General features: G+C 36.9%; 4 protein-coding genes across 4 annotated transcripts; 1 reads left to right on the top strand and 3 right to left on the bottom strand.

Moving 5' to 3' along the window:
* Positions 1 to 72345: 72345 nt before the first annotated feature.
* LOC145685775 (uncharacterized) lies at positions 72346 to 78331 on the bottom strand. Its single transcript, XM_081758298.1, has one exon. The coding sequence runs from the start codon at positions 77782 to 77784 to the stop codon at positions 72520 to 72522; it is 5265 nt and encodes a 1754-aa protein (XP_081614424.1). The 5' UTR covers positions 77785 to 78331; the 3' UTR covers positions 72346 to 72519.
* Positions 78332 to 110902: 32571 nt separating this feature from the next.
* LOC145685774 (proteasome subunit alpha type-6-like) lies at positions 110903 to 155555 on the bottom strand. Its single transcript, XM_081758297.1, has 7 exons — positions 155368 to 155555; positions 141818 to 141912; positions 141349 to 141430; positions 134918 to 135073; positions 131551 to 131729; positions 120966 to 121060; positions 110903 to 111220 (listed from the first exon to the last, which is right to left on the bottom strand). Exons 1-7 carry the CDS (start codon positions 155441 to 155443, stop codon positions 111163 to 111165), a joined length of 741 nt encoding a protein of 246 aa, XP_081614423.1. The 5' UTR covers positions 155444 to 155555; the 3' UTR covers positions 110903 to 111162.
* Positions 155556 to 168329: 12774 nt separating this feature from the next.
* GCC88 (GRIP and coiled-coil domain containing 88 kDa) lies at positions 168330 to 236994 on the bottom strand. Its single transcript, XM_081758295.1, has 12 exons — positions 236855 to 236994; positions 232788 to 232935; positions 230971 to 231236; positions 224430 to 224603; positions 220946 to 221091; positions 216230 to 216506; positions 211989 to 212153; positions 207914 to 208145; positions 205883 to 206015; positions 192808 to 192943; positions 179993 to 180462; positions 168330 to 168735 (listed from the first exon to the last, which is right to left on the bottom strand). Exons 2-12 carry the CDS (start codon positions 232870 to 232872, stop codon positions 168528 to 168530), a joined length of 2292 nt encoding a protein of 763 aa, XP_081614421.1. The 5' UTR covers positions 232873 to 232935; positions 236855 to 236994; the 3' UTR covers positions 168330 to 168527.
* A 46-nt stretch (positions 236995 to 237040) lies between these two features.
* On the top strand, positions 237041 to 268666 carry mRpS10 (mitochondrial ribosomal protein S10). The gene is made up of 5 exons (XM_081758296.1): positions 237041 to 237328; positions 241848 to 241994; positions 245401 to 245528; positions 258636 to 258837; positions 268430 to 268666. The coding sequence occupies exons 1-5, from the start codon at positions 237308 to 237310 to the stop codon at positions 268535 to 268537; spliced, it is 606 nt and encodes a 201-aa protein (XP_081614422.1). The 5' UTR covers positions 237041 to 237307; the 3' UTR covers positions 268538 to 268666.
* The last annotated feature ends 19692 nt before the right edge of the window (positions 268667 to 288358 follow it).

Genomic DNA, 288358 nt, shown 5'->3' with positions numbered 1-288358 from the left:
TATCAAATTATTATAGTTGCAGAGGCACCTTTATTTAGAAACGCTTTGTCCATGTACTTTTGCATTGTTATCTCAAGACACTTCATTACTGTTCCGACCCCTGCAAAGAAAAAACCTTTCCGGTTACAGCTGAACGTACGTTACTGCAAATCTCAATACTCGTCTTTTTCTAGTTTGCATGTGTTAAAGATGAATGTTGAAATAAATCAATTCCAAAATTTCCTTCAGGTTCCCACAATACAGAAGGTAAGGTTTTACCATTGTAGCAATATTACCAAGTACAGCATGTTTTGATAAGCTATTCGCTTTACTTACAAACATTTAGTTTATTTAGGTAGAAAAAAACCGTAGTCTAAAGAAAAATAAGAGATTATACATATTTAAAAAAGTCTTGAAAAAATTAAAATTTACTTTTATTCTGCATTAATTTAAGAATCTGTGGGGAAAGGTTTTAAACCTCCCATTCCCCTTGGTACGGCCTCGCAAGCTGTAATTTTGTTTCTTCCATTAGTGTATTTTCATTACGAGAAATTGAGATAAAAAGAAAAGTAGATAACCGATTGAAAGAATAAGGTATATAGTACTACTATATTCTTCTATATATTTTAAGTTGCAGTTCATTGTTTGATTCTGTTGAAAGCGCCACGTTACTGGAAATTAGTCAACATCAGCTGTCAAAGCAGAAGTTCATTCTTTGATTCTATAGTGCGGTCCGTAAGTGCAATAATTTGTATGGATCGTGCATTTCCGGTTACCAGCACGAAATTTGGTCAGAGTGTTAACGCGACATGTAAATGAGAAAAAAGCCGGGAGACAGCTTCTCAACACGTTTCGTGTGACTCTGGGCGCCATCTTGAAAAATGGCCTACTTTTCACAAGTTCCCCAATTTTTTTCAATTTACACCGTCTTTGGGCTCAAATTCACAGGCAAAACGACTATAGAAGACGGTGAACTGCTAGACAATAACGGCAATAGTTTTAATTTCTTGAGGGGGGCTACTGAAAGGGCACAGGTATTCTGGGGGGCAGTTATTTTGTGAACACCAAAAATAAGACTATTGTATTACTTGACCTATATATCAAGTCAACATCTCTGGGAAGGGGGCTCACGACAGGCCCGTATCCACGGGGTCATGGGGGCCACCCCCTAAATTTCTACTGCCCCCTAAAGTTTTCACGGTAGGCTTGCAAGAGCAGATATTACAGTTAATATGGTTGGATCGGGCCTCCTAACTTCTACCGCCCCCTCCCTACATTTTTGCGATGGCTACGAGCCTGGCTCACGATGCCACCAGAGGGCACTTGCCCCCTTCTTCCCATCTGATGTCATCCTCATGTATTTAAGGAATTCTCTAAGGGACATTTCACCAGTAGGACATCTTACCGACACTTTTCACGTATGTCAGACGACCAGCATCACGAACAGAACAACAAACTGATAGAAGAAAGTGATTCTCTATAAGGAGCTTCCGATAACCCATTTACTCTTTTGAAGAAAATACTCACTTGTCCCGAAATCGCTCGTTTGCTGGCTGAGTATAAACACAGCTACTCTGCTGAGTTGCACGTATCGAGATCACACCACTAGGACACAGATGTATTCCAAAGCATGTACAGGACACATGTGAAGAACCTAATTGCGTGATACTGGTAATCCTTTTGAAGAAGAGCATCTGTCTACAGTTGGGTTCTCCAGACATATAGCACCAGAAGATTCGTGCCAGTCTGTCCGCATCGCAGCTACCACAGGAACCAAAATGTATGAGGACTTCGTTTATAACCGTCTAATGACATGCAAGCAGTCCATACACGATGTTATAAAGAAAGTTAATATGCAGCTTTTCAACTGTAGCTCGTTGAAAGTTCGTTGCAAAGATAAGATGAAACTTGCTAGTGCACACAAAGATTCTAGCCTGTTCTGCAAGATGTTCATAGCATGTCAGGAAAGAGAGGGTGATATCAGAGAATTCTTTTCTCATGAGAACACAACTTATCCTTCATCAATATCTGAATTTGGAGATCTCAGACTTCCTACCTCTAAATCAGATATTTTGAAATGTTTTGAAAAATTTGATGGGTGTACAAGTATTACCATCCCCCATTCCTCTTGTCTTGTCGTCGATGGAGCGATGCTGGTACACCAACTGCAACCAGGAGCAGCGAAAACATTTGCAGAATATGCCACAGTTGTGAATAACTGGGTTTCTTTCACACTTCGAGACACTAAACGATTATATTAGACGTAGTCTTTGACCGCTACATTGAAAATTGCTTGAAAACATAGATGTGTCAGAAGCGTGGGCAGGGCGGCCGCTTTGTTGTCAAGCCAATGGGACCGCTTCCAAAAAATTTCCAGAAGTTCCTTGCAAACGATGACAACAAGGAAAGGCTATTTCATTACCTCGTCGTAACAATAACTGCAGCTGATATTTCAGAAAGAGAAATATTCTGCACAAGAGGAAATCAAGTCTTATCCTCTTCCTCAGACTTAGATATTACTGGTATTTCTCCCTCATCCCACATAGAAGCTAATGGAAGAATTCTTCTGCACGTCCGTCATGCCGCCGAGAAGGGACACAAAAATATTACAGTTCGTACAGTTGTCTCCGATGTTGTTATCGCTCTCTTCGCGTTTCTGTATCTATCACCCACTCTGAAGAAACTCTGGGTTGATTTTGGCTCTGCAAAAATGCGATGTTTCATTCCTATATACACCATGTGCACGAACTTACATTCTGGAACGATAGATTTGATGCCGTTTTTTCACAGTTTTACAGACTGTGACATAGTGTCAGCCTTCCTTGGCGTTGGCAAAACAAGTGCATGGAATACGTGGATGGCGTTTAGAGAAGTGGATACAGCTTTCCGGGAACTATAAGTCGTTTATTCTCACGATGTTGTAAGCTACATTTCGCATGCTAATCCAGCGATTTGTGATACTCATGTACGACAGATCAAGCACTTGCGAGGAAGTCAACGAAACCAGACGTATTCTATTCAGCAAGAAAAATCGCACAGTAGACAGATTACCTCCAACCGAAGACGCATTGAATCTCCATACAAGAAGAGCAACTCTTCAGTGAAAGATCTAGCGACAGTGCCTCGAAAAGAATGTGCATGACGTTGAACCCCTGAACTGGAGTTGGAAGGAAACAGATGACGAACTCGTTCTTAACCCGTGTGGACTACGTTGAGGAGTATGTCTGATAACAGTATACAACTAGTGACATGCCTTTGCAAACTGCACTGTACTGGGAAATGTACTTGTAGTAAGAACGGCCTCGTCTGTACGTTGCTTTGCGAATGTGAAGGACAATGCTCACAGTGATATCACTTATGAACACAGCAGCTGAATTTTTTTTTTTTTAAATGTGAAAGCGTATATGAGTTATGTAGATATGTAACATTGTAGCAAAAGCATTAAAGTTGTAGAATGATAAACTGTATTAGTTTGTTCTTGATATGCAACACCTTTACAATAAAAACTCACAGTGAGGTCGGGTGACCGGGGAGGCCATTCATGCAGTTAACCCTTATGGGACCTTGCCTTTTTACGTAAATTTTAGAGTTTCAGTCAAGCAGCTATTGCAACGAGACTATTTAGCGTAGGATCATGGTTCATACCTCGTTTTTTTGTAATAAAGCTGCGTTTCCAACTATACAAGTCAAATTTCCTTATGTTGTACTTAAGGCGGGAAATTCCCGCCCAAAGTGGGAAAAACGGAAATTACAAAAAAAAAATGGCACCAATATCTCCCCTCGAACATGCAAGTGGTACATGACACGAACGTGCAAGTGGTACCAAAAAAACCTTTGCTTTATTGTAAATAGAATGAGGTATGAAGAATGGTCCCTCAAAATTTAGTGTAGATGCTCTAGCCGATTTACCAATTTCCCCCAATAATACATTGAGAGTCAATTGTATTTCAATGAGGTTCAGCATAAAGACTATTCTTCGTAGGAACATGAATCGTATCTTGTTGTCTTTGGAATGAATCAACCTTTCGAGTGGTACCACTCGCATGTGGGTACCATATGCCTATGGAGGGAAAATTACCTCCAAAGGGAAATTTTGTCAGAAAAAAATCACTCATTTTCAAGTTTGGGTCCCTCTCCCCCTTGTGTTAACGCTTGGATCTTAAAATCGCCTAAAACATACTACATAGTTCATGTAATATCTATGGAAAATATAAATCTCATATCTTGAAAACTAAGGACGTAAAGAGAATTCCCCCACGTGAAAAGCATAACCCGTACTACTTTAAGGTACTACTTTAAGGGAAAATCAAAAATATCCCTGACACGTCCCTATTTATCCGAGAAACAATTCGCAAACGATTTCGTGTCAAATTAGGGTAGCTTTCAAATGGTACCACTCACATGTCCCTATCGTGTCCTTGAGCAGGGGAAATCCCGAAAAAAAAGGAAATTTTTCGAGAAAACATATCCTTTTTTTCAATTTGGATGCGATTTTCTCGCTTCTGATACACAATAGAAAAATTGTAATAGTACAGTTGGAAACAATGCTTCATTGCAAACACAACGAGGTACAAACCATGATTCTAGAATAAATAGGAACGTGTCAAAAAATTCCCAAAATAGCTCTAAAATTTACCCAATTTTTCTTCTTCAATTTTCGTGACGTTACACCCATAGGCATCGCACGTGTGACTGGAAATGCCCATGAAACACGTTCTCTGATGCTTCCACGCTCGAAGAAATGCAAAAAACCCGGTGTGAAAAGCTTAACTAGAAATTTATAAGGCAAATCCCAAAGGTCGAGGCTATGGCACAGATCTGTTCCATCGGTCCCCAAAGGGTTAAATGACTAAAATCGGAAAAGTTTTGCTATTAACTGTTTCTTATTCTGTTTGGCAGCAGACCGGAGAAGAAGAAAAGTGTTTTCTAAAGCTTACATGTAAATATTTAGATTAAGTTGCTAGAAGTTAGCCATTTTCCAATATGGCGTCCAGTGTCGACCATAATGATCCTACAAACTGTCTCCCGGTAATTTTCCAACCTTGATTGGACATGTAACAAAATGGTGAACTTTCATGCTGGTAACCAGAAATAATGCAGGATACTTACGCTAACATACCACACTACTAGTGCAGTCGCTTGGCACAAAAATACTTTCATATTCTTTAATTCTGGATACCAGTATGAAACTTAGCACATTTATTAATTATAACATGTTGAATGAAAATCCTCCGGGACACAAAACCGATAATCACCCCGTCGGACAGAACTCAAGATGGCGTCCAAAATGGCGGCACAAACTGAAAATACTCCAATTTTGCCGTTCTTCGGGCCCGTTTATATGTTCATTGGCATGCTAAATTCAAATAACGCGCTTTTACAAATATTAAGGTAATAGATTTACAAATATAAAGAATTATGGCATATTTACATCCATTTTAATGCAAAATTAAACATGCTATTTACTGTAATAACAACGAAAAAATCGTTTTTAAAATTCTGAATGACGTGTTCAGACCTTATAAGTAAATCCAAAGGTATTATTGTAGTTCAGTGTTAACTAAGTGTTTTTAAGTAATCTCAAGTTGTAGAACACTTACGTATATTATACGTAATTAATATTTGATAGTTTGATATTTTCCCAATGGTTTGCTATTTATATTGCTTGTTAGCAATTTCTTCTTATTATTATTTTGTTCTTGCAGGTTGAACTGAAATACCAAGATGTCTAAAAAGAGAAAACTGGAATTAATTGAGTTTGATTCAGCAGTTCCGCCCAATCCGGAGGTTAAATGGGAACAATGTATAATCTGTCAGGAAGAAAATGAATCCCCTCTCGTAAATGCAACTGAAAGTGGACTGAAATCACTTGATGAAGACTTAATAAAATTCTCTACCCTTGGAGCTTTGCCGAAATCTGTTCCAATGGTTGAATTACGAGATAGTGGTGGTATTGTTCAAAATCTAGTGTCAAATTCAGCAAAATTTCATAAGTCATGTATAAAATTTGACAAACAGAAACTTGAGCATCTGAGAAAAAGAGGCAGCAAACAATAGTTGAGTTACCTCCTGGACATCTCAGGAAGTTAAAACAAGATCAAGTACACCAACCGTGGACATTAAAAATACGTGTTTATTTTGTGATGGAGCGAAAGAAGAAGACAAGTTAGTATCTTCGCAAACACTAGAAATTGGTTCAACAATCATGTTTTTAGCAAAGGAGGTTCAAGATGACGAAATACTAATGAAATTATCTTCAACTGATTTAGTGGCACAGGAAGCAAAATACCATAAGCTGTGTTACGTGCGATTTAGGAACAAAGTTAAAAGTGAACTACGAAAAAAGGGACCCAAAAGTGAAAGTGATATTAACAGCTTTGTTTATGGTTCTGAGTTAGCTCAGATGGTAGAATATATTGAAGACATTTATTTGCTCAGTGATACTTCACCTGTATTTAAGTTAGCAACACTTACGAGTCAGATGGAATGGAAAATGCGCAATCTAGGAATTCCAAATGCACAAGTGAATCGGTCAAAACTAAAAGAGCAGCTAATATCTTTAATTCCAGGCTTGACTGCCACTTAGTCTGGTAGAGAAGTACTGTTGTACTTTGAGGATGTAACTGGAGAGGCTATACGTGATGCCATTGCATATAATGCCATGAGTGATGGAATGTGTTTAGCGCATGCTGCTCAAATAGTTCATAGAGATTTATTCAATGAATATTCAAAATTTGAGGGTTCGTTTGCAGAAGATTTTACTGCCAAAGAGTCAGTGAATAAAACTCTATTATTGTTGTTACAAATGATCCTAGAAGGACCTGCACAAGATAAACAAGGAGAAACTATTAGAAAACCCCTCCTATCTATTGCACAGTTAATACGTTTTAATGCTACCAAATCGAAACGAAGGCACGAAACTTGTAATACTAAACATCTTATAGAACGAAAAATACCACTACCACTCTATATTGGTCTCAAATTGTATTCAAGTATAAGGACCAGAAATCTTATTGATCAACTCCATGCTCTTGGCTTATGTGTTTCTTATGACAGAGTTCAAACAGTTTTGTCAACAACAACAAATGCTACATGTGAAAAGTATAACAATTTAGGAGGAGTAATTCCTGAATGCTTACATGAAAAAAATTTACAAGAGCAGTAATTGATAATATTGATCATAATCCTTCTTCTGTGACAGTTAGGGACTCATTTCATGGCACAAGCATTACCTTGATACAACATCCAGATAGCACGTTAGCACAGAAAAGATATTTGCATATTGCAACTTCACAATGGACCAGCGAGGTAAAGAATGCGTTACCTTCTTCCTACACAACTGTATCCCCAATATGTTTTAACACAAAGTATTGTGAAATGCCCCTCTCAACTGTTATTGCACCACAAGAAATAGAAGGTTCTAATTCCACAGATATAACAACTTGGTTAGAATCAGTCAAACGAAGCATCGAGAGCAATTTTACTTGTGACAATGAGTCTTCAGATGTACGTATTTCTTGGTCAGCGTTTGTATCAGAACATAGACAATCACCTACACTTCCAAAATCTAATAATATTTTACTTCCATTGTTAAGCGAAAAGGTGGAATGCCCAGCTGTGGTAGCACACTGTATGGAAGTACTTTTCAATATTTTTTTATAAACTCTGTTTGAATGATGGAGTTCCGATCCTCACTGGAAACCAACCAATATATGCCCTGGCAAAACAGATTCAATGGAAATATCCTAGTAAATACGGTGAAGACAAATTTGTAGTAATGATGGGAGGTTTGCACATTGAAATGGCTGTAATGAATATGATAGGAAGTTGGCTTACAGGATCTGGGTGGACTGATATATTAGTTGATGCTAGGGTAACATCAACTGGACGAGCTGAATCGCTTCTATCGTGCTCTCACGTCAAGCGCGCTCTCTATGCTCACCAAGTAACAGTGGCTGCACTATATATTTTGAAAACAGAAGCATACGAAGCATATAAATATATCAATGTCTCTGAAGGAATGTCATATTTAGATTTTAACGAATGGTGTAATTTACGCAATGAAGAATCTTCGCAATTTATTTTGTGGTCAATAACTATGGAACTACAGATTATATTGCTCTCTTTCTTACAAAGTGTGCGTGAAGGAAATTTTGTACAATTCAAAACTATGTCCCTGGATGTTTGTTTTAGATCACACAAACTATGCCCGCTGGTTGCCAGTTTTCATCAAAACACTGAAAGAACTGAAGATGCGCAATCCGTTTATATATAAAGAATTCATGAAAGGCAAATTCGTAAGTCAGAAAAACAATCGACCATTTTCAGCAATGGCGGATGACCATTTTCATGAGCAAAATAAACAAGTTAAAGAATTGGTGGAGCAATAGGACTTTTTGACAAATTTTGAAATGGATGGTTGCAGGTCCAGATGTAAAAATGATATCTGACTTTGAAGAACAGTTTTCAGTTGTCGATGTTGAAGAAGATTCAGGTGATGAAAATGACGTAAAGCATAAGGAAAGCAGCAAAGCTTTTGAAAAGAGATATAAGGAACTCGTTTTAGATGTTGTAGCTTCCTTTAGAAACTATGGTAACCCATTTGAAGAAGATATATTAACAACAACAGTTAGCAAAATATGTGCAACAAAAGATGCAGAGAAGTCGGTCAGAGAGGCTAGGAATCTTGGAAGATGTCTATATGAAAATTTTGTACAAGAGAAGTTGATTTAAGGGAAAACATCAATTCATTCAGTAATTAAAAGGTGTAATTTAGTGTTATTTAACAACAGAATGACAAAGGGGAAATCTAAACTTCAAATGCAAACAACAGCCCTTAGAAAGAACGCAAATATATTATGCAAATTGTATGTGGCGAGTCAGATTAGGCAACCTGACGTTACAACATTTTTTCTCATGAAACTCACTCATATCCTCCCTCCATTAGCGAGTTAGGCAAACTTCGCAAACCATCAAGAAAGTCTGACATTATTACCTGTTTATCTTCAATGTTTGTGAGAATCATGACAGTGACTGTAGCATTTCATTTTGCTCGGCTATTGTTAGAGATGGTGCTGCCCTTGTACCTTCTCTTACTCCAGGTTCATCTAAAACATTTGGAGAATTTGCAACCAAAATATTTCGACCTGCCGTAGAATCTCACCTGCAGAAATTTGATAGAGTTGATGTAGTATATGACAGATAATCGGCAAGAAGTCGTAAGGCTTACACTCGTTTGAAACGAGATTCTGGAGAAAAAATGTTAATCAAAAGAACAACACCATTCCCAAGGGTATTTAGGAAATTTTTGCAAGTTGATGAAAATAAAAACAAGTTTTCCACTTACTTGCTTCTGAAATTGAATCACTGGAAGTTGGTTGTAAGGTTGTTATTTGCACTGATGAAGACCTCATAATTTGCGTAGGATCCTACCATAACAACAACCAACTGTCTCCTTGTTCACATGAAGAAGCAGATACAACAATTCTTCTACATGTGAAAGATGCAGTTTTATGTGGCCACAAAAATGTTGTAATTTCAACAGTAGATTCAGATGTAATAATAATTGCTGCGGCGGCTCTGAAGGAGTTGCAGGCTCTCGATTTGCAGAACTTGTACTTTATTTACGGTGTTGGGAAAAACAGAAAACAGTTTTCATTCTGTGAAATGTTACAAAATTTATGTCCTGAAACTTGTGAAGCATTGCCGTTTTTTCATGCTTACACGGGTTGTGACACAGTATCTTCTTTTCATGAGGTTAGTAAAACTAAAGCTTGGAATGTGTGGAAGACACTGCCAGAACTAACGGACGTCTTTATTCGATTGTTTACCTCACTCATTTTATCTGATGATGATTTTGATATGATACAGTATTTTACAGTGCTTCTGTATGACACAACCAGCGCAACAGAAACAGTCAATGAATGCAGAAGGATATTTTTCACACAGAAGAATTGACCTCTTGAAAATACAGTGAGTGAGTTATTGATAGATGAGTCTTAGACAAGCATTCCATTTCTAGTACAGAACGATTAAAATATAGTACTCTTTAAAATTGTTCGCAATTTCTTTTAAAAAAAGAAAGGAAGGAATATTCATTAAGGTTACGTTTTTATTTTAGCAATTTTCGAAATAAAAAAGAATAGATTTGAAACAAACTTTTGTACATATAATTTTATTTTTAATATTCTACTTGATGATGATGATGATGATGATGATGGGTGTTCTGTCCGAGGGCAGGTAGTTGGCCCGATGGTCCCTGGGCAAGGTGAACCCATGGTGATCTTGCCATTCCCTTTCCATGGGATGATGATGACGTTCTAAGGACGGCTCCTACAGTTTAACGAAGGATCCAAACCACTTGTGTCCCCAGCGGGAGTCGCACTCGAAACCCCTTGATTGCAAGGCGACGAGTGGAGCCACTCATCCACCAGGGACACTATATTCTATCTTAACACGCAATAATTCAACGCAATAATTTAGTAAATGCTCCCATATTATTTAATTTTACTCCCTTTACTTTCTATTTATCATCCTACTGCCAAAGTACTTAATTGTGATATGATATTCCTCCTTTTATAGAAGTTCATATGACTTGTGTCCCGGTGTTTTTTATTTTTTATTGTGTATTACCATCTAAATAACTATGCCAAATTTTATTCTGGTATCCAGAAAATAAATATTCTTATTGAAATTTGTACCAAGTGACTGCACTATTCTGTTGAAAGCGCCACATTACTGGAAATAAGTCAACAACAGTGCTGTCAACGGTACTCGTGCAAATCTTGATTTGAACGTCAGGAGACCTCAGTTCCTCCCCTCAGCTGCCCGCGTTTCCATTCTCTACTACACACAGAGCAGCCTATCACGCTTGCTGCTCTATTGTGAACGTGGTGGATGCATACACTCAAGGGGCAAAGCAAGCGGAGAATAGAGACGAAACGACAATATAATCATATTCTAAATATTATTAAATATCTTAAGGAGCAACAAAAGTGCACGATATTTGGTGGTTCACGTGCTCTTGCGAACTGCACAAGGCGACGCCACTAATATTTTGTAAGAGATGTTTGAGAAAGTGGTTGTTGAGTTGAGTTGTTTGAGTTTAACGTTCCTTTCCACCAGCGAGGCTATATGAGACGTGGACCTACTGATTAACGTGGAGTCCGAACCACATGAGCTCCCGCCGGGAATGAACCCGGGAGAAAGTGGTTGTGTTTAAATGATAAGTGTCCATTATGTAGAAGAGGTCTTAAAATTTATAACGAAATAATATATATATATATATATATATATATATATATATATATATATATATATATATATATATATATATATATATATATATATATATATATATATATAGTTTCTGATGATGTAGATTTTTATGATACATTTAGAACTTTTTAACAAAGTATAAAATAGAAATGGATGGTGAAGGCGAGACTACAAGTAAAAACGAAACTGAATCAGTAGAAATTAGATACGAAATTCAAAATACAAACAGACGAAGAGGAAGAAGACATAGACAAAGAGCAAGAAGAATGTGAGAAAATGAAATTTTAAATAATTAATTATATAATAAACAAAAGTACCAATTAAAAACATGTCGACCTATTATTTAACTATTAAATCTAAATACAAAGAACTTCGACCTGTTAAACTTGCAGATCTGAATAAGTCTGAACGATATGAAATTACTGTTCGGAATCCTATTAAAACGAGAAATGGTCTAAAGGTATTAGTACATTTAAATGATAAACTGAAAACTATATTACAAGATAGATATAATGAAGACACTGAACAAGTAAATAATTACTTGAAAAGAATGAGAATATTTGCGATATGAAGGTCTAGGAAAGTTTAATAACGGATATAGAAAACATATACTTCTTTTTGAATCAGAACCTAGAAACTTGATTAAATATATAACTTTATTACGCTGTAAAACACCTTTATCGGGTAATAGCCATAAAAATGAAATTGTAAAAATAGTTTATTCTGATAAATAAGAAGAATTATAATAATAGTAATACAAATAAGATGAATTATAATAAACAAACTGTTAATCAGCTAAAACAGCTCTGCAAGGAAAGAAGTATTAAATTTTCCCGGCTGAGAAAAGTAAAACTTATTTACTAGAAAAAGATGATTTTAAAACATTTAAAGAAGGCCAAAAAAATACAGAACATATTCCCGTTTAAAGAACAGAGGTTTGAAAAACCAAAACCTGAAAGAGTAAACATAAGCGTCGAACAAAGAGAAACATCATTTAAGTATAGATAGTTCACTTTTAGAATAACGAACACTGGTGTACACAGGTTGTTCAGTCTACATTTGGCCAATTTCGACTTACCTAAAAATTTAGAAGAATCCATGGCACTAGATCCGTAAGTTCTCGATGTGTTTTCCATGGTTCCTAACAATAGCCCGACAGTGTAATTTCCACTGTAATAGGCTTCTCTGAAGAACGGAAGGGAATCTTGTCCAATTCCCTTTGCACAACTTTCCAAAGTCCTTCCACAGTTGTCACACGCCGTTTTCCCAAAGCCTGCTTCAGGAATCCAAATCCACAATAGTCCATAGGACTTGCATCTGGAGATTTAACAGGTACCTCATTGAAAGGTATCACCTGTACACCACTTGCCTCCTCCATCTCCCTATAGAATGCGAGCGACAATCGTGAGGTATGTGATAAGGCCTTGTCCATGTGAATGCGCACCAGATTGACGTCATTTCCGTACATTGTTTGAATCTCATGCTCGTAGATCGGCCGCATGATCTGCTCCTGAAGATACTGCGATTTTTTTTTTTTTTCAGTTCTTCGCCACCCTACGAATCTTCAGTTTACCTCGGTAACAGTAGCCAGTAACGACCATGAACCCTTTTGGGAAGGATTCTTTACAGACCTTCTGAAGTTCTTGGCGCCTTTCTCTCGGTACATGATGGCTCTCCGTTTGCCGCAGTCGGAAAGGTAAATCCATGCTTCATCGAGCGTTACGACGTACATCCACCTTTGTTTTGCCAGATGCCGTTCGTACAGCTTCCTGGTATTACACTTTCGTTTCTTTTGGTGAGCATCCGTGAGAAGATGGCCGCGAGCTTTCATGACTTTCTCCAGCTTGAGTTGATGGTGTAACGTCCGGCTCACAGTCCCCAAAGACACGTCAAGACGATTAGCCATACACCTTTGTGTTGGCGGATTTTCTTGCATTGCCATTTTGCGAAATTTCCTCTGCATGGTGGAGGTGGCCTTGGCGCATTCCCGCTTCCTAGGCAACTTCGTTGGTGATCCGGTGGAGCTTCATTGCACTTGTACTTTTTAATAACATTTTTTATTGCACTTCAACTGATGTTGCAACCATTCTTCTTGCACTGTTTCCTAATGACAGAAACACTAAAGTGAGCGTCATAAAGAGCCGCAACATAGCCTTCCCGAAACCGGCTTAGTTTGGGCGGTATTTTGGTCACAGAGCGGAAACCCACACACTTGGAAACAAATTTAACACAACACTCAAAACAATGGTCCTATTTTGTGCGTTATTTTCGTCCGCGCGGAAAAACAACTCCGTTCCCAGGAAGCCACTGCACAACACTGCAGGACGCCACGAGACAGGTCGGGTGAGTCCATTCTGCCCGGGAGGGGGAAGGAACGAAATCGGCCAAACATAGACTGAACAACGTCTGTATATAAAGATCCAATGAAATTTTTAAATGCAATAGGTAAAGTTGTTAAAAATATGATTAAAAACGGATTTAAACATTTTAGTACGATTATCCATTTATAAATATTAATTTATATCCATGAATTCAAGTGTAATTCCGTTTGATGTTTTAAAGTTGAGTTCACAGATATGAATGAATATTATAAAAATACAACTAGCAAACTTAGAAATGGAAGAATTTGAAATAAAAAGGTTCAGGTTAGACTTTACACTCTATTGAATCTTTGGATATGAGAATTAATAAAAATATACCAATGAATGGATCATCATATATAGAACTTCCAGAAACAATTAAGAGAAGAAAAGCGTGTATCAATATTGAAAACAAAGATCAAAAATGCTTTTTATGGAATACTCTAAGAGCGTTACATCCTACTAATTCACATTCATACACAGTTCCTAGATAATTTGAGCATGAATTAGATAAATTCTTTAAGACTTTCCCTTTTCAGTGCGAATTACTGTCTTAGCAAACTCTGAAGCTAGAGCTAATATATCTATTAGTGTCTTTGCAATTGATGAGAACAAAAAATCTTTCCACTTAGAATACCTAAAGAAAGAAAAGGATAACAAATTCGACTTTTATTTTTAAAGCGTAGAAATAAAACACGCTATTGTCTAATTAAAGATTTATGGAAGTCAGTAGAAAGTCAAATTACAAAAGATGGACATAAAAGATTTTTATGTGAAGGGTGTCTGACTAAGCATTTTAAATCAGAAAAGTTATTTAAAGAACATGAAGAATACTGCAACACATTTTGCTGCTAAAATCATCCTACCTAGAAATTGGAATAAGATATTAGAATTTGTAAATGATAAATGTTCTTTAAGAATACCATGCACAATAATCACAGACTTAAAATCAATACTAAAATAGACACATATTAACTGATCTAGAAAGATCTTATTCAAACGCTTATCAATTACACGAACCAATTAGCTTTACTTACTAAAAAGCATTTTAGATTCTTGTAAAACCGAAATAGTAGACTATATAGGAGACAATGTAGCAGAATAATTTATGAAAAGGTTAAAAAAAGAAGCAATCAAAAAAGCAAAATTATATGATAAATATATTCCTATGAACTCATTTTTTAAAAAAAAGAAATATAAATATTCAAATCAGCTAGAATATGTTATATTTGTGAAGGAAATCTTAAAGATCTACCACGTTTATTAGTAAAAAAAAAAATGATAGATAGCTTAAAGATTAAAATTGAATGCTTAAATAAAAAGTTAGAAGAAGGAGCTAAGAACTTAGAGGAAGAACTGCACTTTGAAATAAAAGATGAAGATGATGGAGATGCAGTAACAGATAAAAGAGCAAATAAAAGATACAAAAGAACTTACGAAAGATTGTAGGAAAGAGTGTAAAAACCTTAAAGTAGCGGAGAAGCATGTAAAAGAAAAGTAACTGATCATAATCACTTAACTGGTAAATTTAGAGGTGCTGCTCATTCTTATTGTAATATAAGGTATACAAATCCTAGATTTATTCCTATATATATTTACAATCTCTCTAGATATAATACACATTTATTTATAAGAAGCTTAGGAAGTGGAGAAGAAAAAGGAAAAATAGATGTAATAGCTAACACTGAAGAAAATTATATTGCATTTTCGAAGACAGCTCAATATAAACCTGCAGGTGGAAAAGATAAATCTATCAAGTTATGATTAATCTATTAAGTTAGGATTGTTACGAAGTTACGATTTTTATCAAAGAGTTTAGCAGTACTAGCAAAGAACTTGAGAGCAGAACAATTTAAATTAACATTAAAGTTCTTTCCAAACGAATTAATAGAGTTAGTAAAAAGCACTGGCGCAAATCCCGGGGAATGAGGGGACACGCTTCCTCCAATCTTGGAACTGAAGGGACTGTCCCCTCCAATAATCCGATTTGAAATATGGTTTTTGGGGAGAAATGTGATTTGTGTCCGATTGCTACAAAGGAAGGTGGGATTAAATTGACGTCGCCCCAGTATAAGCCTCAAATCTGCCCGCCTCCCAAAGTTGAAGACAACTCTGCTTTCCTGACCCTCCACAGCGTTGGGAACCGTCTTACCTGTCCCCCAATGTTGAAGACAGGTTTGCGCCGCTGGTAAAAAGGAAAAGTATATAACCATATTACTATGTTGATTCTAAAGAAAAGCTAGAAGAACCAAACCATTATCTAGAAAAAAATTAAAAATATTAACAGAAGAGATAAATTATAATCATATATTAATCTGTAAGCTATTCAACTTATAAACTAAGAGAATATACTCAATTTTATAACAAAACAGATGTTCTTCAACTAGCTGACATAGTAGAAAATTTTAGAAATACAACACTTATATGAATAACGAACATTAATTATAGCCTATATTGAAATTGCAGCTAACCTCCGCACAGTAAGTCGTGTTTGCAATTATCAGGTCGTGAACCATGTTAATGTTTTCTGGTGTGCACACTGTTACGGACGCTCCTACATCTGATATGTTCACAATTCTTCTTACCGTACCGGAAGTCACGTGACCAGTTCTTGATTTGGTATGTAGAAGCACCATCACCTAATATATTCATGTCTTCAACAATCATTATAGGCAGTATGCAAAGACCCTAGGAGATTCATGAAGAGATGGTGAATATGGTGATGGAGGTTGGCTGCGATTCCATTTCCTTTACGGAAGAAAATTGGCAGTATTATGAAGATCGATTTAGGTCAATATACCAAAACGCATGAAACAGTTTTTCTGCAACCACATCGCGTATTCTTTTTTCTCTGTTGTCTTAGGATTTGAGGAAAGCAAAAATTATGCAGCATTGATTAGAAGGCTTTGTACCGAAGGTGTTATTCTTGAGAATGTAAGTTATTACAATTTGAGGAAAGAAGGGCTAAATCATGTTCCTTTGAATAAATACTATTGTTGTTATAATCAGGATATTGTTATATTGCCAACAGACATTACAACAATATTCTCTTCTTACAACAATAGAATACATTGCTAAGCAATATGATTTAGGTTGAATTTCTAATAACTCGTATTGTTAGGAATAACACGCTTGAAATCGTCGTGCATTACCGACAGGAGAATAAGAATTAACTAAGGTGTAACCTGATTAGATCACTTTCAAATATCTGTTTAGATGTCTCATGCGTTTTGTATATTCCCCTAAAGCAATCCTAACTTCATAATACCTCCAATCTTCTTCCTGCGAACGGAATATACTTGCAGCTAACCTCTGCACAGTAAGTTGTGTCAGGCATTATCAGATCCTGAACTATGTAAATGTTTTCTGGTACGCACACTCTTACGGGCGCTCCTGCGCTGATGCATGTTAGCTCTTCCTGCTATACTGGAAGTCACTTGACCAGTTGATTTGGTATGTAGGGGCGCCATCACCTAATATATTCACGATGTATTCATGAATCTTAAAGGATATTTACATATTACCTATGATGATTGATGAAGACATGCAGATTGTTGGACATGTTCAGCCATTACCAGGTCACGAACCATGTTAATGTTTTCGATGTCTTCAACAATCATCATAGGCAGTATAAAAAGATCCTAGAAGATTCATGAATACATCGTGAATATATTAGGTGATGGCGCCCCTACATACCAAATCAACTGGTCACGTGACTTCCGGTACGGCAGGAAGAGCTGTAAACATGCATCAGCGCAGGAGTGCACGTAACAGTGTGCACATCAGAAAAAACATTAACATGGTTTAGGACCTGATAATGCCTGACACACGACTTTGTGAGGAGGTTAGCTGAAATGTCATTATTGCAACTAACGCCCGCACAATAAGTCGTGTGTCAGGCATTATCAGGTCCTGAATCATGTCAATGTTTTCTGGTGTGCACACTCTTACGGGTGCTCCTGTGCTGATGCGTGTTAGCTCTTCCTGCTATACCGAAAGTCACATAACTAGCTGATTTCGTATGTAGGGGCGCCGGGCGCCATCACCTACTATATTCACCATGTCTTCATGAATATTCTAGGATCTTTACATACAGCCTATGATGATTGTTGAAGACATGCAGATTGTTGGACATGTTCAACCATTATCAGGTCGTGAACCATGTTAATGTTTTCTGCATATCTTCAACAGTCCTTATAGGCAGTATGTAAAGCTCCTGAACACATCGTGAATATATTAGGTGATGGCGCCCCTACATACCAAATCAACTGGTCACGTGACTTCCGGTACGGCAGGAAGATCTGTAAACATGCATCAGCGCAGGAGTGCACGTAACAGTGTGCAAATCAGAAAAAAACATTAACATGGTTTATGACCTGATAATGCCTGAAGCACGGCTTTGTGAGGAGGTTAGCTGCAATAATGACATACCAAATGTAATTAAAGTATATTGTTGTCACTAGACGTGAGGAAATGGATTGTTGAAAGCAGTGTGAAAAAATAACTAGCTTTAACTTCTATCTTCGCTTGCTCTCGAGGTGAACAAGTAAATAGTTCAGAGATTATTTTTGTACTATCTCTTTGTTCACCTTAAGAGCAAGGCGAAGATAGTAGTTAAAGCTAGTTATTTTTTCACACTGCTTTCAACAATCCATTTCCTCACGTCTAGTGACAATAATATAATATTATATTTGATTTAAGTACGTTGTTTGAGAAATTTATTTTTTTAGCTCGAAAATTTTAATTTCAAATTTTTACTTGAACTTTTCACTTGATCTTTCGTAATAACTGAAAAGTTTTAACGACTCACAGTTTGTGGTTAAAAACCGTTTCTTAATCGAATATGTAAACTGGATAAAGCTTGACGGTTATTCGTGAAACTTTTCTCTTTTCTAATTTCAATGTATTTGTATTCACTAAAAATGTATGCACTTACTGACGTAAACACATTATCAAAGAGATAACGAAAAAATACAAAATTTAATTTTTTACACACAAAAAGGAAAGAGAATCAATGTAAATCTTAAGAGGGTAGCATCAATGTGCCTATGTCCTGGGCCCTATATACACTCATATAACCATATAAGGTAATAAAGTGCTCATCAAAAAACATCCAATTTTTATGCCTATAAAAAAGAACCAGAAAATTTAAGAACATTGGAGAAGATCCGATAATTAAGATACCAAATCTCTCATACTGCTCATACGTTGTTACCCCACTTCCAAAAATATCTATGGCGTCCCCCACTTCCTAAAAAATTACAGTAAATAAACATAGGCAAGCAGAGAGGACGGCCTACAGTCTATCATGCGTCACCCTACTATTTCAGAACCACTTTTACCCCTGGTTGGAAGAGTAGCTTAGATCACTTCTCCACGATTGTCAGCTCTTATTTTGAAGTAATTAAAATTCAAATTTATGTTTTGTATGTATTATTTTGAAATTAAAGTAATAATGAATTCTGGACCTGTTGTTTTGACCGCTGTCCCCTTAATAATGGCAATTTTTTGGTCCCCCTGGATTTGCATTCAAATACCGCCACTTTATGTGTCTACTGCTTTCTCCTGTTTTTTATGTTCGAATCTTCTGCTTTTCCAAATGATTGGTCTGGCAACACTGTTTGTATGAACAGTCATCTCGTTTTATTTATGCTGTATATCCCAAATCCCCCATTCTTCCTCCAGCATCATTTTTTGCTTCTTCCTTTCTAAGGGTGTCATACATTCGATATCCACGTTGAATTTCAAAGTAATCCCACCAATCCGTTCCAAAATGTAGTTGAAACAATCGTCTGATATCATCTGCTCTAACCCGGATCTGCTCCTGTAACAGACCCCTTAATCATTAACGAGGTCTGTGATTCTTCATCACAGAATTAGATCATACATACAGTAAACTGGATGTAATTTTAATCTCACCAACCACTTTAAAAGAACCCAAAAAGCGCTGGAAGGCATAGCGCGGAACAAGACCCAACCTCCTGTTTGGGTTGATGTGACAATGAAACTGATCGTTGAAAATGTTTTATTTAGATGCTAAGAAGAATATAAGGGTTACCAACATTACGAATCCAATGGTGTCCATATTTCAAAATCGAATTTTCTTGAACAAGGTGCCTTTTGGAAATGGACGATTCATTGTTGTATTTTATGTTAGACACTAGCGTTTGATAATTGGGTCTTTGAGCGTTTCATGTGGATGTTTAAATGTTCGAATGTTGATCTTTTTTTAAAAAATGGAAATTACCATAAAAATTTAAAAGGTATGTTGAGTGTTTGAATCTTTAACTTGGGTCGCTTTCATAATGTTAAATGTTTATAAAGTTCTTAATGTTGTTTCTATACGTTCTTTTGTTCATTTTCCTGGTTATTTCAATTGCTATAAAACCATATTCATCGTCCTAGGAAGGAAAATTGTCTTTTAATTTTTCATAAGACATTCCCTCCCTACAAACGCATTATAAACATGCTTAAGATTTGTATCATATTGACCAAATATATACTGTATATAAGAAATTAACGCCATATCTTACTAATTGTTTTGGCACTTTTGAATATGTTCGTGCAACTTAAAAACAATGTTACTGTCATCCTCTTGTATATACATCTTCATTTCGATTCTCCGAGCGCATTCACTTTCCAGTTTGCAATCGACACTTGTTGTCATTGTGAGACATTTGCACGTATTCACTGTGACTGGTGCAAGATTTTTTAAAAATCATTTATAATTGATAATCCAGACAACGATCATAAGTACCACTATTGTATACACAACTCCAAAAGTGCATTACCACCTGCAATTCTCCTTTTCCTGCAATAGCAGGCAACCCAAAAAGCTCGGCGCTTCGGTTGGTTGCGAAATCGAAAGGCGTTGAACCAAATCTCAATTTTGTAACAAATATATCAGTGTGGCAAACTGCAAATAAGAGAATAAAACAAATTGTTAAGAATGACAACTTTATTATTGTGACGGAGTTGGATGACATCAAAAGTTAGAAAATGATCTTACTTAAGCAGTTCAAACAAGATGAATGGCAAGAAACAGGTATCAGAGAAAATCATTTCTCTCTTTCCATCCGGAAGAAGAATTTCATAAAGAAAAAACACATAATGTAAAGGTTTAATATAAAAGACAATCCCAAAATTTTCAAAGCTGACATCCGAAAGGCAAGAACAACTGAAACGAACTGAGTGAAATTGTGCACAGATATTGCAGACGTAAAATGAAGGAATACGGCTCTCGTATTTTAATGAAAAAACGGTTGGGTGGGGCATGGGCCCCTCCAAACATTTGATCACGAAACATCAAAAGTACTGGTAACAGGATGTCAGATGTGTGTAAAGAACATAAAGAATTGCAGCGAAACTTTACGTATGGACAATACGAAAAAACAAACGAATACGTTTTTTATTTCCACAGAATAACGGTTTTAGGGGGCAAAAGCCCCAACCCAAATCTGGAAAGTTGACTCCCAAAAGGCAAAAAGTAGTGAACTGAAGTAAACGATATTGTGGACAGAAATTGTAGACGTAAAATGACAAAAAAAAAAAGGGTTTTGAATTTTCCTTGAAAAAAACGGTTGGGTAAAGCACGAATCCCTCCATACTTTGATCACAAAATATCAAAAGTGCTAGTAACAGTATATCATATGTTTGTAAAGAATATGGAGAATTGCAACATAATTTTGTGTGTGGACAATACGCAAAAATAAACGAACACGGGTTTTTTATGTTCTGCGGAAAAAACAGTTTAGGGGGCAAGATCGCCAGCACAAAATTTTGAAAGATGACACCCAAAAAGCAAAAACAAGTTAACCAAAGTGAATTAAATTGTGCACAGATATTGTACAAGTAAAATGACAAAAAACGGCTTTCGTATACTCCTGCAAAAAAGGTTGGGTGGGGCAAAGACCCCTCCAAACCTTTGATCACGAAATATCGAAAGTGCTAGTAACAGTATGTCAGATTTGTGTAAAGCACATGAAGACTTGCAACGAAACTTTGTGTATGGACAATACGCAGAAAATAAACATATACTGTTTTCTATTTTCTAAAAAAAACGGTTTACGGGGGCAAAAGCCCCTACCTAAAATTTTTAGTGTTGACGCCCGAAAGGCAGAAAGAAACGAACCAAAGTGAATGAAGTTGTTCACAGATATTGTAGACATAAGATGAGGGAATACGGGTTTAGTATATTCGTGGAAAAAAGGGTTGTTTGCGGCACGACCCGTCCAAACCTCTGATCACGAAATATCGAAAGTACTAGTAACAGCATGTCAGATGTGTGTGTAAAGGACATGAAGAATTGCAACATAGCTTTGTGTATGGACAATACGCAAAAAATAAACATATACTGTTTTTTATTTTCTGCGGAAAATTTGTTTTAGCGGCAAAATCCCCCACCAAAAATTTTGAAAGTTGACACCCGAAAGGCAGAAAGAATGAACCAAAGTGAATGAAGTTGTGCAGAGAGTTTGTAGAAGTAAATGAGGGAATACGGGTTAAGTATATTCGTGGGAAAAAGAGTTGTTTGGGGCACCGACCTCTCCAAACCTTTCATCACGAAATATCGAAAGTGCTAGTAACAGTATGTCAGATGTGTGTAAAGGACATGAAGAATTGCAAGATAACTTTGTGTATGGACAATACGCCAAAAATAAACGAATCTGTTGCTTTTATTTTCTGCAGAAAAACGGTTTTAGGGGGCTAAAGAGCCCACCCCAAAATTTTTAAATTTAACTCCCGAAAGGTAAAAAGCAGTGAACCAAAGTGAATGAAATTTTGCAGATATTGCAGATATAAATTGAGGGAATACGAGTTTCTTATTTTCCTGTAAGAAACGGTTAGGTGGGGCATGGACCCCTTCAAACCTTTGATCATGAAATATCAAAAGTGCTAGTAACAGTATGACAGATGTAAAGGACATGAAGGATTTGAACGAAAGATTTTGTATGAACAATACGCAAAAAATTAACGAATACGCATTTTCTTATTTTCTATGGATAAATGGTTTTAGGGGGCAAAAGCTCCCACTCAAAGATTTGAAAGTTGACGCAAGTAAAACAAGAAGAAATGGACCGAAATGAATAAAATGTGCACAAGTATTTGTAGAGGTAAGATGAGGGAATATGTGTTTCGTTTTCTTCCTGAAAGAAAAAAAAACTGTTGAGTGGACCGAGGCTTTGAGGGGCGAGAGGTGTGGACCAAAGCGAATGAAATTGTATGTAGATATTGGATGTGTAAACTATGGCCCTTCGTGTTTCACATGTGTCGTGTCTTCATCCGATTGCTTTAAATTTTTCAGATTAACTACAAGCCCAAACAGTATAGCGTTTTTTATAAAATTTCAGGAGGCACTTTTAACCCTTATAATGTTTTTCGCATAAACAAAAATACGTGTCGATTTATTTCAACTTTGCTCTTGATCTGCCAAATTTGAAGCAAAACGGATAGGGAAACTTGAGAAACACTAAAGGGCTTATTCCACATAGGGTGTATATAACATCTACACACAATTTTATTTGTTTCGCTCCACTCTTTCCTGCGCTATTACTGAAATATCTACTTTTTTCAGATGGGGCCTAGGCCCCAACAGTGTTTTTCCACTGAAGATGAAACACGTTTTATTTATTGTTTTGGAATATACGAAGTTTCGTTGCAATTCGAAATATTCTTTAGGAATGTCTGACATATGCTTATTTGTAATTTTGATATTTAGTAATCAACGGTTTAGAAGGTCCGTGCCTCACTCAACCGCTTTTTTCCGGGATAATACGAAACCCAATTATCTCATCTTACGTCTACAATATCTATGCACAATGTAATTCAATTCGGTGCAGTTTTTCTTGCCTTTTGTGCCTCAAATTTAAAAATTTTGGGTGTGGCTTTTGCCTCTTAAAACGGTTTTTCCGCAGAATAAGAAACCATATTCGCTTCTTTTGCGTATTGTCCCTACACAATGTGTTGTTCCAATTCATCATGTTTTTCAAGTACTTGTGACATACTGTTATTAGCACTTTCGATATTTTACGATCAAAGTTTTGGAGGGGTTTGTGTATAATCTAAACTGTTTTTTTTTTCAGGACAATAAGAAACCTGTATTCCCTAATTTTATGTCTATAGTATCAATGAACAATTTTATTCACTTCAGTTCACTTCCTCTGGCCATTCGGTCTCAATTTTCAAAATTTTGAGTGGGATCTTTTTCCACTAAAACCTTTTTTCCGCAGAAAATAGAAAACCCGTATTCGTATATTTTTTCCATACTGTCCCTACACAATGTGTTGTTTCAATTTTTCATGTCCTTCAAGCAGTTCTCACATACTGTTATTAGCACTTTTGATATTTCACGATCAAAGTTTTGGAGGGGTTTGTGTCCTACCTAAACGGTTTTCTTTTTTTCAAGAAAATCAAGAACCCGTATTCCCTCATTTTATGTCTACAATATCTGAGCACAATTTCATTGACTTCGATTAACTTCCTCTGACCTTTCGGGCCTTAATTTGAAAAAGAATTTGGGTGGGGGCTTTTACCCCTAAAACCGTTTTTCCGCAGAATATAAAAACCCTGTATTCCTTTATTTTTTGCGTACTGTTATTTCACAAAGTTTCGTTGCAATTCTTCATGTCCTTTTACACATCTGACATACTGTTACTAGCATTTTCAATATTTCGTGATGAAAGTTTTGGAGGGTTCCGTGCCCCACGTAACCTTTTTTTTTTTTTTTTAGGAAAATACGAAACACGCATTCCCCAATTTTGTCTGCAATATGTGTGTAAAATTTCGTTTACTTCTGTCCAATTTCTTTGCCTTTCGGGCGTCAACTTTCAAAATTTTGCGTGGGGGCTTTTGCCCCTTAAAACTGTTTTTCCGCAGAAAATAGGAGGCACGTATTCGTTTATTTCATGTGTAATATCTACTTGCCAAATTTTATCAAAATCGAAGTGTTACACATCGGAAGTGTTACTTGTTAGTAACTAATATTTCTTTAACATTTTGGAGGCGCGGTGGGTCAGTGGTAGAGCGTTCAACTCCGGGGCTTGGGGTTCCATGTTCAATCCCAGCTCGCGCCGTGTTGAATTTGTGGCGGACAAACACTGTGTTCGTGTGTTTTGTCGAGGTTCTCCCGTTTCCTCCCACATTTTTCATTCCACCATTTCACTCATCTCTCATCAACACCGTCTCCTTTAGCCTAACCGGCATAAACATGGGATGTAAAACTTAAAGATTTCATTTGATTTTTTTCTTTAAAATTTTATGAACAAATAGTGGGAATTAAAGATTATACAAGCGAAAAATTGAGATCTATTGCAAGTTTCAGCTTCTTTCAACATCGAAGGAAATGACGGCACGGGTATTTGGAATCAAGGTAGACATGAAATTTGAAACTGAGATTTCACTATATTTCTGCATCATTTTAATCCACACTGTAAAGTTCTTAAATTCTAATTAAGTAAGGATTTTGTATCCAAATTAAGATGCAACATAATAATTGTTAGAAAACCCGAATTGGCAATGCAAATTTAAGATTAGTCGATGCTTTAGATAGCATGGGGAAAAGGTGAAGAGTGTAACCTAAGTGTGTGGCCAAGTAGGTTGCGAGGCGATGTAATAAATTGCATGTCTTCTACTCGCCAGAGTCCAACTCAACCGTTTCATTTTGTTTTAAAACAAAACACTTTTATCATGAGTTACATTAGCATACAGTAAATGAGTGACAATTTATATTATGACAGAATATACTATGAGTTTTAATAGAAAAAGTGCAGACACTCGATAATTATTACGTAGTAAAATTTCAATAGATTCAGTGCTTGATCGTGCCGTGTGTGGAGTTATGAAATAATTATCGCCTTTCCCTTGACCCTCTGGTATACACGGGATAAAGTGGGTTTCGATCCTACTTTATTTACATTGGATAATGTTGGAAACTATGCTTTAGTCCCTACCTTGATCATATGCTGGTTCGGAGGGTAGGTTTCCGAGACGAGACGAGACGTCTCTTGAAATGCCCCGTCTCGCCTCATGTCACAAAAATGCAAACACAGTTTTTGAAATTGTTTAAAATTTTATTAACTCGGAATAAATTATTGCCTTCGAAAGTATACCAGCGTTTATTATTTCAAATGAGACAGTTTATTATTTCAAATCCGTTCTGTATCTTTCTAAAGTAATAAATACTGGAATTGGTTTCAAGGCTGTTTCTGAGTGAATACTTTCTTCAAAATAATATTAAAAATTATAGAAAGATTTTCGAGACATTCGAGTCGAGTCGAGGTTTTTACGAACAGTCTCGACTCGACTCGGAAATTAGAGTCGAGAAATACGTTTGTCTCGACACGTCTCGAATTTTACAAAGTGTGTCTTGACTCGAATTGCAGTCGAGATTCGACACATGTCGACTCGTGCGCATCCCTAAATATTCATATTTTAAATGTGCAATACTACCTCGCGAAGAATGACACCGAAGTTAATTTACCAAAGTCTACTATCTTCTTGTTAGATTAGTGATCGTTTTTTAGGATAGATTATGCAAAGTCAGATATGGTTATGTATGTTTACACTTTCGTTTCTTTCTTTCAAGAGGGCGCGGTGGCTCAGTGATAGAGCGTTTACCTCCGGTGCTTGGTGTCCCTGGTTCGAACCCAGCTCTCGCCGTGTGGACTTCGTGGTGGACAAACACCATGCTCGTGGGTTTTCTCGGGGCTCTCCCGTATCCTCCCACTTTCTTCATTCCACAATTTCATTCATTTTTCATAATCACCGTCTCCTTTAGCCTAACCGGCATAATCGTGGGACGTAAAACTCAAAGATTTCATTTTTTCTTTCATTCAAAATTTATTCCTATATATTCCCATTTATTATTAATAATTTATTTCTTGCATTTATTAGTAACTATCTGAAAAACCCATTATTCGCATGGTGGTATTTGGAAATCAACGCCTGTAGTAGTATCACCGTTGACTTCAGCGAGTGCGAAAACTATGGATTTGACATTAATATCGGTCATTTTGGATTATTTTTACATGTTAGGGTATACCTCCGGTACCCCGACCCGCAACCAAATGGGGTGAATTTGGAAGTTAATGCAATCGGAGTTTCACCATTGATCTCAGAGACGCCAAAAGTATGAATTCGACACTAATATCGGTCACTTTCTATTATTTTTACATGTCCCTATAAACGTCTTCTGAAACCTTCTGGTTCGATTAAAAAAAAAAAAGAACGCTTCATCTTGATCTGGGACCTGGACCAAGGTACCCGAGATCAAAATTTGGTAACTCTCAGTCCTCTCGCCTGGTCTCCAACCAGCACACAGATACATATAGGGATGCGCATGAGACGAGTCGAGACAGGATTTTCCTGACAAAATTCGAGTCGAGACACGGCTCTTCCAATAGTGAAATATACATTTTTCGAGTCGAGACATCACTTTTACAGCACATTTTCGAGACCAGACAGCCACAAATCTTGTCTCGTGCGCATCCCTAGATACATACATACAGACAGACACATAAACACACTTTTTATTTTATTTAAATTAGAAAAAATGAAATCTTTGAGTTTACGTCCCATGATTATGCCGGTTAGGCTAAAGGAGACGGTGATGATGAGTAATGAATGAAATTGGTGGAGTGGAGAAAGTGTGCGGAAACGGGAAGACCCCGAGAAAACCCACGCACACGGTGTTTGTCCATCACAAAGTTCACTTGGCGGGAGCTGGGATCGAACCCGGGACCCCAAGTACCAGAGGTGAACGCTCTACCACTGAGCCACCGCGACCCCTTATTTATATTAGAATAATATTAGCAGTGTCCCCCGGAATACGAAATGTGCCCCCGGGGAACATAGTTCTGAAAGACACACTGATTTTAATCAGAACAGAAAGGTTGGGGCTGTCCTAGCTCAGTCGGTAACACGGCTGACTTAAACGTAAAGAAACAGGTTTAAACCCGTGTTCAAGTTTAATTACTGTAATGCATATTCCCAGTATATACAATCGTGATATTTAGTGTATATTTTCAACAACTTACATGATACACAATGAGTGCAAGAAGCAGTGATATTATCAACACGTTACTAAAAGAATATACTACATTCATACAAATTAAAACAAAAAAGTCATCATAAAAGGAAATAATTTTAATGTTATTGCAGAAAGAACTTGCAAGGAGTTTGTGGTGGACATAAAATATTGTGACTAACAGAGCCCTGCACGGGCCGGCCCGACCCGTTTCAAGTAATATCAAACTGGACCGGGCCCTAACCGGGCCGGGCACATTTCGGGCCGAATCGGGCTGAGCCGGGCCGGGCACATATCGGGCCGAACCGGGCCGAGCCGAGCCGGCCCGGCTCAGCCCGGATACTCTGAAAAACGGTTCGGAAATTAATGTTGTCAGCCTATTTGTTTTTTTAATGTCCTCCACTACTTCTATTTTTGCCGTGTTTGTATGGTCTTACTGTCAGCCTATGTTAATCGTAATGTGTTTGGGAAACTGACTCTTTATTCAAGACTGCGATATACTGGTAATACTATTACTATTACTACTTCTACTACTACTATTACTACTTCTACTTATTACTACTACGACCACTGCTAATACTACTACAAGTGCTACGACTTCGCGTCAGAGTTGACATATCTGGTGGTACCGAATTTACCTTCTAAGTACAGAATAAAATGGAGAAATGCTCGTTATTATGGCCTGTCTGCGTAGAATGTGAACCGATGCTTGATCTACGAGGGAGAACAGTGGCTCAGTAGAAAAAGCACTCACATCTGGTGCTAGACGTCGTCGGATCAATCTCTACTCATGCTATGTGAGCTTTGTTGTGGAGAAACATCGTGTGCGTGGGAGTTTCTGGGGTGGTCCCGCTTCCTCCCACTGTTTTCTATCCACCAATTCATCCCATCATCATCCATAAGCCTGAGCCGTAGTTACCTAAAGAACGTATGATAAAGTCAAGTACTTGACCTAGTAAGTAGAATTTGGTACGCTACCATTGGACCACGGAGGGCAAAACCATGAACAAGCGTGCTCATAAGATCAGTGCAATTTGTAGTAACGTTCAATTAGCAGGGCAAATATCGAATGGTGTTACATGTTCATGTATTGTTTATAGTATGATGCTACAAATATAACAAAATATAATGATCAAATAAATCACAAAATCGTCAGGGTCGATTAGGTGTTCCTGGAACGGTGGCTCAGTGGTTGAGCGTTCACCTCTGGTGTATGGGGTCCCTGGTTTGATCCGAGCTCTCGCCAAGTGAACTTTGTGGTGGACAAACACCGTGGGGGGTTCGCGGCGTTCTCCTGTTTCCTTCCACTTTATTTATTCCACTATTTCATTTATTTCTCATCACCATCGTCTCCTTTAGGCTAGTTAGCATAACTTGGAACCACCTACCAAGAAGAATAAACTAATGGATTGGGAAGATAGACATTCAGTCTCTGGTGAATTTGATGATGAAGTAGACATCTACCTCAACATGTCATCATGTGTAAGAGAACTAGATATACTGCAGTGGTGGAAGCAACAAGAACAAACATTACCAAAATTGTGTAAATTAGCGCGTCAGTATCTCGTCATCCCTGCTTCTAGTGCGTCTACTGAAAGAGCTTTTAGTACTCAGGAACGGAAAAATGCTCTAAAGCCTGAAACTGTTGACTCTGTTTCCGTGCTATTCGATGCGTACAAGGACATACAGTAAAGTGATGTTCATTTTGCACTATTGTTTTTTTAGGAAACCTTATATTTTCATTTTCTTAATATCAAGTATCCCTTCTATTATATGTGATGTTAAGAGGCATTTTTGATAGCTGAAATCTATACATTTTTCATTCAGGGGACTTTTGAGGTATTTTTCGTTCAACAATGATATGTGTGGATTTTGTTTTGATTTACTGCCTCGCATTTCGTCATATATCTCTGTTATTTACTTGTTACGAACCGTTCCAGGAACACTACATCGATCCTGGGGTCTGGGTGATTTATTTCATCATTGCTTTTTGTTATTATTATTGTAGCATCGAATTATAAAGAATACAGGAACATGTAATATGATTTGGAATCTGCCGTGCTAATTGAACATTACTACAAATTGCGCTAATCTTATGAACACGCCAGTTCATGGTTTCGGCCTCCGTGGTCTAATGGTAGCGGAACAAATTCTAATTAGTAGGTCAAGGACTTGACTTTCTCATATGTTCTTTAGGCAATTACGGCTCAAAACGTATGGATGATGATGGATGAATTGGTGGAATGAAGACAGTGGACGAAAACGGGCTAATCCAAAAACTCCCACGCTCACGATGTTTCTCCACCACAAAGCTCACATAACAAGAGGAGGGATCGATCCGACGACCTCTAGCACCAGATGTGAGTGCTTTACCTACTGAGCCACCATTGCCCCTCGTCAAGCATCTGTTCTACGCAGACTGGCCATAATAACTAGTATTTCTTCGATTTTTTCTGTACTTAGATTGTAAAGTATGTACCACCAGACATGTCAACTCTGACGCGAAGTCGTAGCAGTTGTAGTAGTAGAAGTAATAATAATAATAATAATAATAATAATAATAATAATAATAATAATAATAATAATAGCAGTAGCAGTAGTAGTAATAATAAGAGTAGTAGAAGTACAGTACTTTACAGTCTTGAATAAAGAGTTAATTTCCCAAACACATTACGATTAACACAGGCTGCCAACATTAGTTTCTGATCCGTCTTTTACAGTGTTCGGGCCGGAATGTGCCCGACCCGGTTAGAGCCCGGCTCGAGATTCGGGCCGGGCCGGGTCTAGCCGGGCACAGAATTCAGATCCATTCGGGTCGGGCCGGGCCGTCTTCGGGCCTGGGTTTGCAGGGCTCTGGTGACTAACTTAGTGTGTTCCTTGGTTGCTTTTGCACAAACAAACTTGAAACGAACAATTATGCTTTAGAGGTTAGAAATTTTCACTTCCATCTCGATGTTTTAATTGTTTATTTTCTGATAGTGGCAAGTGAGAAATATTTATTTCATTATGTTTCTATGAACCTAAAAATCTTGCCTGCAGCGCCCTGACAAGATTATTTGTGTAAGCGGTGGAGCCAGGGAGCACCCACGTAGTCGGCGCGCATGGACAAAACAACCTCTAGCATGACGTAGAACGTTGCTACTATGCTAGCGAGTTCCAGCTAGTTAAGCCTTTTATTAACAGCCGGAGGCAGCATTCTGTTATATCGTTGTAGTGAGTCGCGTGTTAAAATACTCCTAGTACCAGCGTTTTCATTCTTCTATTGACCTTGAAGAACAAAACAAATGCCTTTCGAGAAATACAAGTTCCCTTTAATTCATGAAGTTGATATAGAAATGACCTTCCAACCTATGCTGTGCATAAATGTCTTTCGAGAAAATTACCTTTGATTCGTCTCGAAACTCGACTTGAATCCGAGTCGAGTTTTAGCTCGACTCGTGCCCATCCCAAGACATTAGAAAAAATGGCAGCTTATTATTCTGCTAAACTAATTATATAATAATAACAATGTTGTTATGTAAAATTAAAAATACAGAATATAGAGAAGCGTAGGATATGCAAACTGATCTGAAAGAACTCCAATATTACATACCATCAACAAACTGTTTTCTAGTAGTACAGTAGGCCTGCTCATCAGAACACCGTTTATTCATATTAACCCCTTACTGTATATCGTTAATTATGGTACCCTTGTTTTCAGGGTGCGAATTACCGGGGGAATGAGGGGGATTTCCCCCTGAATCACATTTTGTTCTAATGTAATTCTAATTTCCCCACTATTTTCACCGTTGCTTAGTTAACTATAATATTATGACTACAGTTGTTACTTGCAAAGGTATCCTCATACCCTTAAGTTTGTCGTCGTTCGTGAATATTGACTGTACTAATCATAGGTGTCCAAACTCGCGATCCCGACGCTCGTGAGCTCGGCACTCACGCTCAACCGGGCTCGGGCTCAATAATTGAGAGCGAGCCCGAGTGAGCCCGAGCTCCAATGAAATAAGGAAGCGCGAGTCCGAGTGAGCGCGAGCCCACTTGAGATTAGTGAGCGCGAGCCCCATTGAGCGCGAAGCCAATCGAGAGAAGTGAGTGCGAGCCCGAATGAGCGCGAAGCCAATTCAGAGAAGTGATCGCGAGCCCAGTTGGGAGAAGCGATCGCGAGCTCAAGTGAGCGCGAGTTAAATTGAGTGCGAGCCCGCGCTCACTTCACACTCACGTGGACTCATTTGCTTTAGAGTCAAAAAAATAGGAAACTTATTCCATGTGCAGAATTGTAAAGAAAGAATGAAACAACTTTTCAAAAAGAAAAAACACATTCTTGAGGTCTGAGCTGTCATTTTGTTGTCCAGAGGACTTCAAACACCTTTCCATAGAGAACCGACTTTTTCATGGTTTTTATGAGAGGATGGTATTTGTTTGAGGCAGGTATTCGTTTTTGTTGTTTTAGTAACAACTTCTATGACCCTTTTTTTCTTTTTGTGAGATCATAGAGTAAGGAAACTACCTGACCTTGAGAAGTAGGAAATTTATTTACTAGCAACTAATGAAGCTGTGCGTTCATAGAAAAGTCGAGCGAAATAATTATGTATTATTTAATTGTAGCTTCTTTAAATCCCAATAAACAAGAGTAGCTCTTAAGAATGTGGATAACTTGCACCATAATGGTTATTCAGCCCATTCATTTATATGAGGAAACATTGTTTTAATTTTTTGAAATAAAAGAGTTTTAGCCTGCTAATTTTACTGACTACTTCTTCTTGAGATCTTTAAATGTATTCTATGCGAAATTTAACTACGGTATTATGCAATTTTAATATATACCGGTATAAATAAAAACTAAAACAACATTACATTGAATATTTTTAAAGCAAGGAACTCTTAAATATGACAGAAGAAGAAATTAGTAAAATTGAATGATTAATATCTCGTCTATTTAAAAGAAAAATACTTCCTCATATAAGTCAATGGGCTATTAAAAAAGAAAGATAGCAATTTAACATCCAAAAAATAAGACATACACACACACACACACACACACACACACACACACCTCCTTTCATTAAAGTCTTTTTTCGAAAGCTACCCTGAGACGATGGCGTGTCGTTTGTTACAACCAGAGTTAAAAGTGAAGGAAAACACGGGGGACATCATCCCCCGCTTCCAAAAATATCTATGGCTACCCTCCACTTCCTAAAAAATATAGTGAGCAAAGATAGGCACAAGGGACGGCATGACGTCATGCGTTCCCCAACCTTTTCAGATCCATTTTTACCCCTGGTTATAACTCCATTTTGATGTTGTTTGACACAATATTTTCATTGCGGATTTATCAAATCTTATTACCGTGAAGATTAGCACATACCTGACGAAAGAGCTAAGGGTTGCCAGCAGCACATATGCTGCTAAGATGGCACTGGATAGTAGATTACACTCTAGCGCGGGACCCGACTGGGAGCAATCGGTCCAATCCGCTGAAGTTCGGCCCTGATTGTTGTATACGACAATTAATATAGTAGGAAAGTTTTCTTCTTTTAGTTTGAAGCAACATAAAGTTTTTAAAATTTTTATCCGTGTTACTTCTCTTACAAGCCCCCTCCGATTAAAAGTACATTTTAAAAATTAGAAAATATTTTTTCTACATTTCCTTCTCTCTACATATAAAAGTTATTGCTTTGGAGGTATACACTACCAAAACTTCTCAAAAATCGCTAATTTTTAATGTTTTTATTAGCACGTCCCTGTAGGATAGGCCGGAACTCCTGCAAGTATTACTGGAGCCTATTAGACCATTTACATTGCAATACCCTCTGAAGTACTATTATTTTGTTGTGTTACATTCAAACCGATATAAAGGGGTCAGAGAAAGCTCTCTTTTCCTTTTGGTTTGCTTTTAGCTTCCACAGAGGTAGCTGTTTTATTATAAAATGGTTTTAACCAACACTTATAGTCACTTATATCAGATCCTGTTACTTCCTTTAACAAACGTTTAGCAGACCTTCGGGAAACGTTTAGCTCTTGTTATTATAAGTTCTGGAATTTCACGAATGTTGAATACCTGTAATGTCTCCTTAAATTTCTACTTCTAATTTTACTTCTAAAGCTGTCTTCTCACAAAAATATAAATAAATAAAAATCAAAATCTAAGAATCTGTGTATTAGTTAAAAACAAGAGATATCTATGCGTAATGTGGGTGTCGGACATAAGCTCACGACAGTCTTATATTATAGGGACGGACAAAAGCTCACCGATAGCAAACATAAGCTCCCTTAAGAGACTTATAATAAAATTCACCGAATATTGAAATTCAGGTGTTAGTTACTTCCTAAGCAGAAAATGGAGCTACTATCTTATATGACTTATCTATCAGGTATAAAAAAATAATAAAGACGTTGCGGAGTTGCGTTGCATTAAACTTGGGCAGACCTTGAGGAACTTGTAATAAAATGCCCTGGGTATTAAAATCTAGCTTTTGACTACAATTACAAATAGACCAAATAACTCGGTAGAAAGCAGAGCTACTAATGTCGTATAGCAGTTATCAGATATCAGAATAAAATAGGGATGTTGCAAGTTTAATGTGTGAAGCATAGGCGACAGTAAGTCTAATTTTGGCCCTGGAAATTTTCGAACCAAATTTTTCTTATAAGCCTGACAGTTCATCAACTGCATTAAAATAATTTCATGATTCGACATGAATACTTACATAATAGAATTTACTTGCTAACAGGACTGTTTTTTAAAACGAAATCATCATACTCAGATATATTTAGGCCTTGCTTCTTAGTGCTGCAATTGTGCTTGCAGACGAACACTCAAACAAATCTTTTTCTTATTTACTAACACTAAGCTTTTTTTTTCTTTTGTTTCATAAGTTGTTTTGATCTTAGTAAATAAGAAAGAGATTCATTTGATGAGCATTGGTCTGCAAGTGTGATGACAGTCTTAAAACTTGAACTCTGCAACACACTTAATATTTTATTCTGATGTCTGATAACTCCTATATGACGTTAGTCATATAGCCTTTGTTCTATTGAGGAACTAGGCCTACTAGTAGTCAAAGCCCAGATTTATATATCAGGAGCATTTTATTTCAAGTTCCTTAAAGTCCGCCCACGTTTAATACATTAAACCCTGCAACATCCTTATTATTTTATTTTTGTATCTGACAACTCATATATAGCATTAATAGCTCTATTTTCTACTGAATTAGGCCTACTGCTAGTCAAAGTCTAGATTTTAATACCTCTTTAATACCTATCGTACGTTTTTCTAAAGCAAAATGAAATATATCTCAGATACTTTCAGCCATAGCGAAAAAAAAAGGAGATACCCTTTCCCCAAAATTGTTTTCCGATTTTTCTGTGCTGCAAAATTTCTTGAAGCAGCTGTTTTAACGAAGTTTAGTATTAACGTGTCAAGTATTTCTATGAGATAAGAAAAAAAACTTATTTTGTAACTAAATGATAGCTCTATCCACGTAGATTCTGCAAACAGAAAAAATGATTAATCGATATAAAAGTGACTCACATTATTTTAACAAAAATCGATTTAGATAATAGTTTGGGCTGCCGCAAAAAATAGGAAAAGTAAAAAACTCCGATTAATTGTAACAACTCCATCAGGGGTTGAAATTGGAGGGGGCATACACCATTAATCAGCCCATTAAGGTGTACAAGCTCGCGAGCATTGCTCTTGCGCTCAACTGGGCACGGGCTCAATAATTGAGTTCGAGCCTCAATGAAACAAATCAGTGTGAGCCCGACTCAGAGAAGTGAGCTCGAGCCCCAATGAAATACGTGAGCGCGAACCCAATTGAGGGAACTGAGCCCGAGCCCGAATGAGCGCGAGCCCAATTGAGAGAAATGAGCCAAGGCGCGAGCGCAGTCGAGACAAGAGAGCGTGAGCCCAAGTAAGCGAGAGCCCAGTTGAGACAAGTGAGCGTGAGTCCGAGTGTGTGCGAGCTCAGTTGAGAGAACTAAGCGCGAGCGCGAGTGAGCGCAAACCCGGGTGAGTGCAAGCCTAGTGGAGAGAAGTGAGAGCGAGCGCGAGTGAGCGCGAGCCCAGTTGGGAGAAGTGATCGCGAGCGCTAGTGATCGCGAGTCTAGTTGAAACAAGTGAGCGCGAGCCCGGGTGAGTGCATGCCCAGTCCAGAGAGATGAGCGCGAGCCCGGGTGAGTGCGAGCCCAGATAAGATTAGTGAGTGCGAGCGCGAGGGATCACGAGCCCAGTTGGGAGAAGTGATCGTGAGCGCTAGTGATCGCAAGTCCAGTTGCGACTAGCGAGCGCGAGCTCGAGTGAGAGCGAGCTCAGTTGAGAGAAGTGAGCGCGAGCGCGAGTAATCGCGAGCCCAGTTGGGAGAAGTGATCGCGAGCGCTAGTGATCGCGAGTCCAGTTGAGACTAGCGAGCGCGAGCCCAGTTGAGACAGGTGAGAGCGAGCCCAGTGGAAAATGGCCGCCTCTGGTACTAATTGCGCATAACAAAGTAGAATATGGATTTATAAATGCTCTTAGTGGTTGGCAAAGAAGTAAACAAATAGCTTCTTCCATCATACTCGGGCATGTCATATCCATCCTCTACATTTGTATCGATTACCCTCTTGTTTTAATTTTTGTTATATTTCATTTTAGTTTGCAAGTTTGCATAATATTTGTAATATCTAATAAATAGAACAAGTGGATTTAACAGAACATAAGTGGACTACTATTGCGGAACATAAGTGGACTACAGTTTATGGAAATGAACCTTTGACACTGTACTCAAAATCTGAGTTCGGCCTATATATTCTCTCGTGGCCATATGTTAATGTATATGCTTACGATGCGTCCGTAGTGGGCAGATACGTGAGTGAATGTGAGTAAGAGCATAAGATTTGTTTTAGCATTTGCTAATACGACATTCTCCGTGTCATTCATTGTCTGTTCCCCTCATAACCCCGGTAATTCGCACCTGAAAACAAGGGTACCATAATTAACGATATACAGTAAGGGGTTAATATAAATAAACGGTGTTCTGATGAGCAGGTCTACTGTACTACTAGAAAATAGTTTGTTGATGGCATGTAATATTGGAGTTCTTTCAGATCAGTTTGCATATCTTACGCTTCTCTATATTCTGTATTTTTAATTTTACATAACAACATTGTTATTATTATATAATTAGTTTAGCAAAATAATAATAAGTTGCCACTTTTTCTAATGCCTTGGGGTGGGCACGAGTCGAGCTAAAACTCGACTCGAATTCAAGTCGAGTTTCAAGTCGAATCAAAGGTAATTTTCTCGAATCGAGCTCCAAGACGAGTCACTGTTTCTGACGTCGAATTTCGAGTCGAGCCGTTTGATAAATGTTCCTCGCTCGTTCCGCTCGTTTTAGAAAGACTTCCAACATTTATGCACAGCATAGGTTGGAAGGTCATTTCTATATCAACTTCATGAATTAAAGGGAACTTGTATTTCTCGAAAGGCATTTGTTTTGTTCTTCAAGGTCAATAGAAGAATGAAAACGCTGGTACTAGGAGTATTTTAACACGCGACTCACTACAACGATATAACAAAATGCTGCCTCCGGCTGTGGAACTCGCTAGCATAGTAGCAACGTTCTACGCCAAACAACCATGTGCTGTGTAAGAAATTCTAGGGGTTGTTTTGTCCATGCGGGCCGACTACGTGGATGCTCCCTGGCTCCACCACTTACACAAATAATCTTGTCAGGGCGCTGCAGGCAAGATTTTTAGGTTCATAGAAACATAATGAAATAAATATTTCTCACTTGCCACTATCAAAAAATAAACAATTAAAACATCGAGATGGAAGTGAAAATTTCTAACCTCTAAAGCATAATTGTTCGTTTCAAGTTTCTTTGTGCAAAAGCAACCAAGGAACACACTAAGTTAGTCACTATACTTTATGTCCACAACAAAATCCTTGCAAGTTCTTTCTGCAGTAACATTAAAATTATTTTCTTTTATGATGATTTTTTTATTTTAATTTGTATGAATGTAGTATTTTCTTTTAGTAACGTGTTGATAATATCACTGCTTCTTGCACTCATTGTGTATCATGTAAGTTGTTGAAAATATACACTAAATATCACGATTGTATATATTGGGAATATGCATTACAGTAATTAAACTTGAACACGGGTTTAAACCTGTTTCTTTACGTTTAAGTCAGCCGTGTTACCAACTGACCTAAAACAGCCCCAACTTATCCTTATATTACCGGTATATTTTACTTTATCACAGCACAGCCCTTTATGGCAGTGTTCATAAAAGATTTTAACTGAAAGGAAATCAATAATAAAAAAACAATATCGAGACTCCCATGAAAACTTATAACACGCCCCGCCATTGATATGCACCCACATACATTTTGGACAGTCGGCGCCACTGGTTCTATCTGTTGTGTTTAAAATTAGTTTTTCTTCCAGAAACTATGTTCCCGGGGGGCACATTTCGTATTCCGGGGGACACTGTTGATATTATTCTATTTATATTATATTATACACGTATTATTTTGGTCTCTTCCGGGGGTACTCTCAGAGTTCCGGGCGGGCAATGCCCCCTAAAAACATTTCTGAAAAAAAAAACAGTTTGAAATACACCTAATCTAATATAAATAAAAGGTCGCAGTGGCTCAGTGGTAGAGCGTTCACCTCTGGTACTTGGGGTCCCGGGTTCGATCCCAGCCCCCGCCAAGTGAACTTTGTGGTGGACAAACACCGTGTGCGTGGGCTTTCTCGGGGTCCTCCCGTTTCCTCACACTTTCTCCATTCCACCAATTTCATTCATTACTCATCATCACCGTCTCCTTTAGCCTAACCGGCATAATCATGAGACGTAAAACTCAAAGAATTCATTTTTTCTAATTTAAATAAAATAAAAAGCGTGTTTATGTATCTGTCTGTCTATGTATCTAGGGATGCTCAAAAGACAAGATTTGTGGCTGTCTGGTCTCGAAAATGTGCTGAAACAGTGATATCCCGACTCGAAAAATGTATATTTCACTATTGGAAGAGCCGTGTCTCGACTCGAATTTTGTCAGGAAAATCCTGTCTCGACTTGTCTCGTGCGCATCCATATATGTATCTGTGTACTGCCTGGAGACCAAGCGAGAGGACTGAGAGTTACCAAATTTTGATCTCGGGTACCTTGGTCCAGGTCCCAGATCAAGATGAAGCGTTCTTTTTTTTTTTTAAATCGAACCAGAGGGTTTCAGGAGACGTTTACAGGGACAGGTAAAAGTAATAGAAAGTGACCGATATTAGTGTCGAATTCATACTTTTGGCGTCTCTGAGATCAATGGTGAAACTCCGATTGCATTAACTTCCAAATTCACCCCATTTGGTTGCGGGTCGGGGTACCGGAGGTATACCCTAACATGAAAAAATAATCCAAAATGACCGATATTAATGTCAAATCCATAGTTTTCGCACTCGCTAAAGTCAACGGTGATACTACTACAGGCGAAATACAGCCACCATGCGAATAATGGGTTTTTCAGATAGTCACTAATAAATGCAAGAAATAAATTATTAATAATAAATGGGAATATATAGGAATAAATTTTGAATGAAAGAAAAAATGAAATCTTTGAGTTTTACGTCTCACGGTTATGCCGGTTAGGCTAAAGGAGACGGTGATTATGAAAAATGAATGAAATTGTGGAATGAAGAAAGTGGGAGGATACGGGAGAGCCCCGAGAAAACCCACGAGCATGGTGTTTGCCCACCACAAAGTCCACACGGCGAGAGCTGGGTTCGAACCAGGGACACCAAGCACCGGAGGTAAACGCTCTATCACTGAGCCACCGCGCCCTCTTGAAAGAAAGAAACGAAAGTGTAAACATACATAACCATATCTGACTTTGCATAATCTATCCTAAAAAACGATCACTAATCTAACAAGAAGATAGTAGACTTTGGTAAATTAACTTCGGTGTCATTCTTCGCGAGGTAGTATTGCACATTTAAAATATGAATATTTAGGGATGCGCACGAGTCGACATGTGTCGAATCTCGACTGCAATTCGAGTCAAGACACACTTTGTAAAATTCGAGACGTGTCGAGACAAACGTATTTCTCGACTCTAATTTCCGAGTCGAGTCGAGACTGTTCGTAAAAACCTCGACTCGACTCGAATGTCTCGAAAATCTTTCTATAATTTTTAATATTATTTTGAAGAAAGTATTCACTCAGAAACAGCCTTGAAACCAATTCCAGTATTTATTACTTTAGAAAGATACAGAACGGATTTGAAATAATAAACTGTCTCATTTGAAATAATAAACGCTGGTATACTTTCGAAGGCAATAATTTATTCCGAGTTAATAAAATTTTAAACAATTTCAAAAACTGTGTTTGCATTTTTGAGACATGAGGCGAGACGGGGCATTTCAAGAGACGTCTCGTCTCGTCTCGGAAACCTACCCTCCGAACCAGAATATGTTCAAGGTAGGGACTAAAGCATAGTTTCCAACTTTATCCAATGTAAATAAAGTAGGATCGAAACCCATTTTATCCCGTGTATACCAGAGGGTCAAGGGAAAGGCGATAATTATTTCATAACTTCACACACGGCACGATCAAGCACTGAATCTATTGAAATCTTACTACGTAATAATTATCGAGTGTCTGCACTTTTTCTATTAAAACTCATAGTATATTCTATCATAATATAAATTGTCACTCATGTACTGTATGGCAAGCTGGGATTGAACATGGAACCCCAAGCACCGGAGGTGAACGCTCTACCACTGACCCACCGCGCCTCCAAAATTTTAAAGAAATATTAGTTACTAACAAGTAACACTTCCGATGTGTAACACTTCGATTTTGATAAAATTTGGCAAGTAGATATTACACATGAAATAAAGGAACACGTGTCTCCTATTTTCTGCGGAAAAACAGTTTTAAGGGGCAAAAGCCCCCACGCAAAATTTTGAAAGTTGACGCCCGATAGGCAAAGAAATTGAACAGAAGTAAACGAAATTTTACACACATATTGCAGACAAAATTGGGGAATGCGTGCTTCGTATTTTCCTTAAAAAACAAAAAAAAAAAAAAAAAAAACGGTTACGTGGGGCACGGAACCCTCCAAAACTTTCATCACGAAATATTGAAAATGCTAGTACCAATATGTCAGATGTGTATAAAGGTCATAAAGAATTGCAACGAAACTTTGTGTAAGAACAGTACGCAAAAAATAAAGGAAAACGAGTTTTTATATTCTGCGGAAAAACGGTTTTAGGGGGCAAAAGCCCCCACCTAAATTTTTTTCAAATTAAGGTCCCAAAGGTCAGAGGAAGTTAACCGAAGTCAATGAAATTGTGCTCAGATATTGTAGACATAAAATGAGGGAATACGGGTTCTTGATTTTTTTGAAAAAAAGAAAACCGTTTAGGTGGGACACAGACTCTTCCAAAACTTTTATCGTGAAATATCGAAAGTGCTAATAACAGTATGTGAGAAGTGCTTGAAGGACATAAAACATTGAAACAACACATTGTGTAGGGACAGTATGAAAAAATTTACGAATACGGGTTTTCTATTTTCTGCGGAAAAAAGGTTTTAGTGGAAAAAGATCCCACTCAAAATTTTGAAAATTGAGACCGAATGGCCAGAGGAAGTGAACTGAAGTGAATAAAATTGTTCATTGATACTGTAGACATAAAATTAGGGAATACAGGTTTCTTATTGTCCTGAAAAAAAAAAAGAAACCAGTTTAGATTATACACAAACCCCTCCAAAACTTTGATCGTAAAATATCAAAAGTGCTAATAGCAGTATGTCACAAGTACTTGAAAAACATGAAGAATTGTAACAAAACATTGTGTAGGGACAATACGCAAAAGAAGCGAATATGGTTTCTTATTCTGCGGAAAAACCGTTTTAAGAGGCAAAAGCCACACCCAAAATTTTTAAATTTGAGGCCCAAAAGGAAAGAAAAACTGCACCGAATTGAATTACATTGCGCACAGATATTGTAGACGTAAGATGAGATAATTGGGTTTCGTATTATCCCGGAAAAAAGCGGTTGAGTGAGGCACGGACCTTCTAAACCGTTGATTACTAAATATCAAAATTGGAAATAACCATATGTCAGACGTTCCTAAAGAATATTTTGAATTGCAATGAAACTTCGCTTAATCCAAAACAATAAGTGAAACGTGTTTCATCTTCAGTGGAAAAACACTGTTGGGGCCTAGGCCACATCTGAAAAAAGTAGATATTTCAGTAATAACGCAGGAAGGAGTGGAGCGAAGCAAATGAAATTGTGTCTAGATATTATATGCACTCTATGTGAAATAAGCCCTTTAGTTTTTCTCAAGTTTCCCTATCCGTTTTGCTACAAATTTGGCAGATCAAGAGCAAAGTTGAAATAAATCGACACGTATTTTTGTTTATGCGAAAAACATTATAAGGGTTAAAAGTGCCTCCTGAAATTTTATAAAAAAACGCTATACTGTTTGGGCTTGTAGTTGATCTGAAAAATTTAAAGCAATCGGATGAAGACACGACACATGTGAAACACGAAGGGCCATAGTTTACACACCCAATATCTACATACAATTTCATTCGCTTTGGTCCACACAGGCACGTAGCCAAGGGGGGGTCCGGGGGGTCCGGAACCCTTCCCCCCTTCGAGACCAGAAATTAAGAAAGGATAAAACGAAATGAAATGAAAAAAGAAGAATCGGCGTTAAAAATTTAAAAAAAAAACTACAGAAAGCTTTTGGTTACTCTTTCTTATGAAGAAATTAATATTACTTGCAATACATGGTGGCGAGGTGAGTGGGATATCCTGGAAGAGTCATGGAATCTGAAATTTCCGGAAGTTACGCAATTCTTAGAATTTCTGCTACTAGTCTGGGAGATTTCAAGCTTCTGAAAGCATAATGCCGGTTGTGTAACAGCGTGGACATTTTTGATAATAATTTTTCGTCATCGCATCCTTGCAGTATCAAACATGTTATTTCAAAAACATTTTGTACTACTCCTTTAACCTGTCATTTGGAACAGGCAATAGTTGAAGGAATAATAAAATCAAAAAATTATGTAAAAAGAAAGTTCTGTTAACATTTGATTCAACAGAGAAAGGAACGCAGATATTGTAAAATATTTTACAAGACATTATTGAGTTTGTACACTCATGTCCAAAATTATTGTCGCAAGTCTATAAATATGTTGTTGTAGAAGTATAATTTGATAACGAATTCGCCCTGTATTTCTTACAATGTTAGTATGTGTATAATCGGCAAAGACATGTAAATGCAAATTTTGTCAAAAGATCAGTAAATAAGAACAACAAAAAAAAAATAATAAAACTTTCTTGTTTATTTAGCAACATTTCATTTTACTCACTCTAATTTTCGTATTTATAATTCTTTTTCTATGAAATTTACCACAAATAGGGTCTATACATTTCCCGATTATACACATGGTATCAATAATTAAAGTACCCTGCAAAATCATTATCAAATTATATTCTTACAAGAAGACAGTCATAGATATGCGACAATCATTTTGGACATGAGTGTACTTTTTATAATACTGAATATGTACTTTTTATAATAGTTGAGATCGTAATGAAAGGAAAATTGTTATATTTGAATGTTCAGAGCAAGAACGTAAATATTGTAAAATCATTTTCAATACATTTTTTTATTATTTTACTCGAGATTTCTTCGTAGTTTGTTATTAAAATACTTAGTAACATATCCTCATTTTATTGTCCTAACAAAGCAATATATGTTGATTGTAAAGTAGTTTAGATTGATCGGGCCTTCAGTGTTTCATGTCACGTCTCCCCCCCCCCCCGTTACGAAATCCTGGCTAAACGAACCAGTATATGTTCCAGTAAAATAGTTTAGAATGATCGAGCCCCTGGTGTGACCACAGTATTTCATGTCACGGACCCCCCCTTCACCAAATCCTGGCTACGTGCCTGGTCCACACCTCTCGCCCCTCAAAGCTTCGGTCCAGTCAAGAGTTTTTTTCTTTCAGGAAGGATGCGAAAAACATATTCCCTCATCTTACCAATACAATACTTGTGCACATTTCATTCATTTCGGTCCATTTCTTCTTGTTTTTCTTGCGTCAACTTTCAAATTTTTGAGTGGGAGCTTTTGCCCCCTAAAACCATTTATCCATAGAAAATAAGAAGACGTGTATTCGTTTATTTTTTGCGTAATGTTCATACAAAATCGTTCAAATTATTCATGTCCTTTACATCTGACATACTGTTACTAGCACTTTTGATATTTCATGATCAAAGGTTTGAAGGGGTCCGTGCCCCACCTAACCGTTTCTTACAGGAAAATAAGAAACTCGTATTCCCTCAGTTTACATCTGCAATATCTGTGCAAAATTTCATTCATTTTGGTTCACTTCTTCTTACCTTTCGGGAATCAAATTTAAAAATTTTGGGGTGGGCTCTTTAGCCCCTTAAAACCGTTTTTCCGCAAAAAATAAAAGCAACAGATTCGTTTATTTTTGGCGTATTGTCCATACACAAAGTTATTTTGCAATTCTTCATGTTCTTTACACACATCTGTCATACTGTTACTAGCACTTTCGATATTTCGTGATGAAAGGTTTGGAGAGGTCGGTGCCCCAAAAAACCCTTTTTCCCACGAATATACTTAACCCGTATTCCCTCATTTTATGCCTACAAAATCTGTGCACAACTTCATTCACTTTGGTTCATTCTTTTTGTCTTTCGGGTGTCAACTTTCAAAATTTTTGGTGGGAGATTTTGCCGCTAAAACAAATTTCCCGCAGAAAATAAAAAACAGTATATGTTTATTTTTTGCGTATTGTCCATATGTACACAATGTTGAAATTCTTCATGTCCTTAACACACATCTGAAAAACTTTTACTAGCACTTTTGATTTTTTATGATCAAAGGTTTGGATGGTTCGGTGCCCCACCCAATCGTTTTCTGAAGGAAAATACGAAACCCATATAATCATTTCACGTCTACAATGTCTGTGCAAAATTACATACACTTTGGTTCACTTCCTCTTAGCATTCAGCAACACATTTCAAAATTTTGGGGTGTGTTTTTTTGCAACCTAAAAACCGTTTCTCCGCAGAAAATAAAAAAACTGTATGCGTTTATATTTGGCGTCTTGTCGATACACAATGTTATGTTGGAATTCTTCATGTCCTTTACACACACATCTGACGTTTTGTTACTAGTACTTTCAATATTTCGTGATCAAAGGTTTGGAGGGGCCGATGCCGCAAACAAGCCCTTTTTTTTCCACGAGTATACTAAACCCGTATTCCCTCGTTTTATGTCTACAATATCTGTGCACAACTACATTCACTTTAGTTCGTTTCTTTCTGCCTTTCGGACGTCAACACTCAAAATTTTAGGTAGGGGCTTTTGCCCCCGTAAACCGTTTTTTTTTTTTTTTTTTTTTTTTAGAAAATAGAAAACAGTATGTGTTTATATTTGGCGTCTTGTCCGTACACAAAGTTTCGTTGCAAGTCTTCATGTACTTTACACAAATCTGACATACTGTTACTAGCACTTTCGATATTTCGTGATCAAAGGTTTGGAGGGGTCTTTGCCCCACCCAACCTTTTTTTGCAGGAGTATACGAAAGTCGTTTTTTGTCATTTTACTTCTACAATATCTGTGCACAATTTAATTCACTTTGGTTAACTTGTTTTTGCCTTTCGTGTGTAATCTTTCAAAATTTTGTTTTATGGATCTTGTCCCCTAAAATGTTTTTAGGTAATTTTAGAGAGTCGAGACTCGTTCCGTACTCTTTCATTTCTCAACAGCTTTCCAAAGATATGCTTCTTGACCCCCCCTACGTTTTGCAATTTTTGATTGATTTGATTTGATTTTGAGTTTAACGTCCCTTTCAGCAACGAGGCTATATGAAATGTGGACCTATTGATTAACGTGGAATCCAAACCACATGAAATCCCGCTGGGAATCGAACCCGGGTCTCCCACGTCAAAGATGCGTACGCTAACCGCTTAGCCACGAAGAAGCTCTCTGCAATTTTTGAGTTGGACCCCGCCTGGGACCCTACGGGTGATCCTCGGACATTTTTCGCTTTGATACATTTTACTTTTAAAATAATCAAACACGTGTTTCCCTGTTTTGGCATCTGTCTCATCGTTTGCGACTTTTAGGGGTGGAAACGGATTTTCTGGGCACCCTGTATATTCATATAACTCGCACAGTATACGCATTGGGAAAATTTTTATTACAGTTTCGTAATAGGCGTCATTAGTGCTTTCGATTGGTATGTAAACCATCTTCCACTTCTATATACAATCTCAATCTCTTCCTTTGTAAGAGGATCAATAGTCCAGGAACTTTAGTCAAAAAGTAGGTGTTTCTTCGGAAAAATTAGAAGCCAAGGTTTTTCTTCACAAAAACGCTCATTATGTCATTCTAAATAACATATCAAAAGTCCCCAACTTTCTGTTGTACGCTTCCCCTTTTTTCGGGGAGTGGAAGTGGGGGAGGAAAACGCAATTTAAAATACAATCAAATTCAGCTTATTTGCATGTTAACCTAAATATTCCGAATTAAAAAACAAAATTTACCGAAAACGCTTAGCACATTTGCTCGTAAATGTTTCACAAGAAGTCCCAAAGAATATCGGGTCGGGTTTCGGAAATATGACGTCATCAAAATGGCCGACACCAGAATTTGTAGTGTTTTGTGGGAATGGTTGTAACTTCCCGCAGAATCAGGGACGGCGCCAGAAACGTTTAATGGGGTGGGCGGATAAAGGCGGACCTAGTTGCTGGGTGGGCGGGCAATGAAAATAAGAACTGGGCAATGTAAACATTTTTTTTTGGGAATAATTAAGTTTCAATCTTTAAACTCTTTAGCTAGCTAAGGCTCAGACCGAAATAGGGGAGGGACAAGGATGTGGAAAACAACTGTCTTGGCCTTATAGAAGATACAATTCTGGCATTCGCCTGGTGGGACTGAAGAAATGCAGAATTTAGGATGGGCTGCGGGAGTTCGTGCTCGACCTACCGAATTCCGCGTAGCAGACACACTACCTCTACTTGCAGTTTTTTAAAACAATAATAACGGTGTGTTCTGTGTAGTCGAAGAAGTTCAAGACAGCTTTACCTTCTCTCCCTCCAAGAATGCACATGAATGCATAGAAATAAAAGAAGGTTCAAACAAAACAGACCAACAAATAATATTCTACCATTCGTTAATATCATAAAATACACAATAAGTAAGTAAAGTAAAACAAGAATAAAATAGGCTATTGCAAACATTTTTTATCTTTGAAACATTTATTACAAAAAAGCAAGAGACAAAAAATATAAATCATTTATATTTTCTCTCGTATATCCTTAATTTGTGCACATTAGATTTTTTGACGTGATCTCTATATGCAACAGCAAAGATTTATGTTACTAAAAGAATAAGGAAATTCGACAGCATAATTGTTTGATCATACCTTACACAGAAATCTTTGAAATTGAAACTCATGTTAAAAAAAAATTAAACAATTATAAATTGGATAAAGAAGTAAATAGCAATTAACAAAACTTCATCATGATCCACAGAAACAAAATGTATTTTAAACTATGAAGGGCCAGGCCTGTATCCAGGAGGGTCGAGGGAGGCCGCCCCCCTAAATTTTTACTGGCCTCCTCTAAAATTTTCACAGGCTTGCAAATGAACTATAATGTGGTGATGTACTATAATATTTTTGGATCGGGCCCCCCTAACTTTCACCGGGCTGGCTACGGGCCTGTGAAGGGCTGATTACATGGTACGAACAAGCTTACAATAAACTTTTAATGGAATACATTGCGTTGATTGTTATGTCCAACATCGAATGATTTTACCACATTCTCTACAGCAATATTCATTACAAGTTTTCTTTCTACTGAAAGGAAACAATGATCGCTTAGGTGACAGTTTGCCATACGATTTCTTACAGTCTGTAAAGACACTTGCTCGGATATGGTTTCACAAAATACAATAACCAAACTATTTTTTAGATGAATTCCTGATGACATTACAATGCATATTCTCAATAAGCAGTTCATCCTTAATACTTGCGCCAGAGATTTGGGTTATTGAGGGGGGATTTAGATTTCTGGGCTTTCGGATCTAAGGCCATTTAGCCCGTCACGTTTGAGGGATGATGTCCCTCGGGGATCACACTATCCGGGGAGAGGGAAGGAAGAAAGGATTAGGAAAGGAAGGAAGCGACCTGGGACTTATAAGTTAGGTACCATCCCGGCATTTGCGAGGAGGAAAACCCAGGAAAACCTCATTCAGGGTGGCTGGTCTGAAAAAGCGTTTTTTTCAATTTTTCGACCGAGTGCTCCCACCGGAAATCGAACCCGGGACCACTCGCACCTAAGACGAGAGCGATAGCGACTACGCTACGCGGGGCCACTATTTAGGTTATTGAGATTAATATAATTAATTTATATGCATGTGTAAGTAGCTATGTGTATTTTGTACCAGATCTTTTGTAGAAAGAGTTACACATAAAAATAAGAAAGGTCAACAAGAGCAGAAAACAAAAAAATATATTAACCCCTTCAGTGCGTAATTTTCAGATGCGAACCGCTGTAAAAAGTAAGTTTTTTGTCATTATCACTAAAAGCGCCATCATCACTTTCCTCCGCCCTCAAACCTGTTGACTCTAAATCTGTTTAAAATCTCTTACATCAGAATCACTAATTAATAACTCTTTCTCGATGCCAGCATCGTTGAAATATCGTTTTGACGCCATTACTGTGCTGCCTGCTCTCAAACAAAACATAGAATGAAAACTGTATTTGACGAAGCTCAAACTCTATTTTAATTTATTTCTTTTTCCTCTTCTTTTTATTAAGCAACAATTGAAACCAGCTGAGCGCAAACTCGCTAAATATTGTCGAGATAACAGTACTCATACTATGGGCAAGTATATTCGCCATACGCAATACAAAATAGCCAAAGCAAAATGAAAGCGTATATATACGCCATCCGCACAGCAGGTGCGTTTTGAAGACACGAGTTAACTCGCCACCCACACTGAAGGGGTTAAGGGTAAGATATATTTTGTACAAACATCAGGAAGTACAATTCAGCAAACTAGTGTTTTGTACGTCCAACAGGGATTTCTGCAGTGTAGCGAATCATCCAGATATGTTGGTAACAAGGTTATTGCAAAATCCAGCGTCGATTTCGTGGAATCACGCCCGGAATACCTGTTCCGTGATTTCCATTCTACTCGAGATAATTGTCTATTCAATCTTCTGCTCATATTGACTCACACATTTTCGATTGGATTCATGTCAAGTGAGTTTGGAGGCCACATGAGTCTCCGAATACTCATATTGTTGAACCACGTATTAACGATTTTCGCTCGGTAACATGAAGCATTATCGTCCTGGAAAACGAAATAGTCCATATTTGCTTCACAAAAGCAATCTTTAACTGTTGTAAAAACTTTACGTATCAAAATTTGAAGATATTTTCGTACATCAATTGACCCTTCACATATATCAATCGTTTTGACACCTTTAGCGGTGAAGTAAAGCCACACCATCACTCAGTGAGTGAATATTTGCAACTCTTAAATGCAATCCTTGTCAAGTTCCACGCTTGTGCGTATCCACAACTTCACACTATAATCGTTTGCCACAATTCTAAACTTCTTTTTGGTGGAGAAATCGACGTGGTTTCAGTTACCTTAAGTCCAAGTTGCATATCGGCTCCCACACCTACGTGTTGATGCTCTCTGTGGTTTTGTCAGTTTCAGGTTCTTACGAAGTTTCTTCTTCATAATATCCTCTTCATACAGTAAAGACAATACAGCTGTACAGCTGTACAGCGGCATAAAATTTGTTACAAAAATTCTAAGTCCAAATGAATAACAAACTCTTGCCCAGTTTTCTTATGCATTCCCGCAATACATGTATCAATCGATTAGTTGCTTCTAGTATACATTCCAACTCCTCCCCGTCCTCCACCTCTCCTTGTCTAAAGCAGTGTGTGTGACGTAGTACACTCTTTCCATTCAGCTGAAAAAGAAACAGGAGTCAAGTTTACAACGTTATAGCTTTAAAACAGTCTTTTCCATTCGTTTGTTCTGAAATATTTTTAAGAGCCTAAATTAAAGGAAAGTCACACAATCTTCCCAGAGCTTCATAAATATCTTTAGTTTCATTCTTTTCTTTCTTTAAAGAGTGCAAGCTAGTAAGATGCTCCCTAAGAAATCTATGGAAATTGCCAAGAGCTCTAAAATATCTACGGACAGAAACGAGTTTTATTCAATGATTCATTGAATTTCTTTTCAGTAAGTGCAAGCAAATGTTTCAGGGGCGTCATTTGGGCAGGACAGGAGGGTGTAATTCCCCCTCTCTTGAGCTTCATAAATACGTATTTTTTGATCAAATGTATAGTAATACACTAATAAAAAGTGAAAATCTTATGTCGTCGGAGAATCTCTTCCTCCCCCCCCCCCCCGAATAAAGTCTAAAAGACACTGGTTTTAACAACAAACCTATAAAGTTACGATAGCACATTGCTAAAGAGCTTACATTTGGTTTCAAGAGTCGAAGGTTTGATCTCAACCCATATGACTTCCTGGGTGACATTGAGAGAGAGAGAGAGAGAGAGAGAGAGAGAGATTCAAGTATGGAGACAGAGAGGGATGATTTGTATACACAGATTTAGAATTGGGGAAAAATGATCGGAGAGCATTCGTATTATAACGAAAATTCTGATTTTGTGAAAGATAAGAAGGGAAGTTTTCGAACTGCGAGGATCATATTAGGCAGTTGTCGAATTAATGTGGAGAACTCTTTTTAGAGCAGGGGGGCACGGTGGCTCAGTGGTAGAGCGTTCACCTCTGGTGCTTGGGGTCCCGGGTTCGATCCCAGCCCCCGCCAAGTGAACTTTGTGGTGGACAAACACCGTGCTCGTGGGTTTTCTCGGGGTACTCCCGTTTCCTCCCACTTTCTTCATTCCACCATTTCACTCATCTCTCATTATCACCGTCTCCTTTAGCCTAACCGGCATAACCGTGGGACGTAAAACTCAACGATTTCATTTCATTTTTCTTTTTAGAGCATCAGATGATTACGAAAGGAGAGAAAGATCTTCAGAACCGAGGAATTAAGATTTTAAAAAATCTGATTTCGGCGACGGGTTTCGAACCACGAACCTTGTGGTCATCGAACCATGACTTTATCCATTCTGCTACGGAGGATTCTATTACTCATTCACATACGTTTCCCTTAGTTGCGTTGAAAGCTACCTTAAGGGGATATTCCAAAAGTTGACTCGGTAGATGCGCCGTTCAGTTAGGACGTAAACCTCTTCTAACTTAGTTACAATGTGCAAAATGAACTTCCTCTTCTTCAGGACACTTTTTAAAGCTTTAAAATTTGTTACTACTGTTTTAATTAAGTGACATTTGATAGAACCATCTGATAAAGTAGTGCCAAGCCCTGTGCGTCATTGTCTGTTAGGTGAATGGTTAATGTAAGTTACTTTTACGTGGATGGTCCGAGCTTCCAATCAAGACCATTCTTATTGATTATTTTATTTGAGCTACGCTCATACTGTATATTCCACAAGTTCAAGTTTGAAGTAATGTAGTCACAGCTAGTTTAATTCGAAATAATTTTCCAATATTATATTTGTTACTAAATTTACATGGCACTCCTCACTTGTTTGTAGCCGTGCATAAATGCAAAATTGTTTTAAAAGTATATTTTACTTTCAAGTATTATTGATTTTTTTTAAAATTGTCCTTCAAATTCATTTTATGATTATTTTCTATTTCTTAATTATAACATATTTTCTATTTATATTGTATTCTATGTTACACGTTTATTCTTTACATTTTATGTCTTACCTTTGAAGAGGAGCTTTTGACAATTCAGAGCAGCAGGGACATACACAGGATGCAGGCCTTTGCAATCAAGAGCTTTTGCCCAAACGAAATCACTACTTTTTTTTGTAAATTATATCTAATTTTAGAGATGATGATAGCAGGGGTGGATCCAGGGGAGTGTGTTTTGGGTGATCGCATCCCCCAGAATAGGGAACTTTTTATATTTTTTATTTTAAAAATAAAACACATCCTAAGTATTTTTCATCTTTGTATTATAAACGTAAATTAAAACCTAAAGTAGATAGGCCTTACTTTCTTAAGAAAGTTAATTCTACAGAAGAGCTCTTTCTCATTTTCTATTTTTTTCTTTTCTTTTCTTTCTTTCTTTCTTTTTTCTTTTCTTTTTTTGCAATCCGCTCTTACCTTGATTTGACTTCGAACGACCGCCCCTCCCAAACAATCATCCTGGATCCGCCCCTGGATGATAGACATTTTAGTAAAATATGTTCTCAATCGCTGAAATAAATTCCTGTCAAGCTTTCGATCGCTGAAATAAATTTCTGTCTACGGCCCTGCAAAACAGCAGTAGCGTAGCGTGGTATTCCGAAATGGGGATGCCAAAGTTAGTCACTTGTGCGATACAATACTGCTGGAATCAGCAATACGAGGGGAAATATATGATACCGAGGAAATATGGGATTATAAAAAAATTACGGGGCCAGGCCACCCTAATTGGTGGCCTAGTGGGGCATACAGAAGCAAATGCGTGGATTACGTTAGAAGCTAACAAGCAATTGTCTCAGCTCCTTCTTGCCACTACCGTTGTGACGAGAAAACTTGCCCCATTGTTGAATGAACATTGTTTTCAGTATAATTAGTTCCCTTCATTTCTTTTTCGTGGGAAGCTTCTTTCTCTTTCTTCACATACCATCCCTCAATCTCGTTATATATATATATATATATATATATATATATATATATATATATATATATATAAAATGTCGCCCCTAGAAATTTGTCATCTTGGGTCCGGAACTCAGTGTATACGTATATCATTTAAGATGTAGAAAGCACTTAAAACAATTCAGGGGGTCTGTTTCTGTGTGTCTATTTTGCTGTCAGATATCCAGACTCAAAGGGTCCAAGCAATCTTTGCGAGGAGCGGGGAGTGCTGGCTCTCTTGGCCTACCAGATCGGTGACCGTGATTCTACATAATGCTTTATATCTATGCTTGTGTGTGAGCTCCCTCAGAGTGTCTGGCTACGCCTCTGGGCATAATATGTATTTGTGATGAAGATTAAAAGTTTGCGTTTAATTACGATTACAATTACGATGCATTTAATTAGGGCTAAAGCATAACTCTTTTTATACTATTATTTACATAACCGACGTGTTTCAAAAAGGCATTGAACTAGCCATTTCTGTTTTGTTCTATTTCCTTGCACTTCGCACTCTCGTATGTTCTGTATAGCTTAGTTCAAAATAGATAGAGTTGGAAATACTTGAGAATATGCCAGCTTATATCTAAAGCAAAATGTAGAGTTGCGAGGGGTGAAGAGGAGTGAGAAAGTAAGTAGTTGAGCATGCGCATTCGACAGAAAGCAGACAAAAACCCCGATGCTTGTAGTACGCCTGGATGCCCAAGGAACATAGCATACAAGAGGAAAGAATGAATGTGAATTTGAGTGACGCGCATGCGTAGGTTCCGCTTGTCAAAGTAAAGCGAGAGAGCGCATTCAGAAGATTGCAGTGGAAATATTTGTGATAATTACAAGCAAACAATTTATATATAATGAAATACGTACTTTTTTAACAGGGAATGCCGGGCGTACTGGCGTTCCCTTACGCTACGCCGCTGCAAAACAGTGACGATTTTAGGGAGTGATCACTTAGTAATGCCTCCCTGGAGCAACAACACTTCACCAGAAGTCATATCTCCGATAATTCAGAATGTGATTTGTGCATTATCACTTTTCACTCTCAGTGTCTTGAAACGCACCAAAAAGGAACTGTTCTGAAGTATTTACTGGTTCTCCCTATGACCCCATTTCAATATGGCCAACCTTGGACATATACACATCCAAAATATCACCTTTTATGTCAGTGATCCCGAAAACTATCCATTCGACACAAATATAGAATATTTTCGATTCTTTATTCCTGTCACCCTCCCATTGTCAACTCGAAGCCAACCAAGGCTTATTTTGGACTTACGCAGCATCCACAGTGTCACTTTTCATCTTTGCATATGAATTCGACACTAATTTCGTTCGTATTTGACTACTTTTACATGTCACATTCACCTCTTGGTAGGGATTTTTTCAGTATCTCGCCCCCACAACTATGGAGAAATTTCAACCAACTAAGTATAATTATAAATTATCATCTGAAACACAACAGTACGGGTGATCTTTTTCGCAGAGGAATTCGTTAACTTCTGTTTCAATATCAATGTATTGGCTTTTTTTTGCTGTCCATGCTGGAGATTGCCAAAGAGCTAAACTTCATCTGCACTATTGTGCAATGAATATAGGTTTTAGTGGTTTAATTTACTGAATACTCGCTTAGAAGTTGCTCTCGTCACAGAAAAAGTGATATACAGTTATAAAAGAAAAATGAAATGAAATATGTAATTTTTACGTCCCACGTTAATGCCGATTATACTAATGGAGAGAGTAATGGTGAGAAATAAATGAAATTGTTTAATGAAAAAAAGTGGGAGGAAACGGGAGAAACCCGAGGACACTCATGCACACGGTGTTTGTCCATAATAAAGTTCATTCGGTGTGAGCTGGGATCGAACCAAAGACCCCATGCACCATAGGTAAAGTTATAAAAGAATTTCATTAGGAACATGGAAAGGAAGGTAGACAACATCAACAGCGAGGAAGAGGGAAAGAAAAAAGATTTGGAAAAATTCTACAAACAATTGAACAATAATGGATATAGGATAGAGCAATTTAGCAGAAAGAGAACAGAAGATAATATGGATAGGAAAGAAGAGGAAAACAAGAAGTGGTATGGAATTCAGAGCATAGGCGAAAAGACCGAAGTGCTGAAGCAGTTATTAAGAAAAGGTGGTGTGAAGACTTATAGAAAAGGAGGAGAAACTTTGCTGAAGTGCATAAGGAAGAAAATGAAAAGGAAGGAACATCATATAGAGGAGCAGGAAGAAGGAGTAATATATGAAGTGAAGTGTAGTGAGTGTGACATGAAATACATAGGGGAGACGGGGAAAAGGCTTATGGACAGATTAAAACAACATAAGGATGATGTTAGACTGAAAAGAGATAATAACGCTATATACAAACATGTAAAGGAAACGGGACATAAAATAGACTGGGAGGGGGCTAGGGGTTTAGAGAGAGAGAACAGAAAGATTATTAGAAAGTGGAAAGACGCTAGAAGAATAAAAAGAGAACAAGAGGAGAACTTAATGAATTGGACAAGCGGTATGAATATACACGAGCAATGGGAGAAATTGTTGGATGTGATAGAAAAGCAGCAAGAAAAGTGCATATAGGCTATTAATATTATTTATTTATTTAAAAACATTTTATACATATATATATATATATAGTTATTTATTTTTCTTATTTAATTTTTCTATTTGAAATTTACTTTTCTTTGTATGTCATCTGTTTAAAGAAGTGTTAGGAAAAGTGAAAGGGCTCATTATATTTTTCTGTTGGCGCGGAATTGCCTTTATCCTCATTGGTTCCCTCCGACCAATGAGAGAGAAGAAAGGGCGTGGCCTTTCACTTTCTCGTGTATATAAGATCTGCTGTCACCTGTCTTTTCTCAGTGTTTGTGTCTGATGAAGAGGACGTTAGGTCCTTGAAACTGTAACACATTGTAAGTATAGTTTTTAATATATTTCATTTTGCTCTGGTCAGAACTGTGTTTTATTTGTTAAGGATTTTGAACCTATAGCCTTCCACGTACACGGCATTTGTCCACAACAAAGATCACTTGGCGGAAACAGAATTTTGAACCTGGGACCCCCATGCACCATAGGTGAACGCTTTACCACTGAGCCAGCAAGGACCCCTGACGGAAAGGTATCAAAATTTGGAGTGATAGTTTTCGTAATCATTCAGACATCATATCATGTTAAGAGAGAGAGAGAGAGAAATATTTCAGTTTAACGTCCCACAAATATGCTCCTTATGTTGTAAAACGGACGATATTAGTGTCAAATACATATTTTTTGTGGTCGCTGAAACTCTGAAAGAATAAGTATAAAATTCACGTACAGAACGTTTATACATTAGACAACACACTTGAAGCAAACTGTGAACATACATTTGTTTCACTCCCAGGGAATAAGAAAAAAGTTACAGTTCATTTTAACTACTTAAAAGGTATGCTATTTTTGTCCCTTGAAATTTCTGCTTTTTCCGTATAATGAATTGAAATCTATGTGTATATATACTGTTTATATTTATTTGGAATATGGTTATAAGTAACCAGATACATTTCTTTTTTATTTTAGGTGAATACAAATAAAGATACGTGTATCAGACTTTCCTTATCCTTACCGATATTATTATTATTCCATTGTTAATTACTTATATATAGCCCTTTTTTATTTATTTATATATTCTTTTAAAGCGCTTTTATTTATATTCTATTTGAAATATCGCCTGTCATTTATGTTAACCCGCCGAGTGACACGGTCATGCGGGTTGCATATAAATACGTTTATTTTTATACCTATGATGAACTAACAAAGGATTTGTACGTTATGGACACTTGAATGGTCAATTATCTCAAGACACTGGTAATTAAAAATTAAAGTGATATGATAAAAACCATCTAGGGTCCAAATCCTAATAACCCCCCAAAAATGAAAGAAATTGGTTCAGCCGTATTAGCGTGATGAGCTAACAAAGGATTTGTGCGTTCTCTTTTATATAATAGATAATACTTTTATATCCACTATTTACAGATACATATTAGAAAGTTTTTTGCATTACCTATATACATCTGGGGAGTAAAAATGGAAAACAAGTGTACATAAGAGTTATTAAAAGAGTTACTGCATTTATTAATGACATAGAAGAAGAAGAAGAAGAAGAGGAGATCGAAGTAAATTTAGAGACGCAAATTCTTCTAAAAGAAATAGATGCCGTAATCGGAATAGAAGAAGATCATCATGAAAGGAAGGAAGAAGATGATGAAATGAAGAAAGGTACACAAAAGGAGGAAGAACTCATAGAAGAAGAAGAAGAAAAAGAAGAAGAGATGATCATCAATACCGAAGAAGAAGAAAGAGATGCAGGTAGTGAAATTCAAATTGCAGAAGAAAAAGAAGAATATGAAGAAGAAGAAGAACTATTAGATATATTGGAAAGTGCAGATAATAGAATGATAACAGAAGAAGGAGAGGAAGCATCCGACCGTATTGTCCAAATTAAAAAAATGGTTACAAGAAGGAGCAAAAGAAGAAGAAGAAGACATCGAAGAAAGGACAAAAGAAGAAGAATTGCTAAATCTAACGTTCTCCCAAATAATAGGAGAGACTTACAATGATGAAGAGAAGATGACAGAAGAAGATGAGTTCTACGAAACTGAGCTAGAAAAATGGATTACCAATTTATTTCCTAATCCTGAAAAAGAAGAAGAACAACAAGAAGTAATATATCCATCAAGTATGGAAATATTAGCAGAGGCTAATACAGAACATACAGAAATAGAAATCGATTTAGAGGAAATAGAAAAAAGAATGGACGAGTTGCTATACGTATTTGAAGCAGAACGAAACTCAAATGTGCAAGTAGGATTTGGAAATAACAGACCTAATGATGGAAACAATAGATTTCATATAATAGAAGAACATAGAAGACAATACAGAAGATACAATATGGAGGGTACAATGTTAAGATTCCGCCTAGTCCCCGTGCGTGCAGGTGAAAATCCTTTTACTCCAATTGAAACAAGTCTACGGGCTTTAATAGATTATTTGCTACGTAATGTGAACCAGCATGATTACGTAGGACTAACAATCACAAATGAGAGAGAAGGACATCGCCCATTTTGGTTATCGTTCAGAGAAGCAAGAAATCTCTCAGCAGAAGTTCTATGGACAAGTTATGAAAAAGTACTGCAAAGTAATGCGGCTTTTCTTATAAATGAAGATTGCATCGTGAATTTTCATCATGTACGTATGCCGAAAGGACAAGGTCGTTTGAAACAACATATGAATACCGAGGAATACGTAAAGGCAAAACGTGTTATTATCACAGTTAAGAATACAGGTACAAAATGTTTAGCACATGCAATCGTCGTTGCCATAGGACTGAAAAAATACAAGGGAAGAAATCAAACTCAATATAATAGATATGTTAAACATCAAAATAAATATTTAATTCAGCAAGAAGCAGAAGATCTGTGTGTAGCTGCCGGTGTAGATCTCAGTCATGGTGGTGGAATTCCTGAAATTCGTAAATTTCAGGAATATTTAAAGGATTATAAAATTACAGTGTATAAGGGATTTTCAGGAAATGATGTTATGTTTGAAGCACCACGAAGTGATAATGAAAGAACACCTTTAAATTTACTTTACATAGATAACCATTACAACGTCATAGAAAGCTTGACAGCATGTTTTAGCTGTGGATATTATTGCGAAAGCTGTCATAAGAAATATACAACAAAACATGAACATTTGAAACATTGTACAGCTGTATGTTATCGTTGTCATCAGAAGCCACCATGTGACTTTAAAGAAACCCATATTACTTGCAATGATTGTAATCGAGAATTTTATGGCCAGTCATGCTATGACTATCACAAGTCAGCGCCGTATCAAAATGGAAAGCCTTTATGTTCCATTGTGAAATGCTGTGTCCAGTGTTTGAAAATTTATGTAGTAAAAGAAAAAGGTTCTCACGTATGTGGAAAAACTTATTGCAACATTTGTTATGCTATAGTACCACCTAATCATGATTGTTACATGAAAGTGAATGAAAGAAGAAAATAAAAAAAGCCAATGAAAAAATTATCATGGAGAAGAAAGCTATGATTGTGTTTTATGATATTGAATGTACACAAGACACGAAAATAGAAGATGAGGACGCAAACATATATGAGCATATACCTAATGTCTTGGTTAGTCAGCATACATGTTACAGATGTTATGAAGACAACGACATCAAAAATAATTGTATCGTTTGTGGAAAACGAGAAAATATATTTGACGGAGAAAATGTAATAGAAGACTTTCTAAAACATCTTCAACAACGTCGTCCAAACATTAAATCAGTAACATGTGTGGCCCATAATTCTAAGGGCTATGATGACATTTGATCATTAAGACCATGGTTGAGAAGATGAATTGGACTCCAGAAGTAATCATGAATGGAGCGAAAATTCTATCTCTTAAAATAGGGAACGTAACATTCATTGATTCACTAAACTTTCTTCCTATGCCCTTAAGTAAATTAAGCGGTGCATTTGGTCTTCAATCGTGCAAAGGATATTTCCCACACTTTTTCAATCGACGTGAGAACCAAACATATGAAGGTACACTTCCAGACATTAGATATTATGGAGCAGATACCATGAAAGTAGACGAAGGACGCAAGTTTCTCCAATAGTATACTGAACATCGAAACGATACCTTTAATATGAAAGAACTCATCAAATATTGTGTACAGGATGTTGAAGTATTACGTCAAGCATGTATTTCCTTTATGAATACATTTGAATCTGAAACAAATGTAAATCCATTACTTGAATGCATTACAATCGCCAGTGCATGTAATTTGGTGTATCGAAGAAATTTCTTAAAGGAAAATACGATTGGTATCGTACCAAAGAACGGGTATCGATGGAGAGATGTCCAATCAGTTGAAGCAGTACAATGGATAGCTTGGGAAGAAAAAACAAGAAACATACAAATTACCAATGCTGCTCGTAGTAAGGAAAAACGAATTGCATCAATGAAAGTAGATGGTGTATGGACAGATCCCAACACAGGAAGAATACACGTGTGGGAATATGAAGGCGATTGGGTTCATGGATGTATCTACTGTTACCCTAACGACAGAGATAAACCCATCTATAACAATACTACAGATACCATGGAATTTCGATATGAAGCAACAAAGAAGAAAATTCAAAGATTTTGGCTGTGAAGTGCATGAAATATGGGGCTGTGAATTTAAAAAACAATTGGCAGGAAATGAAGAGATGAAGAAGTATGTTAGTAATCATCCGTATACAAAGAAAACACCATTAAATCCTCGTGATGCTTTTTATGGAGGACGTGTGAATGCCATACGTTTGTATCATAAAGCACAAGAATCTGAAGGAGAAACAATTCAATACAAAGATGTTACATCACTTTATCCGTATATCTCTAAGACTAAGAAGTTTCCAATTCTTCATCCTACTATATATCTGCCTGGAGATTCAAATATTCCCACCATTGAAGAAGTAGAAGGATTAGTTAAAGTATTCTACCTCCAAAAAATCTCTTACACGCAGTACTTCCTTACAAGTCAAATGATAGATTGATGTTTCCACTTTGTCGTGCATGTTGTGATGAATTAAACCAGTCATCTTGTAATCACAGCGATGGAGACCGAGTTCTACATGGTACATGGGTAGCAGATGAAGTAAGAAAAGCATTAGAAAAAGGATACAAAATAATAGATATTCATGAAATTTGGGCATATGATGTTGTTCAATATGATGAAGAAACAAAAAGTGGCGGCTTATTTGCAGAGTACATAAACACCTTCCTGAAAGCAAAAACGGAAGCTAGTGGACGGCCATCATGGTGTGAAACAGATGAGCTAAAGCAGAAGTACATTCAGCAATTTTATGAAAAGGAAGGAATGTGTCTTGATGAAAATAAAATTCAACATAATCCAGCACTTAGGAGTTTAGCTAAATTAATGTTAAATTCATTTTGGGGAAATCTGGACAACGTGAGAACATGAGTCATGTAAGCATTATTAATGATCCAAAGGAATTATATGAGAAATTAACATCTCATGATATAGACGTTCACCAAATATTTCCAGTAAATGATATGATATATGTATATTGGCAATACACAGATGAAGTTCCTGTTTCACTACCAACAGTAAACGTCGTCATAGCCGCGTACACAACAGCACAAGCAAGATTAGAATTGTACAAGTATTTAGAACAACTGCAAGAAAGAGTATTGTATTTTGATACAGATTCAGTCATTTATACCAAAAACCTGATGAAACTACAATCCCAACTGGTGACTTTTTAGGTGATTTAACAAATGAAGTACTCGAGTATGGTAAAGAGGCCTATATTTCAGAATACGTCTCGGCTGGACCCAAGAACTATGGGTTACGTATTTTTGATCCCAGTACGAAGAAGGAGTTTCAAGCATGCAAGATACGGGGCTTTTCATTAAACTATGAATTTTCGAAACACCTAAATTTTGATGTAATGAAGAAAATGATAGTAGATAGTGAAGAGGAGGCCAGAGAAGAAGAAGAATCTAGTCCCACGGAAGTCAAAATTACCAATGAGAAAAAAATTTGCCGCAGGAAAGACCATACTATTGTCAGCATGCCCGAAACAAAAATTTATAAGATAAATTATATTAAACGACGTAGAATACCAAATTCATATGATACTCTTCCATATGGCTACACTACTTCCAACAAAAGAAGAGAAATGTAATAAGGCTCTTTATAAATATACGTATGAAGAAAGAATGATCATACTCTTTAACATGGACACGACGTGGAAACATCCCTTTTCATGTATTTTTGCCGGACCAAGTGGATATGGAAAAACTTCCTTTGTAATACGATTCCTGTCCAATTTATCACGCATGGTTAATACAACATTTCGTCATATTTATTGGTACTATGCAGAATGGCAAAATGCATACAGAGAAATTTCGACAAAAGTACAATTTATTGAAGGGTTACCTCGAACAAAAGACTTTTTACCTGAAAGTGGACCACATCTTATTATTATTGATGATCAAATGTGTGAAGTGAACCGCAATGTAGTTGATTTCTTTACAAAGGGTTGTCATCATAGAAATCTTAGTGTACTATTTATTACACAAAACATATTTCATCAGGAAAAAGAAAGCAGAAATATGAGCTTGAATTGTTCTTATCTCGTATTATTTAAAAATCCTAGAGATAAATCATAAAAAAATAAACATTTGATTTATCAACTAACTCCTGAGAATCCAAAATTTCTTCAAGAAAGTTTCAACGACGCAACAAAGTTACCATATGGATATTTGTTTATTGATTTAAAACAGGATACGCCAGATGAACTTCGTTTTCAAACAAATATCTTTCCTGATGATATTTATCATTACGTTTATGTTCCAACAAAATAGAAGAAGAAGATGTGTTTATAATGTTAGTTTTAAACTGTGTTTCTTCATTCTGACAATATGTCTCCCAGAGTAAAACACGGAGATCTTCTTCGTACGCTGAGCAAAGCAAATCCTAAATTACGTAAAGCTATACTGGCCAATGCAGACTCTTCAGTGATTCGAAGTATTTGCGAATGTTGTTATAATGTATTAAAAGGGAATGTACCTCTTACAAAGACACAGAAAGCAAGATTAAAGCGATACAAGAGGACGCTTCGATATCTTGTGAAGAAAGGAAACTCCATCCAAAAGAAGAAGAAGAAGCATTTATTAGTGCAGCAGCAGGGTGGATTCCTACCGGCATTATTAGCTCCTATTTTAACTGGTGCATTATCAAGTTTACTATTCCGTTAGTGCAATGGAACACGCAAAGAAGATGATTTTAGTTCCACCTAAAGTTCTTAATCGTATACAAACACCATCATCATCATCATCAACCCTGGAGAAACGTGAATCTAATTTGGATCAAGAAATGCAAGAGATTTTACAATTATCATCGCTTAGTGATGAAGAAAAGTGGAATCAATATAATAATATTCTTCAAAAATATTTACATTTAATACGAAAACAAGAAGAACCTGTGACACTTTCAATTACGTCAACTAAACCAGAGAAGCCTGAAGTAGAAGAAGAAATATTATTTTCTATACCCAAAATGTTTCGTAAAAGAGCTGAATTACTACTATATAGAATGAAACATGATGATAATATCACGTGGGATAATAAAGGAACTGTTTACATCAGATGTGATAAACTAGAAGGATCTCACATTGTAGATTTAATTTCTGATGTGTCGCGACCCCGGAAACACACAAATCCACCGGGATGGGAAAAATTTTGTAATTATTTATCTTCTAATAACACACCTCAAGAACTTATTGGAAATCCAAAATGGTTGTCATATATTTTACGTCGAACGAAAGCATCACCAACAGCATCATCGTCAAGGGAAAAAATACTTCTGAAATCGTTTCCAGAAGACGACGAAGAAGAAGCAGAAGAAGAAGAAGAAAAGGAAAAAGTAATATTCCTATAAGGAGAAGGAAACGTGCCTGTAAACGTCCAGTATGGTCAAGATGGAAACCATAAGCAAACAGTTAAGCAAGATTTACTACAACCCTTCACATCCTGCCTCGTTTTCAACTGTTAAAAAATTGTGGATAGCTACAAAGAAGAAAATTCCTATACATTGTATAAGAAAATGGTTACTGCAACAAACAACATATACGTTACACAAACATGTACGTCGTCGTTTTAAAAGAGATTTCTATGTAGTGAATAACATTGATGATGAGTGGGAAAGTGATATTAATGATCTTCAATCTCTTCATAAATTTAACGATGGATATCGTTATATTCTTACAGTGATAGATGTATTCAGTCGATATGCCTGGGCTGTACCATTAAAATTTAAAAGTACAAATGATGTCTTAAAAGCATTGAAAATGTGTTCAAAGACAGAAAACCAATTACATTCCGAACAGATAAAGGAAGTGAGTTTACTAATAAAACAATACAGAAGTACTTAGAGGGCAACAAAAAAACATATTACAACTAAAAATCCTTATATAAAAGCTAGTATTGTAGAACGTTTTAACAGAACTCTAAAAGAAAAAAATGTGGAAGTATTTTACAAAGTATCAAACGTATAATTATTTAAATGTATTACCTCTTCTGGTGAAATCATACAATGAAGGTTATCATTCAAGCATAAAGATGTCACCTGCAAATGTTTCTCAAAATAACCTATTACAAGTATGGCATAATCAGTATGATAATAAAGAAGAAGAAGGAGAATCCAAATTTCTCAAAATATCTTAAGATTGGTGATACAGTACGAATTAGTAAAACTAAACGTACATTTGATAAAGGATATATACAAAATTGGACTTGGGAAATATTTGGAGTGAAGAAGATAATACCAAGAGATCCACCTGTTTATGAAATTGAAGATTTAAACAAGGAACCACTGGATGGATTATTTTACAAAGAGGAATTACAACCTATGACGTTATCAAAGACGTTTTACATAGATAAAATCACACGTACAAGAAGAAAAGGCAGCAGAAAAGAATATCTTGTTCATTGGAAAGGATATCCTTTTTCTTTCGATTCCTGGATACCTGCAACATCCGTAAAGAAGATCGAGAAGTACAATGGAATCTGATGGAAATTTTTACGTTACACTTCCCAGTAATAGTTCTATGGAATATTTTCCTGACAACACCTTAACATCATACACTACGAAACTTCATCAAAGAATGGAATTCCGTGAAAAGTGGGAAGTGGCTATTGTTGAAATTCATTATCCTCATTCAATATTAAATATTAATGAAGAAAATAATAAAATTTTTTACAAACCTGCAAAAAGTGATGAATGGAAATTTATAACTATTCCTGTACGTTATTACACTGACATATCAGAATTGATAAAGATAATTAATACGTACAACAGATTCACAAATTTACATATGTCCTATACTCGTGAGAGTAATACCTGTTTTATACGACGTCTTCATAAAGACATAGATATAGACGTTGCATTATCACCAAGTGTTAGTGCGATGTTGGGATTTGATCCAAACATTGATTTAAAGGATATGCAACAAGGCCAAAGCATTCCAAATTTACGTTTAGGACTTCCATCTACAATGTATGTGTATTGTGATATAATTCAATCTGTATTTGTTGGAGATACAGTAGCACCATTATTACGTATCATAAATATGAATCCTGTGAATCATACATTTAGAAGTAGTGTTATACAAATGTTTAATCCTCCACACTATGTGCCTATAGAGAAGATGCATTTTGAACACATCAAAATAGATATAAGAGATAGTACAGGCTCTCCACTGGCATTCACTTTCGGAACTGTATGCGTTAAACTACATTTTCGACCAGTGCGTCAACATCAACAAATATGAATAATCCATATTTACAATATTATCAAAACCGAGCTCTTTCTGGAACTGGAAACGTTTATGTTGGATCCCCTTATCAAGTTGGACATGGAATTGGAAGTTTTCTTGGAGGATTATTTCGTTCTGTCATGCCATTAGTAAAACAAGGAGCTAAAACTGTAGGAAAGGAATTATTAAAATCTGGAGCAAACGTTATTACTGATGTCATCGTCGATAAACAACCTATTAACGAATCCTTCCATCAACGAATGGGTGAAGCGAGATCCGTCTTGCAAAACAAAGCAAAAAATAAACTGAAATCTATGCTAGGATCTGGATATCAACGAAGGAAAAGAAGAATTACACATCATTCCATCTTTAACCCTTCATCATTACACATCATCAAGCGCAAGAAGGGCAAGAGGAAACTTACACAGAAAACAAAGAAAAATCAGTCTTATAAGAAGAGGAAGTTATCACACGATATCTTTGATTAAATCATCACCATCATGGCTTTCTTACATCATCAATCCTGCGAGTGTGTAAAAAGTGAACTAGATATTTTTTCTACAAAACCAACGCAAACCAGTATATTGGATAATCATGTTGTTACATACAAACCAATCAGTTCACTAGCTGATAATGCTCCTATAGAATTTGTCATCCCAGGAACAAGTGATGAATATATAGATCTACCACATACTCCTCTTTACATCGAAGCTCAAATCGTTAAGCCTGATGGATCAGCATTTGTTGAAAGTGATAAAGCTGTGGCTCCTATTAATGACTTTTAAATTCTATGTTTAGTGAAGTGGAAGTGTACTTAAGTAACAAACTGATTTCATTTCCATCTCATAATCATCCATATCGATCATACATTGAAAAACTGTTAAATTATAATGATTCTGCTAAAAATACTCATCTTCAATGTGCATTCTGGTTTCAAGATACTGCTGGACATATGGATGCAACATCTAGTGGTAATAGAGGATTTCAACCACGTTATGAATTAACAAAAAAGTGCAAAATTCGACATGCTTGGACATCTTCATTGTGATATTTTTAATCAAGATAAATTTTTAATCCAAGGAGTAGAATTACGTCTCAAGTTAATTCCTGCAAAGCCAAACTTTTGTCTCATGGCTAGTGATTCGTCTGTTGAGGCTAAAGTGAATATTTTAGACGCTGCTTTACATATTAAAAAGATTAATAATTAGTCCTACAATAAAATTAGCACATAACAAGCTTCTACAATCAACAACAGCCAAATATCCTCTCACAAGAGTGCAAATGAAGTCATTCGTCATTCCAAAGGATCTTCAATCAAAAACAATTGATAATTTATTTATGGGAGTATTACCAACTCGAGTGATTGTGGCGTTTACACAAAATGATGCCTATACAGGAACAGTAACTTCAAATCCATTTCATTTCAAACATTTTGACATCAATTTCTTCTCTCTATACATTGATGGAAAACCTGTACCTTCAAAACCATTACTACCAAATTTCGAAAACAACCTCTATGTTTCCTCATATCAGACCTTATTCTGTGGATCAGGTATTCACTTTTCCAATCATGGCAACAATATTCCTCGCCTTGCCTTTCCTCAAGGATACACTATCTTTGTTTTCGACATTACTCAAGATGGAGAAGCCAGCGCTGTGCAGCATTGGAACCTTATACGTCACGGCTGTGTTCGTCTGGAAGTTCATTTTATGAAGCCTCTACCAGCACCTATCTCATGCATTACGTATGGAGAATTCCAATCTCTCTTAGAAGTGGATCATCAGAGGAACATCATCATGGATTTTTAAAGGTACGTTATTTAAATATCATACCATATATGTACATCTCTGCATTTTTATACATAATGTCCTCTACACTAGATTTATTGAATGCTTTGCAAACAAATTCTTTATTTCACAATCATTTCATTGGCGTATATGCAGCCAATCAATTACCAACACATGTTCCACTACCTGCAGCTATCATAAATACAGATCCCTCGAACAAACTTGGAACACACTGGATTTCCGTATATATTCATACTGATGGACTGCCCACTACTTCGATACATTTGGATTTCCTCCATATGTAATGCAACATATTCAATTTCTACGTAGAAATTCCACTTCTTATACATTTAATAATAAACAAATTCAAAGTGTGAAATCGTCCCTATGTGGGCATTATTCATATCTTTTCCTATGTTTCAAAGCTAAATTAAAGTCCTTAAATGAATTTCATTACACTTTCTCATCAACTCCAGAAAAAATGATCGTCGCTTGCTATATTTACTTTTACAGGTAATCATTTCTCCTGTATACACATCATCATGTCTTCATTCTTCTTCTTCGTTTGTTTTGATTACTTTTTTCATTATAGATAAAATTCTAGCTATTATTATTATTGCAGGTAGTCATTTCTTCTTCTTCTTCTTTATTATAATGTGTTGTTTTATTTGTTCATGATTATAGATAAAATAAATTTTAAGTTATGTTTTTCAATTTTTTTCATTTCAGAGAGTAAAAGATCGTCATCGTGTGTATGGACACCATCATTGTACAGTATGACTTCTATCTACGTTTCATCACCATCATTAACAGCAGTAGTATCATCTGTGAAGTTATCATCAATTGAACTGTGTAAAAAAGACAACACAACTACGTACATGTGTATAGACAGCATCAGTGAACAGTATATGGCAGCTGTGAAGTTATCATCACCTGAACAATGAAAAAAATCTAAAGTTCTTTTAAAAATGTACTATACTTACCGTCGTTTTAATTGTGTAAATAGTTTCATCAGCAATAAATACTTTGTATTCTTTTTTCTCTTTGAAAACAAATGTTTTATTTCTTATTTTCTCCGTTTCCTAATAAATAAATATGTTTTATGATCAATTATGTAATTAAATACACATATCATAAAACATATTTTAAGTCATTGAATTAAAGAATTTCATAGTGTTTTTTTAAAATTCTAAAACTGATTTTTTAATTCAATGATGTAATCACATAATTACATAATAATACTACTAATAATAATGAATTCAAATACTTAATCAGTTATTCTTTCGTAAATTAAATCAAGTATGTGAATTCAATATTATTATGATAGGACTTTTGTTTTTAAAATTTTAATATTAATTATTTTAGTTCCTTTTTTTAAAAAAATAAAAAAAGTCCTATCATACTTAAGACAAAGTTGTATAATAATAATAATAATAATTTCAAATACTAATTTTTATTTTAACATTCATTTCAAGAATTTGAATTCATTATAATTATAATAATAATAATAATAATAATAATAATTATTATTATTATTATTATTATTATTATTATTATTATTATTATTATACAAATCACTTATAGTATACGAGGAAAAAATATGTTAGGATTTTTTTCTTATCATAAAAAATTAAAAATCCTATCATATTGAGGTGTATGAAACGAACACAAAACACACACACAAATAAAACATTTCACTTTCACTATATATATTTTTATTACATTTGATATTACGTTGTTTAGTATACATGAAAAAACAAATCAATGTTCTTGTTCTTTATGAAGAGACGTTCACTTCATTGATACCCTCCGAAGGTTGAGTATCGGTTTCCCCCACCATGGCTGTCTCGGTACACTATCAAATAAATCAGCCATAATTGAATCTATGAGTTTTTGTTTGCAAAATACTTTCATTTCCAATTTTAATCGTTCACCATCAATGTTCACATCACTGTTCTTATCAAGAGAGAGACTTGGAAAACTGATGTTCATACCATTAATAATACTCTGTTCATCTACACAGGTATGGATTCCGGCAAGTCCTCTGCATGTAAGACACTGCAATTGTACATGATTACGAATAGTATCTGTACACAAGTCAAAATATTCACGTAGCACAACACTGCAAACTTTACTGTTTTTCACAGCATGTTTAATACACAGTAATATTTCCAAGAAATAAAGCCAATCACTTGAAGTTAAGTACACAGTGTTTCGAGGAGCATGAAGTGTTCCTTTCTTCTCTAACATCACTAATTTTTCACCCATTAGTTTTCGCACCACCAGTTCGTTTTTTCGACCAAGAGATTTTATAAATGTAATTTCCACTTGAGAATTTAAATAGTCCGTAACAAATGGGGTCAAATGTACAAGTTTCTCCCACTCTGCCAAATTTAACTCCACTCCAAACACAAGTCCTTTGCCAACACAAATCACTGGCTCAAATGTATCACTATCCAGTCCAATACAAATTAATTTCGTTTTCATTGAATTAGGTCCATATTCAACATTTAACAAGTACTCTTTCATGGTATCCATAGTTGATGCACAAGCACTCAAAGACATGTTACTCCAGTCGCTGGCCAACACAGAATAACGACACTATGCATGCAGATGACTGCGCATGCATGAAGAAGAAGGGGGACGAAGAGGAAAACTCATGTTTCATTTTGTTTGTACATGTCACCATACACTTACGATGAGTATACCAGTTCAATAAATTCAAGATCGTGCATGTTATGCCCAGATACATTAATCTTCATTCCTTTATATATTAAACAGACATTCCCACTTTGTAAATACGTTAATAATGCACCATTATCTGCTTCCAATTTTTCAGTACAACGTCCTGGTAAAATCACTTTTTCACCTCCTTCAAATGTCACACATGCCTTCCTACCATATACCGTTGTAATTATCTCACAGTTTACAATACGAAATGGTACTCCAATCTCCAAATCTCGCATTTTTGTAAAGGGTACCATTGATGGCTTATTAAGGTTATCTAATAAACTCATTGACGATGACATCTTTAAATTTTGACGTTTCTTCCTTTGCAACAGCTGCTAACAGAATGATCTACACAAGCACATACGTTCCGCTTACGCTCTTCGCAGGAGGGATGGGGGTTTGGGGATTCAAATTATTAGCCAATACACGACAAGAACACGAAAAAGGCATGTTTCATCTCGTTTCTACATCTGGTAGGTGTCCAAGAGTATACTTCCTTATACTAGCATAGCAACAGCGTCCAGGGAACGTTCCCATGGGAAAATTTTGAAAATTTTCCCACGCCCGACCCAAGTACATTCTTCCTACTCGTAGATAAAATTGTAATTGATTTGCAGGGACGGCGTTAAGGGTGGGCGAGGGTGGGCGACCGCCCACCCGATGGATGGTCTCGCCCACCCATCCGCCCACCCCAACAGAAGTACAATAATGAAGGTGACCAGTGCCGGATTTAGGTTTGATGGGGCCCTAAGCTATTGAAGATAATGGGGCTCTTTGTATTTCTAGCTTTCTTTTTCAGCGACAAAATTTCGCCTTTTTTATTTGAATATATGCTATATGGTAATTTATGGACCTAATACATATCTAAGTACGTTTTCGCATATATTTCGTTATCTTAACTTACTGTTTTGAATACATTACAGAAAAACTGTAAAATTTATAAAATTAGCGGTATTTTAATTTGGTCCCAATAAAGCCCCTTGCCGATCTTCTCTGTTTTCTTTTTGCACCAACTATGATCAACGCTCCACGCCATGCTTCTACAATATGTGGAGGCCGCATCATTTCTCATTTCAAGTTGTTTCTAGTCAGTTGGGTAAAGTTTGAAACGTTTCCAGGGATCCGATGTAAGTAAATACAATCTGAATATCATCCAGGGTTGGTAATTACTGCCTGAAGCTCAACTAATCGTGTAAGCTTTTTCCAGGCCAGGTTACTAGAGTAACTCAAAATGGAATGCAACTCTTGAAGATTACACAAGGTGTAATACGACACAAATTCGCTGGAAGCAGAGGCGAATCTAGAAGGTTACAACTGGAGGAGGGGCAACTAAAACCCAGATTATGATAGATATATTGTGAGTTTACTATAAACTTTCAAAAGTGTGTAAGTAATGGCTTCAATAATTTCTGTCACTCAAAAAACTGGCGGCTTAGACCTCTCCGGCCCCTGGTTAGATACGTCTCTGGCTGAAAAACCTGTTGCAATACAATTATTACAAGTCCTATAAATGTAGGTAGCATCTTTTTACTGCGACGTGAAAAGATGTTGGTACCTTACCTTGCTATGTAGTAACTAGTGCCGATAACCTAATGCATTCAGTCTGCTGCATACTAACTTACACAACGTAAATTCGGGCAGTTCTGAACGTAACAATACATAAAATACTGTTAATATATACAAACGAACGACTCATATGCCTATAACGAATGGATGAAATCACTATGATTCGTGCTCCTATCCTTTCCTTTAGTCAGGGGCGGATCCGTTCTGAATGTTTGGGGAGGCAGTCGCTCGAAGTCAATAGGTTTTATTTTACGTTTATAATACAAAGGTGAAAATTCTTAGGATTGGTTTTATTTTTAAAATAAAAATATTCAATTCTGGGGGCGATCGCCCCCTGGATCCGCCCCTGCCTTTAGTGATCCATTATTGCACTCTATAGATCACTATATGAGCTCCTCCGTGGCTAAGCGGTTAGCGTACGCACCTTTGGAGTGGGAGACCCGGGTTCGATTCCCGGAGAGAGCTCATGTGGTTCGGATTCCACGTTAATCAGTAGGTTCCGTCTCATATAGCCTCGCTGCTGAAAGGGACATTAAATTCAAAATCAACTCAACTCTATAGATCACTTTGAAAATCAGTGCCAAGTTCTGAAAGTTATGAAAATACTTCTGCACACTACTTTTCATACTTACGTACAGCGAAATATCTATAATTTCGCGATATAAAGATTATTGCCGCTTAGGGCTGTAATTCCAATATATTTTACTATTATTTCGCCAGCTTGTCGTTTCATGTCTTCTTCTTATGCATCCACAGTTACCAGACTCAATTTCTTGTCGAATTCCAAACAGTACGTGAAAGGGTAGTACTAGAGTTCTATCCGCATACAAGATACTGTATCACTTATGCTGTGAAGTCTTATTAAAATAGTTAAGTGTAATGGCTGTAAAACAGGGTCCCGATTACAAATGGGGCTCTGAAACAAGATCCCCATTACAAGCGGAGTTGGGAAACGAGGGCTCCATTATAAGCGGGGCTGGGCAACAGAGATCCCATTGCAGGCGGTTTGGAAAACAGGGCCCTATTACTTGCTTCATGAGAGCTTAATACATAATAGTACAGAACACCGTTGTTGTATGTGCGTTTTATCTTGCTTGCTTTTTCATATTATTTGGAAATGACTACAGCCATTTTTCTTTAAATTTTTTTGGGGCCCCCAAGCTTATACGTAAATCTGGCACTGAAGCTGACATCCTATACTTCAAAAGCAATAGGTATTACTTTCGATTGAAATGTAATAGGTTCTAGGACTCTGTTTAACTCTGCAATAAATAATGATTTTAAGACAGATACTTATACTAATATAATGATGACAAAAGTCGTGATAATTGAATTAAAGTTTAACACACACATTCACAATCGTGCTATTGAAACGCCAGTGTTTGTATGTGCTGCACTGAAAAACAAAAGTATATGTTACAATAAAACGTTAATATTATATTATAGAAGGCAAAAAGTACTATTTTTATTCTAACATTACAACTTGCACTACAGCTGATACAAAACGAGCGAGCGAAGAACAAAAGAAAAACAAAAGAAGAACAAAACTCGGCACAAATGTTGCCATAACAAATCCAACATCCTCCCACCTTGAGTTACGTTGAGGGAACTAGTAACTCAACCACAACAAACATTATTTATTTTTTAAGTATACACAAAAGATCTAATCTGGTAGGAGGTTTCACTTTTCTACCAGTTCGAGTTGTAACAGTTTGAAGTTTTGTTTCACATTCAGTCTCTGTGTTTTTATCACTCACTCCGTCCATTTGTTCATCACTACGATACACTGCTGGTTCTTTCAACACCTGTGGTATCTCATTTGAATGAACTTCCAGGGGAAAAACTCGTTGCACTGGTCTCATCATCAATCCGGTACGTGTCTTCAACCGCACAAGTCGTACTTCACCGTCACGTCCAGGTAATATTTCAACAACTCTTGCTAAAGGCCATTCTAAACGTTTCAAGTTCTCGTTTTCTACAAGTACAACATCCCCTATTTTGATTTCACTATGGTCTCTTCTAGATTTCCAATGCTGCACCAACTGTCCCAAATATTCACTGCGAAATCTACTGCGTAACTGTTCCCTGAGTTTATGACAATATCTCAACCGTTTTTGTAGGTTAACGGATTCCAAGTTGTCGAGATCCGGTACTCCTACTTCTCTAACTTGCTGCAGAAACATAGCTGGAGTTAAAGCTAATAAATCCGAACTATCATCAGAAACATAAGTTAACGGCCGACCATTCATGACAGCTTCACAGTCACACAACACTGTAATGAATTCTTCATAATTTAGAGAAGCCTTCCCAAGTATTCTCCTTAACAGTCCTTTCATTAATCGAATTAAACGCTCCCACCATCCACCCCACCAAGCAGCACTGGGTGGATTGAATTTCCACTTGATGCGTTTCACACCTGCAAAAGACGTTATACATTCCCAATCCAGTCTGCTCAATAAATTTTCTGTGCCAACAAAATTCGTGCCATTGTCACTGTAAATGACCGAAGGACGGCCTCGACGCGCTATAAATCTTCTAAGGGCTTGAAGAAAGTCACTCGTTGATAATCCGGAAACAAGCTCCAAATGCACTGCTCTATATACTGCACAGGTAAATATACAAATCCAAGCTTTTCCTCCATCTCGTAGTCTAACTGGTCCGGTAAAGTCCACTCCCGTTACTTCAAACACTGCTGCATCTCTGATTCTATCTTCGGGTAGGGCTGCAGGGATTGGTTCCAACTTCTTGGCAGTATATCGTTTACATATGACACATTGCTTTATTATAGATCGAATAGTTTTTCTTCCTTTGAGTATCCAAAACTGGTCCCTAAGAAGACTCAACAAACCTTGAACACCAACGTGACAAGCTTCCACGTGTTTATCGTACACTAACATTTTTACTACTGGATGTGTGCTTGGCAACACAACTGGATAACGGAAGGTTTCAACATCTGAAAGTTCTGTAATTTTGGTTTTTATTCTGATGAGTTTGTCATTGTCTTCGAACGGACACAAAGATTTCAAATTCTTGTCGCCAACACCCTCAAAGGAATCTGTTTGAACAAGTCTAATAACTGTCTTCTCTGCTGACAACAATTCTTCAACAGACAACTCGTTGCTTCTTCTTTGCTTAGAACGACAATTATGAATAAATCTTTTCATCCAACCTATTATGCGAACTAATTTTTCGTATTTGGAAGGATACCGATAATACCAGTCACTGTCCTCCTTTCCAACATTAAGCATAACTGATGAAACCGTCTTTTTCTTTTCCTGCGTAATGATTTCTTCTTTGTACTCATACTTCTGTTCTGGCCATTCCTCCTTGGGTCGTCGCAGCCACGAAGGACCTTCCCACCATTTTGACTCAAGCAGTTGTTCTGAAGTACATCCTCTCGATGGTAAATCCGCCGGATTCATGGTTCCTGGTACGTAATGCCAAGTTTCCTTTTCACTTAATTTTCGGATTTCTTGCACTCGATTCCAAACAAAAGTATTCCATTGCTCATCTCGTTTAATCCATGCAAGAACTGTTGTAGAATCTGTCCAATAATAAATCTGTATACCTTCAAGATTCAAGGCCTCAATCACAGAAGTAGCTAGTCTCCCACCAATAGTAGCTGCCAATAATTCTAATCTTGCTATGGTTGATTTCTTTATAGGAGCAACTCTTGTCTTGGCTTGTACTAACTGCACATTAATGTTTTCTCTTGTAACAGTTCTAAGAAAAACTGCCGTAGCATAGGCTCTTTCACTTGCATCACAGAACACATGTAGACTACAATTTTCTGAATCTCCTTGGATACATCTAGGAAATGAAAGTTCTTTCAACAAAGGCAATTCACCTACCCACTGTAAAAATTTCTTCCTTACTGCCCCTGGTACTTCTTCGTCCCAACTTAATTCCAATCGCCAAATTTCTTGCAAAAGGATCTTTGGATACAACGTCACTGGAGAAGTAATCCCTATGGGGTCAAATATCCTATTTGCAAACGACAAAATAACCCTCTTAGTAAGAACTTCTGGCATCAACCCGTCGCAGCATTCTGGTCTTATTGCCAAAGTGTCAGATTTCGTTTCCCACTGTAGACCTAAGACTGGTACTCCGTTGTCTTGCTCCATCTCTCCAAAAGAAGTGTGCTCCCACCCTCTCAGCTCAAATCCAGCTTTCGCCATTACTTGGGTACTTTCATTAATGAAGTGATGAAGCTCCTCTTCATTCCTTACGCTGGTAACGCAATTGTCCACATAAAAGCACTTCGAAAGCTGAGCGATGACTTCTCTGGAATATTGGCTTTTTCCTTCTCTTTGTTTTTCCATTTCTAACTTAAGATGATGTTCTATCACTGCACACAGCAAAAATGGACTACAGTTCACCCCAAAAACTACACGCTTGTGACGAAATATCTTTTCGTTTCCCTCCTGGTCAACCCACAAAAATCTCAAAAAGTCACGGTCTCTTTTACAAACACTAATTTGTAAAAATGCTCTCTTGATATCGGATACAACTCCGATTCTATTTAACCTAAACTTTATCAAAATTGAGGGTATCATTTCGATCAAATTAATACCCTTCTCTAAACACTGATTCAATGAAGGATAATTTTTCTCCCTGGCTGATGCATCGAAGACGGGACGTATTTTCGTCGTACTGCTTTCCTTGACTACATGGCGATGAGGTAAATAATGCCCTTCTCTATCCTTTTCTTCTGGTGGAACTTCTTCTATTACGCCATCATATATCCACTCATTCAACACTTGTTGATAGTCTTCGTAACGGTTTTCCTTCTTCAACTTAGCAATAAGTGTATTCAATCTTCTTTTGCACATCTCAATATTACTAGGAAGTGTAGGATGTCCTTCTATCCAAGGTAACATTACTTCGTACCTCTTCTCCTCATTAATAGCTACGGTCTTATTAAAGTAATCCATTACTGCTTGCTGAGCTTCCAATTTTGTCTTCTTTTCCGCAGGATCTGTGATACCAAGAACATCTAACCGCCATAAATCCGCTATAGATGCTTCTTTACAAAACATGGACATCGTTGCCATAGACGAGAATTTAACATCACCACGTACTTTAACTTTGCCCATTAAAACCCAACCAAGCAATGTTTCCATAGCTACCAATCCGGACTTCAACACAATTCTTTTCCCAGTAAAAAGTTTTCCTGCAATGTCAGAACCAATTAAAATTTCTATCGCGCCAGGGTTCCTGTCGTAAATTTCTACACCAAAATTTTTTAACTCCTGTATCCAAGGACCTTCAACTACTGACGTCACATTGCTACATATTGTATCTTGGTTCAGCGCTTCAAAATTGCATGCATAATCTCCCTTTAGACTATACAATCTAACTTGATAACAACTATGTTCATAAGGTGCAGAACAAATACCTCCAAAGAGTGCATGCGTAACACTTTCTTTTTTAACACTTTCGTATCCCATTTCGAATGCGGTAGCTGTTCGAATGTACGATCGTTGGGAACCTGTATCTATAATTGCTCTTACCTCCTTTTCTGTCTCTTGACCCCTTACTTTTACAACTAATGTTTGCAAAAACGTTTCGGCATACACGTTATTAGTTAATGTATTTTCAATAACCGGTTTCGTTACACTTTGTTTCACTGTACCGTCATTTCCCTTGTTACCTTTTGGTCCCTTGCACATAATGTATGAATGTTGTCCCTTGCACTTGGCGCATTTTAATTTTACTCTACATCTACTGCTAACGTGCCCCGGTTTTAGACATTTGAAACAACAACCTTTTGCTTTTAACACCTTTGTTTTTTCCTCGAAAGACCAGTTACGTGCCTTCGAACACTCTTCGCTAACATGAAAATCACTACAAAAAATACATTTCTCTGGGTCACTTTTACAATTAACTAACTCTGCCGCTGTTGGAACAGTTTCTGTGGGACTACTTCGATCCTTCCTTTTCTTTATCGCACTGAAAGTATCTTTCAAATCAAAGCCCGCAACTGCAAGTGCTATTCGCTCTTCACTTTCAACTTCTTTTCTCACAAACAACATTAAATTTTCCAGTCTATTTTCCACTGTAGATTCTCCATAGTTCGTAGTTCCTCTTTGCCATGCTCGCAAAAGTTCCTCAGGTAAACACGATTCCACTAGTGGGTACAGCATTGCTGCGCATTTGTCTGTCGTCACTCCTAATGTACTTAATGCTCGTAATTGTGACTCAATTTTGTCGTACAAGGCACTGAGTTCTAATTGCTTATTACTGTTCAAATTGCTTAACACCAGTTTTAAAAGTTCCCTCACATACACTTCTACCAATGTATCTTCACGACCGAAACGTGACTTCAAACCTTCAATCACTTTCGGATAGTTTTCTTCACATAACGGGAAACTTTCAACAAATTGGCGTGCTCTTGAACCGGGTAGAGTAGCCTGAACTAAATATTGAAATTTGTCACTGTTTGCGATATTCGTGTCCGCATCGATTCGATTGAACTGACTCCAAAACGGTAACCAATTCTTTAAGTCACCATCAAACTTCTTCAATTCAATTACCGGTAACTTAATACCCCGTTTCTTACCTTCTGTCGAAACACTGTCTGTATCACGAGTTGAATTTGATGCATGCTTATCGATCAACTCTTGAACTTTCGTACGAAGACTATAAAATGTCAGAACATACTTATCTTGTGCTTCTGTTTCCTGAATCAAATCATCTTCTTGGAATTCTTCTTTTAATAACAGTTCAATGTATTCATTGTGTGCTTCATCAACTACCCTGTATTTATCCTCCAATAATTCGAAGTTCACTTTAAGTTCGTCAATGTTCACATTCGCGGCATTACAACACTGCTCCACATTTTTTGCGATTTTTGTAAATACAGCTCTCGCCACTGTTCTCACTCTTTTTGCCTTCTCCATTATTTAAGTTGTTTTTCAGTCGTGTCACGGTCGCCAGATGTTACAATAAAACGTTAATATTATATTATAGAAGGCAAAAAGTACTATTTTTATTCTAACATTACAACTTGCACTACAGCTGATACAAAACGAGCGAGCGAAGAACAAAAGAAAAACAAAAGAAGAACAAAACTCGGCACAAATGTTGCCATAACAAATCCAACAGTATATTTTAAAAAGCCGACTAAATAATGGACAGGTGGCCAGTATTGTCTATTGTCTCATTTCAGAAAGAGAGGGAGGGGAATAGTGCTTTGTGTCGGCGCGATAGCTTCTTATAAAAGGGTTGCAACTTGCAATTGTTTACAACAATGTACCAATTACCACATGTCTTATCCGTGTGGCATTAAACAGATTTGAAAAAAACCCTTATTACAGCATTGTTGAGTTGATCTCTATTGCGTTCAGAAGTCTCGGTGGTCGGTGCTTGTTCAGCTAATATGTCGAAAAAACTTATCAGCGATCTCTTCTCAGGCTCAGTGTCTTCCTTGTGTTCAAAGAAACGCGATTTTCAATCCGTTGACGTTAGTGATAATCCTTCTTCAATAGAGAAAAAGACAAAAATACAAATACATGTGACAACCAGGATTCTCAATTTGAAGTGTTCGATTACGAAGAAAGTGAAAATGAACTAGATGCTGGAGAGAGCAAAGATGACAGTATTGCTTCTGAACATACTGATTTATACTTTTTGTCTCTTGCTTTCTTGTAATAAATCCCTCAAAGATAAAAATGTTTGCAGTAGCCTATTTTATCCTTGGTTTACTTTACCTACTTGTTGTGTATTTTATGTTATTAACGAAAAGTAGAGTATTATCTGTTAGTCTGTGTTGTTGGAACCGTCTTTCATTTCTATGCATTCATGTACATTCTTGGAGGGAGAGGAGTTAAAACTATCTTGAACTTCATCGACTACACAGTACACACCGTTATTATTGCTTAAAAAAAAAAAAAAAAAAAAACTTGAAGTAGAGGTAGTGTGTCTACCACGCGGAATTCTGTAGGTCGAGCCTATAGCCCATCCTAAGTCCTGCATTTCTCTAGTCCCACCAGGCGAATTCCGGAATTGTACCTTCTGTAAGGCCAAGACAGCTGTTTTCCACATTCTTGTTTCTCCCCAATTTCGGTCTGAGCCTTAGCTAACTAAAGACTATAAAAATTGAAACTTAATTATTGTGAAAAAATGTTTACCTTGCCCAGTTCTCATTTTCATTGTCCGCCCACCCAGGAACTAGGTCCGCCTCTTTCCGCCCACCCCATCAAGCGTTCCTGGCGCCGTCCCTGCAGCGCTCACAGAAAAAAAAGGTAAGCTCGAAAATAAAAATTATTCAATAAAAATGGCCTATGTTTAGCAGAAGGGGTCCAGCTCTTTTCTCTAAAAAATGTTACAATTTTGGCAATTTTTGTTTACATTCGGTTAGTGTAGGGTAGGGTTGGTTAGTTTAAGTTAGGTTAGGCTAGTTTAGGTTAGTTTAGTTTATGTTATATTAGTATAGGAGTTCCGCATAATTTTCCAAAAAATGATAGAATTTCGCTTATTTCTACTAATATTATGTTAGTTTAGTTTAGTTCAGGTTAGCTTACGTTAGTTTATGTTAGATTTGGTTACGTTATGTTACGTCTAAGTACTTGCATCACTCATTTCTCCTGTAATTTTTGTGTTTTTTACGTGCTGCTGGACCCCTTGTACTAAACATACCCCATAAAAATATTGATTTTGAAGCCAAAAGTTGTCTAACATGAAGAAGATTCCACAAACTGTTTATCCAAGCACGGTTTCATTCTCATACAACGCAAATATGAGGTTTGTTTACATTCTAAATAACCCTTGTACTAGCTTCCGCTTCCTAACGAAATATATTAACACCAGCAAACCTCTACCTAGCAATACGAATACAGTTCTGCTTGTGAAATGAAAAGTTTTCTTCCACTGAATTATTTACCATAAAGGGTATAGTATACGTAAAGCCGCGTCAGTTCCCGAAGGAGCTGGACGCTCATACTTTTAGGGATTATTCATTGAGTATCTACGAACTTACCAAGGGGGTAACAAAGCGACTTTGATTTACTTATCGACTGATACGAAAATAAAAAAGAACGTACCTGTACTTTATATCTGCATGTGTAGTGCCCTTGTACTTTATCTATGACTATGTGTGTGTGTGGGGGGGGGGAATTTAACGCATATCGCATGTCTTGTGCACATGGATACTTCCTACTATTGCACTACGTAGAAAATTTATGGTATTTCATGTAGAAGTGGTAATAGAACACAGAAGAAACGCAGATCACGGCGTTCTCATGTATACTATTACCACTATAAACTCCAAATAATAATAATATATACAGTAAAGTTACATAATATGTACAGATGATCTGTACAAAAAACTTGAGGAAATGGATCAAAAAATCGGTAGTATTTTCAAAACGACTAGTGACCTAAGTTTGGAACTTGAAGTGGTAATGACAGAATTAAGTGCAGTAAAAAAGGAAAACGAGAAACTGAAATCACAATTGGCTTTTAATTGTGAACTTTTGGACAAACTTGAGAACCAATCGCGCCGAAACAATCTTATATTTCGGAATATTGGTACATGTAACCGAACTGAGTCGTGGGAAGAATCAGAAGAACGTGTAAAGGAATTTGTGACCAAACAATTAAAAGTTGATTTGGATAGCTTAGCAGTGGAAAGGGCTCATCGTCTTGGACGTGGACCCAACAGTCCTATCATTGTGAAATTCTCGTCGTACAAGAAAAAAAGTGAGGTGCTTAAAAATGCCTATTGAGCAAAAGGAACTCCTGTAATTATTACAGAAGATTTCTCAGCATCGGTCAGGCAAACGAGAAGACATCTCCTACGTTATTTGAAGGATGCTCGCTCGCAAGGGGACCGTGCAAGACTTCAGTTCAATAAACTGTGTATAAATGGGAAATCATACACACTAGAAGAGCTTCAAACACGCAGTGATGAAATAACAGAACATGAGTTGAACCAAAATGCGACAAGAGAGGTTACAACATTGAGTGTGGACAATCAAAGTGCTTCCCCCAAAGGCTTGTCTATGTGGAAGGAACCGCCACCTGCTGAGAAGAGACAACAGAAGAAACCAACCCGCACGACCTTTAGCCAACCAGCCAGATATAGGGATTGACAGAGGAAGGAAAGTGAAGAAAATGAATTGGCTGTGGGTAAGTCTTCTTTCTCTCAAAAAGGTGAAGTGTACAATCAAGTGGTATGTGAAAACAGTGGTGATACTAGAACAAGGACTGCTTTACGAGTCTATTATCAAAATGCAAATAGTTTGCGTGGTAAAGCCAACATTTTTTTCTGCAATGTTCTGTCGCATGATTATAACATTATTACAATAACAGAGACATGGATAAATGAAAAGCATTATGATGCGGAACTATTTGATAATAGATATACTGTGGCGCGTCAGGATCGCAATGTTGATAAACTAGGCAAATCTAGGGGGGGTGGAGTTCTTGTGGCAGCTTTGCAGAAATACAATCTCAGTATAATAGACAGCTATGATGATGAATTTGATTGTGTTATTGTCAAAATCACGACTGGGGGTAAAACAATTTTTATATGTGTAGTTTATTTTCAACCAAATTCAAGTATAGATGTGTATAATATTTTTTTTGAACGTATTGAAAGTAAGTGTCCCCAAGGCTGTTCTGTTCTCCTGGTTGGTGATTTTAACATAAGAGAAATAGAAAACAATGAATTTAATCTGGAAAATAGTACCGTAAAATGTCAAAATTTACATAATTTCATGGTTTTTTATGATATGAAATCTTTTAACCACATACAAAACAATAATAATCGAACTCTAGATCTAGTTTTGTCTACACTAGAATCTGTTGAAATTATCAGGGAATTTCTCCCATTAGTGCCAGAAGATCAACATCATCCCGCATCATGAAAGTCGTTCAAAAGTAGGTCATAATTCTAACATTTTTGGCTACAATTTTAGAAAAGCGAATTTTATGAAATTGTATACTAGTTTAATGTGTGTCGATTGGGAATGCCTAAGGGAATACAATAATGTTAATGATCTAGTGAGTAGGCTATATGATATTATCTATGAAATATTCGATACTTGCGCCCCTCGCAGGAAAAACTCTGCCTCGAAATTTCCGTGCTGGTTCACTAAAGACATAATTAATAAATTGAAGGCTAAGGCAAGTTATCGTAGGAAATTTCAACTAAAAACTAGCAATAGTACCTCCTATTACATGGAATTTGCTCGTTTGAGAAAAGAAGTTAAAAATGACATCAAATTAGCCTATGAAACATTCTTACATAATACTGAAAATATTATTACTAAGAATTCAAGTGAATTGTGGAATTTTATTAAAAATAGGAAAAGACATCTACCGTCCAAATCATTAAAGTTTCAGGGCCATAATCTGTGTAGTAACGAGGAAATAGCCAGTACTTTTGCGAAGTATTTTAGATCAGTCTATGTTTCCTCTTCAGAAACGATAATTGATCCCAACATAGATCTGGGAGATAACATATATGGTAGCATAGGAGCACTAAATATTTGCCAGATAGATTTGAATGAAATAGAAATGGCTATTAAGAACCTTAAGTCCAAAACGGCAGTTGGTTCTGACGGACTTCCCTCCTACATTGTAAAGGGTTGCGCTGATATATTTAAATATCCCCTATTAATTGCATTCAATTTATCACTAAGAACAAGCACTTTTCCAGACAAATGGAAAAGAGCTTTAATTTGTCCAATTCCGAAGTCCAACAATAGTCAAGATATTACCAACTTTCGACCCATAGCAATATTACCTGCTTTTGCCAAAGTATTTGAGCATATCTTGTATCGACGAATCCTTAATCACGTCAAACCAGTTATCTCAATTAAACAACATGGCTTTATTTCACAAAGATCCACAATAACAAATCTTGCAATTATTACAGATTTTATAGCGAATTCATTAGATGTAGGCAGCCAAGTAGATGTGATTTATATTGACTTTGAAAAAGTTTTTGATAAAGTTAATCATAACATATTACTAGAAAAATTAAAGCTTTTCCACTTTTCTCCGTCCCTGATTAAATTCTTCTCATCATACCTATCTAATCGTAAACAATCCGTTCTTTTTAATGCATACAAATCTAAAGAATATATTGCATCCTCAGGGGTCCCTCAGGGTTCAAATTTAGGACCATTATTATTTCTCTTGTTTATTAATGATTTACCTGACTGTATTCCTGACCATGAAAAATTACTATATGCCGATGATCTAAAAATATATGCTAAAATCAATTCTGCGGACGACAACATAAAGCTGCAGCAAGGTCTAGATCATATTGGTAACTGGTGCTCTTCGAATCAACTTGGGGTCAATGAAAGCAAGTGCAAAGTATTATCATTCACTAGGAGCAAATCACCTCGTCACTTTAATTATGAAATTAATAAATATATAGTAAATAGGCATGAATCAGTTAAAGATCTGGTTGTTACGTTTGATTCTAAGTTAACGTTTGACAATCATATTATAAATATAACAAGCGAAGCATTCAAGCTATTAGGATTCATAATTAGAACGGGAAAAGAATTTAAGAACTGTTCAACATTACAGAAGTTGTACAATGCATATGTTCGCTCAAAGTTAGAGTATGCCTCTACTATTTGGAATCCGACTCACATAAAACATCGCAAGCAATTAGAAAGAATACAAACAAATTTTTTTAAATTTCTAACATATAAAGAAACTCACATTTATCCTACATTTGACAGCTGTAAAACCATACTTGCTAACTTTAATCTTCCTTCACTAGAACAAAGGCGACATATGATGGACTTATTATTCATTCAAAAAGTAACGCAAAATATTTTGGATTGTCCTGATTTAGTTTCTTTATTGAATTTTCATGTCCCCACATTAAAAGTACGTAGAAACACTGGTCTTTATTACTGCAGAAAATCAAGAACTAATATAATGATGAAATCACCAATCTGGAGGACAACAGCTTTGTATAATAGAATGTGTACAAATAACAATGAATTTGATATATGTGATATGTCGCCTAAGATATTTCGGAATGCCATTATCATGAGTTATCAAGAGTTGTGAACTCAAGTTATGTTATCAAGAGTTACGAACATGTAATTGCGTAATTTACAACACTGTAATTGGGCTATAGCCTGTTGTGTTGACAATAAATAAATAAATAAATTATTCAACTTCCAACACAGGTTTATCCAAATAGTTTCATGTACTTCAAAGAAAACAATTTAATTTTGAATGTCCTCTTTTTAAAATAATTCTGAACTTGTTTACATAGTTTCTTGCCAATAATGTAGGAGGAATTCAAAGCTTGTAAAATGCATATTAAGAAATTAAAACATTAAGTACCTCTGTTCTGCATTGTACAACCTGTGGATCGCATACTATGCTCTCGAAACAGCTCTATACAGTACGGGTTACTTGGCTTATAATCAGGGTAAATGTCAGTGCTACACTCGGCCCCTTTCCGCATTCTTTTCGTTTCATTCAACATTATCAAGGGACAATATTTTATTCAATACCTAATCTAACCTACTACTACAAAACCTATTCTAAATACACATATAGAAATACACACGAAAAATATTACAGGCACTGACCTTCAATGTAAATATTATGCACAAAATTTTAATCTAGATTCCCTGTTCTCAAGCGCTTCTCCAAAAAAATACACCCTATGACGATATATATGAGCCTCGAGCACAAACAACACGATCAAATAGCACATAAACATACAACGCAACTGTTACATTCTTCATATCGGGCAGAGAAAATATTTATTCTTCTTAATAATTTACGGATATAGTATACGACAGTGCCTCATCATTTAACGAGGACTCACGAAGTGCAGTCTTTTAAGGATTATTCATTGAGGATATAGGAACTTGAAAATGAGGTAACAAGGCGACTTTCATTTAATTACTGAGGGCTTGTGTATAGCCCGCTCCCCCCAGTTCTTTGTCACCGGAACTGAAGAGTCACTACTACTGCTACTGCTGCTGCTACTACTACTACCACTACAACTACTACCGCTACTACTACTACTACTACTACTACTACTACTACTACTACTACTACTACTGGTACTACTACTAATACTTATATCAGGAACAGAACCCAACCAACCCCTGCGGGGCTTCTAACCCGTTCCTACTACTATTAATTATAAATATGAAAGAAATTGTAAAGACATTGAAAGAAGACGACTCAAAATATACAAATATTACTTCTAACCAAAAGTCGTATCTTGGTAACGGTTCTTATCAGAAAAAGATGGACACATTCTTAAACAAGTGAGTATTAGCACGCGAGACGGAGCGACACTACCGACAATCAATCTCGCAGTCAAAGTTATGAACTAAAACAGTCTACTTCTGGATCCCATTTGACTGTCACGGGCATGACCGAAGTTAGCAATTGACAAGGGATGGGGTACAGAGGTTTCCAACTCTAAGCCGAAGTTAACAATTGACAATTGTTATAAGGGTGGTACATACTTGGCTTCCAACTCCAAGCCGAAGTTAAGGATTCAAATTTCAGATCTGGTGGTAGAAAGGAGGGGGGCAAACCAGCGGATGCCTAACAACAGCCACCAACAAAGTTGGCTGAAGAGGGACATGCCACACTTACAGTTTACCTTCTTAATGCCTCCATATGGTGGCACGTCGCCGGTGGACCAACATGCGAAGATTCAAGCCTTGGCGGCCATTCTGCAAGGAGAACCTAGCTACTAACCTTTATAAGGGGACCAGTGTTCTAGAACCTTCCCAATATCTTCTTTACAGATACATGTGATTTATCAAAAAATGTCTCCTTTGTTGCCGCCTTCTCCCAATAACACTTCTCACCGTTCCGCCTACCATTGAACTTAAATTTATAAGTTCCTCCTATTTTCTTTATTGTCACTTCCTTTCTACACTTGTAACCAGGGGTGGACTGGCTATGTAGAAAGGGCGCGGTCACATACTCTGGAAGGGCGCCGTCCATCTGAGGCTTTCGCTTGTATGGAATACCCCCTCCTAATAAAACAAAGTGCCACGGGGCTTCGCTCGGAAAATTAGTACACAAAAAACAACAAATGATTAAGTAGCTATTGCAGTTAATCACGATAGAATTATACAAATTCAATATTTTCGTAAACAAAGAGACTTTGAGTACTAAATACGAGGCGTGTTTTTTAAGTAAGGTCCGTTTTGTTGTAGACACTAGTACTTCGCGCGCATACCGCAACTAGCGTGTGTGTCGTGCACCGGCATGCCTCGGGAACAACTGTGCTCAGTTTCAACTCTGTAGCTGCCCTGTACGGTTGTGTTCTTTGCTTTCACAATGTTGAGAACAGGCGCTTCACAATAACAGGTCTCTCAAACGAATTTCCTGACGTGTCGAGATCAGTGCTTTACAAAACTATTTCTGAACACCTAAAGTTTAGGAAACCGTGCTCCCGTTGGGTCCCGAAACTCCTAAAGAGGACCACAAAAACCAAAGATTTGAGTGTGCCATGAAGTTCTTGACTCGTTATCAGGAAGAAGATGACGGCTTCTTGAGTCAGATCGTAACTGGAGACGAAACATGGGTTTCGCATATCACGCCCGAATCGAAGCAACAGAGCATGGAATGGAGACACACACACTCGCCTGTAAAGATGAAGGCCAAACAGACTCTGTCCCAGAGCAAAATCATGGCGTCGGTGTTTTGGGATAGGCATGGTGTTTTGTTGGTCGACTTCATGCAACGAGAAACCACTATAAATGCAGAAGCATACTGCCAACCCTGTGAAAGCTACGCAGAGCGATTCAAAACAAACGACGCGCCATGCTGACAAAGGGCATTGTTCTTCTCCAGACCCGCGATTTGTTGGACAGTTCTGGCTGGGAAGTTTTAGACCACCCACTCTACAGTCCTGATCTTGCGCCGAGCGATTACCATCTGTTCCTCCACCTCAAACAACACCTCAGTGCCAACCGTTACAATGATGACGACGATGTAAAAACGGCAGCGAACTCTTGGTTATCGGAGCAGGCGGCAAGTTTTTATGAAGAGGGTATTTTGAAATTGGTTGAGAGGTATGGTAAGTGTTTGAACAAACTTGGCAACTATGTCGAAAAATAGAGTAAAGTATGTACTTTCTGAAAATACATTTACTTTTTTGAAATAACCTTTCGTTGTGCATTTATGTTCAAACGGACTTACTTAAAAAACACGCCTCGTATATTAGGCCTATATAAATCTGCACACTTTAACTGAGACTACAAAAATCACACCAGTTGTTTAAATTCTTCGGCTACATTTGTTAACAGCCTAATTATAACTGAAGATTTGAGTTAAGTTTGGGGCTTATGCTATTTTTCATACTTTTGTCCTTTTAAAGCTATGTTCATCATAACATTAACTTATTTTTCATCTATTTTTAAAACCGTTAATGAAAAGTATACATGTAACATTTACTACAAATTAACAAAAGTAAATTTAGAATTATATACCTACCTAGCGAAAAAAGAAATTCAAAAACAAAACTGGAAAATGAAAGTAAAGTCACTGCTTTATGCTTGAAAGAGCCTTCGCATCTCCTTGCTTTTTTCTCACATTTTGTCAATAATAAGATTTTTGTCTATTTTGGTCAGAATGTCTCTTTCTGAGTTCATCAAGAACAATGATTCCAGATGTTCATCCGTAAGTCTTGAACGGAGTCTTGTTTTTATGTAACGCCACTAGCGCCTCTAACGGCGGGAGTGGGAGGGAGAGACATGTAAAAATGATCCAAAATGACCGAGTTAGAGTCAAATCAACACATTTCGAAGTCGCTGAGATCATTAATGGTACCACCAAAGCCTAAAACAGAAAGGGCAAGGCCGTAGGCCGAGTAAAGACAGGATCTGGGGGCTGAGCAGTGGGGGTGGGAGGGTTGATATATAAAAATCATCCAAAATGACCGATATTAGAGTCAAATCTATAAATTTCAGAGTCCCTAAGATCATTATAATGACATTCCCAAAGCCAAAAATAGAAAGAGCGAGGCCGCAGGGCGAGCAAATACTGGGATTTTGGGCGGAGCGTGGGGTTGGTAAGGGTGATATATAAAAACCGTCCAAAATGACCAATATTAGAGTCAAATCTATATATTTAGGGGTAAATCTAATATCATTAATAGCATTCCCACGCCGAAAAATGAAGGAGCGAGGCCGCAGGCCGAGCAAATACCGGGGTTTGGCGTGGAGCCCTAGCTGGCCAAAGGCTAGCGAATTTATAAAATAATTATGAAGCTTTGTTTTTTTTTTAAAAAAAAAAATGTGTTCAGAGAGAAAACTGCGCGCCTTCCCGAGGCTAAGACGGGTCTTAGACCCTCTCGAGGAGGGCGCAAAGGCACTGATGTGAGGAGGGCGCAGCGGTCATCGGGCCGGTACTTGATTATGGCCAGTCCACCCCTGCTTGTAACATCGTGCTCTTCGATTCTTTACTCTTTGGTTTCACGCAATTAAAGTAAACTCTTCGTCCTTATTTGCGTATAAAGTACAAAAAGTAAATACTGTCACAGTCAGTACACATATTCGCCATTTTCACCATACACGAGCTTCATTATACGACCGTCACCTTCCGCAATGAGTGAACAGATTCCTGCTATTTATCACCAGTACAGGATAAAAACAAATAGTTTCGGGTAAACTTTACAACACTCTCTCCAGCTGCGCGTCGATAAGTAAGACTGCATTAAAATGGTGTAGTAGAGTAGAGCAAAGTAGGGATAGGAACGGGTTAGCTTAAGATAAAGACATTTTTGATCCATTTTCATAAAATTAACAGCGTAATTCCTCGTTTCGGGTTAACATCCGCAGATGGCGGCCCCAAAACACAAGGACAAAACAATATGCCCTGCGGTGCTCTAATCCGCCTTCACTCGCTAACGCCCGCTCGGCAATATCATATTACTTAAATAATAAACTTTGGTACAGAAAGGGGGACCAGTAATCTAGAACTTTGCATGTCCAAACCGGGGCCACAATCTGTGGAAGTTAAGCCCTCGCTTCTTCGTAAGCATACCAGCTGGAGCGGGCGTTGCAAAGCTAACCCAATTTCTTCCGTAATTTCCGTCTATTACAGACTTCAATACTCAAATTTACTATATGTGCCTGGTAATTTTTCCAAATTTTTGTTAATCGCAGCGTGTGAAGAGGGAAATTAACCCACGTGACCTAATAGATGAAACCGGAAATCGAAAAATGAAATGAAATCTTTAAGTTTTACGTCCCACGGTTATGCCGGTTAGGCTAAAGGAGACGGTGATAATGAGAGATGAGTGAAATGGTGGAATGAAGAAAGTGGGAGGAAACGGGAGAACCCCGAGAAAACCCACGAGCACGGTGTTTGTCCACCACAAAGTTCACTTGGTGGGGGCTGGGATCGAACCCGGGACCCCAAGCACCAGAGGTGAACGCTCTACCACTGAGCCACCGCGCCCCCCTAAACCGGAAATCGAACTTGGGAGAAGGTTCTAGATCACTGGTGTCCAAGGGCGCCGATCCTGGCAGGGCCCGGGCACCCCCAAAGCTCATGTGCGCCCCCTATTGTATTTATGAATATACAATATTTCACATAATTTGAATCCAATTTGTCTTAAAATCCTCATATATATACCTGCTGCATCTGAATACCCCCCCCCCCAAATTTACGGAGAAGTCGGCGCCCTTGCTGGTGTTCTTTCCATATAGGTTAGGTTAGTAGTAGGATTGATTCTTTTCCGTACCAAAGTCCAATATTCAATTCATATAGTATTGCCAAATGAGTGACAGCGCGTAAAGGCGGGTTAGAGGCCGCAACGTTTTCTGTCTTTATTATAGCTCAATGGGAAGGGGAACCAGTCATCAAGAACCTTGCCGAACTTGAGTTCCCGCTACACTATAATTCTTGATGAAATTATTCATCAGAAAAATTACGACAGAAGTCATGCACACCGTCATTACATGCAGATTTTCTGGCAACATATTATTAACCTTTACGTTATTAATGAAATTTACGAGCCAAAAGGAGGAAAATGTATTATAAAATTTGGGTCAATACACTTATTACGTAAATACGAGACAAGTGGAATTCTACCAAGTACTAAATCTACAATAATAATTTATCTCATAATACTTCGAAATTCCTAAACTTATCACATGTATACACAGTGGCGTATTTACGATTTTGTTTCGGAGGGACTTTGCTAAGTTTCGGGGGGGGGGGGGTTGCCTGAAAATGTGAAAATTCTGCAAGATATTTCATATACTTTACTATAGTAAGATTTCGGGAGGGGCTTAAGCCCGGAAGCCCCCCTAAATACGCCACTGTGTATACATTACTTTCACTGTAAATCTTTTCCATGTTGGCTGTGGCGCTATATGGAATATTACAAATCTGTTTATTGAATATCGTGATGTAGGTGGCCACACACATGATTTTTCCTGTTCATCCAACCAACAGTTGGGAATTATTGCTAAGCTGTTGTCTTCAAACAAAACGACAGAGTAATATAAATACATAAGAGTAATCTTAATTTTACTTGAACTTCACTTGTATCACTTGTTACGCGCCTCGATTATTCCTCCCTCAGAACAAATGACGTTCAGCACGCGAAGATTGAAGAATTGTGCGTAATACAGAGCGGATCCCCACCATTATCAGCGTATGGCCCGAAGGCCACAACCGTCGCAGTACCGCGTTGGCGGTTACCCCGCAAAACCGTCATCGGTCCGCCAGTGGTTGCAGTTACTCAACCGACTCGGTGTCTCCCGCCTCGTTCCCGCTCGAAATCCGATTATATACCGCCATAGGAGCGATCGGCCCGACGATGTACGGCAGACAATTGCTCATGGGGATATTTGCTTAGTACATATTGCATGCAAGATGAAAGAAAACACTGATCATACATGAATTCCAACTGGACCGGAAGTGGGCTCAAACTTTGCAAACAGTGAGAGATATTGAAAAAATAATAGAAAAAATCTCTTTATGGTACCCCTTAGCGATATTTTTTTAAAAATCAAGACGTCTTTCACTTGTGTCTGTAAAGGGACACGTACAGATGTTGTGTGGAATGACAAGGAGATTCGTGCTCGTATGTGAATGATGGGCTGTGTAGAGAGCATATGTTCGTTTTTTTTTATTATTATTTTTTAAATTTTAGTTTATTAGAACAGGACATAACGTTTACAAATGGAAGTTATTTCTTCGGAACGATTGTTGACATTGTTAACAATCGAGGCAGTAAAAAAGTCAATTGTTGAGAACTCTATTACTAAGATAAATTAATTATGTGTTATTTGTCGAGTAGCTTTCTACGAGGTCCGCGTTTGTTTGCTTTAAATGATTGTTTTAATAATATTTAATCAAATGCCAGTAATCATTCAAGGGTGTCGGGTACCGTACATCAAGCCGGCGAAATGATTGACCTTATAGTGACCGTCTGTGAAGCAGTGTTAGCTCTGGACGAAGATGATTGCAATATTTATCAAGTCACAGATTATGTGCGTCGGAATACCGAAGACGATTCTATACAGCCAGAGATGATCATTGAAACACTAGATATAGCAGAGCAACTGAACATAATCTTAACTAAACATGGCCGCCTGATTCTATCCACGTATATGTGTGATCTAATTATAAAAGAAGCACCAAACCTATTTGATGATTGTCCATTTGTGCAATTGAGTTGGAGAGATGACTTGAGATATATTATTCGCAAAATAGTAGATCAGATCATTGCAGAGTTCCTGAAATGGTATTTCAGAAGGAGAAGAGGAGGAAGAAGTGAAAGACGCCAATCAAGATCTGGTCGAAGAAACGGTTCGCGATCACGGTCAACGAAGAAAAGCAGAGGGAAAAAATCCTCAAATAAAAAAAGGAGAGGGAAAAAACCAACAAACAAGAGAAGCAATGGAAAGTCAAAGAGAGCAGAAAACAATGAACACCATGAAGTTTTCCATGATGACCCTGGTTGCTCTTTGAAAATCTTTGTACCAAATTATATACAACTGGATGGATCACTTGACCAGGATTTTAATTCTTATGAAGCTAACAAAGATATGACAGAAGATGACAGCGGTTCTGTAGCTCACAAGGCAGCCTGAATATAATCTGGAAAATTGTTTGGATGAAAATGAATTGTATTTTCAAAAATGAGTTATGGGTTTTAAAATGATTTTAATACATTAAACTACAGCAAGAAATTTGTTATTAATGAAAATCTTACAGATCCAATAATGTAATCCAGTGTACAAAGACGGTGTGTTCAATAAATAGTCAAATGTTTCTGCAATTCTACATTCTTTACGAAGAAATTCGATAGAATAACAGTAATAGTAGAATTAAGTCTTATTTAGTATTATTAATTAGTGTTTAATATTATGATAACTTAGATCATTGTAGCATTGGATAAACTTTGACATTTCTTTATAACCATATCTGTCAGCTGATTGTGAGGCTAACTTAATACAGGGTGGCCAACCAAATATCATACCATTTCTTCCCTCCCCCCTTTCACATGTAATATTATAGGTCCAATGTTCTCAACTCATATTCCTATTATGGAAAATCCGGTAGATGTCACCAGAAGTCACTACCCTATAGTTACTTCGTTCCAAACAGTACTTTTCAACATAAAAGCAGATTCAGTCTTCGTCAAAGTTTTACTTTTTTCCTTACAGAAACGAGGAGTTTTCTACCGACCCAAACACGTTTTCCTTCGTACCTCCAAACAAAATAGGCTCCATGTAAACAGACTATCGATTAACATGTAAACAGGTCTGTGGTTAGACTGCAACGACACTTCAGTACCAAATATCAGAGAGACCACCTACGAGGAAGGCCATTCGTAAGTGGTCCAACAACATTGGATGACATGAGTGCCAGGGTAAGTTGATACTGACCGCAATATTCTACAAAATCCTACGAAGTCAATAATGACGCGACTCGGTGGCGCAACTGCTTGTGAAGTATTGCTTTAAATTAGAGCTTTCGTACGAGGCAATTGCACTTGCCACTAAAACGGTTGCCGTCACTGACCGCTTTTGCGTAACTGTCTCGACTGAAGCAACTCTCAACCAGTGTTGGGAAGTAAAGTAACGCAAGTAACGCGTTACTTGTAACGCGTTACTTTTTAAGTAACGTTTCCTAGTAACGCGTTACATCTTTTCCAAAGTAACTGTAACGGTAACGCGTTACAAATTTTTACGTAACGTACCTAGTTTGCGTTACTTTTTCCGCGTTACATTTCGGATGAGTAACTATAATATATGTATATTTTTTTCGGAAACAAATGTTTCTTTCCTGTAAGTGAATTTCTCAGAATGAAACAATCGAGCATGAACTACGTATGTCAGTGACCGACAGTCACAGACACACAGAGAACAGATAAGTTCGTAGTGCCACTTGCTGTTTTTTGAAGATGAGGACAGCCTTAGGGAAATCACGTGTACTGATTGCAAGCACCTGGAAGATTTTGTCGTAGATTTTGACAGCTCCAAATCAATACATTCAGTGAGTGAAATAAGAGTGCAATGATACTGGTAGTCTATTTTACTTTGATTGGTGTTGTTTTTATAAAGATGGAGAACGAAAATATTTTACTGTTCGAACATTTGAAAGAATACTTTTTCTAAAGAGCTGAGGATGATGGTGGACAGAATTTAAAAGTAAAGTGTCTGAAGTGCCCCGGCGGAAAATATTTATCAACAACTAGGGTGCCATAATTAACGATTTACAGTCAGGGGTTAATATGAATAAACTGTGTTCTGATGAGCAGGCCTACTTTATTACTAGAAAATAGTTTGCTGATGGTATGTAATATTGGAGTTCTTTCAGATCAGTTTCAAGTCGAGTCGAGTCAAGTCGAGTTTCGAGTCAAATCAAGGGTAATATCCTCGAGTCGAGTTCCGAGCCGATTCAGTTTTTCCCGTCGAGTTTCGAGTCCAGTCGAGTTTGATAAATGGCTTGTTCGTTTTAAGTCGTCTTGAAATCATGGCCTGATTACACTGGAAAACGAAAACCATGAGAAATGTAAGCTAAACAGTAATATTGAATACTCTTAGTGTTGCTCACGAGAAGGGACACTGCTCGCATCTCGTCTCGTCTCGATAGCGAGACCACAAGAGCTATTTTTTTAACAAGCTCAGCTCGGCTCGACTCAACTGAGAAGATGGCTCGAGCCGGCTCACTTGGGGTGAACCATCGACTCGAGCTGGCTTGGTAGGGATGAGCCATTTGCTCGGTTCGGCTCAACTGAGCCGAGGGCTCTAGCCGAGTCGGTTCAGTGAGCTGTTGGCTCGGCTCACTTCTTGGTTCGGGTCGATAGTGAATGAGCTGTGAGCCCAGTTGCTCGAGTCGTTGACAATTCGGGCCGAGCAGTTTTGAAGATATTTGGCCAATGCCCTATAACACTTAACAGTGTTTGGCTCGAGCCCGAATACTCAACCTAGACCCTCAACCCAAATTCAGAAGCTCGTAAACAATGTCCTTGACTCCTAGACTTCACGACTACCGAGGTTGGTAATCAACTAGTTTTTTAGTATTCAAATACAAACCGCCCATCTTTCATTTTTATATACAGTGTTGTTATAATTAATAATAATAATAATAATAATAATAATAATAATAATAATATAAGTTGTAGTAGTAGTAGTGTCATTGATAATAATTATACTGTCTATGTAATATACTTGAAGAAGTACTCGAAACTACACACCGGATTTGGCTCGAGTCGACTCGAAACTCGACCCCAATTCGAGTCGAGTTGGAGAAAATTTTTCGAGCCTAGTTCTCGGTTCGATCTCAAAGGTGTCTGTTTCTAGTCGAATCGAGTTTCAAAGAAAACTCGCACGTGTCCATCCCTACAAGTAACGCAGTATGGCTTTTTATCAATGTTACATTATATTGAAGTGTTCATATATCAAGTAAAAATTCGTCCTTACATTTACATAATGCGACTCAGAACGTGCAATAATAATAATAATAATAATAATAATAATAATAATAATAATAATAATAATAATAATAATAATAATAATAATAATAATAATAATAATAATAATAATAGCGGTAGTAATAGTAGTACGGAAAATTGAAGTCATATTTTTTTTCACATTTTTAAAGTTTTGGACCTAAAAGTAACGCGTTAGTAACGCGTTACTTTCGAAGTAAAGTAACTGTTACTTTTTTGGGGAAAGTAACGCGTTACTAACGCGTTACATTTTAAAAGAAAGTAAAGTAACTTGTAACGCGTTACATTTTTACAAGTAACTTACCCAACACTGCTCTCAACACTGATCACTTCAATACTCTAACCCCTTACAAACAGCCAAGGAAATACTGACCAGCCTGGAGAATTACATTACAGTCTCCTACTATAATTCCGCTGCGATTGCTTCTCAGAGGAAAATGTTAGTAAGATTAATTTTCGTTGACTATTTTCCCGCAAACTTTGCTCTGCCCCAAACCGGAATAGATAAATTATTGTCACTTAATGCGTATCTAGGCATGCTTCCCGCATGGTACTAATCTGTACGCAATTATTTAGGCATGTACTATACAGTAGAATGTATTAGGGCAGGGGCGTAGCCAGAGGGGGCTCACCCGACACAATCCCCCATTAGTGTAGTGATATTGAAAGTTGATTCAGGTTACATGCAGTATGTTCCATTTGTGATCCTGATGTTAGGGCTTTTGTTTTAGTTCCCGGCATAAGCATACGGGAGCTTGTAGTTTCACTCCAGGTGTACACTGAGAAAAGATTTCTAGAAAATTCTACGTGTTTTACTACTCATTTGTGCGACAATAGGAAGGAAGTAGAAATTTGCATTCTGCTTCATGTAATATGTCATGAAAAAAAAAAAACATTACAGTTATGACGTCAAAAACCAATTACGTCATAAGAACAAGGCAAATACCATTATATAAAGTATGTTTTACAGTATTTAATGCTGTGGTGCCAGTCCAGTAATGGTTGTAAGTCCTTACGTAGTGGAATTTTGTACGTAGAGAACAGAAATTCGCATAAAAAAGCATGGATATTTCGGAGAATTTACTCCTTACTGTAATTGTTTTCTCTCCATCTGTCATGATTATTTTCAATTACTAACGGAATTTTCTCCTTACTGTAATGGTTTTTCCTCCGTACAATTTTCGTTACCTAGCTGCCATTATTCCATTACAGACGGTTGTAATGTACTAGATTTCTCCATGCGTACAAGAGATTTCTCTTTATAGCTCAGTTATTCACTGCCTATACTGTGCTATACATTTTTTTTTTTTTTAACAGTACGGTACGGCCTACAGAATCAGATACAGCTGCAATAAATTTGGAGCATAGACTCTGAAACACATTGGTTGAGTTGGGACTGAGAAATGTTACTGAAACTGTCAAATTCTCGAGGTCCTATTGTACTATTGGGGGGGGGGGAGGATAGCGAGGATTAAGTTTCATGTAGAACACTGTGCAGGGATAGGATAACAGGGCTGTAAAAGGAGGTTTACAGTACGAAAGAGGAAATGAACATTACACTAGCTTGTAATGAAAAATGACAGTCAGAAAACGAGAAGTGCACATTACGGATACGAAAGGGAAAAAAAATACAGAAGGAATAACTTCCGAATTACTACTTGAAGTTACCTTTAACTATACTTCATTTGCGTTAACTTTGCACTGAATATTAGCACAAGGTTAATTATTTCTTACCTTGCACTTACGTAAATGTGTTTAAAAACTGTTGAAGTCAACCTGAAAAAAGGTATTAAAACGCCCTTCGAAGCTTGATTTGTGAGAAATACTTGAATCTACTACGCACAGAAAGCTAGAAAGTCTAGCAGATTTGCTACAAAATTATCGTGAATGAAGTATAGCACTTCGCACACTGTCAAGTAGATGCAGATAATCTTGACTTGATTAAAGGACCTTGCTCTTTTCTTATGGAAAATAGGTTTTGGTCCAATTATTTCTAAATATGCTCAAATGAAAGATCTTGGTGTATAGATAAAATCTCCATGCGCATAAATCTCCAAAGATTATATTTTTCGACTTACATGAGATTAAAGTTATGAGAGTTAGCAAACAGAAACTTCCATTTTATCCTGAGTAGCGTTGCCAATCTTTCGAAAAAGAATCATTGTACACTTAGGAAGAATTATGGATGTTCTCGCAAGATTATCATACATTGTAATAACATTAATAATAATAATAGAACCAGATGACAATAGGTGTACTGAGTTCATTTTGAAAGGAGGAAGGAATTTGATGATTGCATAAGGATATTTGAAAAAAAGAAGAAGAAGAAGAGAAAAACACAAAAATGGCAGAAATATAAAGACTGCAGCTAGGAGGTCAGCACCTAAAACATTTCGATGGTTGTTTATTTGGACGGACTTCTAAAAACTTTATTGTTTCTAGGTTTTATCCTGAACTTTTGTCATAAAATTGTTTATAGATCTGTGTTAATAAACAATCTGCGGAAACATGGTATATTTATGTATTAGTGTACAGGCATTATCGTGCATCGTACTAAGAGCCCAATTATCGTACATGTTGGCAACGCCGTCTGACAACCCAATGAAAGAGCGAGGGAAGGACTGCTCGCGACGCCTCTTTGGCCGTATCGTGAACTACAGAATACACCACTTCAATGCTCATGCTAATGGCAACCAAATGGAATCAGTATTTTAAGGCTTTGAAAATAATGTTTACGTTTTTGATTTTGTTGATTACAGCGTCATCTGTGACCGAACTCGGCTTGAATCATGGATTAATTAAATGAAGTTATTTTTGCAGAATCCAATGCAATTCTGCATTGAAAAATGCGATACAAAATAAAAAGAACATGTATCTTCGAAGAGATTTTGTTACAATAAAACTACTACTGACCTAGAGCTCTTTCAACATGGGCTTCCTTAGCTTGTCAAAAGTAAGTAACTAAATAGCAATTGCTTCAAACGATTGCAATAAATAGCACTGCTTCAAATGATTGGAATATCGATTTGTTCAGAAACACTACGTTTAAAAATTCGGAAAATGAGATTCTAATGACCCAAAGTTGGCAGTAGATGTCTGAAATTTCTGGCTTCAAAATGTCTGACATTAATCTTCACAAGCAATGTGACAGGACCTACTACAAAGAAAACATTATGTTATCCCAGCCCAAATCTAATTTTAGTAAAGATTCATGAATGTTGTTTTGAAACTAACAACAGTAAAATCTAACATGATCTTCAGACTAAAGAAGAACAATAATTTACACTTATCAATGTATAACCATTTGGTGTGTGCAGTGCTGGAAATTGGGACATGTTATTCACTTACTAAGCTCGGTTTCCTGAGCACCTTCAACCCTGCAGCTCTGGTCGACCTCCATTTTTCTATAACCATATGCCAATGCTCGGACGACCACCTTAGCTACTCTAAATCGACTTCACAATCTTTGCCACTGTTGCACGGGTCCTCATCTGACACGTCTGGTTTGGGTATAGTCGATGATGAATCTTCACTGGATCTTCGCCCAAATGGAATTTCACCCCACCTTCTTAGTTGGCGTCTTCGTGTAATGTAAGCCTCACACAGTTTTTCTGAGGCATTTCGTTTTGCCTGAGATTTAGTAGCTCCTTTATATGCGGAGTAGTAGACTGCAGATATTTCTTTCGGGAATAAATTCCTTATATCAAACGAAAGTTGTGCGAACTCTTCGTTCGTTATCGTTTTATTAGGACTATTATCTAAAACAGACTTAACCACTATGTTCGCCAAACGTCTTCTTGAACTGGTATCTAACACTCCTCCGTTGTTACGACCAATAGCGAGGATAGCTCGTCCATCTATGGTAGAATGCAAAACTTCGTTCACCTGAAAAATTGAAACAAAGATTTCCTGTAATATGATTATTGTTGGTTTATATTGGGCAGCATTATACCTCACTAGAGCAGGTCAATAAACAGTTTTGAGGACATAAATTATATATCAAAATAAGTAAACATTTATACACTTTTAGTGACATAAAATCTAAGAAGATAAATTCAATCTACTAATGAATAATCACATAAACCGAAATATATCAGGAAAACAGCGGCTCCTCTCTGACGAGTGACCATTTGCTCTCAAAATCGGCGATCCACAAACTTCGCCTATATTTAGATAAAGGGTGGTCAGGAACAAACACCGATAGAGTCTGCTTGTCCAACAACAAAGAGTAAATTTAATATGGCCGTCCAAAGTCATTCCAGTCAAGAAGTACCGGCGTTAAGAGTGATATCACAGTTGGTAGTGCATTGGAATTTAAGTCCAAAGGTCCCAGATTTGATTCCCGTTCCATTCACATTTTTTAACTCATGTTTTTGCAATCAAGCCCTTGTTCACTTCCTCCTGACATACTGAAATTATGTTTTGTAGACATACACAGTTCTAATATCAGACTAAACCTTACGCCGCAACAGCCCAAAAGGGCCAGGGCCTGCCACGCAGCTTTTTGCGGAGGGCACGTGGTCAGTGTACCGCTATCCTCAGCCGCTTTATATGCCCTTCTCGACTGGTTTGGACTCATTTTCAGAGGCTAAGTTGACCTCTGGGACTTATGGCCTGAGGTGAATAGTTCCCACTACACCACCGGGAATCGAACCCGGAGTCGCTGGATTGGCAGTCGATCACTCTACCGACTGAACTACAGGCCTTGCGGGTTTAAATCCTGCTGGTGCTTCACAGGTTCAGATGTAAACCGGAGTTGTGGTTCGAATCGCACTTTAAACTGTAGGTTTCGTCTCCGTATAGCCTCGCTACTTAACAGGTTGTTAAATCAAATCAAATACATGCAAGAAAATACTTATGAGAGTCGCTGGCAGGATCGATTATGATGATAATTCTGAGTTTAACGTCCTGTTCAGCAGCGAGGCTTATGATACGTTGACCTACTCATTATCGTGGAATTCGAACCACATGAGCTTCCGCCGGGAATTGAACCCGGGTCTCTCGCGCCAATGGCGTGTGCACTAACCGCTTAGCCACGGAGCTCGCTGGAATGATCGAATCTTGATGTGAAATGAGTTGATCTATCTATATAAGTTGATTATTGGTCTATACTGAAATATTCTATACGCAACACAATACTGTATTAACAAGGATAAAATAAATGAAAAGGTCGGTTGCAAGAGCAAATAGTCTTTAGAAATATACATCGCTATTACGCGATTTTGAAATATATGTTTGAAACATTTTGTACGTACCTTTTCATGTTTTAAATGCTTGTTTTGCTCTTTTTTTAAAAAAAGAAAAAAAAACTTTTTTCCCAGCCCTGCTGTGCAACAACAGACATTTCTATTTTGATAACGTTTTCAACCAAGAAGTCAATTTCCCTCCATATATTCTTGGAAATATCTCCGGAAGTACTTGCCACAAAAAGACAAGATAAATATCGCTGAAGTGAACTCTACACACTTTCAAACTTCAATTACTTCAATTTGTTTTACCTTGTTCATGAGCGAGAAACGATGATAGGAAAAATCCCTTTTCTCTATTTACTTCGAAAACTCTCCCTTAATGGATTTTTTTACACATCCAATGGATGTGACACTTATCTACAGTTTTTGTAACGTTGTTGGTCCGATCAGGTTGAATAATCTATTTTTGGTGATCTTTTAAAATGTGATTTGAAAACATTAAATTGTACCCATGTTCGGAACATTACTGACTTCACCATGCTTTGTATACAACAACTATATCCAAATATTTCAACAAGTAGGCCTACTCACCAATACTGATAGCAGGAATCATTTACACTTAAAAAAGCAACCAAGTATTTTCAATACACACTGTGATCTTCAGGGTTAAAAGTATAGTTGGGAAATGAAACATTGATCACAATGTGACGTGTCTGAAGCTAAAAAGCAAACACAGACGAGTCCTGCTACCGGTATTGGTGAGTACTTGTTAAAATGCCAACTAACGTCTCTCCACGGTACATGGACTTCTATATCCAAACATGTTGTAAAAGGGTTCGTCTGTGTTGAACAGAACAAGATTCGAGTTAATATTATCCACTGTTAGGGAGATATTGGTATTTCCGTCTTGTAACATAACTTTCGGCGCCACGAGAAATGCATTTTCTTCCTCATGTTATCTTCCGCATTAATTGCGGTGGGTTTAAAATATTTTACAATTATTAATACTTCGTCATTCTGATTCAAATTATATTAGTTTCATTTTAATATTTTTTTGAGTGCTTGTTTGTAAGATTCTTCCCCATGGATATACCCAATGTCACTTGGCATGCAAAAATGTTCACCCCCTACACAACCAGGGTACCGCGACACACTAATGTGATGTCCAGATTGGTGTTACGCAAAACGAAAAATGTTGAACACTTCTGTAAATAATTATAAACTACTTATTTGTAGGACTAAAACTGTCACACATGAAATTAAGACTAAAAGAATATGAGTAATATACGGTACAAGTGAACTGACCCTAGTAGGATGCAGGGGGCGCGGTGGCTCAGTGGTAGAGCGTTCACCTCCGGTGCTTGGGGTCCCTGGTTCGATCCCAGCTCACGCCGTGTGAACTTTGTGGTGGACAAACACCGTGCTCGTGGGTTTTCTCGGGGTAGTCCCGTTTCCTTCTACTTTCTTCATTCCACCATTTCATTCATCTCTCATTATCACCGTCTCCTTTAGCCTAACCGGCTTAATCGTGGGACGTAAAACTTAAATATTTAATTTTTCGTTTCCTAGTGTGATGTATCTTACGAGGAAACCGATTCAAGTGTGACACAAAATTGTAAATGAGTTTATGCGCAAACGAAGTGCTTTTGTTTACAATTAAACCCATTAGAGGGAAAAACCCTCGATCTCAATCGTTCCGAAAATATAGGGGAATAAGGGGAAGGCTGGTGCTTCGATATTTTGCTAAGTTTTGAATATGTAGCGTTAGTACAAGTAAAAGAGTCTTTTAAAAATGAATAATTCCTTCATCCAGAAAACTGTAGTAATATGTCGCCTTAGACATGAGGGTTACAAAACCGAAGAGTCCATAAAAAGTTCTAGGGGAAGAATGTTTTGGACTGGAAAAGCGAAAATATTGGAGTTCCATTGTTGCCTGAAATAGGCATGTCAGGCATCTATGTTCAGGTGTCTTGGTACGTTGAATCGAATAAAAGTATTATCAGTCAAATAGGATAAAAAATGTGAAAAAAAAAGTTGACTGAAAAAAAAGTAAATGTGAAAAACTTTCCAAACATTTATAATTTCTACAATTATTAACCGATCGGAACTATATATGATAATATATAAGGCGTACCGGTTTTCGTTTTTTAGGTTGAAGATACTAGCCCCTATTTTTGCTTATTAATCCACTGTCATACTTATATTTGCAACAATATGTGTTTATGATGCATATTATTTGTTTTTCTATAGTACTTTGGCACAGAATATAAGATTGTATTTTTGTTCACATAACTCTGTTCCTTTGCCAGTGTAATTAATACATTTTCATATCACCTTTTCTCATTTTCTATGAACTAACGACATGACATATTAGCATGTAATATCACACAATTTTGTACTTTGTGTCAATGACGTTTGTTACTCCTTAAGCTCCTTCTTTTCCGGCCCCAGGTAAAAGCTACGCCACTCACCTCAAATTCAACACCACTTTTATTCCACCCTGGCGCATCTTTCTTAACATTTCAATGCAATTTTCAAACATATTCACTCGCAACATAGCCTAAAATTCGCAAAATATCGGAGCACCAACCTTCCCCTTATTCCCCTATTATCTCCGGAACGGTTGAGATTGAGGAGTTTTCCCTCTAATGGGTTTAATTGTATACAAAAGCACTTCATTTGCGCATAAACTCATCCACAATTTCGTGTCACACTTGAATCGGTTTCCTCGTTAGTATATTGTAGAAACGATTATTTTTAAGAGTCTTTGACTTTCACTGATTCATTTCAGATTCCCTGATTTTTCCCCAGGTGAATGTGAACCGTTAATAATCCTTAAAAATAGTTTATATATTTTTCGTTAAACCTTTTGAGGATTTTGTGTTAACATAGGACAATTACTCAAGTTTCGTCAGCCGATTACTTACATAATTCCTGCTGTGGCCCACAAACGTCTCAATAATTTGACGTTCTGTTCATTTTGGACATTTGTAGAATGGAAGGACTGTGGCAAAAGACCTGGTTCCATTCTGTTTGCTTCATTTAAAGCTAATTCTGCATCTTCATCCAGCAGAATACTAGAAGCGGATGATAAGACTAGCACTATCTACCAAGGAAGTTATCTTCTTACATACAACCACTTTACAATTTTCCTTAAAAAGAAATAAATGATAAATTGTATGCAAAAACGAACAATGTATTAATTTAACACTAACAACAACGAGTGAATGTAGCCAGGTTCCTTCATTTCATCTCACCTCCAATGGTATTGTTGTCTACGAAATGTGGAAGATTTTTCTTCTTATTTCAGTTGGAGATAACTGGCAAGAAGGTCAAAAAGTAAACCATTACCTGATGTATTCGCAACAATAATACAAAATAAGATACGTCGTTTTCTTTTTTTCCAGATATGTGTAATATATGCTCTTTTGCAACTCTACTTTCTTAAAAAGAAAAAAATCTCATCCAGAGAGCTTGATTTGCGAAATAGGTATTTCGACGTCACTGCGAACGATGATGGTAGTCGTTCAAATTGCCTCGAAAAAGACACCGCTTTGAAGGCTGGTCTCATTTGGTGTCTAGTTTCAAGGCCCAAGCGTTGTAATAGGAATTATGAAACATCCTCTCTCTCCCTCTCTCTCTCTCTCTGTGTGTGTTTTTGTTTGTTTGTTTTTGTCTTTCCATGAAAAAGTGGTTATATTTTTCGCCCTGTAATCAAGCGGTCCCGGGGTTCGATTTCCGGTGGGAACAAAAGTGGTTCGAATCGCACGTTCGAACTTCGAAATGTATGTCCCGTCCTTACCATATCATCATCGTCTCATGACAGGCAATGGCAGTTCACTTTGCCACACTGAGTGTCCATTGTAAAATATGTGGTAGAGCTTGGAATAATCCTACAGTCTAAAGCCATTAAAAAAAATAGACCGCAGTTTAGAAGTACAAGGAACCGAAGTCACACCTCATGGGATTCTGAAGTTTTGCTCAGAGAATATCTGTCCCATGATTAAAATGTAGGCAAGCCCTACAACAAGACTAAGGCGAACTGAACGACTACAATCATCTCTCTCAATGACTCTCATCTCTCTCTCTCTCTCTCTCTCTCTCTCTAAGTACACATATCTCAAAGCCTAAGTTAATGCCTGCTCTCTCGATTAGGTCTCTCTCCTTGTTTGTACCAATTACCGGTTAAACGTTAACCGTTGAGCTAATGTATCTTGCCCTTAAGCAAGCAATCATAGGCCACACGATATGGAAAACGTTGGAATAATTAATCAAAATCGGTAAAATCATCTGTGCACATAATGCCATTGATTTAAAGCTTATATTTATTGAATGTCATTGAAGCTATTCAGCAATGATCCATCAACAATGGGTATTAGGAAACATTAGTGAAGTTATGATAAAAGAAACCAACATGGCTAGTAAGCAGCCTTCTCTGAATATGGCTTCCTCTACATTATTGTGTATTTTGCGTAAAATCGAGCTCGAACTCTGCGCACCTTAAGCTCTCGATTAATAATGCACAAAAAGTCTAATGATCGATATTTTAGCTAACAAAGATTGATATAATAGCAATCGTTAATTGATATTAAATTCTCATCAGCATTAGATTCCTCAAAGGCAAAACAAGTAGAGAGCTATCGATTGTTCTACATAATATTAATCACTCGTAATTTTGAATGGATCTAAAAGGTACATAGTTTAAAGGAAAAAAAAAAAAAAAAAAAAAAAACATGTTTCTATCGTATAGAAACTGAGGTACTTCCGATTTTATACAACAAACCTCTATAGGTGCACATAACATTAATTTTAGAGTGAAAATTATGTGACCGGACCGGGAATCGAACCCAGGAGCTTTGTGCTTAAGTCTCAATGCGCCACCCACTCGATTTACTTCCCAAAACACAATTTCCAGTCTTGCTGCTGATGCTCTTTCTCTCAAGACTATATAAAGAGTGAGCTTGTACTACTGATGTCTGATAATAATGAACACCTATACGGAAGAATTAAGGAAAAAAGTAATAGAATTGTTATCTGCACGTATAGACGTTTGGTGTAAAAAATAGGAAGTGCCTCATTTGTACACTGAATTATTGCTTCCGTAAAGGTGTTTATCAGACACCGGGACAAAACTGAGATTTTTAGTACTCTCTGAGTGGTCTTGAGAAATTTCTAAATGCATATTAAAGTTTAAAGGGTTTGTACTACTTATTACATTTAACGTACAGTTATAAACAATACATCAAGTAAAAGAGCAACTCAAACAGTTTTTGCTATAAGTGTTGAATGTGAGCACCATTCATCACACGGCACACATCGGATCGACCCACTGGGAAGTGTGAAAGCCGGAATGAGCAGAGGCAAAAGAGTAACAGAGGCGGACACTATACAACTAGGAACAAATTTGCTCCACAAGTACTACAGAAATAAACTTTTTCGCTCTGATCCTGCATTTCTCGATTTCCCATTTATGCTCATTTCGCTTGTGCACTTTTTTAAAATGAAATTTTACGCTTTTCACAATATCAAACTACTTCATTCACACTGTCGATTTTTGTTATTTGTGTTGGATGCATGTATTTGAGTTTAGAGTCTCTTTAAGAACCAATGCTATACAGCTTAACGTACAAACCACATGAGCTCTCAACGGCAATTGAACTTATAATAAATGAAATCTTTCAGTTTAGCGTCCCACGTTTATGCCCTTTAGGCTAAGGGAGACGATGATTAAAGCAAGTGAATGATGATGGAAGAACTGGTGGAATGAGAATCTGGGAGGGAACGGGAATACTCGACAAAAAAGACTGACAAGTTGTTGTTCATCGCAAACTTACTTGGCTAGGTATGGAACCAAGGACCCCACGCACCAGCGGTAGGCGCTCTACCACTGAAACACCGTGTCTCCCTCGATAGTCACAAAGTGATCCTTTAAGAGTATAATAATTGTTGGAATTCCTTGTTACTAGTGTTTCGATGACGATCGCGTATCGTCGGTACATACTCCGCCTACATACACTTGCGTGATAATGACGCAAACTTCTTAATGTTGTTTTTAAGTTAACACTACACTTACATGGTTCAGTGTATACATAAACTAATTCCTTAAAAATGCTCTTCATTTGTAAATTACTAAACATAGCTTCCTCATGGCTATGTGGATAGCGTACGCATCTTTGGCTCGGGAGGCCCGTGTTCGATTCCCGGCAGAAGCTCATGTAGTTCGGGTCTTATGTTAAGCTGTAGCTCCACGTCTCATACAGGCTCCTGCTGAAAAGGACGCTAAATTCAAATTGAAAATCAAATCTAAATTACTACATCTTTCCTGTAAATTGCCAGCTTTTGGCACCCGAATACAAAATCTGCAGCAAATGCAACACACAATTGTGTGCGGTGTTTTAAGGCTAGTGACTTCAGGCCTTCCTTCATTTCCCAGTGGATTACTATGAAACGGATCTTTTCTTGAAAGCATTCGTAGCAGAATGGAGATCCCCTGTTGGAATAGACCTATTTAAACATTACAATATGAGTTTCCTAAAAAGATATTTAAAAAAAAAAAAAAAAAAAAAAAGTTCGTACGTGCATTCGAAGTGTAGAAGTATTTTGTAATATTTTTCGTGTCTTTATTGATAAGAGCTTCTAGATGCAGTTATGTCATCACATAAGTAAAATACACACCAATCTGTGCTGGGTGGTCTGTACAAGCTAGTCTTGCATCAAATCCGAACCAGGGAGGGCGAAGCGAGAAGCACAAGCGGAAGGTTATGAAGTGTGTCATAATGTTTAAAGCACTGACTCCCAACCTGAGTGTTTACCTGGCACCTCCTTTTTAAACCCTATACACTTCTCGCTCATTGGCCATGTGTACTTTTTGTCTGACCCATCAATGATTTCAGATTCAGCATTGAAATGTCCAATTTTCAATAATAATAATAATAATAATAATAATAATAATAATAATAATAATAACGATGGTATAGTAATAACCATATTTTCATCTTTAGTTCTTTTGTGGCTATATGGTTAGCATACACGTCTTCAGCGCGGGAGACCTGAGTCAAGGGGACCTCACCATGCTCGGTAAAATATATATTGTCCAACATTTAAAAATACTTATTAAAAAAATGCAAGATTATTTTTCTCATTGTGCGTATTTTTTAATGAATGCGTCTTGTTTAAAAAAAGAACAGCGATAGTCTCATTAATTAAGTCCTAATCTCTCGCATGACAATCAAAAATACCCAAAGTGATTTATCTGATATAGACTGACAAAATATACAACAAATAGTTCCGGGGTCTTCCCCCCCCCCCCCCCCCCCAGGAAATGGTGTTGATTTCGAGACTTCAAAATTTAGAATATTCGGAAATGGCTACCGTAAACACCAATGAGTTTCCGAGAAAATTTTGGATGAATTTGTTGTATCGCATGAACCTATTCCCATTTGAAAAACCGAAAGTTGAATCCAATATGGCAGATACAAGATGGCGGCTGGTGATGATAACACGTGTCAGACGAGCAGTACTTGATCCAACTTCTTTTGCATATGCCCACATTCATGTTCAGTTACATCTACAGAAACTAAAAGCAATTTTGTGACCAAGCGTTATAGTAGTGTATGAATTCCGGACACATGGAGACCCATAAATATGCAAATTACCCGTATGGCCCGCTAAAATTAGTACAATACACTTTGGGCCGAGGAGAACTTTGCATTTAAATCAATTTTAGACTAGTCCGAGGGGACACTTCGCGAATGTACCTTGTAAGATGTAACATGGAGAGAACATTCTTCTTATGAAATTACTTTTTACAACAACGAGACCATTATTAGTTGAGACTGTAACTACTACAACAACACGAGTTACTAGTGAACAGGGATGTAATGGAGGATATACGATGGTATACGGGGTATATTCACCTCTAATTTTTGGAAACTATCGTATAGCCACCTAAAATTTAGAAAGTACGCGGTAATACGCTACAATCGATCCATAGTATATTCACTTCATTGGAACAAACAACAACTGTTTTGTATGTACTGTATTTCAAAACCAAAAAAAAAATCACTAAATGGATGGTCGTCAGGCTGTTGCCACGAGTGATGTCTAAATTCTTTTAAAATGTTTGCGTTTACCGGGTTTGGGAGTTGAGTTTTCTCAGAATCCCTTCTATAATGGAAAACAGCATCCTGAACCTGAAGTGTTTTTTCTCAAGATGTCAGATGCGCAGTTCCTACCTTCTGCAAGCTGACCTGTGGTATTATTATGAAAAGCCAATCTTTTTCCAAATGTTTTTCTTAAAAACTCTCTTGTTTCTAAAGAAAAGTGGGAGATAGAGTTGAGGGTGAGGAATAAGGCATATATTCATGTGGTGACATTGAAAATTTTCTGTTTTGACATAGGAATGACCACAGTTTTCATGCCCTCTTTGATCCAAATTCAGTCTGCAAATGGGATACAATTTGAGCGAGGCAATATGGGATGGAAGCAGCTCCTTTCTAATCGCCGAAGGAGATTCTGAAAAACTGTGGACTTTAATTCAAGGGTTAAGAGAAAATTAAATGAATACATCTGCGCCAAGAAATCGTTGATCTCCACAAAAATAACAAAACATCTTACAAATCGTCAGTCTAGTTTGAAGCATTCACCGTCGTTCCCAATACCATCAACTACAACAGCGAACCTTGAATTAATAGTGTTCATTTGTAGCCGCAATTGACATCAAAGAAAGCGGCAATTGATTTGTATAAATACTCAGCAGCTGGTACTGTAATAGTATTTTTCCCGCAAACCTACTGGGCAAAAAAGGAGGGGGTAAAAATTAACATGTTCTTTGTGTTTCGGTTTCATTCAGACAAAAAAATATTTGAAGAAAATTTGTTAACAGGAGGGGGTAGAAAAAACAAAAGTCAGGAAAGATTTGTACCGTATGTGCATGTCACAGCAATCTTTGATTATTTCAGTAAAGCAGTCACTGCGAATATATTCGATTAGAAGTGTTTAAACTTTCTTTCTGGGTTGACGAATTAAGAGTTGCTTCCAATTTGCAAGATACCCAAGAAGGTACTAGAAAATCGGTTAAAATGGAAAAGAGACAATACCTTTGTAAATTTCGTTGATGAAAATATAAAAGCAAAGATATCAAGAAAAATCGAAAGAACATGTTAATTTGCCAGCTACTACTTCAGAGAAAGACGTAAGTATATATATATTTATTTATTTCCTAGCCAATACACATTTTTATTTATTTCCTATAACGTACATAGGAACCCAACACATACGGATCTTCAACCAGCTTCCATCACAAGTCACAACGTGTTACAGTGCTAAACACCTTGATATAGAAAACAGTTTCCGTAAATAACGAGGAAGCTGACAAGAGAAATTCAACCATCTTCGTTCGACGCTACAAAAGGATGATTGCATTCTTACAGATATCAACATGACTACAAAAAGGGCCCCGTTCTCCCAACATAAAAAAGTTAAGAGTGAGAATTATTTCTCTACTACAGTATTGTCTTTCATTGGTCGCATCTCTGATAAACTCAGCAGAATACTTGCCTTGCCAGATATATTATAAGAGTTATTAATAAACCTCCAGCCAAGATCAGATCATTAATCAAATGAGTGAAACAACTTTCACTTGCGTACTACTGATGTATATCGTATACCATGTGAAACTGGCAGATCATACATAGGACAAACTGGAGGTACAATAGAACAACGATGTAAAGAACACAGAATAGATTTTACAAATACCCCATAGTAGTCGTGTGCAGTAATTTTTGAGACAGAATAATAAAGAAAGCCATAGCTATTTCACAATAGAGACAATATAAGGAACAGTCTCAATAGAGACAATGGGTTTAAACTCAGTCCTATGTGGTCGGCCATTTTCAGGAACAAAAAAGACATTCAACGAAGTCATTTCTCGTAGCCACAAAATTGCCAATGAGGAGTCAGCATCCTCAGCCAAACGGAAGTCAGCATTTCTCTCAGCCAATCACAAGCACCCAATCATAGCTCCGCCCTAGTAACCAAAATATACATGCCTACATCTCCGGTCTCATCATAAAGAAGTGACATTTTTTCACTTTCAAAAATACTGAGTATTAATATACAGGGTGGCGCGGAGCCGATTGGCCTATTTCAAAGTTGAATATTGTTCAGACGCTATAGCTTGGAGTCAATTGTGGCTGGGAGATAAAACGTCGATAGGATGCCATTTCATAAGAACACTGCAACAGTTACAATGTTCTGTAATGCCAGGTAACAATGAAATGTCTGAGCAATCGCTGCACTTTAATGACTGACTTCGTTTCATAAAGTACGGAAGAAAAAAAAAATTCAACGCTCCAATGATGTTCATGGCAACTGTTATGGTATTCCCATAAATTGGCATCCCTTCCCTTCACATCTCCCACCCGTAACCCACTCCAAACTATCGCGCCTGCGCAATATTCAACTTTGAAATGTGTCAGTCGGCTCCGCGCCACTCTGTATTATACTGTACTACGTAAATCGAAGACTGATGCTATAAAATTTGATACAAGAATTGATCCACTTGTGTGCTGGAACGAATGTTAAAAATATCGAGAAAAATAACAAGAAACAGACTCACCGGGAAAAGCAGTGCTAAGAACATCTTATCTTAGCTGCCAATCATACATCGAATGGTTGTGCAGGACAATGTGGAATGTCGGGCTTAATTGTGCATTCTTTTATTCACGTAAAGAAGGTTGCCAGCTCATGCTATTTTTTCTTGGTGCCAATATTGTATGTATCTTTTTAATTGCATACTGTCTCCCACTTCTTGCTTTACCATTCCCTATATGTGTCTATCTTATTTTGTATATAAAGGAAGTATTGTATTAGAAAGGAAAACAATAATTGAAATTTTTATCATTTTAATAATGTTAGAAAATCCTTAAGAATACCTTCACATTTCGTTACAATATTTCACTTAAAAATTTAACAAGAGAAAGACCATCCACGCATTGTGCCGTTCAGTTCACTACATAATGTTCAAAGTAAATAAAACAAACAACATCGCAACTCATGAGCTGTCTGTGAACTCAAATTAACAACTGATGTCTTTCTTTGATTTTTATTGAAATTATAACTTTTTTTTCAGACACACTTCGCTGCTTCTAATCTCTCTCTGCAATTGCCGTTAGATGAACATCAATCTCGCGTTCATTCAAGATTCTGAAAAGAAGAAATAATCAGTTGTAAATACAAACAATGGAATAAGGTGGATTTTTTTTTTTTTTTAAAGAAGTAATCCGATATACAATGTGTATAAGCTTAAATCCGTTGTTTACTATAGATGGCGTTCGGCGTTCGTGCGCGTATGAAGCCACCACGGGCATGCCAGATCTGTTGTTTGTATGAGTTGGACATCTGGCAACACGAAATCAGTGCGCATCGTCAGCGTGCAAACAACACACAGTGTGCCGTTGTGCCAAAGAGCATATGCAAAAGCTCTACTTTTCTGTTTCCATTTGAAGGAATCGGCTGCCGACTCGAATCGAATGCTTGTGGAGGCTTATGGTGACAGTGCTGCATCGGAAACAACGTGCCGAAATTGGTTTCGTCGGTTCAAAGACATCAATTTTGACCTGAGCGACAAGCATGAAAATCGGCCCCGGAAGTTTGAGGACGATTAACTGCAGACTCTTTTGAACGAGGACGATACCCAATCGCAGAAAAATGCTTGCCGAGCAATTGGGTGTTACTCAAGCAGCCATTTCCCATGCGTCTACGTGCCATGGGAAAGGTTCAAAAGATCGGAAAATGGATGCCGCATGAATTGACCGATCGGCAGCTGGAGAGACGCCAAAACACATGCGAAATCTTACTCTCCAGACAAAAAAGAAAGTCGTTCCTGTATCGGATTGTGACGGGCGATGAAAACTGGATATATTTCGGGAAACCTAAAAGTAAGGAATCGTGGGTTGATCCCGGCCAACCCTCAACATATTCCTCAAGACCAAATCGTTTCGGACGAAAAACGATGCTGTGTGTTTGCTGGGGTCAACAGGATATCGTCTACTTTGAGCTGTTGAAACCTGGTGAAAAACTGTCAATACTCACCGCTACCACCAACTGATCCAATTGCACCGTGCTCTGTGTGAAAAAAAGGCCGGAGTATCACTAAAGCCATGACAAACTGATTTTCCTCTACGACAACGCCTCATCGCACATGTCAACAGTGGTCCAAAACTACTTGAAGACACTCAAGTACTCCATCCCGATTATTCACTAGATCTGGCCTCTTCAGACTACTATCTGTTTGCGTCAATGCGCCACGCCCTTACTAAGCAGCACTTTAATTCGTATGCACACGCCGGAAAATGGCTTCATGGGTGGTTTGCCTCGAAAGAGAAGGACTTCTTTTGGAGTGGTATCCACAAATTGCCCGAGAGGTGGGCAAAATGTGTAGCAAGTACTTTGAATAAATTTCTTTTTGCTTTCTATGAACAAAACATATGTTTTTCTAAATACAAAACATCGGATTTAACCTTATACACATGGTATATATAATATATATATATATATATATATATATATATATATATATATATATATAATAGTCAAGACCACACACGCATACGTTAAAGTTCTTTCGCTAAAATGCTTAAGACACCTTGTATATATTGGTCGGCGAAGCAGTGACAATGTTCACTCCGGTAGAGGCAAATTCATTCGCACCTGTCATCTATTGCGCGAATTACGGATTTCGTCAATCATTTAATATTAATCAATGAAACTTCAGTGGAAGCAAATTGTTGAAGAATAGGATTCTCCAGAGAATTGGGGATTTCATTACAAACCATTTTCTGCGTATTCGTCTTTAGGTTGCGATACAATTTGTTACATTAATTTGGTGGTAAAAGAATTATATTCGTGATAACTGATCATCACTGAATTGTCCATTCAACTCCAATAGAAACAAGGTGTGTGCGCTCTGGCTATTGCAACAATTGCAACAATTATTTTTTTCTCTATGGGAATTCCTATAATTATTTACATTTACTTGAAATTTATTTACATGCTTTTAGTAATTCTGCTAGAAAATAATCAAATATTAAACGTAGTTTAACCCTCGCACTACCTAGGTATGTTTGTACCTAGGTTTGTAACGCGGACTACCAAGAGGATGGGAGGTCATTTTGTGCCTACTTGTTAAGATTAAATATACGAGGCCCATTGTAAAAGTCATGGCAACATTTTTTTTCTCTAAAATGGTAACGAATTAAAAAAAAAAAATCTGAAATACACAAATGGAATAATAGTTCATATATAAACATTACCTGTAGGGAGATGGATGAACACACACCCCTAAGATATAGCACGAGAAAAAGACGAAAAAAAATGTCGTTTCAAACGTATTTTACTGTCAATTGCAACAGTGCACAATAGTACAACAGGGCAAGAACACATAACTGTAACATCTTAGAGTTTCTCGAAGTAGTCTCCCAGAGAATCCATGACACACTGCCGTACTTTGTAATGTACAATTGTGTACTGTTGCAATTTACAGTAAAACACGTTTGAAACGACAATTTTTTTCGTCTTTTTCTCGTGCTATATCTTTATAGTGGTGTGTGTTCATCCATCTCCCTACAGGTAATGTTTACATATGAACTAACCTTCCATTTGCATATTTCAGAATTTTTTTTGATCGTTACCATTTTCGAAAAAAAAAAAATACTTGCCATGACTTTTGCAACGGCCCTCGTATCTCGTAAAAGTAACAAATTAGGAATTCTCACAAAAATCTACAGAGACTGAAATGAACAGCACATAGTATAAGACTAACAGGTATTTATTACACTGTCATCTAGGAGTGACACTTCTGAATGTCAGTCACATCTACCAACGAAGGGAAGGGGTTATTTTGTGCCCACCAACTGAAAATAGCTAATTTTATGAGACACACTAACTTTCAATTTGAACCAATGTAAGGTATATGCTTTAGCTAAACATTTGGATAACATATTTTCTTACAATTTTAAAGAAGCTATTAGACGACTAATTAGAAAAAATATACTGTGGTGTGCACTAAGAAGCCGTTCTCGTCGGTAGTCGGAGGGTTAAGGAAAACTAATCAAATGACGGCTGAAAACATTATCTTTTCCCAACGCTTTGATAAACTAACATCAACTTATCACATCAAAGTATGCATTTTAATGCAATAATTCATATAAAACAGAGCAAATACTGTTATCTTTCTTGTGCGTCCTCGGCTATCCTTTGAACGGAACACAAGAGAAACAAAACAAATTAAATGGTTCAATAAGTAATAGGAGATCTGGACTACATGAATAAGCGAAGTGAAATTTACGAACTTTTATACAAAAAATTACACAAGACACTAGCATCTCACAGGTAACAATATTTGCTACAATATTTTACAGGGTGTCCCAAAAGTCAGCATCCATCAAGTATGATATTTTAATTTATTAAGATAATGAATTTATTTGCTTTGGTTTGTTCCGTGCTTAAGGTATAAGTGAAAAAAAAAAATTAAGAACAGATAAGAAAGACACTAAGTTAATACTGTATGGATAACAATAAGTAAATGATATAGAATGTCATGACCGATCAGTATGAAACTGTATACCTACTTTTGGGCCACTCTGTATATCAATAAATTAACATAAATGGATCTACCTCTCACTGTGACCTCCAGGTCAAGATATTTGTAGCTTTCTACTCCTTGAAGAAATGAATTCTTTGAAAAATCAAAGGTTTTCTCATGAGAACATTGTTCGGTTAGTATATCTTTCATTGTATAATCATTCTAGCATAACCCTTTGTAATGTTTCATAGACTTTGTGAATACTCTGTAGAGTGGCCTACTTCCTTCTGGTTTTCTTATTATTATTTTTGCTCCTAATTGTGTAAATTAACCTCGCAAGTTCATTAAAACTAACTCTACGGCATATTGAACTCAAAGGATTAATGCCGTATTCACAAAAGCTCTCCACTGATTTCTGTCCTTAGCCAAGTGAATCCAGTTTCTACTGTGTATTCCTATTTTCAGCAAGATCAATCTTAATAGTGTTCCCCAACCAGCGCCTAAATCTTCCTAATGATCTTTCCTCGAATCGGTTTTCAGTTAAAATTTTAAAAGCGTTCCTACTTTCTTCCATTCTGGCTACATGACCTGCCCACCTAAGCACAATGTGTTATTCGATCAACCCAGGGGGATTTAACTGGAAAAATTGAAACCCGTTAAAATACGTGATATTTAGTAGATTGTAAGACAAGGGTTCTATGAAGAATATCAATAAGAATTGTCATTATCTGCGACAGGGAAGTCGCATAAAGGCCCCAAGTCGACCAAAGTAACTCATGTTGTGCGGCGTTGAAAATGACAGTCAGAAACTAAAGGTATCTCCAAACATTAAAGGTATTATCTGTGTTTGGACTGACATTGCTGTGTATTTTGAACTAACTTTCATAAGTATGTCTAGCAGTGTTTTACGTCTGTGAACCCTCAGTAGAAACATCTGACCTACAGCAATGCCATCAAGTCTTATTAATGTAGTGTAGATTGGAAGTCCCTTATACAGTCGTATACAGACGTCAGATTGATTTTAGTTCATGCACTAGAATGTATATAAAATAATATGAAGAAAAATTCTGCGCATGTTTGCGCTTCTAACAATTATATATTTGTTCAGGATGGCGTCCTCAATCTTCCGGCAAGCAATATTTGATGTTTGGTCGCGTCACCAGGAAACTGAACGTTTTAAGAAGGTGTATGAACTTGTTTCGAAAATAGTCAGCGTTGAACACTTTTCTGACGATGCTGAAAAGAATTTAACGGTATCTGTAAGAAGCTTACGTCAGAAAGTTGAGTACAGGTGAGACAAATCTCATCGTCATCGTGAACGATTTCTTACATCGAGTGCAGACTGGTTATGTGGGAACATAGGTTTACCAGACGCTGTTCGAAAGCTACTACCTTCTGCATCAACTGACAAACCATCTGCTACTTCTGGAAGACCACCGAAGACATTCAGTGAGTGCTGCGAGAAAACTAAGAAAAGGAAGCTCAGAGACTTCGTCGCATCAAATAGCTTGGAGCAGATATCCACTGCTGCGCAAATGAAGATTCGAGAAGAGGGCAAAATGGATTCTGCGACATTAGTGAAAGAACTATCAGGGGTGTCACCTCGTCGAGGGACCAGTATAAAAAAGATGTGCAGTTGAGTGTCTAATGCGGGAAAAGAAAGAAGAGTATATCTGCAGATCAAGCTCTGGCACTAACTGTTGATGCAAATCTTTCAACTAATACATTATGTTACAAGGGCAAACCAATAGTGTGGACCTTAATACATATCCCTCTTACAACGCTGTGAAGCAAGCAAAGAGTGCATACTATCCCCTAAATGTTACGGTCACTGAAACTGTACATGAAATTCCTGTCCAGTCCTTAGTCGATCACAGAGAGTGTGTAGCACAGCAAGAAGTGTTTGCAAACGTGCCGGAAACTTGTAAGTGATCTTTACTGTATTGTAAAATAAGGATGTGATGGTTCCCAACAAATGCGTTATAAGCAAAGGTTTCAAAGTGAAAGTGCGTGTGATGATAATTTATTCAACATTTCAATGGTGTCAATTCAACTTTATTTCAAAGATAGTGTAAGTAAGCAAATCTTGTGGCAAAATCCAAGTTCTGGGTCAATTCGATACTGTCGACTGATTAAATTTATTTTTGCAAAAGAAACACGTGATTTTGTAGCCAAAGAAGTAAATGGTATTGAAGAACAACTTAAGATGCTGTCTCCTACATGAGACAATAAATAACATGAATTTTTCTGTTCATAGTTCCTAGTTCTCAGTGTGATAAATGGCAAAATATATAGTGTTTTGTCATCATATTCATCCTCCCAATATTGGCTTTTGTGTGGAGCAACACCTAAAGAGATGAATCAGGGCAAAGTCATTGAGGCAAAACAAAACAAAATGAAATGAAATCTGAGTTTTACGTCCCACGGTTATGCCGGTTAGGCTAAAGGAGACGGTGATGATGAATAATGAATGAAATGGTGGAATGAAGAAAGTGCGAGGAAACGGGAGAACCACCGAGAAAACCCACGCACACGGTGTTTGTCCACCACAAAGTTCACTTGGCGGGGGTTGGGATCGAACCCGGGACCCCAAGCACCAGAGGTGAACGCTCTACCACTGAGCCACCGCGGCCCCTTGAGGCAAAACCATTTGACTTGAAATCAACGACGTTTGGTTTATCACCATTACATTCACGGATCAGGTTTATGGAATGCATACTGCACATTGAATATAGATTAGGTGTAAAAGTGTGGCGAGTAATAGGTCTCGAAATGAAAACTAAATTAGCCAGTGGGAAAAAGTGTATTCAAGAAAGATTTCGAAATGAGATGGGCCTTTTGGTTGATATGATTCCACTACAGGGAGGAAATACCAATGATGGTAATACAGTGTGAAGGTTTTTCAGGAACGCTAAACTGTCTACTGACATTAGGTGTTAATGTTGAACACATTGAACATTTTCATGTAATTTTAGAATGCATCAATTGCGGTTTTCCCATTAAGGAGGCAGACTACTAAATATTTTTGAAAAGCTAATAATTTTTCTTTTGCCCGTTTTTCGTAAGTGGAAAGAGGTAATAAAATGTAACTTACCACAATAATAGATAATGTTATTCTACACCCAAAAATACGAATCGGAAGAATTTTCAGTATTGCCATCCATAGAAATTACAGTGTGACCAGAATTTGAATTACTCAAAAATCTAGGTAAAGACAGCGACTAGAAAAGTGAACTCAACGGTAATTGATGACTTATCATGCTGTCTGTGTTCCTTGTTTACTACTTTATAAATAATGTTTCTATTTATTTTGTAATAAGTTATTTATTTTGTAATAATTTATATAAGTTTTATAAAATAAATAGAAATATTATTTAAAAAGTAGTAAACAAGGTAGCTAGACAGCATGATGTCATCAATTACCGTTGAGTTCATTTTTCTAGTCGCTGCCTTTACCTAGATTTTTGAGTAATTCAAATTCTGGTCACACTGTAATTTCTATGGGTACCAACACTGAAAATTCTTCTGATTCGTATTTTCGGGTGTAGAATAACATTATCTATTATTGTGGTAAGTTACATTTTATTACCTCTTTCCACTCACGAAAAACGGGCAAAAGAAAAATTATTAGTTTTTCAAAAATATTTAGTAGTCTGCCGCCTTAACGCAGATGCTTTTCAGCACTATGCAGCAGAAACTATATATTTGTACTTACGACATTATGCATAGTATTACCTGCCAAGTAGCGTGCATAAGACTTTGCGGCACGGGAAAATTGTTATTGCCTCTTGTATTCTTCCGATTGGCCAACTTTGGAAGAAGCATACGAGGCAAGAAACAAAGACACTAGAAAGTACCAAGAGCACCTCACACGAAAATGCTGCCTTGTGTGGATAGCAACACAGATCTCATTCACAGACTCTTGATATCCTCTCATCCGTTAATAGCTAGTTTAAGACGCAAGTCTCGATAGAAGGCCGGTCATATAACGCGTGAAGTTCTTTCGTTAATTTCATTGCCTACTCTGAATACAGATGACGTTTCCTTAGATGATGATAAATGCGATTCTGAGGGCCCATAAGCATACTTTGTTTCTCATTATTTCCAAACAGCCATTTTGGTGTTTTTCTATATATATTCTTTGCTGTGAATATATTATATGTTGTTTTGTGTATCGTAGAACAAAACTTCCACAAGAATTGAGATGCCAATATTGCAGTTACCTTTATTTACGTTAATTCATTATATATATAATTTTGTTTCACATTCTAATAAATGTCGATAATACGTGTCAGTTTACATTTTCCCAGGGGGACGATAATTAAGGGACAGTGCACTGCAAAGATTATTACATACCTAAATGTATATCATTCTCCATTCCTTTGAACATATTTTATAACGTGTGCTGCAGAACAGAGGGAGAGGATGTAAAAGTCACACGACATAGGCTAATGTAATCTTCTAATTCTGTATTCTCTTAATTCGTTAGGTGACGATAACTCTTTACATCAGTTTCAACTCTCCCTAATATTTAGTATCTTTACGTTTGTTTGGTAATTTTTAACGTTTTACATTATAACTGTGTATGCTAATATATTGGTATTCACAAATGTAGTTCATACGTTTTTTATTACCAAAACCCGTTCATTCAAACACGTTTCTGTTTCGGTTTGTCATACCTCCTACCCCCTCACATGACGCCCCTCTGCCGTGTCGTGACAAAACTCTGTAACTTTGGCGCGGCAGTTTTGCGAAAAAGAGCCGTAAAGTTTTCATCCGAAAATGTGATCTGTATTGTGTAAAACCAGTGTAACTAGGCAATAATGATCGACCAATCAATTTCCACCAAATTTAATCACACAACATGCATTTACGTAACATTACATGTAACCACGTGTTTCCAAAGTCAAGATACACTGGTTCTACACGATACAGATCACATTTTTGGATGAAAACTTCACGGCTCTTTTTCGCAAAACTGCTCCGCCAAAGTTACAGCGTTTTGTCACGACACGGCAGCCCTGATGTCAATACTTTTACTCTACGACTACTTCGCTTTATACTCTACGACCAAGAAATCTCCCACCAGTCTCATTTCACGCATACTGGTTCCGAAAGTAGCTCCTCAACAATTTCGTTCCGCTAGAATCATCATTTATCACACTGTGCTGAGTCTCCTGGACTGGATGATCCTAACAATGTTTGGTAAACGGTATAAATTATACAGATCCTCGTTATGAGGTTCCCGCCATTCCCCATTCCCGTCTGTCTTGGGTCCGAAAATTCGCCCCAGAATTTAAGTCTGCGTTCTTTCCTCGAAGTATCATGTTTAGCAACCATACAACACAACACACATAATTATCATTTTATATACTTTAAACTTCAAATTGTTCGACAGAATTCGCGAGGACAATTGAGATAACACGAATTGCCCGCTTCTTCGTGTTTGTTAAACAAAATAAAGCTCCCCATCTATCTAATTTCCCCACCCATTTACCCATCTATCTAATTTACTCACCCATTTACCCATCTATCTAATTTACTCACCCATTTACCCATCTAATTTACCCACGCATTTACCCATCTATCTAATTTACACACCCATTTACCCATCTAATTTACCCACCCATTTACCCATCTATCTAATTTACTCACCCATTTACACATCTATCTATTTTGATTTACATGATACACAGAGAAAAAATGCCACTCGAACGCTCACGCATCAGTTTACCCAATTTCACTACTACGTACAGTATAAACTGTTACATTCTTTATTATTATATTATTCCGAATTACAGCTCACAAAACAAAGAAGAGGAAAATAAATAATCCATCCTGAAAGTACTTACACAATTCAGTGTTACCTAAAAGTTCAAATTGTACATAGCTTTTACCAAGAGAAACTATATCATACGCTTTGCAAATTGTAAATGGAACAGAAACTCACAAATCATTACACCAAGAAAATAGTATTTAGAAATTCCAACTGCAAAGTTGCTCTGTATCTCCTGAAAGAGTAATGCCATTTTGCCTCTCAATATTACTGCAATCTTGTATTTCAGGTGAAGAAAGTAGTTTTCAACCATTGATAATGTAAAATGATATTAGTCTATCAGGAAATGTAGAGCAAGTTTGTAGCACGAGTTTCTAAACCGCTAAGAATGAGTCCGGTTAACGAAACTGATAGGCATTTTTGAATCAAGATTTATCTTAAACGTAAGTTTTCGTTAAATATTAATAAGTTTACTGCGTTAGTTAATGTATCACGGTTACAAATTGTTACAAAACATGCATTAATTCACATCCTTAAAAAGAAAATTGTCAATTTATTTCATTAAGTAATTAATAACCTTAGAGACTGACCTGAATTTTGGATCACTCTTGGAAACTACCCCTACTTCAATTTCAGATGGTTTAAAATCAACAGACAAAACACTGGAAAGGCAGGTGATAGCCAGCTGAAAAGAACATTTAAAAAGTCAATCTTATATCCTAAGGATTAAAAAAGAAAAATATTCGTAAAGAAGCAAACAGCAAGTTTGTTTAAAAAAAAAAAAAATCCTTGTAAGAAACAAGTAAAAATCATGGTCATCTTTAATCTTAGTGTGGTTACAAATCTTATTTCAAACTTGCATATCAAAAAAATCAGTGAAGTTGAGTTTAGTGTAACTCTTTCTAAACAAGTAAGTTGCTATTTTCTTCCAAAAGTAATAGTACACTATCATCGGCTTTGTATGCTCACTACAGGTTGCGTTACCATGTTTATTATTTACAGTATCCCAGATGAAGATGGCGTCATTTTATATATTGGAAACATCAGCAATGGAAAACTTGAAGGAAATCGGTCCATCCCTATTAAAGATACCATCCAAGCAATGGCTTAGTAGGACTGAAGAAAATCTTGAAGAAAAAACTTTTGTTAGGAATGAATCGCAGTGATTCGAACCAAGAACCTTCCAATTCCTACGCTACAATACTAACATTTATCTATGCCAGCACTTATTCTGTATTTAGACAAACCATAATTGCTACACGAAGTTTGGAAAATTTAAATAGACCTATATACAGGAACAAGGAAGAATTGCCACAAGAATGGAAAGAATCAATCATTGTTCCAATTCACAAGAAAGGCGACAAAACTGACTGTAATAATTATCGAGGCATTTCTCTTCTGTCAGCATCCTATAAAATCCTTTCAAATATTCTATTAGCAAGACTGACCCCATACGCAGATGAAATTATTGGAGATTATCAGTGTGGAGTTAGACGAAATCGATCAACTATCGACCAAATATTTACCATTCGCCAAATACTCGAAAAAAAGTGGGAATACAATACCCCGGTACATCAACTATTTATTGATTTTAGAAAGGCGTACGACTCGGTTAGGAGAGAAACATTATACAACGTTCTTACAGAACTTGGAATACCGAGAAAGTTAATTAGATTAATTAAGATATGTTTAAGTGAATCCCAAAGTAAAGTCCGGGTAGGAAAATTTTTGTCCACGAGCTTTCACATCGAAATTGGACTGAAACAAGGAGATGCGTTGTCGCCATTATCATTTAACTTCGTTCTGGAATACGCTATAAGGAAAATCAAAGATAGCAACCAGGGCCTAGAGTTGAACGGTATTCACCAGGTTATGGCATATACTGATAATGTAAATTGAATAGGGGATGATAGGAGAACAATAGAAAGAAATGCAGAGATCTTATTAAACGCTTGCAGGGACATGGGTGTAGAAGTAAAAGCAGAGAAAACTAAATACATGGAAGTGCGTCGGGACCAGAATACAGCAAATTATTGATGCGTTAAAATATTAAATAATACTTTTGATAAAGTGGATAGTTTCAAATATCTAGGACCATTCACAGAGAAATTAAATGTCGACTAAAAGCAGGGAATTCGTGTTACTATTCGGTTCAAAATGTCTTGTTGTCGCGAATTGTGTCGAGGAATTTGAAGCTTAAAATATAAAAAACTATAATCATGCCTGTTGTTTTGTATGGCTGCGAAACATGGTCACTTACTCTGAGGGAAAAACATAGACTGAAAGTATTTGAGAACAAGATCCTGAGACGAATATTCGGACCCAAGAGGAACGGGAATGGGGAATGGCGGAAACGTCATAACGAGGAACTACATAATTTATATGGTTTATCCAACATTGTTAGGGTCATCAAATCTAGGAGGCTTAGGTGGACGGGCCATGTAGCTAGAATGGAAGCAAGTAGGAACGCTTTCAAAGTCTTGACTGGAAGACCAATCGGAAAACGACCATTAGAAAGACCTAGGCGCAGATGGGAGGACAATATTAAGATGGGTCTCGCAGAGATAGGAATGCAAAGTAGAAACTGGATGCAGTTAGCTAAGGATAGAAGTCAGTGGAGAGCTTTTGTGAACGCGGCATTGAACCTCCGGGTTCCATAGGCCATAGAGTTAGTTAGTTATGTGCTTCAACCATAAATCTATTCCCTTCCGTAGCACATTTCAGAGCTCGTGTTCCTGAATCACGGCGTTTATTTTTATTTATTATATATATATATATTAAAATGCTACAATAGCAATTAAAAGCGACTGAGCTCCAACCTATAACTTTGGCTTTTAAATCTTTCATTCACGGTTGTGTGATTTCACATTTAACAGAGACAAACATGACATTTTAAGTATGTGTACTTTAAATAAATTAGTTAAATACATCTTTTTCATAAAGTTTATGTTTTAAAATTATTGTTCAAAGGCTTTGTATTTCAATAAGCCTTCTCTAATATCAATGCATATGAATTGTGCTCCCATCTTCCAAGTTTTTTAAAACTATATGTTGTGGACGTTTATGTTTGTGGTCAATTCTTTCGACAATGAGATCCCGGAAACTACAGGCTCTAAGAAAGATGACGTTTTCACTGATCGATTGGAAATTTTGCGTAAATTGTCCATTCTAATTGAATATTTAAAAAAAAAAGCCATTATTTCTTTATTACATTTTTAAGGGTACACTGGAAGCATTGAAATAATAATAATAATTAAAAAAAACAAGCATCATATCCTATGCATTTTACATTCCAACACCACACTGTTGTATATAGGGGTTGCATATGTCTCAGGCGTTTGTTTCATGACCAAATAATTAAAAAGGAAGGATAACGGTGTAAGATGAATCTTTATTTTTGGAGTGTTCTGCCCAATGAACACCATTGCCATTATAGTTAATTGTGTATGTAATGTATTTGCTTATTACATACTGCATGCAAGAAGAAAGAAAACACTGGTCATGCATGAATAAGGAACTCCAACCGGAAGTAGGCTCAAATCTTGCAAACGCACAGTGGTCCACAGACCCTCAAAACCTGGCCAAAATTACATGACGCAAATCTCGGAACTAGTAGTAGTGCTGGATAGGCATTGACCTTGGGCAGTCATATCGACATGGGTGTTTCAAATAATAGCCTTCCGCAGTCTGACTGGCGTCCAATGTAAGAGGTTGCCTGTGCACAAAACAGCAGTTGTGTATCAGCTAGAGACAACAAAGTTGCCAGTGTTGTGTTATGTATGTCCTTCGTCAACTGAACAAGGGGGTCAGGATATATTATATATGCAAAGCTTATACTTGCTGTTGGTGTGCCTGGATGTGTGATGTGATTGCAGTGTCCTGTTGGAATGAGCGTTAAAGGTAAGCGTAGCAAAGGAAACAAAAGTATGCGTGTATTTTTGTGTTTCTAGACTTTTCTTTTGAGTGAAGCCAAGTGAAGCTCAGATGTTTCTCGTACATATGAGCCCAATATCCTCGGAGTTAGACACTACAAACAAACCTTGCTCCATTTTGCTCGGTTGTGTAAAATCGAAGGATGTTTATGGGAAGCTGATAGTAAACAAAAATGTACGAAGTGACTGAACAACAGGGGCAAACTGTCGTATATATGGAAATATGTTGTTCTAAAGCATTATGTCATGAGAAGTGTAAATCCGAAACCAGAAACATGCTAACAGGGTCAGTTTGTAATTGAAGTAATGAAAATAAATGAAAGTAAGGAGGACCCTCTGGAAGGCAAACGTTTGATATTCATTCGTTTGCTATTGTCTCATAAACGAATAGAGATAATGAACAGTAACGTACCATGACCATAGATAATGTTAGTCGACACAAAGGAGATGGAAAAAGCACCTTCAGTATTGCCATCTGTACATATTCAGTGTTGCTAGACTAAAGGTTTGCAAAGAAAGCTGGAATAAGGTATTGAGTAGACAAATGAAACCAACGGCATTTCATAACAGAGTATATTATACGTCGAATGTGTGTTCGACTTTGCAAATAATGCTCTCATTGTGTTTGTAATAAAATAGTTGTGACATAAAAGCTATTCAAACTAACTTGTCGCGTTCCTGAGGGAGGAAACAGCAGCGAAACTAGCAGAAGAAGCGAAGCAAACTGTGAATGAGTTTTGCTACCAAATATTTCAGAAGCTAGATCAGTGCAACAGAAATTATGAAAGATTAGAAGCGGAACATGGGGAGTGGTTGAACGATGCGTTAGTGTTAGTGCTTCGACCGGACAGTACAGCTGAGCCTGAACCTTCTTCGTCAATAGAAGGAAGGGGAAAGCCGCATACAGGCTTCGCGGCGAGCAGCGGAGAAAGATGTAGTCATTACGATCGTCGGCAGAAAGTGGTGAGTGTCTCGTATATGCGGCTGCTATGAAATACAGAGAGGAGGGTGAGTTGTAAAGACCAAACTGCTGCATGAAATGGAAAAATCACCAACCAGGGCTGCCAAAATGAGGAGGGCTTGGAAGCAGTCACAACATACAACTGCAAAGTGTTATACTGCGGACGAAGCTCTGGCGTTGCTCTTTGACGGAAATCTGACATGCCATCAGTACCAGCTGCTGCGAAACGGCGCAAAGAACTTATCATGTGATATATATCCTGCATATAATCGTGTGCTTGACGCAAAAAAAAGCGTGCTACCCGGAACTGATCGACGTTACCGAGTCCGAGGTGGAGGTGTCCCTGCAATCGCTGCTAGACCACAAAGCTGCACGAATTGTACAAACACAGGAGCCTGTGCCAGAAAGAATTCCAGCAAAATATAGTATGTCACTTCAGCTCATCACCAAATGGGGATGCGATGGTACTACTGGACACGCTGAATACAAAGAAGTTGCACAAGAGGAGGGCTTTACAGACACTGACATTGTGTTCACGTCAATTGTACCAATTTAACTGTTCTATGAAAGGAAGGGATTACGAGTCGTAGTGTTGCAGAATCAGCGGCCATCATCCCCGAGATTCTGCCGGTCCATAAGGTTGCAGTTTAAGAAGGAACAATTGAACTAATACGACAAGAATTTAAATATATGCAGGGACAAATACGAGAACTGACGCCTAGCCAAATCACCATCGCAGGAAAGGTATTTGAGGTCACACATAGCCTGCATTTCACAATGGTTGACGGCAAAGTCTGTAACGCGATTGCGCACACAAAATCAGCACAGACCTGCTATGTGTGTGGCACAACGCAAAGGGGATGAACACATTGACAAAGGGCCCTAAGCCAGTAAACCCTGACAATCTTGGCTTCGGACTGTCTCCTCTTCATACATAGATCCGTTTTATGGAGTGGCTGCTTCATGTTGCATACCGCTTGGATCTTCGAAGATGGCAAATTCGTAAAGAACACAAACCGATCATGAAGAAGAAGCAAGCCGACATCCAAAAGGCCATGAAGGCCCAGCTAGGGCTGATCATCGATGAACCAAGGCAAGGCGGAAGCGGTACTTCAAATGACGGAAACACTGCCCGTCGTTTCTTTCAATATCCCGATAAGGTTGCATTCATAACAGGTCTGAACCGGGATCTTATCGAGAAGTGTGCTGTGTTGCTTCACGCCTTATCTTGTGGGCTGGAGATAGATTCACGTAAATTTGAAGCTTGGTCAAATGATATACTAGAACTGTACCTTCAACACTATTCGTGGTTCCACATGCCCGCTTCAGTGCATAAAGTTCTTGATCATGGATCCGCAATTATCAGTCATTGCATATTACCGATTGGGCAGATGTCCGAAGAGGCCTAGGAGGCCCGAAACAAGCATATCAGACAGTACAGGGAACATCATTCTCGTAAGTGCACACGAGGGGACACGTTGCGAGATGTATTTCTGCGACTCCTGGTCACAAGTGATCCCAAAATCTCGACGTTTCGCGAACCCATGGCACAGAAGCATAGGAAAAAGCAAGTGTCTCCAGCTGTACTTATGCTTTTGAAAGATATAGAGGCTCCGCACGCAGTCTTCTGATGATCAGTCCGAATAACTGTGTTAAAGACTATTAACTGCCTATCTGTCACGTTGGTTATTGTTCTGAACAAAATACTTGTTTTGTATTACATTGCAACACGGACTGAGGAGTGTGCACATTTTGCAACCAACGTGGTACATATTTCAGTTAGAAAATATATATTTGTTTACTTTATATATATATATATATATATATATATACGTCCATTTTATGTATTCACATATATATATATATATATATATATATATATATATATTGCATGCTATTATACACATTTGGTGACTACATGTCTTATTTGCTTCCACAATCCGCCATATTGGATCCGCAATTTTGCATTTTTTCATTTGGATATCAGATTCGTATTCAGCGACCACCAAAACCTTTATTTACCCAATTTCAGATCAATGGCTTGATTTGTTCTTTTTTGTCCGCCATATTGGATCCGCAATTTTGAAGTTTTTCATTTGGATATCAGATTCGTATTCAGCGACCCCCAAAACCTTTATTTACCCAATTTCAGCTCCTTGGCATGATTTTTTCTTTTTTCTGTCCGCCATATTGGATCCGCCATTTTGAAGTTTTTAATTTGGATATCAGAATCGTACTCAGCGACCTCACAAACCTTTATCTGTCAAGTTTCATGGACATGGAACCACATCTTCCTATTTTGGACACATTTTCAGGGTTTCTGCACCACTGTGAAACGGTGCGAAATATTGAGAAAAAATAATCGATAAATCTCCCCTTTATTTGCCTTGCCGATTTTTCTTTTTCTTTTTTATCAAAACGTCTTTCACTTGTTTCTGTTGAGTTGAATTGATTTTAACGTCCCGTTCAGCAGCGAGGCTATATGAGACGTGGACCTACTTATTAACGTGGAATCCGAACCACATGAGCTCCGCCGGAAATCGAACCCGGGTCTCCCACGCCAAAGAAGCGTACGCTAACCGCTTAGCCACGAAGGAGCTCCACTTCACTTGTTTCTGTAAAGGGACATGTACAGATGTTGTGAGGAATGAGAAGGATATTTATGCTCATATGCGAATGATGCGTTGTGTAGAGAGCGCAGGTTCAGCTAGTCTATATAGTTTTATAGCCGTCGAAATTGTTCATTTTAAAGAAAATACTGCTTCAAATTGAACAAACTGCAGCATAAACCCAATAATGCTAAAAGAGTAAAAGAGGCCTTCGGTAACCTAGTGGGCAGAGATATTTGAATGATTTGTTGTTTTGAACAGGGTCGGGAAATTGATACTTAAAAATCGAAAGTTACATGAAATCATTTTCTTGTAATAGAAAATAAAACCATGCACATCATCTATGAAATGATTGGAAGGTTTTGTAGCACATGCCAACGAACAGCGACCGATAAACTCGATAAACTGGACAAGAAACGAAAAAATGAAATGAAATTTTCAAGTTTTACGTCCCAAGGTTATGCCGGCTAGGCTAAAGGAGACGGTGAAGATGAGAAAGGAATGAATGGTGGAATGAAGAAAGCGGGAGGAAACGCGAGAACCTCGAGAAAACCCAACAGGCTATTAACTTGGTGCGAGCTGGGATCGAACCAAGGACTCTATGCACCAGAGGTGAACGCTCTACCACTGAGCCACCGCGGCTACTGAACAAGAAACTAGTTGCATAATTTTTTCCAGGGTGTCTACTGAATTTCATTTTCAAAATCCCAGTATATTCAGTATAACTATCAGCAAAATTCCTGTACCTAATACAACGATTTTTTATAAAATTCTTTAGGAATAATCACACTCTTGATGATTTCAGGTTTGTAATGGTTTTACCATCAAAAGAATACTTTATTTTTAATAAATTTAGTTAATAAAGCTTGATTTCTTTTAATACAATGATTTTTTAAAACATTTTTTAAAGGGCCTCTCAACTCCCCTCACAGCCCTCCACTCCACCCATTGCTTTAAATGCCTAATTACAAAATGTATACAACTCTTGCTTTGGAAAAATTTAGTCTCAATGGATACAAAATTGTTTCTAAGAGTATTAAAACAATTACAAAAGAGTATTGTTGACTAACTACGTTTCATGAATTTTCCCGTATGTGGATCAAAATTCCAGTATATTTCCAGTATTTCCAGTATCAAAATTAAATTCCATATTTCCAGTCCAGTAGACACCCTGTTTTCCTTGTTTTCTGAATATCGACCAGCGAGTTAAAGTGTACCTGAAGGTTCAAGAAATTATCAGAGACTAACCCGTGATCATCTTTTTATCCTAGCAAGGAACAAGATATGATACAGTGTTGTTTTCATTGCACGAGAAGTATTTACATAGAATCTACGGACAAACACACAAAAAATCTAAAGAAGCCAATAGCAAACTTCAAGGAGATACAATCTTGGAGAAATTGATGTCCAAAGAAATTACTTCAATGATCACTATAGAAATTAGAACTTAAAAAAGTATATAACTTTTCTCGTGCAAGCAAATTATGGATAATACATAGTATATTTTAAGCTTTGGTCACTTTCTATGCTTGCATTGAACGTTACTTTAGTGCAACCATTAAAATGTTGACTAGGCTTACAAATAGCCTCTAAATATAAGCATGTTTATTAATTTGTTTCCACACTTTCAGCGTGCAAGCTGAAAGAAAGAAATTATTTTGAAGGAAGAACATCATATACATTTAACAATACTAATCTTATTTATTCAGCAATGATAAGTAATAATGCCACGGCAATTACTATCTAATCCCCAGCAATTACAGTGACTTTGTTAAACACAGGTATCAATATGAACTATTTTTAAAATCTTCGTTTCGCACTATACTATCTATGTCCTTCAAGCCTAATTCTTACTTCGCAACAAGAGCTGTCGAACACAACCGACATATTGAAGCAATAACTTCGATAAATGATGTAACATTAATTTTAACATTAATTAACATTAATGTCTAAGTAACATTAATTTTAAATGTTGAAGATCGCGTTTTTGCGCAAATTCTATAATAAAAGAAGTTTTGCTCATCTTAATATTGTTTTTTCTAGATAACACTTAAGTTAACTAGACTTCAATATAATAAGCTTTTGTAACAACAAGTACCGAAAAAACATAGTATGGCAACATCAGGAGCTACAATGAAAAAGTGGCTGTGATTGGTTGTTGAGGTTCTCGCTCAATAATTTTAATATAATTAAGCTTTCTTCAGGTGCACAACAAATTTAAGGATGTTTTGGGGAATATCTTATTATTACAGGAAATGTAATAGTTTCTTGTTCATTTTTACATTATTAGAAAAAAAATATTAAAAAACTGACCAGATGATAGTTAAACCCTAAGTCAACTGAAATATAGTCTAGAAAAACAAAAATTACGCAATCTACATATTAAAATGCTAGGTTTACATGTTTGTGGCCAATCCTTTTGACAGCGAGTTCTCGGGAACCATAGGCTCTAGAAAGGTGCCGTTTTCACTGATCCATTGCAAATTTTGTGTAGACTGTTCAGTTCTAATTAAGTATTTTTTAAAAAATGACTTACTTCTTTGCTACATTCTCTAGAGGTACACTGGGTGTTGAAATTTTTTTATAAAAGGAAAGCATCATATCCTAAGAGTTATACATTCCAACATTGTACATTTGTATACGGAGTTAATATATATCACCGGCGATGGCCAAATGATGATGAAAAACAAAGAATAACCATTTGTCCAGTCTAAGATGAATCTTTATTGTTGGGAGTGTTTTGCCCAATGAACATCATATACCACTGACATTATAATTAATTGCGTGTGTAATGTATTTGCTTATTACATACTGCACACAAGAAGAGGATTATACATGAATTAGAAACTCCAACCGGAAGTAGGCTGAAAGTCATGCAAATGATGCGTGATATTTTAAAAAAAAAATCTTCCCTTTTTGGTACCCCTTACCGATTTTTATCAAGACGTCTTTCACTTGTGTCTGTAAAGGGACATGTACAGATGTTATGAGGAATGACAAGGAGATTCATGATCACATGTGAATGATGCGCTGTGTAGAGAGAGCAGGTTCAGTTAATATTAAGGTAAAACATTATATTATTGATTTTGTTGTTAAATATTAACCCTCCGTGGTCATACTGGGGTCTGACAGACTCCAGAGAAATTAGTTTTAGTTCTGATTTTTTTCCTTTTGTTTTTGGAAACCTTTTTCATTCATGTAAATTCAATTGGCAACATTGCCTGTTGTCATGGCTGGTACGCTGCGTCTATCACAGAATAGTAAAAACAAAAAACAAACAAAAAAAAAGAGGTATTTTAAAACATTAAATACGACAAAAACGTTTCTGGGGTCTATTGGACCCTAGTGTGACTTCCGTGTCAAAAAAAATAAGTGTGACTACGGAGGGTTAATTATATCGCTTAACTTTCCTGTTAAACATAAAGGATATGTAAATATATATATATATATATAGCCATTTCGTAAAGTCAGAAGCCCGGAGGATTAAGTTCTCACAATACAACATGACTTGGCTCATTTTTAATCGTTGACACAATTAGTATCATTCTTAAATTCCCACCTTGTGGACTGATGAAAATAAAATATATTTCCAATTCTCAATAAATATTTCGGCCCACTTACCCTGTCATACTAGCCAAAAAAATTCTAAATATAACGTAGAACCATCACTTACCTGAATAGCCTCGTCCTCGCTGTAATCCTGTTTCTTTTTAAGTTTCTTTTCCAGGTGGCTATTGGCTTCTGTTTGCTTCGAGCCAACGCTAATTGCACGATAGCCGCAATAGTAACCAGCGGGATCAGTTTTATAGACGCAAGGTCCAAGTTCATCATCGTAAGCTATCAGGATCATGCCTGTAGACAAAATATAAAATTACTAATAAAATCTATATATATATATATATATATATATATATATATATATATATATATAGTGTTCTAAAAATGGCGCCCATGGAGAACAGAGCGCTATTCTTCAGAGCAAAATAAACCGAAATGCTATATAATGTTATGCCCTTAGGGGCCTCCTTCAGCCGCTATGGAATAATCAAAATTTCACTATGTGGCAACGTTGCATATGAACTTGGAATCATCAACGTTGCACTATGAATCCATCAAACAGTTATATCGATTGTTACGCTAATAGATGGTGTTAGTGTCAACATCTATCGACTTTAACTGACACCTGGAAAGAATCGATGTAACTATTTGATGGATTAGTATATCTTCCCGTAGTTCTGTATCTGCGACATTGGCACAGAGTGCAATTCATGTCTCCAGACAATTATATATATATATATATTTACTTTATTTTGACTTGTAGAATAGTGCTCTGTAGTCCGTGTGCGTATATATATATATATATATATATACACACACAAGACATTCAACAAGTTATTCTTTACCTGCTTACAGAACGTAAGGAATACATTTTATTATAATCCCTTTCACTAACCTTGTCCGTATTACTATGGCGACCAAAACTTCTCAAACGGTCAATATTTCAGTCAAAATATTCGACTGTTCTTCATCAAAATTAGATTAGATAAGATGATATAAGTTTGTTACATGCTATGAGACCAATACGCGCTTACAATAAGGGAAATGCCAATTTTAGTGAGAGGCGTAAAAACACTTAATGAATACTAAAAATTACCGGGTGTATCAAAAGTATGGGGTTATAGGCCAGCTGTGTAAAACGTAAAAAGGATATGAAAAAATGGATAAAAATTACAATGAAATGAAATCTTTGAGTTTAACGTCCTACTATTATGCCCTTTAGGCTAAGAGAGACGGATGATTAAGGCAAATGAATGGTAGATGGAAGAATTGGTGGAATGAGACTGTGCGAGAAAATGGGAGCACCACGAGAAAACCCACGGACACGATGTTGTCCACTACAAACTTACTTGACCGAGGAATTCATCAAGATTACAAAACAGGCTTATATCATTCTATGCAGTAAGTTAGTCAAATGCTGAGATACAAATATGTAGTTATAGTAAGGGAACTACCAATTTTAGTGAGAGGTGTAAAAACACTTATTTAATACTTAAAAAATAACGGGTGCATCAAAAGTATGGGGTTCATAGGGCAGCTCTGTAATAAGTAAAAATAAATAAATAATTAAAGGAAAGTTATCAGAAATAAGGCTGTTTTCAACCCAAAATGGTGGATTTTCTCTAATCGCACCACCCGTTTGGGCTTCACCCTAGTACGATGCCCTCTGTTAAATGAAAAAGCAAAGTTTCCAGTTCAACAGGCTGTTGGAATGGAACTTAAAGGGAAGCAAAAATATCATGAGAAACGTGCACATTGTTATTTGAGGGAACCTAGAATCCCTTTCCCAACTATGTCATATTGTTGGTATACTGAGAGCCCAACGGAACAGCCTGCTGAACTAGCAACGTTGTCAAACAGCTGGTACAATTAGAATAAATCCAACCATTTTCGGCTGTAAACCACTTATTTCCAGACAACTTTAATCGTAGTTTCTTCATTCTAAGAGTCCTTGCAGTCTTTTTCGAATCCACGCAAACAGTATAGAATCAATTGATTGGAAGACAGCGTTTTTAAGATGTTATTCTTTGTTGGATGTTAAATTTACATAAGATGGCAAGTAATTACTTATCGGACATTTAGAACTTTTTCCTACACTTAAAAATGAATACTAAAAACTTAAATTAGCACAATGTGCTTCTATCTTTAGAACAAAATAAACCTTTGATGTCGCATAATTTCATAAGTTTGTGTTGTACAACCTACGACAAAAGAAAACAGCATAATATATATATATACAGTGGCGGATCCAAGGGGGCTATAGCCCCCCCCCCCCTGACGCTCAGATGTACACTGGATAAAATGGGCTTCAATCCTGCTTTACGCTGGATAAAACGGCAAAATATGGTTTAGCCCCTCCCTTGATCATATCCTGGATCCGTCCCTATATATATATATATATATATATATATATATATATATATAATGTATACAATATTAGCTTTTCTTTCGTCGAAGATTGTACCCTTGCTGTTCCTAATGTCCTTCAGGGTGCCCTGCTGTCTGTGTGCAAGACTAACTACTGGCCAAACGTTTATTTTATAATTCGAATATATGCTCCCCATCGAACAAAAAACTTAGCGGTTTTGTGTATAACCAGAACATGCGTTGCTAACCTTTACCAAGATATGAGCACCAAAATGATGACCGTGATAACTATTGAACTGCTTAAAGAACTCAGTATTTTATTGGCAAGGAATAATAACTTGACACTGTAATGTATTCCCGACCGGACGGGATTCGCACAAGTTAAATGAAATTTTCAACCTGAACCTTTCGTTACCCTGACAAGAATCTGGCTTTCTGATACAGTAAGAAGACTATGGTGCCTTTACTTTGGAAGAATAGTAACTTACGTATGCAAATAATACCCTACTGAAGTCGTAATAAATTCTCACTCTATTCCTACATTATAAAGATCAGCCCCCTTTAGGAACACGCTGTGAAGGCCCAAATGCTGTGTTTGGAAGTAAAAGCTCCAAACTTCCGCTAACCTTTCTGTATTCCTAGTAGATGAAATAATTTCCGATACTTCGGATACTTCAGCGAGTATCCATTTTCAAGAACCACAGCAACCTTAATTGTATTATGCATAAAGACCTTCACTTACTCTTTGCTTTAACATCAGTAAAGATTATACAGGAAGTATCATATTTTCAAAACTATAGACATGTCCTATTTTGATTAACGTGTGAGTCGTGTGTTTCGTAAAAGGAGTATCTCATATCTCGTAGGTGCTTCGATATTTACATCACGTAAACGGGTGCTTCAATTGCACTAAATGTTTTCACGCTTGCTACCCCATACTATTACATTATTAATGAGTGAATGGCAGTTTGTTCATCGATGTAGAAGATGGACAATGTCCGATGAACAGTTCTGTCTTATCCATATTACGCCATTGCATATAGTCCTCCTCTGGTGACTTAACGGAGGTTGAAGAAAATAGCCCTTGTAGTACTGATACTCTCAACAATACTTACTGCAACCTAAAGGTCTCATTTCTGCATTCTGCGTATACACCTGGGAGATATCTGCCACCCGACGACACAGGGCATCCACTGGGATATTGTAGCCGTTTTTGTATCTCCAGTTCGCTGCCTCGTAACGCGCTCTCTGCACTTGAGATTTGCTGTCAGCTGTAAAAAGAAATCCAACAGTTAGAAGTTAAGAAAACAATACACAAGGTATAACTAATAATTTAATTAAGTCTTTTGTCTGATTATTAACCTAAGCAACTATGTGGCAACAACATGGTATTTACAGCGAGTTTCCAAATGAATGGTGCGGTTTTAAAAATTATAATAAATATATTTATTACCTTACACGGGTAAATCCTACATCGTAAGCAGTACTAACTGTCCAAGTTTCTCATGCGTTACCTGTTTGCTTGTCACGCTTACTGCGGGGCCGCAGCGTCAGTTTCTGAGATAGCGTCGCAATAAGAAAAGGCCTTCTCTGTGCTCCGTTTTGAGGTGCCCATATCTGTGATGACACTGTAGCGTGAGTTTCATGCATGACTTAGGAAAGACCCACCACACAAGAATAACATAAATAGGTGGTACCGACAATTCGTGGAAGCAGGATGCGTGTGTAAAAACAAGAGTTCTGGTCGACCACGTGTGTCTGATGCAAACGTTGAAAGAGTGCGCGAGGCGTTTCAACGAGGTCCTCGTAAGTCATTTGGTAAGGCAAGCAGGAAAATGGATATGCCAAAGAATATAGTGTGGAAAGTGTTGCGTAAGCAGCTACGTTTTAAACCGTATGAAGTGTGATTAGTGCAGGCCCTTACACCAGTGGACAAAGTGAAAAGGTGTGACTTTTAAAGAGATACAATTCAAAATGGAGGAGATTATTTTGTAGAAAGATCTGCAACGAATCACTTTCCATCTAAGTGGCAAGGTTTAAAAAAAAATGTCCGTATCTGGGTTAAGTAAGAAACCATATACAGAAAGAGCATCAGCGTGACTACAAAAGTGAACGTTTCTTCGAACAAGAAACTGTGACCAGTGACTCGTTTCTAGACATGTTGGAAACCTGAACGTCAATTATGATTATTACATTTTGCAACTGGACGGTACTCCGTCCCCTTTTCACAGAAATGTACGAGTTTCTTAATCGTCTTCTTTACCACCGCTGGAAGTGCTGCAACCGAAAACAACATTTTTCCCCGGTCATCTCGTTTGCTGGATTTAGTACCATGCGATTTCTTTCTTCAGGGGTTTGTTAAAGACAGAGTTTATGTACCCTCAATGCCCGTGTCCCTTAAGGAAGTTTGTGATCGAATAATGCATGCACTGCAAACCATTATGGTGGACGAGCTACACCGAGTATGGAAATAATTTGATTACCGTGTAGATATGTGTCGTGACCAAGGGTGCACATACTGAAGGATTGTGATTAATGCATCAGAAACCTGGACAGTTGCCGCTGATTATGCTGTAAGGTTTGCCCATATAAGGTAATAATGGATTTTTTATTAATTTTTGAAACCGCACCATTCATTTATGAACACGCTGTATATTAATGTAAATGCTAAGGTGTATTTACAACGATGGCTCACTGAACTTTGTGATACTGGGGCGATTACATGAAATACAGCTTCTGGGAAAATATTGATATTTGTTTCAATGACTTCACAATAGCTATTAAGGCTTTAGAAGACAAGTACATTTGGACTAGCATACAATCGTTTGGTGCAAATGACAAAATTATTTGAAATAATAATAATAATAATAATAAAAGAACGAAAAAATCCAATACTGAAGCAGTAATGTTACTGCCCACGTCAGAGAACTGAAACATAAGATGACAGAGAGAAAAAAAAGAGAGGGAGAGATAACGAAGAAGAATCCTTTCCTTCTTTGATTTTTTTTTAAAGAAGGAAGTACTTTATTGTTTTCTCTTCCTATTTTCCCTTCTTGTTTTCTTCTTCTTCAGTGGGAGTTGATCACTTCTCTTCCCTGTTTTCTTCTGTCTATCTATTTTTCTTAACTCCTCCCTCTCTCTTAGTCTCCCATCTTTTTTAAACAAAAAATTCTCCTTTTATAATTTCTTCCTTTTTGGTTTCTAATTAATAATTTCTATATATAGAATAAGTAGTCCTGACTGATTGATCAACACCCAAGCCAAATTGCTTAACCTAGAAACTTGAAATTTGGATACGGCATAGGACTTGTGACGTAAGGTCCCACTAAGGAAGAATTTTTTAGAAATTCGACGGGGAAGGGGCAAACAGGAGTGGAAGTTATTACTTTAGAATATCCATATATTGGAATCTCTGAAGGTTAGAGACATGAAATTTGGTATTTGGATTTTCATTTAAAATAATTAGACACTTTTTTTTTTATATATTATTATTATTTGCCCTAGAAGGGAAGAAACAAGAGTGGGATTACAATTGTTATAATTGGATGGCCATATCTCGAAATTCGTTAAGGTTAGACACATGAAATTTGGTATTTAGATTTTTGATTTCAAATAATTGAAGACGTGTTTCAGCGTTATTTTTTATATATATTACTATTATTTTCCCTACAAGAGAAGAAAAAAATGTTGAGGTTGCAATTATTAAAATGACATGGCTATATCTCGAAATTCCTTACGGTTAGACATGGAAATAGGTGTTTAAGCTTTAATTTTAAAATAATTAAAGTCGTGTCCCAGCGTTTTTATATTTGACACAATGAAAGAGGTCATGTGGGATAAGAAGTTCACCACCAATAAAGAACGTCATGCAGTTGTCCACCAGTGGCGCTGGGATACTCCAAGAATGGTTTGCTACGCAAATACGGAAGCTGCCAGAACGATCGCAAAAGTGCATAGACATTGGTGGGCAATATTTGTAATATAATCTGTATTCGTTTGTTCAGCAAAGGGTTCCTGTGAAAAAAGAAGAAGTAATGTCAATCATTTTTGAACGATCCAAGTAAATACGTGGGTAGTCCCAGACCTGACGTATACATGGAAATTGTTTAAATAACATTACTATGGTTTAAAATATAAACCTTATAAAGCTTAAATATGAAGTTTGAAGACGCTATGTTGTTTAGTATTTGTTTGCCAGTCATGAATAGTGAACGCTCTCAGTGAATATGTAACCATGGAAAAAGTAGATCATCGTTATGTGATACAATACTTTCACTTGAAAGGTCTCAGTTCACCCAATATCAAAGTCGAGCAAGATTTTATACTTGGGGACTCTGCTCCTTCGTTTACAATAGTATAATATTTGGTGGCAGAGTTTAAACGAGGGCCGTACGTGCTGCAAAGACAAACATCTCAGTGGTCGATTAAATACGGTGAAGAAAACCCATAAAATAGTGTTGGATAATCGTCGGCTGAAAGTGTGCGAGCTATCAGAAATGGTAAGCATTTCAAAAAGTACTGTAACATCGCATGTGACTGAAAATTTGGACTTGGAAAAGCTGTGAGCAAGATGGGTGCCACATTTGTTCACACCGCAACAAAAACAGCGTCGTGAGGATGTTTCAATCGACTGTTTGGCGATGTTTCACAGAAATAAAGCTGAATTTTTGCGTCGATTCATAACCATGGAGTCATCACTTCACACCTGAGACGAAGGAATAATCAAAACAATGCACTGAAAGGGGAGAATCAGCTCCAAGGAAAGTGAAGATGGTTTCATCTGCTGGCAAGGTCATGGAATCAGTTTTTTGGAATGCGCATGGGTTAATTTTCATTCACTATCTTCAAAAAGGAAAATCAATTAACGGCAAGTATTATGCAAACTTATTGCAGCGTTTGAGTGATAAAATCAAGGAAAAACGGCCGCATTTGTTTAAAAAAGTGTTCCATGAAGATAATGCATTAGTTTACACATACGTTATCGCGATGGCAAAAATCAATGAGTAAAAGTTGAAACTGCTTCCTCACACATACACTCTATTCGCCAGATTTAGCTCCCACGGATTATTTTCTCTACCCAAACTTGAAAAGCTGGCTCGTTGGTAAAAGATTTGCCAACTATGAAGAGGTGGAGTCTGCAGTTAATGGTTACTTTAAAAGGAGTTCGATGGTTCACACTATAAACAGGGTATCGAAGCTATTGAACATCGCTGGGAAAAGTGTATCGTGTTAAAGGGTACTATGTTGAGGAAAAAAATAGTTTTTCCATTTTTTTTCTTGTTAGGTCGGGTAGTTTTAGGACTACCCTCGTAACATGGACATATCTTGAAATCCCGTAAGAGTGGAGGTAATTAAAGAGGTGTTTCAAAGTTTTTTCATGTTTCCCTTAGAAGGAAAGAAAAACAATGAAGGTTGTAACTGTTATAATAAGATGGCCATATCTCGAAATCCCTTAAGATAAGAGCTATGAGAAATGTGAGGTCACAGGCCGAGCAAATGCGAGGGTCTGGAGGCGAAGTTCCCAGCTAGCCGAAGACTAGTTATCAAATATTATAGAAACAAATATTTTAAACCGAAAAACTACACTCTGTAACAAAAACTACATTCTATAAACTACAATCTTTACACTAATTATCCAGTCACAGCACAGATACTCACTCGCATATGTTAAAAACAAAATGTTTATCTTCAAAATTAAATTAGGTAATGAGAAATATCTTCAAACACAAACAATTAAGTTAGTTGGTAATAATATGTTATAACCTCTTAGTTTTACAACTACAAACAAAACTCCATTTTAGGAAACTAATCATAAAATATAATAAGTATAACAGCTAAAATATAATCATGATTATAAAATAACGAATTTAGATGAAATGTAATTAATTACTGTAAAAAAAAAAAAAAGTCTTATCTTCATGCATCAAGATCCCATTCACTTCCCCTTATTTACGTTGCTGACTCACATGATACATGTGAGTCCGTATTTGCGCGAATATAGGCTGCGGCACTAAATTTACGAAAAAGTTCAATTAGACAGTACTTTAAAATGTCTTTCTCCGTCTCCTTCTCTAACTTTCGCATAACAAGTATGATTCATGAAGATGACCTTGCTTGTGATACTGACTCTGGGCAGCATTCTGGATCGTCTAGCGGGAGTGAAGAATGAAATGAAATAAAGTATTTCAGTTTTACGTCCCACGGTTATGCCGGTTAGGCTAAAGGAGACGGTGATGATGAGAAATGAGTGAAATAAGTGGGAGGACACGGGAGATCCCTGAGAAAACCTACGAGCACGGTGTTTGTCCACCATAAACTCCACACGGCGCGAGCAGGGATCGAAGCAGGAACCCCAAGCACCGGAGGTGAACGCTCTACTACTGAGCCACCGCGGGGAGTGAAGAATGAGACCCTGGTGATGCTGAAATGGTGGGAAGTGATTTTGTGAGATTTGGGTGGGTACAAACAAGCTGACACAGTTTTGCTAGACAAAATTGCTTTTCTTTATTTCAAGAACAGGTATTGTATATAAATATTCCATATATTATTATATATACTGTATAACAAAGATACGTATTCCTCTTAATAAAACTATTAAGTATACAAGTGCTTTTTGTGCCAGTGTAAGGTGTTACCGGTGCCCAATGAAGGTGGCAATTTTTGCGAACAAGGTATGTTTTCTGCTATTTTCTTCTTAAGTTTTTGATAGTTTACAAATGTAACTGTAGTAACTTGTAATGATATTAATTTCAACCCACAAGATACATGTATATGTAATTTTAAAATTGACGATTTATGATCTGTGGGGGAAAATCCCGATTATAAGCCGCACCATGATTTTTCAAGCTACAATTCAGGGAAAAAACTGCGGGCTATATTCGGGCAAATAAGGTACAATACATTACAACAAAAAGTATGGGTCACCGCACTAAACTGTAGCTTTCATTCCTAAATCATGTAATTTGATACACTACTACACCACAAAATCCACTTGGCGAGAGATGGGATGGACCAGAAACTCCACGCACTAGAGAACTCCACCGCAGTCCCTTCCCTTATTTTTTTAATCAGACATAATACTATTACTGTGGAATATAATGCCCTCTATTTGGGCTTTGCACTCACCACTCGTACATACATGAAGAAAATTTCGAAACTACATGGAGAATGGTTTGAGGTTTATGAAGAAATAGAGAAAAAGGAATAAAAAGCACAAAAATAAGATTTCTCACATAGAGAAAATGTAACAAATTTTTTAACTTCTATGGTTAAAAGAGAGAGTGATGATGATAATGAACGAAATGGAAGAATGAAGAAAGTGGGAGAACTCCGAGGTAATCTATCCACCACAAAGCCCACTTGAGGATCCCTAATGCCAAAATCGAACTAGGGACCCCATGCATTGGGATTGGCGCTCTACTATTGAGTCATTGCAGCCTCATCCCGCAGGTATGAAATATAGAAAATTTTAAGTCAACTTTCGATTATTTTATAACATCGATTACACGGTTGCTTCAACATGAGGAAATATTGTAACAGAACTTACCAATCATCCCCGTCATTACACATCCTATGTTATCAGTCAACTTAAATAGATGTGTCACGGTACTCGGATCCAAAAGCTTGTCCTGTAAATTATAATAAAGAATGTATTAATATCAACCAAAATTGCTTTAAAAATAAAAAAGCAACAATTGGTATCACTTGTTTAAAAAAATTAAAAAGGATACAAAGATATAAGTGGTGATGTAATTATCCTTAAAAAGAGGTAATGAAACAGAAATTACTGATTGTATTCACAAATATCGCATTACAATAATTTACGCAGTCTTACGAAACTCAATGGAAAATAATTTCAAAGAATGTTTCACATTTTTTAGGTGCAAATTACAAACATATCTTCGTAAATAAGTAGATCTATTAAATTGATCATACGGTTAAAACAAACAAACACACACACACACACACACACACACACACAAAAAAAAAAAAACTTCCAAGTCGATTATACTCACGGGAACCTTCTTCTGCGTAGCTACCACTGCACAATCAACGCCTTTGAGAGCAACTGAGGTCAGACCTCCTTGATTGATGGCTTTAAACGCATACTCTGTAAACAACAGAAATTAATTAGTCAGGTATTGGAAATGTAATGACTTTAGACATGTGAATATTATTTTATCAGGATCACGCTAGTGAGCCTAGTAAGATTGTAATGTTATTAGAATCACGCCAGTAGGCCTTATAAGATTGTAATGTTATTAGAATCACGCCAGTAGGCCTTATAAGATTGTAATGTCATTATGATCACGCTAATAAGCTTTATAAGATTGTAATGTCATCATCACGCTGGTAGTTCTTACATGATTGTAATATTATTAGGATCATACTAGTGAACCTTACAAAATACTAATGTTATTAGGATCCCAGTGGTAGACCTTATGAGATTGTAATATTATTAGGATAACGCTAGTGAACCTTATAAAATTGTAATGTTATTAGAATCACGCTAGTAGGTTAAAAGACCGTAATGTTGATATGTACATTGTATATCAGTTGCTCAATACGGTTTTTTAATTCTGTTTTTTGTAAGAGACATCTACAGGAGTTATTTCAGTCGGGTTCGCTACTGGAGTCAAACATCTTTACAGGCACTGGTGACTTTAATTGTGGCTATACATATCACTAGCTCCTATGCAACCTGCACAGTAGTAAAGAATGGATGATTGTTCATAATAAAAGAATATAGCTATTTCTTTGGCACCAATTTTTAATAGTTTTCAGTTTTACGTACCACTATTCTGTCATTTAGGTTTAATAAGACGATGAGAAATTAATAACAGACGAATGGTAAAAGGAAAATAGGTAACAAATATCCCCTGAGCGGGATTCGAGCCTACGATCGCCAGCCTAACATATTACAGTGCCTTGCTTCAACTATAGAAGGTCGTTTCAGGCTTATGGTAACGAATTTGACACTCGTTTACCAGTTTACGAAATACCACGACGTCACCAGTGGGCACGCTCGATGTGCAAACCCTGTCTGTTAGCTATCGCCTTGCATCTGTTTCCACTGAAAGAGAATGTATTGAAACACAATTTCATCAAGTCTGTTGCATTCCTCTTGATAAACTTTCCAAAGACCGTTAAAGATTAACGGTTGTCGATGGTCCAACGCATGTTTCAAGAATGAGATCCCACAAAAATCCAAACGGAATACCACAGGAATGTCTGTAAAAGATATCGCATCAATTCTGGTATCACGTCCCACTCGTTTATGTACGTCACCGTTGACTTTGCCGTATGACTGGACGCCTTTACCTGGTGAATGAAACGCGAGATGACGCTGTCATCTGAAGATAAAATATCAAATCAGTATAATGGTTCCAAAATGTTCGCCTGGTAATAAGATGCCTTTTTGTTCATTCTGCGCAGGTTAAGTTGTAACAGTAACCATCAACGACCAGCAGACTCATGTACTGAATTAGAACGACGACCTGAATTACAGAAACGACAGATGACCCTCTTTTTATCACAGTCCGGCAGATCCATTTGATTTCCGTTTAAACTATATCTTCAGAAGTTTTTCTTCTTTTTCTGATTCTTTTTAAACTATTAGATAGCACATTCTTGAACACACAGAAAAAAAAAAGCATACAATATGTTCCTCTTCTGTTATTGAATTGTTCTCCCGTTACTCCAATTTATTCTACAGGGTGAGCCACAAGTCTTTAAGACAGTCAAATAAAATTTTCAAAAAAATACGCAACAGATAGGAATGAAATGTCCTTCCAAATGTCGTAGGAAAGGAGAAAATGTCAGAACCATACCGCATCTCTGGCGGCCATCTTGAAATCCGCTATCTCGGATACAACTTCACGATTTTAAATGGGAAGAGGGTTTGAGTGGCACATTATCTGACACCAAAATTTTCTCACGAATGCATCTTTTTCCTTAGCTTGACGGTTTTCGAGATTTTTAATGACTTTTCATTTTAGATTCACTAACTGAAAGACGGTCCTTACGAAAGCTGAGCGTATAGATATATTTTCTGATGTCAGGTGAACGGTGTGTGAGAGTTATTGCAGATGATTTCAACCATTGCTATCCTCAAACTTCATGGTGGTGTTTCCGCTTATCTCAATCTAGAACATCTTTTCTCATATATTACATACCCAGGAACTATGAACGTGATATTTTTTAAAATCAAAAGTATTTTCTGTATATGTATGAAAGAGTCGGAGACAGAGGGAACTCAAATGATTCCTATCTTTATTGATATACAAATTGAATTAAGTCGCTGTATTTCTGACAAAGTGAACTAACTGGACTATAGATTTATTGTACTCTGTAGTCTTTTGAAATTGTCAAATTATCAAATAATGTGTACAAGTGCTTTCACTTGTGTAGTTGTGTATCTGTCCTTCTGATGTGACTCTCAGAATATTCATAAATTTGCAAGACGATGAATTTTTATCAGGTATCTCCCATGGATAAGTCTGTAGACGCGTCGTCTTTCTAATTAAGGTATCCCAGGTTTGACTCTAGATGGACGAGAATTTCCCTCGGGTACAAACCGGGTAGTGGTTTGGATCTCACTTTAAGCTGTAGGTTCCTGACTTTTATAACCTCGCTGATGCATAAGAACGGTAAAGCCGAACAAGCTTATTTTTATCCATATGTAATCTAAATAAATAAAGCAAAACTATTTTAAAAGACAGTTCTTTAAATGTTTTTGTTAACCTTGCTTGTAGGAGAAATAGTATGGTTGAAAACAGGGTGGGAAAAAATGATTTCTTAAAAAAATTATTTTTCTTGATTTCTTTTAAATATTTAAATCGATTATTTTTATTTAAATCACATCTTTCTCCTCGTATAATACAAGTCATCAAGGAAAATCATTAGGAATTAGTATTAAATGTTAATTATGTCATTTAAGTGAAAGTATCGGGGTTGAAGTTCCAATTAATCCCCAATCGTTAACCTATTTCAATCCCAATGTTTCTTAAGCATTAAGGAAAAAGTACTGCAACGTTTATCAACATGACACTTTTTTTTTCACAAAAGTTACTGATATTTGACAGGGGCATCTTTTTTAAAAAATCGGAATTAGCTTGCGACACGAAATACATATAAAATACATAAATTTCGCCTAGTTATAAAATCTAAACAATGTTTAAGGGTCGGAGAGGGGATCGGACCCCTCTAAATACGCCCCTATCATCTGGGACCAAACAAACAGATGTGCATACAAAAGAATTTTCGTCTTAGATGTCAATGGTGATTTCTCAGTTGGAATAGTTAATGATTTACAAACTCTATGTTACGAAGAGAACCCGTTCAAAACGGGATTTTCCCTAATCATCCTCTACATGAAACACTCGTTTCCATAATTGCAATAACAGAGCAGACGGGATTTCATTTACTTTCACTTAAAATTAATTTATTTCCGAATTTGATTTAAATCAGACTGATTGAAATTAGGGATGGCCAATTCCGGATTTCGGAAAAATTCCGGAATTCGGAAAAATTCCGGATTTCGGAAAAAATCCGGAATTCAGAAAAATTCCGGAATTCGGAAAAATTCCGGATTTCGGAAAAAATCCGGAATTCGGAAAAATTCCAGATTTCGGAAAAATTCCGGGTTTCGGAAAAATTCCGGAATTCGGAAAAAATCCGGAATTCAGAAAAATTCCGGAATTCGGAAAAATTATTTTTTCTTTTTGTAATCCTAAGAATTTTGTTCAAATGCAAACGAACAAATTTCCTTTTTGTAATCCTAAGAATGTATGATGCAAGTTAAGCTGAAACTTACATCCTAAAGTATACACTACTCAATCTTCCCATGGTTAATGAGATGTAGTCCAAAAGTACGATGTACTCCTAATATTTAATTTTTGTTTTACTGTGATATTGTCCAGAGGTAAGATATATCACACTGAGATAAACAACTTGACATAGTGAAGATGTTATCATACGTAGTTTTCCAGAAAATCGTGAGAAACGATTTTTTATGAAGTTAAAATATGCGTCGCTTGTTGCCAGTGTGATGCAATTGATAACTTTTATGCTGGAATAGTCTTATTATTATTATTATTATTATTATTATTATTATTATTAATCGTTTATGTACTGTAAAAGAAAAATATGAACCGTTAAGTAGTAGATTTTATCTGTTGTTTTTTGATATCTTCTAACAGTAATAACAAATTGCTTGTAAATACGCAATGATTATCAAGGACAATTGCATATTAATGTAAGGACTACTCTGCAGACTAACAATAAACAATAACAGATAAACAATAGTCACCCCCCCAAAAAAAGTAACTAACTTGGGCACGTCAGAATGTTCGCGAGAATATAGGGACGCATTGAGACTAGCAAAAAACGTGGTGTTATTATTACTCAAAGGGCCGTACGATGGAGGCTTTAACGTTAATGTTAATGGCACCAATGAGCACTTACTTGCTCTAACGGTTAACCTCATTTTTGAGATGATTCTTAGAAGTGGGCGTGTTGGCATGCAGTTGGAGTACTAACGATTTGCGTCACTATCGAACACTAACGTAGCACTAGCGACGTTTAAAGTCGAAATTGGAGTCTGACATAAGTGGCTTGTCAACTTCACGGACATTATATTTTCCTTGAATGCGAGAATTTTGCGCCCGGGAAATTTGTGCCCTACCACAAAAGTAGGTAAAAATTCGCTCGCAATATATTTGCACTGGGATGTTTGCGCCCTACCCCAAAAAGAGGGGAAAATGCGCCGGCTATATATTTGCACTGGGATGTTAGCGCCCTACAATTCAACTTATTATTGTATTGTGTAAAGTAACTTCCACTCGCACTTGAACTAGGCTTGCCTCTCATCGTCTCAGTGAGTTACTCCATCCGTTATAATATTCCGAACAAATGAAAAAAATACAATTTTAGTTCACTAAAGGGCAATCCATACAAGCACAATTTTTCATTATACTACAAAATTTACAATAAAAGTATAAATGACTGATATATAATTATTTATTAATATAATCAAAGAGTATAATTTAATCTACAAAAGGCTGTTTGGCTCTACCCAGATATCTCTGTTCACAATTCTTGCGAGTTGTTTGGCTTTTCAGGACACAAAATATAGAAAAGAAAATGTAAAGTGAATGTAAAATCAGTTCAGTAATATTATCAAGAAAACTATGTACAGTGTGTTTACTTGCTGGAATTACACTTCAAACACACAATTGCGTTCAGTCGTTCTTTCAGGAAAAATGTTCCGGGGGGCACATTTAGTATTCCGGAGGGGGGTCACTGCTGGTACTATTCTATTTATTATTATATTATAGACGTATTATTTTGGTCTCCTCCGAGGGGGCACTCTGAGAGCTCTGGGGAGGCCAGTGTTCCCCAAAATCATCTCTGGAAGAAGCAGTGATTGCGTTGATCCGTTGTGCTCTTTTGGCTTATATTGAAGTATATTCTCCCCTTATATAGCCACAATGAAAATAAATCACAAATGGCATGGTTGTGGGGGGAGGATTGTTTATGCTGTAATGTCAGCCCCTCCGAGGAAATGCGTAAGCTCCAATAGGTTCTTTTATTTCGCAGGGCTCAAACTTCCCGGTGGAGGTACATCGCAGGCGCAATTTTCCCTGTTCTTGAGGTAGGGCGCAAATTTCCCAGACGCAAAATTTTCTACACCGTTCGAATGACCTCGGAAGACGATATCTTTTTCAATACTTTTTTTTATATTCTTTTACTCGAGATTTCTTCATAGCTTCTTATTAAAATACTTACTAATATATCCTCATTTTATTGTCCTAACCAATCAATATGGGTATGTTGTCAGTAAAATATTTAGATTGATCGAGCCTCTGGTGTGTAACCACAGTATTTCATATCATGCCCCCATTAGAAATCTTGGCTAAACGAACCAATATATGTTGCCAATAAAATAGTTTAGAATGATTGAGCCCCTGGTAAATAACCACAGTATTTCGTGACAGACCCCCCCCCTTCCTATTACCATATTCTAGCTACGTGCCTGACTCAGCTAATTCTCTACATTCTTTACCAAGCACACATTTTCTAAAGCGGAAAATGCTCTCTAAATACCTAAGCTCATTATTTTCAGCAGATGCACAAACTGGGTAACATTCTATCTACATGAATGTTATATATGTCGATTACTGGAAACCGCTTCTCGCTATCTATTACCATATTTACTATATAATGATTAACGTTAAAACCGGAAATGGTTGATTTGTACCGCTTCCGGTTTGAATATTACATTCATCAGGGAACTCGATTCTTAACTACTGACTCTGTACATCATGGCCAAAATTGATTGGTAATCCATCAGATAGTTCTTGAGACTGTTTGTTTCACTGACGGACAGAATGAATATATGGCTATAGAGTTTTGATAAACTAAATTCGTTAATGAGTGATGATGGAACAAATATAAGAAAGGGAACCAAGAGTACCACCGGGAAAATTTTCGAACACAAAATTAGCCATCGAAAACCCACATGTCCTGGGTTAGAATACCATAGATGAAAACTCTACCACTGAGTCATCAATCACCCGCTTATTAGTTTTGTTAACTATTATATTAATATAAATTAATGAATGCCTGCTTATGTTAATTATTGAACAATTACATTGTATACTTCGTAAAGTCAAAAATTATAAATTTGTATTTACTGTACATACAGTGAGCGCAGAAAGTGTTCGTACACCTATGCTATTGAAACGAGAATGCCTGCGAAAAAGAAACAGAAAATTTAAGAAGTGTAATAACACACACAATATGAATAATGAAAACTAAGCTTTATGAATATATCAATAAAGAACCACAAAGACAAGTTTAATGGTCAGAAAGTAAATAAATTCCGTAGAAAATGTATAGAGTAGACGCAAAAAGTGATCGTACACCTGACGTACGAATACGAAACAAAGATACCACAACTGGGGTTCACTAGTATTCACCTGAGTATACACCTCTGTATAGCATGACGAGTAACAGAATGAGTTTAGTTGTGAATAGGAGTGAAAAAACTGCACGGTGGGCTGTCGAAATGGGAAGCAACCGAACAGAAACAAATGAGGAGACAAGAAAAGTAATTATTAAAGTGCATAAGAAGGGTAAGTCTTTGAGAAAGATAGCAAACCTCAGGGGCAGATCCAGAGGGGGGCGATCGGGGCCATTGCCCCCCCCCACAAGAGGAAACTTTCTTATTTTATATATAAATAAACCCATCCATAACAAGTTTGGAGCTCTTAAAAGTAGCAGTATTACTGCCGACCGCCCCTTCCCCAGAAGTCCGTCCTGGATCCGCCCCTGTATAGAGTAGCCACAATCGAGTATTTTCCGCTGTATGTTTGGAGTCGTTGTCTTGCTGAACAATAAATTGTTTTCAAGAACCATCTTCTGCGCACTAGTATGGAGATATTCCTTTAATATGTTAATATACACTTTGTGGATCATCACTCCATCGATAAGGTGGAGACGACCCACTCCTGAGGCACTCATACAACTCCAGACGAGCACGGACCCTCCTCCGTGTCTTACTTTAGGGACGAGATTTTGAGGATTCATCTCTGTATTCACCTTGCGCCATACCATACGCCTCCCATTGGACTCGATAAAATTAAATTTACTTTCGTCCGAAAATATGACCCTATTCCAGAATGAAGCCTGATCCCTTACCTTTATACTCTTTTTCAAACTTTAGTCTCTTTATACGATTTGTCTTGTTCACCCAGAACATTTTCCTGGCTATCCGACCATGATACCCTGCAAATATTCCGCACTGTACTGGCTGATACTTTAACACCGTGTGTTTCCAGATCCGTTGCCAATTGCACAGCACTACTTTTTGGAACCTTTTTTCTTTCCCTAATAATGTAACGTTTAACTTGTTCACTCAACACTCTTGGTCTTCCAGTTCTTTTTCATTATTATTATTATTTTATTATTTTTTTTATGGTTTCGCACAGTGATAGAAACATTATACATCGCAATTATTGTTTGTACTGTTGAACAAGGCCTGTCTGCAAGGTTTGCCAGGGGCGGATCCAGGACGGACTTCTGGGGGGGGGGGGCGGTCGGCGGTAATACTGCTACTTTTAAGAGCTCCAAACTTGTTATGGATGGGTTTATTTATATATAAAATAAGAGTTTCCTCTTGTGGGGGGAGGCCAATCGCCCCGATCACCCCCTCTGGATCCGCCCCTGAATCTATAATACCTTGAAACAGCTTCGCACACCTCCCCAATCCCCAGACATGAACCCCATAGAACATCTATGATCTGTTCTGGAGACAAGAATCAGAAGGCACAGCTTGTCTACTAAAGAAGGCCTAAGTAAAGCTATTCAAGAAGAATGGGACATAATCAGTCCCGAAGCTACAGAACTACGAACTACTACAGGTGAAATCAATGCCACGAAGACTACAGACAATCATTAACGCACAGGGTAATCCCACAAAATATTAAATAACGTAATATACTTTATAAGCATTAATTCAAGCATAAGTGTACGGTGACTTTTTGCGTTTACAAAAAAGGAATTCTCTCTTTTCTTCTGAACAAAACAGTGATTGTGTTTGTTTGGCCTTTCTCTTGTATATAGAAATAAAATGTATGAATGTGTAGTCTTAATTCTGGTTATATATATATTTTCCACCTCCCGTTCTCATGCTAGCTGTTTTCAATATAAAGTATGCACGGTGTACGAACACTTTCTGCGCTCACTGTAGGTATGTTGACAATAAGCGAATGTTATTAGAATATTTGTTGAGATTTCTTTTCCTTCGCTGCCTTTCGCCTGGTTAAAAAGTAGTTTGCAGTGCTTTGGAGCAGCTGCAGGTGGGAACGCGATAATGTTTGAGACATACCGGCGACTTTTTTGTGTGTGAAAATAAGACCTTTCTCATAAAGTAGTAAATAACTGCAGTAGCAATTGTCTACGTAAATGATAAAGACATATCCAACTACAAGAAATTAATACAGTATATATAGCCTATTCATTATTGTGTTTCCCTTTTAACAGCTACTAGCTAAGGATGGCCAATTCCAGAATTTTTACTTTCCGGAATCCGGGAAGTAAAATCGGAAAAATTCCGTATCTCGGAAAAATTCCGATTTTTTCTAAATTCCGGATTTTTTCCGAATTCCGGAATTTTTCCAATATCCGGAATTTTTCCGAATTCCGGAAAGTAAATTTTCCAATTCCGGAAAACAAAATTTCCGGAATCCGGATTCCGGAAAATTTTGGCCATCCCTAATTTAAATCAATACACGCTGGTTAAAAATGGCTTACACTGTGCGTGTTGATCTTACAAGGTGGTCTGCTCATTCGTCATCTGCACTGGATTCAAACTCCGAACAACTGTGATTCAAAGTCCGCCTTAATAGTAGATATTGTCCGTAGTTAATACTAGGTAACCTCGGTGTTGATAAAGACGTAACACCACAAAAACTCAAATCAAGAACTAACCAAAACATTCTCAGCTCGAATGTGAAGAAACACATTTGATCCACGAGTGGTTCTGAAAATGAAAGAAAATCTTTTAAGTCTTACGTCCCACGCTTATGCCGGCTAGGCTAAAGGAGACGGTGATGAGAAATGAATGAGGAAACGGGAGAACTCCGAGCAAACCCACGCACACGGTTTGTCCAACGCAGAGCTCACTTGTCGCGAGTTGGATCGAACCAAGAACCCCATGCACCAGAGGTGAACGCTCTACTACGTAGCTACCATGAGTGATCCTGTTTGACTATAATGACCTGCGTTGCGTTACCGTACTCATGCAGAATACACTTAGTCAACCGTTAAGCCTTAAAAGCTTTTATAAGGCCGTGTGTAAAAGATACGAGGGCTATCCAGAAAGTAGATTACGTTTTCGTCTGTGTCCGCTAGGGGCGGGGCTAGCGCGGCCATCTTGGGGTCAGAGCGTTGCGCAGCTCAGTCGGCATCTAGCCGTGCTAGTGAGAGGTTCGTGCTGTGCTCCGTTAAGATACTGTGACGGTTTGAAATGTCTGCGTTAATTGAAAATCCCGCGAGCTGCGAGGTGCGTGCAGTAATAAGGTTTCTGACAGCAAAAAACTGTAAACCGATAGAAATCTATCGGCAGCTGTGTGAAGTGTATGGGGACAACATTATCACTGAAGGTGGAGTGCGACAGTGGGTCATAAGATTTAAAAATGGCCGAACCAATGTTCACGACGAAGATCGAAGTGGGAGACCCAGCAAAGTGACTGCCGAACTTGTCGAAAAAGTCGATGTTAAAGTCCGTGAAAATCGAAAGTTCACAATAACGGAACTTTCTTTGAGTTTTCCACAAATTTCTCGAAGTTTGTTGCACGAAATCATCAGCGAAAAGCTTGGTTAAAACAAGTTTTGTGCAAGATGGATTCCAAAAATCTTGACAGAGGACCACAAAAATCAGCGAATGGCTGCAGCGTTGCACTTTTTGGACGCCTACAATAAGGATGGTGACTCTTTACTCGATCGCATCGTTACTGGTGACGAAACATGGGTGAAACACGTGAACTGTGAAACGAAATTGCAATCAATGCAGTGGGGGCACACAGGTTCTCCCCAAAAACCCAAGAAATGCATGCAAACAATGTCGGCAAGGAAGATGATGGCGACTGTTTTTTGGGACAGAAAAGGTGTGATTTTGGTGGACTTCCTGGAAAGAGGCACTACAATAAACGCTCAAAGGTATTGCCAAACTCTGCAAAACCTCAGAAGAGCAATTCAAAACAAGCGCAGAGGAATGTTGAACTCTAAGATCTTGTTGATTCACGACAACGCCCGGCCCCACACGGCAAATGTCACGCGTGAAGTTCTTGAATCTTTTCAGTGGGAGTTGTTTCCTCATCCGCCGTACAGTCCCGACCTGGCACCGAGCGACATCCACCTATTCCCAGCAATGAAGAAGTGGCTGGCTATGCAGCGTTTTGATGACGACGAACAGCTGCAAGAAGAGGTAACGAAGTGGTTGAAGTCGCAGGCGGCCGAATTTTTCGACGAAGGAATTTCCAAGCTCGTACATCGCTACGATAAATGCCTTAATTTGAATGGTGACTATGTCGAAAAGTAGTATTTGTGTGTGGCTTTCATCTGTATATAATAAAATTTGTTTCCTATACTTTGTTGATTTTTTATTCCAAAACGTAATCTACTTTCTGGATAGCCCTCGTATAAGTGCGCATTCTAAGTACGCTTATTTTCCGAAACTGACATCAACTAGTGTGTGGCAAACGATTCAAGTTCACAAGTCTGCAAGTGCATAGCGCGTAGTATGCGAAGATGTAGAGTATGTTAGTAGCTTTGCGTAGTTTAGATGGCGATACCTCGTGATAGGAACAATCATATGATGACTCTTAAATACCATTTTGAAATGACTCTTAAATAACATTTTTAAAAAACAACACATTTTTATGAAAATAATTTGGTGGTTTTCTATTACGAGTTTATTTTCTACACAATGTGTATAAAGACATTGCCTTTATGCTACGCTCTTGTTAATCTGCGATGAAGCTGTTAGCATACATAAAAAAAGAAATAATAATAATAAGTCATTTTATGGTTGCCCCATGCTGTCAATCTGTACGATGAAATGAAATGAAATCTGAGTTTTACGTACCACGATTATGCCGGTTAGGCTAAAGGAGACGGTGATGATGAGTAATGAATGAAATGGTGGAATGAAGAAAGTGCGAGGAAACGGGAGAACCCCGAGAAAACCCACGCACACGGTGTTTGTCCACCACAAAGTTCACTTGGCGGGGGCTGGGATCGAACCCGGGACCCCAAGCACCAGAGGTGAACGCTCTACCACTGAGCCACCGCGGCCCCTTCAACCTGTACGATATTTTCATCTTTAATATAACCAGAAAGTTATTCAACTGAAGAAAAACAAGTAAGTATTATTATTTTCCAGGACGCGAAATTCTCCCTTTTTTGTTATCAATGTTTGAAGTTCTACCACGGTGAGATGGTGGAACGAAATGCGACTTAAAGGTTAATTTGCCAAAGTGTACACTATCTTGTGTGCACTCTAATTGTATATTTCGAGCTTGCATTGCTCAAAGTATGTATTTCGTACTTTTGGACACGATCTCAGTTTCTGATGTTCATGAGTCCAAACACATACTTTACCGTAAAGTAATACAGAAATTGGGCCTTTAAAATACACGATCTCAGTTTCTGATTTTCATGAGTACAAACACATACTTTACCGTAAAGTAATACAGAAATTGGGCCTTTAAAATACACGATCTCAGTTTCTAATGTTCATGAGTACAAACACATACTTTATCGTAAAGTAATACAGAAATTGGGTCTACTTTGAGTATAGACATGCTCACGTCTGACTTCAGAATGTAGTGAGGAAATTAGTCGCAAGTATTCAAAAATGACAGATGTAACAGTTCGATTCTTTTGAGATTTATAAGAACGTATGTCATAAGAAGAAAAGTTATTAGTCTTGTGGAAAGTCAAGGATTATTGAAACTGATCAGAAAGTATGGTACAATAAGGCACTGGAAATATAGAGGAACAATTACATATTCTAATATGTTGATGATGTGAATAAAAAGGTGATCACATGGAAGGTTATTTACCAGAGTACTTATTCAAGTCTTCTACCACAAACGATTTAGCTGTTCATAGTTTCTTGAAGGGAGTGTCGGAAAAGTAATCGTAGTGAATGCGTTAAGGGCTTTTAGCAACATCCCCGTTTAAGCGCATACTCACCATCGCAGATGTGCCTGCTCCTTATGCACACACACATCTTCGTTATCGCTCGGGTCCTCCTATTGCGCTCCTGCCCTGACTCAGACAGCATTCCTTAGCATACGCGCCTTTGGCGCGGGAGACCCGGGTTCGATTCCCGGCGGGAGCTCATGTGGTTCGGATTCCACGTTAATTAGTAGGTCCACGTCTCATATAGCCTTGCTGCTGAAAGGGACGCTAAACTGAAATTCAATTCAGACAGCATTCCTGCTTTTTGGTATCAATCTAGCACTGGATGGTTTGTAGTTATTACATTGTTTTTTCTATGGCATATTTTTGAACTCCGTATTTACACGTGAAACACTGATATTCTCTTAAAGTGAATGCGCACCAAGAAATCTTGAACGTTTTCTACGGTAGTGACAGAGAATTTCGATGAATGACAAATATAGTACTTACTCTGCGGCACAAGGGCTGAATGGTACCTTCGGCAGTGAACTTCTGTATAACAATTACACAATATTAAAAGAGAATGGAATTTCACAATAAATTAATGTTTACGTCATTCTACCGGCCCTCATAATTACGATGCAACAAACATCCTTCTCATTGCATTTAACAGGACATAAGTATGTATCTTAAGATTTAGAGATACAGTATATATTAAAAATTTATAATTCAATTGAGATTTATTAACTTTACAAGTACACGAAGCTGTCAGAGCTTACAAGGATATTTATCCATGTAAGTACAAATGTTCTAATTCTCTCTTACCTTATAATATTTAAACATTTATTACTCCACTATGTATTCCTATACTTACCCACTTGATATAACCTCCCTTCGGGAGAAAATATTGTAATATGCCTGTCAAATCCGGCACTAGTACCCCTCGCCATGACTACACAGATATACGACCATTAATTTTGAAAACAAAGCAAGAACGAAATCACTGTAGCCAAGTCTAGCGGTGGTCTTCGTCTTTAGTATCCTCATGCTTCATCCAAGACTGCTCTCTCTAGCAAACGAAGGTAACCTTCCATGAGCAAAGTTCCGTTACGCGTCATATGTATTTTATTATAAACACATAAAGTATGTATTTTATTATAATGGCCTTACTCATTACAAGAATTCGCAAAAATTGCCGAATATAAAGCAACATAAAACATGCCAATAATAATTATAAATGTTAGGCCTGGTTTTCATTGCACTTTCGAACAGTGTTACTAGGTTTTCTGAAGAAAGTTTCCCTCGACTGACACAAAATTTTCCTTTTTATCAATTTTCCCCTAGATTGTTGAGTATCCAATTCCAATTACAAAAGTTCCGTGATAAGATTAATTTAGCCATATTAAAGGAAGTGTCAAGTACATTTGTGTTATTCATTTGCTTTTTGTTTGCCTTTTTCACTTTTTCCTTCACAATTTTTTTTAAAAAAGACACAAATATGCTCATCCAACAGTAGGTGCAAATTATGCTGCTTTGAACACACACGCAGACTATTGCTATCATATTAATCTATTTCTGAAGAACAATAAAAACAAAAAAATATGCATTTATATTGGTCAATTAATCATCGCGAGAATTTCCCTAGATTTTCACGTTTTATAGAAAAATTCCCTTTTTGCTAAATTTATCAACGAAATTTCCCTAGTTTAGAGAACTTTCCCTCAAACTACGAACCCTGCTTTAGAATAGACACGGAGCACTTTTTTTTTCGCTCTAGACGTGTAAGTACGCGTCTTACACGATCATAGAAGTATTCAATCGTATTTTGTTGATAGGTGGCAGTTCAAAACAATTGATCGGACATATAAATACAAACGAATCTATGTATTGATTTTCTAACTTTATTTAGGCATTTGGGATTTAGTATTAATTTAGTATTTGGATAATATTCAACCTTTTAGAGAATATATCAGTTGATTTTGTAGCTACGCCAACAAATTTTTGCTAAGTATTTTGAAACTTTTATATCAAATGTAGGTCAGGAGAGATTACGTTAAAGGAGTAAGTGATGCTAAGACATAAAATCTCGTTTCCTCACTATTTTTTAAATATTCTTAATATGCTGTAGGGACAATAGAATCGCACACAAGAAAAATTTCCCGAACCGTTTCCAAAAATTGTGGATCAAAACCAGGAGGCAATGAATGTTTCTTGGTGCTATTTATGCTATGACATCGAAGACTGTTTTAAAGATACTAAAACAAAGGAAGCAAAACGAATCAATGACACTATTTATTTTTTCTATCTATTAGACTTATTACGTGTATCTATAGAAACGTAGCCTTTATTCGTTACTGGTTTATGAATAATCCGTCATAAAAGTGTAATTTTACGGTTAAAATGAATGAGTGCATATATAAAAGCTTTGTCTGGGATACTGATTTCCATTGTGGGACGATTACTGCACAATGTAGGAGACCAAATTTTTTTTTATGTTTATAAGTTTAATGTTACCAGTGTCAAACCATTACATACCATAATTAATAACGACCAAAACATACGATAATTTTGTGCGGAGAATGTTTAGCAGAAGGGGTCCAGCTATTTCTTCTAAAAAATGTTACAATTTCGGTAGTTTCTGTTCACATTACGTTAGTTTAGGTTAGTTCAGGTTATTTTAGGTTAGGTTAGGTGAGTTTCGGTTAGGTTAGGTCATTTTGTTAAATTATATTAGCGTAGGGGTCCGGCACATTTTTTTTTTAAAAATGATAGAATTTCGCTGATTTCTATTAATATTAGGTTAGTTTAAGTTATTTTAGGTTATGTTAGGTTATGTTAGGTCTATGTAGTTGCTTTTTCCATTTCTCCCGTAAATTTTGTATTTTTTACGTACTTCTGGACCCCGTCTGCTAAACATTTACCTTTTGTGCTTCGGTCGATAGAAAATAATAAATATAAACCGTACGATAATTATAGGACTGGATAGAATAAACATTTTCCACTGGATTTTTTTTTTTTTTTTTGCATAAGGAAGAACAGCTGTTTGTCCGGAGATAAACAAGAACAAAAAATCAACTGTAAGAGCCAACAAAATTACACTTTTCTTTCTGATTCTAACCGTTTCAGCGGACAAACCTCAGATTAGGAAGATGACCATAATGTCACAATGAAACTCGGTCCTTTTTTTTTTTTTTTTTTTGTGCATTACAAGTGTAGCACTGTTCTTCCTTGTCTGTATCTCTACACAAGAAACACAGAGCAGGCTTCCTGGCAAATCCAACAGAATAACGGTGTATCAAATATTGCGAATTGACTATCCTAACTTTTTTTTTACTTTTCCCTCCCATTATACAGCTTTACAAGTCATATACGGAGATTGTTCAGTCTACATTTAGCCAATTTCGACTTACCTAAAAAATTTAGAATAATACATGGCACCAGGTCCGTAAGCGCTCGATGTGTTTCCCATGGTTCCTAACAATAGCCCAACGGCGTAATTTCCACTGTAGTAGGCTTCTCTGAAAAACTGGGAGAGGAATCTTGTCTCATTTCCTTTGCACAGCTTTCCAAAGTCCTTCCACAGTTGTCACACGCCGTTTTCCCAAAGCTCGTTTTAGCAATCCAAATCCACAATAGTCCATAGGACTTGCATCTGGAGGTTTAACAGATACCTCATTGAAAGGTATCACCTGTATACCACTTGTCTCCCCCATCTGCCTGTAGAATGCGAGGGACGATCGTGAGGTATGTGATGAGGCCTTGTCCATGTGGATGCGCACCAGATTGGCGTCATATCCGTACATTGTTGGAATCTCATGCAAGTAGATCGGCCGCATGATCTGCTCCTGAAAATACTGCGAATTTATTTTGCAGTTCTTGGCCACCCTACGAATCTTCAGTTTACCTCAGTAACAGTAGCCAATAACGACCATGAACCCTTTTGAGAAGGATTCTTTACAAACACGGATCCACCATCTGAAGTTCTTGGCACCTTTCTCTCGGTACATGATGGCTCTCGGTTTGCCGCAGTCGGAAAGGTAAATCCATGCTTCATCGAGCGTTACGACGTATATTCATCTTTGTTTTGCCAGATGCCGTTCGTACAGCTTCCGGGCGTTACACTTTCGTTCCTTTTGGTGGGCATCCGTGAGAAGATGGCCGCGAGCTTTCATGACTTTTTCCAGTTTGAGTTGATAGTGTAAGGTCCGGCTCACAGTTCCCAAAGACACGTCAAGACGATTAGCCATACAACTTTGTGTTGGCGGATTTTCTTGCATTGCCATTTTGCGAAGTTTCCTCTGCATAGTGGAGGTGGCCTTGGTGCATTCTCGCTTCCTAGGCAACTTCGTTGGTGATCCAAATGGTGGAGCTTCGTTGCCCTTGTACTTTTTAATAACATGTTTTATTCCACTTAAACTCGTGTTGCAACCACTCTTCTTGTACTGTTTTCTAATGACAGAAACACTAAAGTGAGCGTCATAAAGAGCCGCAACATAGCCTTCTCAAAACCGGCTTAGTTTGGGCGGCATTTTGGTCACAGAGCGGAAACCCACACACTTGGAAACAAATTTAACAGACACTCACAACAATGGTACTGTTTTGTGCGTTATTGTCGTCCGTGCGGAAAGACAACTCCGTTCCCAGGAAGCCACTGCACAACACTGCAGGACGCCACGAGCCAGGTCGGGTGAGTCCATTCTGTCCGGGAGGGAGAAGGAACGAAATCGGCCAAACGTAGGGTGAACAACCTCTGTATATAGAATAGAAAAAAAAAGGATGCTAAGAATGATATAGGACTTTGTGTGTGTACGAGAAATACGACAATTTCTTCCGATATTCGACAATTTTTAGTTCTGACGATAAGTTTGTTTCTGTAGTCTGGCAACGTTGGCTGTGCTCGCAATAATAACTGCGCAACATTGAGATAATACGAAGACCTAGAGATGCCCTTCCCTATGTCGCAGTATTGGTTCGAGCATGGTCTCGATTGTAACGTTTGATTCGAGATATCCCGTACCAAGATGGTGTATTCCGCAAGCTTCACTCAACTGATATATGTAAACAAACAAAACACACACATCAGAACTCCATTTGTCTGCAATGTACAAGCATTAGATAACATTTAATAAAAAAATGGTTAATTAAAATAGTATTACTGTGTCCAATTCGATTATCACAGGTAGATTGTTTCATATTTTATGCACTGTAGTTTTTATGTCGTACGTCCACACTGAATTTATACAGAGCCCGTTTGAAGCCAATCTTCAAGTAGTAATGGAGCTCCTCATTTAGTGCATGTTCTGCTGAAAAAAATATAAAGCTCTAACCTACCCTGAAAATGTAAGAAATGTGTCAAAATATGGTAGAACCGTCTGTTCGAGTAATGGCAATATAAATTTTCAATTTGGTAGAACCGTCTGCTAAAGTGAACGTGAACCCATTTACAAATATACTTTTTTGTACAGAATATCGATAAATAACATGCGACTTGTATAAGAGATAGGCCTACTGTTCCTTTTAACAGTGAGAGAATTATTTTATGTAGTAATTGCTGTCATTAGCGATTTTTATCGTAGGTAAAGTAGGCCTACTAACCCCACATCCAAACAGTTGCCTTGCCAAACTGTCTCAGAACACTTGTACATTACTTAATTTTGCAAAATTTCCAACAACTCCTAAACATATAGATCAATAAATAAGCAAACTTAATAATAGTTTAACAATTCTCTAGGTGGTAGCCTTTACCAGCCTTTCGACAGTGTAATTTCAATGCATATTTCCATCCATCCAATGTTATTACAAATACACAACCACAATATATTATTTACTATTACAAGGTAAAAGAAGAAAGAAAATGACTTCGACATACGAAATTCTAAAGAACGTTGAATTTTTTTTGTAGTGCCATTTTTTCTAGGAACACAACCAACAATAAAACAGACATAAACTACTATGGAGCTTTATGTGAAAATGCCTCTTTTTCCATTTCCAATATGGCGGATCAATTCGATATAGCTATGAGAGTTCGATGCCATCAAAGATCTCGCATCAAGGCACCTCTAGATCTTTATATTATCTCAATGCTGCGCACTAGCAACACCCTCTTATAATTATAAGAGGGTGTTGGCACTAGCCCTACATGTTGAAAAACAAGAGAGGATAAGAGATGGCGCTGTAAACGCTAAGTATTGGGGAACTCTCTCATTTTTTTATTCAATTTTTACTATTCACAATTCAGTCCTTTTACAGTTTTATTATTTGTTACAATATTAATATATTGTTTTTTTATTTTCAATATGTTCATGCGCCGCTTATCCTTCTTTATTACATTAACAGTGTGATAAACAATTATATTTAAAACAGGCAAACTCGGCCATCTTGGCACATGCCATTTTAGTACGTATTCTTATTTCAAACAATTTATAATTAAAACAAATATAGTAAAGTAGTTCATAGGGCTCTAAGGCCGGGACTTCATTTATAAATCTCCCGTAAGGGAGGTAACTGAAACTGAACTGAACTAAAAGATGTAAAGGGGAACGTGTGACGCAAAAGGGGAAAGGGCCACAAATGAATATGTAAATAATATAAGAATTTGAATAAATTTAAATATGTAAAACTTGAAATGCTAATGTTCTTGATTAATATGCAAATAACTAGCAAAGTGGGTATAGCTTTAAATTAAATTGTCGGTAGAGCAAAATTTTTAATTTATAACGATTAAATGATTACACTGAACAAAATTACTATAATTTAGATAAGCATTTCAAATCAAAGGTGAGACTACTTTTCAGGTCTACGTGTTTCTCCAGGTATTGAGGGACAATACTAATTCTCACTCACACAATATCTGATTGTTGTGCAACTGCATTGTACCGGACATTGACAACTCCTGGACAGCTGAAAGGAAAACATGATAATATCACACTTGTTACGTACCTTGGAAGACTTCCTGTGGAGAATGAAGAGCACGGTTTCTATTTGATAGAATTTAATGCAATGTAAAACACACGTAAAGTACTATGCACAAACTTTACAACAGCGAGAAAGGGAAAAAAAATATTATTAACTTTCAAAATTTTCAGATCTGTGTTCGCCGAAATGTTTCTTTCTTTTTAAGGCCTGATTCGTTTATATTAAGAGTCCGTGCACGCTTCGATGCATCTCCTGTGGTCCTCTTCTTGTCCTGGGTGTCTCCTGGTTGTTCTGGTTTTGGGCGTTGGTCCCGCTATCTTCCCACTTAGTTCCAACGAAGGCCATGTTCATCTTCCCCATTGAACATGACATTTCTCTGCTACCCTCCTGGTTCGCCTCCAGTTGTAGATTCAGAGAACAATTTACGATTCCCGGTTTCTGGTCCCTGTGCTGAGGTAAGTTCTAGGCACTGGTTGTTTCGCCTAACCTGACGCGATCCAGCCTGTTAGGTGGCTATGGAACTACTAACTAACTTTATCACCCTAATAGTAAAGGGAAGATGACACTGAATTTAATATAGAGTTCAGAGTAGTAACTTATTTCCTGCTCGTATTTGACTATTCTCGCAAACCACTGTCCTATACTTTTTGTACACAGTTGCGAGAGTTGCACTTCTAAGGATTACCAACGAAAGTTTATATACATATTTCTGCGCTGAGCACGATAAATGCGATGACTATTATATTTGTTTGGCTATAGTTTATATATACAAGTCGTTTGCACGCATAACTAATGGAAGTGCAAACAGGCACAATATTTAACGTTCGTCACTAGCGCTTATTATCATCCTACATAAGCTGTACGATCAAAGTCGAAATTTTCAGTCTCAAAGATCGCGTTGAGAGTCCTACTACTCTCACAATCAAACACAACTTCTTCAAGAGCACGAAGAGTGTACCGTCAGCTACAATAACAAGGCACGAATTGCCTAGTACGTGAAGAGTGTATTTTCCGCTACTATAACAGAACACCAATTGCCGTACGTGAAGAGTGATCCTTCTCTTCCGATGACAAGACACCAATTGCCTAGCTCACTCCCGCCTCCTTGTTTTTAACAAACCCAGCTTCTATTCAAAAGGCTGGGCTCGCTTCTTAGCTTCCGCGAATCCTATGACGGGGGTGAAGCGGGGATACAGGGACTGCCTACACAGGTCATTGTTCCCTCTGACCTTAATTTACATTTTCCTTGCTTCTCATCAAGATTGTTTAAAATTGGTAATTAATAATCACAAACTGATGCTTGAACTAAATAGTTGAAATGCCAAGCTTTTAAATTATATGTAGCACTTTACTAAAAACATTATGAAAAAACGTGTACTTTAAGTTTTCACACAAAAATTATCTACTTTTTTGATGAGAGAACCCCTTGCTCTCATGCATTTCCGCTGTGCTGCCGTCTAGCGGGATTTCTCTGCGACAGTTCACCTGTGTGAGGGGTTGCTATAGAGAAGATTTTCACATTTTCATTGTTTTTGGCTGTTTTGAAATGTTTGTCAACACACAACATATTAAAATTAACATATATGTACATTAGGACAGCTGCTCTGAGCATATGACATGCTGTCATATCCGATAAACATAAAAATTACACATTTTCTCCATTGTAGGTACTGTTTTTCTCCCCAGGATGTCGACTGCCATGACAACTATATTGTCGTTCTTACATCAATCATGGATTCCCCTCAGATATACACTGCCGGACTTGTCATCCTGAACTGAAATAAGCCTTTTTTTATACTTTTATTAAATAATACCATATAGCGACTAACCCATCTTAGATACTATAATAACGAAACATCAAGAAAATCTTTACAATAATGAAAGAATTACTTGTGGAAGTAAAATTATCTACAGGGGCGAAGGATTCTACATGGAATGCTCAGTTCCTCGGTGCTAAATGCATGAAATTAGTACAAGAGTTATTCTTTTGGAAAGGTCAAAAACGAACGTTTCGGCAACATATAAATAATTGTGAATTATGTACGCGAACAAAATTTTCAAACAGAATTATTGCTCGCGAAAACTTGCATATTGAGGCAGATAAACCACATCAGAAGGTGTGTGTTGACCTCGTAGGTAGACTCCCATGTAGTTATGGATTTTATTATGTACTATCGATTGTTGATGTCTATTCTAGATTCCTCTGCTACTTACCTTTAAGAACAGCAACAACTGCTGAAATCATTCGAACCTTGGAGGATTACTTCTATCTTTGTCCCTATCCAAATTATATCGTCTCCGACGGCTGACTTTTAATTGTTGAAATATGGATGGCGGTATAAATTCCTTCAGCAATAAGTACACATCTTTAGATTGTTTTACAATTATGTTCAACATTAATTCAGTTTTGATGTACCGCCAACATGTTTGTTGAAATGGCGGGCGAGTGTGTAAAGTGCGTTAAGTCAAAAGTTGGTGTTTTACAGAGGTCGCATCTGAAAGTTCAGACATAAATCCATAATCCGGTTTTGGGAAATGATTAGCTGTTGTAGCTCTTCATGTTGTTTTTTGGATTTATGTCTGAAACCCAAAACCGGTTTTTTTTATTTATATCTGAAATTTCAAGTGCGACTTCTCTAAAACACTAACTTTTGACGCGGGGGTGCGGTGGCTCAGTGATAGAGCGTTCACCTCCGGTGCTTGGGGTCCCTGGTTCGATCCCAGCTTGCGCTGTGTGGACTTTGTGGTGGACAAACACCGTGCTCGTGGGCTTTCTCGGAGTGCTCCCGTTTCCTCCCACTTTCTTCATTCCATCATTTCATTCGTTACTCATCATCACCGTCTCCTTTAGCGTAACTGGCATAAGCGTGGGACGTAAAACTCAGATTTCATTTTATTTTTTTCTCATCATCACTGTCTCCTTTAGCCTAACCGGCATAACCGTGGGACGTAAAACTTAAAGATTTCATTTCATTTTTTACTAAATGTTGACTGAGCGCACTTCACACACACCCGCCAAATATTGGAGACGGTATGAATTGTGTAGACAATACGTACCTGATAGAGGGTTTTGTTTATGTTAACATTATCCACCTTTGGTGTATTGACAAGTCATTTGTTTAAATGTGGTTTGGTGTAAATTGCCTAGGCATAAAGTACCTCCCACAAGGTGTTTGGATTATCTTAACGAAAAATCACCTATGGTATACCACCAACTTTTGTTTGTTGACATCCGGAATGGGTTTTAATTGCCTTAGCAATAAATTCCTTCTTATAGATTGTTTTGTGTCACGTTAACATTAAACCACTTTTGATTTGCCGCTAACCTGTATTTGTTGAAATATGAGAGGTGATATAGATTGCTTAGGCAATAAGCTCCCAACTATAGTGTGTTTTGTATTAAGATCAAGTCTCTATCTTGTAGCGGAAATATGTATTTGTTTAAATATTGGAGGGGTATAAACTGCCCAAGCAGTAAGGGTACCTTTTTAGAATGATTTGTATTGTGTTAATATTAAGCCCTCTTTTATGTACCGACAATTTGTACTTGTTGAAATATGGGAGGTATAAATTGGTTAGGCAATATATACCCTGTTATAGATTATTATTTTGTAAACATTAAGGCAACTTTGATATACCACCAAAATGTTTTTGTTGAAATGCACGTAAAGGTATACATTGCCCAGGCATATACGTATCTCGATACAGACTGATTTATGTAATGCTAACATTAAGCCACTTTTGATGTACCGCCGGCTTGTATTTGTTAAAATATGGTAATTCGTGTAAATTGCATAGGCAACAACTACCCCTTTAGAGTATAAACTGCCTAGGCAATGAGTACCCCCTATAAGATGTTTTATGTTGTGCTAAAATTAAGTCACCATACATGAACCGACAATTTTATTTGTTGAAACATGAGAGAGGGTATAAACTGCCTAGGCAGTAAGTATTCTCCTATATATTCTTTTAGAATTACCTTCAGATTAAGCCACCTTTTATGTAGCGACAACTTGTATTTGTTGAAATATGGGAGGGGTATAAATTACCTAGAAAGAAAATACCCCCTATAGTGTATTCATATTTTGTTAACATTAAACCACATTTGATGTAGCGCTAACTTTTTGTTGAAATATGGGAGAGGATATAAATTGTCTAGGCAATTAGTAACTCCCATAAAATGTTTAGTAGTTTATGTTATCATTAAACCAGTTCTCATGTACTGCATTCTTGTATTTCTTCAAATACGGGATGGGGTATGAATTGTCTGCACAACAAGTACCCTATATGGAGTGTTTTGTGTTAAGATTAAGCTACATTTGATGTACCGTCACATTTTATTTGTTGAAATATGGGAGGGGTATAAATCGCCCACAGAATAAGTACCTGAATTTTTGTTTATTTGTATTGTGTTAATAATAAGCTCCTATTCATTTACTGACAAGTTGTATTTGTTGAAATATAGGAGAAAGTATAAATTGTCTAGGCAATAAATACTTCGCGATACATTATTTCAGTATCCTTAAGATTAAGCCACATTTTATGCACTGACAACTTGTATTTGTTTTAATATGATATGGCTTTAAATTGCCTAGACAGAAAATACGGGTCCACCAATAGTGTGTTTTCGTATTAACTCTCAACACCTTTGATGTAGCGCTAACTTGTATTTGTTGAAATATGGGCAATAAGAACACTCAATTGAGGTTTTATTATTATGTTAACATTAAGCCACCTCTCATGTATCTCCAAGTTGTATATGCTTAAAATTGGGGACGGTTATTAATCATGTACACAGTAAGTAATTAACTGTAGAGTGCTTTGTATAGTGTTGACTTTAAGGTATCTTCGATACAGACAACTTATATTTATTTAAATATGGGAGGGGATATAAATTGCCTAAGCAATAAGAAATTCCCTATAGAGTGTTTTGTATAATGTTAAATTATGCCCTGTTTGATTACCGACAAGTTGTATTTGTTTTGATTTCGAGGGGAGGTATGATTTGCTTAACCCTTATTATCACGAGAGCTCATGTGGTTCGGATTCCACGTTAATTAGTAACTCCCGTCTCATATAGCCTCGCTGCTGAAAGAGACGTTAAAAAGAAAATCAAGTCAACTCAACCTTATTATCACGAATTATTTTTTAAATTTTTTTCGTGAATTCTGTTTAAGTACTTCTCTAACAAAAACAAAACATAAAAATAACGTTTTTCATTTGTTACCTTGTTTAAATTGCCTTTTTAGCCTTTACAGATTAGAGTAAGACCAGTTGAGAATGCTCCAAGATCATTGCCAGAACGTACTTAAAAAGAATTATTTTTTTCTTATTAACTTTTACAGGCTTTATATCAATTATTTTATGTACTTTATTATTATACTCATTAAATAATTCTTGTAACATATCTATCCATTTATAATTTCCTTGAATACTTATTTTTTTCCACATGTTTTGCGACAACAAACATTACAAATGGATTTAGCAGATATGCAAAATATTGCAAAGTATAATAATAATTACAAATATATAGTATGTTGTATTGATATTTTCCCACGATATGCATATTGTGTTACGTTAAAAACAAAGAAAGGTCCTGACATTGTAAAATCAACAAAAAAAAAAAAAATCCGTGTTTAACATACAGATTTAGATGGTGAATTTTATAATCAACATGTAAAATGGCTATTTAAAGAATATGAAATTAATCATTATAGTGCTCAAAATTGAAAAACCCTCAAAATATCATCTCTCTATGACTTACGGTTCCCGAGATATAGCACATTAAATCTCCCAATATGTGGGGAACGGTGGCCAGTTGGCCAGTGGCCACCGGTTACTATTTGGTACCAAAATGTTTACCATCCTCTTAGGTATTGATCAAGACCAATATGATCTTTCTATGACTTACGGTTCCCGAGATATGGCTTCTTAAATCTCTCGAAATCGGAACTTTTTTGGCCAATATCTCGGGGACAATAAGAGTGACGCGAAAAGTGCCATCACTCCCTCCAGATAGTCTTTGATGCTCTATCGAATAGAGGACTCAAAATTGAAAAATTCCCAAATAACACACACACACACACAGTAACTGAATAGAGAAATCAGTAACGAACTTCTGTTGAACAATGGATGCGATGTAGTATCTGAGTGACGTTTCTTAGCTCTCAAACCTTACGAAAAGTTCCCTATGCTCTTAGTATGGGTTCCATTTCTTCATTTTTACTGATCAAAACATATTTCTTTCTTTGTAGTTATTGATATTTTACGACGAATTTGCTAAAATAACCATTTGTTTATTTGAACTCACTGATCACAATTTATCGTGACTTGGGTATAAGAAAAAGCACAACGCAACGCCAACACTGTCTTTAAGAACGTCATTAAGGCAGTGAAAGCTTCGTGTAATATTTTGCGCCAACTTTCTCTTATCTTCAACTGTAGTGCATTTTATAAAATCATTAGTTTTAAAAGTTGGTGTACGGTTACTATCATTTCAAATTTCAGAATAATTAGACTTAGTAGGGAAAGAGGTAATTTCATTATTATCTCTTAGGAGGATAAATATTATTTGCGGAGGCATTTGATAGTATACAATACAATAAACAAGAATTTTAGGAACGGTCCAAAAAATGGATCAAAAGATTGCTATATTGGCCAAGAATTTTAATAATAATAATAATAAAAAAAGGTTCAAACGAATGCGATCTTAGCCAATAATTAGTTTTTGCATGAAGTCTCACAAAGTTTTTGAACGTATTGAGTTGTTGTATTTTCTACAGAATAAGGACATCATACTGAGTTCAGTGATAGTTTGGGTTTGGCTACACTATATGTAGTTCTCCAGATATAAGGCCTACAAGAAAATTTTTGATTGAAATATATTGGATCTTTCGATCCAAAACGACGTAAATAAACACGTTATGAAATGAAATAAGAAAAATATATTTAAGAATTATTTTTTACAATATCACAATAATACTGATCAATCAGTTTTATCCACAAAATGGAAGAAACAGTTGGCACTATGCATAATGAAATTTAGCAATAGTGCACTTAACAATGTAAATGGTAAAACAGTGATTTAAAAATATATATTTCACTAGAAAAAAACTTCATTTATTTACTAGGTGCTGTCTGATACCACCAGCTATTGGTGTAGTGGTTTCGTACTTTTTCGATTTCTTGCTCCGTAAATCTAAGAACAGCAGATATAGCGTTTAGCATGTGTTGCTTTGAACTTGGATTATCAGTCAGAAGGAAACTAAGTACAACGTTTTTCAGGTATTCAAGGTTGGCACCTTCTCTCGATTGGCACAGCTCCAATCTGAAAAGACACAAAACGAAATAATTAGTAGCATATTTAAAAAGAAACTAATTCTGCGATGTTATTAGTGTTTAACAGAAAATAATTTGTCCAAAGATGAGACAACACCAATTGATAGATCTTATCCAACTGAACAAAATGATATTGGTCAGTACAAATCCTCATACATAATGTTCAAGAAAAACTATTTTTTCTTTCTTTTTTTGTACGAGGGGCATTGAAAAAGTTCCCGGAATGTTGTTGTAGTTTTGGCATTTGTGATGCAATCACAATGAATGCTGTACAGGTACAGTTCTTAGACTGCCCTAATTATGAATTTGACACGTGTGAACAGGGTCATAACCAGTGATGAAAATTTTTCGGAAAATTTTGAAACGGAAAAATTTCCGATTCATAAAAACATACTCCACTTATTTTTACATCCTTGTATAGCCGTGATGTGAGGTGGAAAATTTTCTTCTATACTTTTCCGGAAAATTTTTCGTTCTCAACAAAGATCAGTGATCAAGTAACAATTCCTCAGTATTCATAAATTGATTAAATTCATATATAGAAATGTTAAAAATTGAAAGATTGTTTAAAGAATCTGAAAATTTTCATGACTCAGACAATTTTCAGTACTATGTAGGAACAAGTGAAACAATGTTTCATAAATCGAAATATTTTGTGTCTTGCAAAAATTGAAGAACCTTTTATGAGTCGGAAAATTTTCATCATTTGGAGCAAAACGTAAAACAACTTTTTGTGAATCGGAAAGTTTTATTGATCTGAAAAACAAATGTAAGGAATTTTCATGAATCGGAAAATTTTCATCACGATGTAGAAACAAGTGAAAACACTCTTCATAATCCGGACAGTTTTGGACATTATGTATAGTGATGTTAGGTGGAAAATTTTCCACTATATTTAACTGTACATTGAGATATACAATTCCTGTAGTGGAAAATTAGACAGCAACAAATTATAATTTTCCAATTAGATTACGGGAATCAGAAAATTTTCTAATATTTCATGTTGGGAAGTAAAAATTTACATAGTATTTTTCTCTACTTCTTCAATTTTTCCATATAAGACAGAAAATATTTTGATTCAGGAAAAATTGTTTAAATTGTTCCAACATAGTACTGAAAACTGTCTGAGCCATGAAAATTTTCAGATTCTTTAAACGATCTTTCACTTTTTTTACATTTCTGTACATGAATTCAACCAATTTTATGATTGCTGAAGAATTATTACTTGATTACTGATATTGTTTTAGAACGGAAAATTTTCCGGAAAAATATAGCGGAAAATTTTTCGAAATGGAAAATTTTCCACCTCACATCACTAGTCATAACAGGGAGTGTAGGAATAGTACACCTAAACAGAAGTCTGTGGTGATCAGTTGCTGAGCAATTTCGAGCAACGCGCAGACATCAAGTTCCTGTGAAAATTGGGGAAAGTCTGCTTCAGAGACTTTGATAGCCTTAAAAAGAATGTAGCACCGTCGGATGTTTTGTCTTTTCCCAAAGCTAAAAATGGGCCTCAAAGATGCCCGTTTTACCACCGTAGAAGATATCAAAACCAACATGACGGCTGAACTTCGGAAGAGGACTTTTATCAGTGTTTCTAGCAATCGCAGACGCGGTGAAGCAAGTGTATGTATGTTCCGAAGGTGCCTACTTTGAAAGTGATTAAGTAAATGTGTAGGGGAAGGTTGGGACGGTTGGGACATTTTTCATATATTATTTTTTTTCTGAGAAACTAAGTACCTTTGTGGCTAATTTTTTTAAATATGTAAAAGCCTCATACATGCTGATGCTTGTAAATTTATTTTACACATATCGCAGTGGACTAAGAACCACAGCCTTGCTTCAAAGTAAACTCTGTGGAATGTCCCAACCCTCCTAATAGGTAGGAGGCATAGGACGTGCTTGTGGGAGCGTTGGGACACTTGCCTTTATTTGAATCAATTATATATGTATTCTCTATTTACCTTTATTACCATGCGTATTAAGTGTTTATAACATAAGGTAGTAAATATCAGAGCAATACAAACACGTGTAGTTTATAATGTAGATATTTAAGAATTTCAAAGCACTTCGCTCTACAAAAAAAGTGACATCTACCTGCTACATTCTTAAACAATGTCAAAACTATTTTTTTCTAAACAAGTCAGAAACAGAAACAAAAGAACACAAAATAGTTATTGTTCAGAAACAAAAACATCAAAAGTGCATTTCTGTGAAAGAATGAAATGCTTTTAATACTTTGATTTATTACTCTTGAAATGTTTTTTTAACGGAGATTCTCGATTGAACTTAGATCTATTGGAAATTTAAAATGAGCATGAACCCGACGTGTTCCTTTGCTACTTATAGGCATCGGAAGGTGAAGGACAATATCATCCTCACAAATTACACTAACATCATCTACATTAGGGTATACAAAGTTGTATGTTGCCCCTTCTCTTCTTAAAAACTGAACCTCATATTCTCTGGCTATTATGCCTATTTTATTCAGTACCTTAGCAACATAATGCACACGTCTCGTTTTTGTATTAAACTTCACTAAGATGAAGTTGCCAACATTGATTTCATTAGTTTCTGCACTGGCACTAGTTTCGGATTCAGAATCAATTGAATCTGAAGAATTAACAGCTCCAGCAAGTTCTACAAGATCAAGCTGGCTGTCATCACTGTCTTCATCCTCACATCGTCTCCGTTTTGGTTTGCAAGGTTTCTTACGTTGGGCACCAATCTTCTCTTTTAATTCATTTGTAAGTCGCAATTTTTCTGGTGTCGAAGTAAGTATGGTAGATTTTGATGTTTTTCTTCCTCGTCTTGTGCCCTGTCTAGATGAAGCTTTTGGGAACGGTCGTATTTCTTCCGGAGTTACGATGTTTGTTTGTGTAGTGAGGCACATAGAAGAATTGCTGCTTGGTTCAGGAAGCAGTGGCATCGTTGAAGGTAGACAAAGTGACGTAGAAGTTCCTGGTAACACCAAACGAGTTTCGTCTGAAGGATTGTTTATAGGAATGGGTCGATCTGTCACGGAGGAAGGAAGGAAGTCCTCATTTGTAAAAATGCATGGATCAAGAGGGAAAATACCCGTTTTCCTGAAGCCAGCCTGGATATTAATTGGAGTCATTGCACGTGGCAAAGCAGTAGCTACAAGTTCGGGTATCTCATATATCGTTAAAGTTTTTCCGGGGTGATTGGCCATCCACGAATCAGCTGCAGTATTATAGAAGGCCTTAAAGGGACCAAAAACACTGACATCCAAAGGTTGAAGTTTATTACTGCAGTGTGGTGGTAACGTAAGTAACACCACACCTTTACGTTTTGCAAACTCCAGTGATTCAATGGAGATGTGGCTTTTGTGATTATCCATAATAAGTAAAACTTGTTTCTCCACAGTGGGGTTTGCGTATTTTACAAAATGTTGCAGGAATACGAGGAAGGTGTCTGCATTCATCCAACCACTAGGATTCACACAACCTGAAGATCCAATAGGTGCACCCTTTAGCATGTAATCTTTCATATGCACTCGTGGAAATACGAAGAAAGGTGGCATAGAATTGCCACTAGCACTAACAGCACAACACATTGTCACTAAAGTTCCTCTTTCGGCAGATGTTACTTTTCCTACTTGCTTCAATCCCTTTTTCGCCAACACTTTTAATGAAGTTTGGACAGTTGTTACTGCTGTTTCATCCACGTTCCATATGTTATTGTGTTTAAATTGATGTTTCTTCATCACTGTGGTAAGATTTTCGAAGAACATACCAACATTCAGACGATTGAAACTTGTTGCCCTGGAAAGACTCGTAGCTTCTGGTGTTCTCAAACTAAGATCCGGATTTCTGTGCATAAACCCCTTCAGCCATGATTTACTTGCTTCTTTGTTCTCAGTCCACTGTGTTGAAATCTTCTTTCCATTAGCTGTAGCAAATTCATAGGCTAATTTTCGAGCCTCTTTTGTTCCCAATCCATAATGCAATTTGGATGCTTGTGTAAGATAGTTTACGAGAAGTATTTCTTCGTCTGCAGTAAACACTTGTGTAGTCACGAAACTAGCACTATATGTCATTTCTGTTGGATTAGTCTTTCTTTTATCACCAAATCTTGCTAACGTACTCTTCGCTATATCATACTTCCTTGCTGTTGCTCGAAGTCCTCGCCCGTCTTCAACAACTTCGTCCACTGCCTTCTTCATAATGTCCGCAGGAACTTGGACTCGACATGTTTTCTTCTTGTAGAAGAATGGCATTCTGCAAAAGGAAAGAAGAGAGACTAGCTTAATTGATATGAATATGTTATCACGAACATGCAAATTAACCAAATTCATATCGTACTATATATTAGCCATTCTAATGTTTTCTCCTAGGGTTTCAGTGGTCCCGTTACAGTTAAATTTAGGAAACGAACATGTAGTTGTTTCATTTTCCTCTAGAGGGGGCGCGGTGGCTCAGTGGTAGAGCGTTCACCTCCGGTGCTCTGGGTCCCTGTTCGATCCCAGCTCGCGCCGTGTGGACTTTGTGGTGGACAAACACGTGCTCGTGGATTTTCTCGGGGTTCTCCCGTTTCCTCCTACTTTATTCATTCCACCATTTCATTCATTTATCATCATCACCGTCTCCTTTAGCCTAACCGGCATAACCGTGGGACGTCAAACTTACTTAAAGAATTTCATTTCATTTTCCTATAGAGTTTCTTTAACCAGATAATCCGGATTCGATTTCTTGTGGGAGTGCATGTGGTTAGGATTCTACGTTACACAGCACATAACCTCGGTGCTCTATGTGACGCTAAACTTCCATTAACAAAGAATATTGGTTTTCCTAACTCCGTTCACTACTTGGTACGGGACATCATCGGTAACAAGATTAATAGACTTGGGCCGATGTAGCCTCTCACTTATTAGATAGGGATATAGCATATTAGCAATAGCTCCAGATTTGTCACAGTTTAAATTAAATTGTTGAGTGGAATACAACTCTGACTAAAATAACAGGTAGCCTATCATTCGGCAATGCGCTGTTCAATTCTGAAGGTCATACATTATCGACAAATACGAGTAACTGAAATTTTAAATACCACGGGTCTTATGCAGAGTCGTTTTGACGTATGATTAGCGTCATACTAAAGGCCTGACTACTGCAGGAAACATGTTAGTCAACTCTTTCGTATGGTACTAATCACGCGTAAGAACGACTCTGTATAAGGCCCCACTTGACTACGCGTCTGGTAACAATACGCCGATTACGCGTACGGCTCCTTTGTAACATCCTGTAACCAAGGTATATATAGATATGGTAAAGTAATACAGTTGGGTTGTCTCCTTGTACAACATAACACGTAGGCATATACAAAATTGGCATTGCCGTACAGGTAACCGATGCGGTGTACGGCTACCGGACTCGTAACCACAGCGTTTACAATATTGTAAACAGCAGTCATAAATAGGTCTACCTGAACATACACTACTTTATGTTTCTAATTTTATTATCCAAAGAAAGGAGTAGATCTCAGCTCCATTTTAACGTTAATTATAAATAACACGACCTTACTCGACAGCAGAGAAAAAACAACAATGTTGTGACAGCACTGTTCAAAACATCGGTATCGAATAGTACTGCAGATAGGAGGGTTGGGACATGTCCCATCCCTCCACACTGTAACTGTCCCATGCCTCCTACTAGTACCTATATTTCAATATCTTTTAAGGCTAACCAACCCACTATCTGATAACAATCCAACATTATTCACACATCTTCCTTACATATCTAAAAAGCTATTTGCCGTTCTTACCTGGCGTTCAATATTTTCAGACTCGTACTAGACGTCAAAAGACGTAGCGTTGCAACTTTACTACGAGCTTCTGTTTTTAGTCTTTCTTCCTTTGTCTGGAATACACGGACCCTGGCGCCAACTCGACTCCGTATCAAACACCGCGAACTCAACGTGCATGAAACAAAACAATAACGGAATCAGTAGCTCCAACTGTGTAGCCATAATAATCACTGTCCCATCCCTCCGCCCGTCCCAACCCTCCTAACCCTCCCCTACTTATATTGTCGTAATAAAGAGTTTCAACGAAAATTTCGGGAACATTTTGACTGCCCTACGTAAAACTAAAAGCTGGTGATGATGACCATGGTACCTATTAAGATGAAAACTAGCTCATCTAGCTTTTTTACTATGACACTAGTAGGATGCCAGGTAAACACTATGAGTGACCCCCACGTAGCGTAGTCACTAACGCTCTCACCTGGTGGGAACACTCGGTCGGAAAGGTGTAAAAGTCTTTTCAAGCCATCCATCCTGAGTTTTCATTATTCACACCAGGCAAATATCGGCATGGAACCTAACATAAAGGTCCTAGGCTGCTTTCTTCTTTCCCCCCAGTTCTCTGGATGTGACTGCCAAGGAAAGTCATCCCTCATGTGTGCCGGGGTAGTATGTACATAGATGCCGAAAGCCCAGAAATCTAATTTTTAAGCACTATGATTCATCTACGGTTACTGACTAGGAACGGACATGAACGTGTCATCCGGACATCTGAATCAAATCTAGTCCACTTGATAAACAAAGATATGTTCATACACAAAAAATTAAGTGCCATGAACAACGGAGTATGTTCCTGGGGCCCATTAACCCTGTTCGTATGAAGAAAATCGTAGACTCGCAGTGAAATAGCTAGTGCATCACACTGTTCATTGGAAAATCATGGTTTATAGTTCATTCTCTTCAATATGAAACAAGCTTTCCAGAGATCTAAAGTTATGTATTGGAGCCCATAACGTACTTGAACAGGGAAAATTGGGAGAATGTCGGGAAAATTGCATTCCATTAACTTTGTGGACCCCTCTGTAGTGGCTCCGCGTAAAAGCACACAATCCAAATGTATTTCGAAAAATACTATAGGGATAAGAAATATGTGTATCAAATTTTGTATTGATAGACAGAATAGGTATGAGAAGAAAGCGTGTATTGGTATCCGAGTCTATCGTTCTGTCCCGGTTAATGAGAAAGACGGAGACCTTATTCTTGGGACAATGGATCGATTGCAGAAAACCATATCTCGATATACGTATCTTACTGTTTTTGTTGTGATATCTGTTGACGGACGGACTTCAGATACTTATACATAGCAAGCAGTTTGGAAGTCTAAAAATAGTTAATTGTAATACAGTTTACAGTAGTGTGCAGAGAATCGTTCTCTCTACGTCAGAGAAAATGAATTAACACTGGTTAGCTCATTTGGAAGTCACTAACGAAAGAACATACTGAGTAGTATATCAGTTTTACTTGTAGCCGTACTAGGACTCTAAACTTCATCTAGAAGTTATGACCGCGTAAGTAAAATTTTCATATGTTAGGTGTTTAGCAATGTTAGGTGGATTACTTACGACTATCTTCGAGCAAAATATTCAGACAAGGAAAGTGTGTCTACTAAATTTCAAGATTAGCAACACTGTAAGATAACCGCTGGAGCCACCAAGTGGTTATTATGTGCAGCTTTTAGTGAAGAGTATGTTGTGCAATGTGTGAAGGATACACGGATTTATATTCCGAATTTTGAGAGTTACAGTGATTTCAGTGAACTGTGGTTTCTTTGTTCGTCATGTATAGTAAAGTGGAGCACAGAGCAGACATCAAGTTTTGTGTAAAACTTAGCAAAACAGCCACGGAGACCGTGGGCATGATTCAAACAGCTTACGACAATACTGCTCTTTCTCGAGCGAACACTTTTGGCTGGCATTGTCGTCTGCCTCACGACCAAAAAAAATTCCGCATCCAGAAATCACATGTGAAGACAATGCTAGTAGTGTTTTTCGACTGCAAGGTGTTATGCATAAAGAATTCATTCCAGAAGAACAAACTGTGAATGCTATGATTTACAGAGACATTTTAGCACGCTTACTGCAATGGGTTCGTCCGAAAATGGTTCACTCGGTGACTGGCTCTTGTTGCGCAACAATGCACGGGCACGACACAGAGCCATTGAAGTAGACATTTAAAGCAAAAAAAAAAAAAAAAAAGTTACATGTTTCACCCATCGTCCTACTCACCTGACCTGGCCCCAGCAGACTATTTCTTGTTTCCGAAAATCAAAATGATGTTGAAAGGAAAACATTTTTACTCAATTTCGGACATCCAATGGGCTGTAACGAAGGAACTCAACACTATCGGACAAGAGAACTTCCAAAAAAGAAATCCAGAACCTACATAGCCGTGCTATTGCCTCTACACAATGAGGGGGGTCATATATTGAAGATTAGCAGCCAATCAAGGTAATTCTCTTCTGGATTATTTTCTGACAATGCAAATCTTAAAATTTAATAGCCACACTGTGTACATCATAAAACGATAAATATTTAAACGACGAAAAATTAGATATGCAGTGAATAAAATTTAGTCAACAGTGAAAAGGATCACGCACTAAAAGTTTCAATTTCGTCCGGTAGGTGTCAACCACTGGAGGACGTTTGCTGCCACCTAACGGCGAGATGTGTAATTTTGACTACATTTGCAAGAAAAAATTTGAAATTCGCTTTAGTTTCAGAGTTATCATGTGAAGTAACGAATGAACGTAAATCATCGTTATTTGTTAACATGTTAACAGACTGGATCCGTTAAACGATGTAGGTCGAGATAATCGTTCTAGCTAGCTATTGCCAAATTAAAACTAAAAAATCCGCTCATTTCAAGAGTTATCGTGAAAAGTAACATAACTGCGTGCATACGGATGGACGTACGTGCTAATATTACAATACGAGTATTTAAGTTTCACTTGTGTGATCCTAATAGGCATGGACTATGATAATAGATACTGAGTAATGTTAATGCTGACTTCGATTTTTATGAACTCGTTACTACCTGATCAAGGAATAAACTATTGTTGATGATTTTATTTACTAACTGTTCAGAGCGGGTGTACTGAGGCAGAAAATTACTTCCCTATCCCATATACTCTGTGCTATGAAACGCTAAGGATTTCTATTACCACCTCTCAAGTGCTGACATTCGATATATGATACCTTACAAAATACAAAAGCCACATTAGCCCTAAGAGAATAAACTAATGAAGAAACGATAGAACAAGAAATTTTAGACAGATATCTAAATATTAAGTTTAGATAACAATGCGTTAGGCGCCAAAGTGTCTAATGAATGCTAATGTGTGAATTCGTGGAATCTGCCAGCACTGATACCTGGCATACCATAACGAAATGTTTCTAGTTCTTAATACTGAACTGCTTTACTGTAACAGAACAGATGAGTTTTCTGGTGTTGTAATCTAAGTGAGAATTATGATACACCCAACTGGCTTCGCATTCGGGAGGTCGTGGGTTCGATTCCTGCTGCCGACCATCCTGACTGGAGTTTTCCAGGGGTTTCCTCAGTCCTAGCAGGCAAATGCCGGGATGGTACCCACTAAAAAGGTCCTGGCCGATACCTTCCCAAATCCCTTCCATTGTTATTGTTGTTGTTAGATAACGTAACTAACTAACTCTATGACCTATGGAACCCGAAGGTTCAATGCAGCATTCACAAAAGCTCTCCATCGACTTCTATCCTTAGCCAATTGGATCCAGTTTCTACTTTGTATTCCTATTTCTGCGAGATCCATCTTAATATTGTTCTTCCATCTACGCCTAGGTCTTCCTAATGGTCGTTTTCCGGTTGGTCTTCAAGTTAAGACTTTGAAAGCGTTCCTACTTTCTTCCATCCTGGCTACATGACCTGCCTACCTGAGCCTCCTAGACTTGACGACCCTAACAATGTTGGGTAAACCGTATAAATTATGTAGTTCCTCGTTATGAAGTTTCCGCCACTCCCCATTCCCGTTTCTCTTGGGTCCGAATATTCGTCTCAGGATCTTGTTCTCAAATACTTTCAGTCTATGTTCTTCCCTCAGAGTAAGCGACCATGTTTCGCAACCATACAGAACAACAGGCATGATTATCGTTTTATATATTTTAAGCTTCAAATTCCTCGACAGAATTCGCGACGACAAGAGCTTTTGAACCGAATAGTAACACGAATTCCCTGCTTTTAGTCGAGATTTAATTTCTTCGTGAATATGTTTTTGTCTGTTAATATAGGTCCTACATATTTAGAAGTATCCACTTTATCAAAAGAATTACTCGATATTTTAACGCATCTATAATTTACAGTGTTACGATCCCGACGGACTTTCATGTATTTAGTTTTCTCTGCATTTACTTCTAAACCCATGTCCCTGCAAGCGTTTAATAAGACCTCTGCATTTCTTTCTATTGTTCTCCTATCACCCCCTATTAAATTTATATCATCAGCATATGATATACAACCCCATTCAACTCTAGACCCTGGTTGCTATTTTTGATTTTCCTTATAGCGTATTCCAGGGCAAAGTTGAATAATAATGGCGACAATGCCTCTCCCTGCTTCAGGCAACTCTCGACCCGAAAGCTCGCTGACAAAAATTCTTCCATCCGGACTTTACTTTGGGATTCATTTAAGCATATCTTAATTAATCTAATTAGCTTTCTCGATATTCCAAATTCTGTTAGATATCCAGTATAAAATGGCCTCTGAGCTGTATCTGGTGATTCTTACATAAATAAATAAGAAACATTGTAAATCTAGGGTGAGTAAGACATGAATTTGAACAAGAGTACCGTGGCTCAGTGGTAGAGCTCTCACCTCTGGTGGAGGGGTCCTTGGTGTGATTCTAGGTCAAGGGAGTCTGTGGAAGAACACAGTAACCGCGGGTTTTCTCCAGATTCTCCCGTTTCCTCCCACATTTTCATTCTACCAATTATTTCACTCCTTTATTATTCTTTGGTTTCCGTTAGGCTAAAGAACATTTAAATTAAAGATTTACAAAATTAAGGAAACTCTTTCAGTAACCAATTGACAGGCACATACACTATTTGTGTACAGTCATGTGGTTTGTATTATGCGTTAAACAATAATACACTTTTCCTATATCTTTGGTGCTACCAAAAAATAATAAGAGATCTTTAAACAAACCAAGAATTTTCGCTGCTCTACTGGCCAACACCTGCGTGTTTTGATGCACAGGGTCTCAGGTTTGATTCCTGGTGGGAGAGATCGAACATATTAAAGTGGTTCAGGTCTATTTTAAACTGTAGGCCTCCTCCTATATAACTTCGGTGCTAACAAAAGGCGTAAGCACAAATCAACCAATCAAACCACAGGTACCAGAGGAAAATATCTTAGAAAAGGATATTTATCTGTGTATTACTGTATTTTATTATTACCTTTTAATTTCGTCCTTTAGATGTAGAGCTTCCTCCTGGTACTTCTCTTCCTTCGTTAAAATTCTCTTTTGAAGTTCTCTCAATGCAGTCTCCAACTGATGCTTCGATTTTCTTAAATTCGAAACCTCCACATCTTTTCTGGCAATCTCATTTACATAATGCAGCATGTGACCTCCTTCCTTAAGGATTCCAAACTGAGCCAAAGTGAGGGCCACTTGCTCAGCCTCCTGACACGAGAATCTCCTTTGTCCCTGGCGAGGTTCATCACCGCTCCCATTGGGAGCTGAGGGAAGAAACACGTCGAATCTCGACTTGAGAGATTTTATTTCCGAGTCTTTCTCCTCCAACAGGGAGAAGGAGCGTTCTCGTTGTTTCTGAAGCTGTTGTTCTAAATGAGCTAACTTGCTTTTGAAATCGTTTTCAGCTGAATGGAGTTTTTGCTTCATGGCTTTACGTTCATCTGCTAGAAGCTGAAAAACACAAAAATAACAAGAAACAATTATTAATTGAGAACAGAAATGGTTTGGATATTTATTAAAATAAGGAACTAACAATGAGATTATTTTAATTTAGATACATGTTTTTTTTTCCTCACTGCTATCTACTTTTACTTACTTCATTTGAAGGAAAACATATCGTATGTTCCAATGTACATTCATCCTATTACAGTGGATGGTAAGTTGAATCAGTTGAGTTGAATTGATTTTGAGTTTAACGTCCCGTTCACCAGCGGTTATACGAGACGTAGACCTACTAATTAACGTGGAATCCGAACCATATGAGCTCCCGCCGGAAATCGAACCCGGATCTCCCACGCCAATGGCGCGTACGCTAACTGCTTAGCCACGAAAGAGCTCGTAAATTGAATCAGAAGCTACGTAAACAAGCACTTGTAGCGGACAAACTAATACCCGCAAGCATCGTCAGAATAGTTTTTATTTCTCTTCACGTTGTCACTATTCAGTTGCAATTATCAACTTCATTCTAATTTGGAAGACCTAATCTTAAAAAAAAAAAAAAAAAAAAAAAAAAAAAAAAAAAAAAAAAAAAGTGAAAACTAAAAATATTAAAATAATTTTAGGTACATTTCTCAACTACTAAACTAAGGAGAGCTGCGACAAAACCATCGAACTTATTTCTCCTGGCATTTCAAGTGTGTTCTTGGTTAACAAATTGTTAAGTAGTTGGTTTACCGCAAATTCCTTTACATATTTATTATTTGTCCGGAAGACACAAAATGTAACGTATTACTTGATGGACCGTCAAGTTTGGCCAGGGTGTAGAAAGTCAAAAATAAGGAATCGAGTTCATTAACGGAAGTGATCCATAAAGTTTCTGAGAGGAGAATGCAAAAACTCAAACTTCAATTTTCACGTTGCGTATACTGTGAGAAAGCACATTCTTTCACGTGGTGTACAGTGTAACTCTGCTCCTTGATCATTTAAAAGAAGAACTTATATAATCTCTTCTATATAAATACAACTAAACTAACTCTATGGCCTATGGAACCCAGAAGTTGAATGCAGCGTTCACAAAAGCTTTATATTGACTTATGTTCTTGGTCAACTGGATCCAGGTTCTACTTTGTTTTCTTCTGCAAGATCCATCTTGAAATTATTCTCCCATCTGCGCCTAGATCTTCCTAATGGTCGTTTTCCGATTGGATTTCCAGTTAAAACTTTGAAAGCGCTCCTACTTTCTTCCGTTCTTGCTACATGACCTGCCCACCTGAGCTTCCTAGACTTGATGATCCTAGCAATGTTTGGTAAACGGTATACATTATGTAGTTCCTCATTATGAAGATTCTGCCATTTTCCATTTTCGTTCCTCCTGGGTCCAATTATTCGTTTCACGATCTTGTTCTCAAATACTTTTACTCTTTCAGAGTAAGCGGCCATGTTTCGCAACCACATACAGGACAACACGTATGGTTATCGTTTTATATATTTTAAGCTTCAAATTCTTCAACAGAACTCGCGACGACAAAAGATTTTGAACTGAATAATAACACGAATTCCCTGCTTTTAGTCGACATTAAATCTCTTCGTGAATATGGTTTTCGTCTGTTAATATTAATCCTAGATATTTGAAAGTATCCACCTTGTCGAAAGTATGATTTGATATTTTAACGTATCCATACTTTGCAGTATTACGATCCCGACGGACTTCCATGTATTTAGTTTTCTCTGCGTTTATTTCTAAACCCATGTCTCTACAAATCAACTTATTTTAAACTCAGATCTTGAAACAATTCTTTTGTATTCTGATGTTCATGAATATTCTTTCTCAATAAAGCATGATTAACGTATTTTTTGGTTAAAGTGGATCACTAGATGTTCTCGGTGCTATGCTAAACGCTGCTTGAATAGTGCGGCGTTGTCAGATAGTATCGAGTGTTTACTGATGTCAGATAATAAAGGAAGTAATCATGGAATTCTGCTTGTATACGTATTGGAAAAATTAGTTTTCGATCCTTACCGCAATTCACAGATAAGTTCCACTTCTTGAACTCCAACGCTAGAATCCAGGAATTTTGTTATTGTGACTACCAACAGTAAACGAACAAATTTGGCAACGACGCATTATGGCGTTCTGCGCAAGTTCTTTCTCAAAATCTATTTCTTTAAATATAGATTAATATTAAAATAAAATGTGAACATGAAAAAAAGGTCAAACAATATATCTGTTTCATAATGAGATCGTTACTTTAAAATACTTTACACATACAAATAAACATATCATAAAACTGAGCAGTTCTAGTAAGATCTAACAGTAAGTGCCATCTTGTGTGCTCACTGTAAAACGAATCAAATATTTTCTTTTGTTACCTTTTTCGATATCGCAATATACAACCAAATGAATCAGTATCTTGTGTTGTAGCTGAAACATAACTCTATCTTTTAGTACAATATTTATAATATGTAACGTTTCATTGCGCAGTAGTTAAGAGAACGAGCTAAAATATGTACTGACTTCCGGGTGGTGATCCACCGTAATATACAATATATATAGTGCAACGCATTTATAGATTAGTCTTCTGATAGTTTGTGAAGTGAAATTTTGGAACTTAAATTTCATTAACTAACTGGTTCATATTAGCTTTGATATCCTAAATAACTTAAATTAAAAATACAAATCACTAAGCAAAGTAACGTTTATTTAAAAAAAAAAAAGATAAAATAAAATAAATAAATAAATGTGTAACAGTTTCGCAACTGAAGATACTGGCTTCATCAGACACTGTGAAAACAAGATAAGGCGTAGTGAATGTAACGGTTGTTATGTTGGTGAAATGGGAAAGAAAAACTAAAAGAACGGTTAAAACAACACAATGATGACGTAAGATTAGAAAGAGAAAGAAATGTCATTTTTAAGCAGGTGAGGAACACGGGACATAACGTTAATTGGTGCAAGATTAAAGTGTTAGGACAGGAACAAAGGACGTTGATAAGAAAGTAGAAGATGGACAGATTTATTGAAAAAAGAGCAGGCCTGTGTTATGAATCAGAATGCAGGACTTAAAATTGACCAACAGTGAGGAAAATTAATTGGAAAGACTTAATTTGTAGCTTAATTTTCTGCCGCACCAGGGAGGGAAAGGGATTTATGGTGTTTAGTTAAACTTTTGTCAACTTCTGTTATAATTGTCTGAGTTCGTTCTGACCAGCCAATCAATGTTCAAAACCAGTTTCTGGGATCCTGCTATATTTAGATGCAACTCCCTCTTGTTTGTTACAGTGTCTGATGAGACCAATACGTTCAGTTAGTCGGAGAAACTGTTAGTTACACAGTTATTATTTTTTCAAGTTTAAGGTTAGTGTAAAGGGACAAGTTTTGCCGATAGATGCCACTACAGTCTTCGTATCTCTCCCAGGTATTTTTTACCTTTTACGAAAATTTACAATTTATTTTATAAATATCAACCTAGAGACTTCAAATTCTTAGAGAAGGAACTTTATAACCTATTAAAGGGAACAATCCGTGCCGATTTTTTATTTAGAATTTTCTTCATTGTTGGAAAAATTCCATTGTTAAAGGTTTGGATATCCATTTCAACAATCAAGCCATTTCAACAATGAAGAAAATTCTAAATAAAAATTCGGCACGGATTATTGCCTTTGATAGATTATGAAGTTCCTTTTCTAAAAATTTTGAAGTCTGTAGGTTGAAATTTGTAAGGGAAATCGTGAATTTTCGTGAAAGATAAAAAAATACATGGGAGAGATACGAAGACAGTACTGCCATCTATCGGCAAAACTTGTCCATTTAAACCAACCTTAAGTTAAATTTCATGCATTTTCATATTAATCAGAGCTCTGAATTTTTCTACAGACATATTATTCCTGTGACAATACGATGTTTTGCAAATATTTTTTTGCTGTAGCTTATAATGCTGTATTGTGAAATGAAGTATTTTAGAAATAACTACAGAGTGTCTGCTACATATACAACCTACATCCTCACGGAAGTGTGGTTGGTTATAGACGACTAGACGCTTTGTTGACTTTACATCAACAAGTTTGAACATTCATATTTTTACATCCTTTTGCAAAAAATGTTGAATGAAGTCTTGTAACTCTTGTACAATATTCTTTAAAAATAATGTACATAAGCTCACACATTAAAATCATATTGTATTTTCAAATTAAGGAAGTCAGGAGTAAGGAAAATTGATTGAAAAAATATTGAATTAATATTAAAAAGGAAAATATAATAACAGTATTTTAAAAAAATCCTTTTATAAAATGCAGTTCCCGCTCTTCCCGCTATCACGTGTTCTAGCAGCTATCGTGTGTGCCTTTGGTGCACGTGGTCCCGGGTTCTATTCCTGGCGGGAAAGCACAGCATTTAATTTCACAATCATTCATTTTTATTAATCACCCGTCTCCGTTAGCCTAAAAGGCACAACTGTCGAACATAACATTACAATGGGGAATACTAAAAATGCACGAACATGGAGAAAACTGTAAAAATGTATTAACATGGAGAAAACTGTAAAATGTACTGACATGGAGAAAACTGTAAGAAGCAATAACATGGAGAAAACTGTACAATGCACTAAAATGGAAAAAATTCTAAAGTACACTAAAATTGAGAAAATTGTAAAATGCACTAAAATAGGAGAAAACAATTCTTTTAAGTAGGATATAATGAAAGGGACGCTCTCCATGAATTTGGGGGTTTGCACTCAATGCTTTTACAGTATTTTTAGTTTCTTCATTTTAATCCACCAATAAATAATTAAATAAATAAATAAATAAAAATACGATAAAAATGTTTTAGTGCATTTTACAAAAGCATTGTTCCTCAATTTTTATTTTTATTATTTATTTATTACTTTATGTTTCTCTAAGTTATGCTGGTTATGTTAGATTTTTTTCTTACTGCTGTTAAATCTGTTAAGACTATAATATTCAGAAGTAGTGAACAACATCAATATAAATCTCAGCAAGTTTTCGCTAAAATTACATTTTTTTTTAAGTACGGTATTTGTATTCTATTGCACTTCGTACTGTAATGGTCAGGATCTTGAAAAGTGTTGACATCGAAGTTATTTTCAGGACATATTTTTTGAAACCACTCTTCTGAAATATTTTTACTCGAAGTATTTTAAATCAGAACATAATAACGGTATTGTTTTAAACCTCAGACCAATATTTCTCAACCGCCAGTATATGAGTGTTCGCCTAGAGGCCACGTACTTCTAATATATACTGGGTTATTTTGGTAAACAGAGTATATACTGAAAGAAAAAAAAACTTATTTTTTGTTTTACCGGTTTGTAGGATTATGTCTCTTGCCAGATAGCTACTATTAAAAGTTTGAAAACTGCTGCCTAAGATAATTCAGATCAACTAAGAGCATTAAACTTACAGTTCAGTACAGTTCAGAACAGTTGCAGTTGCAAGGTGGGTGACGTCATCAGTAGGCCTGTGCAACATTTGATTTGGATGTAGAAAACAATAATTGATCGAGAAATCGTAGTATCAGATGGTCCTATTCGCCAATTCTGCCTTAACATCGTAAGAATGGTGCGGACAAACACAGATTTTATCTCAACATAATGCTTAATATTCAGAAGAGATTGGCCTCACTCGATAAGCGTTAAACAAACATGCAACATAGAATGAGTTCTCAAGTTCCACACTCCTTTCGAAAGATTTAAGTCCTCAGAATGTTTTCCACAACAGAAGGAGTGATTTGGATAAAGGCTCATGTAACAAATTCGAAATTTTACAGGATAGTTTTTTTTTTTTCGTTTGCGTGTCATATTCAATACATACACATCTACCGCGTTTACTCGCATAATAGTCGCACTTTAAGTTTGAAGTAAAAACATTTGCCAAAAAAATTCCCCGTATAAAAGTCGCAGTCTACGGGATTTTTGTCTTTATGAACTAGACTTTCTTCGAAATTGCACATCTGGCTATATTTTATTTTTTATGTTGGCACAATGTTGTATGTATCAAAATTCGAAACTGTTTTGACCATAGCGATAATTGAATGGCAGCTTCCTTCGCGTAATAGTCGCAGTTGGATTCTCGCATTAAAAACTGGAGGAAAAGTGCGACTATTACGCGAGTAAACACGGTAAATTACTAATATAATCTGTAAAAACATGACACGAATCTCAAAACGCACCGCAGATATGATAAACATTGGTTAAAGTCTGCGACACTGCTTAAAAGCACCTTAGTGTCGAATACTATGACATATTTGTAATGAACAGGAACGAAGTTACAAAAGATTGAAAAGCTGACTTTTATCAAAATATTTTACTTCAAAAAACTGCTGGGATAGGTAACTACAAAAACTGCTGAGATAGGTAACTTCAAAAAACTGCTGAGATAGGTAACTTCAAAAACTGCTGAGATAGGTAACTTCAAAAAACTGCTGAGATGGGTAACTTCAAAAAACTGCCGAGATAGATAACTTCAAAAAACTGCTGAAATAGATATCACATCCAATCACGTAGATTGTTTTCAATAAATGTAAAGATCATGTTGCCATTTACAGTAATATGATATCCCAAATCATTTCGAAGATACCAAAAACATGTGCAGAGATGGCTAATCTGCTTAAAATGACGTGTTTTGTGAGAAATTTTAAAACGATTGTCACTTTCATTTGCTTCCACATAACATTACAGCATTCTACAATAATTAACCTAATACTAATAAAGAAAAACAAAAAGTAGAAAAACAGATTAAAATATTTATTTAGTACAAACATAAAGGACTTTAACATTCACGCTCACATGTTGGTAAACACGGATTGTGTAATAACAGTGTCAATACATGTATACATTTATAAACACAGGACGAAACATTGTAAGAGAAATTATTGTTTAAAAAGAAATAAATGACAATTTGATCATCGATTTTGTCCCCAAGAATATGGATATAATTGTTTGAGAGAATGTAAAGGGATCCAAACGACCTGAAGAAAAAAATAAACAAAAATTGTTACACTGGAATCTAGATATCTGAAGATCTACTTTGAAGAATGTTGTTTAATTCTAAAGAAATATGAGTTACGGACTTCCACGATTGCATACGTAACTACGCTACTATTTATTATTAGTGATATCGGATACTTCTTTAGAGATGTTGGATATAAAATAGGTATTTAATTAAAGTAAAATAATTCTTAGTTTAAGTGTCCTGAAAATGAAAGTGCAACCAATATTTTAACAGCTAAGTTTCTGCTGTAATCGTCGGAGTTGAACTGAGAAAGGATAGGAATTATGTCAAAGTACAGAATGCTGTAGTATTGTCGACCTGCCACAATTCACCTCGAAAGCTTATGTGTTCACGCTTATCGTAGTATTTATTGTCGTAACACAGCAGTTTTCGGCTTTTTGTTTCACAGTCTTTTTGAAATGAAATTTCTGGTTTTACGCCCCACGGATATGCCCTTTACGTTAAAGTAAACAGATGATTATGAAACAACTGGTAGAATGGGAATGTGGAAGGAAAGAGGATGATAACAAGGATCCCTCACACCAGAGATGAGCGCACTACCATGACCAACAGTGCCCTGTCCCACTTTCATAGCTGTTTGTTCGCTTTCATCGCCTCCCACATGTTATTAACGATATTTTGTCCGCTACGGAGAAGGGGACGATAGATCAGTACTAAAGATTTCTTCACCTCTTGTAGAAAGGATCCCAGCCAAATGAGTTTGTGGTACACTGTGTTTGTAAGTTTTTTTATGTACTCCCGCAGTCATTCACTTTCATTAAGCACTTATTTTCTTTAGCCCACATGGCATAATCGTGGATGTAAAACGTAACAGTTTATCAGCTACACTCACTCACTACTGTCGTTACGCCATCAGACACAAACGCAAAAAAATCATCTCCTTTCTGACTCTGTTCGACATACCATCGTTCTGGCAATGAATTTTTGTTATTTGTTGGAATGTAGTTCTGTATGTTATCAATTAGACACACTTTCCTAACATGTTCGGGAATTCCTCATTTCTTTTAGGGAAAGCCTTGCGGTTTCATTGCACATTACTGGAGTAGGCGTATTTAGACATAGATCTTGGACGGTATAATGATAAATAAAAAGAGTCTCGTACTTTAAAACATTGAGAAAACAACATCTGTATACAGCTTCGAGTCACTCTTCACCTTTTCCTCAGTCCATCTAAAGAAAACTTGCTGCTACATAAGATACATAATGTATGGAATTTTTTGTTTCCTCACCCTGAAACTTAAAAGTGATGAGATTAGTTTAAAATTTAATAGTAGGATTTCTAGTCTTCCGATTGTGTGTGTAATGAAAAATCTTTGGTATGTATTTCTCTGTAAGATCACAAGCACCAAACACTCAAGTGCCAGTTCATGATCAATTGAGCGTTTGCTATATGCGATTTGACATAAAAATACATACCAAGCATTGTTCATTACACATAAAATTGGACGAGAAGAAAATCTTACTATTATATTTTAAAGTCATCCCATTGCAGGGTAAACATACAAAGAATTTCGTACATTATGTTTCATATGTAGCAGTAAGTTTTCTTTAGATATGCTGAGGAAGAGGTGAGAAGCGGCTCGAAACTGTAAATGTACATTTTTTTAATTATTTACAGTAGCTTCGTATGAATCCCATCCTATCAATTAGTAATCTTTGGAGATATACTGTCGCTTAGCTCTAGTACTCTTAGCTCTAGCAGTTTCTTGAAATACACGATTGTACAGTTGATTCTCCCATGCTTCAGCAGTCTGTATATCCGAAGCGAAGCGATTCCGAGGATATATTTACTCGATTTTTTCCCCTTATTTTTATGAGTAAAATCACCTCCCAAGCGTTGTAAACGATATTTAAAAATACATAGTATTTTAGTTATTCATTAAGCTCCTTTTCTGAAGTTTTGTAAATAGCCCGAAACTGTAATATAACAGTATTGGAAAGTAGGTCTATTACTTCTAAAAACAATATGAAATGATCATCAACTCTTCTCACATAATGCCAAATTTGACTGTTCAACAATGCTGGTAATCAGCATCTCCGCCCACAGATTTCTGGGGCATAAGAAAGGTCTCGTTACCATCTATCAGTACCACAAAGCTACAGACGCCCCCCCGTCCCCCATTATGTCCGACCATCCAGCAAGGGTACACAAGGTGTGAAGACGAGCTCTGGGCGTCCGAGCAGAGTGAAGCAGATGTGGAATGGGTGCAACAGGCATTTCTCTAGAGCCCAACCAAATCGATCCGTAAAGCATCGACAGTTGCAGCTACCAACGACGACGGTGACCTCGGTGCTACACAAGCGACTGAAGCTGGATGCCTACAAGTTGTAGCTGTTGCATGTGCTTCAACCTGATGACAGGCCAAAGCGTAAAGAACTTGCAATTGACATTCTGAATCGCATTGACGAGGATCCAGACTTTCTGACAAAGGTAATGTTCTCGGATGAAGCGTGCTTTCATGTGTCCAAGATGGTAAAGCGACACCATGTGCGGATATGGGGCTTGGAGAACTCCCACGTAAGCCGGAAAATTTTGTGTGCGACAGACCAATGGTAAATGTGTGGTGTGGTCTGCTTCATGATCGTGTGGTGGGACCGCTTTTCTTTGCAAAGGCGTCAATCACCGTGACTGTTTATCTGGACATGTTGGAACAGTTTACATTTCTACAGATCAAACACCTGCAACCTGATATACTGCAACAGCACGATGGTGTCATCCTCACTGAGCCGCGATCGTTAGGAGGGCTTTGGACGACGCATTTCCAGATCGATGGATTGGTCAAGTAGGACCAATTGCCTGGCCCCGAAGGTCTCCGGACATAATCCCACTACAGGTACTTTTTTTCTTTGAGGCTTTGTGAAGGATGTGATCTACAAGACCCCGGTGCGGAACCTGCAGAAACTGCGAGCTCGCATCGGCAGCATTTGAAGAACACGTCAAGGAGGACATGCTAGACCGGACGTGGGGGGAACTGAAATATCGCTTAGACATCCTGCGTGCTACAGACGGAGCATACGTTAAACTCAGTTAAACAGCTACAAAAACTTAAGGTATGTGTGAGAACATTATGCCGCAATTGCACTTTTCTATCTATCCCCATTTCTGACTTATACGCGATCGAAGTTGGAAAGATCATCTTGGGACACCTTGTATACTTTCATTACAAATATGCAGACGTGTCCCAGCGTTTCTGAAATTTCCATTTCAAGGAAGGAGGGAGAGGAAGAGGAACATTTTCTATATTTATTTCATCATATTAAGAGCTACGTTATCTGTTGTTTGTGACTCAGTTTGAAATGAGTTTCAAAACATAGTATCTATCCTAAGTTAGGTTTTTATCACGTCACTTTCATTAAAAGGCGTATCCTATGAAAAAAAAAAAAGTCAAAATTTACGCGAAAAATAAGTGTCTCTCACAAGGCCTCAAGCTAGGACTATGAATCCTGATTCATAGACTCCTCACTAAAAATAAGTTGATATGTGTTCCAGCGCTTCCCAAAATTCCCGTTTTAAGGGGCAATGGGGCCATTTTTTGGCTCCACATTGAAATCGACGTTATCTTTTGGGGGTCGTTCACAAATTACGTAACGCTGTTTTTGACCAATTTTTACACCCTTCCTCCTCTCGTTACACTTTGTAACACAAGGCCGAACCCCTTCCCCCCTTTGTCAAGTAACGCTTTTTGATTTTTTCACCAATTTTGATTATTGTGAGGGTTATTAGAAAAAAATAATTTTGCTGGCAAAACTTTTTATTACAAAATACTTGTATTCTGAATAAATTTGTAGTTTTTTTTTCTTTCGCTAACAAATCCAAGTATTAGAAAATGGTAATACCGTAATAACATTTTAACCCCTACGTACGGTTATTTAAATTAACCAGTCTTAGTTCTTTGAAATTGCATACTGTAGTTTTCGCAAGGAGATCGTACACATTCTTTTAGGTCATCGATGATTGGCAAGGAGATGTAGGTAAAACAGAATCTAAAGAACTGACGTCGACTTCTTATTCCGGGATCCAGGATGCTTCCTGTATTTAAAGTTTGCCAGTGTCGACGATGCAAAGAAGTTCTGTTCCTCGTTGACAACAGATTGAATGTGGCTGCACACGTGGTGGAACAGGGGTATCTCGTTTGTCAACAAGCTTTCGTGCATCTTCTTTGGACTTTGGACTTCAGTTTACCCCTTTTCAAATTCTTCTTGTTCTAAATCAGTGTCAGAATGCGAATAAACTATTTCTCCATCAGAATTCAAATCCAGAGAGCAAAAAATTTATCTAAGGAATCCGGTTTTAATATTAACATATTTTGCTTCGCAAATCGTGGATCGTTCCGTCGCGGAAAATATTTCACAAAAAAAAAAAAAAAAAAGTTTCACATGCGAAGCTCCTTAGAAGAATAGAGTGAGTAATGATTCAAATTAAAAGTTCTGAATCATATTCTCAGAAATAGCGATATGAGTTAGGAACGTAAGGGCATTTCTAAGAGGTGGTTACGATCGCTAACAACTAACACCAGAAAAGCTTCGTGTGCCCTAAATGCAATGCGGCGATACCAACAAAACAGACTTTTATTGTATTGTAATACACGCAGGATTCGTCATCAATCATACTGGTGTCTGGTAGCGTCTTCGAATCTCTTATACATGGTTCATTTTATATAGGCTATATGTTCGCAATTTTTCAAAGCAATAGAAATATTTATTTATTTATTTATTTATAAAAAGAAAAAAAATGAATAAAATTATTTGTTTACAAGATTGCATATAAACCTGAGAATAAAAATAAAAGTTACATCAAAAATAAATAAATAAATAAAAACGTTACGTAACGAAGGTGTAAACCGCCTCCTGCTCCTTGTCACATTTCGTAACGCACGACCGAACCCCTCTCCCCCTTGCCGCGTAACGTAATATGTGGACAACCCTTTGACTGTGATCGTATTACGGGAAAACGGATGATTAGTTTGAAATTAATTTTGAAACGCATAATTAAAGGACGTATTCTATGTGGACAGGGGGGTAAAAAAATGTATGGCAAAATTAGATTATCTCACGTCTTTTTTATATTTCTTTTTTCACTGAAAAGGGTATCTTATGGGTACAAGGGTCAACTAGTTTCCATAAACCAATTTTCACCGTGCGACGAATGGGCATTTCAGCTAGGTCTTCCGAAGCCGCAATAGTCAACAGTGATGTGAGAACTTGAACATAGAGAACTAGGGTGCTAAATTCAGCTCTCAACTGACGTATAAATAATCCTGAAGCTATCCATATTGCTGCTCTCTAGGTTGATAAATATAGATATATATATATATATAAAGCACAACTTACGTTCTTATAATACTCCACTTTCTGCTCGCATTCAGCCTCGATGTCGTCTGTCTGGGTCACGAGTTCTCTCACTTTGTCTTGCAATGTTTTAATCTGCTCCTTCAAATTCTCAACTTCTGGTCCCTTATCATCACTTCTGGAATTAACATTAATTTATTACATACATTTATTGTGCTGCTCTTGAAATGGTAGTCTAAAAATATGCAAACTGACATTTATAACGTAGCAGACTTAAAATAAAGCTGGATCTCATAATTAAAAAAAGAAAAAAAATGGTGTTACTTATCTACCTTCAAATTCTTACTATACTGGGCTAACTAGTATACAGTAGACTCGTGACTGTCCGGTCTAGTTTTCTTTTATCGTAATTAAATGAGGAAGTCAAGACATTGCATTGGCAACATTGCCACGGCATTGGAAGCGGGCATCTTCTACGATCCTCCTACGTGTCGTGTGCAAAATACAAGTTGTGACAGAAAAAAGAACAGCGTTCTACTCTTTGTTCATTGTTTCGTCAGTATGTAACGGACTTCAATACAGTACGCTTGCCGCTGTTCCTGATTATAATTGTAGTGCTGTATTCGTAAATTGTTCTTGGGGTATGCTTAATGAGTTCATAGGACTCCGGTCTACCCAGCCTTTTTGTTATCCGGCCTGCCCATCCACCTTAGGCCGGATACTCAGGAATCTACTGTATTTACTTTTTAAAAAAATGCAATAATCCTTCAAGAATACACATTCCATTCATTATAATAGTAGTAAAAGCACATAATAGATCCACATGGTGTTAATTACTTTTATTATTATAATCTTTAAACCACATTAATCACAAACAGCTTAATAAACAAACACAAAACATTAAAAAAAAACACAGTTGAAGCAAGAGAAACCACGCTTCTACCTGTGAGGGTGATCCACAATAACTTCTCTAAATTCTCACAGGAAAAAATGTATGATTTCTTCCAAATCAGGACATGAGTAATTGAAGTCGGTCAAGATTAGGATTTAGGATTTTACATTTCTGGGCTTTTGGCATATAAGGCCCAGAAATCTAATTTCGCCCTTCACGTTTGAGGGATGACGTCCCTCGGCGAGCACACTATCCGGGGAAAGGGAAGGAAGAAAGGAAGGAAGCAGCCTGGACCTATATATTAGGTACCACCCTGGCATTTGCCTTGCGTGAATGAGGAAAGCTCAGGAAAACCTCATTTAGAATGACTGGCCTGATAAAGCTTTTTACACTTTTTCGACCGACTGCCACCACCGGGAATCGAACCCGGGACCGCTCGCAGAAATCGGTCAAGAATAAGGGAGTAAATCAAAAAATAAAATCTAATAGATTTCTCAATATATGACGTTAAATATTTTTATTTTTCTGTTCAGGATGTGTCTAATTTACTTCTGTTGCGTACTTCCTAGAATACAGTTGAAATGCTTTGAATTGATTCCAAGTAAAACGTAAGTTCTATTGTACTACCATCTCAGCGTGAAGATTTCTTAGATAATGGATCTCTAGTAGTTGTATGCTTAAATCGAACTCGTCAAGAGTTAGAAAAATACTCGTACACGAAGTATGACAAGTACGAACAACTATTTTCAACCCTACTAACATTCTAAGTATTCGGTATACAGGGTGGCCACTCATTTGGAATTTCAAAATTCCCTGACTTTTCCAGAAAATTTCCCGGTTTTCCAGAAAATTTCCCGGTTTTCCAGAAAATTTCCCGGTTTTCCAGAAAATTTCTAGAGATATCTAAAATTGGTATAGCATTGTTTTTCAAAGCTGAAAAAAAGAAGCTACAAGCGAAATGCAATGTGGACTAGAGGATCATTATTAAAAAAAGAATCACAAAAAACACCAGCGAAGAAAAATAGTCTAATTTTAATCACTTACTTGCCTAATTTTCAATTCTCCTGTGTGTTTCCACTCCACTGTAACCAACTGCTGCACAGGACGAGAAGAGGAATGTCTATCCCTATCGCTTTCCAATCTTAAGCTTAATACTAGTCACAAAAGTACACACACTTACAGTCCACTACTAAAACACAAATTACTGGAACGAACACTACTTTACTGAAATGTTTTAAAACCTCAAATCACAGACTTGCAGTTCAATACAATCAAACTGAAGTTAAGACCACATCCACTTAAATGTTTTAAGACCTCAAACCAATAATCTCATCATCAATTGCAGACAGTTTCTCCTTGACATCATTCAACAACTTCATTTTCTTCGCCTCGAGTTCAATAACTTTATTCTTAATGGCATTTCTCTTCTTCTGTTTCTTCTCTTCCTCTTCTTGATTCCTCAGAGACTCAACATATACTCCATGAGCATTGCGGGCAGCATGGACAACCCTCTTTGTAATTGGAAACTTATCAATACCACCCACAGCTGAAATTTTATCATGTACCTGCCTGAGTGCAATTAGACTCAACTCTCTTTGATTTTCAATTAAACATTCTTTGTTGATTGAAAATCCCCTCTCCACACTAGCATTTCCATGAGATAAAATGAGGAGAAATATCACAAAATCAGTCATATGTATTGAGCATGCGCCTAAATGCAGCATCTCCATCCAATGGTCATCTAATCTCTTCCTTTCCTGTCATAAGTCCTCATTGCTTCCAATACAAGAGGATTTTTAACAAAAACTTTGAATTCACCTTGGATTTCATCAGCTAATGTTCCTGAAATCCAATTCTTGGATACTACAATTTCTAGGCAATTGGACAATCTCTTTGCAGCTACAGTGTCATCCATAACAAACACACTTGGATCCAGGAAAGAAATTGCTCTTGTCAGGTTGAATTTTAGAGGTGACCTGTCCATTATTTTCAGTATGAATTTCTGACATCCTGCGCGACAGTCTTGTCGAAATTCAAGAGTCTGTCTATCCGATACGGTATTGGCTTTTCGTATAGCATCCTTTGATGTGTACCCAATGTTTACAAACTTGGCTGGCTTTAAGTTTTCGCTATTATTGAAATCAATCTTAACCAATGGCCGGCCTTCCAAAACACTATCTTTCACAAAACGACCTGCAACAGACAATACTATGGCCTGGAGCGAGTTGTAAAGGAAAGGAGCTAATGGAGCTTCTCCCTGAAATTCACGCAGGAAAGGTTCAACAGTTTTTTGCTAATGTTGTGAAAAAGCCAAGTTTTGCACCAAGCAGGTTATCGTTTGTGAAATGTCTTACAGTATCAAAGCTTTTACACTGTGGTATTTTCTTCTCATCAACAGCCCACTGTACGTATTTCTTTACGTTCGGTAATATTTCCATCGCCCGGGAAGCAACGTCCGAATTTTCTGTCCATCTAATGCTGCAAAATTTTTTCGGAAACACAGAAGACCCTGTGCATCTTATGTAATCTGCACGACGAGCTGGAACGTCTTTGAATAAATTATAAGACGCCCTTAGGAATTCTAATTTCCAACCTGTTGCTTGCATGGCAGCTTTAAAAGCACAATTCATAGTATGCAGCCCACAACTTCCAATATCAAGAAGAATTGGATCTGAAGGTGAACTTGCAAGATCTTTCTGCAGGTCACTTAAAAATTTGAAGTTAACATGTGGACCATCCATCGAAACTTGAACAATTTTCTTGAGGTCCAAACCTAAGATACCATTCTTGAAACTAACTTGAATGTCTGCTGACGTTGAATGTCCGAGGAACACTGAATTTAAATATCTTGCTGACACTTGGTTTCTTTCATTGTCCCAAAACCGAATCGTAAGGTCCATTTGCTGCTTTTGCGAGACTTTGTTAAGGCTTTCATCAAACCCAATAACATAATGCTTGCAAGGTTCTATTTCTTTGAGAAGATCACCTTTAAAAAGTCGTCCAAGACCATGAACGATAGTATAAGCTAACTTGGTACGTTGTAATTGCATCTTACTACAAATTTCGCTATCAGGGAACATGAGCATGAAATTTGTTGCCAGTCGGGAAGCAGATCGGAATGACAAGTGTTCCATTACTGCCTGCAAACACCACAGAACTTCAGCTTTAGTTACTGACTCAGATCCCCTTGGATCAGCCACTGTATATACGAGGGCAAGTCAAGAAAGACTTGGACTGATTTTTTTCCCGGCAGTTCTGTTAACGCTGGAGCTTCATAGTTTGGCATACAAGTAGGGTGGGTCTTGCTGTGCATATATATACAATGTTGTTAAGGAATCATTGCATGTTTGGTAACCACGACTTTTTATTGCAGGTGATGTTCTGCGCCGCCTCTAGAAGTCGCCTGTAGAAGAAATGGAGTCATTACGAGATGAACAATTTGCAGCTATACGGTTCTGCTATCGCCTGGGGAAAAGTGCAACAGAAACTCTAGGAATGTTGAGAGCAGCCTACAAAGAAGACGCTCTGCCACGAAGTACCGTGTTCTGGTGGTTCAAAGAGTTTAAAGAGGGCCGAATGACAATCACGAAAGCTGGTGGACCAGGTGTATCAGCGTCAGCTGTTACTGAGGTGAACATTAACACGGCAGCAGTCACTGTTAGAGAAGATCGCCGCATCAGTATCGACGATCTGGCAGCCGCACTACGCATATCTCATGGCAGTGCCTTCAAAATTTTGCATGACCACCTCCACATGAGCCGAGTGTGTGCGCGATGGATTCCGCGACTCCTGACACCAGAGCAGAAGGCCGTTCGAGTGGAGACTTGCAGGGAGCTGTTGCAAAGGTTTGAGGATGGTGGAGACGCCTACCGCACCGTGCGACTTTTTTCTATTCCCTGCCCTAAAATCCAGACTGCGTGGACGCCGCTTCTCCGATAATTCCGAGGTTCTGAAGGCATCGGAGGCGGTTTTGAAGGACCTCTCAAAGAATGGCCTGCGACACGTGTTTGAGGACTGGAAGACTCGAATGAAAAAGTGCATTCAAATGGGCGGGGACTACTTTGAAAAGGATCATGTGCCTGTTGCTGAGTAATAATAAATTGCCTAGAAAAAAAATCAGTCCAAGTCTTTCTTGACTAGTTCTCGTATATATATATATATATATATACTGAACCGGATAGTTAGCGCGTGTGCGTACGATGCACGTAGTCCCGGGTTCGATTTCCTGTGGACACTCAAAAGTTTTGGTGTTGGCCCAGAGAGTATGAAGCTACCTGTATTAAGAAGTAGCGGACTTCGGTCTAGAAAGCCGGCATTAACAACTTTAGGTAAGCCCGGGTCCCAAAGGTTTTGTCTTGCCAGCAGTGGCGTGCGATGGTTATGCAACCGGGGAACAGGTCGACATAGATAGGAAATATTGTGTAACAAAACAACGGAACTGAAGTAAATGAGCACTAATAAAATGTGCTTTTAAGAAATCAGAAAATTTTGTTTGTAGCTGATTTTTTTTAGAGCAGGAGTACATGCAGTAGCGGAATTTGGTGTAAAAACTAGGAGGAGGGGAATGCCATTACTTCAAATTGGTGGTCAAAAGGTCAAATATCTGAAAAAAAAAAAAAAAAAAAAGCATGGCCAATTAATCGAGTGTCTCAAAAAGTACTGCAACCACTGAGTACAAATGCATGTGGAATCCACACAGTTTTTGATTCCACATAGAAATACACGCATTAACCAAAATTCCACACATTTTGTGGAATTCGACACACATTCGGAACTCTTCCGGCAGAAATACTCAACTATCGTTCAGCCTTTATATTAATCACGTGACTACCAAAACGGGATGCAAGGGCGCAGCCCCGAGCGAATTCTGGAAATCAAGCAGCCATCGAACTAAACAAGTTTGTTAATTACAAAATGGTCCCGATTTCGCTCCAGCTCAATTCATGGGCAGCACTAAATGACAAAAGAATATGAAGAAAGTATGCGCAGCCCAAACCAGCAGAGCTAGATAAACGAAACCTGGAACGAAGGAGAAATCTGGGGGCGAAGCCCCCAGCGACCAAAGCTATTTTGTATATAAATAAACCGGCTAAATGGCTAGGAATACAGCAGAACGTAAATTTTTCCCCGAGTAAAAATTCCATGTTTTTCATCAAAATTCCCTGACTTTTCCAGAATTAAAAAATTCCCTGACTTTTCCCGGTTTTCCAGGTGAGTGGCCACCCTGGTATAAAGTACGTGATAAAGCTAAACATTTTAAAATTAATATTATGGTATTAAATGTAATAGACTCCATTTTATGCAAATTGTACTACAGCGATAACGTGTACTTAACATCTATTTACTTCTTTTATATTGTTTAATATCTGGTGTAGTAAAAAGTAATCCATTATTTTGCCAATAGATGGCTTCAGTGATCTCGCGTTGTGTAAGTCCGATCGGGTTCGACGAGATGGCGTTCAAACGATGAGATTGCGTACTACAAACACTGTTCAGGTAGTTGTGAAGAGTTGACTCAGTGTTGTGTGAGCGCGAGTCAAAATGGACACTAGCAAAGAGAAAATACGCTATATTTTACAGTTTTTCTTCGATAAAGGCGAAAACGCAAGCCAGGCAGCTGCAAATGTGAATAGTGTTTATGGTCCTGATACTGCCATATCACGCGCAATTTTGGTTTCGTCGATTCCGTTCCGGTAATTTTGACGTCAAAGATGCACTACGCACTAGAAGGCCAAGTGTCGAAAATGTCGATAAAATCATGGACATTGTCGCGTCCGACCATCATGTAAGCACTGTGTCGATTGCCCAAGAGCTAACCATTGCACAAAAAACCGTGTGGAAACATTTGCATAAGGCTGGATAAAAAAAAAGAAGCTTGATGTATGGGTGCCACACGAGTTAAGGCAAAAAAAAAAAAAAAAATCATGGACCGTGTTTCCAACTGCGAATCGCTGCTGAATCGCAACAAAATCGAACCATTTCTGAATCGGTTGGTGACTGGCGATGAAAGGTGGATCACTTACAGCCAGAATTGACGGTCAGGAAGGTTTTGCTGTGTGGAGCTGCTTCCCTACGGCCAAACCCTTAACTCGGAACTGTACTGTCAACAATTGGACCGTCTAAAGGCAGCAATGCCCAGAAGTGGCCAGCTTTAGCCAACAGGAGGGGCATTGTGTTCCACCAGGACAACGCCAGGCCACACACATCGATAGTGACTCGCCAGAAGCTCCGGAAGCTTGGTTGGGAGGTTCTTATGCATCCACCTTATAGTCCGGACCTGTTACCGAGTGATTACCATCTGTTCCTGTCCATGGCGAACACGTTTGCTGGTGAAAAAGTCGCTTCAAGAGAGGCTTGTGAAAATCGACTGTCTCAATTTTTTGCCACTTGGGACAAGGGCTTCTATGAGAGAGGAATCATGATATTACCTCCGAAATGGCAACACGTTATCGAACAAAACGGCGCATGTGTGACCTAAATCGAATCATTCTAACTATGGTAAGTCAAGCCTTCAATGTCATGCCAAAATAATGCATTACTTTTTACTACACCAGATATTCAGAGCAAAAGTGTTATTTTACCTGCCACTAGCTACATAATAGAAAAAGAAGAAGAAGAAATGTTATAGAAAATGTCATGAATAATCTTGATTTGTAAATGTTTTATGTTTCTGTCGCTAGATAAACATGTTGTTTACTTTTCGTTCGGACAATAATCCGGTTGCTAGGATAACAGTTCCGTTACTAGGCACTTATTTACAAGTAATTAACAATATGTAATCCAGCAAGACGTCGTGTAATTTAAATGTGTATAGCATTACTGTAAAGTTAGTAACACTTATTACAAAATATAGTGAGTTTTAAGTAACTGAGTTTGGTGCGAAATCCTTTTATTAATGAAGTATACTATAAGATTTTAACAAATCGAACTGCTGTGGCGTATAGTATTATGTGAAGACTACTAAACCTGTTATCTGAATTTTTAACGTAATTAATAATGTCAACCATTTCGTTTACTCTAATATTTCTCAGGATAGAATATTCTACTTACAAGCCAATGCGAGAATACTTATTTTTTTAATTTCCTCATTCTCCTCTTCTGTAGCTACTTTATATTTTTATTTGTAGAAAAACACCAAATATGAATTATAACCACCTCTATCGAACATGCCATTTAGTTCACTGTTTCATACCATTTGCAATAAAACTGCAAATGGTTTACATTGTCCATTAAGTTATGTTTTATCGAGAGGGTATAATAATGTCTTCACAAATCCACACCAAAAATATTTATATAACCCTCTCTCGATCGGGTGCTATGGCAAACGTTCGCATGAACAGGTTGATGTGTTTATATATATATATATTAAATTAATACATATTTATAGTATACTTAGTGAGTATATTTTGTATTCATTAAATATACTAATTACCACATTCACACGAGCGTCCTACTTCTGGCTACAAACCTATCCGATTACTTGGTCGGATTATTTTCTTGACTTCCAATGTTGCCAGTCGAAACAGAATAACATAAATTCAGTTATTATTTTCTTTTCTTTTCCTCTTACATAGACATTACATTCTTATAAATATTAAGAAATCTAAATTTTTACAAAACACTACAGGTTATTTGGTCGAGTGCCAAGCGTCTTTATACTATTGCATAACTTATCTAACTTAACACTTCGGCATTTTAAGGGGGCTGCGGTGACTCAGTGGTAGAGCGTTCACCTCTGGTGCGTGAGGTCCCTGGTTCGACTCCCGCTCAAGCCAAGTGAACTTTGTAGTGGACAAGCACCGTGTGCGTGGGTTTTCTCGAGGTTCTCCTGTTTCCTCCCACTTTCTTCATTCCACCATTTCATTTATTTCTCATCATTACCGTCTTCTTTAGCCTTGGCGGCATAGCTGTGAGATGTGAAATTGAAAGATTTAATTTCATTTCATTCGGCATTTTCCTGATATAGTTTGAAATGAAATGATCCTATTTGTACCAAGCTTAAAGTGTATTAATAAATTCTCTTTGGTTTAATTAATGTGAACTATACACACGATTCAAATTAATTTAAGAATTTAGGGCTGTTAGACACGAAAAATTTCTTTTTTACAACTCCAAGGCTTTACAATGAATTTATAATGTGGTTCTACTGTTTACCAAGACATCCTTTGTAACACTTTAAACACTTTAAACCAGGTTGTTTAGTTTTAATATAAAATGACTCAAAGACTAGTCTCACAAGAAGAAGGCATTTTATGATGAATTTCTGACATCCTTAATAGGTAGTTTTGAATCATGTAAACGTTTCTATAACCTGGAAACTACTGTAGATAACCTTTGTCAAGGAAGGTTTCTGAACATATAAGAAAATAACAGTGCCGTGTATCGAAGCACTATTAAATTACATGTACAAGTGAATATCTTTGTAATGAACCTATAATTACTCAGCTTTTATAAACGTGGTACCTGTTACCCTAATTCTCAATCAACTCTTCAATTAAGTTCTCACTCCAAAAGAGAAAGGAACTGGCCACCTTACACTTACTCTATTGGCTCAACAATTCCATTAGTTAAATCAGGTGAATGAAATAGAACTTGTTTTCTCTGAGTATTCAAAATGAAATGAAATGAAATTAAATCTTTGAGTTTTACGTTCTACGGTTATGCCGGGTAGGCTAAAGGAGACGGTGATGATGAGAAATGAGTGAAATGGTGGAATGAAGAAAGTAGGAGGAAACGGGAGAACCCCGAGGAAACACACGCACACGGTGTTTCTCCACCACAAAGTTCACTTGGCGAGAGCTGGGATCGAAACAGGGACCCCATGTACCAGAGGTGAACGCTCTACCACTGAGCCACCGCGGCCCCATGGAATCTTTCAGTTTAACGTCCCACGTTTATGTCCGTAAGGCTAAGGGAGGGATAATTTAGGCAAGTGAATGATGATGGAAGAATTGGTAGAATGAGAAAGTGGGAGGAAACGGGAGTACCCCGAGAAAACCCACGGACACGATGTTGTCCACCACACACTTACTTGGATGGAGATCGAATCAAGGACCTCACACACCAGAGGTAAGCGCTCTACTACTGTGCCTCCTGTGGCCTCCTGTGACTACTCAAAAAAGATAAGCGAAAACATAATAATAATTTAACATGGGCATGCTCTGTTGCGTGGCAATCAAACCTGCCAACGAAACAACTGACTATAGAATCTTGAAACAAGACATTAAGGCATACGTAAAGGGCCGCAAATTCCCAGTATATGACGTTTTTAACGGAGTGACAATATTCATATTATTCCATCAACTCTAAGAGATGAATGTTGGAACTTGCTCCAAGACAAATAACAAGTGGATTTTGTTTTATATTATAAAACTACGCTATACTTCCAAATTATAGTTATCCAATACTGTAACCGCAAGTAAGAAATTTGTATCTCTTCCAGCTTTAATGGCGTGATAAGGGGCGGAAATGGAGTATACTCTTGGAACGTTAAATCGGCATCCAAAAGCCATTGGAAAATAAGTTAAATCTATCACTTCTGGTTTTACTGAAATGGAATGAAATCTTTCAGATTAACGCCCTATGTTTATAGCCTTTAGGCTACGGGAGACGGATAATTTAGGCAAGTGAATTATGTTGGAAGAATTGGTGGAATGAGAATGTGTAAGGAAACGGGAGTATCCGAGAAAACCCACGGACACGATGTTGTCCACCACAAGTTTACCTGGCCGGGAATCGAACCAGGAGCCCCACGCACCAAAGGTACGCGCTCTACCTCTGAGACACCGTGCTCCCTCTTTCGGCTTTAATGAAGGAATAGAAGCGGAAACAGGATATATCTCTGGAACGTTGAATTCACTTTAACATAAAATCTGGCTGTCATTAAAAATGTGATTGCTTAATACAGAATCATTTCTCTCATAGTGTTTTTATTCTATCAGAATCGAATCTGGAATCAGGAAATTGTGTAGCTTGGAAATGAAACATACTTTTGGGATGATGAATCCAATAAAAAAAAAAAAAAAAAATTAAAATTAAAAAAAAAAAAAATCTCGCGCTACCTCGTACCATTTTCGCTCCATGCAGACTCAATGCTAAAATCGGAAGTAGGTAAATGTACCGTTTCCGGTTTCAATAGCTGAGATGAAATCTATTCTTGGAACGTTGGGTCTACCTCGAAAACAACTTCTTACTTTCAGTTATTTTTGCTCTATGAGGGTCTCAATATTAAAAACCAGAAGTAGTAGGTTCCTATTTATACTACATCCGGTTTTGCAGAGGATAAGGGAAAGAAAAAATATAATTCCTGGGACGTTGAATCCCTATCACAAACAGTTACTCGATATCTCTTACTGCTTTTGCTCCATGGAGATCAACGGTACTACATTTGCACCACTTCCGGTTTCAGCACAGGGCGGAGATGGGATTTATTGTTAGGACGCTGAATCTGTATATGATACATATATATCGGGTGTTCTAAAAATGGCGCCCACGGACAGTATAGAGCGCTACTTTAGACAATAAAACAAAACCGTTATATAACAACAGTATACTTTCCGGGGCCTCCTTAAGTCGCTGTGGGAATTCAAAAATATCTCTGTGTAGCAACGTCGTAGATTTACTTGGAACCATCAGCATTGCTCTACGAATACTTTAAGCAGTTATACCGATTGTTACGTAATAAGTGGTGCTAGTGTTAACGTCTATCGACTTTAACAGCCATCTGGAAAGAACTGATTGCCACATAGTGCAAATCGCGCCTCAGACAAGGACCTGAAACGTATACAATTATATATTTTTTCGCTTTTGACTTGTAAAATAATCTGTGGGCAACATTTTTATCACTCCGATAAATAATTTACATATATATTATATGTTTATCGCTGTATTATACAGCTTTTGTTTTCATATTTGTCGATAGGAGGATGGACACAACCGTCGTGTAAGACTTCTCATACTCATGTGTACCAACATTAGGTCAAAAAATCATGAATGAAACAAAAAAAGTAGTTCTCCCGCTAGTCAAGTGGCTAGCGCGTGTGTCTTTGGTGTATGTGGTCTCGGATTCGATTCCCGGCATGAGAGTACAAAAATGTAATTTAACAACCATTCACTTTCATTAATCAAACCGTCTCCTTTAGCCTAAAGGGCATAAGTGTGGGACGTTAAACTAAAAAAGAAAGAAAAAATACTAAAACGTACACTGATTATCCCTCTGCATATTGATTCAATCTGTCTTTGGATACTTTCAATATCCTCGTCTTCAATTTGACTGATGAATATTGGCATTTCTTAAAAAATATTGGGAAGACTGAAAGAATGTGATGCTTCAAGGTGTCTACTGAAATTCCAAAATTTCGTGACCTTTTCTTTACCAAACCATAGAATTATTCAAAAACTAATAGCAGTACCTATATTCTTTACATTTATATTTATCTTATCTCTTAATTTCAAAGGATATTCCCAGGAGCGATAAAAACTTGGTGTCTTCTCACATCACTTTCACTATATTCACTGTATATAGTCTGTTTTGTTCGGTAACTAACCAACAGCAAATAACTCACAAATCCACTATTCTTAAAATTACATATCTAAATACACGTAAATTGACAAATATTATATATCTAAATACACGTAAATTGACAAATCCTTAGCAATCCTTCAAAAATGTCACACTGATTATAAACAGTTGTACTGATGGATTGTATCTTTCTTTTAAGTTGGCTAATATTGTTTTACCCTTCTTTGAGCTTTTTCGATTTTCTTCTAAAGTGCTTCAACTTACTTTCGGTCTGTTTTAACAACCTCCTTTTCTTCTCCTTCAACTCTTTAAGGTATTCTGCTCCCATCTTGATTTTTTTTTCTTTCTTCTTCCTCACTGTATTTTTCATGCATGCGATAGAAGCGTGCTTTGCTTGCAATTTGGTAGCGTCTAAAGCCGACCATAGACTTTTTTGGCGGTGAATTTTGACATTTTATTCATCAAAATTTTTCAGTTTCTACTTATATTTGTGCAGATAAAAACTCGTGACCCAAAAGCAAAATTTAGTGACTTTATCTTGACTTTCAAGACCATTTTCTGATTTCGTGACCGATAGACACAATGTTTTATCTACTGTCGACGGACTCCCTTTTTAACATTCCACTACCAAACGAAATAAGGCAAAGAAATAACAAATAACTATTTTCACCAATAGAAATAAACCACCAACAATTTGGACGTACCTTGTATTTTTACGCTGCATATTCAGTCTTCTGAATTGGTCAAATTCTTCTTTCAGCTTAAAGTACTCTTCCCTGCAGACTCTATGATCTATCCGTCCATGAAGGTTCAAAGGGTCAGCATCACCTAATATCACTGCAAAATGATAAAACAAAGAAAGAGTGAACATTGTATGTCTACATCAACCAACATTATTAACTATATATATTTTAATAGAAGAATTGAATTTAACAATACAACGAAAGCGTCCAAACGTAACTACAATGACCAGAAAATACTAATTAACTAAAAGCACAAAACAAAACAAACAGTACTAACATTAACACAATCATATATAAGATTATCATAACCACTAGACGAAAAGTTAGAAGGGACAAAATAATTTCAGAAGACACTAACATGCCCAGGAATTTTAATTGCCATTTCACTTACTTGAAATTCTCATTACTGAAAATTGCTTGTACTGTCTAGCTTTCGTCTCTCCTCTGGAATCTCGTTCATAGAGCACAGAAATAGAAGCAAAAGTGATAGAAACATTATATATATATATACAAGATCTGACCTGCAGGGCCGGATTTAGCATTTTGGCGCCCCTAGGCCCAATAATTTTTTTCCGCCCCCTAGTCTAGTTACTTTCCTAAAAACCTTTACTAAAAAATTATATCATGCCTATATGTTAATTGCTTAAACACCACTTCACGATGCAATTTTGTCATTGCTAGTTTTTTGAGGAATTTACTTGGTTCTGGTCTTAACAAAATACCGTTAATGTATTAACAAAAGATTGGTGAATAACTTTGGTTTTGTTCAATTTAGCCATTTGGGCAAATGAATATGTTAAGTTTTGGCTATTTATTTTTATTTCTAGATATTTTTTATTTTTTTTCTCTTGGCCGTGCGCCCCCAGGGAGCTTGCGCCCATAGGCCCGGGCCTATTGGGAAATCCTGCCCTGCTGACCTGTAAGTAATGTTAAGTGAATTTATTGTGACGCGACTGTACGTCGGAGCGCGGTCTAACCGGTCGAAACTGGTAGTGGAGGAACCCAGCTAAGCAGCGCTCAGTGTACTCCGAGGATCCGGAGAGAGAGGACGGGCCTGTCCGTGAGGGTTGTTTTTTTGATCTTGTGCAAGTGAACATGTAGCGCTCGTTAGAACAAAGATTTGCGATTAAGTTTTGCGTGAATATATAAAATCAGGCTGCAGTGTCATTGGCAGCAACTAACAAGATGTTTTTCTGCACTGCACAAGGTGTCCGTTTCTTTATAATATTTCCTTGATGTTTATCGTTACTTCTATTTTTATTTTTATCCTCCGTGAACAAGGCCTGAGGGGAGAGCCGAAAGATAGTAAGTGCAAGGAATTTTCAGGAATCAGAATTTCAAGTAAGTGAAATAATTTCAAAAAAATGTTTAGAAAGCAATAAAGGCTTATATCTGAACAAAAATGTAATGCTTACAGCTTTACAGAGAAAAGCAAATTGTCTCCACCAGGTTAAAACAACGATAGTCGTGTTATTATTATTATTATTATTATTATTATTTAACATATAATGAATTAGCATTATATATGCCTTGTTCCGCCTGGCTTTTGCCTGAAAAGTAATTAGTACAGTGGGATCACTACGCCAGCAGAGCAGAAGAGAGATGGTCAGTTACTTTCCTGTATGGGTCACAATTATATATAAGGTAAGCTAGAAATTAACGAATTTGTGTAACTGAGATAGATTTACAATTACGGTTAGGATTTCCAGTTAAAACTTTGACAGCGTTCCTATTTACTTCCATTCTGGTAGTTACCTAATAATTTTCAGTGTTTCCTCACAACTTTATGGCATAAAACTTGAACTAACAAGAAGAAGATCGAAACAAGAAAGATGTAACCTCACTTACCCGTAAAAATAAGATGACCCCTCATTACATCCATAGAATGACTAAATGAACCAATTAATAAATTATCCGAACCTTAAAGTAAGAAAACCTTTTATTTTATTATCGAATTGTTCATGAATTGAATTCTTTCTACTGATTACTTACTTTCAATGTCAATGGGCTTTTCCGATCTTTCATTTGCCCTTTTCAGGTAGCCTTTCAAACGGTTGATTTTCTCCAGTAAAGTCTGAATATCAAAATTAGCCTCCTCCTCTTCTTTTTCTCTCACGATATCTTCTGTACTTGATTCATCGTCCAAATCAACACCTCCACTGGAAGAATCTCTCAACAAGTGCAACCTGCGAGTATTCTCGATGTCTAAGTGGGCGATATGTTCCTGCAAATGATAAAATACAGGGTGAGTCAAAACAAAGGGAAATTTTGAAACTTAAATAATTTCATGAAAACAATTTTAAAAAAGCCTTATCTCATTTAATAGTAAAAATAATGCCATTTGAGAATACACAAAAAAGAAATCATAAACTGACAAATCAGAAGATCTGGGAGGCCATTGAATGTCACCAGTTTTTTGAAATTACACGTTCCCCAAACAACTGGCGTACAACAGCTATCGATATTCGTGCTTTGTGCGACCTGGATCTATCTTGTTGAAACCAGGCTGTGTCAATAATGTGTGGAAATCTCTGTAGTTGTTACACAATAAAGGTTTCAAGCATGGCGACGTAACGATTCGATGTGACTGTGATCGCATGGCCATTCTCGTCCTCAAAACAATAAAGGTCCATCACACCGTATAATGACACAGCACACCACACAGTACCTTTGTTGCTATGCAATGGACGCTGGTGAAGCTCCATAGGATTGTCTTGTGCCCGTGGCATCCTAAATCAAAATGACGGCGGAATTCTCTATGTGCCTCCTCCACACTGTTATTGTTCTTGATTGTGAAAGCACACGTTGTGCACCATTCCAAGAATTCATGATAACTAAATGGCAAGGTGTCGTTCACAGGCTGGTGTACATTATTCAGTTACCAAACTCGCACTGTTGCCAACACAACTTTCAAAATTCCCCGTTTCTTTGAATCACTCTGTACAATATAATTATTATTTAAACAAAATTTAACTCATCTGGGATTTGTGACAGAATCACAAATTCTACCGAACGGATGTTCATAATTTTTGGTGTAATAACACACCGCTCAGGCAATAGGTAGTTTTTATCATTGTACAGAAGGTCGTTCCATCCTTATGGTAGTGAATTGTACCCGCCTGCCCTAGGTTGTAAAACCTCTTTTAAACCACCGATCTTGTTCAATACGATGGGCTTGGCGATAGAAAACTGCAAGACATCGGAGCTTCCATTGGAAGCGGCTTCTATTCATCATAGCCTGATTAAGTTTAGCCCGTTCGTCCTTGCATATTTTCCAGAATCCCTTCAAGTGTTGTGGCTCAACGTTTGGTGATATTCCGTTTACGGATACAAAAGGTCATGCAAGTCTATAGCAAAAGTTACGCTACTTAGCGGATGATAAATGGCGTTATGTCATCACTCTAGATGAGGTGTGGGTCTACTCAATCAAGTCAAAGCAGGTGTGTGCGATTTACTAACGTCCTTCGATGGAACGGAGCACGTACAGAGGATTCGCACTGCGATGAAAAGTTTCCAAAAGGATTTATGGTTGTGGCGGGTTTCTTTAACAAGGGAAAGCTTCTTACACACAGAATGGCATCTAACATAAATTTAAATGTTTCTTACTACATACAGCAGTCTTAGATACCTGCGCCACGTGTTTTGTATGGCAATAAGACCGCCAAAGTCAATATACACCAAAACAAGGCCAACAGTCACACCGCCAACACAACGGTCGCCTACATGCTTCGTATAAAACAGAAGACAGGTATCAAGGCTATACTATTTAGGCATATCAGTGTTAAGTGGCTAAGTGTCATCTATGGATTTTTGTGCCTTCGGCCTATTAAAAAGGAACACCACAAACATAGAGCCACAACACCTGAGGGATTCTGGAAAGCATACAAAGACGAGTGGGTTAAATTGGATCAGTTTGTGCTGAATAGAAGCTTGATTCAATGGAAGCTCTGATGTCGTGCAATTTCTCATCAACAGAGCATCATATTGAACATGATCGGTGATGCAAAATAGGTTTGAGAGCCTAGGGCAGGTGGGTGCAAATCACTACCGTAAGGATGAAACGGCCCTCTATATTTTGACGAAGGTAAAAGTTTGGCTAATTTTTGTTAAGACCAACACGCAATAAGCCTTTTTGTGTGTGAGCCTTTGAAATCCTAAACGGTTGATTACTTTTTCTTGGCATAATTTTGGCAACGATTCTGTCGCCATCGACTGCCAGAGAATAATTGAAGAAAGTAAGCTTCACAAAAACGCATCTGAAGTGAAGTGAAACATTATAAATAATCGTGTTTAAGAATATTTTATTTGTATTTAACTGTTATATCCAAGTCTTGAGGTAGTGTGTGTAAGTAACCAGCACTAGTGAGAAAAAATGTTGATGTTAGCGTTTTCTTTGAAAACGATTAAGTTAAATAACAGATAATTATGTTTGTGAAGCCTACATCCTTCAACTAGTATGTGGGAGTCTAAGTAAATCATACCAGAAAGGCAATCATCTGACTAAGATTTCCAGGTCATTTAAAAACGTTAGTGGTTAATTTTATCACTATACCTGCGTTATCCAATTATCGTTACCTAAAACAACTGATTATTGAAGTGACTACTCCAATGGAACGAGTTGCGTTCCCTTTAAGCTGATGCACGATCTCAAATTGAAGTTATTATCGTTTCGAATGCTTCCTTTTTACTTATTTTATATGTCTGACAATCATAATTGAAGGCAGCAACTTGTTTCAGGAAATTTTCAGGGAAAGAGAGTTTGTCCCAGAAATAACCACTTATTCCAGGGCCTATCTCTCTTTTAAACGATTCGAGTATCCTGTTAGGACTTTTCTTTTATTAATATATATATATATATATATATATATATATATATGATCATTAAAACGAAAAAAATCATATTATCTTATTTAAAGTTTCATTCACCCTTACTTTTGTGTACTGAAGCGAGGCGAGTAACCAGTCTTCATCATTACCTTAAACTGAGTATCATTTTAAGTAACACTTATGTTATTTTACTCTGTTCAAGATAATAGGAAATTGAAAAGGTACTCAAAGGACGAAGAAAATAGTATTTTAGAGAATGGAAAGGACTACAAAAACACAGTAGTACGATTTCACATTTACGTATATTTAAGAAACAGTCATGATCACGTCATGTCATAACACGACCAATATGTACAGTACACACTCTACAATCCGGCCGTGCGCTACTCCAGCCCATCCAGTAATCCGGGACAACTTAGTATATATATATATATACACCACCGCTCAAAAGTTTTCGAACATCCCGGATTTTTGTGAGCATATACTGTGATCCTATTATTTTGGCACGAGAACTTTACCGCCCTGCCTAAAGCATAGAATTTGATGACACTTGAGTCGAGGTACTGCAGATGAAATGTCAAATTATAATTCTTAAAACTGAAACCAAAAAGAGACAATTTGATATAGATATTGCAAAGTATACACAAAAGTGAAGAAGCTGAGGCAAGATATAGACATGGAAAGTGTAGACATAGACGGTCAATGAAGTAACGAAAATTTGAAAGATAAAGTAGTTTTCCAAATTTTGCAGTTCTTTACAGCTTGTTGATTTGCTAACGTTTAAAACACCAAAAATACCATACTTTGAAAAATACCATACCATCGTTAATGATTGTTTCGTATGCTTCATTGTTGCTTGTTAAAATAGTAACGACGAGCATTATATATACGCTTCCATTGAGAGACAATTGAGCAGAAAAGGATGTATATTGACCGTCGTAAACATTTTTCAAAGAATGGCGTTTTTAGCATTTTTTAAACCAGCATATGTATAAGGTATAGAGAACTGCCAAATTTGGAAAACTGACTTTTCTATCAAATTTCTGTCACTGCAATTTCCCACAGTATCTACATCGTTCAACAAAACTAATTTGTTGCCTCGCCTTGTACAGTTTTGTTTATTCTATTTAATATCTATATGCATCTTTGGATGTATCTGAAGTAATGCATTTTTGGATGTTTCAGTCAGTGCTGAATTTTGTTTTGTAATAAATTTGTGTTACTATTTCTCTTGACTTACTTTCAATTTTTGAATAGCTTGTTGATCCTGTTGCCGAAGGCGATCGTAACTGCCAACAGTCTCTGAAAGCTCAGCCAGACGAGCCTCAAGATTGGCTACTCGCTCTTCGTGAACCACAGCCAGATGACGGGCTCTATCTTCAGCATCAGCTGCACGTTTCTGCTCCTGCATTTCCAACAAGAAAACAAATACGAGACAATATACTAAACATTTCGAGAGGTTATGATTATTAGCGCCAATACTACTTTTATCCTGCACAGAATACCTGGTATATACTCTTAAAACTGAATCGCATTAAGAAAATGATTTGCTTAAATAATCAAAAAGTTGTATCTTAGTTTTTCTGTCCTTAAACTATATATATGGTTGAATAAAGGAATCCCAAAATGGTAAAAGAAAATAAATTACTTACCAGAAAATAGTAAAAATAATCAACACCAATAAAGTATACCTTCAGCATTCCAACATTGTGCCCACAGACACTTCTCACCTTTTTTTATTTTATTTGCACTTTAAGCTCTTGCAGCTGGTTAGTGGCTAGCGCGTGCGGATTTGATGCACGTGGTCTCGGGTTAGATTCCATAAAATTTGATTTCACAATTAGAACAACACGTAACATTTCTTAAAATATAATTTCACATTCATTCATTTTCATTGATCATCAGTCTACTTTAGCTAAAGGGGCATAAACATGGGTCATTAAACTAGAAAAAAAATTGTTTTTGCTCTTTAATCACCATCATTACAGATATTCTGCCATTATTGGCAGGTCACTTGCTGCAACTGAGAAGCTCCACGGTCTTCCGCTAACCTCTTGTCTTCACGTACGATTTTTTCTGTTTTGATACCGTCCTTTAATTGTAGTATCCTTCACCCCCTCCCTCTTTTTCCTGTCACCATATCCTCTAATACGTCCCTCATGATACAGTTCCTTCTTAGCTCATCCAGTTTCTCTTCCTCTTCTTAATAATATTTAAAATTTCTCTTTTCTCCCCCACCATTTCTAACACCCTCTCATTCGTTTCCCGCTCGACCTCGTTAATTCGCTCCTTTCTTCTCCACATCCATATTTCGAAAACTTCCATTCGTTTCTCGTCATTTTTACGTAATGTCCATGTTTCTGACCCACACAGTACAATTCTCCATACGAAGCACTTTATAAGTCTTTTTCTTAACTCTCTATTCAAGGTCCCACGAATATTCTTCCTCCTACAGACTTCTTTCACCATTCCTATCCTTGCTTTTATTTCACGTTCACATTTCATATCATTACTAATAATACTTCCCAGGTATGGAAAAACAATCACCTGTTCTATTTTCCCACCTCCTACTTCTATACTTGAGAAAGACCGCTTCGTTCCAATCACTATGGCTTTTGTGTTTTTAACATTTATTTTCATCCCATATTTTTCGCAGCCCTTCTTCAAGTTTTCTAACATCCGATTGATTTTCTCTTCAGATTCTGCAACAAGCAACATATTATCTGAAAACCGTATACACCGAATCATTCTGCCTCCTACTGAAGTGTCGTCTTCACTTTGTAGGCTCATTTAGCTCTCTCTTCTACATAGATATGAAATTTAATTTGTCTTTATTTTCTTCTTCTTTCTTTTTCTCCCTACTTCTTCCCTTCCGTATCTAATGTAAAGCGTTTTGGCGAAAGAGCTAGTACTGTGCTTTTCAATATATTGATTGTTGTCTCTATTTTCTGGTATACATATCGAATATTTCAAACAAAACATTCGGTATAGCAGAATAGGTTGCTAGCAGTGATAATAGTGACAATAGCAATTAAATAACAACGCTTCACACTCACCGTTATAAATCACAAAACAATAGCATTTTTAGGAAGACGGTCCTCACCTTCACCTCACTTGAGTCTGAAAAAGATCAGCTGAAGATGAGGGCTGTGTTCCTCGAAAGTGCTACTGTTTTGCGATTTATAGCGGTGAGTACAAAACGTCCAATGCTTATTAATCACGAACGATGAAACAAAAAGGTAAGTTCGAAAATGGAGGACACATCGAATGGAGCGTGCCCCACAGAGCACTCCATCACAAAGCCTTGAGGGGTCACCCGAAAATTTTGACTTTAAGTGACAAGGTATGCCATCTGATTCATCACTGGACAGTTTATGGAAAACAAACAATTTTGGTAGTGCAAAGTTGTCCGTATGGGACATAATTTACGAAGACCAGTGATACTTCCTGCTTGCAATATTTACACCTGCAACATTTTGTACTGAAAATTGTGTAAGAACTTATAATTAAACGCGTAAATAGTGCTTCACACGGTTCTTATAAAAGTTGCTTGTTTTCCATGATCTTCTCACGAACTATCAAACCTTTCTATTCACAATTTTCGCATGACTCCTAATGATAAAGGACTTCGTAGGGCAAGCAGAACCCTCCATCCGATGCGCCCTCAGATGGTTTTCCTATCTCTCCTTTGGTTCCATTCTTTTTTCTCCAGTCGGAAATATACAAAGTGGTCTGGAATTAACTTCGTATTGAAAATTGTTTATAAATTTTTATTTAATACTTAACAAATGTTCATAAAACAAAAGTCATTTTGTTTCTTACAGTTGTATAATTTATTATATGACATCTCATTTATGTCATTGCAGGTATCAGTGGCGAAACATGGCGCAACATCTAACTTTGCGTTAGCGGGTTCGGCTGACAACCCGGTACGAAGTATGGCAGCCCGTGGTACACGTACAGAGATGGTGACGAAGTATGAGAGGACCTCGTGCCTCGGTAAATGCAAAACCCGTAAGAAACTGCCACTATTCGAAGCTAATGAACACAGGTTTTGTAGCAGATATTAGAAGACGCGGTCGCTCCTCAACATTCAGGACAGAGAAAACTGTGTAAGCAGTTCAGGAAATTTTCACTCATAATTTTCAGAAATCACAAAGACAAGCATCTTGCGAAAGTGGTTTAATCCGGCACACAATCCGAATTGTTCTGAAGGAAGTGTTGAAGTTTCGGCCATGAAAATCACTGTCAAGTTCTTGCAAATGTACCGGTGGAGTATCTGCAGAAGTCAGTCGCAAACATCACCAACCATTTACGAAAACTGATGAATAATGGTGGTGCTTACGTGGAATTTTAGTAATGCATAACAGTTCTACCTTTGTAAGGAACTTAATGCTCTTTTGTTTCATGTAATTGCTTAAATATTAAAAAGTTGTAGATAATTTTCAATAGGGAGTTAATTCCCATCCACTTTGTATATAGAAAGCACCGTGTGGACTTTGTGGTGGACAAGCACCGTGCTCTTGGGTTTTCCCGAAGTTCTCCCGTTTCCTCCCACTCTCTTCATTCCAGCATTTCATTCATTTCTCATCTTCACCGTCTCTTTTAGCCTAACCGGCATAACTGTGGGACGTAAAAACTTAAAGATTTCATTTCATTTTTTCATTTCTGTATAAAGAAAAGAAACAGTAGAGAAAAATACTCTACATTTTAGCAGGGTGGATTGATTTAAATCTATCAATTTGATTTAAATCACTTAATTTTTTAAATAAAAATCGTTGATTTAAATCAAATTCCGAAATAAATTGATTTAAAGTAAAAATAAGTAAAATCCCGTTTCTGTTCTGTTATTTCGATTATGAAAGATAATAATCATAATACAATGAAACTCAAATGTATGTGCGAGTATGAAAACGAGTGTCATACAGAGAATGATTAGGGAAAATCTCGTTTTGAACGGGTAACGGTGGAATCCTGCTTTCTTCTCTTCGTAACATAGGGTTTGTAAATCGTTAACTATTGCAACGGGGAAATCACCATGGACATTTAAGACGAAAATTCTTTTGTGTGTGCGTCTGTTTGTTTGTCCTTAGAGAACGTGTCGTGTTGATAAACGCTGTTGTACTTTTCTCCTTAATGCTTAAAAAGCATTGTTTGGCAGTGAAACATCTTTCTTCTTGTATAATACAAGTCGCGAACTGAAGAAGAAACAATTCAAAATTCAACCCCAATACTTTCACTAATACTAATTCCTAATGTTTCTTCTTCAGTTCGCGACTTGCATTATACAAGAAGAAAGATTTGATTTAAACCAAAAACATCTATTTAAATCAAAAAAATCGAAAATGATTTTTAAAAAATCACGATTTTTCCACCCTGCATTTCAGACACTACATATTTCCTCCAACTGAGGCACTAGGGTAAAATTAAAATTTACTGAGTGCCTGGCTCATGAAATTAAATGTTCCTTTTCCCGCTTACCTCTTGTATAGCAATTTGATGCTGCATTTTCATGTTTTCCATCTCCTCTTGCAAATCGAGCAACAATGGCGGCGTCTCCTTCGCTTTGGCTTCTGCTCGCTTCAGTCTTTTTCTCGTTACTTCCAACTCATTCAGCAGATCGCGAACCTTCTTCTCTATCTGCTCCTTGTGAACGTTCTGAGATTCCAGGTACGAAAGCTTCGACCTCAATTCTTCCACCTGAACATCTAAATGTTCTTTGCTTCGTCTTTCTTCCGACAAAACTTTCTGCAATTCTCTGTAACAAACAAAGAAATCAATAATAAATTAATACAATTGAATTTATGCTACGTCTATTACCAGATTGGCTCAAAAATGTGAAAATTCAAGACTGTAAAAGGAATAAGACGTGGAGGCTACATTTATCCAAAATTATTTGTAGCCAATCACAGTTATTAATACATTTCTTGGACTTAAAGAAAATTTGCTGGAAAAGTCTTCTGGTACAATGTGCAAAATTAAAAAGATAAACTCGACCCAATAAGAGTTGTGATTTTTGTGGCGTTACATAGCTTAATAATATAATTCCAACTTTTATACAGTGAGCATTGATCAAGAAATGTATTAATATAGTGATTGGTTACTCTGTATTATAATGGGGACTTGATTTTGTATTTAATGTTTGTAGGAAAACCCTTTTAACGTGCATGATTAGACTACCAGTTAATTTTCTAATGAGTGTGAGAGTTCTTGGAAAATTTTCCACTGACTTTAAGAAGCTGTTAAATCAAATATTTGCGAAGAAGATATTAATGGAGTAACATGTGAATATCAACTCGATTTATCAATCGAAAGATGACGTTCCTCTGATGAAGATACTGCATCGCATGAAAAATTGAAAATATAAGGATTCTAAAATTAAAAATTACGCAAAAATACTTCTATATATAACTGCGTATGACACAAAATAAGAAAACACTGTTATTATACACAAGATGTCAGAAAAATTGACGAAGGACTGTGCAGAATATGAGATGAAAATAAATTATGTTAGAAGACAAAAGCTATGTTGATTGGAATCGAAGAGGTCGGTGTCAAATATAGAAGTAGAAGGGGAGAAAATAGAACAGGTGATTAGTTTTCGAAACCTGGGTACTATTAATTAGTGATGACATGAAGTGTGAACGTGAAATAAAAGCAAAGATAGGAACGCGAAAGAAGTCTTTAGGAGGAAGAAAATACTATTTTGTGGGACCTTGAATAAAGAGTTGAGAGAAAAACATTCATAAAATTCTTCGTGTGAAGTATAGTACTATATGGATCTCAAACATGGACATTACGCAAAAATGATGAAAAGCGACTGGACGCTTTCGAAATGTGGGTATGGAAGAGAATGGAGGGAATTATCTGGGTTGAGCAGAAAACGAATGAGAGGGTGGGGTATAATAAATGGTGGGGGAAAAAAGAACACTTTTAGACATTATTAAGTATCATGAAGGACGTGAGAGAGGGTATGGTGGCAGGGAAGAGAGGGGGGCGAAGGAGACTAGAATTAATGGACGATATTAAACAGAAAAATCGTATGTGAAGGCGAAGAGGTTAGCGGAAGACCATGGAGCATGGAAGCTTCTCAGTTACGGCAAGTGACCTGCCGATAATGGCAGAATACCTATGATGATATTATACATAATTGTGTATTACGAAAATTGAACTTTAAATTACTAATTTGTTTGGATCTAAATTATAGTAATTAATGTGAAGTATATTCCTCCAGATTCATACGGTATGGGTGTCGAAATACAAAATAAATAAAAGATACAGGCCACCGCACTAAACTTTCTCGCTCCAATTTCTTAAACTAAATCTTGGTGTGCTGCAATTACTAATGAAACATTTTCTTGTGAAATACGAACAGAATTATAAGGTCTTTTCGAAAATTTTGCTCAAAGAAAACTCGCCTCCACAAGTAAACTACCTCTTGTAGATTTTCGATAAGAAAATGCAGATACAATATGTTACGGTTGTTGATGAAATATTTTTATATAAAATAAAATCGAAGAAGTCGTATTTCAAAAAACTCAAAAAACTCATCCCAAGAATAAACTACTCCTTGTGGATATTCTCAGGAAGTTATTTTTGCAACATCACCTAGGTATAGGAATATTAACAAAATCACCTGAGTCGGTTACGAGAATGTAGTCTAAGAAGAAACTCATCCCAAGAGTAAACTATATTCGTAAGGAGTAAGTTAGACAACTTTATAGAGTTCTTAGTAAAAATATTTATTTATGAAGAAGGATTTTAGGATTTAGAATTTATATTTCTGGGCTTTCGGCATCTAAGGTCATGTAGCCCGGCACGGTTTGAGGGATGACGTCCCTCGGCGAGCACACAATCCAGGGAAAGGGAAGAAAGGAAGCGACCTGGGACCTATAAGTTAGGTACCACCCCGGCATTTGCCTGGTGTGTATGAGGAAAATTCAGGAAAACCTCATTCAGGGTGGCTGGCCTGAAAATGCGTTTCACATTTTTTCGACCAAGTGTACCCATCGGGAAGTTATTTATGAAATATGAACAAAATCGCGTGAGCTGTTTTTGAGAAAATCGCCCCAAAAAACTCACCCCAAGAATAAACCACCACTCGTAGATCTTTTCAGGACAAATGAGTTGAGTCATATTGTCAGATTATTAATATGATATTTATTTATCAAATATGAATAATATTGCCTGAGTCGTTTTTGAGAAAATCACAGGAAAAAAATCAACTCCGTGAATAAACTCTATCTCAGATTTTTTCATGACAAATGAGTTGTGCCATATTATCAGCATATTAATGACATATTTATTTATGAAATATGGACAGTGGTAGATAAATCACCTGTGTCAAAAATAAACTACCCCTCGTACATTTTCTCAGGACAAATGAGTTACGTCACATTGTCAAGTCATTAATGAAATGTTTATATATAACAAAATCGCCTGTGATTTTGAGAAAACCGCTCGGAAAGAACTCACCTCCAAGAGTATACTACTCCTTTTCGATTTTTCGCAGAGACGGTTTATACCACAGTACCGACCTGTTATTGAAAATTTGATTTATGAAATATGAACTAAATCGTTAGAGCCGTTTTTCAGATAATCGAAAATTATTTTTATTCTTCAGTAAACTACCCTTAATTTTAGAAGGAAGAAAAATTTGAAAATGAAATCTTCCGGTTTTACGTCCCACGTTTATGCCGGCTAGGCTAAAGAAGACTGTGATGATGTGAAATGAATGTAATGCTGGAATGGACAAAGTGGAAGAACCCCGAGAAAACCCACGAACACGATGTTTGTCCACCACAAAGCCCACTTTGTGCGAGCTGGGATCGAAACAGATACTCCACGCACCAGAGGTGAACGCTCTACCACTGAAGAAAATTCGATTGGCCCGGAATCACATAAAAAAATTAAGTTTAAAATTTGGTGTCGATATGCTGAACGATATGTCCTCTAGTCGAATATACATCGGGACGAACGAACGAACAGACGGGCAGATGCAGAAGAATCATTTTTTCGGTGTGTTTAAGCCATGAAACGTGTAAATCCGTTGAAATCTCGAATTTGATTTTTTCATGGTCAACATACTTTCTTGTCTCCTTTCGTCGCTCAAAAGTAAAAATAGTAATAATAGTGATAATAATAGTAATCAAAATTAAATTAAAACGAAACCTGAAGTTCAACTTTCCACGAACTTGCTGGGGATTAAAGGAGATAGATAATACATGCTAAGCAAGGAGATAGATAATACATTTTCCTGTATTATTTGATACATAATACATTTTCCTGTATTATTTGAAGTCATACTAATTAACCCTTCTAAATATGTAGGCTGATCAATAGACTGATCATCAGTGTTCATGAGGTGAATACAACAGCAAGGCACAGAAAACAAAACACGTCTGTGTAGTGAGAGAAGTGACGAATAGATCGAGCAAGTTTGAAGGTCATGACTTCAGAAATGTGACCTTGACAGCCGTTCAAGCGCACGTTGTTTCAGTTTCGCATAAGACAACATGGAAGTGACGCGCGAAGAACAGTACAGAAATTCTGTTGACTATTTTGCAAAGATCAACTTTTCGTGTGTGTGTGTGTGTGTGTACTCCATCCTCCATATAGCCGTGATTTAGCCCCTTGTGATTTCTTTCTTCTTCTAACTTTAAAGAAACTCCTCCTTGCATGTAATGAGGACTATTTTTAAAAAGACCATCAACATTTGGAGGATTAGTACAGGTAATTATGTTTTATTCATTTATGATTATTCTTTTCTTTATTGAGCAGCCCTCGCATATGTATGAGCAACAAGTACTTCGGAAACATCAGTAAACCACCAACCTAGAATAAAATCATGAGTACCTTAACGGCTAAGGATTCAGTTCTAATATCTTGTTATCTAATTTATTCATGAGTATTTACTCATGGTTGGTTGCTTGAATAGAGGATTACATACTCTTTCAGTGCCGAGATTATGTGCTGTTTGGTTTTAGTGTTAAAAGTTTTATCCAAAATATCACTCGGGTTTGTAACTGATTCAAGTATCCCCACCTGAAACTGAACTCGGAACCACGCGTACAGACAGCCCAACGTATTAGTTATTTGGCGAACAAACGGGCATTCCTAATTACGAATATGTAACCACAAGTTACTTGTGTTTTTATTCATGAATATTTCCTCCCGTATTTAGCCATGTGCAGTTACCTGAGCATGACAGCATGATCGTTCTGTTCTCGTTCCCGCTCGTGTCGTTCGATGATAAGCTTTGACTTAAGACTTTCTATTTCGGAGACATGTTGACGCGCACTCCTCTTCAGTTGATCCTGCAAGTCATCCACAGTTTTCTCCAACTGAAACGATAACAATATAATGTCATTTAAACAGTATTCTATGACAGTATACTATATTCTTATAAGTGCATTGGTATTTTAAAACTAGCCATGTTCATTATACGAGAGACTATCGGAAAATTTTAATTATCCTCCAGAAGTTATTGAGTGATTTTAATATAAATTGGCCTCTTCCACCATACATGTATGAAATAGTGAAAATTATTCATATATATCATTTACTTATTCTACAGGTGGCGTTAGTTGTCAGTAAGGTTCAAGTTGGTGACTGTCCATCCTATGACACTGTCGTAAAGTGGAAGAGGAATTTCCAAACAAGTCACATAGCCCTTACATATGAGCCAAGACGTCGGTGTCCATTAATCACGGACGACGTGCCACAGTGAAGAAAATCAACGAGCTGATCTCGTGGAAGGCCGACAAATAACCATCTATAACAGTGGTTCTCAACGTTTCTGATAACGCGGACCCTCTGTTCATTCAGAAAGTGATCTGCGGATCCCCTTGCAATGCTATCTAAAATTTCACATGGTATTAAAAAATATACTAATTAGAATTACCACTGTCAAGAAACAGATATTTAACAAGAAATCGCCAATCGGGATTTAATTTATCAGTAATCAAGTTAGAAAGATTGAGTGTTTTACTTTCACCACTCTTACTTTTCAACATTTATGTTAGCATACAAAAACTGATAAAATGATCGATTGGACCGCGATTCGAACCCGGGATCTCCGGCATAACATGCCGATGCGTTAAACCACTACGCCATCCAGTCCGCCTCCTCCAACTCCTACAGTCAAGTGTTTGGCTGTTCTGGGAGGCGAACTGGATGCGTAGTGGTTAACGCATCGGCACGGTATGTCAGAGATCCCGGGTTAGAGTCCCGGTCAAGTCGATCATTTTTTCATTCTTTGTATCTTATTGAATTCGTATTTACAGAAGATTTGGTGTGTAAAAATACGTTTAAATCGGTTGTTTCCCCTTTTCATTAATATATTTATGTTAGCACTTCTAACACCAAAGTTTCTCCAATCAACGAAGATCACGATAATAGGAAAGACGTTTTCTTTCCTTTCCCCAGAGGGAGTAAAGTTCAACGTGAAATTCAAAATCATATACAAGCTCTGTCTAGAAAGTCGTGTCACCAAGTCTACAAGTATTAAATAATAATAATAATAATAATAATACATGTACACTAAAATTCTTCAAAATATTGTAAGGTTCTGCATGTCTTCACATCATACGATAACCATGTGTGTACTACATGTGTTGACAGTAAACAAATACAACGCAGACGACAGTACCGAAGAGGAGTCGCCCATAATTGCCAGCAGTCGGCAGGACGGAGATCACCGAAGGTAGCCGACATTTATTTATTTATTTATTTATTTTGCGTTCAAGAGACCACAGTATTGTACATTTGTACATGCGGTATAGAACATGTCAAATTCTATTATTGTCTATACAATAAACTACTACTATAGTTCCTTATACATTACATTAGTCTTACAACATGATACATATATATACATAGAAATACCATACCTTATCTATTCATCTACCTGGTTTTATTCATAGTGCGAGAATCTATAGTTTTTTCTTTACATTATGCTATCTTCATTTAGTATTTACGAAACACGTATTGAAGATATTTGATTATAATAGTATATAAATAAATATAACTACTTATGTAATAATAAAATGAAATAAATACCTTACTATTGATAAAGGTACCATTTTAGGATAAAAGACAGAAGCATGCCTCAAGAAGCATCAATCTATCCAGATTGATCAAATCACCTAAAGACCTAAGGCGCCCGGCCGTTGGGTTTACCTGACCCTCTCACGACGCTTGGTCAATTGAGAGATACCTATCCTTAAGCCCTACGGCGCCCGGCCATTGGGTTCCCTTTTTCTTTCACGACGCCCGGTCACCGAGAGAGACACCTAATCACACAAAACTTATCCCCTCTCACGACGTCCGGTCAAAGAGAGGAACCTCACCTACAAAAGCCCTACGACGCCTGGTCATTGGGTTCCTTCCACTTTCTTACCTAAAATTATTAGAGAAGCTACTTATTGTAATATATTTCTGTATTTAAGAAGATCTTTTATAATAAAAGGTTATGGGAAAGTCCAAATTCCCGTGTACGATAACTGCTCTACTTTACATAAACTGAGAGATTTTACAATATTGTCCTCCTCTGTCGATACATCTTTGGCAGCGAAATTTCCAATCTGCGAAGGCTTTGTGCGCTTCAAGTCATTTCGCAGGCTGTTTTCACGTCATCAATTGTTGTGTAACGATGTCCTTATAAGGGGAATTTCAAACGGGGAAACAAAAAGAAGTCCGCGGGACCCAAGTTAGGACTGGAGCAGTGCTGTCACATCAGATTTGGTTCAGAAATGAAATGAAATCTGTAAGTTTTACGTTCACGATATGCCGGTTAGGCTAAAGGAGACGGTAATAATGAGAGATAAGTGAAATGGTGGAAGGAAGAAAGTTGGAGGAAACGGGAAAACCTCGAGAAAACCTACGAGTACGGCGTTTGTCCACCACAAAGTCCACACGGCGCGAGCTGGGATCGAACCATTGACCCCAAGCACCGGATGTGAACGCTCTACCACTGAGCCACCGCGCCCCCCCCCCCTAGATTTGTTTCAGGCAACTGCTCACGACGAAGGCAGTGTGGGCTGGTGCGTTGTGATCATCAAGGTTCCAAACGCCATTCATATCTGGTCTGACGCCCCGAATCATTTCTCCAGTCTCTTGAGTAATTCTACATAAAATTTAGAGTTAGTGCTTCTCCCAGGAGGATAATGGTCGTCCACGCTAAACGACTCCCCTGATATCAAAAAACACAATGAACATGGTCATGATTTTTAATTTGCTCATTCGAGCCTTCTAGGGGTGACGGGAATCCCCGAAGGTCTGTTGAACCATTAGAAAAGTTTCCGCTACACACTTGCCCCGATTCACACAAAATTTGATCGCATATCTTTGTTTCAGTGAACACTGCCCCGCAACATGTATTGGAGACGAAACAGAGGTTTACGTAATTACCTCCGACAGCTCGGTGACAACTGAGCAAGCACTTGCTTGGTACTTTACTTACACCGCCATCAAGTAGATAGAACGCGCTGCAACGTACAGTCGCATCAGAATAAAATTTATGAAATTACTTTCCAGACATACTTTGTATAATCTAAAGAAAAAATCGAACCCAGGACCCATACACGTATGGCAGTGTAACTTCTTTTAGACCAGAACCGATAAATTAAAAGATTAATCCAACAAATATAAAATAAAACGTGCAACAACACAATTTCCTTACCTCAGCTTTGTCATTTTTCAATTTCTTCTTCTCAGCCAAGAAATTGCTTTCCATTCGAGATTTCTCTGCAGTTACAGTGGCTAAGGCAACGCTCAGTGTTTTAATTTTGGCTTCCAGTTCGTTTATCCTTTCCTTCTGGTCATAATCTGCAGCTCCCTGAACACTACCTTCAACCTTAAAGATAAAATTACGAGTCAAAAAGGAGAGGACAATACTTAACGCTTCAAGTGTACATAAAATGCACTATATAAAAGGATCCAATTAAAATGTGTAAATTATCTTATATAAATATTCCAAACATTGAAATTACATGAAATGAAATCTCTAGTTTAACGTCCGGTGGAAATGCATTCTAGTCTAAAGCAGACGGATGATTAACGGAAGTTACTGATTGTGAAAGAAATGATGTGGGAGGAAACGGCAGAACTCAGAGAAAACCCATGGACACTACGCTGTCCATTATAAATTTACATGGCCTGGAATCGAACCAGGGACCCCTAGCATCAAAGGTGCGTGCTCTACCACTGAACCACCGTAACCCTTCAAACGCTGATGTGTTTGTTTTACTGGATCTATCCAAGCACAACAGGTATCTGTTGTAACACGGTCCTCGTGAGCCATAACAAAAAAAAAATACGCCCTTAAAAGAGGGAATATTACAAAATTTCTGCGGGTTGAATTATGTGGCATGTAGAAAGTACCAGCACAGACTGGTCCCTAGCCAATTTATATACTCTTTTTTCAAATTAAATGATTTGCTAAAATAAAATAACTCCAATTATCTTAACTCTATAGTCATTCGGATCGATACCAGAAAATTAAAAATAAAAAAAGGCTTATTAACATTCGAACAGTATATATTCCTTCTTTAAAATATAATTAAACGAATGTTTTAAATTTCCACAGTGTCGATTCAACTCAGTGCATCGAAATTTCCACAGAACTCAATTTAGCCCACTTCATAAAACATCCACTTCGTTCAATGTTAATGGATACGGAAATATTGTCCATTTCAATAATGACAATAGAAGTTCTCTGTTCAATTTTGCAACTCGTCAGGAAAGTATATATATATATATATATATATATATATATATATATATATATATATATATATATATATATATATATATATAAAACTATTTACCAAATTTTGGCCTTAAGTGCTAAAGTTATTATATATATATATAATTATTATCAAATAAGAAGAAAGAAAAATTGAATGATCAAGCAGTTCAAGAAGCAATCCGGAGGAATGGGAAAACAGAAAGAAACCGAAGAATCTTGAGAAAAATGCACAGATACAATGTTCTCCACTATGAATTCACATTGTCTGGGATCGAACATGGACTTTATGCACTAAGTATGTGCTCTACTGCTGAGACACCACGATTTCCTCTATTTTAGCCTACAAGGATTAGAACAGGCAGCATTGTATACTGAACTTAGAAACTCAGTAGAGTGTGTACTACTTTTGGTATTTGTGACCGATGATTTCGGCGACTTGTACAGCCCTAGTCTTAGCACTGTGAAAGATGAAAATATAAGTGAAATTTTCATTATACTAATGCCCTACGGATACGCTCTTTTAGGCTTAGGTAATTAATGAATGTCGATTTTGTTTTGTTTCACGTCCCATGATTATGTACCGAGACTAAGGAAGACGTTGATCATAGTGGAATGAAGAAAATAGGAAGAAACACGAGAACTCACACATGAGGTGTTTGCCCACCTCGAAGCCAACCTGATGGGAACTGGGATTAAACCAGGGATTACACGCACCAGGAGTGTGCGCTCTACCACTGAGCCATTGTGGCCCAAGCGGATAATTATGGGAATGTGGAAGAAATCGGAGAACTCGAAGAAAACCCAAGGACACAATAATGTTCAGCACAAACTGACGTGGCCGGGATCAAAATAAAGACCCTTTGCACCATAGAGTACAACTAAGTCACCCGCCCCATTAGAAAGACTGGGTTAGGTAATTTGAGGTATTACAGAAAGTGAAAAGAAATTAATAGTAGACTCTTTAACTTGTCGAAAACGAAATTATACTATTACTTCTTGGGGGCCGCGGTGGCTCAGTGGTAAATGTCCGCTTGTTACTGTTTAACATATTTCAAATAAGGTACTTATATGAAATGCTGGAAAACTACCATCCTTCCGACCCCCCTCCCTCTTCCCCGGGAAGAAAGCCGTGAAACTCAGGTTTTTTTTTTAAATGTATTATGTTTAGGTTCTATCCCTTTCGAAAGAACTCTATATGTCCGTCATGGATACAATTTACGGACAAAACATTGACTGCTAAAACAACGGCCGAGAAAAACAGCGACTGTTGACAAAATTAGTGATTAGGAAAACACCCTATCATTTTGAAAAGTCTAAAAATTAAGGGGAATTGGAAATAATACAGTTTCCGGGGGTGAAGTATTTCCAATCATTACACACATGCAACATATATATCAACCATACCAACCAACTTGGCTTGACTAAAGAAAGCGATCGTTACCGGAATTGGTCACTTGCGGTCAACCACTTCCGGTACACGGTGATACCTCCCAATACGACAGGTATCATGTTGCGGTAAAATTTGGATCACCCTATGCAATATAAAATTAGGTAGTGTAGGTAGAAGTGTATTTTCTGGTGTAATTTTGTTTTGTTATATTTAGTGTTAAGAAGAAAATATAAAGTGTTATATCTTGATTAGGTTAGGTCTTAGAATTGTAGTATATTAATTTTGCGTCATTTTTGTATATTTTCCTTTTTTTTATGGTTTTCTTGTGGGAAAACTTTGTATTTCAGTATTTCTCATGTCTTCAGAACATTTTTCTATCAATTTTTGCGTTTAGAAGTCATCTATAAGAATATAACCGCTACCAGGTTATAGAAGGATTTTTTGTGGACACACTGTATATTTCGTAAAGACAGTGATCATTATTTTCGATTTGTACTTTATTCTGCAACGCATATAAGTTCTTTCTTCGGTGGGAATTGCTTCCTTCTCACACAATTGGACAAAGAAGTCTCTCATTGTTTTTTCATATATATATTTAGAACATTGCTTTTGCTGAGAACATTTCAGTTAGTAACAAACCATTTCAGTGTTTCTCCCTGACTTATTATGTGCACAGTATATATTCTATAGTTATTTGGAACTGAATTAAGTGTTTTCTTTAATCGCTTATGAAACATTGCAATAGATTAGAGCAGACAAGACCAGAACAGGTATTCAAGCGACCAGAGTGGCACCAATTGCGTTGTTTTGCAGTTTCTTATCTGTATTTTCTCACGCCCGAGTTATCGCAGTGTCTCGTGCATTCTGGACAGTTGACTAAAATTAACATAAATTGTTTTCTATATTCTGTTTGCATGTGCATACAGGTGAGTTAACTGAGTGATTTTTGAAATGAACTGCCAACCCTCTTTAATTGACCACTGCAGCCCGTACCTTGAGCTTTGGTGCTCACGGAGTTCGACTCCAGGTTTAGAAGCAGCCACCACGCACGTTGCGTCGGGAATTAAGTCTGACTTAGTGTCAAGGGGCACAAGCTATTAGCCAGCGAAGGACGTTTTCTTACGGCTAGCCCCAACTAGTGAAGTCCCAGGTCCGCAGACCTTGTGCATTTAAAAAGTTATACACGCGCCCTCCAACATTAGCATTCTACTTCTTATTTTTTTTTTTTATTATGCTGAAGAATCATCTTTACGCTTCAGGATGGTTCGGCGCTGCAACTGGATTCATCGTGGGACGATCCAGACAACTTTTCCCCAGTGCTAATCCCCCAAGTGCGTCAATGGTGTGAGAGAAGCATTTATCGTGAAATCTGAATTATAATCTCATATATATATATATATAAAGGGCTATATTGCCTTAAATGGGCAAAGTGTGATTTCAGTGACGAAAATTATTATACATATTCAGTGTTCAGTGTTGTGTTCATTCCTCTTCGCTTTTTTTATATATATATAATAGTGTTCTAATAAATAAGTATAGTGTTACTTAATTCAGTGTGTTTTCGTTGTTTATATGAGTGATATTTGTGTGCGTTATGGTCTGGATGACCATCTGATCGTCCGTGAGGTTTTCGAGACGAGACACCCGAACCTCTCGGCGCCTAATGCTCATCTCATTATTGAGACCGACGAGCGATTTGGAAACAGTTTGTAACTTCTTCTTGGAGAGGTCCTTCATCGTCCTGTCCAGGTAAGTTCAAGTATCAGGAAGATACTTATTGGTAGGACCACGAACCACGAACAGCGACCAGATTACACGGAGTGGTTACAAATAAATGGAAGCCCGAACAGCGACTTGACACCCGGGCGATTACAAATAAATGTTCACCCAAATAGAGACCTCGAATTGAAACGATTACAAATAAATGGCAGCCCGAACAGCAACATGAACTGAATTGGTTATAAATAAATGTCTGCCCGAACACGGACCCCAAACTCCAGCCGGTTACAAGAATTTTATAATTTTCTTTGTAAATGTTAGTAATTTCTAAATTCTATATTTTCTTAACATAAATTCTCAAACATTCCTTTAGATCGAACATTGCTTTCTTCTACATGCATCATCTGACATAAAAAGAAGGATTATCAGGTATGACAAGTTAATTGGTCGGCATTTTTCATCTTAAATCACGATTTGCTCATCTTATTGTTGTCAAGATTTATCAGCCAATCTCCGTAATCTTCTTTGTGAGCAAGATGTCTTGTGAAGCAGCATCCATAGTGGATGACATAGTTTTTATCGTTGTGAATTCTCGATGAAATATGAAAGTCTTTGGACTATTTAAGTGAATAAAAAAACTAGTTTAGCAAGAAACCAAAGTGGTGAAAGTCGAAATTAGTTATAAAAAACATTAAAAAAAAAAAAAAAACGGAACGAAACAAAGACAAAATTGGAAAAGTGTGCTTCAACGCTATGTATAACATTGAGTGTTAAGATTTTGTTCGGTGCTGTTGTTGGATCCCCAACAGCGCAATTTTTTGAGAGCCGAGAACATTTGCGGACCAGCAAATGGGCAAAGTAAGTAAATAACAGGAAAAATAAATTAGAGAAAGGGGAACAGTGCCATATCAGAAATATGGTGAAAGTTGATACCTTGACTTTATGTACGCTTGCAGTACATAACAGAACAGTAGTAAAAGTAAGAGTTCATTTCCGACGGGCAAGAGCTCTCCCCGCTGGTTTAGTGGCAAACGAAACAGAGATCTATTAATATGCTTAATTTTGACTTTAATGATAAAGTTATCCTTTTTCCTATACATAACAAGTAATTCAGAGAAAAGACCTTTTGGAATAAGCAGTAGAATATCACAACAAAGTATAACTTCACGACGTACCACAAAGGCAACAACATTTACTTTTTTCGATAAATTGGTGCGTTAAAATGCACACGTTAATGTAAGAAAATTAATGGTTATTCTGAGTACGACTACCCGATGAAAAAATAAATAAATAAATACTGTAGTAAAAGGATATAATTCAACGCTTCACATGTGAATTATTTTATTAATTCTAGTTTAGAAGGAATTACCATTCATTTTTTAATCTTTATTAAACACACGAGGATGGTTTGATAAGTAACTTGATTATATATGAAAGAAAACATTTTGAATTTTTTTTAACTTACTTTATATTTCGACACAGGTTTCTGAATGTTCGAATGCACTTGCCCCAACGTTTCTCCAGTTTCGTGATTCCCTCGCGCAAACGAGTTTCTTCGAGACCTTTAAAATACTCGTTTTATTTCCTGTATGACATCTTTATTTGACTCAAATTCACGTCCTATCAAGAAAATTTCCAGTTTTGGAAATAGATGGTAGTCCGAGGGAGCTAGATTTGGTTAATAGGCAAGATGTGGAAGCAGTTCAAATCGCAACTTGGCCAATTTTTACTCAGCGACAAGGTTTTATCTTTGCTCTGGAGTGTGTAACCGCGGCACCCATCTTGCGCAAACACTTCAATGCTTGTTCTGCCACGCGTGAATTCATTTACCCGAAGTCAAAAAGTTTCATAGAAAGGATACGAATCACCCAATGCACGTAAATTCCAATGTACGTGAACTTCCTATGCTGTTTTTCCTTCTAGAAAAGAGCATTGAATTACAGCACGAACTAGAACATTAACTATTTTTCAGTTACTTTAAATACTTCTGTTTAAGCAACTGCCAAAAGAAACAAATTACTGTTAGAATAACTTGAAACTACGGATTATTTATTGACAGAAAGGAAGCTTTATGACTACATATAGAGATGACGTTAGCGTCATTTATTAGTATGCGAACCAAGTTACCAAACCGTCCGCGTACTTGTTCAAAGGAACCTACCAACTTTTCTTTTAAACATCATATTTTCGCAACCTTATGTTGGAAGTTTTAATAATTTAGTCTGAAAAAAAAAGGTCTTAAATAGCTAACAATATTCATCTGTAGATAAAAATACAGGACTTTCTACAGAGAGGTTAAGTGACTAAGTTTATTTGAACATGACGGCACCTTAGAACCTTACCTATATTAGTGTATGAACTAACCTCAGACTCTGTCGCTTCATGAGAGACTTCATTTCGTCTACCAGCCAAAACGTCTCCACAAACACTAGTATCGCTGGATGCTTCAGTCTGTTCGCTCTCAGATTCTGAAGTAACACTTCTCGTGTCTAATTTACTATCTTGATTGTTGACATTGCCTGCATCTAAAGGATTTGAATCCCCACCACCTTTCGACGAAGTAATTGCCTTCAGACTTTCCTCTAGAACACTCTTCTCCTTCGACAAACTTTTGTACGCAGTTACAACATCTAAAGTAAGTATGAAGAACATATTAAATTACTTAAAGAGACTACTGGACGCATAGTTGAAGAAATGTTAAAATATATCTGTATCTATCTATCTGTCTATATATATTTATATATATATTCAAAAAAACTCATTTAAAGCATTCTAGTTTTAAGTAAATCATACTTCTGTTAAGTGCTAAGTACGGTGACATGCTTCTAGAAAAAAGGCTGTTATCAACTCCCTGTAGTAATATAGTATTAACTTAGGTAAAATATATAACAAAAAGTAAGTTTTGTCAGCACCTTTTTACAATGAAAGTGCCTGATTTGATATAGATTGACCCGGTGGTATGTTTTGTTCCGACGATATTCTCAAAAATGGCCCTACGGTACTGATATTCTTGATATTTTGTGAATAAGTATTTGATTATTAACATTATAATATGGAAATATTCATTTCTTTCTGAAGGACTTAGAATGAGTGTTCTACTGATAGGGTATATGCTCTCTGAAAACGCCTATTATAACGAAATTCATACGAGGTGTGATCATAAAATACAGTGAATAACTTTATTGGAAACAAAGTAATAAGCTTACATCCAATTGATTTAATTTCCTTCAAAGTACTGTCCTTCGCTAGCAATGCACTTATCCCAACGTTAAATCCATGACTGGAAGCATTTCTGGAAGGTTTCTTCTGAAAGAGCGTTTAGCGCTCTGTCGTGGCCACTTCAATGTCAGGAATGGTGTCAAAACGTTTTCCATTAAGCATGGTTTTATTTTTCGGAAAGACCCAAAAGTCGCATGGTGCTATATCTGGAAAGCACAGACAATGTGGACAGACAGGAATAATTTTTTTCGGCCAAAAACTCACAGAGCAAAAACAAAGTGTGGTATGGTGCGTTTTCGTAGTGAAGAAGGAAGCCGTTTTCCCATTTAATCGGTAATTAAAATGCTTTCCACGGACCCATACGAGATTTTAGTTCTTTGGAAAGCTCTCGAATAGTCATCCGCCAATTTAAACAAAATCATTTGTGCTACTTTTTGCACGTTTTTATCTGTTTTTGACGTCGAAGGACTCTCTATCGTTGCTCGTTTTCAACCGAATCTTTGCCGCTTCTGAATCACTCATACTACTTATAAACAGTCTTCAATGCCACCGCTTCATCGCCATACACTGATTTTGACATTTCGTGAGCATCTTTGGCACATTTTTGCAGCTTAGAACAAAACTTAATGTTCATGTACGACAGACATTCTTAATACGTCTTCACTCTTCTGCCTCTGGAAGCCAACTAACATGTCACAACTTGTTCAAACTCTACACTGACTGTACCAAAAGTTTATTCTACCGGACTTACTAGTTAAAATGGATACAACCTCGATAGATGGCACTACGCCACTACATTCACTGTACTTTTTGATCAGTAATCACTGCAGCATGGCATGATCTAATTAAGAAATGAGAGGGAGGAAGATGATTGCGGTAGGCTAAGCTATTTACTTTTTTATGTATGATACATTTGCTAATGAAAGAAAATAAAGAAATTTTCTTTTTCTAAGCCCACTTACCTCTTAATCTTGATTCATATCGAGACAACTGTTCTTTCTGTTTCTCAATTATACCAAGTAAGTCCCTCCGAGTGCTTTTGTCCATCTTTACATACACAAACCTTATCACTTACATACTAAATCATTTCTCTAACGTTGCATCCATTTCCTGCAAAAGATTAATTCCAATACGTAAACAGCAGTGTGAATACATGTACATCATTGAAAATCAAATACCATTTTATCAAGATTATTATTACCAGTAGTGAAAATATCATAGCAACATTTGTTTTTCTCCTTTCATATGTCAATCGTATTCAAATGTTAACAACTTCAGCAGTTTGTTGCTAATTAGATTAATTTTGTGATGTCTGCACTCGTTAATATAACTGTAGAATATTGTTGATAAAATGAACAGCGTTACAGTAAGGGCACAGGTTAAGAATAAAGGTATCGGATAATTTAATTGTGTACTTTAGATTTTAATACTTGGCGCAGTCGCAATTTAATATCTACTGTTATCAATCAAAGAAAGTAAATTATGAATCAAATAAGGCCAAGCACAATCAGTTTATCAAAACCTGTGATAATTTCTTTAGTATGTCAAAATTAACAATATTCAGTTTATGCTCGATACATGAGTCACAGTATCTGGGATAAGTCTACTTAGAAAAAAAAAAAAGTTTGCATTGAAAAAAAATGGTGATTTTCCATACACTTTAATAACGCAGATACTTCGTCCATTACAACTATGGGATCTATCCACGTAACAGTCAACTTTCAGAATAAAAGTTATAAACTACCTTTAATAATAATTCAACAAGATGTCTCCGCCTGCTGATCCACCTGCTCCGTACAGACGCAACCCTCGGACCCCCCTTCTGCACTCCTGCCCTCACTTGGTTAGATAGCATTCGTATTTTAGTGACCACCTAGTATAGGTTGGTTTGTTTTTACACTGGTTTTTATGACATAGGTAGAGCCACGAGTTTTTCGCACTAAGAATTTGAAAATTTCGCGTTTCGTCTTTCATATTTTGCGTTTTGTCGCATTTTCCAAATAAAGTTTGGCAGTTTGTAACTCTTGTGGAAAAGAATTCCCTGACATTTTACAATTGTTCCTTTTATTCATAGATCACTATAAAAATAAACCATATACCCTGGCCGGCAAACGATGATTTCTGACAACTCAGCTCGCGAGGACGACTGAGGAGTGCGGTGTTGTCATGTGCTTCTCGCGCAAGGGAAGAACAGTCTGCTTCCTCGTTCAGGGCGGGAGCGGGTGAGTGGAAAGTTTGGCAATGTGCAGTGGTTACCATAGAGACGCGACAAGTTCTGAGCCTTAGGTTGGTTGACCTGCTGTCTTCTACTCGCTCGCCGTAGCCTTGTGCAAAGCTGTCAGAAATAATCGTTCATCGGCTAGGGTATAATGATCTAAAAACAAAATACACTGAATATTTCACTTGACAATGTCAGTTTCATTTATAGAAAATTATATCTTTTTCGAATCAAACTGAGGAAAATCAGTAACTAAACTTACTATGAGTAGGAAAGTTTTGCTGTCCTCTGAAAACATAAGAGGCACAAGTTGCATTTAAGCATTAAATATAAGCAAGTTATTGTTTCTACATTTTCCTCCTTTAATGTTGTACGTTTGTCACTTATCATCAGTCCATACTTGGAAAAAATCTCTCACAATTGACATTGCTTGTTGGAAGCCACACATATGTAAGTGCATTTACAACAAACTTCAAACGAGCAATTCTTCGGAACTGCCCATCCAGCTGCGATGGTGATAGCTAACGGGCAACATGTTCCCTATAGTCGTGTCCTAATCATTCAAAATGCACAGTTCATGCCACGTTCTACCGTTCCGCCAGCGGAAAACTAGCGTTTTTAAAGTAATGAAAACGTATTTTTAAAATTTCGTGTTATATCGCGTATTGTTACAAATTTCGCGCAAAACTGCCAATTTCGCGTTTTATCGCGCAACGGAAACCAATGAAAATACACATAGAATATCATAAAACATCAAGAAACTAAAAATTACTTAATTCTGACGCATTTCGTTTCATCGCGCATTGCGAAAAACTTGTGCCTCTAGACATAGTCATTTCCGGACGCAGTATTTACACAGAAAACGTTAAAGGGAATGTACACCGAGGAATTCGTATGAAACACTTTCTAAGGTAACGACAATGAATTTCCCCATAAATGACAAATATTTCAAGTTTTTCAGCCGGGAAATACCCATCACCACTGACGCGCCTCCTACTCCGCAGCACAAAGGCTCTGCCCCGAACAGCACCGATGATATATGAGTAGCAGACTTACAGCTTAACGTGTAGAGGACACGGTAACTTAGTAGTGGAGCGCTCTTCTCTGGTGCGAGGGGTCCCTGGCTCGATCCCAGGAATGTGAGATTGGGAATAATATCACGTACGTGGGTTTTGTCAGGACTCTCACATTCCACTTTTTTTTTAAAAAAATAAGCATTCACTTCCATTAACCAACCATCTCAGTCTAAACAGCATAATCGGTAAAACGTGGAAACCGAGCCACATGCACTCGTAAGATCGAGTCAGGGATTCCCACGCTGAAGGCGCGTATGCTAAAGGGAACTTGTCTTAAATATTTTAATGCATGCCGCTAATAGAATCATCAATACTATGGATGCAGACAACAATTAAGGAGGAAACAATATAGTTGAAACCATTCTATTACGCATCTCTTTTAGCCTAGCCGGCATAATCGTGGGAAGTAAAACTTAAAGATTTCATTCATTTCATTCTATTACACAGAGCGGCTTTTAATCTAGAGAAAATTAATTAACTATATAACTGAAAAATCAGTGCTGGTCAAGTTTAGGCACACCACATTTTGCAAAATTTACAGTTAAAATCCAAGACTTCGTATGAAAAGGCATATGGGTTAACTATACAACGCCCTATCCAGCAGGTATACTCACTCAGAAACGAGAAATTACATACTATTAATTATATGAAAATAGGTATATATAAAAAAAAAAAAAAAAAAAAAAAAAAAAAACCTTAAGCTAACAAGTTCCTACCCCTACACTACCCTACTTGTCGATTTGGCAGTTGAAGAGTGTATTGTAAAGTTTACCCATGCATATTTATAAGGAACATATCTCCAATACAGACGGAAGAATTAAATGCTACAAATGCATCTGTATTTTACGTTTACAATTATATGGTTATTAGTGTAAAATTATTACAAGTGATTTACTATCGTTAAAATAAATGAGTGCTTATGAAAGATGACTGTATTAGACACTATTTTCCTCCGGCTGTGTTTTATGTTTACAAGAGCAACGTTAGTAATGCGAAACAATTACAAGTATTATTGGAAATTGCTTTATTGAGAAAACCCACGTAATTTCACTACCTTTGCTTATGTATATATCCACCATGGCTGACGTGCCTGCTCCCTTCGCACGCACCCGTGCGTTATGCGCATGCCCACCAGCTTCGCCCTGTTTCGTTTAGATAGCATATGTGTTTTTTAGTGGCCACGTGCACAGATCGGTTTGTGGTTTTTGCGCTGTAGTTTTTATGCCATACATCAGACGCTGTATTTATACGCAAATAGTAAAAGAATTGGAACTTTTCAAAAAGTACTTCTGGTGGGCCCCCTTAAATTTTATATTTGCAAAATGTGGGTAATGTCATGTCGCCCAGTGTAAATCTTCTGAAGGATAATAATAAATAAATTAGTGAAAAGAATTATAATTTATCAACAATTTCGAGTGGTGTGCCTAAATCTTACCTCTTCGGCCTTTAGTAAGCTGGACGCACAGCCTAATGTATTATTATTATACTATTAATATGCATGTGTATGCGAATGTTAACATAATATCTTGGCATATAAGTTATTCTTCCCTTTTATATCGGTACTAATTAATACTTTGCACATTTATTTCACGAAATATGTATCGTCAAATATCGTCTTACTTTCACAATAATGACACATTTCATTATAACAATTCTTGAATATTTCAATCCTGGACAGTCAATAAATTGAACTTACTCAGAAGAAATACAATTATTAGAATGTAACATTACGTACCTTTTCAAATATTAGTATGTTATAACTTATAAATCACAAAAACATACACATTAAATTTAGAACAAACGCCCCAATACACGAAATCAAAATCTCGAAAGCAGACAGCTTGGCATTAAAAAGTGAAGAACGATAAGCGATTACAGCGCCTATGAAAAATTTGTTCAGTTCGTAGAGTGATTATTGTACGGTTCAGTTCGTGTCGTGAATGTGAAGGTGCTGGTTTATTATAATGTTTATGAGAGAAAACTATCAAGTAATTATGTATTTGGATTCAATTTAAGGAAATCAAAACCTGACGTTTATTAAGCTATTTATCACATTCAAAATTTGTACATACTTATCAGACGAAAATACCTATGGAACAAAAACATTGAATGTGTGTTCGTATTCATATAGTGTGTTGAATTATCAGTTCGTATTGTGTTATAAATATGATTATTTGAGAATAACAAAATGAATATCATAAAGCTAAAGGTAAGCTAGTTTATAAACATAACGTATTATTCTCAAGTACTTTTTTTTTAATTCATAGATCGATAGTCATTTCCATTACTTGCCGAGTACAAGGATTATTAGCAAAAAAAAAAAAAAAAAAAATTCTCTTGCATAACAAAAATACATTTAGATTGATAAATTGTCGGATATAAGAAAGTGAGGTGCAGATCAAGAGTTGTTCGTAAAATTAAAAAAGCATTCTTTTACTTCCTTTTATGCAAAGGTTCTAGAACTCAGGTTCTCCTTCCCACTCAACTGTAATAAAGACAGAAAACAACGTGCCCTGCGGAGCTATAACCCACCTTCAATCGCTAACGCTCGCTCGGCAATACTGTGTGAACTAGATATTAAACTTTGGTACAGAAAAGAACCAACCTAGCTACTAACCTACATGGAGAGACCTGTGTTCTAGAATCTTCCCTCATTTTCTTACTCTAAATGATTTCCTCAGAAGCTCTGAACAGTTTAATCTGGAGCATGCCCAACTAATTGTGTACAGGTTGAGAATATCCGTTGAAACTAGTGTGCACGGGAAATGATTACTTGCTATCCTATTACCTGCTCTCCGATTATATACAATTACTTCATCACAGAAGTCACTCGTAGTGCTTTAGAAGATGTTTTTTAGGATAGGACTCATTCATGAGTAAAGATTCACATTACGAGGACTTCTCTTATACGCGTTTGAATGTATGCCGTAAAAACGACTGTGCAAAAACCTAAACCATCTTGGGATGGCATTTAGTATCTCCCCCAACTCATTTCATGGCTCCAGAACCGAGTACCTTGGGCAAGACTTTACTATGGGCATTTCATTCAATTGACTCGTTCAATGAATCGTTTCCTTAGAAACTGATTCCACGGAACAGTTTCCCAACTGTTCCGAAGAATCAGTTCCTAAAGAATCAACTCGAGAAAGGTTCTAGAATGCTATTCTACCACACGGATTACGAACCAGATTGGTTACTTTCTATATGCAATTTCATAGAGAAAGAATGCAACCTGCTTCATAATCAATATGGTAGAGCAGTGTTCTAGAACCTTCCACGAATACCCCACACTTAAAATAAAAATACTAAAAAAATTTGCACGAAATATAAAACAGAAATCGTATTAAATCATACTACAAGTCAATCCATCACTACTTATTGATGAATACCCCTTCCATCAATCAGTTATAATTGTGGAATTAACATTAAAATGTCTAGTAATGACTTCAACTAAATTTTCTGCCGACCTCTCATTATTCAGACATTCAGTTAAAAAAATATCTCCTTTCTCTCGGCAAATTCCACCTACAATCCCGACTTTCATCTTTCGCCTCTCAACATTATATTTTCTCCATCCAAAGAGTGCCTCATCAATCTCTACTGCCAACCCGGGTCCACCAATAACAGGGACAGAATGTCTTATAACAACCTCAAAGCACACCTCTCTACAATAATTATGCAATCGAAAACAGTTCTCGAACTTACTTTCCCTTGAAACGAACACTCATGAGTAATATTTGCGTAGTTAGTAACACCAGCAACGAACATATATGATATTAACAGAATTTCACGAACTTGCAACTTCGAATGACTGATAAAAGATCCATTTCGAACAGAAACTTGTTTTAAATATGCATGACATTTTCGGTTTTAACACACATAAGAAACTTTCAGACGATCACCTCGAACTGCAGTACCTAACTTACATCTCCTTTCACAAACATTGCAGTCTTTATCAAACTAAAATTCCAACCGTACACAGCAGGGAAGAGAGCACAGCAAAACAGAACAAACAGCACTGACACACCACGCCTACACACAACCACATGATGTCACACCCAACATTCCATACAAGAAGAACGAAAGTGCCACGTACCGGAGAAATCACGTTCCAAAGGTGATTCACATCAACAACCAAATCACTGAATCAAAGAATCAAATGAACGATGAAATACCTATAGTAAATACTTACCGTACCTTCTTTTTGTCTAAATTGTGATAAAGGCATAAAACAACGAGCCCTACGTGACTACTAATCTCCTTCGCTCCCTCAGCTATATTTTGTGAAGTAACACTGGAGATCTTATGTGTGCAAAATTGGGGAAGAAACTAAATACTAACCCCAACTTGTCCTAAGTTCACACAAAAAGCGAAAATGCTCTCTCTCTGAGTCAGGTCAGGAGCACAGCAGTGCGGAGTGCATCCACAGGGAGCAGGTGCGTCAGCGATGGAGGGTATATGACTAAATGAGGATGGTGCAAGAAATACTTGATATCGCATAAAATGACATAAATTAGAGCATTTACGACACTCTATATTTCACGCTTTTTAACTCATATAACGGGAAACTGGCGGACCATGACAGTTTCGACTCCCCTCCCCCTGCGCATTATGTTTTCATGGATGTCAAGTCTTACGTATGTCTACTTTCGGCTTACCTTTAAGTCAAAGGATTTCTGAGATCTCTGTTTGGAGTACCGCTATGTCTGAAAATTATGCACTATACAGAATCCCATCGTTGAAATATGCATTTTTGGATAGCGTTTGTGTGACTTCTTTAACGCTAATATGGGCCGCCACTCCACGGTTTCTCGCGTCCGTGTTGAAATGTAGCTTGAAATGTAACTTTTTTACCCTTATGGGCGGTCCTAGCTCTGAAACTATGACAGGTTCATATGAACCTTTCTTTTATTTTTATTATTATTTTGGTCTGAGAAAACATTTTTTGCAGTTTGCTGGTATAGTTCATTAACACATACAGACACACTCATATATATTGTTGTATAATTTTAATTGTTATCTTAGAGATATTAAACAGAATACATGGTTTCAGGTTTTGGAAACATTTAAAAGGAACACAACACCAAGAAATTTATTTAAAGCTAAAATTGAAAGAGAAATATTGTTTCTTAAAACAGTTGTTTATATTCTTTAAAAACAATCAAAATTTAACAAAGATCAGGGTTAGTTGAGTAAGGAATGATAGGAAAATACATTGATTGCTGGCGTAGTAACAATGAAACACCAACATGAGTTGGCAATCTTCACTTTCCAAACAAAGGAAAACACAATTTAACCCTTTAACCTCGCCACCACAAAGGCAATATGTATCTTCAATGGTTTTCCCCGATAGTTTCATTCTTTTGTTTCCTTCATGTTTTATTATTATTATTATTATTATTTCTCGTACTTTTTTTTTTTCATGAACAAAATGCGAGGGAAAAGCCGAAAGTTTGCAGGAGTAGGCATTATTCAAACATCAGATTTTTAAGAAAGTGAAATAGTTGTTAAAGTTACTGAGTTTATTATCACTAATTCTTCACAAGTTATTGTTTTACTTTTAAAAATCTACTAGTATTTTATGTTTAATATGCTTCTAGTTCACATCTGAACTTTCATTTCCTCCTCTACTATAGGGCTGTTCAGAAAGTAAGAAACGTTTTGAAATTTAAAACAAAATTGTAACAGAATGAACAAACCAAATTGTATTATATACATTTGTAAGGTACTTTTCCACATAATCGCCATGCAAATTAACGCACTTATCATACCGTGGCACAAGTTTTTTAATACTGTCGCGGTAGAAATTTGCCGCCTGCGATTTTAATCTCTGGCTTGCCTATATTGGCATGCAGTTTGGCGTCAGTATCAAAGCGTTGTGTAGCAAGCCATGTCTTCATAGCTGGGTGATCGAATATCTACGATCCAAGCGCTCTCGTCTACGCTTGGCCGTGTGTGAATATAGAAGGTTGTGTCAACTACGAGCATTTTAAGTTCTTTCATGTAGAACAACCTGTCTTTCTTTCCTTCTTCAGCAAGTGATGTAGTGGATGTTTTAAAGGTAGTGAAAAATACCGAGCGAAGTAGCTGAAGTGGTAGAGCGTTGGCTTCGCATTCGGGAGGTCGCGGGTTCGATTCCCGCTGCCGACCATCCTGACGGGTTTTCCAGGGTTTTCCTCAGTCCTACCAGGCAAATGCCGGGATGGTACCTACTAAACAGGCCCTGGCCAATACCTTCCCAAATCCTTTCCATTGTTATTGTTGTTGTTATTAGATATCCAGTGTAAAATGGCTTCTGAGCTGTATCTGGTGATTGTTAAATAAATAAACAAATATATATAAATCCTTTGCGCTAAGGTCCGCACACTTCACACAGTTGGTGATAGGCTTCAATTGGCTTGTGGTTTATTGCTAACAAAAACCTAATCACAGAACGCACCTCACAAGAGGCGGGATTTTCTGTTACAGCGCACATTGGAACACGTCACACAAAACACAGTAAGAGCGTCACAATTCTCATGCTACCACAGCTGGATGCGTACTGATTGTGGTAACGTTCTGACAGCAAGGTGACAACTCTAGTCCCACCCACTGCCGCGATAGGCCAAAACTCTGGTATTTCTGGACAGCTCTCTTATTTAGTGTAAGAATTTTTACAAATAATAATAAAAATAAATAAATTAAATAAATAAGAATTGCTTTAAATTCACTCTCTCTCATATTTTCAGGGTATTCTTCAATTTCTGAAACCAGCAACACATCCAGTGTTAACTCCGAAGTTACTATTACAAAACCCTTTTGTGTGCTCTGGTCAAAGATTTTCTGGATTGCTTTCCACTGTTAGTAATGTGAATGCCGTTCCAGCAGTTAGACAGGTAATAAATAAACAAATTGTTAAAAGTTAAAGTATGCATTTCAACACACTGTTGTCTATTAAAAAATTAAAATTTCTTAACCTATGTAGTTCGTCGTCGGTTTCAAAAATCTGCAATATTTGTATTAACTTGCATCGATTTTGCTCCCTATAGATCGCAAACTGAAATGAAGGCTAAAGAGAGAAATAATTAATGAAAAGGTTAGGACAGAGAATGAGAATGTGATTAGAAATAAAGAGGACTCCGAGAAAAATCCACGAACACAATGTTATCTATCACAAACTCACCTAGCGTGGGATCCACTGAACTTACCATTGATGCTGTAGCTTCGAAGGCATTTATTTATACAGTCATCGGTAGTGTGCAGAAGAAGTGTGAAGTCGCCAGTCAGTCTGTCAGTCTGCCAGTCAGTCTGTCAGTCCGTTGTCAGTCTGAAAGCTCAGATAATGCGCTAATAAACAGTGTGATTGGGGATGTTAGAACTGACAAGTTGCGCCCCTAGGATTTTATGAACATTGAATTCGGTAGAGCGTAAAGTACAGGATCTGACCTGGGTTGCATATAAATAAAATCAAACATATACAAAAGAAACAGATTGTGATGTCGAAGGGGTTGAAATGGGTGAGAAGGGAGTAACTTTTAGGACAGGTTAATCTACTTGCACTTACTTGTAAATCTTGGTGTTGCCTTCTCGATGATTCTCCTAGTGGATTGATGTCCGTCCATCCTTCTCTCTAGTCAGCTGGGCGTCTAGGTAATCGTGTGTTAAGAGTCAGCAAAACCCGAGCAGGAAAACCAACGTTGCGAGCACAGTAAATCTAATCAAAGTCGAAATAGCTCTTTATCGGATTATTCATCGCAACTGATAGCTACAACGTTTGCTAAGGCAAAGGGCTCTCTAAGTCAGAGCAAGGTGAACTCCTTGTAAACTCGGAATCGTGGTTCGTGCTCCTACATGTTGACTCGTCTCTCATACGATCCGGACTACCTCTTCCCAAAAGTGTCTCAATGGTTTTTGCTCGATGTCCCTCCGGGTTAATATCCAGGGTCGTTGACTATTTCTTCAGTTTCGATGAAAAGTGCGTGATCATAGATTAACCAAACAAAGTGAGGTGATGATAGGAATGCTGACAGGGAAACAATCTGTCGTTTTTATTGATTGAGAAATTACATATATAAAAAAGAGATGACAGACAGCAAGAAAGCTTCCTAGTAGGAAAAGCAAATGAACTTAGGAAAAAAAAAACGAAAAGTGATTGAACATTAAATGAACGATTATGCTTTTGACTGTAATGAATTTTGAAATAAAATGTCCCGAACTCCAAAATAAAATGTATCATTATGAGTCCAAATACACATATCTTCACAGAAGAGTTTTGAGGCCACAAAATAATGATTACATATATACTGCTTTAAAAAAAAAAAAAAAAAAAAAAAAAAAAAAAAAAAAAAAAAAAAAAAAAAAAAAAGAAATATCGTCCTTTGTAGCGTTAAAAATTCTATTGTTAACGACTTTCCACCTCTACTAGCCTAGGTATGCTTGCGCGAAGCACAAGGTTATTTGTTTCATAACCCACTGGAAAGTGATATACAGAGTCAAGACACTGACAGTGAATAAGGTGTCATAGAATGCATCTGCTTTTTATTATTATTATTATTAGAGTAGTAGTAGTAGTAGTAGAAGTAGAAGTAGAAAAAGAATAAGAGAAATGATATCTTAAATGTGTCATCAAAAAGATTAACAGGTATGTACATTGTGTACTGCGTATCAGTGTTCCATTCGTGTAAATTTCGGTATTACGTGTGTTTAGGCAATTCTGCCCTCTACGTGTTTCGTAAAAATAACAATAAAAGGAGGCTAATGTTTTGCGGTGTTTGAGCCTACTGTCAGCATTTCCAAAACTTGGATGTGTTATGTAATGTCAGTTTCGCTGTACAGATGTCCCTTCAGGTCAATTTTGTTCCTATCTGTAACCTCTTATTCTGACTGTCTTTTATCTTTCTTTTCCAAAAATACCGTTAGGCCGAGTCCCTCAGTTTTGTCGGTGTTGATTAGTGCTCGTGTGCATGATCTTCAGTTTGTGTGTTGTATTTTCATTATTTTAATACTTATTAATGTCAGTAGCCTATACTTACAGTTCCCAACTTTCAAGTAGTGATCCAAGTAAAGGATGAGGATTAGGAATCAGATTTCTGGGCTGTCGGCATCGAAGGCCATTTAGGCCCGTCACGTATGTGAAAGATGACGTTCCTCTTCGAGCACATTATCCAATGAAAGGGAAGGAAGAAAGGAAGCGGCCTGGGACGTTATGTTAGGTACCATCTCGACATTTGCCGGGAATCGAACCCGGGGCCGCTCGTGATACAAATAAAATAATTCATAATTAACTTAATGATTTCCATTTTTCATTATGTATGAAAACAGTAAACAATTGTTTGAATGCACAATGTGTATTAAATTGCATAGTGTCTTCAACTTTATGTTAATCAAATAATTAGACAAAACTTACCTCTTGATAACGTCTTGCTATGAATTTTCGTAAACCTTTTCAACAGATTCACCTCTCTTTATCGCTAGGGTGGAGTTCTTTACTGGAAAACCTCAACACTGAAATATATAATGTCATACTGTAGTATTTACCAATTCACTTGCTACTAAATACATCTCCATAAACACACGACAGTTTCGACAAGACCTCGTGTCTTTCTCGTCCTCGTGATTATCTATGGGTGGGAGGCAACTACATAATGTGAAATGTTCACCAGCTTTTTGTTTTCAATCTACACACTGACGAAGACGATAATCGTTCGTTGAAACAGTTTGTTGCTATTTTCAGTGTTACAGGATACTTATAGGTTACATAACAACAAGCTTGTCGCTAGTGTTCTCCAAACTCACGTAGCCTGGGATCCCCGTTCTTTTGTTTTTATTTTTTTAATTATTATTATTATTATTATTATTGTCAGATATTTGCCTGTCATCATAGTAAGTATTGTTTAAGGAAATTTTTGGGGCGAAAGTGTATTAATAGTAAAGCAACTATTTTTCCTATCATGATAATGTGTTTTATGTACATTTATTAAGCATATGGAACACATTGCTATAATGAGAATATACTGACTCCTTGTGAACTATGTAAAGATCTGCATAGGAAAATAATTTAACCCTTTACCCTGAGGAAGATTGACTGATAGTTCAATTGAAATATAGACTAAAATCTACGTATTGATGAGTCACTATACTATTATTGTTTCATATACAGTTCGTTATAGACCAATAAGCATGTGAGTATGTGGTTTCATTGTACTTCTCGTTTTCTGGTTTTTTAAACAATGAAGTTCTACTGTATTCGTTGTGTAGTTCTGTGTTGCGATAGAGAGTACAGCTTTTATCTTTTGTTTGCAGGAAGAACCGGATAAATTATATAAACTAATTGAGCTGGAGGTCAAAGCTTATGAACCATCTGTGTTGAAAAGCTATGAATGGTTTGTGACCACTGCAGCTAGAGAATTGGGAATAAAGATTGGTGATTGGTAAGATACAATTATAATGAAATAGCTATTTAATAATAATCGCTTTTTTTTCTGTTAGATGAGAAATAGAAAAAGCAACCGATTTGTTTTTTTTACATCATATAGTCCGAAGTATCTCAATATGCGGTCGGTACCCCTAAGGAGGTCACGAAAAGAGTACATAGGAGTGACGTAGAGAGGTAAAGAAGAAAGTAATTAGGATCTAATAGGGGAAAAATGTATGCTTAAAGGTTATTTTGATTTTCTTATTTTGTGACGAACCCTTCTGTCTCGTTATCCATTTTGCATTATTTGTGCCTCGGCAAATATTTATATTTGATTTTTGGATTCTGGGCCGCGGTGGCTCAGTGGTAGAGCGTTCACCTCTGGTGCATGGGGTCCCGGGTTCAAACCCTGCTCCCGCCAAGTGAACTTTGTGACGGACAAACACCGTGTGCATGGGTTTTCTCGGGGTTCTCCCGTTTCCTCCCACTTTCTTCATTCCACCATTTCATTCATTTCTCATAATCACCTGTTACCTTATACATCGTATAATGTAACATGGCCCGGAAGTTTTGGGCAACCAGTGTATATATGAATTCTATATTTATTAAAATTTTATTTTAATATATATAATTAAATCAATGACTCGATTTGAAGTAGGTCGCGAAATTTGCGTTAAGTTCCTTGAACTACTGATTTTAGTATATTTAGAGGGAAATATATGGTAATATATTTACATTGAATAATTATTTGTATATTTAGCTAAAATATAATATTATTTTAGGAAATAAGGTAATTTCTGGTCGTTTTAATCCTTTCCAATCAATTTTCATTCATATTTTGGCTTAGGGGATCTTCAAAAGAATTCACAATTTTTTTATTTCAAAAATCTTATTGAAAATTTTCATTTGTAAAGTCAGCCATAGTAGCTTCTTGAAGCATCCCTTTGTTTAATCTAAATTATCTGTGATTGGATCTTCCGCAATCACAGTTGTGGTTGAGATTTTTCGGCTCCTTTGATCTTGAGAGAAATGCCTATCATCGTATAGTTACGTCACAATGAACCTCCAATTAGGGATCTTCTTCCCATTGTCTTTGTCTTTTCCAGAAGCGGTGTTTAGTGATGGACGTACGATAATCTCAGTCCATTAAAAAAAAACGTGAAAAGAGAAGTATTTAAAGGTTACGACACTAAATAATTGATACCTTTGATGTCTTTGGGCAGTCTGTGTATACAGAGAGTGTTTTGCTGTGCTCAATGGACGATGAAGCTACAGTTGTGAGAGCAAAATTCATACGTCAGGGTGTGAGTGGCTGACGTAAGCCATTGTGTTGGTACAGTTCAATTGCCCGGTTTCGAAGGAGAACTTCAATATTTTTTGGAAAACACCATGTAATCGCTCGGTAAGAGGCGGTGGTGTAGAATATTGCTTCAAGAATAACAACAACCATCAGACGTAGGAGGGAAGTATTTATTAGTTTTTCCATGGAACATATCAAGTAAGTTATAGACGATAGCATCAAAATTATTGTTGTTTTCGGCCACACTAACCTGCTAAATTTCGAACCTCTTTCGGATTGAAAAATGTGTTATGTTATTGGTGTTGTGATGCCTTATAAAATGTTCTAAACGCTGCGTAGTTTTCCCTAAGTTGTACATTATACAAACTCAACGATGTAACATAAATCACTCGTTCAATGGAGGGGGGAGGATTGTTCTTTTGGAGTTTCAGTGTGGACGTTTGTTACCAACAGTCCATGAAATGTGTATACTTTCGAGTACATACATTTCACCCCAAAATTATATCTTGAATATGTAATCTCGTATATATTTTTTTTTATTTATTATTTTTCCGTACTGCTATATTACTAAATTAATCCATTCTCTGGTTTGTGCTTACCTTCACTGTAGTTTGAATACGATGAGACAAAATGTATACAAAGTTTCGGCTCACATTGATAACAAGGGTGCTGGCATAGCTATTGATAATGGGAGATGCTCTTTAACAGTGAAATATCCGTTTTGTGTTTTGGAAATTCCCTTAATTAGCAAAACAAAAGTTCAGTTTTGAAACCTTATGCAGATTTTTTTTTCTTTTTATTTTATTTAAAGAATTGGTAAGCTGACTGAAAATGTTCTGTACGTCCTTGGAACCGGCTGTGCATACTATTCTATGAATATGTCTGACAAAGTGAATTTTCTATGTGTTAGGTTAAGTTAGTTTTAGATAGTTAGGCTAGGGATTAGGTTAAGTGTAAATTTTGATTTGAATTTTCTAATAGGTATTTTCTTTAATGTCAAGAAAATGATTTATTGTTGTGGAAGAAAATGTGAATAGGTCTGAGCTTATACAAGAGGTCACCCTACTGGTATAAATCCTCTGTGCCAGTCCCACTTTACACAACCTTGACCAAGAGAAAATACTAAAGAAAGAAAATTAGTATGCACACAGCCATGGAAAGTAGTACGTGTGTCGTATAGTGTTTTGTAATAAGGTTTTTTTTTTTCCATTTCGTAACAAAATGTGATGACATATGATTTGTTTATAGTCAATGGAAATTAAAACACATGAAGGTTACCCACGAGATGTGGAGAGAAAATGTCATTCTAATCAGTTTGTATCCAAACAAGCTTATTCATTCTGCTATGTCAGGAATTTTCCTCAATTTCCAACCTTTGCGATTTTTTTTTTTTTAAATATGTATTCTCCTGTCATTTCTTATCATATAAGAAGTTAGTGTAATAAAGTATGCGAGTCGAAACAAAATCTTTCATTATCCAGTGCAAAGCTAAATCACTTAAATATATGTAGTAAAGTAACTTCAATAGTATTGTTAGTACTCAGGAAGTAAAGTGTTTAAAGCAGTACGTGAACAGTGTAACGAAAGTAAATCATAGCGTCTTGAAAGTGTACAGAATTGATTTCACTTAGTGTGACCGGGGTTGGAATCACAGACCTGCCAGAAAATTTCACTCCGTTAATAAGATCAACTAAATTCACTTTGGCATTCAGGTTTTTTTTGAAATTCCATCCCGTTGCGCGATTTAGATTTGATTCGAGAATTTTTTTTTATCTGGGTTAGTAAACACAAACATTTAGATTTTCGAAGCATTCACCGTCAGTTTCACTCTTGGGTCAGTGTCTTGTTCTGTCGGGTTGTGGTTTGTAACCTTATCTCTTGATGGGATGCAGGCTATGACCTGCGGATCGGGATACTGGACTGCGAGTGAGAATGAGGGAAGCTTAGAAACTTCACATTTTGGGACGATTTGAGTTCTACTTTCCGGAGATGATTGGTGTAGTGGATGGGTCAGTGAGTGTTGACAGCTTGCCCGTCTGGGCCCGGTGGGTTCGCGTTCAGCAATCAGTGACACATTCACGCAACCATAGTCTTAAGGAAAGTGAACGTCATACAGAAACACAACATCATCATTTTATTTATTTTTTTTTTTTTCATTTTTGTTTTACATTTTATTCATTTATTTTATATACTAACTTTTTTTTTTGTAAAACACCGTCTCCTTTAGCCTAACCGGCATAATCGTGGGACGTAAAACTCAAAGTTTTCATTTCATTTTTGATTCAGTATGACGCCTTTCTATTACTTGGTGATAGTTTAGCTCGCGTTGGTCAATGTCGATGCGAGTGGACTATAGCCTCATTCCATTCGTGCAGGAGAGAGAAAGAAGAATGTTCTAGAAACAGTAAGTAATTCACGAAATATCTAAGTTAATTATTGAGTATATGATAGATAAAATAATGCCATTCGTCTTACAAGCAATTCTGTTAAGTTTTGGATATTATTCAATATACAACAACAAAGGAAGTTGATAGAGAATTCAGTGGAATCTTCCACCGTTTGAAAGTAATTAATCATCGAGAGCTTGCGACCCATGGTACCTTTTTGGCGCGCACGACGGCTTTGTACTAACTAGATGGCGCGAACGATGGCACGTTTGTTAGTGAGTGGTGGAAAAATATAAAAATACTAAAGACAAACATAGAGAAGCCATGTAATTGTTCATCTGTTGTTGTGAAGCTAGATGGGAGAGTGGGACACGGACAGAAGTAATAAGTGACATGTAAAAATAAGTTACAATTTGGAGGAAATGCTATTAGCAACGCCATAAATCTTTGTGCCTCCCACTATGTGATCTAGACGTTGTCTACATATCGTTTTTCAATGGTCAGTTGGTTGCTGTCTGCACATTTATCCAGGTAACCCTTTCTGTTTAATTATATTTCATCGCTGGATGGCCTCATTGCTGCGATTACGATGGATTGCACAAATGGTCACATGGTTTCAGTAAAGTAATGTAATTGGTCTACAGATTTTTGGATAGAAAGTACTTATGGGAAATTTTCTTCGCGTGTCAGAATTCATAAATTAACTGGAAGCGATAATATAGCTCTTCTTCAGTATAGCACACTTTATCAGTTATTGTTCTATAGTAACGTAATATTTCGTGAAAAACTGTGAGTAAATACATAAGCAAGAGGTTATACTAAGTAATTGTTTTCTGCATTTCCATGTTAGTGTAATAATTATGATGTTTGGACATGTTATCTTACAGGTATCTAATATGAATTTAACTATGTTACTTTAAGTTTCTCACTCTGCCCTCCAGTTTAGGCTTATGACAGCAACAAAGTAATTCTGCGTGGCCATTCGGGCTTCGATATCTACTAAATTAATTTGATATGAACATTATTACTTAATGTTACTTTCAGACTCTTCGGATATAATGTGTGTATTTACTATGCCTATTAACAACATTCATGTGTTGGAGAAATAATTGGTTGCATGTACTCAGGTTAACAATAATCTCACCATGTCGTTAGATATTTCTGTAGGCTTTCTTTTGTATCTTTCCTTGTTGGAGTTAGTATGTTATAAGATTGTTTTCCGTGTATGTATTGCAATGATTCAGGTTGACTTTACTGTCTTTTGAGTATGCATCGTTGTCATTATTAGTACATATAGAGCTAGGGAGGTTGAGTGTCTATCGAAGTGAACATTGTATTAATATTATTTGTAGTTTTCTACCTACAGTTCAGAATATAATCACTATTGCGCCGTAGTGACCTCGTGTAGCGTTGTCGCTAACACGTTCGGCTTTGGTACGAGCGGTCCCGGGTTCGATTTCCGGTGGGGACATTCGGTTAAAAAAGTGTAAAAGGCTTTTCAGGCCAGCCATTCTGAATGAGGTTTTCCTTATTTACACCAGGCAAATGCCGAGATTGTACAGTCCGCAGCAAAAAAAAACATCTGCAAAATGAGCATGTAAGTTTACTGTGAAACTACGCCTAACAGCCCAGGGAATCAACATAATTTCTAAGTGGCACGAATCACGCCAGGACACACTTTGGCGTCCTCCCGCGCACACTTTTTATTTATTTATTTATTTGCCATCAACACAACAGGCATAAGCCCAATTATAGTGTTGGTGTATTACATAATACATTTACAATAGTTTTCTTAAACATAGAGTTCATATTGCAGATGTCAATTTCTTTGTGTTTGATAATATTTTGTTGTAAGTAGAACACATTCTCCAAATTGGTGATTTCAATAATACGTTGGTCCTTGCTTTTTTGCAATAAAACAGACCAGAGTTATTAGCACGAGTTTTAAGTGTCGGGACATGAAAATTTAATGTTGATATGAGATCCGTACAATTAAATTCGTTTTGTACTATTTTATGGAGAAAAATCAAATCTGTCACATTTCGCCTTTGCTCAAGTGTAGGGATACAGAAGTTGTCTATTAATGTTAGATAATTTTCATAATATGGATAGATTCCAGTTGTCTTGTACATCAAGTATTTGATAAATTTAGATTGGACCTTTTCCACTTGGTGTCTGTATTGCTGTTGTGATGGGTTCCAAATCACAGCAGCATATTCCAGTTTTGATCGGACATAGGCATAATACATTTTTGTTAGTGTAGTACTATTGTTAAATTCCTTTCCAGTTCTAATTATGAACCCTAACATCTTGAGAGATTCGTTAACTATGTTCTCTACATGGTTATTAAATGTCAGTTTCGTATCAAATATAACTCCAAGATCTTTGACTGAATTTAATCTATTTAGTAAGATCTGATTCATTGAGTAATCAAACTCTATTTGACTTTTGTTTCTGGTAAACGATAAAATGTTACATTTGTTTATGTTTACATTAAGTTTGTTAAGAGAACACCAATTAGCAATATTTTCCATGTCACGTTGTAAATCGAGACAGTCATGGATGGTCTTTATCCTACCGTATATTTTGAGGTCATCAGCAAAAAGCAATTTGAATTGAATTGAATTTCAGTTTAGCGTCCCTTTCAGCAGCGAGGCTATATGAGACGTGGACCTACTGATTAACGTGGAATCCGAACCACATGAGCTCCCGCCGGGAATCGAACCCGGGTCTCCCGCGCCAAAGGCGCGTATGCTAACCGCTTAGCCAGGGAGGAGCTCCAAAAAGCAATTTGTTACTTAATAATATATGATCAGGGAGATCGTTAATGAATAAAAGGAACAATAACGGACCTAGATTAGAGCCCTGGGGAATTCCAAAATATGCAATATAATCAGATGATTTATATTCCTTGTAGATAACAGTTTGTTTACGATTATTTAAATATGATGAAAAGAACTTGATCAAGGGAGAAGAGAAATTATATTCGCCTAGCTTATGTAATAATACCTTGTAATTGACTCTGTCAAATGCTTTTTCAAAATCTATATACATTACATCAACCTGACATCCTACATCTAACGAATTTGCTATAACGTCTGTGATAAGTGCAAGGTTTGTTGTTGTTGATTTGTGTGGGATAAAGCCATGTTGATAAGGTGAGATTACGGGTTGGATGTGGTCAATTATCCGTCGGTATAAGATTTGTTCAAATATCTTTGCAAAAGTAGGTAAAATTGATATAGGCCGGTAGTTATTTATTTCGTGTTTATCATTGGTTTTTGGTATTGGGCAAACTATAGATGATTTCCATTTATCCGGAAAAACGCATGTTTTTAAAGCGAGATTGAATGCAATCCTTAGCGGATATGTAAACGCATCTCTACAACCCTTTATGATATATGGAGGTATTCCATCAGGGCCAACAGCAGTTCTGGGCTTTAATTTTTTGATTGCCATTACTACTTCAGATTGAGTGATTTCCTCAATGGTAAGTGACTCTAGTTTGTTACTTACATAAGTTAATAAATTGTTCGTAGGAATGTCAGTGAAACCTGTATCTGGCACATATACTGACGAGAAATACTGTGCAAAAGCATTGGCTATTTCATCATTATGATAAAGTTCGCGTCCCTCATAATTTAATTTCCTCCCAAGAAGATGCTTAGTCTTATTTTTTATAAAATTCCACAATTCATTAGCATTGTTATTAGTGTTATTTTCAGAATCTTGTATGAACGCTCTGTATGCCAGCTTAATTTCTTTATTTCCCTACGCAATTCATTGAATTTATTGAGATAATTTACTTCTTTATTACATTTGTATTTTTTATGATACCTTGCTTTAGTTTTGATTTTTTTGATAATTTCATTTGTAAACCAGCACGGATAAGCTGTTCTTGAGTTGTTTTTAAGTGGCACGCACTTGTCAAATACACTATAAATAATATAATAGAGATTATCAACTAGGTCATTGGCGTTTTCATATTTCTTTACGCAGTTCCAGTCAATAGATGAGAATTCAAGATACAACTCTAAGAAATTAGCTTTCCTAAAATTATATCCTGATATATTAGTTTTCTTTTTAATTTTCGCGGTCCCCTGCTGCATCACGTTTATTACTAAGGATGGATGGTGTACATCTTCTGGAATTAGTGGACAGTATTCCCTACTGACTTCTATATTCGTTATATTAGAGAGAACCAGACTTCGTCGTTTCACAATAAACTTACATACATGCTCATGTTGCAGGTTTTTTGCTGCTGATTGTACCTAACATACAGGTTCCAGGCCACTTCCTTCGTTCCCTTTCCTTAGATAGTGTGATCACCGAGGGACATCATCCCTCATATGTGACGGGGTAACATGGTCATAGATACCGAAAGCCCAGAATTCTGTTTCGTAATTCCAGACTGTTGCCCCATCACATAAGTCTTAAAGTTATTAGTTAGCAATCTATTCACTGCGGGATAAGTAATTTGTTTTAGAGGTATTACGAGATCATAACGCGCCAAAAGTGAGTTTGCTCCTGAATACGTATTAGTATTTTACTGTGACTATAAATCAGTAATTGTGGAAGCATAATTAATAAGCTTATTCGTAGAAGCTTCTCGTAAACGGAGTAAGCGTTTTTAATTGCTAAGGTGTTTGTAAAATTTTGTGTTGCCTTCAGCTTCTGTATACTGCAATTTTGCCATGATTACGGTATTGAGAGATTGCATATCCATTTTGTATTCACGCGTTATACACTATTGTCATTTATATAAATTTTGTAATGAGTAAGGTAGAAAGGGTTTCTCCCTGTTCCACGTTAGACTTGCTTCCCAAGGTAACATCTTCGCTAACCTGTAATGTGATAATTGTACGTACCGACAAATATTACTCAGTTAACTACATATTTTGTATTAAAGTAAATATAGTGTAAAGTTTTGTGAAAATAGTCTATACTCCTCATACTTCATTCCTCCCCACGTGTAGTGAAATTAGTGAATTAGTAACCAATATATATGCAGCAGTTTTTGTGTCGCACCTAGCATGCTATGAGGAGTATTTAATTCATCTTTATGCCTAGTATTATATGATGGAATATTTGTGGTAACCAAAGAGAAATAATTGGGAGCGCGGTGGTTCAATGGTAGAGCGTTCACCTCTGGTGCTTGGGTCCCTGGTTCGATCCCAGCTCGCGCCGTGTGGACTTTGTGGTGGACAAACACCGTGCTCGTGGGTTTCCTTGGGGTTCTCCCGTTTCCTCCCACTTTCTTCATTCCACCATTTCATTCATTTCTCAAACTTACCGTCTCCTGTAGCCTAACCGGCATAATCGTAGGACGTAAAACTCAAAGATTTCATTTCATTTCAAAGAAATAATTCCCTGGGAGTAACAATGCGTGACTTGTCTAGGACGGATTGGAGTCTCTTCTGGAAAGAAGCCTCTGAGAATAAGAAGTTTTTCCGGAAGTTTGCAATAAGATTGAAATCGGAATTTCTTTGCGAACAGAGCGGCAGCGCTCTTTCCACTGAAATCACTGAAGCGTCTGTTCTGCTTTTGGTGTACGTGGACCCGAGTTGAATTCCCGTTGGAAGAGAATTAAATGTATTGCGGTGGTTTAGATTCCACTTTAAAAACTGTAGGACTAAGTCTCGTATAGCCTCGTTCCTGAAATAGAATGCTAAACTTGAACAAAGACTGTCCAATCTAGTGGTCATTGATATTCTCTCTTTTTAATTTCCACGTATTACTCTTCTAAAGTGAAAGAAAGAAAGAAAAAAATATTTCTGTAGTGTGCTCATTTTTAAAAGCTTTGAAACCACTTGCCGTATTTACGCGTTTCTAAGACGCACTTTTTTGTCGATTTTTTTTCCCTCCAAAATCAAGGTGCGTCTTAGGTTTGAGTCATGCACATTTAGGCCAGATTAGATGGAGTTTTGCCAAAAATTGCTAATCCCTTTAATCACAATTCTGTAAAGAGTATGTATTTTGTGTGTACGAACAGAATGCACAACTAAAATCGTCCATTTTACGCGAAACAAAAATCCTTTAAAATTAGCCCGCAAACCAGTGACAAATGAAAGAGATGAATCATTCTTGTGAATTTAGGACAGTGGAGATTGCTCCTTCCTCTCCCACATACCGTGGCTGGTGTCTTTCTTCGTTTAAAGAGCACAAATAAGTGAGTCACACATCTTAAAGCATGACAATTAATAACAAAATAAGGAATTTAAAAATACTGCAAATCAGGAAGTTGGAGGCATAAACAGGTTTGAAATGAAGGGGGGGGGGGGTGAGTGAGTCATTGTTTAGGAGTGACATCAGCTTCCCCGAAGATTTGCAGGTGCAGTTTTAAAAGTTGACGCATTCCGGCATTGTGACCTGTTCGTTCATGATATAGCTACCATTTGTTCCTCGTCTTACATCCGAGATTTTTTTTTTTTTTTTTTTTCAATTTATCCTTCAAAAATTGGGTGTGCGTCTTAGATTCGCGTAAATATGGTATATTTTGAGACTCTTGTGAAGATCCACAATTAAATTATATTTCTTGCTGTTTGGGCTTTCAATCAAAGTTTAAATGTTATCAAAGCCGCAACAAACATCCGGGATTTTAATTGAAAAATGAAGTAAAATCTTTAAATTTTACGTCTCACGATTATGCCGAATAGGCCTGGCTAAAGGAGACGGTGATGAGACATGAACGAAATGGTGAAATAAAGAAAGTGGGAGGAAACGGGAGAACCCCGACAAAATCCACGCACGTGGTGTTTGTCCACCACAAAACTTACTTAGCCCATGCACCAGAGGTGAACGCTCTACCACTTAGCCACCGTGGCCCCGGGATTTTAACCGAGAAGACGTAGAGAATTCACATGTTGAAAATTGTGTGTGTGCTTTAAAAAGAATCAACTTGCCTACGTTGGAAAGATCACCAGACTTAGATGAAGAACATTTAATGACTGATCCCCTAAACAATCCGTGAACTGGCCAAAGAGGTGGACACGAACGCTCCTACATTTGCATGTGATGAGAAAGTGCTGAATGTTAACAGAAACTGTGTGCAGAAAACAGGATGCAGAGTGTCATTATATGGACATTTCTTTTCACCAGGCGTCATCTTGTTCGCCGCTGAATCGACATCTTTTCTATCACATCATCACAGAAATAAGAAATTATACCTACATATTCAAAGAGAAAAAGAATGTTTAAGCGATAAAATAGTAGCAACTTCACAATTCAAGTTTCACTCTGTAAAGTGTGTATTATTTTTGACGCGTGGGTTTCTAATGCAATCGTCCCCGTATATATTCCGAAAGCTAGCTTCGGTTTTTTTTCATCTTTATTGAAAGCAAATAACAGCGGATGTAGGAAGTGCTCATTTATGTCTAGTTCCCATCTTAGTACTTTAGAAATTAATTAATTAATTAGATTAATATCGCGAAAAGTATATCACCTGATTCTACAATCATAGCCTTTATCTAAGAAAGCTGAACAATATTGTTGTTTACTATAACATCTATATTTTAGTCCTAAGTTCGTTATATGATTATTTCTGGAACTAATTGAAACGTAGTTTACTCATTAAATGTTCAACTTTCCGAAGATTTTCTGCATTTACCTTTTTTATTTTTCACAAAATTACTTCGTTATAATTGAGAATACATCCACTATTAATGGCTTCTTTACATAGTAAAGGGTACCGGGAAATAAGGACGAATTTGAATTTCGCACCATTTTGTCATATGACGGTTGGCAGCGTGGTTTTACCATGTTTGTTATCCTCTATCCTTCCGATTAGTAGCCTGTGTGGTGAGCATTGTTGGTTGGTGTTTATTGCAGCATGGAGCGTTTGACAACAAAGCAACGCATCCAAGTGATTAAAAGTTATTACAAAAACAAGGAAAGTCCCACGGCAACCGTTCGAGATTTGCGTGTGACACTTGTGACGCAATGTTACTCCTATTGAATCATCAGTTCAGAAGTTGGTCCTGATGTTTGAGATCACGGGGTCAGTGTTAAATGTTCAGCAAACTGGCAGACCGCGCTCTGTTCGAACAGAAGAAAACATTGCCGTCGTGCGTGACAGTGTGATCGTAAGCCCCATGAAATCAGTTCTCCGACGAGCTCAACAATTGAATTTATCACCAAGTTCACTGCATGAAATCCTGTCGAAAGATCTTAGAATGCATGCATACAAGATTCAACGTACACAAGAGTTGAAACCTACAGATCATGGAAAGAGACATCGATTTGCTCAATGAGTATTGGCTCGACAAGCGGAGAACGAGAACTTCACGACAAGAATGATTTTCTCAGGTGAGGCACACTTCCATCTCAGTGGGTACATCAATAAGCAGAACTGCAGAATTTGGGGTACAGAAAATCCGCAAGTGACTGTGGAAGAACAGATGCATCCTCAACGCACGACTGTGTGGTGTGGGTTCTGGGCAGGAGGAGTGATTGGCCCGTACTTTTTTGAAGATGATGAGGGACCTGGCGTCACTGTAAACGGCGACCGTTACAGACACATGCTTTCAGATTGTTTTTTCCCAGTTTTGGATGAAATGGAAATTGAAAATGACGATTTTTGGTTTCAGCAAGATGGTCCGACCTGTCACACATCCCGTGAAACAATTGATCTGCTGAATGAAAAGTTTCCTCAAAAAATTATTTCTTTGCGAGGAAATCAGGAATGGCTGCCAGATCATGCGATCTTACCCCTTGTGACTTTTTTTTTTTTTTTGGGGGGGGGGGTGAAATCTAAAGTGTACGTGAACAAACCACAGACAATACAACAACTGAAGGATGAAATTAAGAGGGTTATTAACGGCATCACACCAGATTTTTTTTGTGAACGCGTCATCGCAAATTTCAATTTCATTGCTCATTGCCGTGCAGCCTTGGGTGGTCATATGCCGGATACAATTTTTCATACATAAATGTGAGAAAATTACCTAATGTGTATGTATACATAAATGGGAGAAGTTACTCAGTGTGTTTATAAAAAAAAAAAAAAAAAAATCAATATATTTTATATTAGTTTTATAGCACTTTAATATTCGTCCCTATTTTCCGGACACCCTTTATATAAGAACTGTAGAAGAAAAACATGTTTATACATGTCTGGCCTCAAAACTTAATAAGTTAAATGTTCAGGTCATAGAAAAAATTGCTGTCATACGTCCATATCAACATATACATAATTATAAATATTATCGTTATAGTACATTGCAGTAATAAGTTGCAAAAACTGGCTGCAATACTCCAACAAAAGGAAGATTAAATCCTGTGTGGATTTCTGCCCCATAGGTGTCATTATAATATTATTTTTGCTAATTTTTGTCTACAAAAAATGCGTTTGCGTGTGACCTCGTAGTTTCTAAAATATAGCGTACTAAGTTCATACCTCAGTATATTGCTGAGTGTAGTATGTTTCCTTCTTTTGCAGCTGGGCACTTCGGAAACCTATTCATGACAGACTTACTCTGTTGAAGTCAGTACACATCTATAAGAAACACAGAGTGCAGTATGAAGTAAGGACGTATTATCGTTTCATGCAGTTTAAATATTTAACAGGATCAACTGCTGATACCTTTCTCGAGTACATTGAAAGAAATTTGCCTGAAGGAGTAGGAATGAAAGTTACAAAGGTAAGTTTTGTAATATATACACAGTAAACCCACGATTATCCGCGAAATTGTGTCGCAAGGGCACCGCGAATAATCCGAAAAAAAAAGACTAAAAATGAGGTGCAAGCACGAAAAAAATAATTGCATAAAAACTAGTCGAATCGTCAAAGTTAGTGATCAGAGTGTGAAAGCCATGACCTAAACAAAAGAGCAAGGGCATGTCACTCATCTACAAATTCCAAAAAGGCCTATAGGATTACGATGCACAATAAACTTGTCAATAATTCCAACATGGGCCCATCTGGTCGCTTCTCAACTTTATAGTTTCTTCTACTTCCCTATCTGATAAATAATTTTAGTGAAAGTGCTCTATATTAGTGTGTGCGATAGTTTATCTGTTTCTTGGTAATTGATTTATTTTCTGTTATCGTTTCAAGGATTCCTTAGTTCTTCCATATATAGTTCTTAAGTGACATGATTAATTATAAGTACGTTATACGAGGGTTTTTATATTAATTTATTAATATTATTGAATTATGCCTTGCTTATATAATTGTGGAATATTGGTATTGTATTTTCTGTATGTTCTGTGAGAAATGCAGTGCAGGAGCAAGGTATATTACTGGATATACTTATACATGGTGTTTATCGGTCACGAAAGTAATGAAAAAGTCACGAAATCAGAAAACTGTCATGAAAGTCAAGAAAAAGTCTCGAAATTTAGCTTTTGGGTCACGATTTTTTTTAAATCTGTACAAATATAAGTATAGACTGAAAAATTTTGTTCTATAAAACGTCAAAATTCACCACCAAAAATGTCTTTGGTCGGCTTTAGACCCTACGAAATCGCATCCATGAAAATTCGGCCCATTTCGCACCCAAATTCGCTCTTGAGAATGTTAGAGCAGTCCTGATTTGGAAAAGAAAAGCACGAAAAAGTCACAGAATTTCATTATGGAATTCTAGTAGTCACCCTGTTATAAGTATTTTATGATTCTTAGCTTATAGCCTTCGATTCATTATAAATTCCCCAAACAAATTGTTTATTAAAATAGTAAAATAATTGTCCTCTTTGAAACACACTTATCGTAATCTACTACACTGTTCTGGTATTTTTCCTTCCTGTAAACATCTCGCTATACTTAGAATAACATTTTGAGTGCTTTTATATTACATCCTGTAGGTATAGCTTGTATATTTGCAGGAAAATAAATAAATCCACTTCTCAACTTGAACCGAACTTAATAAAGGAAGGTGTAATATATTCAGAAGCCTGAAAGAACATAAACACGAACGTCATCCATATTTTGCTGCAATATGTCTTTATGAATTTTAAGTGCTGTCGTATGTGCAACTTTTGTTGTTCTTTTTCTACTGTAGAATAGTAGAACAATAAGTGAGTAGATTCCTTCAGAAATTCTGAAATTCGCTTTTTTATTAACAATTATAATTCTAAGGAAATTGATATTTATTAGGGGTAGGCAAAACCGGTTTCTAGAAAAACCAAAATCCGAAAAACCGACATTTCGGTTTCTCCAAAACCGATTTCCGTTTTCTTCATAACCGGTTCGTTTTTCACCGAAACTGGTTTTGCTGAAAACTTTTGGAAAACCATAAAACTATTTCTGGGGAAACGGAATCGGTTTCCGGAGAACAACAAAACACTATTCTGGTCAGAAATAGAACCAGTTTTGAAAAAAAACGCGGAACCGGTTTTGAAGAAAACCGGATCCGGTGAAAACCCGAAGCGGTTTTTGGAGAAAACTGAAACTGTTTCGGCGAAAACGTTTTTCTTAAATTTCAAACACCGGTTTCATTTTTCCTAAAAATCGAAAAACCAATTTTTGTGTCCACCACTAAATTTATTATTGTGTATGATATAATTTCATTGGTTATCGGAGCTGCCTTTCTCCAGTTTAATTTTGAATTCTTAATCGTAATACTATAAGAATTGTAGCTACTTCTTTTACGGAATACTTGGTTTTACCTAAGATTTAGGCAGTCCTAAGTGCTGAATTAGTCATTATTTTTTGAAACAACCACATCAGGAATTCAATTATATTATAGTTTCCGATACGTTATAATTCCTTGCCTTTATTTACTTTGGTTCAAGGTGAAAAATAGACGTTTCTTGTTCTTGCAAATATTCAAACAACCTGCAGAAAGTCAAATAAAAGTAGTCAAAATGTTATTGTTAATATACCTACCCGAAAATAAGGTTTCGAGCAAGATGAAAGGGAAACGATACTGATTAATTGATTTAATGTTTATGAGGAGTCAGCGTCGAGGCTACTTCTTTCCATCACGAAGAGAAGGAAATACTGTAGTGGATAACTGTTAATACAACGCTTCAACAAGAAAATTCTTCTATTATTCTAATACAGAAAAGGCGTTTTCTTTCTTTCTTTATTTATTTTATTTTTTATTAAGGGGAAAGTCTGGGAGATCACTTGGGTAACGGCTTTGTAAGCCTAAGACCTACTTTCATTCTTCAGCCCAGTCGATATTTTTCTCTTAAAAATTATTTAGTTTGGCCTTAGCTTTTAATCTGTATCAGCTGTCTTTTTTTTTTTTTTATTTTATTAAGTTAATTTTCTAAATGTTCCACTATTCAACCTTAAGACGTATAAGGTGTGTTCAAAAAGTATCCAACCTTTTTTTTTTTTAGTTAATTTTCTAAATGTTCCACTATTCAACCTTAAGACGTATAAGGTGTGTTCAAAAAGTATCCAACCTTTTTCTTTTTTTAGTTAATTTTCTAAATGTTCCACTATTCAACCTTAAGACGTATGAGGTGTGTTCAAAAAGTATCCAACCTTTTTTTTTAGTTAATTTTCTAAATGTTCCACTATTCAACCTTAAGACGTATGAGGTGTGTTCAAAAAGTATCCAACCTTTTTCTTTTTTTAGTTAATTTTCTAAATGTTCCACTATTCAACCTTAAGACGTATAAGGTGTGTTCAAAAAGTATCCAACCTTTTTTTTTTAGTTAATTTTCTAAATGTTCCACTATTCAACCTTAAGACGTATAAGGTGTGTTCAAAAAGTATCCAACCTTTTTTTTTAGTTAATTTTCTAAATGTTCCACTATTCAACCTTAAGACGTATGAGGTGTGTTCAAAAAGTATCCAACCTTTTTCTTTTTTTAGTTAATTTTCTAAATGTTCCACTATTCAACCTTAAGACGTATGAGGTATGTTCAAAAAGTATCCAACCTTTTTTTTTTTGTTAGTTAATTTTCTAAATGTTCCACCATTTAACCTTAAGACGTATGAGGTGTGTTCAAAAAGTATCCAACGTTTTTTTTTTTAGTTAATTTTTTTAAATGTTCCACTATTCAACCTTATGACGTATGAGGTGTGTTCAAAAAGTATCCAACCTTTTTTTTAGTTAATTTTTTTTAAATGTTCCACTATTCAACCTTAAGACGTATAAGGTGTGTTCAAAAAGTATCCAACCTTTTTTTAGTTAATTTTCTAAATGTTCCACTATTCAACCTTAAGACTATGAGGTGTGTTCAAAAAATAGCCAACTTTTTTTTTCGCGTAAAGCAATAAAGCACGGGAGACTTTCTTCAGTGTAGATGTAGAGGGAACCCTCATTCGCAGTTGTGAATGTTTTCCCCGCCTGTAGAAAGCGTCAGTCTCTGGCAGTCGGCCAACGAGTGAAGACGTGTAGTGAACGGTCGTCGGATTTGTTTTTTTCTGTAAAATCACAGAAAAACTTAAGCAGCGATATTGCATTAAATTTTGCCAAAAGCATGATGATACCCAAGCGGAAACCATTGAATTGGATCGGTGTATTCAATTTTGAACGAAATTTTGGGTATGAGAAGAGTGTTCGCGAAATTTGATTCAGGCTTCCATCGCCAAACAACATTCCTGTGTGTTGTCAGGCTCCCTATTCACCCAACATGGCTCCGTGTGACTTTTGGTTATTTTCCAAGCTGAAAATGTCACTAAAAGGGACCCATTTTTAGTCAAGAAAAGACATCATGCGAAATGCGACAGCATGGTTACTCACCATTCCAAAAACTGCGTCCCAAGAAATGTTTCCAACAATGGCGGGAGCGCTGGAAGAAGTGTGTGTACATTACCAAGGAGACTACTTTGAAGGGAATTAGTGTTTCGGATTTCCAAATCAATAAATGTATTTTTGCCAACCAAAGGTTCAATACTTTTTGAACAAATCTCGTATATCTCGTGTATCTTTTTATCTTTATAGATGCTTTTTACAGGATTTTGTAATCAGAAGGTTTAAGTCAGTCGTTCAAACGAAAGACATAACTTAAATTTAGAATAAAAACAACAGTTACAGAGTAACACTGCTGCCATCTGTTTTTCTTATCTGTTATTCTTATATCTTACCACGTAAGAACAGAAAATGGCAAAACTGTTACTGTGTTGTTTTTTTTCTTTTTTTTTGTTTTTGTGTGTGTATCCGTGAAGAGGACTTGAGTGTATATGAGAACGGGTTCGAATCTCGAATGCTGAAGTGGTATTGGCCTGGAACAGCATATGATCAGATCCTCTTAATTCCGTATGCTCTCTCTATGTAAGCCTTTTAATGTAAAATAACTTTCAATCTATATCGTAAATGTTGTTCAGGAATAAATTATTTCCATCTTTTAACTTTTTAATTTACACAAAGATGTGCAAATCGTGTGGTATATATAATACAATTCTTTTATAGATAGTTTTGAACACATGAAAGCAAATTACAGTAATGAATTAAAACGCCATCTATAGTCCAGCAAATATAAGGAAAATTAGGGCTGTACCCCCAACAAATTGCAAGAAAAGCTTTTTGAGTTTTTCTGGTAGGAAGAAGCATTCTGAACAACATATCAAAAATTAGCAAAAATTAGACGTCCACTTGGTCGCCATTTCGAGCCGCCATTTCAAATTTTGTTACTAAACACCTTTCTCGCAAAAAGCAATTATATCTTCTCACAGAATTAAGATAGAAACTTCGTTCTTGTGTCAAATTGTTGGTAATAGATAACATAATCAAGGAAAGGTGGTACAGTCTTGTGATAATGTCGCCATATTTAAATATGGTGGTAGTTCTTCCAAAAAATTAGTTGTATTCGGTTCGTTATCTGTCTTAATTGGCACATAACTATGAAACCGTTAAAGTTTCCAAAAAATCATCCGAAATGATCGTTATAGAGTAGAATGTTCTCTTTCCATCGACAGCAAAATAATTTCTGTGTCTTCAAAACTAAGCGAGCTAGACCATTTTATGTGACGAGAGAATTGTCTTTTATAGCATTGAACTCCGTCATATAAGGTAACATGTCTTCTTTAAATCATGTAATACTTTAATTTTTATGAAGAGAAGTATCTGAATTGTTCTTATAAATTAAAGAAAACAGCTACAATAATAATAATAATATATCATAGAATATTTTTTTTCTGCAGTGTCGCACCCTCACGTACATATCCAGGCCATGATTGATATGTACCCTGGAGACAAGACATGCATTCTGTCAACTCTCACTTTCATCTGTGAACTAGCAGCGAAATACAGAATGCCAGCTGTTGTTTTGACCAGCCATTGTTTTGGAAAGCTTCTGAAATCGTGAGTTCAGCCGATGAGAATATTCGAGTGAAAGATGTCATTTTGTTACCTGGAAGTTTCCATATCTTAACAAGTTTATTGGGTGCTATAGGTACGTTAAAGCAAGACAGTGGACTGAACGAGATCTTAGCAACAGTCTACAGTGAAAATACAATCATACTTATTATGTCAGGAAAAGCAATACAGCTTGCATTACGTGGGCATCTTATGGTTAACGAATGTTTTACAAACTTAATCATATCCAAAATTATTGAAACAGAACCTGGGTTTGAAAACCACATTCATTCAGAACTGATACAATGTCAAGCTGAAAAGGGTGACTTAGAGGTGGACAACATGCTTGAATCAGATTGTATGATGAATATAGTTTCCGCTGTGTATAAAAAAATGTGACAATATCCTCAGGCGTCAAAGACAAGCAAACTTTGGTTGAACTATACGCAGATGTTGGGTGTAGTCAGGGAGCTAATTCATACCCATTGATCAGGGTCATGGACAAAATACCTACATGCTATTTCGGCTTGTTTGCCTATATTTGCTGCTGCTGGTCACCAAAATTATTTAAAGTCTGCTTACCTGTACCTTCAAACCACGACAAGTTTGGAGATAACTAACCCTGAAGTGTATCATAAGTTTATGCAGGGATACCGTGTCATCAGACGAAGTAACAAATTCTGTGCTGGTCTTAGTTGTGACCTAGGGGCCGCGGTGGCTCAGTGGTAGAGCGTTCACCTCTGGTGCATGGGGTCCCGGGTTCAAACCCTGCTCCCGCCAAGTGAACTTTGTGGTGGACAAACACCGTGTGCGTGGGTTTCCTCGGGCTTCTCCCACTTTCTTCATTCCACCATTTCATTCATTACTCATCATCACCGTCTCCTTTAGTCTAACCGGCATAACCGTGGGACGTAAAACTTTTTTTTTCTTTTTTTTTTTAAGTTGTGACTTGCTTATTGAGCAGACACTAAAGGTCATTAAAAACCACAGGAGGATTAACAAGATGTAATGGAATAAGAGAAGAAAAGGGCAATCTGGACAATGTCTTCTTCTGTATCCTCGTCTTACAACTTTGTCATGCAGGACTTCTGTGATATGCAATATACTACTAGTAAAGAGCACAAAGAGGCAACTGCTGCAAGGATAGCTCGTGATAAAGAGGATGTGGCTAAAATTCGTAGTGTGCTTGAACTATATTCCCCACTGTCTGAGGAAGAAGCATTGCGTAAGATTGTAACTGGAATAAATGCAGATAATGATGTGAACGTCCATGAGTTTTTCAGTATCGATAAAGACATTGATGCTCAAGTGGAAGTCCAGTCCACATTTTCATATGCACACAAATGCAACAGTAAGACAGTCACAATTGCATCAGCAAAGGTCGTTAAGGTATCGGAAGACAAAACGAGAGATCCTGCTCTTTTGTTTCAACGTTCTTAGCTGTGTCTCAGAGTGGAGACTTAAATGAGGTGATGAAATATGAGCTTTCTCCATACTCATCTGCATTGTTCGAAGCTAACCACAATTTAGAAAGGCCGACAAACCTGCACTTCTTGAAGGCATAAGAAAGCATGTTACTCTTACGAATGGTACCATCCTTCAGCCTTTTCCCCATACTGAACAGTATGTTTCGGATGAAGGTTCCCTCATACATAGACTTCAATGGTCTCAAGGAAGTACTTACAGCTTCATTGCAGATCATTATGCATGTTTTGTTGCAGATTGATATGGAAAAGCAACTTTATTTTCGATGGCCATGGAAAACCTATCCCAACGGATAGTACTCGTTCGCGAAGGAAGACAAGGATAGTAGTCAGTGTCACGGAAGCAACAAAATTTGCTGAGAAAAAGGAGGACTTTATCTCCAATGGAAGCAACAAACAGTTATTGATAAAAATGATTACTCTGCGCCTGAGAACTCAAGTAATACAAGAAGAGTTAGATGCAGATGTTGACATTGTAAAAGCTACAGTTACTAAGTCACTTACGCAGTCAACAACCCTCGTCGGAGAAGATACTGTTCTACTAATATTGCTTGTCTATTATAGTTATATAGATAACAAGGGTCTGTATCTACGATCAGACAAAGCGAAAGTTCATGTTTACAACATTACTGAAGACCTTGCTGGGGAAAGATATACGTACAAGCCTGTTATTTGCACATACTTTCACTGGATCAGATACTGCTTCACGAACTTTTGGTATTGGGAACAGTCAGTTTTTTGAAAAGATTTTAAAAGATGGTATTTTGCGTGAATGTGCAGGTTTTCTGTTCTCCAAACACAGCTCCAAAAATTGTGGAAACTACTATCACGTGTGGTATAAGGCAGTGTTGGCTTTGTTCAGTGGGAAAGAATCCGACACATTAGAATAATTTAGGTAGGAAAAAAAATGGCGGATGCCAATTCATTTGTAACACCCGAACGCTTTTCATCCCAAAACTTCTGCTATAAAATGCCACTCACAACGAACTTACTTTCAGGCCATGACATGGATGGGTCTTAGTCAAGACATGGATCCCACTAAGTGGGGTTGGATTAATGAAGGGGACAAACTGATTTCAATAATGATGGATAATAAACCTGCTCCTGACAGCCTTCTAAAAATGATTCACTGCAGCTGTTCATGTGGATGTATCATACTTAAATGTACGTGTAAGAAATATGGTCTCGATTGCACAGCAACGTATGGCTCTTGCTATAATGGCAACTGTGAAGACATCACAAATAAACCTCTTGTGGGTGATGAAGAAATTTAGGGTGTTTTTTAATATAAACGTAATATAAACAAATAAAAGGAATTTAGTTGCAGACAATTCTTGATCAGACATTAGGAAAAAAGTAATACAACAAAAAGTGATTGTTAATAAATAACATTACATAAGTTGTAAAGTACATGTTGTATTTTAATGTATAAAAAAACATGTCAGTGTTACGCATGCCAATTATTTTTATTAATTCTATTACATGACTTGTGACCATCATATTGTAAAAGTGACATGACAGCTGGTAATGAAACACTTTCGTAAAATTGACACCATTTTTATCATAATTACACCCTTTGTAATGCTTCTACGATATGCATTACAATTATTATTATTGTTAGCGTACGCGCCTTTGGCGCGGGAGATCCGGGTTCGATTCCCGGCGGGAGTTCATGTGGTTCGGATTCCACGTTAATCAGTAGATCCACGTCTCATATAGCCTCGCTGCTGAACGGGACGTAGAACTCAATATCAATCAATCAATTATTATTATTATTATTATTATAGTTGTTTTCTTTAATTTATAAGAACAATTCAGATACTTCTCTTCATAAAATTAAAGTATTACATGATTTAAAGAAAAGACATGTTGCCTTACATGGCGGAGTTCAATGTTATAAAAGACAACTCTCTCGTCACATAAAATGGTCTAGCTCGCTTAGTTTTGAAGATACAGAAATGATTTTGCTGTCAATGGAAGGAGGACATTCTACTCTATAACGACCATTTCGGATGATTTTTTGGAAACTTTAACGGTTTCATAGTTCTGTGCCAATTAAGACAGATAACGAACCGAATACAACTAATTTTTTGGAAGAACTACCACCTTTTCTTGATTATGTTATCTATTACCAACAATTTGACACAAGAACGAAGTTTCTATCTTACTTCTGTGAGAAGATATAATTGCTTTTTCCGAGAAAGGTGTTTAGTAACAAAATCCGAAATGGTGGCTCAAAATGGCGGCCAAGTGGACGTCTAATTTTTGATATGTTGTTCAGAATGCTTTTTTCTATGAGAAAAACTCAAGAAAGCTTTTCTTGCAATTTGTTGGGGGTCAAACCATATATTGAGTGGACTACTAGTTCTCAGGACAACTAGTTTCTCATTGAAGCTGATTGAAGTAGGCATGTTAAGGATAGGGTAGGGTCAACGCAAGCTGACATGTTAGACCTGATGTGTTTATTTAAAATTTAAACGTTATTTCCTAAAAGAACTTTCGATTGTTATATGTAATATCGAACATTTATTACTTTTAATTTTTCTTTAAAGGTTGCAATTGAGAAACTTCCTGATCACTTAAAACAACCCTTAAAGGAATCATCAATCTCATCGAAAGAAGAAACTGAAGGAAAGACGAAAGAACTGCCAGAAAGTTGAAAAAGGGCAAACGTTAATTATGGACATTATAAAAGAAATAAGTAATTTGTAGATTGCATAAGTCAATAATGTAGTAAACAGTTTTTTGTATATAGTGTTTACAAATAAAATACATATAAATACGTTTTATCTTAATCTCTGATTTATTCTTATCTAATATTTAAAAATACAGATGTATACAGGGTGTTGTAAGCGGACTCGGGGAAAATTGTGTGTAATGAAATAAGAAGCACGAGATACCAGTATTGGAACTGGAAGTGAAGTAGTGACCATCATCCAATATGTTGATAGCGGTCATCTTTTGATTCCATCATTGGTTTAAATGGAACCTGATGCTCCGAGGATTGGTCCGACTGCCGTTTAACGAAAAAAAGGAATAGTTCAACCCATTCTATGATATCTGTGGTTTGTGGATCATGAAGCTGAAACGAGGAGTGGTCTCTGTGGTTTACACCTTGTTAGAACACTATAAGATACATAACGGAGTACGTGTGAGGAACCACTTCATATAGCTATAGATCATCAGACGATCCCCATAGACACATGTGAACTACGCAGCTGAATACTCTTTTTCAAGTGTGTAACACTTTTTTTTTCGGGTTTAATTTGTACAAATTTTTTGATGGGTCTTCTTAGGAGGGTAACAACATTAATTTTACACTATTAGACGGTGACTTTTAGATGGCGTCAGAAGTTTAGGGGATGGCTATGATGGATATTCAGCTTGTCGACGGTGATCATATATTCATCTGCCTGAAAACTGTTGATAAAAGCAGCTAATATTAGTGTTGTAATGAAGCAGTGTACCATTCTGTTGTTACTAGTCGGGATATATTTCATAATTCATTCAATAGCAGAAACATGATAGTACTCTACAGCATATCATATGATGTCAATATCTAAGTTTCCCTAACTTATAGCGTACTTCAGAATAAAGTTGAACAATAATGTCGACAACACATCTCCTTGTTTCAAGTCATTCTCGATGAGGAAGCTCGTGGACAAGAATTTTCCTACTCGCAATTTGCTTTGGGATTCGTTTAAACACATCTTAATTAATCTAACTATCTTTTTCAGTATTCCAAATTCTGCAGAATGTTGTATAATATTTATCGTTAATAGAATCGTAACGATAAGTAGTTGATGTACCAGGGTATTGTATTCCCTTTTCTTTTCGAGCATTGTCGAATGGTAAATATCTGGTCCATAGTTGAGTGAATTCGTCTAAATCCACACTGATAATCTCCAACAATTTCATCCGCGTATGGGATCAATCTTCCTAATAAAATGTTTGAGAGGATTTTATAGGATGTTGACACAAGAGAAATGCGTGTTAAGCAAATCGTCAAAGATATCTATCCATCTATTCAAGATGCTATCTGTATCAGTAAGAATTATTCCATCGTCTCTCTTTAATATATACGCTCGAGATTAATACCCTTTCTTAAATTCTACCGTGTGCGTGGGTTTTCTCGGGGTTCTCCTGTTTCCTCCCACTTTCTTCATTTCACTCATCTCTCATCATCACCGTCTCCTTTAGCCTAACCGGCATAACCGTGGGACGTAAAACTCAAAAATTTCATTTCATTTCCTTTCTTAAATTCTGTTATGCCCTTGAACATGTCTCATTTTTTTCTTTTACTAGTATTTTCAAGTTCAGTTTTTTAAGTTTTCAAAAAATTGCACTTCTCTCTCCTAAACATTTTGGAAGCTTCCCGTCTGATAGCGAAATTTAGTGTAGTTATACCATTCAGATTTTGTAGCCAACGCAATTTCGCCTATTTTTCCTTCTCCGTTAGTTTGGTGCAATCCTGGTCGAACCATGATTTGTTCCTACGTATTTCCGCGTGCCCCAATTTTTCTCTTGCTGAAATTTTAATGCTATCCCTAATTTGAACCCAAATATCCTCAACATTAGTGCTCTCAAAACCTTCTAAAGACGAGAATTTATTACACTTGAAAGAAATGCAGAGACATTATTAAATGCTTGCAGGTTTAGAAGTAAATGCAGAAAAACTAAATACATGGAAGTTCACTGGGATCGTAATAATGCAAATTATGGATGTGTCAAAGTATCAAATAATATTTTTGAGAAAGTGGATAATTTCAAGTATCTAGAATCAATACTAGCAGACCAAAATCATATCCACGAAGAAATGAAATGTCGACTGAAAGCAGGGAATTCGTGTTATTATTCAATTGAAAATATTTTGTCGTCGCGAATTCTGTCTAGGAATTTGAAGCTTAAAAATTATAGAGCGATAATCATGCCTGTTGTTCTGTATTGTTGCAAAACATGGTCGCGTACTCTGGAGGAAGAACGTAGACTGAAAGTATTTGAGAACAAGATCCTGAGACGAATATTCGGACCCAAGAGGAACGGGAATAGAGAATGGTGGAAACTTCATAATGAGGAACTACATAATTTACACCATTTACCAAACATTGTTAGGGTCAAGTCTAGGAGGATCAAGTTGGCGGGTCATGTAGCGAGAATAAAAGAAAGTACGAACGCTTTCAAAGTTTTGACTGGAAATCCAATCGGAAAACGCCCATTAGGAAGACCTAGACGCAGATGAAAGTACAATAATAAGATAAATCTCGCAGAAGTAGGAATACAAAGTAGAAACTAGACTCAGTTGGTAAGGACAGAAGTCATTGGAGAGGTTTTATGAAAGCGACATTGAACCTCCGGGTTCTATAGGCCATAGAGTTAGTAAGCTAGTTCTTGTACAGTAAAAAAAAAATGTGAAATATAACGGAAATTCATAAAGTTTGTTTTGTCTGTATGTAGATAGATAAAACAGAGCGCGACTGATATGTATGCATAGAAAACATATCTTGGCGATACAACTAGTTGATAGAGAAATAATCCAAATAAATTCCTTTGAATTGGAATCATTTCATGTGTCAATGGAATAAAAATAAATCACTGGTAGTGATTAGTCACTGAAAAAGACTAAATTTGTTGGGTTAAGTTCTGATCCCTTTAGTCCTTACTCTACGATTTCGAATATGTTATTATTCCCCTTGTTTACTTTCATTTTTAGTATTGCCGCACAAACAGGAGCTTGCGTGTGTGTCTACACTCCTCTCACTTTCATACCTTCATTCTCACCATCGTGATTAATCCGATTGGATAGAAAACTGTGATTAACTAAGCAAACTCATCACCATCACAACGCTGAACACGTATTTCAAACTTTGGCCGTTTCCGACTTTGAAAACGCTCCTAAGTACATTATAAGTTATTAATCAACACCTTATATATTACATTGTCATTAACAAATCGTATATAATAACTTTCTTTAAGTGATAAGAAAAAACTTGTTCTGACTGTTATTGAAAATTTTGGGTCGCGAGCGAAGCTAGCAAGAGAAGTGTTAACAAATGTATTTCTTTGCAAACTGACAATAATGTTGATTTAATAGGGAGCCAATTCTTTTACAGGGCGCAGCATTGTTTATTCTTTTCCGACACCTTTTCTTTCTTCTTGCTCGTTCAGCCCCAGGAGCAACCGCCCCGTTCACCATCTTCCTAGCTACGACTCTGGGCAAAAGCCAGGTAAGGTTTAATGAATCTACTCCAAATGCTGGCCAGATATAGGAATTGAAATATATTACATAAAATGAGTAATAACAAATAAGAACATTAATATCGTAAGACTTTGCACAAAATATGAAAAGTGTTGCACAGTCCTCTGTCGGTAAAACCATGAAATGTAAACAAGAAGTTTCAACTGTCACCGTAAGATAGAACATCTAACTGTATTTTGGCTATAATATTGGCGGTTAACTTTAGTTCTAATTACCCGGTGGGTTTGTTGTAGAGATATGGAAAGCAGTTATTGTAAAGGCCGACAAAATTCGAAAGACACCACCTACAAGAATTTCCGTCAAAGTTAAGACAGTTTCGAAGAATACTACTGTGTATAATAGGACTTTGAAGCAATAGTTGAAATTGAAGTGTGAAACGTTTTAAAGTCATAAAATATAATAATAATAATAATAATAATAAATAAAACTGGGGGAAAGCGGTTTCAGCCTCTAATCGCGGTTACTTTGCATCGGTCCAAAGTAACCCCTTAGATAGGAAATTCCTACTGCTGGTACCTTCTGCCTTCTAATTTTAGGCGAATTTCCTATTTAGGCAGATGCTAGAATGGATTTTTTGCAAATAAATTACGAAGAGTGGCAGATCCAGAAAATTAGTTTGAGGAGGGCTTCACTCAGAAAAGCTTAGTTTTTTTTTAATTACTAGACTTTTGTGGGGAGGGGCTTGAAGCTTATACGCATAGGAATGACTAACATTAGATTTTTTTTTTTTTTTTAATCATGCAATTTGGATAGGCTTCAGCCTGAAAGTCCCAAAGCCCGCAAATATTCCACTGATTATGTTTGGGATGATATTCTTGGATATAAAGAGCAACCAAAGCAAATCAGTTCACGAGGATTTTCTTCTGTTCCTGAGTTGGCATTTTTGTGGGACATACAGGGGCGGACTGGCCATAGTAGAGTTGTGGAGTTTTCCACAGGGGCCGGTCCATTACAATTTCAAGGGACCAGTAGATCTTAAAAAGACTTTCAGACAATACAGTATGACAAAATCAAAAGATGTAGGCTATGTATGTAAAACATTTTTAAAATGTTGGCCTATTGAATAGTCAAAATAATTATTTTTTCAATTTCCAATTAAAAAATTTATCCCCTTCCTGAGGTAATAGGCCTCCACTTTCGAAATACATTTTTTTTTTTTTTTTTTTTTGCATAACGCTCAGGCAAGGGCTATAATGTAAAAAGAAGGAAAGAAAAAATCATGTGCCTATATCGTTATTTTATCTCGACTCAGTGGAAAGAAGGTAAACGTGGGATGGAAACGATGAAATCCTTAGAACATGGAGTTTCGGAGAATAACGACTCGATAAAAAAAAAAAAAAAGGTTCGTTTGTAAATTTGTGTACAAGTGTGGAAATTACTAGTTATTTGATGTTTAAAACGTCAAACAGGAGTGAAAGTGTACGGACATTTAATATAGATCACGTGTGGTTGATCCCTTGTGTGTGAAATGTGCTTTGGACATCACTCGAAGTAACTTTTCCGCATTCCCCCACCACAAGTTTCTTTTGCAAGCGTTACCGAAATGTTCAGCGTGGATTTTGGACTAACATTGTGAAGGTTGCAGTAACAAGAAACAAGACAGGTATTTTCGTGTATAATTAAAAAAAAGGAAAGAAAAAAAAGACGTCCGGTAAGTCACAACGTTTAGTAATTTTTCATCATTCATCACTGGGAGTAAACTCCAGACGAATTTGTGAATTTGTGTGGCTTTCGGGAAAGAGCCAAGAAATAAATTTGTGCAAGGTGTGGCTGAGCGAAACTACATTCATCAAAGTATTGAAAGACATGAAAACCTATTGTGTCATAAGAGCTCCTCTGAAGCATAGTTTCTTAGAAGGAATAATTCAAATATGGAAAATCTGCTTTTTTTCTGATCAGATAAAAGTAAGACGTGAACAAGTGAGAAAAAGAAGGGACGTCATGCAAAGAATTGTTTATATTATCAAAGTAATTGGAAAGCGTGGATTGTGCTATAAAGGGCATGAAATGGAAGCAGCATATACTTTGGAAAATGAGTGTGCCGATCACGGAAATTTCTTGGAACTTGTTCTCCCTCTAGGGAAATATGATATATGCATGAAAAGAGCATTTAAATGAGAAAAGCAAAATTCACCATGAATCAGGAAAGACAGGACGTGGTAGGCTAATAGCCATGTTATCAAAAATACTGTGAATTACATCATTGACTCTATAAGACATCTGATCAAAAAGGAAATAGTAAATGAAGTCTGCGAAGCAGGTTATATTTTCCATTCAGATTGATACAACACAAGAAGTAACATGCAAAGGGTAGTGTTCTGTAATAATTCGATATGTCACCAATGAGAGAATTGTTGGAAGATTGTTTGGTTATGTTGGAATGTCACTCAACGACCGGCAAATCACTTGAAGCTCTTCTTGTGGAACACCTTGTATTATCAAATCGATATATATATATATATATATATATATATATATATATATATATATATATAATGTGTAGGTACTTCAACTGATGGTGCTGCAAATATGAAAGACACTTATAATGAATTCACATCATGGTTAAGCAAGGAGACAGAAGCACATGTGGTGTTATGCACACATCCTGAATCGTGTGATGGCAGAAACTACCAGTGCCACTCTCCAATGTGTAACTCTATTTGGGCTTTTAAATAATGTTGCAGTTTATTTACGAGATTCTTACTCACGAATGGATGTATTGGAAAACGGAAATGAAAGGACTGAGCATGGAAAACGACTGAATCTCATTGGAGAAACAAGATGGTGGGCAAAGGATAGTGCTCTGAACCGGATAAGAGGGCAACAAAGAATGATCTCTCTTTGTTACTCTGTTTGTAACACTTGACACAATCGAAAACAATCTAATGCGACACTAGACGAAAAGCAGCATCACATTTGGAAATATTTTAACGGCGTTTATTTATTTATTTATTTATTTATTTATTTTGTTCATTTTTGACCACACATCAACTCTGTCTAAATATTTACAAATGGTTTGGATATAATGAAATCATTCAACATGGTGAAAGTGACTTCCAAAATGTTACAGGAACTTAGAGAATGTTTTGAAACAATCAAGAATAAAGCGAAAGAATTCATTGAATGGACAAAAGCTAAGTTACTTGAAGAAAATCTGGTCATTACTGTTAATACTACTCTTCCACAGAAAAGACGAAGGAAAATAAAAATGATGCCTGGAGAATTAGCACCTGATGAACTTGTATCCGATGCAGAAGACGCCTATCAATATCAAGTTTTTAATGTTATTGTAGACACAGTAAACACAAGCTTGTCAAGGCGGTTTGATATGAACAATAGTGCTTTATTTACTGACCTAGCTATTCTTGATCCAAGATATTACAAGCAGAGGACTTCAACCACCTGCACTTGAACATTTTGCTTAGCCATTGGCATATTTTAAGACGCATATCACAGCAGATCTATTAAGAACGGAACTGACCAGTTTAGCTACTCATTGGGAGAGACTGAAACAGCCTCTTTAGATGAGTGTGATGTAATAGACTTAGAAGAGAAGGTTGAAACCACACATATCTCTCCTGATGACTTCACTCTGAAGAAAAAGTGTATTCGTTCATGTCAGGACTGTTGTGCTTGTTGCTACAGACTTTTGTGTATGTATAATATTTTGACAGGAACTTATTGTAACAAAGGATTTGCCTACAAGTACATGCTCACACTTTCTTTTACACAGGTAGCATGCGAGAGAAGCTTTTCTGTGTTAAAGTTCATAAAAAAAAAAAAAAAAAAAAAACAGACTGGGAACGACTCTATCACAGGATAAGTTGGAATCCTTCATGCTTACGTCAATGGAGAAGGAAACGTTTCAATATAGTGATGTAGACATCATAGATAGGGTAGCACAGAAAAGTGATGTCCTAAAAAAAAAAATTGTTCGTAACTTGAAAATGTAACTAACTGATTCATACTAGCTTTGCTATATTCAATAATTTACGCTGAAATACAATTGCTGAGCAAAGCAACGTTTTATTATAAAATAATCAAATAATAAATGTGACAGTTTCGGATATCTAACATATCCTTCTTCAGACACTATCGAAAATAAATGAAATTGCCTATATATATATATATATATATATATATATATATATATATATATATATATATATATATATATATATATATATAGTCCTAGTTCGATAGTGTCTGAAGAAGGATATGTTAGATATCCGAAACTGTCACATTTATTATTTGATTATTTTATAATAAAACGTTGTTTTGCTCAGCAATTGTATTTCAGCGTAAATTATTGAAAATGTAATCTGAAAGATATGTACGTATGTATTAATGTCTGGCTGTAACTATGTGCTCATATTTCTAATTCACTTCACAACTTCATAAAACTTGTTAAAATATATAACAGCCAGCCAACTCCCAAAATTTTATTTTGTATGAAATTGAAAATAAAAAGCTAAATACACAATCTGTCTTTCTCTTAAAATAGTAGAATATCTTCTACTATTGTGACGATTGTGTGCTAAAGCAACATTGAGAATACTAAGCACAAAGTAGACCTATCTAGAATTGAATATAGTTTCATTTACAAGAGCGTAATTCCTTAATTTATAAAGGACCAATTCAAAAATACAAAATTATAAAAATTATAATCGGATAGCAAAATAGGGGCTACTTTTTTTTTCTTTTTAAGGGCCGGTTGTTGGAATTGTTTCACAGTGAACTTTCATGCCAGTCCGCCCCTGGCGATATATGCTAAACTATCAGAATGTGGTTCCTGTGCCGGTACCAGAAAATACATAATTTTCTTTACAAATCTCGATAATTCAGACTAAGTAGCCCTAGTGGTACCAGTACCATAATTCTAATCTCAATATTTGTGGACTGCATGCAGCTTTGTGTAGGAACTGAAATGTATAAATACTGAAGGAAAACTGCTCAGAAACATCATGTTTGTATGTTGTGCAAAGTATCCCCACCTATGGGGTTACTTTGCACCAAAGTTTATATTTCAATAACTATGGTCATACTAAATGTTTACTAATGCTCTTAGGGGGTCGCGGTGGCTCAGTGGTAGAGCGTTCACCTCTGGTGCTTGGGGTCCCGGGTTCGATCCCAGCCCCCGCCAAGTGAACTTTGTGGTGGACAAACATCGTGCTCGTGGGTTTTCTCGGGGTTCTCCCGTTTCCTCCCACTTTCTTCATTCCACCATTTCACTCATCTCTCATCATCACCGTCTCCTTTAGCCTAACCGGCATAACCGTGGGACGTAAAACTCAAAGATTTCATTTTTTTTTTACTAATGCTCTTGCACAAATGTTTTCCTTATATATCTAGCTATTACCTGTTTAAAATGCAGTGTTCTAAATCATTACGTTTGTAAGTTACATGCGATTTCCTTTAAAATTCCTTAATTCTGGTGCAAAGTACAAGTGGTCTTACGTAACTAATAGTAATAATTAGTAATAGTAATAATTATAATTTAGTAGCAAACGTAAAAGTAATATTTTAAGAAGCGATTGGTGCGGTAGAGACGCAAATTTCGCTAGGGTCCATGGGAGCAAAACATGGAAATCCGGCTCTGATTGAGACTGTTAATGTCTCAAACCTTAAAGCAGGGGCGGATCCAGGGGGGCGATCGCCCCCCCCCCAGAAGAGAAAACTTTTTTTTATTTTATATATGGATAAAACCCATCCCAGAGTTTGGAGCTCTTAAGAGTAGCTCTAAGTAGCAGTATTTCAACTCACTACCGCCTCCCCCAGAAGTCCGTCCTGGATCTGCGCCTGCGTGCGTGGGTTTTTCTCGTGGTACTCCCGTTTTCTTCCACTTACGTCATTTTATCTCTATTACTCACCTAATCACCACCGTCTCCCTTGCTCGATGCACTAACAACGGCTGTTAAACGTCAAAAGAAAAAAAGTCTAAATTATGATCCACAGATGGCAGCACGCACGAGCTACTGGTAATTTAAAAATATAGCACACATTTCGTTGTCTATATAAACATTAAGTGACAATAGTACTTCCAATATTATGGCAGTATAGCAACTACCAGTAGCGTACCCAGGAATTTATTTCGGGGGGGGGGTCCAAACTAAATATGAAGCTATTTTATATTAAAATTGCTAAAATTGCCCCTAAAATTAGGCTAAATTTTTAAAAAGTCGAAATTTCGGGGGGGGGGGGTCCGGACCCCCGTGTCCACCCCTCCGTACGTCCCTGGCAACTACGTTTAAACTAAGTAGTCTTAACAGCATTGCTACGTATAAAATAAAAGATTAAAGGTACGCGTTAGTAAAATAAGACATTTATGTATTAGGTATGAGAATGAGAGACAGTGAAAACTGAGGAATGATAAAGCTGGGTGCAGTAAAACTCGGATATTTATTTTTAGAGAAGCAAAATTGGGTAGTTATACCCTTGCTTTGCTTCAGCTTTTTAATATGTTAAAGCATTCTAGTAACCTTGATGTTAAAGAATTATCATCGTAACTTCATGCGACGCATGCTCTTCTTCCTTGCCAATTGATACTGTAGGTAAGGTCGCATTATTTGGAGACCCATTTAACAGAAATGAAGTGGGTCAAAATTTCATGACACCATTAATTACGACCCTCTGTGTTTCATTTGTGACTGAAAAGGATAGACCCCATCCTACTAACACAAATGCTCGATCGTATAATACGTGTGTAATTTGAGAAGAAATGATTTTATAAAAGCTACAACTACGTGTAGAAGATGGAAGAGGCCTGCATGACTCTGCCTCTGAGTTGAGTTGATCATATAACACAACTTGTAAATGATTTTGTTTCGACACCATAAGAAGTCAAGAGTTCTCTGTGTCAAGAAATATTAAGGTGGATCACTAGGTGTTCTCGGTGCTATACTAAATGCTGCTTGAATAGTGCGGCGTTGCCAGATAGTGTCGAGTATTTACTGATGCCAGCTAATAAAGAGAGTAATCATGGAATTCTGCTTGGATACTTACTACAGAAATTAGTTTTCGTCCTTTACCGCAGTCTCGCTTCTCGAACTGCAACGCTAGAATCCAGGAATTTTCTTATTGTGACTACTACAATAAATGTACAAATTTGGCAACAACGCATTATGGCGTTCTGCGCAAGTTTCGTCTCGAAATCAATTTCCTTAAACGTAAATTAATATTTAAATAAAATGTGAAACATAACATGAGAAACGGTCAAACAATATATCTATTTCGTAATAAGATCGTTACTTTAAAATACATTACACATACAAATAAACATTTCATAAAACGGAGCACTTCTAGTAAGATCTAACAGCAAGTGCCATCTTGTGTGCTCATTGTAAAACGAATAAAATATTTTCTTTTATTTGTTTCATTTTTCGATATCAGGAGAGACAACCAAATGAATCAGTGTCTTGTGCTGTAGCTAAAACATTACTCTATCTTAAAATGCAATATTTATAATATGTAACGTTTCTTTGCGCAGTAGTTAAGGTAATAAGCGAAAACATGTACTGACTTCCGGGTAGTGATCCACCTTAATTGACGTCTTCAGTGATTATTTGGAATGACGTTGTAATCAAGGGTGGATAACTTAACGAAATGTGCAATATTTACAATTTGTTATCTGTTACGGTTACTATTTTGTAACCCATTTCTGCACCTAGTTAATAACGTTATTGGTCAGTGTAACTTTTAAAATGGTACGCTCTGAATTATGTTACGCTGAGTAACGTTACTCAATGGAACATTCTGTATTTTGGTATTGTAGTTACGGTCACCAATGGATTAGCGTTACTCGAAATACCCACGTATGTCGTACCTGCTTGAGATTGTTAAGATAAAACTGGTTCCACTGAATACCAGTTCTCTCTCGAACCCAAAGGGTTTTGTTCCTTGATTTTAGCGATATGAAACGTATTGAAATTCTGCAGAACATTTTTGTGTAAGTAGACATATTTTTGTTATGATGAGTACCATTTCTATGTTTCTCTTTTCTTTATCGGTTACCTTTTGTACCTGTATTTCATCTTCTTCAATTCTGATGGACTTGGAGTTACGCTTGAGTAACGTTTAAACATCCTTGGCGACAGGGAGTCTAAGGTTGGCTTTAAAAGAATCTCCATTATACTAGTAAATAAATTCCACGTTTTTCAGTCTGTTTTCTTTTTCCTCATACTTAAGATTCAGTAAACACCTTAGGCCAGCGTTTCCCAACCGGTGTGCCGCGAATGGGCCGCTGGTGTGCCGCGAAAAAATCGAAACAAATTATTAATTCTATACGAACCAAATTGCAAGATAGGGGAAAATTTATATTTATATTTCATATTACTATGAACCTCTACTATAAATCTACAATTTTAAATTTCATATTGTGTTACTTTTCTGTACATTTTTAATGTTGAAAAACGTATTTATCATTGTCATGACCATTATTACTTCTTTATTGTTGCAGACTATTTCGTAACTTGAAATTTTAACATATCATTCAATAAATTCAACAAAGCAAGCATGCATACAAATTACCTACATTTGTGTTTTAGAAGTATAGGAGATTTGTTTATTTGTTCGTTATTTAGTGATCTTCCCTTTTAGTTAGAGGTTAGATACAGTTTTCGAAAGAGAAAGCGGATTTTTAAAAACCCGAGTCCTATATTTCATTGCTATTGTTTTCTATTTTAAAATTAGAATGAAAAATAAGTATAATGATTTAGCACGGGGGAAAATCAGTGATCGAGCTTTCTTCTCTGTAAGAAGGAAATTGGTAATCACATTAAAATACCACGGTAATTATATATATATATATGGGTGCGCCGCGAGAATTCAAGTTACACCTGTAGTGTGCCGCAAGTTGAAAAAGGTTGGGAAACGCTGCCTTAAGCCCTCAGGTACATGTCCTTTGAGAATAGCATTACTTTGATTGCTCTGTATTTAAAAAGAGGAAAAAGAGAAATGATCAAAGAGTGAAGTTTTTAATGTAAGCTTATTGATAAGATTTTTACTTCTTGTGATGACACTGCCGATAGTTGAGTTGATTTGGAGTTTAACGTCCTTTTCGGCAGCGAGGCTTTATGACACGGGACCTACTGATTAACATGGAATCGAAACCACATGTGCTCACGCCGGGGATCGAACCCGGGTCTTCCAGGCGAAAGGCGCGTACGCTAAGCGCTTAGGCATGAAGGAGTTCACTGCCGGTAGTCACCATATATGTTTATTTTACAACAGTCTTGCACTGACCAATGTGGTTGAAGCTCGAGCTCACTTCCCAACAAGGATCAAACCCGAAGCTACATTCACCAAAGTTAAACATATACTGACTCCCAGGGAAGCAGGAAGGACATTTCATTTGCTTGCAAGCAATTTAGTTATAAATCAAATACATATCAGACATCAGTGGCGTAGCGAGAAACTCATCAAGGGGGACCAACACACAAGATTTGGTAGAAAGGATCTTCTGAGGGGTGCACCAATAACTACCAGTAGGCCTAGGGGAACGTGGGGCATAATGGGGAAGCTAAGATATTTGCCTTTCTAAATTGGTAACCAATATCTCAATTGCAGTAATTTTTCTGCGGTAGACACGTTGGACATTTTTTGTGATATTTCAACCAGCAAATCCTTTCAAAAATATTGTTTTGCACCTTTTTGCTTAGCTTATTCCAAAAATGGCTCTTTTCCCCATTATGCCCCCTACGTGGGGCATAATGGAACGTTGGATTCAGTCAACCCCATTATGCCCCTACCCCATACTGCCCCGTACACTATTACATCTATAATATCCAGATCTAATATAGACTTATCATAAAACAACAATATATGATTACTATTATACAACACAACTTGAATTTTATGAAATATTTATTAGACTCAATAATCAAATATAACAAAAGATGAGTACTCTTTTTTTTTTAAAAAAAAAAAAGTTGATAATTACTTCAAAAGGTACATTCTGAATTAGGCATTATTAAGAAAAAGAAAAAATGTGATCATTGGGAATTGTACTACAAAGTTTATGCAGATTACATCGAATTATTGTCAGTTAAATCTTAATACTTCCTGACATCAAATCAACATAACCAAATTTTGAAAATTCAGCATGAAGAACTTAAACAAAACTGCGCAAATGCAATCCCAGCATTAACAAGAAATGTTTCGAGCTGGATAGTAAACTACACAATCGATACTCTTACGGGGCATAATGGGGTAATGGGGCAATATGGGGTGATTGCAATACCGTTTTGCCCCACCCCGTTTTGCCCCAGATGAGTTGTAGTGTTAAATCAACGAGTATCTCTGTTATAACTTACAATCCGTAAACCTCAAAAACACATAACAAACACAGAAGAAATATTCTTTCAACATATCAATAGTTTAAAAGTGTGTAATAAATAACTTGCCTTACCTTGACCGAAGTAAAATCCCAATCGTTATATGCCATAGCGCAAAAACAAAGAACTGACACACAGCACTGTTCCTTTTCAACTGATAAGAACGCTGCTCAAGCGCAACAGCCCTTCGTCCTTGAGAATCTTGTTTAGGTACTTATCGCTAGATTGCAGTTAATTATAGTTCAAAAAATACCGATACCCCGTTATGCCCCCCTACCCCGTTATGCCCCACGTTCCCCTACATTTGAATTGAATTGGATTTTTTTAAATGCCTTTAGGCACCTGTGGTGTGAATGAGGAAATGCCCTGGATATCCTAAGTATCTGTTCTCGGTGAATCCTTTTGTTGAACTTTTAGAAAATTGACTTAAACTATCGATTTTGCAAAACTTCCCTTTGATTTAAGCCCAAATCGAAACATGACAGAGGAAAATTTCGGAAAGTGTTGCTATTTTCACTCCTAGCTTCTCACTTTAGGTAGTGTATATTTACAAGGAAGGGGGTGCACGTGCACCTTTGCACCTTTAAACATATTTCTATTTTATCTCATTTTTGTAAAAAAAAAAAAAAAAAAAAATCTGCCAGAGAAAGAAAATTGTCAAAAAGTGCGACCCATTCACAAGACTATTTTCTTCTCATGTGAATGTTTTGACTTCTCGTGGCAATGTGGTAATCTACAGTTTATTTTGTCTCTTTTTCTCCCTTTGATTTTTAATGTTCATTGTATTTAAGTTAACTTGCGAGAAAGTGTCATAGTCGAAGGTTGTACTACTTGTAGAACTGATATTAAAAAGTAAATAAAAGAATTATCATGGAAACAATTTTTTCATGTTGTATTCAGAAAACAAACATAGGGTTCTTGCGGTTCTAAATTGCGGTTCTGAAATTAATATATCGCAGACATTCGTTGATATAGTAGCCTACATGTTGGTTTTCACCAGGTACATTCGTGAAGTGTCCCCTCGAGATTCGTGTAAAATTGATTTAAATACAAAGTTCTCTGCTGTCTAATGTGTATTGTACTAAATTTAGCTGCCCATGCCGGTAATTGGCATATTTATGGGTCTTCATATATCCGGAATTCTATCATACACTACCATAACGCTCGGACACAAAATTCATTTTAGTTTCTTTAGATGTTACTCACTGGACATGAATATGGGCATATGAAAAGCAAATTGGATCAAGTACTGCTTCTGACACATGTTACCCATCCCGGCCGCCATCTTAGATTTTACTTTTGGTTTTTCAAATGGAAATAGGTGCAAGTGTTACATCGGACATTTACGTTTACATTCACTGTATTTTACCGTAGCTTGTACCATTTGGAAGGTATTACATGTTCATTCCCTCCAGCCACTTTGCGAATAGACATTGCAGGTTAATATCAGTTACGCTTACGTTTTTGGTGTTGACAAATCAAAACAATTTCTAACTGGTAAACTCCTTACAACATAGGTGTCATAATCTTATTACATTTCCATGAGTGATTGTTATTACTTCCATGTTATACTATAATAAGGAAGTATTGTATTACTGTCAAAATGCCTAATGTAGATCCAGATACGGCCAGATTTGGGTGAAGACCTACCATTTCCGTATTGACATCTGTGTGTCTGCATGTATATAAGTTCAGAGAATATTTCATCAACGATAACACATAAAAGATTGCATATACACACGGGGCCCTGCACAACTTTCTATTTGGTTCAATATGAAGTGCTTGACATTTAATGGTATATACAAGCTACGATAAAACTCAGTACACCAATGAAATTCCGAGAAAAGTTTACATTAATTTGATGTATCATTTGAACCTATTGCCATTTGAAAAACCGAAAGTTAAATCCAAGATGGCGGCCAAGGTGGGTAACATATGTCAGAGAAGGAGTACTGGATTCAATTTGTTCTGCATATGCCCATATTCATGTCCAGTGAAATCTAAAGAAACTAAAAGCAACTTTGTGTCCGAGTGTTATAGTAGTGTATGATTGAATTCCGGATATATGAAGGCCCATAAATATGGAAATTACCAGTATGGGCCGCTTAAATTAGTACAATACATATTGGGCCACGGAGAACTTTGCATTTGAATCAATGTTACACGAATTCCGAGGGGACACTTCGCGAATGTACCTTGTCAGTCTCCGTATAACTTGGAATCGCTTAACATTAGTTTTACGGGAAGAAAAAAACGACATCATTTGGAACAACTTTCCAGTTTCGATCATCTGTATTTCCTCCTTATTTATTCGGTGTAAGGACCTCAAACTTATTTTGTTGGATCTTGCTTATCGAAAGGTTTTTAAAACTGCCTAACTGCCCCCAAAGTCTGAAATTCAGGATGGAGTGGGGGCGGATGCCCTCCTGCCCCATTGACGCCTCTATCTAGCGGCTGTCATATGAAACTATCCCACGGCCTTTAACGTGGTTTTAGTTATACTTATTGCGGACTCTTGACTGCGAAAATATTACGTTTGGAAATAGAATTCATTTGCTGAGCAAACCTGAACCTTATTGAAAATGGACTTGGATCCATAGTGCTCTGAACGCCTCATATATTACTTTTCTTCAATGAATTATTGACTTAAAAAACAACCAATTACATAGGCTTGCAGAAAATATTCTAAAGTTAGCACAACATGAAGTGTGCTTCAAACTATCATTACTTTTCGAAAATTTATTATTTTAAGATAATTTCATTAGTATGAGTGTTCTGAAATAGTAATCAAATTTTTGCAATTAAAAATCACACCCGCCTCCATGAAACACGATCTTAGCCCCTAAGAGCATAATTAGGAAATTTTCAGAAGCAGTAACTCCGAAATGACTTGTTTTAAGGCTAAAGTAACCGCACAAGCGTATTTCTGGTAAAGTTCTAGCCTTAAAACACGTAACATGACTCCATTTGTATTTGAAATTTTGAATTCCAATCAAAAATGGCAGCCATGATGCTTGATAGCACTATCTGATGTGTCAGACCACTTAAAAGTTTCATCATTCTCCCTCAACCCGTTCTTAACGCACAAGGGTGGTGAGGACTTTTGTTTCACCATGCATATTGATAGATTGTGTGAAATCTCCACAGTAGGTAGATTTTAAAATCTACCTAAAAAGCTAATTACAACCAAGAAAGTACTTATGAGAATCACTGGCAAGAGGGTGTAATAAAAAGGGGTTGGAATATGAAATAAGTTGAGAATTACTAATCTATACTGAAATATTCTGTACCCAGCACAGTGTTATTAATCAGGATAAAATAAATGAAAAGGTCGGTTGCTAGTAAAGAGCAAAAAGTCCTAAGAAATAAGTTATTACATGATTTTGAAACATGTTAAAAATCGTGTTTTAAACTGTTCAAAATGTTTGACATGTTTTTTTTTTTGTCTGTGTTTTAAAACATGTTTAAAACGTTTTGAACATTTTTTTATGTTTTAAACACATGTTTTGTTCTTTTTTTAAAAAAAATAAAACTATTTTTTCCAACCCTTGTCTGGTGCCTAAGTAATATAAAACAAAACCATGTACCAAATTGGTCGCCAGGTTGGAATTTTCGATCGCCAGATCGCCAATGATGACTGAATATTTCAGTTTGGCGATAGACATTTGCATAAATTATATCTTGCAAAAAAAAAGAGAAAAAAAGAAAAAGAAAGAAAGAAAGAAAAGGAAAAAGAAAAAAACAAAAAAACTATATGATCTTGTTGCTGGATTCAGACTTGAGGTTTCGTGGCGTGCCTGTAATATATAGCAAATCAATATATAGAAGTCATTACATATGCCGGCATGAAAAGGTAAGAAATATGGCGTTTGAAGCGAATAACTGACAATGTACAGGGCCAAATGAACACATTCTCACACCCAAGATTATACTTCAGCCCCTTCACCCTCCATCAAACAAAATATATTCGTAGTTCTTTTGTTGTTGTAAAGGCGAACCTGTCCTTTGCCCTGTCGCTTTGTAAAGTATAGCGATCTTTATTCTTTGGACAATGGGCTACCTGCGCACCATATTTCGATTATATTCAGCCAGTAGTTACGGAGAAATAAAATAGAACATACAAGGCAAGCCGAGCCGAGCCTATCGCCGGCCGAGCTCGGCCATCACATGTAGTGATCTTTATTCCTTAGATGATTGGGTATTTTCGCATCAAATTTGGTTTAAATTTAGCTGATAGTTACCGAGGAATAAAGTACTACATATGCACACACATAATTACAGTACATCTGGAGTAAAAGTACAACATCCGGTCAGCTTACGCCGGGAACTAAAAAGAAAAGTCCTAACATCAGGATCACAAATAGAACATACTATATGTAAGCGGAATCCACTTTCAACATCGCAATATTAATGGGGGGGGGGGCTTGAGCCGGGTGATCCTCCCTGACTACGCCACTGTCAATCATGACCTACAGCTTAAGGGGATGTCTTCCCACCATCAGAGGCTTCAGAATCTTCATAAGATAACATGTAAAATTTAATTCATAAATATCTTAGAAAATACTGCATTTAGGAACTGGTAATTTTGTTGCCAAAGAGTAAGTAATACAATTCAGATGACTGTCACAATTTTGCACCTAATTACTTGGATTAATTGTAATGCATTCTTCCGTATTGAGTTACTGCAGGTAAAGAGTCAAAAGACCACTTGCAAATCTCATGAATTACTATGGATGACATTCTTTGAAGAACAAATGCTGAGGAGGGATGTATTATGACAATTTGAAAAGTGAAACCCGTGTCTGGTTCCGTGCATGTAGCGCCCGTAGACTTAGCGCCCAGTGTTTCTGGCTCACAGAAGGAATTTTATATTGATTTTATCTCACAATCAGGGATGTCCAGTTCATTTTACCACTCTTTCCACAGGTCGTTAATTCCTGTTATTTTCTTACATCCATGTTCCGTGTACTTAGCGTCCACTAAGTAAAACTGTTATGAAGAGGGAGAGAGAGAGAGAGCGAGAGGGAGACAGAGAGACCAGCCAATAGCACTGATTATGACGCTTCAATGAATCATAACCTCCGGGGAAAAGGGTGAAACGTAGTTATATATATATATATGCATGTATGTAACTGTACTCCGTGGTATGCAATGCTCTACAATATTTAAATGTACTATAAACTAAGGTTACATATTTAGCTTTTAATGTGAAAACTATGTAAAACAGACGTAATCTAGAATACCGCAATGAGGATAAGACATACAAAAAACGGTGAACATATTCTCACGACTGAGAACCGGGACAAAATGTAAACTGACGAAACACCGGGATAAGAGTCTTCATGGAGGTCACGGTGGTCCAGTGGTAGAAACACTCACATCTGGTTCATGGGATCCCTGGTTTTATCCCATCTTGCGTCAAATGGGCTTTGTGGTAGTCAGATGCTGCGTGCATGGATAAACTCGGAGTTCTCTCGTTTACTCTCACTTTCTTCATTCCACCATTTCATTCATTCTCACAATCACCGTCTTCTCTATCCTACTCCTATCTCCTTAATCGTGGGATGTAAAATTCAAAGATTTCATTTCATTTCATGAGCTTTAAAACCGGGACTGTCCCGGTAAAAACCTGACATATGGTAGCTCTGACTATATAACAACATCGGTTTCGATACCAAAAAAGAAAAAGTCAAAATATAATATGGTATTACACAGTTTCAAAAAAAAAAAAAAAATCTAACAAACTAGCCGCATTAAGTCTGATACATATTTCACAACTTTATGCGTAATATAAATGTATATAGTTAAGCAATTGATATCATACACTACAAGCACTGAAAAATAACGTAACGTTCTCTAATAAAAAGAACGTTACTTTACGAACCAATAAGTTA

The sequence above is a fragment of the Thermobia domestica genome, chromosome 5 (assembly GCF_964235325.1).
Source record: "Thermobia domestica chromosome 5, izTheDome1.hap1.1, whole genome shotgun sequence".
Lineage (NCBI taxonomy): Eukaryota > Metazoa > Arthropoda > Insecta > Zygentoma > Lepismatidae > Thermobia > Thermobia domestica.
This window is presented reverse-complemented; position numbering and strand designations above follow the sequence as displayed.

Coding starts and splice junctions, on each gene's coding strand:
- GCC88 (XM_081758295.1), bottom strand. CDS start 232,872: ATGGACAAAAGCACTCGGAGGGACTTACTTGGTATAATTGAGAAACAG. Junction 208,146..211,988: donor AAGCTATTCAAAAATTGAAA/GTAAGTCAAGAG, acceptor TATCATTTGCAG/GAACATATCGCCCACTTAGA. Junction 168,736..179,992: donor CTAAAGGACGAAATTAAAAG/GTAATAATAAAA, acceptor GTGTCTTTTCAG/ATTGGAGCTGTGCCAATCGA.
- mRpS10 (XM_081758296.1), top strand. CDS start 237,308: ATGAATATCATAAAGCTAAAG. Junction 241,995..245,400: donor CCGTTCCAGCAGTTAGACAG/GTAATAAATAAA, acceptor TTTTGTTTGCAG/GAAGAACCGGATAAATTATA. Junction 245,529..258,635: donor GGAATAAAGATTGGTGATTG/GTAAGATACAAT, acceptor CTTCTTTTGCAG/CTGGGCACTTCGGAAACCTA.
- LOC145685774 (XM_081758297.1), bottom strand. CDS start 155,443: ATGGCGAGGGGTACTAGTGCCGGATTTGACAGGCATATTACAATATTT. Junction 135,074..141,348: donor TGTAATGACGGGGATGATTG/GTAAGTTCTGTT, acceptor TTCTTTTTACAG/CTGACAGCAAATCTCAAGTG. Junction 111,221..120,965: donor AAGAGTGATCCAAAATTCAG/GTCAGTCTCTAA, acceptor TCTTCTTTTCAG/AATCTTGAATGAACGCGAGA.
- LOC145685775 (XM_081758298.1), bottom strand. CDS start 77,784: ATGGAGAAGGCAAAAAGAGTGAGAACAGTGGCGAGAGCTGTATTTACA.